General features: G+C 38.1%; 4 protein-coding genes across 6 annotated transcripts; 3 read left to right on the top strand and 1 right to left on the bottom strand.

Moving 5' to 3' along the window:
- The first annotated feature begins 1,879 nt into the window (after positions 1 to 1,879).
- BTF3 (basic transcription factor 3) lies at positions 1,880 to 8,320 on the top strand. Its single transcript, XM_014064893.2, has 6 exons — positions 1,880 to 2,005; positions 2,402 to 2,470; positions 5,362 to 5,475; positions 5,624 to 5,825; positions 7,111 to 7,167; positions 8,044 to 8,320. Exons 2-6 carry the CDS (start codon positions 2,402 to 2,404, stop codon positions 8,088 to 8,090), a joined length of 489 nt encoding a protein of 162 aa, XP_013920368.1. The 5' UTR covers positions 1,880 to 2,005; the 3' UTR covers positions 8,091 to 8,320.
- A 1,946-nt stretch (positions 8,321 to 10,266) lies between these two features.
- ANKRA2 (ankyrin repeat family A member 2) lies at positions 10,267 to 22,163 on the bottom strand. Its single transcript, XM_087715657.1, has 9 exons — positions 21,956 to 22,163; positions 20,090 to 20,464; positions 18,654 to 18,812; positions 17,148 to 17,213; positions 16,137 to 16,234; positions 14,043 to 14,168; positions 12,967 to 13,033; positions 12,660 to 12,740; positions 10,267 to 11,810 (listed from the first exon to the last, which is right to left on the bottom strand). The coding sequence occupies exons 2-9, from the start codon at positions 20,376 to 20,378 to the stop codon at positions 11,755 to 11,757; spliced, it is 942 nt and encodes a 313-aa protein (XP_087571783.1). The 5' UTR covers positions 20,379 to 20,464; positions 21,956 to 22,163; the 3' UTR covers positions 10,267 to 11,754.
- Positions 22,164 to 22,602: 439 nt separating this feature from the next.
- Positions 22,603 to 38,116, top strand: UTP15 (UTP15 small subunit processome component). The gene is made up of 13 exons (XM_087715656.1): positions 22,603 to 22,703; positions 23,759 to 23,932; positions 24,529 to 24,621; positions 25,216 to 25,400; positions 26,386 to 26,564; positions 28,214 to 28,339; positions 28,804 to 28,939; positions 31,119 to 31,203; positions 32,274 to 32,420; positions 33,354 to 33,455; positions 35,857 to 35,990; positions 36,770 to 36,828; positions 37,376 to 38,116. Exons 2-13 carry the CDS (start codon positions 23,843 to 23,845, stop codon positions 37,567 to 37,569), a joined length of 1,530 nt encoding a protein of 509 aa, XP_087571782.1. The 5' UTR covers positions 22,603 to 22,703; positions 23,759 to 23,842; the 3' UTR covers positions 37,570 to 38,116.
- Positions 38,117 to 47,760: 9,644 nt separating this feature from the next.
- On the top strand, positions 47,761 to 198,017 carry ARHGEF28 (Rho guanine nucleotide exchange factor 28). Of its 3 annotated transcripts, XM_087715652.1 has the most exons (36): positions 47,761 to 47,871; positions 65,351 to 65,394; positions 85,399 to 85,540; positions 87,428 to 87,721; positions 109,045 to 109,228; positions 110,842 to 111,022; positions 115,560 to 115,632; positions 120,851 to 120,903; positions 122,111 to 122,171; positions 145,922 to 146,052; positions 148,117 to 148,343; positions 148,898 to 149,093; positions 149,327 to 149,438; positions 153,791 to 153,830; positions 154,138 to 154,261; positions 155,364 to 155,496; positions 158,003 to 158,058; positions 160,285 to 160,336; positions 162,614 to 162,761; positions 162,850 to 162,971; positions 163,721 to 163,861; positions 165,166 to 165,416; positions 166,315 to 166,437; positions 167,941 to 168,058; positions 169,174 to 169,428; positions 170,947 to 171,023; positions 172,365 to 172,543; positions 173,581 to 173,669; positions 174,164 to 174,346; positions 176,261 to 176,389; positions 177,336 to 177,424; positions 177,698 to 177,736; positions 177,838 to 177,885; positions 179,378 to 179,854; positions 181,087 to 181,381; positions 196,587 to 198,017. In XM_087715652.1, the coding sequence occupies exons 1-36, from the start codon at positions 47,865 to 47,867 to the stop codon at positions 196,751 to 196,753; spliced, it is 5,040 nt and encodes a 1,679-aa protein (XP_087571778.1). In that variant the 5' UTR covers positions 47,761 to 47,864; the 3' UTR covers positions 196,754 to 198,017. The 3 variants fall into 3 exon arrangements, with proteins under 3 accessions (XP_087571778.1, XP_087571779.1, XP_087571781.1); XM_087715653.1 differs by lacking the exons at positions 120,851 to 120,903; positions 122,111 to 122,171 and having other exon boundaries at positions 47,763 to 47,871; XM_087715655.1 differs by lacking the exons at positions 47,761 to 47,871; positions 65,351 to 65,394; positions 85,399 to 85,540; ... (4 more) ...; positions 120,851 to 120,903; positions 122,111 to 122,171 and adding an exon at positions 135,540 to 135,794.
- Positions 198,018 to 288,358: the final 90,341 nt, after the last annotated feature.

Below are 288,358 nucleotides of genomic sequence, written 5' to 3'. Positions count from 1 at the left end.
GAACTCATCAGCCCCAGGCCTGCCGGAACAGCCAGGTCTTGACGGCTTTGCGGAAAGCCTGAAGGTTGGTGAGGGTCCGAATCTCCACGGGGAGATCATTCCAGAGGGCCGGAGCAGCCACAGAGAAGGCCCTCCCCCGAGGGGTCGACAGTCAACATTGGCTAGCTGATGGTATTCGGAGGAGGCCTAATCTGTGGGATCTAATTGGTCGTAGGGAGGTAATTGGCAGGAGGCGGTCTCTCAAGTCGTGCAGTTATCTTATGGTAAGATGGGCAGCTAATACATTTTATTATTATTATTATCTTTTATTCATTAAACATGAAACTCAGTCAACTGAACATTTAAAAATGTATCACAAATATTTCCTGCTAGTTGATGGTTGATATGGGTTACTGCCATCATCCTAGGTATTAATCAAATGTACGATGTTCCGAGTAGCGTTTTTTTTTTTTGTAGCTCTGCTGATATTATTGTAGGAAGCTGCAATTTCTTGATGTATTTTATAAAATTCTTGGACATGGTACAAAGTGCCTCGATGACAAGTGGTATCACTGTTATATGCTTCATCCATAATCACATAGCTTCGATGGCCAATATTTCGTGATTTTTTCTAGTTCTTTTTCTTTCACTGGTGTCTCCTGGTACAGCAATATCAATAAATTGTATGCTTTGGTTTTCGACAACTGTGATATCTGCTGTGTTGTGTTCCAAATGATGATATGTCTGTATTTGAAAGATCTTCGCCTCGTTTTCAACTTTTCCCACTTATGTTCCCATGACTTTTCAGATACAAGAAAATCGTATTTTTTTCATAATGACCAGTGGGTTAATTTAGCTACTCGGTCATATCTATCTTTGTAATCAGTTGGTGCGATTTTGCTGCACTCACACATTAAAAGTGAGAGTTTCAACGTTGTCATTGCAAAGTTTGGTAGTTTGGATTGTCAGTGGATTTTTGTATCTTCACTTTCATGGCAATAACAACAACAATAATAAAAGTAAAGCATAAGCGTTCCATTACTTACGGTATTAAAAAAAACCAGTCATCATGCAACAGAGTTTTGACTCAGATGTACAAATAACTTGACTGGCCTAAAGTATTATATAGCCAGACTGGAGCAAAAGGGACTCCACTTGTTATACCAGTCGGACTTTAGATCAGCATGCAGAACAATGTTTTCTTGGCAATTTTAAGATTGTGAACAGACACATAGCATGTTGGCTGGGGAATCTTGGGAGTTGAAGTCCACCCATCTTCAAGTTACTAAGTTGGAAAAACACTAGTGTAGTAGAGCAATAGCTGATTGCACTCAATCTCACTCCACACAAAGCTTTTTATTTCTTTCCTAGTTTTTCAGCCAGTGCAGGATCTACTTTTTTTAACCCCGGATCAAAAAAATCAGAAGAGTAGTCTTCAAGGAAGGACCAGTCTTCTAGTTTCTAGCCTGGTGGTTTAACCACACTCAGTGACGGACTAAGGCTCACTGGTGCCCCAAGCATTGACAATCTTGGTGTCCCCCTCCTTTGTACATAGTGTACAAATCTTCATTGGTTTTTTTCTTTCTTTCTCAACTTTGTAGTGCCCTGAGCACGTGCTTAGTCTGCTTAATGGTGAATACTGGCTCTTGCCTTGCACGACGCTTATACCTCGGATCAAAACGAGACCCGCCTAACAGGATCAGCAACTGGAATTCTCGTTCCACCTGCAAGCACCCGATAATTCCCAGCCCACTGGCGGAAACGTAATGGGAGAGAAGATCGGGCTGCAGTCTCCCAACTCCGCCAGGATGCAGCGGCGAACAGGAATGGGAGCTGAGAAAAAGGATGGGGGGGATTGAGTTAGTACGCATGCGCAGCGTCCGGGTTGCCTCAGAGCGTCGCTGCTGCCTGTTTTTTTTTTCCCTTTCCGGCGGCCATCTTGGTTCCTTCCGCGTGCGACTCTCGGGGTCGGCGCTTCCCTCCTGCCGGTTTTCCTATCGGGATCCGCCCGGTTCGTCCCGCAAAGGTACGGCAAGGTTCCCCTGTTTCACCCCGGAGGAAAAGCGGGAAGGAGCCAAAAAAAAAAGAGAGTCGGCGGTGGGAGGGGGGTGTCGAGATCCTTTTCTGGGCCTCCCTTTGAGTCGGGAAGAGGCGGCTGGGTGGCCTTGAGCGAGGAGTGAATCCCGGTGCAGCCTCCGGAAGTGGCCGCCTGATTTTCGGTCGCTCCGCAGCCGCCGGCACTTGGGGAGCGGACGTTGCCTTCCCGCTTAAGGAAGCGGCAGTTGCTCGTAGGCTGAGCCGAGCAGGGCCGGGGTGGGAAGGAGGAGATCGTTTGAGGGTCCTTCTTTAATCTCGGCGGCCCCGAAGCGGTGCAGCTCCACCCGCCTAACCCTCCCTTTTGCCTCCTTTTTTTGTGCCTTAGATGAAAGAAACGATCATGAATCAAGAAAAATTAGCTAAGCTCCAGGCCCAAGTGCGCATCGGTGGGAAGGTAAGACGGGCGGCTGCTTCCCATTTCTTCTCCCTCTTTAGCCTCGCACGAAATCAGGATCTTAGTTGCGAAGTTGTGTCCGACCCATCGCGACCCCCTGGACAATGTTTCTTCAGGCCTTCCTATCCTCTACCATCCTCTGGAGTCCATTGAAGCTCACGCCGACTGCTTCGGCGACTCCATCCATCCATCCATCCACCCCATTCTCTGTCGTCCCCTTCTTCTCTTGCCCTCCATCGTTCCCAGCATTAGGCTCTTCTCCAGTCATTACGATCTTCTCAGTAGCCGTTTTGGGGATGGGGGGGGGGGCTTACGGTGTTTTGGCCCGCAAAGAGGCCTCGTCTTGATTCAAATCTTTTTTTTTCATGAATTGTTCGTGCGAGGTGTGACTTTGTAAATGGTTTGGAGGGGCGAGCTGCCAGTTGGACCTTGCCTACGGTAGCCTCTAGTGTGTTCTGTAGGTCTTTGATAAAAAAACATTTCGTGAGTTTATTCACAGAAGGTGCCTACAATGGGATTACATTGTTAAATACGTGAACCAAGTAAATCATCGAGTGTTCGAAGGGGTAGATTTCTAAAATCATGTCAGGTTTCGCTAAGTGAGGACAGATCTGGTTAATACTTGAGTGAAAGACCACCAGAAAAATAGCAAAAGTTTTAGGCTTGGCTTACAAAGTGGGGGAGGGGGAGAGGAAGACATTCCAGGAAGAACAGCAGTGTCCATCATTTTCACATGGTTGCCACTAAAAGTGTAATTATAAGGAGCCATTTTTGAAGTGAGGAACTGTCTCTGTGTTTGAGGAGACTGTTCCTTAACTTACATAGCTATTAAATTCATTAGGCAATAAAACCAAAAAGGAACTAAGGCCATTTCTGTTTTAGAGAAAAGCTTTGTACAGTTAGAAACAAATGTAATGTACTTAGGTCTTCATTGGTTTAATCAGACATAAGATTTGCTAATTGACACTTCTAAAGAAAAGCATTACATTCACCATACTGTATTTAAACTTTACATGTGACAATATTTAAGTTGATGGTAGTGCTGTTAATGAAAAGGAATGGTTGGCCAGATATGTTTTCATATTGAAAACAATAATAACCACGATTATTAGTATCTGATAAATATGCTTTTATTTTAGGCAATTTGTGAAAATAATCTGATAAAGATTATTTGCGAGCAATACATCATGTACTAAACATATATAGTGAAAGCTGGTAAATTAAGCAAGGTTAAGTGTAGTTAGTGATCCAGTGGGAGTTCCCTGATATACCAGGACTGTAGGCTGAAAAGTCTAGAAAGATCTTGGAAGAAGGGAGTAGTGAATCACATATTGTTACCAAGAAAACTGTTTGGACATTTTTTGAGGACTTCAGCAGTTGGGTTTAGTTAACAGAGATTTTATCTTTTTATGCTACATAGTCCTAAATGAAAGATTCAACAAATCAGTAAGACTTAATTTTTCTATCAGACTGATTGCTATAATACTGTAGAATATAGTCCTGTGGCCACTTGCTTGGAAGAAAACATATAAATTAATATGGCCCTCTTGCATAGATATGCACGGGATTCTGTTCAAAGATTAAACATGATCTGTGTACAAAATGGTGTATATTGTACCTTTCTGATATGAACAGTATTAGATTCAGTTTACATAAGAAACCTATCATTAATTAAGGGTGGAGTCTGGAATTTCAGGTCCCAGCATGTTTACAGCTCGAACATATAATTTTCATCATATACACTAAATGGTTATTAAGCAGTGTAAAGCAGTATAGTTTTTAGACTGAAAATAATGACTAAGATGTCTTAGCCTATGAATTTAGTTGATTTAATTCAATTAAACTGTTCCATGTTTTCAGAGTATGGTATAGTACTGAAGGTATTGGATTTATACTCTTAGCCATGAAACTTACTGAGCAGCATTCCATTCATTATCTTTCAGTCCAATCTATTCCTCATGGGTAATTACTGTTCATAAAATTAGAAGAGAGATTGCTACTGTATATTTGTCACTTTATCCTGGTTGATTAATTGGCACCCATCATTTGTAAAACACTTCAGAATTGCTTAACTAGAATTTTACTGCATATACAAGAGCTGTGCACAAAAACAAATGTGCAAATCCATTTCCATGAAGAATAACTAATGTGATTCCAAAAAAAGGACCGTCTTAAAATATTGACTTGTCATTCTGCAGTAATTTAAGCCCACTGACTTAAAATACAATTCCAATCTAGTATGTTTTATATTTTTCCTTTTTTTTGTTTAGTCCTCATTCCTTGTGGCTCTTACCATGATTTCTATAACACCTTCGCCTTCTGACAGAATTTCACTCACAATTCTTTCCTCCCAAGAAAGAGAATCTGGACTTTGGAGGATGTTTTGTGGAAATGGGGTGTTTGTTTGTTTGTTTGCTTTATTGTATATAATATATGTCACCTGCTGGTAATGAAAGACTGATGGGTGAAGCAATATCTGCTTTCATTTTCTTCACAGGTGCCATGTATGTTTGCACATGAAAATTGAATTACAGTACTTAAAGAAAACAGTAGAAAGCCCCCAGAAGCATTTAACAATGTTTTACATCTTATTGTTTCTTCTATCAGAAGTTATTGAGCTCCTTAGATAAATATATCTGTGCTACTAATGTTCCTGTTAATTCTCTAGAAAAAACATTTTCAGCATTTGGAATATTTATTTGGCTAATATGTCTGTTTTCAGCTAATATTGTTGAACTTGCTTCATTCCTGTTTATTAGTGGAATTGCTTAGCAATTTTGCAAAAAGAAAATAGTGTTTAATGCATCCAGAGATAGAATTAGGCTGCCTGACATTTACACGCTTAAAAGATAACATTTTAAAAAGAGTTAAAATGTACTCTTTCTCTGTAGGGTAGTGCTCGTAGAAAGAAGAAGGTGGTTCACAGAACAGCTACAGCAGATGACAAGAAACTTCAGTTTTCCTTAAAGAAATTGGGAGTAAATAACATATCTGGGATCGAAGAGGTAACAGTTTTTTCTTTCACAGTGCTTATAAAGACTTGACAAAATGCTGCTTTTAAGAAAATGGAGTTAATAGGAAATGGGTGAAATGGAGCACACTCATATAAAAAATGTATCGGTACAATTAATATATATATTTCTTATATTATAGGTCAACATGTTCACCAACCAAGGCACTGTAATTCACTTCAACAATCCTAAAGTTCAAGCCTCGCTAGCTGCTAACACTTTTACAATCACAGGCCATGCTGAGACAAAGCAGCTGACTGAAATGTTGCCTAGCATCTTAAACCAGCTTGGCGCTGATAGTCTGACAAGCTTGAGGAGACTGGCAGAAGCTCTACCAAAACAATGTAAGTAAAGACCCACTATAATTAAGAATGAATATTCTGGAAAGGGTTTAAGGCTTCTATTAAGTACCTAGGCTTGCAGTCTTCTTGAAAAAGGTGCTAAATTTGGGTGTCCGTGGGAATACAGTCTTAATTAGAACTTAATATATTGTTCGTCATTTTCACTGATACCCAGATTGACGAAGAAGATGTGATAAACAGAAGTTCTTTTCGACAAATGGATAAAGAAAATATATTCCGGAAGCTGAGTTGTGTAGAGAAGATTTGAGAATAAATTTTTATATAATTAGAATAGATCAGACGGGGGCCACAAAGACTTCACAACAGGTGTAGAGTTAGTTAAAAGAACTGATAAAAATCAGATCTTTGTTTGGAGGAATTGGGCTTTTAAAAATAAAAGTGCATCAATCTTAGTAAACAATAGGATTATTTTCTTAATCCACTAAAAATACCCTTTATTGTGTAACCTGGATGTAAATCAAAGCAGCAGGGCACAAATAAGCAGCTGGAGGTTCGTATTTTGCCCACAAGTGTAAACTGCATATTTCATGCTTGCAGTAGAAAATAGGCAAAAATTGTTTTATAATGGCTTAGTAATTAGAAAAATGATTCAGTGTGTCGTGCAAAAAAGTATTACCTGGAATTTCAGATAATTTGGGTTTCTTTCATGACCTCTTCCAAAGAGTGGAATCAGGAAGGAGGATAGCTCTGTTCCTCTATTGACAAGAATGAATTGAGAAAATTGCAAGTACACTTTTTCTTAGTTCCTGAAGAGGAACTTAACGTCTTCCCTTGACAAATTAGTATGAACAGCCAGATTTTCTGCATACAAAGAAACTGGTTGAATAAATATATCTGTTCTTTTCCAAGGCTAGAACAAGATATAAATTGGTTGAAAAATATTACAAGTTATGTTCTCAAATACAACATTGAAATCAGAAGTGCTTTTGTTTTTACCTTGGGAGCAGTCTGAATATTTTTTCTAGCTTGAATAATGTTGGACTGATTCTTCCTTATTTTATTACATGCAGTTTTGGACTCATTCTTGCCTAAAAGAAAACTATATGTGTGCAAACCTTTTTGGAAAACAGTAAACAACAAAATTCTAAACATACTTTCGGTGGCCTATTCTTGTATTAAATATACCACATTTGCAATTTCTTATGTGTCTGGAAGTGCCATTGAATTCAGTAGGATTCATTCTGAAGCAAGTGAATAAGAGACATTGTGATGGACAGAAAATGTTAGACAAGAGATGCTTCATCCATGTTTTAATATGTGATTTCAGCTGTGGATGGAAAAGCACCTCTTGCTACTGGAGAAGATGATGATGATGAAGTTCCAGGTAAGAATTGTTAGCCTTATTTATTTTTCAGGACAGGATTTGAAAAGATTTGAATATTTTGTGTTCCTACCACTTTATCTGGAAGTATTTTTGGCCCAGTTTTTGTTATGTCCAGATGATTGGAATATCGATGAGACCTCTGGTGTATACAGATAACCCCCATCTTAAAACAGAAGTTTGGACTGGAATTTCCATTGCCAAACAATCCAGTTGTAAAGTGCAAAGTCATCTGCCTGTGATAGATACTAAGGCACAACAGTTCAGGCATTCCTGGTTGCTGCTGTTAAGTGTAACGCCCTGGGTTGTCAAGCGAGGACATCCTATGGTTACTTTTGTGACATCCTGTCAGCTTCTAATACTGAATTTGAAGCAGTTATTTAGACATTGGTACCTCACAGGAGTAACTTATAAGTACAGCAGACATCCACAAAGTAATGTTCACAAGTGAATATTTGCTTGCTTGGAAGCTGGCAAAGGTCACAGATGGCAACCATATGATCATGGATTATGTGACACAATTGTGGACAGGCACTGAATGCTTGCTTGCAGTTGAATAACCATGGGTACATTCCAACATTCCAGCTGAAACTCAAGGACAGGCCCCCTTATTCAGTGCTATTATAACTTTGAACAGTCACTGAATGAATGGATGTAACTGCAATTAATAAAAAAAATAGTTGCATTACAATACATTGCTTCTCTCCGATCAGTTGCATATGAGGTAGAGATAGTTGTATAGTTATGCAGGAAACTTAATATTTAATGCTCTCTGACAAAAATATAATTCTAAAATGCTTTAGATGTTAGCATAAGCATTGAAATATTGCAGGACTTTTTTCCACTTAAAAAACATCATTCCATTTTTTTTCTTTGCAGATCTCGTGGAGAACTTTGATGAGGCTTCCAAAAATGAAGCAAATTGAATTGTCACATTCAGTAAAACTTGACAATTATGTGGAGCTGCTATTTTATATTGTGACTTTTATTTGTAATATTTTGTACTGATCTTAGTCTTAAGATCTGTAATATTTGGAAAGTCGGTTCAATGCAGCTCTTCAGTTATTCTTAATGCACAGTGCGAATGGGCTGGAAGTGCACAAAATGGAAAAGTACTAAGTCTAAAAGCTAATAAAGTCAAATGTTTAGTCAAATACTTCATTAGTATTTTTGTAGATAATTAAAATAATTACTTGTGATAGTGGTGGGAAGTGGTGGGAAATGAAGGTTCTTGGCTTTAGATTTTACTTTGATAATAACTTTAAAATCTTCCAGAGCCGCCTCTTTTGCATTACCTATTACAATGATTTATGCCAACATTGAAATGGATTTCACAACTAGATTATTGATGGTGGTTTAGCTTTTATCTGAATAAAAACAGGTTAGATTACTAAATTATAGATAGGCTGGCACTAACCTTTTAGTTGAAGGTTTCATGGGTTAACATATGCTGGACTTCATCTCTCCAAATTCTTAACAGTTAGGCTTCTATATTAGCTGAGAATTATAGGAGAAAAAAATCTGATGTTGAGGAGCCTAAAATGGAGAAGGCAAACTTAAAAGGATGTTATTTAATATATTTTTCCCTTCTCTGTTTATTTAAATGAATATGTATGTATGATCTTTACTAATACATCTATAAAGTTTGGACAGTGCAAAAGAATAAGATCATAGGCTTTAGGTGAGCCTAAAGGCATCTACAATAGACTTTCAAATAATCAGGAATAATCTTTTGATTTGCTGAGATTTTAGCGATAGGGCAATTTTTTAAAATGTAGTTTATTCTTTACAGCAATTGTTGCCATTCTCCTTTCCTCATGGAAGTTAATATAAAGAATTGTTTAAAATCACTACACATCAATGCAACTACCATCAGAAGCTGTTCTGGTTTCTTTGCTTTTACTTTTAAGACAGCAGTTTATTAACAAAACACTAAATGACTATGTTGCCTTGAATAACTGAATCATTAGCAGCAGAATTGTTTTCACTATGTCTAGATGCAAAGAATATAGAATTTGAAACAATTATTTAGGCATTGGTATCTCACAGGAATAACTTAAAAGTACACTAGATATCAACACGGTAATATTCACAAGTGAACAGTTCATGACAGCGGATGCTGACTCTTAGTTGAATGAACCTTGATTGTTAGATAAAAAAAATGTAATTCATCAGCTGCACTAGTGTTTGGACAAAAGCTTCTCGTAGAAATCTTTATTTCAGTTTTAGACCAGAGAAGGGCTTTTGTGATAAGTTACCTGTTTAAAAAAAGATAAGCCCAGGCAAGATGAGTAATTTGAATCTGTGCTATGCCCTAAAATGACACATAAAGAAGCCTTTCTTTCCTAGTGTTATTTTTAGAGATAGTAATTAATCTAGCCGTGGCTAAGTAATCTACCTTGGGTACTATTTGGATGAAAGACCACCGGAAAACCCAGAACTTGTAGACTGCACAGAAATGTTGAAACAATTTCCTGGAAGGTCATGGCAAATCATTTTCATATTGCCACTAATGAAGAAATGAATGGCAAATCCTTGTCTTTGCCTCAATAATGACGAGAAAAGCAATTAAGATACACAAAGTATACAGCATACCCCCTCCCATTTTTAACGATATGCTCCTGAAAAGTTGACTACTGTAGATAAGTTCTTAAGATTTTGGCCAGTCTGGGAAAGTTATACAGTAGGAAAGTATCCAACAGTGCCATTTACCCAAGTACTACAAATAGTTATTACTGGGTTGTGACAGGAATTGTTTCAATTTTACCAAATAGCTATAATTGTGTTGGTGCAGTCTAGCTGCTTTCAATAAAACTCCTGGAACAAAACTGCAGTCTTCAGCATGCTATTGCAGAAGACAAATTATCAACATGACTTGCGTATTTTTAGTTATATGGTAATGAATACTGTGCAAATGGTTTGTTAACATCTTTTACAATTTCAGTGAACTACAGGAAAAAAATGGAAAACTATACTATTTAATGGTGAATTGGAAGTATGGAATAAGAGCAACATGTAGCTTGCTGCTATAAATACTGAGGAAACACTTCCTTAAAAATACAATATGAAAACAGATTTGAAAAGATCACGATAGACAGTAGCTCAAAAACACAATTTGTACTTTATATAAAACAATACTTGGAAAACAGTTTTAAAATGTAGGGTTGCTTTCAAGTCGCAATTCTATAGAAACAAAACAGCGTTTTACCTCAAGGGCTTGAGAATATAATAACATAGCATATTAAATACACATTGAGAGATACACACGTTTTCAGCCACCTAAAAAAATAAGTAGAAGCTAAAGGATTCTCTTTGGCTAGTAAGATTCTCATAGGCGAATCTACCATATATTAAGTATTGCACAACTTCCCCACAGCAGTTTAGAGGCATATGTCTGTATTTTCAATGAAACATGTTTACCTCATGCTTTTTGTGTGAGAATTAACAATTCCATATAACATGCAATAAAGATAATTTTCAGTATAATATCAATGCATGGATTGCAAATGTGTTACAATCCAGAGTAATTTCATTTAGTGATATTTTTTGTAACATTCCTAAAACAGAAGGCTTTGGACAAACACTACAATAAGGTACATTTATTTTAGGTGGGTCTTGTTTAAAACACCAATATTTTAATTGTAATAGTGTTAATTTTTTCAGTCGTTCCAGGTTACAGCTTCAGCCAGATATATTTGTGTGTCCGTGTTTGTGTGTGTTATATATATATAAAACACACAGACACACACACATAGACACACACATTATATATATATAATTCAATTCAAATACTTAAATCTATAGTAGAAAATCATGTTAAACCTATATATTTCAGTAGTGGCACTGAAATAAAACAAGCTATTTGCATAAAAAAAGGCTGTTCTAAGATTTTAGAACTTAGTTGTAAACTTTAAAAAATCCTTTCTAAAAACAGCAAAGAACAGATTGTTTATACATGAAAATAAATAGACACAAGAACTATACATCATAAACACCTATTGGTACCAACTGAATCAAAGTATTGGATTAATACAGTCTGAAAAACCATCTTGCTATCAATTTGAAATGTATAAATCATACATCAGTATGGGATATAATTTTGTATATTGTCATAGTATTTTACAATTCCTTTTTCAAGTGCATACATGAAATAGAAATAAGATGAGTTTGAATTTTAAACATCTATGGACATCACTCAAATGAAGATGGTTCACCTAAAATATAACTCAAAAGGAAAAAAAGTCGCTTGAATAAATCCCATAATTTTTTTTGAATTCAGCTTTCAAGTGCTTTGTTATTATTAACCATTCTTTTATGTAAACAGTGAAACAGAAATTCTAAAGTCATAGACAATACTATGAAATATTGGAACAATAAACTAGCACTATGGTACAGGAAAGGTTTGCTGGGGAAAAAGGCAGCCTCTTCTACTTATAAATCAAGTAGTATGCATGCCACTAACCTACCATTTCAAGCACATTTGGTAAGTAATAAGATTTAAGAATGGACTAAGTTACCAGTTAAAAATGCTTTTATACTGATCAGTATTCAAATGAAGTGCATTTCTTCTTTTATTCCATAGCTATAATATTATTCCTTGATATTTTGAAGGAGTGTTAATAAATGAGTCTCAATAACCTGTTGGACTGAAATAGAGAGGAAAACATGGTTAGTATTCAATTCTTTAAATTGGAAACTCTTCTAAAAGCACTGAAAAATGTGAGGACTAGAGTGAGATTTTGTAACAGTTGATAGCATTAGGCACACAGCTATCCATTTCCAATACACAATTGACTACACTTGTGAAGAAAGAACCAAGTTATGCCCAACAGTACACTTAATTTTGAGTGGCTGTTGTTAGCAATGTTGGGGAGGGAAAGTTTAGATCCAAGATACTGGATTTTCTACCCTTCACTTTGAAATGGAAAAAATAAGGTTTGCTATTTGGCTGCATTGTTAGGAATAATGGCTGTTCCCAAGCCTTGGCATTGATAACAGCATAGCTACCGTCCTATATACATATGTATAAATATGTACAATGTCTCACTGCAAATACATGTGTGCGCCTTATGTAGCCATACATCTGATGGTTTTTTTAGATTATTAAAGCAAGTTTTATTGTGTTATCTCTACAACCAAGCACTGGTAAAAAGCTTAGTTCTCATTGTACATTGTCATGGGAGGGAGGGAGAGAGGGAGAGAGAGTTTTAATAAACAGCAATTTATAACAGGTTAGGAAACAAAAATATTTTTATCCTGACATTAAAAGGGAATTGATACACATACTATTTATCTTTCGTTTGCTATGTAAAGAGTAAAAAATGCTGTTCTTTAAAGAAGCAGCAACAAACGCTTTAGGGGACTTCTGATTTAACAGGCCATGGTTCTAAAATGCCCATTCATATATGCATAACAAAACCTATTAAGTGGTTAAACTAATCAACTGATAGTAAAAAGGACAGCAATACCGTATTAAAAAGTGCTTGAATACTCACCACTACGATGGCCCAAGGCTACAGCGAGATCCATAGAATTATATCCAGAATCAGTTTCTACAGTTGGATCAGCACCATGTTCTTTTAAAAGCAAAATGACATTTATGAATATGTATATGAATGTTAAATCTCATTGTTTAATCCAGAAGTTCCCAAACTCTCTTACTTCACAATGTCCTTAGGCTTCTCCAGTGAACACACTAACAGTTCCATTTATTTAGCAAAATATCCCACAGTATCTCTGTGAGTTCACTACCACATACACAGTTTGGGCACTATAAGTTTAATTTGTTTTAATAATAATTACCTAAGAGGATCTTGACACATTTCACATGATTCCCATGAACAGCATAGAGCAAGGGTGTACCACCATTCTGAGGAGAAATAAAATAAAATTTAAAATTTCCTTTGCACAGCTCAAGGATAAAACCATTAGTCCCAACATTTTAATTTATTTATCAGCAAAGTGTATTATATGGTTCCAATTCATTTTCTTTATCATATCATGTCTACAAAGCAATAGAAAGCTGGATTTTCTTTTGTGGACTAGATTTTAGCTTGTACCCGCATATTAGATGGCTTTCCTATGGCTGGGCTGCAACTCAGCCTGATGACCAGAATACTGCAGAAAGTATTTGGGTGTCATGAACACATGGAATGTGGGAAGGAACTACAAGCCACAGGTTGCCCTCAGATCCTGGGACAAAAACAAGAAGAAAGTGCTTGGGAATTAAAACAAATCAGAGGGTTGCCATTCTGGTTTCCTAATGGTTTTATAAAAAGACAAAGAGCAGAAATTGCAGAAAAATAAGACTCAGTAAGTAGTCCTTCCAAAAGTTAATTGGGAAGGCTACAGAAAAAAAGAGAAAGAAGCAGAAAAGAGGAATAGATGAGATCAAATACATTGTAGGAATATTGTAGAAGAATTGCACCATTATGTTAAAATGACCATCAAGTTACTGTGTCAAGCTTAATTTGATGACAACCCAACTAACATAACTGCCTTGAAAATTATCTTAGTCATTTTAATTGTTATGAAGAGCCAAAACCCTGAATTATACAGTCAAAGAAAATAAAGTCAGATATGTTTATACAATCCAATTTGCCATATTCACAAAACAAAGAGTATCATATAAAGAACAGAAACTGAATTAAAATTTCTAATAAGGATGTTCACCCTTTATGCTCTGCTAGAGGCATATCAATATGTTACCAAGCCTCCTTCTGTGAGAGATAGGCAATTTTAAAATGTGATGATACTGTAGAGATAGATAGATAGATAGATAGATAGATAGATAAGACAGACAGACAGACAGACAGACAGACAAAATAAGTTCAGTGTTACATATTATGGCACCAGAGTATGTCCTCTGACAAACTTACCCAGTCATATTCATTTACGTCAACTCCACAATCCAGTAGCATCTTGACAATGTCTGTATATCCTTTACTACATGCTAATGACAGTGCACTCTCTCGTCCTTTTCCCAAGATTTGAGGGTCTGCACCCTTATCAGGAAAAACAGCATTGGTTTCATTAACAAGATCCTTTATGTGTGTAACCCATAGATCAATCAAATGGTCTCCTACGTCCAAGAGTCAAACCCCCACTATAACATACAGCCATTTGCTTCTTTAAAATAAGTACATCTCCAAACAGTCAAGGAATAATTTGCTTGAATGAACCACTCTTTCTGCATAACTCTTCCTTTGTTGCAGTTTAAAGTAATTGCTTCTTAAATCTGGCCCTTCAGACAGCTTTTCTTTATAATAACATAATAACCTTTATTATCATTGTACATCATGTATACAACAAAATTGGTTAATTGAAACCCTAACCTTTATATTTCTAAAGAATCGCATATCTTCACTAATTACCGTATTTTTCGGAGTATAAGATGCACCTTTTTACCTCAAAAAAGAGGCTGAAAACCTGGCTGCGTCTTATACACTGAATACAGCATTTTTGGCCTCCCAAAACCCCGTCCCTTTGCAAAAATGGCCGTGCATAGCCTTTAGGAGGCTTCCAGAGTGCTCCTGGGGGCTGGGGAGGCAAAAATGAGCGAAAAACAGGCTGTTTGGGGGGGGGAAGCCCCCAGGAGCACTCTACAAGCTTCCTAAAGGCTATGCATGCCCTTTTTTTGGGACCAAAAACGGGCCCATTTTCGCGAAAAAACAGGCCGCTTTTGGGAGGTCTGCAGCGGGCAAAACCCCTTTAAAAAAATTTGCCTCTTCAAAATCTTGGTGCATCTTATACTCCGGTGCATCTTATACTCCAAAAAATACAGTATATTTCCCACTATTCCTCTTGTAGAACAGGAACACAAAACAATATTTTAAGTACTGATGAATCTATCATTTAGTATGATTCTGGGGGAAAGGTTTTTATTGCTCCAATGAAAATATTAGAGATAGGACATACAGAAATAGAGAAATGGGCGATTAACAAACTGGTCATGAAATTATTTCTATAAATGGAAACATACTTAATAGGTGACTAATGCAGTACCACTTATATATGGTACTGCACTTATAATTGTATATCAAAACATTTTAAGTTCTACTGATGTTACCTACTTGCCTTAAACAGGCCCATGCCCACAAAAGGCTGATGGTCCTAAACTTTGTTTCCCAAATGCGCTCTGAGTTTTTATGCCACCATCTGTTTTGGGGCAGCAGCTTGATAGTTTCTGCTGCCACCATCTACTGTGGTAAGAACAGGTCTGGTCATGATAACAAGCAGCTTGCAAAATAGTTTATCCAAAAGAAATCCAAAAGAAAATACGCCATTCTGGACAGGTAACAGGATAGTAATGGATTTCTTCAAATTAAAAATCCTCTGCCCAAAATTATTATAGCCCACAAGGAGAGGGTTCAAAATATTACAGATCACAGAAAATTCTAAAGGAAAAAAATTCATCTTCATCCTGAAATGTGGATGAACAGTGAAATTAAACACCCAATTTGTACCAAAAAATATAGAATACAAAAATAATTTTTAAAAACCGTAATTCAAATTCCTAGTTATATGTTTTACAAATTTCTATAGCAACCAAATGATTTCTGAACCAAATACTCCTCTCATTCAATTTCCTGCACTTCTCCAGTTGTTTGAAGATCCAAAAGTTGATCATAGGCTGCTGAGGAAGATTGAAATGCTATTTTACATCCAGCCTATCTCTATACATTACTTTCTGGCTTCAGAAAAAACCAAACATTTACTATACTCAACACGAAAAGTTAGAAAATCTTGCTCTGTATTAGACAAGGAAACCATTTTCACTCATAGGGATATGGCTTATGAATCTGAAGTACGACATACAGGCTGCATTCACAACACTTGCATACTCATTTCTCAGTTTTTATATTTTATACTGGTACTGATTCAACTTCTTTAACAATTGACGTTCAGATGGAAAGAAACATCTGTTTGTAGCATCACTAGGCGTATATAAAATACAATACAATTTCACTTACATTTTGGAGTAGAAATTCTACTACTGCGATTTGCCCATGAGCTGCAGCCCACATTAGAGGAGTAAAGCCTTCTTCATCCATATGATTAATAACATTTTCTGTTCAACAAAACATACAGATGAACTCGCTTTCCATTTATTCTGCCCCCAAATTACCTAAACTACTGTCAAGCCCTGCATCCCATTCATAGTACTTTGGGGGTTGCAAAATATGCTCTCCATCTACATTTGGCTCAAGGTTCAACCATATCTCAACTACTAATCAGTCTGAGATGTTAAAACAGCTTTTTCTGTTTTTCTTTCTTTTTAGTTTAAATCAATAATGTTTGATCAGATAAAAATCTTTTCTTATATATTCCTACACAAATTCCATACTACAAAAAAATCCTAAGAATTTCTTGTTGACATTTAAAAAAAACACCACTCTAAAACATTATTAGTTGTTTACATTCATCAAATAGTCATCAAATAGGTGCACAGATTGATCTCAGAGGTAAGAAACAAAATTATCTTTGACAACACTGCAATTTAAGAAATGTTATAGGAAATCCTGTCAGAACTGAACAATAATGATGTAAGAAGCAGCTTATACAAGCAAAACTCTTTTATTCAAGAAAATGTTCTTTTGCTCATGTCATACGATTCACCAAAATTACAGGATACCTTGGACAATAATTTCATAGTATTATAAGAAAAGGTTTGCTAATAAATATATTTTCCCAAGAAAAAAAAATAGAAGTCCCATAATGCAAGTCTATCTACTGCTTTTAAATCTGTTGTTTCTGCAATACTGGTACATAGTTGTAAGTATATATCAGCATTTGTATGAATGCCGATATAAAATGATTTGACATTGATTAATTGAACTAAAATGATTTTGAATTTATTTCAAAGTAACTGGAGAAAAAGAATGGATGCAAGGAAGAAATGGAAACTTCCTTTAAAGAAAGAGCCCTGGTAGAGACCCCAATTAGCACATATTATCCATAAAAATCCAGAGACCAATTCTTACCTTGTTCTATGCGTGTAGCTAAATACAACATTTCTCCCTGAGCTGCCAGCTGGTGAACAGACAGAGCTGCAAAGGCAACAGCAGAAAACCATATAATGGTTCAGTAAATAACCAAATTCTATGCACAACCAGGAATCCACAGCCACGTTAGGATTATATTACACACTGTATAAAAATATGGTTTGTCATTAGCTACATTAATTATACAAATCACACTGAAATATAACCAAGCCCAACCAATCCACACAGGGCCAGCCATAGGGGTTGGATACTGGTAGGACATGTGTTAAGGAAGCAAGAGCTTCACTTCAATGTTTCAGTTGTAAACCAAGTTGGCTGTAACTTTCATTGTTATAAAACATGGCTGTTTCAATATATTTTTCATGAGTAATGAAAGAGGTTCTCTGAGTTTGGTTGTTTGATTGCAGAAGTTTTATTATTCAACTAGTTAGCATCAATGTTTCATTTATATACATTAGCTTGCTCTGCCACTGTTGATGGAGATATGGTCTTCTTCTTGGTGGTTTATTAATTATGGTATTATCTGTAATTAATCCCTACTTATCTGGGTGGTGGCTACTGAACAGGATATGTTCTGGTCTTTTTGTTTCCTTCCTAGCTTTTTAAATTTTCTCTTTTGGATGGGATATAAATGTGATTTATTTTTACAGATAGTCCTCAACTTATGCTGTAGTGGAGCCTGCCCATCATAGTAAATTCATAACCATCATAAAACGAGTCAGTCACATGACCAAGCAGATTTTACAGCCTTTTTGATGTTAAGTAAACTAATGGTGGTATGGTTTTCCAAAAATCAGAAGTGACGGTTTTTGGCAAAACTGTCATAAAATGTGATCATGGGACTGTGGGAAGATGGAAATGGCCATAAATGCAGCCATGTTGCCAAGTGTCTGAAAATCCATCACGACTGCTGTGTGTGTGTGTGTGTGTGAGAGAGAGAGAGAGAGAGACAGACACAGAGAGAGACAGTTGGAACTTTGAATGTAGGTCATAAAGGTAGATCCATCATAACTTCAAATAGTCACTAAGCAACTGGTTGTAAATTGAGAACTACCTATATGTGTGTATTGAAGGCTAATTTGACTGAGTGCCAACTTAAAGGTATTCTCTAGTAATTTTGGATTTATTTTGGTTTAGGATGCAGTTTGTCAATTGAAACTATGATTGAGACTGTTCATGCATTGTAAGATTAAGTTTTTATTGCTAGATGGTAGCAATGAATACCCTTTGCCAGTTTTTTGCTTACTTGTCGTATATAATGGTTATTACAGTCCTTACATTGTATGCTGTAGGACTTCTGTTTTTATTCCTTGGACTATTTGGTCTTTTGGTTTACTTAAAATGTTTTAATTTAAAGGCGTACATATGTTTTCTTCAATTGGTAAAGCACTTGTCTGGGTCTGTGGTACAAAGCAGCCAAAGCAGCTTGAAGGCTCCTGAGGACTTCTGTTCCCAAACTTATTCTTTCTACAGAGAAACACGTACAGTTTACAAGCAAAGGTGTTGTAGAAACTTCATTTCCTCTGTGCTTGTTAGTTAAGGTAGTTGACTGCTTGATAGGTGAGAAATGCTTAGTAGTTGATGGAGTATAGACGTGTCTCACTTGTATCCCAGGAGAAGGAGAAGTGTGGATATTGCACTCAGCTAGATAAAAAAAAAAGCTACTGTCAGAATGACGTATGGTATAATAGTATTTTATTGTACAAAACAATATGGTTGTTTCATGCTTTATTCAGATAACACCAGTTCTTTTCTTAAAAAACAGCACCAAAAGACACAGCTTATCCTCAGTTCAACATTTGCATAGTTAGGAGGACAACATGTAAAATGCTAAATAAATCATAGACTCAGGCAACTGAAGGCAATTGAGAATATTATGTAGGCAACCTTCATAATATGCCTGACAGAACATAACCCGCTAAAATATTTTTGGATGCTAGCTTTCCATGATATTCTAATTATCTGACTGGAAGAAATATTTAATCAGATTTCTGGTTATGGTATGGGACAAAGATGGTACTGATCAAACTCTTGGATGGCCTGTAGTTGCAGTGGGGTAGAGTCATCCTAGCTCTTCTTAATCTCTCAGTGGCCTTCAATAGTACCAGTCATAGTGTTCTTCTGGACCTGCTCTGGAAATTGGGGATGTGTGGCATTGTGTGGGTTGGTTCCTTTCCTTCCTCAGAGATTGGTTTCAGCTGGTTTTAATAAGGTGGGAGAAGTCCAATCCTTAGTTCCTACTTGTGTGATGCTTCAGGGCTTGTTTATAATCTACGTGGAACTGCTGGATGAGGCCATCTGACAGCTTGGTATGAAGCATGATCAATATCATTTGGGCCACAAGTGGCTTTGGTTAATGTAGCCATTATAATAGGTGATTTATTCTCAGCTGCCACATATTTTAATGTTTGCATTATTTTAATTGTTACTATTTAAATATTGTTTCCCTGCCCAGAATGAGATGGACAGCCATATGAAATAAGTATTACTCTCTTTAGTAGCTTGGATTGAACTGATCCAATCATAGCAGAAAATAGAAGGACCTTTTATTTTTATTCCCAAATTGTTTATATATCTGAAACCAAATATTAAGTCAATCCATAATCGTGGAAAGTTTAGGTCAATTTACATATAAGAATGGCAAAAAATGACAAATTTTCCATAAAAGTGGAAAATAGAAAGAAAAATATTAGATATACTTTCTGCCTTGAGTCTTTTATAAAAAATAATGTACAACAAATAAATAATATAAATATAAATAAATAAATAAAGGCAGTGAAAACAGAAAAAAATGGGTCAGATATAATAGAATTTCAAACCAAATTTAAGTCCATTCTTCGTAAGAAAAATATAGTGTTCAACTGCACCCATATATTCATTTCCTTTGATAGCATTATCGAACATTTTTTTGAAAAACTGACCTTTAAATAATACTGAAGCCACTTCAAGGTCAGAGTTCACTTGATCTTGAATATTTTTGCTCTCTTCTTCATTCAAGGATTTGACAAATCGAGAACACACATTCATATCAAACCTATTGGGCAAAATGAATTTCATCCCCATAGCAACACTCTGAGGTGCTCCTTCCTCCACACCGGACTCAAGGTGATGTTCAACTTTAATATCTGGCATATGAGACAAACTAAAGGTGCCAGCACAATCTTCCACAATTAGCTGAGTATCAGCATCTAGATTGGTTGAAGACTCCATGATCTGGATTTCAATTATGTAATCTGTTTCTCAAGGTATTTGATGTATTCTCTTTTTCAGTATTACTGTTTGAGATTTCTAATAATCTATAGTTGGAAACAAAAAATCAGTACATTAGAACATTGGACACTGATTCAGTGTACTGTGCAAAAAACAGCAGTCACCACTATAAATAACTAATTAATTCTGAATAGTGCAGAATATTCTCCTTATGATCTCCTTATGACCCTTGCAGCATCCCTATGGTCAGAGGATTTACATTTGGATGCTTGACAACTGACTCACGTTTAAGACGGTTGCAGTGTCCCGGAATCAAGTGATCCCCCTTTGTGACCTTCCGACAAGCAAAGCCAATGGGGAAACCAGATTCACTTAACAACCATGTTATTAATTGAAGAACTGCAGTGATTCACTTAACAAATGTGGCAAGAAAAGTTGCAAAACAGAGCAAATTAATACATTTCTCACTTAGCAACGTAAATTGTTGTCCTTCAGTTAAAGGCTACCTGTATTTCTTTCCATCGGACACCACTAACTTATTGTCTGTTGCCGCATGAATGCAACAATGACAACCAATTTAAACGCCCTAAATGGGATACCAGTCCATAGAATCATAGAATATCATAAAATATGATTATATTTTATATAATATAATATAACATAATATAATATAACAGAACATAATAAATATAATATAATGTAATATTTAATATGATATTTAATATAATTAATATAATATTTCACTTAACTTGTAATATAATATACAAATATATTATATTCCCAGCTGGGAAACCTTGACTTCTGATCTTTTAGTTTGGAGGCTAAAGACGCAGCATGGGATTCTCCAATTCGAAGGAGACACTTGTTCGGCAGGCTGAGGCAGTCCCGGAACCAGCAAAAACTGGGGGCTGGGCAGAGGTCTTTATATATCTGCCCTCAGTGTGGAAGGGATTGCCACTCCCAAATTTGGACTTTTTAGCCACACCAGATGCTGTATTAGGACCTCTTTCTAGTGCACGACACCATAATCTTTTGAGATTGAAGGATGCCTATTATATTATATTATAATCATAGAATATGATTATAGAATAGAATCACAGAATAGATAACTTAGAACTACGCCGCCTTCGGTCTGATCTAATGTCCTACCTGTCAATGACTACTTCAGCTTCAACCACAACAATACACGAGCACACAATAGATACAAACTAAAGGTAAACCGCTCCAAACTCGATTGCAGAAAATATAACTTCAGCAACCGAGTGGTCAATGCCTGGAATGCTCTACCTGACTCTGTTGTTACATCCTTAAAACCCCCAAAACTTTAACCTTACAGTGTCTACTATCGACCTCACCCCATTCCTAAGAGGTCTGTAAGGGGCGTGCATAAGGGCACCAAGGTGCCTACCATCCCTGTCCTGATGTTCCCTTTTTATTCGTATCCATTTCATGTATTCAAAATCATGTTATCTAATACATGCTTGACGAAATATTTTTTTAAAAAATAAAGATCTAAAGCGACGCCTCCGCGAGACCTCACTTGCGCAACCAGCGTCCAGCAGAAGGACCAACCTCACCTTCCGCAGACCCGCCAGACTTAAGCCGACCCGGGTTTCTCCGATCTAAACTCCGGCACTCGAGACCCCTCTACGGCGCAGGGAGTTCGCTACTTCTCCGACTTCACTTCCACAAGTCGCTGAATCCCCCCTCTCTCCCATCGGCATCCTTCAACTCCATTGTCTCGCTCCGCTCCTCGCGCTGCAACGCCAAGCCGCGGCTGTTATGATTCCGTTCCATGACGTCACTTCCGCCGAAGCACACCAGGAGACTCGGGAACGGAGTCCACGGTTACCCGCCATCTGGGCTGCAAGCCTCCAGAAGGCCACGAGGGGGCAATACGTGGCGGCGGGTACTAGACGTAGCTGTTTCCTTGCTGCCCTCTCGTGGTGTCCTGGAGGTTTGCAGCTCAGGAAAAGCTCAGCCCGAGACAAGGAAGATGCTCTGTTTAGTCTGCACCACCAATTCTTCTACCTCTCCTCCCCCCTTCCCTTGTATATTGGGCTAAGAATGGGGGCGGGGAATAGAGCAACACAACCGCCTACAAAAAAAAAATGGCGAGGACAGGAAAGCGGTTCCCCTCCGGCTTATTCTGCCCCCTTCTGGCAGAAGAAAGAGCGCGAGAGCGGTTCCCAATGAGGAAAGCACTCGCCCGCTGCCAGGCCGGCGCAGAGGTTAGAGAGGAGGCGCGATGTGATGACGTAGTTCACTGGGCTGCGATGGCTGCTCCCTTAGAGGCAGCGTGAGCGTGAAGAACCGGAGGTCCAGGTAACCGCGGGCTAATTGTAGGGGAGGACAGACGGGGACGGGACTTCCAGAGATGCGAAAGGCCTTCAGCCTTGCATTTTTAGCCCCAATCCCTCTTCTTCTCTCTTATTAGGTAGACTTTAGCATTTTAGTGGCAAGGAAGGCAGACCCGGAACAGCCGCTACTTTCCCCATCTTGCCGTCTCCTTTGCAGAAAATGCCGCAGGAGTAGTAAATTAGATCAGGGGTCCCCTAATTTAGCAACTTTAAGACTTTTGGACTTCAACTCCCGGAATTTTCCAGCCAGCTGGCTGGAGAATTCTGGGAGTTGAAGTCCACAAGTCTTAAAGTTGCCAAATTTGAAGACCTCTGGATTAGATTAACGCTTCTTCGTTTGCCTGCATTGTCGTGCAGGTTGTCCTGGAAAGCCTTCAAATGAATTCTGAAAACAGCGCTCTTCCAAGTTTGCAATCATTGGTTATTTGGGGCAATGTTGCTTCTGAATAAAGTTCCTTGGGGCAGTTGTCCACTGGCATTCCTGCTAACAATGAATTCTAAAAGTCATTGCAACCAGAAAAAAGTGCCTCGTTTTATTTGTTATGAATCTGATTTCTTTCAAAATGGAAAACCGGGTGGCCGATATTGAGCATAAAACCTGTATGGTGAAGTTTGAATATATCATCTATAAATTATCATTTGCAATTTACTAGGTGTGTGATAGTTGACATTGGAACATTTGCTCACGTCTCTCTTCGGAGCTTGTAGCTATTGACTTCAAGGAAAAATATAAATCTTCCCCTGTTCAAGCAGGAAATCCTATCTCATTTCAGATAAATCTCTTTTTCAATCTCTTTAGAAATAGAATACTTATTTTAGATGGTGTAACAAATATTGTAGATTATTGTAGAATGTCATCATCTCCCATTTCAAAATGAATGAAATTGGCTAGTCTTCAACAGTTATTTGAATTCAAAGATTTATTTTGCGCATTCATATTTTAAATAAAAGAAGATGAGAGAATTGTACCCTTACTTGTTTTGCTATTTTAAACAACCTGTTTGCTTTTTATTTTAAAAGGTTGCATCTAGAACATTCTCTCCTTATGAAGTTTATAGGTAGAAGATTGCTTTCTGCTCCTGGAGAAATTTCATTTAAGAAACAATGGCAAATTACAAGCCTGTAATAGTTCAGACATTTCCAAAGCTTGGAGAAAAAATTACAAAGGATACTTTGTATTGGAAGAATTATAAGGTAATAACACATACTATAAATAATTATAGGAATGGAAACTGATGTAGTCAATTCTTTGTAAATATTACCTGATTTGATTTTTTTAAGTAAAAAAGAAAAAAATGCAAAATTTGTAGATCATTTCTGCACTCTCTCATTCATGAGTGAACCTTGATTTAATGAATCCTCAAATTTAGCTACCTTTAGAGTCACTGGATCAGATTCCATTCAAACATCCCTCATAAGTTGATGGCATTACAGAGTAGTCTGGGTGAGATGGTTGAAGTTATGATAATTTAACCTACATTTTACAAAACTACAGCAATCATGCAAAATACTGTGTTTCCCTGAAAATAAGACAGGGTCTTATTTTCTTTTGAGCCCCAAAATAAGCACTTGGCCTTATTTTCAAGGAAGTCTTATTATTTTTGAGGTGCAGGAGGTGGCGAGTGTGGTCACCTCATGGCTGTTGCTGTGTTGCAATATTTTCAGGGAGGCCTTATTTTTGGGGAGAGCTTATTTTAGCACATTTCTCTTTCAGTCTTTTGTAAATAGTTTTCTAATAACATTGTCTTAAAAAGGATAATAATGTTTAACATTGTGCCACCTTTGTTCAGACTCCCATCCAGATAAAGGAATTTGGTGCAGTGAATAATATACACTTTTCTCCAGTTCCTCCATATAATTATGCTGTGACAGCCTCATCAAGGGTAAGATTTTAAGTTAAATTTTTGCTTTAAAATATCTACATTTTTTCTAATTCTACTTTATATTATAGTGAATTTCTGCAAATTCATTTGCTGTACCATCCTATTTTTATTTACTGCAGTAGAATAAATGTGTTCTGTTGTATGGAAAAGGATTTTATAATCATTTAGTTTTTCCTTTGGTGCATATTTTCACTTAGATTGCTCCTTTCACTTACTTTAGCAGCAAGAGCAAAGAATTTTCTTTTGTAGCCTCTAGGTTGCCACAGAGAACTGCCTACTAGTTGTTAAATTCTTCCCTCCTCGATACACAGGTTTATACACCAGCTCCCAGCTCATCCTGATTTTGTCTCTTTTTATCTTTATTTTTCATTGAACATTTTCCATTGATTGACGAGTCCTCCGAAGACTTAGGAAACCTTCCCATCCCTGGTTCTTCTTGACTGCTTCACAGTAGTTGTTAGAAAGTTGTAATCACCATTTTCAGAACTTAATCTTTCAAGCGGCTTTATTAGAAGCATGATTGCCATCCCATGCCTCACTGCATATCTTTCCTTCCCTGGGACTATTTTCAACATACGTTATATGTTGTTTTAGATTCACATATATGGGCGATATTCACAAGAGCCAATCAAAACATTTTCTCGCTTCAAAGACGTAGCTTATTGTGCTACCTATCGAGAGGATGGGCAGTTGCTTGTTGCTGGCAGTGAAGAGGGCAGTATTCGGATCTTTGACATTGGTGGGAGAGCACCATTAAGGCAATTTGAAGGCCACTCCAAGTAAGTATGGGAACATGACTGTACTTGATTCATTGCCTAATTGTTTCAATCTACAATTGTACTTTGGAGTAATTGCAATTTCAGATGTGAGAAAACATATTAGAAGCATCTGTTTTCTCAGCTAATTAATATATGCTTTAATTATGTTGCAGACATAATATTTACAAGGAATAAGTTGTCATTGTTTTATCAATTGTTGTATCTCTAGTAATGTCATTTGTCACAGTGCATTGATTTAAAAATGCTTTGTGTATAATTGTGGTGTAAAGTGTAGTCTTTTGGCATACATTTGCACATAATTGTTCACTTTTGCTGCATCAGATCAGACTTCGTTTATTTGTGACAAAACCTGATTATTAATTTTGGTTTTAATGCTACTGAAAATATTAACAACCGGGAAATGTTTGACTATTGATCCAAGCAGTGTTTTCATAATTGTATGTTTTTAAAATGTGGTTAGAGTTTGTCACTTTTTATGAATAGTACAGAATTTTAAAATATGAATTGTTGAATATATTTAATTTGCTAATTAAAGTTTAATTGGTTTAGTTGTTTATGTGCAGATCATATAGGATGCTCAAATCCAAACTAACTCTGATCGGCCTATAAGCTGCATATATATCCTGTTTAGTACATCATGCTTAACCCAGAATAACTGGATCATTATTTTTGCCTTGATGGGTGAACCCAGCCATTTTATTTGTATTCACTATGTGAATTAAGTGGACAGCTTTCCCTTATTATTTTTGTAGATCTTTAATATATTGTTCTCAAATTTTGTGTTAATTTTTTTTAAATGATAGAGATGATTACAGATTCAGACTTTAAGTATCTCAGATAATCTTCAAGTAATTCAGAAAACCGTGCTAATCACAGTACTCTGAAATAGTAGAATACACAGTGTTTTATGCTTTGAAGGGTATGTATTGACTCTAGCAAAAATTGAGATAGCTTTATATTTATTTATTGTTTTTGTGATTTATAGAGCAGTACACGTTGTAGGATTTCTGTCGGATAAGTACCGAATAATGTCTGCAGCAGATGATTACACGACACGGGTCTGGGATGTTTCAACCTCATCTGAAATAGCATGCTACAAAGAGCATGCAGATTATGTAAGATGTGGCTGTACTAGTAAACTGAATGCAGATCTTTTTGTAACAGGTTTGTACTTAACATTACATTTACTGGTGACAAAATGACTTTCTGAATTATGTTTTCATTTCTCTACCATTAGAATATTTTCCTAATTATAAATTTCTTAGTTATTTATGTTCAAATATATTGATTTTCCTGATTTTGGTAAGAATTACTTAATTATAATGGTAGGTTGGTAATTCAAAAATTCTGCAGACATTTTGGAATCAGAAGATGAAATCCTTAGATGGCACATTTGACCTCAGATTATAAAATACTTTATGTTAAAAATTTGGTTATTGTTGAGTTTGTTTTATTCTTACAGATGATAAGACATTACATATGTAAGACATTAGACATTGTAAGGCAGCCAATAGAGTTTAGAGTTTTATTAGAATTTGTAGGCCGCCCTTTTCCCTGAGGGGACTCAGGGCGGCTCACATAAAACTGGGAAGGGGGGGAATACAAACATCAAGATAGAAACATATAATAAAATGGTAGGCAACATACATTCATCATTCGGGAGGGGTAACTATCCTTATCCCCAGGCCTGACAGGCGAGCCAGTTCTTCAAGGCTATGCGGAAGGCTTGGACGGTGGAGAGGGTACGAATCTCCACAGGGAGCTCGTTCCAAAGGGCCGGGGCTACTGCTGAGAAGGCCCTCCTCCTTGTGGTTGCCAGCCGACACTGGCTGGCCGATGGGATACGGAGGAGGCCTAGTCTATGGGATCTTATTGGTCGCTCTTGATTTACAACCATTCGTTTAGTGACTGGTTATAACAGCACTGAAAAAAGTAACTAATGAGTGGTTTTCACACTACTGTTGCAGCATCCCAATGGTCACCTGATCAAAATTTAGGTGCTTGGCAACTTGGATTATTTGTGATGGTTGTATTGTCCCAGGATCATGTGATCGCCATTTGTAATCTTCCAAGCTAGCTTCCAACAAGCAAAGTCAATGAGGGAAGCCAGATTCCCTTAATGACTACATGATTCACTTAACAACTGCAGTGATTCACTTAACAACTGGCAAAACATCAAAATGAAGAGTAACTCAATTAACTACTGCCTTGTTTAGCAACAGAAATTTTGGGCTGAATTGTTGTAAGTCAAGGACTACTTGAATTCAGTTTCTCAGTTTTCCAAATTGGGCAGTTAGAAACAGGCACCTAAACTACATCAACCGTGATCAAGACAAGTTGGGACAAGCTGCTACATAAAAAGCCAACTCCTTTGTGTTAAAGCATTAACAAAGTTAGATTGTGTTTTAGGACTGAAGAAAAGCACTGTGCTGTTCCTTCATGTGTTCCTTCAAATAATTCCCTCAACACAAACTATTTACTAAGTCTGCATTACTATTACTATTAATCTTCTCATTGTTCCTATGATCCATCTCCTTTCACTTATCACTGTATGACTGTATATTGCTTGTATCCTTACGATTTATATTGATTGTTTTCTAGTATGATTTGATTGCTTACTTGTACCCTATGACTATCAGTAAGTGTTGTACCTTATGATTCTTGACGAATGTACCTTGTCTTTTTATGTACACAAAGAGCATGTGCCACAAAGACAAATTCCTTGTGTGTCCAACCACACTTGGCCAATAAAGATTTCTATTCTATTCTGTTGTGAAGCACTAAATCCTTTCTTCTTCTGGGATACATTCTAGGTTCCTATGACCATACAGTGAAAGTATATGATACTCGGACAGACAAAAGCATTATGAGAATAGAACACGGGCAGCCAGTTGAGAGTGTTAATCTGTTTCCTTCTGAAGGTCTTCTTGTGACAGCAGGTATTTCTTTCAATCAGAAGTTTTTTTCCATCTCTCTTTGCCATCTTTATTTTAAGCAAAACATCCTGTTTTTATTTCCATATGCAAATTCATTCATCCATCCTCCCTCCCTCCTCCTTTCTTCCTTCCTTCCTTCCTTCCTTCCTTCCTTCCTTCCTTCCTTCCTTCCTTCCTTCCTTCCTTTCTTTCTTTCTTGCACAGCATGGGCTGGGACAGGATATCAAGTCCCTGTAAGCTGTGATTAGTGACCTGCAGTTGCTTAATGCAAGTTGGGATTTGCAAGCCTTTTCTAGATTCTAGTCTAGTTTATTTTGCCCCACTCCAAGTGAAAGTGCTGAATCCATTACAAGCTATTTTTTTAGAAGTAAAAGCGGGGGTGATTAATAGACTGAGAAGAGAAATAAACTATAGAAATTGCCTTCCAAAAATGTATGTATAAAATATTATTTTTTAAAACTTTGCAGGTGGTCGCTACATTAAAATCTGGGATATCCTTAAAGGAGGCCAGCTATTAGTGTCCTTGAGAAATCACCATAAAACTGTAACCTGTTTGTGTTTGAGTAGTTCTGGTCAAAGGCTGCTCTCAGGCTCCCTAGATCGGTTTGTATTTTTCAGCATTTTCTATAAAGCTTCTAATAGTTCTGTGCAATGAATACATATTCAATTTAAAAAATGAAAATGACATGCATAGCAATAGCACTTTTATATACTGCTTTACAGTGATTTATAGCCCTCTCTAAGTGGTTTACAAAGTCAGCATATTGTCCCCAACAATTTGGCTCTTCATTTTACCCACCTCAGAAGGATGGGAGACTGCGTCAACCTTAGTAACATTCCCAAAATATTGCAAGTGCATTTCTTCCATTTTCTGAAGACAAAGGTGAAACTTGCAAGCTTACTGAATCTCAGAATCAGGGCTAGAGGGGTCTAGTGATGTGGTTTTGGTGCCATCAATAGATTGCTGTCTTTCCATTAGCTGAGAGGAAATGTGACCATTTTATTCATATATATAAACAAAAAAATCCATTCTCAGGAAAGAGTACATAAAGTTTACAGCCATATACAGAGCGTGACCCGTCAAAACCGCGGACGGCAAAATTGCGCTCGATGAAAGCGCGCATTTGACGTCATCACAGCGCGACGAAAAAAATTAAAAATTGAAATAAAAATAAAATTAAAGCAGTTAGGTTTAGGGTTAGGTTTAGGGTTAGGTTTGGGGGGGTTAGGGTAAGGTTTTCGCTTTATTTTTACATTTATCGATCACAGCGCGATGTTTTCGTCGCGCTGTGATGACGTCAAATGCGCGCTTTCGTCGAGCGTGATTTTGTCGTCCGCGGTTTTGTGGTGGAACCTATACAGAGATCTTTGTCTGGCAATTGCATAAATCAGTAATACAGGGATCTCTTTTACAATTTGAGGTAATTTTTGAAATTATTTTTTATCCTAATTCCTGACGGGCTGATGTTGTCATGGCATGATGTGTAAAAAGCCTGAGAATATTCTTCAGTGTTTGGCTGGGAAGAGTGGGAACTTTAGGGCTTGTTGTTTCAGGTATAGTCAATCTTTCAAAGAAAAAAAGTTGGTCTTGCCTGCTCAAGCAGTAGGAAAAGTAACCCCTCAGATAAGGATATCAAATGATACGCTTGTTCTGACCTAGGCTTCACTTCATGATACAATGAAAAGCACACATTTTGTCCCCCAAACCCTCTTTTTATTTCAAAGGCTGTGAATTATGTTCATTCACAGTCTGTAATGAGTCACAAATAGAATTTGTAAAGAGTCCGACAATATTTCGGGATAAGGCTGATAAGCACCCACCTTTAGCTTCCTTGAAACGCTGCCAAAGACCTAATTGGCAATTAGCTTGCAAGGCCACACGGAGCAAAGAGTCAAAATGAAGCTTCAGAATTTAAACCAACCAGAACGAACAAAGTTGCGTTTTGCAAAACGCAACTTTGTTCGTGCCTTTGCTCCTCCTTTATGTCCTATGGGAGGGGCCAATCACCTCCAAGCCTTACTCCCAAGTCATCCCTTTTGTCTTAACTGTTCTTGCCTTCTGGCAGCTCTGCACATGCGCGTACTGGGAACAGACTCCCACTGTTCCTCTGCCTCGCTAATATCCAACTCTGGAGGCTCCAGAGACAGCACATCACTACCAGATGGCCTTGGCCCCCTCTCTGCCTCCGACTCAGAGCCCTCGTCTGAGTCTTCCCCAGACTCCGGGATTGGCCCATGTTCCCAACCTCGTCACTGTCCGACTCTGCTGGCAGCCCCGCAGGCCGCCGGCGGACCACAACAATGCTATCAGCTACATTGTGTACTTTATTTAATTAAATACAGGTGGTCCTCGACTGACAACTACAATTGAGCCCAAAATTTCTGTTGCTAAACAATGATTAAGTGAGTTTTGCCCCATTTTACAACCTTTCTTGCCACAGTTGTTAAGTGAATCAATGCAAAGTTGGTAATATGGTTGTTAAGTGAATCTGGCTTCCCCATTGACTTTGGTTGTCAGCAGTTGAGAAATAGTGATCGCATGACCCCAGGACACAGCAACCGCGATGAATACATGCCAGTTGCCAAGCAGCCAAATTTTGATCATGTGCCACAGGGAAGCTCCAATGGCTGTGAATGTGAAAAACAGACATAAGTCACTTTTATCAATGCCATTGTAACTTTGAATGTTCACTAAACAAATGGTTGTAAGTTGAGGACTACCTGTATTAACAAAATTACAGCAGAGGGCTGACTATGGTATGGACATTTTCTTTTTTTTTAGGCATGTGAAGATTTACAGTACAACTTCCTACAAAGTAGTGCACAGTTTTAACTATGAAGCATCAATTCTCAGTCTTGCATTAGCAGTAAGTAGTATAATCTGGTGGGTATACAGATAATAGTCATTTGTATCTGTGTATTGTTCTAGGCCAAAAATGTTTTGACTTGCTTTTGGTTTAACCTAATGCTGTGAACTCTACTATTCTTTTATTTTGTAAACCTTCAGATTTTGTCAGTAAAAATGCTTATCAGTCTTAAGTTTTTGAATATAAGATACAAAGACGTTGATAAAAATAGATCTCGTTAAAGAAGGCAGTTATGCATGTGCCATGCTTTTCAACTATACTCTTCAAATTTACATAGCTGCCCATATAAATCATATACTTGGCTGGCTAATAAAGGAAGTAGAAGCAAAAACATGCATATAGGATAACAATAAAAGACACCAATTAAAAATACTGAACTCCCCAGTCATTTCAACACAAAACCTACAATCGGGATTCCACTGGTACTTTGACCCCTACTAATCTTGCTCAACCTGATGCCTCCAAATGTATTGGACTATAACTCTTGATTTCTGGATAATATAGTCAATATCCTAGCTGCTGGAATATTGGTAATGTAGTCTAGCATAATCGGAGGATATCAGGGAAGATAACATAAATGTAAAGTATTTAACTACATTAGTTTGTTGCAGCACAGATACAGAAGGACATGAATATTTTAGAAAAGAGCTGTATTGGGAGGGTTGCCTTATTGTTTATTAATTAAACTTTAGGGCCAAAGATAAGGGATTCATTGCATTTTTGAGATTGTTTAAGAAATTAGCTACCTTAAATTGTCTTCAATTTAAGTATGTGCATGAATAACTGAACAAGGAAATAAAAGAGATTTACTGAGGTATATGCCTCCTTGAACACAATGGAATACTTAATATATGGATAGAACCGTTGGTCTAAAAAACCTGATTGGGCATACCATAAGCATAAGGTAATTTAATACAGTTTTATTTGATTAAAATCTTTCAGTCTGACATTGCAGAACATCTGTTCATGTTTAATATTAGGAGTTCATTTCTCTGTGAGGCACTATTTTCATAAAATTAATACCATTGAACTTAATATATTGATTAAACCAACTTTGTTTTCGTTTATAGCCTGAGGATGAAGCTTTGGTTGTAGGCATGACAAATGGCATATTGAATGTTAAACATAGGAAGCCTGAAGGAGTAAAAAAGGTTTTGCATCGGAGAAGGCCTGCCTACCGAACCTTTGTGAAAGGAAAAAATTACCTACCAAAGCAGGTATGCAGAAAAAGATGCTCAAAGAAAGCCCTATTTTTGTTAGTGAATAGCATGAAGAAGTAAAAGGTAAAATTAGGCTACATTTCACTGGATATTAACTCTTAATGCGAAGGGCACCAGGTTGAAAAAGCTGATATGGGGTAGCCAATTAAAAACAAAAATAAGCAAAGATGCTGGACACTAAACATTTAAAATGTTAAGCATTAAAATATTATGCATTTAAAATACAGGTATGGACAGGTGGCAAACGGTGATAGAAGTAATCAAGTTGTAACCATATTGGTTCAAAGCAAAGTGAACAAAGTTTGGAAAGCCTTAGAACAATCTGTTGTCTACTGAGTCCATGTCTCACTGAGTTAATTGGATCTTTTTTAACATGTAAAAGGATCTATTTTATTTATGTAATAATTATCTTGCCTGGTCTTGTACTGTTTAAATGAGTGAAGAATTAAAATATAGAATGACACAAAAGCATGATTATTTGAAATATTGAAACGCTTGTGATGGGACTCACACCAGGAATTTCAAAGTTTACTTATGATCACTGAAGATCCTTTTTCTCTTGGCTTCCTCAGATGATCTCTGTCATTGCTGAGATACAGAAAAATATTTACACTTTTTTGTATGGTCTGTGCAGGGAGTTTGGGGAAATAGTCCAGACGCTATTCTGGATTGCAGTGATATTGTTTAAGATCATTGCCTAAAATTACCTAGTCAGGTGAGAAACCAGAAATCAGTACCCTCTTTTTTCCATGATGCGAGTATGAAGCAGTACATTGAGTAAACAACCTTGCAAGAACAATCTATATCTGCTATAGATTCCATTTGCCAGAGGAGATTAATTAAGACAAGAAGAAAATGAAGCTAAAACAGGAATATTTTTTTTTACCACTTATGTTGCTGACCAGTCTCTGACTCTTTTCCTGTCATTAGGATGATTTATTTGTCAGCAAGCCTGTGAAGAACTATTTGAAGAAATATGACAAGTTCCTGCGAACTTTCCAGGTTTCCAAGGCTCTGGATGCAGTACTTCAAGTAAGATAATGTTACCATCTGCTTTTAAATACACTGCAGTGGATCTGGTCAATATTTTCATAAATATAAGCCTTCTGCTATATATGCAATAACATTGGTACTGTTGTTAATAATGGGGAATACCAAATGTAATGTTAAAGGGGATTGAGGAAATCCTCTGTAGATTTTATATGAAGAGATATGAAGGATTAGGAAAACAATGACAGGACATTGTTTTGAGTATTGCTTGTTTAACTAGAATCTCTTTATATTTTAATAGAATTTTACAAAGTTCTGATCACATTGTAAATTGCAGTATTTCAGGATTACAGAATAGATAGGTAGTCCCAAAGTTCACAAACAATATAGAATAGAATAGAATAGAATAACAGAGTTGGAAGGGACTTTGGAGGTCTTCTAGTCCAACCCACTGCCTGGGCAGGAAACCCTACAGATGTTGGTTATCCAACATCTTCTCAAAAACTTCCAGTGTTGGAGCATTCACAACTTTTGGAGGCAAGTTGTTCCACTGATTGGTTGGTCTAACTGTCAGGAAGTTTCTCCTTAGTTCTAAATTGTTTCTCTCCTTGATTAGTTTCCACCCATTGCTTCTTAGCCTACCTTCAAGTGCTTTGGAGAATAGTTTGATTCCCTCTTTGTGGCAACAAAGAAGATATTGGAGCACTTCTTCACTAGACTAGCCATTCCTAATTCCTGCAACCGTTCTTCATATGTTTTAACCTCCAGTCCCCTTATCATCTTTGTTGTTGTTCTCTGCACTATTTCTAGTCTCAACATCTTTTTTACATCGTGGCGACCTTATTCTCTTATAACTGTTTTACACTTTTAATTCCTAAAGTAGCAAAGTGGTTTTAGATTGGTAAAATATGCTGCTAAACGCATTTCAGGTTTTCACATTTGATTTATATTCTCCAAAGGAAAATAAAAGCTCTTCCCTCTGCCATTAATATTTCCTGAAAATTTCCATCTTCAGACAAAGCAACCTTTAATCCAAATTGTGGGTGGGGAACTGAGTTGATTGAGTTCTCCACTGCTCTAGCAAATGGAAAGATAACAGGTTAAGTCCCCATCCTCCCCCCCCAGCCCCCCCTCCCTTAGGGACCTTTATAGACAGTATCTCTTCTGCCAATGAAAGGAAGTGAGGGCCATTGCTTTCCATCTCTTACATGGACTACGAGCATTGGTAGAGAGTATCTTTTTCTATCTTTCACTGCATGGAAAGCTTTTGTTTGCAGGAGGAGACAAAGTGGTGAAAGGTGGGCATGGTTCTCACCTCTCGTGTTTTCTTCCTGAGAACAAAGCTAAAAGAGAGCTGTGCTTGAAGGCAAATCACACAATAATGTCAGAGTTGTTTGAGGAAAGTACTGAGACTTACTGGAGTCCCTGTGGGCCAGATTAGATTTGGTTGGAGCCAGGCAGTTAAGTGGTTTCCCCACTCAGGTTGGCAAGTGCTCTGTAGGATTTCTTATTGGTGCCTTTCCTTCATGGAGAAGCCAGATTTTGGATTAAGTACCATAGAGTAGAGTAGAATTATTTATTGGCCAAGTGTACACACAAGACATTTGTCTTTGGTGCATATGCTCTCAGTGTACATAAAAAGACAACATACATTCATCAAGAATCATAAGATACAACACTTAATGATAGTCATAGGTTACAAATAAGAACAAACAATATAAATATAAATTGTAAGGATACAACCAACAAAGTTACAGTCCTGCAGTCATAAGTGGGAAGAGATGGGTGATAGGAATGATGAGAAGACTAATAGTAATACTAATGCAGCCTTGGTGAATGATTTGACAGTGGTGAGAGAATTATTTGTTTAGCAGAGTGGTGGCATTCGGGGAAAAATGTTCTTGTGTCTAATTGCCTTGGTGTGCAGTGCCATTTGTGTGAAAATCATATATACTGGGCCACTGACCTGGAATCTCCCCACTTCAGGTTCTTATACTAGCATATAAGTATTTTTTTTAAGGAAAAGTGAAAGTAAAAGATTTTTATATGTAGTTGTTACCTGTTTTTCATCATTAAATGTGAACATGGAATGAGCCATTTTTAAAATATAATTCATTCATATGAGAAAGCAACATATAAAATTACCTTGACCTAGAAATAACTGTAAATTAAATTACCTTGGTTTGGGGAAAAAAAAGTTTCATTAATGATCCTTGAACAGCCCCTTGCAATCAAGGCCCTTAACAGATGTGTCCTTGGCACAGCAATTAGACAAGATTGCAACAAGCTGCTCTGTGAATAGCTTTTAAATGTAAACTGTTACAGTCCGGATTAACTCATTTTTCTTTATGTATTAGAATAAATGTAATAATAATTTGAGTTGTTGAAATGCCTGAGAACATTTTATTGTAAAAATGTGCGGTTGAATACTTTCTAATTCTAGGGCCCTGCAAAAAAGAATCCGCCTGAAGTTACAGTTGCTGTCATGCAAGAATTAAACCGCAGAGGAACCCTGAAAAATGCACTTGCTGGGCGGGATGAAAAGCAGCTCAGTGTCCTCCTTTCTTTCTTAATAAGGTAATTGCCAGGTTAGTTGTCAGAGGCAACTACATAGTAATCCAAATTGGAATAAATTGCATGGGATATCCTAATTTTAGAATGACGGAGTTTTCACATTCTTTTTTTTAAAGTTTGGATGAGTTTTATTGCACCAAAGGGGATGGAGAAATATCAGAATGTGAAAGACCTTAATGCAATACGCACTACAGTTTGATTTAAAACCATGTTAAAATACAGAATTCCAAGTGGCCTTGGATATAATAGTAATAATAAACAATTACCATAACTATAAACCCTAACCCTAACTATAAACAATTATTATAAATCAGCTAAGCACTATTCTGCATGAAGAATTACCCTGTTTCTCCAAACCCCCAGAAATAGCCTTATTTTCAGGGAGATCGTATTATTTTTGAGGTGCAGGAGGCAGCGAGGGTGGTCATCTCATGGCTGCTGTTGTGTTGCAATATTTCAGGGAGGGCTTATTTTCGGGGGAGGGCTTATTTTAGCTCATGTGCTCAAAAGCCTGATTGGGCTTATTATCCAGGGAGGTCTTGTTTTAGGGGAAACATGGTAATACTTAAACCACCTTCATGGGTAGCATCTTGATCTCAGGCTATAATTTTGAGGGAGGTTGGTTCCAGGGGCAGGTGGAAAAAAAGCTACCCATGTAATTTGGAAATTTTTTCCTGATAAGGAAGAGCCGAGTTTCCTTTCTTTCTCCAGTAGGGCATTAAAAGTGAAAAAAAATGGGTATGATAGGAAGTTTAACATCTGTCTATTAATTACATTTGCAGAAATGTGACTGATGCAAGATATGCTCCTGTACTGATAAATGTTGCAGAACTCATTATAGGTACGTTCATATATCAAATAACATGAATAAAGTTGACATTTACCCAGATATTTCAAAACTGCATGCATTTTGTTGCTCATGAAGGAATACAATCCATAAATAAGCATAGAGGTAGCTATAATTCAATGGGAAATTGAATGCATATAAGGAGGTTCCAGATCTAAGCAATCCATGGGCCAGATACGACCCACAACCTTGAATTTGACACCCCTGAATTTTAGGGCATTTTGACCTTTTACGATCCAAGATGTGGATGGTGGTGGCTCAAGGCAGCTCATGGATAATTTTGTGTCTCTTTGTTACCCTGTCTCTCAAATTGACATTGGTGTTTGTCAGCTATTTTCAGTTAGTGAAGTGGCAAGAAAGCAAGGAATTGCAGATAGAAAAAACATCACTTGCTCCATCCATTTCTATAATGAAAGACACTGGCTACCATATTATTTTCTTATTTATATCTTTCTTAAAATTGTTCTAGAAAAGAGGCAGTTGGGAATTTTTATCCTCGTGAACTACATAATTGCTGTTAACTTGTATCTTTCTTTTCCAGATATATATATGCCTGTGATTGGACAATCCTCAGTTATTGATAAGCAGTTTCTAAAACTTCAAAATCTTGTAGAGAAAGAGATTGATTATCAAGAGGAATTGCTAGAAGTTTTGGGAATGATGGATGCACTGTTTGCTACCATGACAAGAAAACAATCCAGTTCCATGGATGTGAACAAAAAGGTTGAGCTATAAAAAACACTGGAACTGTGCTGAGAAATTTCACCAGTGGAATCTGCATTTAGCTCTTATTTGCAACCAAAAGTAAACATTACTTTTGACTGGAGAGTGACACATCTTCTGAAATATTTTAATGCAGCCAGGGTGGATTTATAAATTCAAATGCTATTTTATTTTACCCTTTTATTTATGCAAATTCATCAGGCTTTCCGTTTTAGATTATTCAAATATTTTTCTACTCATTAAAATTGTCAGCTGCTAAAGGGAAAATAAATACCAGAACTTGAAGAAAACGGTATCATATCTTATTTGCAACCTCTCTCATGGGACCATTTGCATTTAATCAGGTCTGCTTTCATTTGGGAAAACCAAGCCTTTGGAGATGTTTCTGTGCCAACTTTCAACAAAATTATTTCTATAAAAATATTCTGTAATATGTATAGTATCTAAGGATGCTTATGCTGAATATTTAAAAATTTTAAATTCTAAGAATTTATCATAAACATGTATTTTCTGTTGATATCTCAGAAGATGAAAATAAATAACCGTTGGCTAAATAGTATTTTTCCCTCCTTCACATCTAAATAAGAGCATGTTGTCAGCCAACAACTAGGATTATTTAGGAATCTAATCCAAGTAGCAAATTATTATTGGACAATGTGGGATTGTCTGATTATTATTTCTAATTGCAAAGAATGCATGTTTAATCTTAACTACTACTGATAGACTGTGTCATCAAGCAGTCGCTTAGTAATCCATATGTTTCCAGCCTAGTCCTTCAAGTCTTCCAATGGTGCACTCACTGCTACTATAATTAAGTCCATTCATTTTGCTGCTGGTCATCCTGGTTTTTTCTTCTTCTTTCCTTCCACCTTTCCCAGCTTTACATACTTCTCAAGAAAGCTAAACTTGTGGTAATTCGAGCCAGGACATTTATGCTTCAAGTGAAAACTGGGTTGATTTGTTGGATAAGCCATTTGTTTGTATTCTTGGCTATGCGTGGTATTTTCATGAGTCTTCTCTGATGTCAAAGTTCAAAATCATCAATATGATTTCCATCTTGCTTCTTAAAAGTACAACTTTTTCCTTCCATAAATTGTCAAGAGAAAACCATTGTCTGCATGATTACGATCTTTGTTAGACAACAGAAATATCATAGCACCGAATATCTTCCAAGGCCTTCACTGCTACTCAACCAAATGCTAGTCTGTAGCGTACTACTTGACTGCTGGTTCTTTTCCTGTTGATAATTCTTAAAAACAGAAGCTATCAACCGTTATGTTCTTGCTATCATTAACATGGCCTTTTTAGTGTTAATCCCATTTTTTTCACCATGTTTCTTGACTTTAATGCTACAATTTGTAAGTCATTTACATTTCCAATTATCAGAGAAGACTTACCAGCACGACATAGATGTTCTTTCCTGTTTTAAAATCACACTCATCTTTCAATCTAGTTTCCTTCAATATAGATCCATCATATATGTTAAATAACTTAAGGGGAAAGCTTTGTCTCATAGAATCACAGGACTGAAAGGGATCTTGGAGGTCTTGTAGTCCAACGCCCTATGTAACCTTTTCCTGAAAACCTTCAGCAATGGAGGACCCACAAATCTGGGAGGCAAATTCTTCCCTTGCTTAATAGTTCTATCAGGAAATTTATATTTCCAAGTTGGATCTCCCTCTGACAAGCTTCCATCCATTACTTTTTATCCTACCATCAAATGCTGTGAAAAATAAATCAACACTTGCTTCTCTGTGGCAGACCTTCAAGTATTGGCAGACTGCATCATTTGACCCTTCACTCTTTGTTAACCTAAATGAACCTAGTTCCTTTACTCTCACTCCTTTGCTGACATAGCAATTCATATCACTATATTTTCATCTATATGGTTTTTTTTAACCTGTGTATAGGTTTTCCATGACAACAAGATATCCTGGGATTTCCCATTTTACAGTTGAACAGTGGAAGAGCTTTCTGTAATTAATGAAACACATACTGATTTATTAGCATTCTTTGTCTTTTTAAGTTATCCAGTATATGTCAGTATAATGTTTCTTATTCCTCAGCTTTTGTAAAGCCATCTTGAAAATTTAGCATCTCCTTTTCTATGTTGGGCTCTAATTGTGTTAGATGATCCTAAACATTATTTGTCTAGCATTGTAATTTAAGGATATTGCGCAACAGTTTGCATATTCTTTTAAGTCTTTTTTATTGGTATTAATGTCTGTCAAATGACTGATTACTGCATCATTCTCCAGATTCACTAGGAGTTTGGTTAGAACCTTTACAAATTTTTTATTTTGCTGCTTGATAGATTTCCGGACATATTCCATCAATTATTGTAGCCTTTTCATGTTGTAATGACTGAGAGATTATTTAACTTTACCTTCTAATACTTAAGGTTCATTTCACTTATTACAGTCCATCTATCTATTCTATCTTACTATCTTTGGATTTTCTGTTAAGGCAACAGTAGTTATCTTGTACACTTTAGTCATGTCTCAAATCATCATTGGTAATAGCAATAGCAATAGCAGTAGACTTATATACCGCTTCATAGGCCTTTCAGGCCTCTCTAAGCGGTTTACAGAGAGTCAGCATATTGCCCCCAACAATCTGGGTCCTCATTTTACCCACCTCGGAAGGATGGAAGGCTGAGTCAACCCTGAGCCGGTGAGATTTGAACCGCTGACCTGCTGATCTAGCAGTAGCCTGCAGTGCTGCATTTAACCACTGCGCCACCTTAGCATGTTGAGTACTTTCTGACCTGATACGTTCAACATTATATCATCAGTTACTTTATATTAACTACTTATTACTCTTGGTAGAATACCAGAATGGTTTACAACCGACGTCTCCCATGCAATATGAAATTATGCTTTTGCCATTGTCATTAAAGTAATCATCTGCCTCAAAGTTCTTTTTATTTCATTCTTGTCCAATATTGGTGCCTGCCCAGGTGACCCTCATGCCTAAGGTAACCCCAGTAGGGATTATATAAACTCAGCATCCTTTGCTCATTCTTTCCAGGAACATATCACCACCATAATGAGACAGCCCAGCAGGATTTGAAGGACCCACTCTTACACTGCACTTCAAATTAGTAACTTCAGAATTGTAGGGCTGGAGATATCTGTTTAGTAAATAAGAATACTTACTAGGTCAGAATGCTGTATATCTGTTAGTTGAATTTCTAAAATTCTAAAATTGCAGACCTTCCATCAACCTGGTCATTTCCAGAGGTGTTGGTCATAATGCATCTGACTAATGGGAACTGTTGTCCAAAATAATTATTAAGTACAAGTTTGTTATCCAGATTAAGCTATTCTGTATGCTGTGACCTAGTAATTCTACTCAAAACACTTTAAGATGTTTTAAACTTTAAATAAGGGGTGTCAAACTCAATGTCATTGAGAGCCACATCAGGGTTGTGTTTGACCTTGGGGGGCCTGGGTGAGCTTGGTCAGCTAGACATCACTTGTATCGGGGGTGCCTGTGGTGTCCTGAGCGCTCTGCTGGCGAAAATGGGCTCCCCAGCTCTGTTTCTGCTGGCAGAGGGTTGCAGGAGACAATTGCAGCCGAAAATGGAGCTCGGAGCCCATTTTTGCTGACAGGGGCACCACAGGCTGATCCTTTTTCTGTTTCCAGGGCAGGCCAGATCTAAGCACCCTGAGCGCCGGATCCGCTTTAAATTGACAAAAAACCCCACAATCCTCAGAGATAATTCAGAGGTATATTTATATAGATGCAGCAGTCAGTCCATAATTTCAGATGATAAAGGGCCAAATCTTATACAGTTCAATGAACAATCAAGTCTGAGGGAATTCGCTTATTTTCTACCATCCTTGTAAATGGGAAAAATGAAGTTTACATCCTTGCAGTTAAGTTTTTCTGCTGTAATAGAATATTCACAGCTAAGTATGCAGTGTTTCGTTCGTCTGCCAGTAACCTGATGACAGCTACTGCAGTGATAAATTCCATTTTAAGATGAGTTCGTGTTTGATGCTATCCTGTTACAGCCTCAACAGAGACCTTATGATATGTACTTATTTTCATTGAATTTATTGAATGTTGAATTTATTCAATATTAACTCACAAAATGTTCCCTTACATGAAGGTATGAAAAGAAATGTCAGGAGACTAGTTAGACTTTTTCTTCCCCCCACCTTCTCCCCCGCAACATTGCATAGTGACACAGACATGGTCGTGAAACACAACCCACACAGTTTCAGTGAAAGATAAGAAACACAAGATCCCTCCAGGGTCACTGGGAATGCTGGCTGGTCCAGTGCTGCAGCTTAGGAATGAAATAAGCAAACAAAGTTTAGTAATTTACCTGTAAGCTTCCTCACTCTGAGTAGCTGTTCAGAGAAGTTATGTATACTTCGCTGAAATATTTTTACTTGTTGAACAAATGTTATGACTCACAAGGTTATTGCTTTCAGCATGAGACAATATTGTTGATGGGGAGAGAGTCGCCATGACAAAAACTGGACATTGAATGCCCTGAAACCAGAAACTGACCAAAAAAATATGTTACAATAGTCTTATTTCTTAACATAGTCCCGCCCACTACTTCCAGTATCTTAAACAGACATCTATTGTTTGACTTTGGTGGCATTCTGACTGGCTTATTTAAGTGCAATTGATTAATGTGTTTTAATAGTCCAAGGACTAGTAACCAATTCTAAGTGAGATCTATTCTTTTACCCTTCTTTCACCCTGCAGAAAAAACAATTACTACCAACCTGCCTTCCATTGAGGACCTGTATATTGCACGAGTCAAAAAGAGGGCTGTGAAAATATCCACTGACCCTTCACACCCTGGACATAAATTGTTTCAACTCCTACCCTCAAAACGAGGCTATAGAGCACTACACACGAGAACAACTAGACACAAGGACAGTTTTTCTCCAAATGCCATCATTGCTAAATAAATAATTCCCTCAACACTGTCAAACTATTTACTAAGTCTGCATTACTATTACTATAAATTTTCTCAGCGATCCTATCACCCATCTCCACCCACTTACGACTGTATGACCGTAACTTATTGCTTGTATCCTTATGATTTATATTGATCATTTCCTAATATGATTTGATTGCTTATTTGTACCCTATGACTATCATTAAGTGTTGTACCTTATGATTCGTGACAAATGTATCTTTTCTTTTATGTACACTGAGAGCTTATGCACCAAAGATAAATTCCTTGTGTGTCCAATCAAACATGGCCAATAAAGATTTCTATTCTATGCTATGCTATGCTATGCTATGCTATGCTATGCTATGCTATGCTATGCTATGCTATTCATGATACCTTTAACAAGCTAAAGTTATATAAGTAATGGCTCAACTAATCCAAAAAAGGTATATAATTTAAGACCTGCTCCCCCACCCTGTTATCTTCTTGAAACCAATCTTCATATACAGTGGATATAAAAAGTCTACACACTCCTATTAAAATGCCAGGTTTTTGAGAAGTAAAAAAAATCAGACTAAGATAAAAACACTTCAGAATTTTCCCACCAATAATATAACATGGACTGTACAGTTCAATTGAAAAAGAAATTGAAATATTTTAGGGCTAAAAATAACAATAAAAAGTACAATAACATACACAAGTTGAACATTTTTAGTATTCCCCCATTTACGGACCAGAGGATAAGGCAAAAAGGAGAGAGAGAGATAGGACACTTTTGAGTTCTGTGAAAGTGCCACTTATGGTTGAAGATGGTGATGCTTGTAGCCACATGTAAGAGGTCTTAGGTGGTAGAGGAAAGGAAATAATCTACATGACTTTAAGTTCATGGAAATAAAGGTCAAATTATCTTATTGTTTCTTTGGGGGAGCAAATGAGAATATTGTGGTTGCGATTCTTGTTGCATGTAGCCTTTTTATCCAGGAAAGTTTTAATATCTCACCCTTCCATACAGATGAAAGCTTGAGCAGACATTTCAACTGCTCAAGGGTCTAACAAGTTGCATGCTCAATGCCATTTAACTCAAGGAAAGAAATATAATTTTTGGGAAATCTGAACATGATATTGTGAACGTTTTTCCTGAGACTAGGATATTGATGGCGAACCTTTTTGTAAAGGTGTGCCAAAATTGTGCGTGCATGTGCGATAGCGCACGTGTGCGTGCTCACACCCACAAGGCAATGCACCCTGCCCATCTGCGCATTCACATGTGATTTCTGCACATGCATGCACCTCCCCATTTGCACACAACACCCAGCCACCCCATGCAAGGGGGGAATTTTTGCCCTCCCCAGGCTCCAAAAGGCCGAAAATCAGCTGGCTGGTGCATGCATTCGCCCTGGAGCTGATGGCTTGCATGCCTGCAAATAGGGTTCCGTGTACCATCTGTAGCACACGTGCCATAGGTTCGCCATCACTGGAATAGGACATTAATTAACATCCCTACTGGGGAAAAAAAATCCCCCCCTGTAATCTTGTTTCAAGGACACAGGTGATTATATTTAACTTCTTCATTGCTCTGAAAATTCAGTTGTTCTGTACTAAAAAAAAACCTTTGACAACATTTTTAATCTCAGTATTTATTATTATTTATTTAATATATTTATTTGATTTTGGCACCATCTGACTGCAGCCCAACAGTGTACAGTATTCCAACTGAGCTAACAATGTACAGTATTCAGAATGTTTTTGTTATCAATGATTTAGCTATGGTCAGTAATTGTTTTACATGAAACTAACCTTCACACAAATATTGCAGTGTATTTCTTTTACATACCTCTTTGGCCAAGTTTTAAATTATTAATTGATTTTAGTAGCAGCATACACTTGTCAATATTTTACATTATATGTTCTATTTTGTACTGAGTGCCATGACAAATAAAGAGATATCTATGCTTACAGTTGTACTCTGCATTCCTCATCAAACTGGGGAGAGATTTTGACTCCCAAAGCTCAAATCAGGTTTATTATATTCATGTTTGGTGACACCTTAGCCAATAAGTAGAAGGACTCACATTAAATTTGCAAATAGCACACATTATAGATGGTGATACAGCTTTTTAGAAGGGTGATTTTACAAACATGCTTCGGATAAACACATGTCCTACATGTGACATACACCTGTACACCTGCATGTGACACATCCGGCCTGCGGGCCACCAGTTTGACAGGCCTGGTATATGGTTTCCTGCCTGAGCAGGGGGTTGGACTAGAAGACTTCCAAGGACTCTTCCAGATATTCCATTCCATTCTTATTCCATCCCTCATCCTGTGTGTCTGATTGAATTTTTGTTTCCTAATAAGTGATCACGGCCCATGTTTCTGCTACATTTCATTTTGTTACTTTCAGCCAATTAATCTATTCAGATAATTTTTAATTTCAGAAAAAAAATCCTATCAGTTCAACAGTATACTCAGAAAGATATGCTAAACTTTCCTTCACAGAATCTGCTTAAACAGAGGCCAAGCAACCATATTTTTGAGATGCTTTAATTTTAACTTTTGCACTGAATAAACATTTGGATCTTAAGGTCTAAATTGCTCTTTCCAAAAGTATGGTTCCAACTTATTAATACCTTCAGTGTTCATCTCAGCAGTAAATCAAATTATAAAACTATTTACTTAAACTAAAAAGAAATAATGTCTTTTTCTTACTGCAGCCAAGAGTATATTTAGCTGCCAGTTTACGATATCATTCCATATAAGTGAGGTTGTTGCCCAAATCTCTTATGGACTGGTGGCTAAAACAAATGAAAAGGTTGCAGGAATTAACTATGTCTAGTTTAATGAAAAGAAGGATTAGGACTGACATCATAACAATGTTCCAATATCTAGGGTGTTGCCACAAAGAAGACATGGTCAACTTATTATCCAAAGCATCTGAAGGCAGAAGAAGAATTAATGAATGGAAATTAATCAAGGACAGAACCATTCTAGAACTAAGAAGAAATGTTCTTACAGTGAGAATAATTCACCAGTGGAACGACTTCCCTCTAGAAGTTGTGAATGTTCCAACACTGGAGGTTTTTAAGAAGAGAGTGGACAACCATTTGTCTGAAATAGTATATAGGGTTTCCTTCTTGAGTAGGGGATTGGACTAGAAGACCTCCAAGGTGCCTTCCCAACTCTGTTATTCTGTCTATGTATGAAATATATATGCAATGAATTGTTTAGAGTGTCACAAAACATCTACTAGGTTTGCCTAATTTGAATTTCCTTCCAAGTATAATTTATATTATTTCATTAGTATCTCTGATTAGAATTGCTAAATCAATAGTAAGCACCCAAGACAGTCATTTTCATAATGAGGAAGATATTTAAACATCCTCTTGTGACTTATTTGCTTTAATAGTAAAAAGGCTAATAAGTTTAATTCATAAATTATTCTGAAAGCCAAGTTGGGGAGGAGGTTCAAAGTGTCCAAAATATGTGATTTGTTACAGAAGTTTCATCTGTGTTATTATTACACCAGAGTGGTAGCAAAGCTTTACCATGAAAATCTTGCATGTTATACAATCTGTGTTAGTTCTTGCAATCCCGAGAACGAACAATTTTTGCCTGTTATGTGGCATTGGAATTATTTGGCAGCAGTATCTGCCTCAGTCAACAGAACAACCCAGAAACTATTTAGGTGTTAGTTGTTTTGAACACTTATTCTTGAGCACTAAGATGCAAAAAAACAACCAAGCTCAGAGAGCACCAAGGATAATCTTCTAATATTACTGAGAATTTAACTTCATTTTGGGAATTTATGTATTAAATTTATTATCTGCATAATGATATTCAATGTGATTTTCTCTCCCACCATTCCTAAAATATAAACCTCTTTCTGTCCAAAGGATGTTATGGAGTATTTAGGAGATATGGAGCCAAATTAGTTTTTTTTTCTGATTCTTTCCTGGCATCTCCTTTCCCCCCATTTTGTGTAATAGGTCCAGGGCAGTTTTATACAAAAGATTAACTACAGTAGGTATGTAGCAAATTCTATCTGGTGGCAAGAAACTTTAAAGCTCTTTACTACTATTAAAAGACTAATTTACTCAGAACCTTGTCCCAAAGTCTTGCATTGTCTACTCGTTTTTTTAGTTGTTTCATCTCTACATTGCTTTTTGTATCTTTATTCTTGTGCAATTTTGATTAAATAATCTATCAAAATGTGTGCACTTAAAAAAAAAAGGCTAAAAAAGAAGGCACTGTTCATTGCCCTAATCAACACAATTAATTTCAATATGTAGAACCAATATGTAGGGAGTGAGAGGAAGGAACACAACTTTAAGATTGAATGCTCAGATACATAAAAGTAATCAACTTCCCATTTTTTCTTGTTACATCCAGGAAACTCTTTAATTTTGTTCTTTTTTGTTCACTAAATCAGGAATCAGGGAAAAAAAGCAAATGTAGCTCCATGGTATAGTGGGGACTTAAAACTTAAATTCTTTTCTACATTTTAACTGATTCATTTTAATTTTTTTTCAACAAGAAATATGACCATTATAAATTGGCTCTTAGTATATACAACACTAGCACTCAGGCCCAGAATTCTGTTTGTTTCCTAGTATGATTTGATTGCTTATTATTAACCTGTGACTATCACTAAGTGTTGTATCTTATGATTCTTGATGAATGTATTTTTCCTTTTATGTACAGTGAGAGCATATGCACCAAATTCCTTGTGCGTCTAATAAAGAATCCTATCCTATCCTATCAGTCCAACAAACTGAATCCATACAACTCCCAAGTCATAAACTAGCTACATTTTAGATTAACATAATGGACAAATAGTCTCAACTAATTAAATTAGTCCTTCTGCATCGGGCTCTGTATGCTGGTTCCATCGTCAGAATAGGGCCTAGGAAAAACGTCTCCATTCCGGTTTCCCCATCTTTTTCGACCGCAATCTTTAGACAAGCGCGACCTCGATTTTTGGCGGTTCCCGGCGGAGTAGATCCGCATCTGGTCCCACTCTCTACCCGCCGGGATCCGCTGGAGGTCGCTCGCTTCCTCCCTCTCCGGCGAAGCTTCCACGGAACGCCGGCTCCCCGTGGAGAAGCGAGGACTCTTTCACACGCCAGAGACCGAACGGGCGAGTCGTCAAAGGAGCGGCCGGCCCAGCCACTCCTTTTCACCGCTTGGGGCGGCTTTGCTTGCTCTCAGTAGCAACAAGTCTCTGAGTGGGAAGCTCCGCCCCGCCAGGCAACCGGGAGCCCCCGAGAGCAGCAGCCGGCGACGGAGCCAGGCAGCCGTGGACTCCGAGGGCGCGCGCTACTTGGTTTTGCGGGGCTGGCGAAGCGCTGCGGCCCCGGCTCCGCACCGGGAGCGCTTCGAAATGACAGGTAACGTCGTCGGTGCGGCGAAATGTGGCTCCGTTTTCTCATAGAACCGGGAATCCTGCTTGGAGGGGGGGGGGGAGAGTGGAGCGAAGGAGAGGTTCGTTGGGATGCAGGAAGGCTCCTGCCTTTCCTTTTTAACCGATGGGCGATTTATCCATATTCCGCCTTGAAACCTTCTTCCAACTTTTCTTTGGTGAAAGAAAAACTTTGCTTCGAATAACACTGATCCAGCAGGTGCAGGTCTGGCTATTGTGCGAAAGCGCTTCTGAAAAAGGCTCACCTGGCGTCTTTGAGGGAGGGGGAGGCTCTTCCCACAATTAGACGAAGGGCTTAGTTGCCTGCTTTGACTTCGTGCGGTCTTAAGATTGGGTACCATATTGAACCTGGAAACCCGGGGCAAAGGGAACAAAGCTCTTTTATCAAGTTTAGACCAACCGTATTGTTGTAGGCTAGCGGGATTTGCATTTGCAAACAAGGTTTTCTGTGTGGCCTGAAAAACATTACTTTTCCATTTTGGCCACAGAGAAAAGTTTTGTGCAAGTCTTACATACATTTCTATGAATTTCTTTAAGAGGCAGATCTCACAATGTTACCCATCTCAAGCAGAAGCGGTATTGTTATTATTTAAACCACACCGGGTAACAATGTTTACTTTTCCGTATTTCCCAGTAAGGAGCTCTGTGTGACTCAGAGGCTTGTGTTACAGCAGCCATTTTCTACCTTTAGCACAAGAGCAAGTCCTTAATTGAAATGTAATAGAATAGGTCTGATTTAGGACTTGTCTGCACTGGTGCCCTAAAACATGTTAAACTTGATTTCACAATGAAATTCATGCCTGTTTCACCTATGCTATCTGCCTTAGGCATAGCTGAAAATCAGTTCATGTTTGGAAACCGCTGACTTAAAAAAAAAAGAGGACCAAGGTAGGTTTCATTATTTTTATAGTGCAATCAGTTGAAATACAACAAACTTTTAAAAGGACAAAAGGAAACTATACATTGTAAACCAATTCCCTATTTCCCTGCTGCATTGTGTCATATTTGTTAGAAAATCAGAACTGATCCCTTTTGCCACATCCTCCTTGATTTCTAAAGGCATTTATTGTGAGGACTTCAGCCCTGTGGGATGCAGTTTTCATTTGTCAACCTGCACTGTGGGGGAAACCAAATGTTTAAGTTTGTTAAATACATTTTATAAAGTTTTCTTAGCATAATTTACTACCTTTTCTTGTTACCGTGACATACGGTATTAATGTAAACGATTTTGCATAGGGTGCTGGTATAAAAATACAACAAACAAATGAACAAAATGAAACAGTTCTAAACTGCAGCGTTTTTGTCATATCCTCATGGCTGACCTTCAGTAGAAGCTTATAATTCTTCAAATTGTTTTGTTATTTGTTGTAGGGAAAATAAAGACTCCAGTAACATAAAAGAAGTTGTATATTTTACTGCTGGTTATACTTAGTTCTCTTATCTTATCTGGTAGGGTGATTGCTCCTGCTATTTCTTTGTGTCAGGTGTCAGTGAGTGATCCATTATCTCAATGCAAAAACATAGAGGTGTTTCAGCTCCCCAGAAGAAGGCTTACTATAACCCCATATGAGTCACTGCTATGGGCTTGCACCTTGCTGATTAGCATCTGCTTTGTTTCATGTATGTGTGGTTGCATCATTTAATTGCCCTGATGAAGAAGCACAGAAAAATCACCTGTTTTCAGGAAGCCTCATATTGCATTTGGATTTGCTCTTCTCCAGTTTGGAGAATATTGGCAATTTCATTCCCACATGTATAAGAATTACGGTAAGCAATCAATATAGAAATTCAGTAGAGTCCACGATTGCTGATAACAGCTCTGTGTGAGTGACCAAGTGGTCTTGTTTTTTTTCCACTTAAAATTTGCTCCAGAGTATTCTCATAGTGAGGTCCATCAAGTAGGTCTTTTGAAGGACTGTGGCTCCTTTTTTTTTTAAACATCTGCTGAAATTAATGGTATGTGAGTGAATAAGTGTCCTTCCACATTTAATTGGAAGGGAAGAAATTGTATCTTTAGCTGGACTTTTGCACTCATGGTGGAGATATGAGTTATGGTGCATTTTGTGCTCTGCCTTTCTAAAGAAGTAGGGAATGCAAAATGTGTTCATTGCTTCAGATTATATGCAAGCTGTATTAATAAAATAATGGCTTTGTTTTAAAAATACCTAGAAGAGGGGCAGCAATGAACCTTTATTAGCAAGTCTATGTGCTTGTTGAAGAAAATAAATCTTCCTTGTCTTGTCTCTGCTATAAACTGATTTCAGGAAGATTTACAACAATTAAATGCAATAAAATAAGTTTTAACCAAATAAACATCAAATAAAAAAATAATGCATATAGTTGAACATTTGGGAGAACCTCCTAGACAGACTGGGATTTGCTCAGTGATTTGAGATATTTTTTAACCAAAATAGAAATATCTGAACCAGATTGTCCGTGGATGGAACAAAGCAAGTGATAGAATAAGGTTGCATGCTTTTTAAAGGAATTAGCTGCATAAAACTATTGCATATAGTCTATAGCTTTAGAGCTTCATTACTTAAATGCTATGTAAATTCTCTCGGCATCTGTTCACTCAGCCTTGCCATTTTAAGGGTAAGATGATGTTACAGTATTAACGTGTAAATGGGAATTACTGCCACTGTACTTGGCAGTGAAGGTGATGGAGGAAAACATCAAACCGAATTCCCTCAGTAAAAAGATCTTTTAAATGCATAACCTGCTCATCAAGTCTTTCCCTTTTCTCCCAAAGTGGACCAAGAGTGCTGTTCTTTGTTGGCTTGTAAATGCTATTTAAATTTGAGTCCTGTTTGTTTGATAAAACTTGAGTTTCTATACGGATTAGTGAAAGTTTTGGAAGTAAAAATATCTCCCTCAAATACTTAGTTTTAGAAGACAGAAACTAGAATAATTTGAGATGCTTAATGTAATCTTCTGTTGTAATTATGATAAAATGTGGCTAAAGGATTCCCCAGAGAGTCTGCTTGCATGAAGTGAGGCCTAGTGTGCTGACCCTGAGAAGCATAATTTAACCCTAGAAGAAATGTTGAAAAAAATAAAGATAAAATTGGAAATGGAAATAAATATAGTGGTAGGAAATAGGGACAATGTCACAAAGTAACCAGTGAAAGGTTTTATTTAATTTTTATTCTACCTTTTTAATTAATAACTCAAGATGGCACATTTACTTCGTACTCTTTCTTCTTCACATTTTCGCCACAACAATCCTGTGAGAATTGCTGATAGTGACACAAAGTGGCTGTAACTACTATAAAAGAGATTTTAGGATTGTGTTCCAAACTAATTAAAAGCAATCATCTCTGCGATGAAAAATGATCCAGCAATATGGAAAAATATTAGAAAAAAAGACTAGAAATTAAAATAATAGTATCATAATGCTATAAGTGAATATGTTTCTTTGTGTACATATCTATGCATATGCAGTGATATATAGATAGAATATTATATATTGGTTAGGTTACCCTGTTCCTGAAAGAATGCCTTGGGGTTTGGAAAAGTTATAGACGTGGACAATGAAAATAATGATTAAAGTTGATAAAGCTGGACAATAATGAGGAAAACATGACTTGGGAGAAGAGGGCTATGTTTAATAAAAGTATACTTTTGTATCTTGGAGCGAAGGGAAGGACGCGACAAGAAGTATGAGGAAGTGACTTTATTCAGCTCATAGTAAACTGCGATTCAACGTGGCGTGGTTCGCGCCAAACATTTATACCCCCGGGTTTGAACGAGGAGCCAATGGGGCGTCGAGTAGCTCGACCAATCAGGGTGAAGATTGAACCGGCTCCGCCCGGGAACTAATCAGGAAAGGAGTCCTTTATACACGCGTTCGTATTTCCCGCGCTAGTATTCAACACCCCTCCCCCCCCAGTCAAAGAGTTCCTTTAGGAAGGGCAAACATAGTCTTGTAGGTAGGCGGGACGGTGGCGTTCTCGTCCCGATCTTCGTGGCTCCCCGGCGGCCGTCGACGGGGGGGAAGCCGCCGGCGGAGGCGTGTCTGTGGTGGGGCGGTGAACCTGCGGTGCGGTCCCGTGAGAGAGCGCTGGCCCCGGGCCCCGTGCCCGAAGTCCATCTGTCCGGGGCGGTGTTTCTGTGGCGGCCGGAGTGTCCGGTAGCGGCTCCGTGCAGTCCGGTAGGGGTGTAGGTTCAGAGTCTCGATAAGGGGTTCGAGGAAGGGAATAGCCGGGTGAGGTGCGCCTGTTCGGAAAGTTCGCATCGGCTTGTCTCCCGTTCCCCGGTTGGAAACGGTCCGTAGGGAAAAGAGTCAACGAAGGTGGCTCCGGCTGAGAGCGGGTGTCTGGGGGACTTGGGCCGTCTGTTTCCGCGGGAAGACGACGCCTTAATTGGTCCACGTGGCGCCTCCATTGTATTCCGTCGGCCAGGCCGACCCTGAAGGAACAGGGGCCAGTCAGGGCTGTGATGGTTGCGGGAACCCACCGTGGATCCCCAGAAAAAGAACGGGCCCATACAGGATCCCCTAACTTAAACGCGTGGGAAGGGAGGGCCCCCAGGTTGCTCGGCAGATCCCCTGCGTAAAGTGGATGGAGTCTGTCTAGGGGTGTTCGCAATCTCCTACCCATCAAGAGCTCCGCGGGACTTTTATTAGTCGTTGGGCAGGGTATGGAGTGCTGGCTCAAGAGGTAAGCCGCCACTCTTTCTTGCCAGTCGCCCTGGCCCATGCGGCCCAAGGCTTCTTTCGCTGAGCGAACTGCGCGCTCCGCCCGGCCATTACTAGCTGGGTGATAGGGGGCTGTGGCCGCGTGTCTGATTCCTTGCTCGGCCAGGAATTCTTGGAACGTGGTGGAGGTAAACTGGGGCCCGTTATCGGAAACTATCACATCCGGTAACCCATGGGTAGCGAACATCTTACGCAGGGCCCTCACTGTACTCTCCGCTGTGGTGGAGGTCATGATTACCAGCTCCACCCACTTAGAGTAAGCATCTACCACTATCATAAAGTTTCGGCCGTGAAAGGGACCGGCGAAATCAATATGTAAACGGGACCATGGGCCTCTAGGGATTTCCCACTCGCGAGGAGCGGCTGTGGGGGGATTCGGCCTAGAATTTTGGCATATTCTACATCGGCCTACATAATCTGCGATTTCGGAATCTAGCAAGGGCCACCACACATAGCTACGGGCTAACGCTTTCATTCGCGCTATGCCTGGGTGGTTTTTATGGAGTGCAGGCAGGATTCGTGCCCGCAGGGCTGTGGGGATCACTACCCTATCCCCCCAGACAAGACACCCCCCGTGAAGGGCGAGTTCGGCTTGTCGCACTTTAAATGGACGGAATTCTTCCGCTACCTTTTCCGTGGGCCACCCCCTCAAAACCCATGAAGCAACCTGAGATAGGACGGGGTCAGCCTTTGTGCAGGCTGCAACGTCCGCGGCCGAGACGGGGAGGTCGGATTCGGCGATGGACAGAACAGAGAGCGCGGGCACGTGGGCTGTGTCCGTCTCTGGCAGAGGGCAACGGCTTAGAGCGTCTGCGTGCCCTAGCTGTTTGCCCGGACGGTATAACAGCGTATACGAATACGCTGTTAGGAACTCCGTCCACCGAGTCATGCGGGGGGACAAAATGGGGGGAGTTGGCTTGTCGCCCGCCAGTAGCCCCAGGAGGGGCTTGTGATCCGTGACCAGGGTGAAATTCCTACCGTAGAGGTAGTCATGGAACCGCTTAATGCCGGAAACTGCAGCCAGGGCCTCTTTATCGATTTGGCTGTAGTTCCGCTCCGTGGAGGAGAGTGTCCGGGAATAGAAAGCTATGGGGGCTTCTGAGCCGTTCGGGAGGATGTGGCTCAGAACCGCCCCTACGCCATAGGGGGAGGCGTCGCAAGTCAGAATTAGAGGCATCCTATCGCTGTACTGGATTAGGACTGCCGATGAAGTTAAAATATCCTTTATAGCCGCGAACGCGTGTGCTTCACGGCTACCCCATTTCCAGGCCGCTGACCGGTCCAGTAGTCGGTGTAGCGGCTCAGCTAGTGACGCCTTGTGGGGGATAAAAGGGGCGTAGAAGTTTAAAAGCCCCAGGAAGGCCTGTAATTCCGCCCTAGAGGTGGGTGCGGGTGCGTTTTTGATGGCGGCAACTTTGGAAGGAGTGGGGTGGATGCCTTGTGCATCAATGAGGAACCCCAAGAATTCGACTTTAGGAACAGCAATTTCGCATTTGCTGCGCTTTAATTTCAGTCCTGCCTCCCTAAAACGTGTGAGGACCTCCCGCAGTGTTTTCAGGAGTTCTGAGTGACTGGGGGCTGCGACCAGGACGTCGTCGAAGTAGGGAACGACGCCTGGGAGCCCATGGAGCAGCCGCTCCATGAGGCTCTGGAAAATCCCAGGGGCGACCGAGACGCCGAATTGTAGGCGGCGGCAACGGAAGGCCCCGCGGTGGGTGACGATGGTCTGGGCTGTAGCCGCATCGTCGTCTACGGGAAGCTGCTGGTAGGCCTGTGCCATGTCTAGCTTGGCGAAAATGCGGCCCTGTCCTAAAGAGTGGAGTAGGTGCTGCACTACGGGAACCGGATACGGGTTTGCCTGCAGGGCCAAATTGATGGTCGACTTGTAGACGGCACATATCCTCACCGACCCGTCGGGTTTGACCGGGAGGACTATGGGGGTTTCCCAACGGGCGTGATCTACGGGCTCGAGTACCCCCTGCTCGATAAGTTTATCCAGTTCAGCGTCTACCTTTGCTCTCAATGCGAAAGGGACCCTGCGTGCCTTCAGCCTAACGGGAGCGACCTGGGGATCAAGGCAGAGGGAAATGGGGGTGCCCTTGTAACAACCCAATCTCCCATCGAACACATCCGCGAACTCGTCTAGGACGCTATCTGCGGAGAGGGGAACTACCCTGTGCACCCCTTCTATGGTGAGGCCCAAGGCGGGAAACCATTCCAACCCCAGGAGAGCGGGCAGGTCGTTCCTGACGATTAGGACTGGGAGTTTCCCCTTAAAATTCCCGTATTCCACCCGGATGTGGAATATCCCAGCTGTGGGAATCCCATTTCCCTGGTAGTCTAGGAGGGAGACCCCGACGGGGCGCAATCTGCTCTGGGGAACCCCGGGACAAAGGCGGGAAAACAAAGCCCAAGATAGGAGAGAACGGGAAGACCCGGAGTCCACCTCCATTTGACAAAGCTGACCTTCGAGTCGGACGGCGGTGCTTATCTTGCGGCTACCAGCGGGAACGTGGGATGCCTGGTAGACTACGCAGTCGGCGCTGGAGGGCTGGTAGGTTGAATGGCAGTCCTCAGCTCGCCTCGCGGAACGTGGCTGTTGGCGGCGTTGCGGTTGCGATGCCTGGCGCTGGTCGCTGGGCTGCATGAACGATGGGGCTGGCAGGAGAGCCCGGCAGACCCTGGCGAGGTGCCCTTCTCCTCGGCAGCGGCGGCAGACGGCAGAACGGAACGGGCAGGCTGCGCGGCTGTGGCGGCCGCCGCATCCGCGGCAAGGTGCGTTTACGGCTGGCTGAGCGGGCGTCGGTGGTTGCTGGGGTGGCCTCCGCTTCGGCTGCGTCCTCATTTGTCCGACGATTTCTTCCTCCTCCTCCTCCTCGTCTTCGGCAGGGGAGAGGTCGTCGACGAGGTGCGTCTGGGTGGACGGCCCCGCGGCAGCTTGCGCGGGGGGGTTCAGCTGGAGGCGTTCCATGTCTGCCGTGGATTGTTCGGACAGTTCGGCTGCTCGTGCTGTCTCCACGGCTTGCAACAGGGTGATTTTGTGATTCCGGAGCACGCGGCTGCGCAATTGCACGTCGCGGACCCCGCACACAAACTGCTCCGCGAGGTTCTCCTCCAGGTCTGCAAAATCACACTGGGCGGCCACAGTGCGCAAGGCCTCCAGGAACTGGCTGATGGATTCATTGGGCTTTTGCACTCGGCGGCGGAAAGCGAAACGGCGTGCAAATAGAGAGGGTGAGGGAGCGTAGTGGTTCCTCAGCCTGGACATCAGCTCGTCCCACCCAAGTTTGTAGGCTGGCCTCGGGGCGGCCAGGGCTCTCGCAGAGGCGAACATGGAAGGCTCACAGCAGGACAGGAAGAAGCTGCATTTCTCCTCGTCGGTCTGAGCCTGGTTCTTCGAGGCGATCAGGTAACACTCGAACCGCTCCATGAACCCGTCCCATGATTCTCCGGTGGCTACGCCGAATGGCGCGAAAGGAGGAAGCGACGATGCCATCGTGGTGTGGAGGCGGAGAGAGAGAGAGGAAAGGCGGAGAAAATTTCGCGTTCGCTGCCGGGGTTCTCAGTCTGAGATAGCGTTCGAGCTGGTTCAGACGCGGTGGCAGCTGGCTGTTCTTCTCCGTGGTCGCGGGAATCGGGATCCCACCTTCGTCGCCAGTTTTGTATCTTGGAGCGAAGGGAAGGACGCGACAAGAAGTATGAGGAAGTGACTTTATTCAGCTCATAGTAAACTGCGATTCAACGTGGCGTGGTTCGCGCCAAACATTTATACCCCTGGGTTTGAACGAGGAGCCAATGGGGCGTCGAGTAGCTCGACCAATCAGGGTGAAGATTGAACCGGCTCCGCCCGGGAACTAATCAGGAAAGGAGTCCTTTATACACGCGTTCGTATTTCCCGCGCTAGTATTCAACATATACTTCTCTGCTTTTTTCACATAAAAGTTTCACAAAGAGTTCTGAAATCACTCAGCATCTATGGCTGATTGTGGATTGGGCCTAGTTCTCTCCAGTCTTGCTTTGACTGCTATATCATATTATCGTTTCAATAGTGAGATGAGTGGCATATACATTTCATTAAAAAAATAAAAATATTGACAATTTTGGACATAGTAGTTGTGGAGGTAAGTGTTGGACTTGGACTGCCATTCCACATGGAGACTTAATTCCTCCATCTCTGAGAGGCAGCCATGAATTAATTAAATTTCAGAGAATAGTCCTCCATATGTTTGCTTTGCTTGAAACATTTTGATACTTCCAGTTATTCTGTGCATCTCCAATACATTTAGCAAAATAATAAAAAATCTTTAGTATAAGAATATATAGGGGGAAAAAGTATACCTGCAGAGTGTCTATAATCTATTCTATGATGTTAAAATAATTGTAAAGATATAAAGGAACAAAACATTAATACATATTAAAATATTGATATTTGTGGATACTTGTGATGAGTAATAAAGCAATGTATCCATAAAATGCTGAATACTAAGGTAAAGAAGAATGCATCCAACACATGCCTAAAATGAAATAACATTGACTCATGTTTTGTCATTTTGGGAGGATGTCCATAAGAGAAAAGGCCTTCTACTTCCTTGCTTTAAGGCATCCTTTAGCTGAAGCTGAAGTCCAATTTAAAGTGTATGTGTATGTGTAAATGCAAATATATATAGAGAGAGCATGCTATGCATGTGTGTATAGGAACCTTGCTCTTCTAGAATTAGCATTTGGCCAGCAATTTGAGTTAGCACATAGATCAGTCAGTCTTCCCCATGGTAGCACGAGTATCAGTTGCTGTAGTAGAGTTGAACAATGCCAAAATTGAATTAAGTGAATGAGTAAATAAATGTTTTGAGAGAAGAATTATCTCTAAATGTGTGTTAAATCTGTAAATGTATACATGTAAATAACGTGTGCTTGGAATCATACAACCTGGCAGGCCAAAGCCAAATTAATGTAAAAGGAAGTGAGACCAAGGTGAAAGATCCAATGTGGTGTAGTGGTTAAATGTTGGATGAAGAGTTGGGAAGCTCAGGTTCTGCTCTACCCTCAGCTGTGAAAACTCTCTAGGGGATTTTCTCTAAGCCCAACTTATCCACAGACTTGTTGTGAGGAAAATAGAAGGTAGAACTGTATATGATTCCATCAGCTCCTGGATGAAAGGTGAGATATAAATGAACAAACCCGTAAAAGTGCCTTAACTTCATCAGCTTTGCAGCTGCCTTAATCTTCAAGGGAGGTCCAACTCTCCATCCTGTGACTGGCAGAATGCTGGTTGGTATCAAGGGAAAGATATCCTTTATGAGACAATATTACTGTATGGAATGATTTCCCTTCTGTGATAGTGCTGGTTCCCTCCCATATTGATATATTTTAGACAGTTCCTAAAAATACATCTTTCTATGTTGGTCTTCCCATCAGTAACTATATACAAACTGCAGTATTAAGACAGGTCAACTTAGAATCTTCATATTGTTGTGTACAGAGTAGAGAAATAAATAAGGTTTACTTTGCTTCTTCCCTTACCTGTAATTTTGACATACTTATACTTCCTTAGACCATGATTAGAATTATGGAATTGGTAAACTACCATTTATTGTTCCTGCACTCTTTTACATCTGGATTCACATGTTTGTGGGCATCATGCTTTGGTGTGCTGTGTTTGGTTCTGAAACTTTCATTTGTTCAATATTTAATCTTCAGTCATGTTTTGGGTGCTGTTTATGATAGGCAAGTGGATTGGGTTGGAATAAGATAATGATTATGATTAAAATTTAATTTATTGAGGAAGAAGAAATGAATTAAACATTAAGCTAAAGAATAAAATTGGTCTTATGCTTTAGACTGGAGTATAGGTTCGGAAAAGATTGAAGAACCCTGCATTTGTCAGCACTACATCTGTTTACGCAAGTTGCATTGTATTAGTTACTTAACAGAGGTGTCAAACAGGAAGTAGATGAGAGCCAGTTTGACTGGGTTAGAAGAACTTCTTTTGAAAATTTAGCAAAATTGTTTTGAAGAGTTCCTGTCTTTGGGTTAAGCTGTCTGCTTGACAAGTCAATAGGAAAGCATGATTGTTCCACATAATGTAAAAAAATGATGCAAATATACATCTATCTGGGATAGGCAAGTGGATTGGGATATGTATGAAACTGAAGAATATATTAGGAATTTTGAAAGCATGTTCTGGATTTTTTCGCAGAAGAGTTTCCAATGGAAGCACGTCCAGTCCAAGAAGGCAAGTTGGTAAAGTTGTTCTCTCACTCCCCTGCCCTGCTCAATTTCCCTTACCTTTCTAATTTATTTTAATATTTTTTCCCATTGAAAAGTAGGCATAGTGACAAACAAAGCACTGGATTATATTGTCCCCAGTTTTCATTTATTTATTTTTATTTTTATTTTTTCCCCCAGTTTTCATTTTTGTAATGTTCAGAGACATGCTTGCAAAACAAAAAAAATTCTGGTCATATCACATGAAAAACCAACACATGAAATCAAACCTAGTGTAAAAAGCAGGCTGTGACACAGAATGTATTGTTCTACTTTAAAAGGTGAAAGATCCCATAGAAGTGGTTCTTTAGCCTTAATTGTACATTCTTTTGTGTCCTGTTTGTCACAAGCAATAGTTTTACTTATTCATTTTACTTATTCAATTATGCATATTGAATTCTGTCCATATACAGATTTCAGATTTTTCTCTGACTGCATGGATTCTTTAATACTATATATTGAGTTCATTGAGCTATTTGTGTTGTGTGGTATTAAAATATTTGTTTTTCCATTTTTGGATTTACAAAGCAGTTGGCAGGTGCTCGATGCTGCTGTGTGTTCAAACAATAGCAGCACGAATCTTTCTGATAGAGAGAAGAAGTTAATTTGTGTGCCCAACCATCACTTTGCCAGCATTATTTTATGTTATGTTATCTGCTTAATCTGATTCATTTTAAAGGCATGCAAGCTAAAACAATTGTTAACAAAATCCCTTTTTCTATTAAAACAATTTACCATGTTTACACAATGTCTTTGTTTTTCACTTTCAGGCTAGTAGACATAATTCAATGAAGGCTTTTGCTGTGGGGATTTTTTTTAATATGCAGGTTCTGATGTACACTAAAGAGTTTGCATCACAATGAATATAATCCAGTGCCTCCTTCTTCCTCCAGGAAGGAAAAAAAGAAGAAAAAATCTTGAGTTTTGCTTCATCTTTGAGACAATTTGCCATTTTAAGATGTTTCTTCTGTTCATGTTCACAATCTACAGTACTCAAATTGGGCTAACATTACTGCTTATGATATTAACAAGATCTTGTACAAGAGCAGGAAGTCAAAGAGGATCAATTATGTGTCCTGTTGCACGTCCGTTTCAGGAAATACCATTAACATGGGATTCTACCAGGGCTTATTGAAAGGAAATAATGAACGTTTTCTAAAACAATGGCTGTGGCTATCCTTCTGCATGGAAGACTGAGGATGTTCTCTAGGATATTTGGTGCTTGAGATATTGCTTAGCATAATACCCGTTAGGGGCGATATAAGGATAGCTGTCACATATCTTTTCACTCCAGGATGTGTTTAGAATATGTTTGGACAGACAAGCATCTAATCATGTTGACAAGTTTCTGGTGGTATTGAATGAGTTACCGATTAAACATATCTGCTTTGGTTAAGGATTGTTAGTTTGTGGTTGAGCACCAGCAGCATATTTCTAATGTGGAGACCTTTCAAAATGCTCAGGTAGACTGGAAAAAACACTCTACTTCACATTTGGATAACCAGTGCTGTCATTGAAAAAGCATATTTAAATGACTTTGGTACCTGAAGTTGGACCATAAGGAAGGCTGAGCGCCAAAGTATTGAGGCCTTTGAACCATGGTACTTGAGAAGACTCCTGCGAGTCATTTGGACTGCAAGGCAATCAAACCAGTCAGTCCTAAGGAGATCAACCCCGACTGCTCTTTAGAAGGCCAGATCCTGAAGATGAAACTCAATTACTTTGGCCACCTAATGAGAAGGAAAGACTCACTGGAGAAGAGCCTAATGCTGGGAAAGATGGAGGGCAAAAGAAGAAGGGTGACAGAGGGCAAAAGAAGAAGGATGACAAAGAATGAGGTGGCTGGGTGGAGTCACTGAAGTAGTCACCATGAGCTTAAATGGACTCTGGGGGATGGTAGAGCACAGGAAGGCTTGGAGGAACATTGTCCATGGGGTCACGATGGGTCAGACACAACTTTGCAACTAACAACAACAAATTCTGAATTCAAATTCCCAGCATCTTACATAATCAACCATGTTTTGGGAAATGTTGGAAGCTGTAGTTCAGAACCCTTGGAATGTCTAATTCTTGTACAGAATCTGCTGTAAACAGTTCAAAGAAGCAGACTGAAATACTATAAAGAAAATTTTGGGACATAAGAATAAGATCCATTGAAATCTAGTGTGCTGAGCATCATTTTGTAATTACTGGAAGTGTTCTGAGATAACCTCTTGCCTTCATATTTTCTGCAGTCTGATACAATTGCCTTTTGACAAGAAGAATTGCTATTTAAACCTGAATGCCAAGAGCAAGCAGCCTTAAAAATTATTTTACTTTTATGGACTTTTGCTGGAGCCTTTCACCAAGTATAAACAAAAAGCATCATAAGGGTAGAGGCATATCTTGAGCAAAGTGTTTTAATAAAGAACAAACTAGAAAGTGATATTATAGCAGCCTTTCCAAACTGGCACTCCCTGGATTGAGACTAGACCTTCTAGAATTTAAAGGCAGCTAGACAGTAATTTGAACTCTTTTGTACTTAGATGTTTGGTACATAAGTAGTACTTGCTTTCTTCCTAGGGCCTAATGTTTATAATCTGTTTCTGTAGGATACAGATTGCAGATAATTATTGTAGGCAGCTGGCATTGCCATTTTCATAGCTGAGATTAAACTATGGAGAAGAGAGACTAACAGCTGAATCTGATCTGATTTGAGAATAATTATGGACCAAAGGGATTAAGTACCCTTTAATCAACTTTTTCTACTTCTTTCTTTTATCTTGTATCTTAAAAATGATGAGTAAGAGTATAGTGAAGCCAATATTTTTTTTTCTGAATGTAAACCAAGGGAAAAAATACATACTTTCTTGTTTGACATGTTGGGTAGAAGGAACATGTGTTTGTGGAGAATAAACTAGATCTCAACTTTGATCTACTGTCAGATCAAAATCTTTATGGTAAAATAAATTATTTAGAAAGAGGAAAGTACATGGAAAGAAGAGAATATTTGTAGGTAATTAAAGTAACACTTGAAACAAATTCAGTAGTAGTAATACCTTTTAACCAAAGTAGTTAATTTTGTTATCTGGAAGAAAAAATGTTTAAGTAATTCCTGACTCATTGTACACTGCATGGTACAAATTACAGACTGTGCAAAATAGAGGTGTAATGAGTTTGCAAAATATTCATCTTGAATAAAATTTTTTAACAAGAATGACTTCCTTATTTATATTCCCAATACGATTTTTGTTGTGCTGAGAAAGTTTTGCAATTCATTACATTCTAATATTTTCTGAGTAATTTCACCAGAGGTTCTGGAGATGTTCATTGTGGATTTGTTGAAAGAAGGATATTACAAAATGTTTAATTGTTTATTTATATAGCTTTAATAAACTAATTACCCAGTTACTCAGTACAGTATTACAATCCACACCGTTTGAAAACAAACATCTTGCTCTTTGGTTTTATACCTCAGATTCTTTTCTGTCTCCAAAATCTATTTCTTAATTCTAAAAGCATGAAAATATGTTCATCGGAACCCACTCCACCTATATCATTAAATTTCAGTGTCTAATCAATGGACAGCGATAAAGGCTTTACATAAAGCAACAACATCCAACTGGGGAAAATGATTAGGTTCCCCCACCTCCCCAAATCCAGACTCTACTTTCATGAATGAATCAGTTGTTTTCTAAAATCCTGCCCACAGCAATTCTTCTTCTATTAACCTTGACTAACCCTGCTTTACCTTATGCTTTTAAAAGGAGAACAAAGTCAGCATCTGTGTACTTTATCTCTCTCTGTTCAATGCCTAACTCCTACATATGCATCAGCTTCTCTTGGGCACACACAAAGTGATAAGAACAGGGGAAATGATTGCTGCCCAGGTTGTCCTAATGAAAGAAAATACATCTTTGTTTCCTATAACACTTAATTGATTTAATTTCCATGTAAACCCAATTTCATTTAGGATGCAACTGTCCGGTAACCAATTCTATGTGTCAGTGTTCCAAGTAATAGACCCATAACAAGCAAAACTCCGAGGCAGGTAGCTTCCTCAAAGAATAGCTTTATGAGATATATCACATTGGCACCGATTCTGAAGGTTCCCACAGTTTTCACCAAATTAAAAGTAAACGTTTTTCACTTTCTCAAAGGTCACATGGCTCTGTCTCACCAGAGACGGAGCCTGGTAATATCACTCCTCCTTCTTATGACCAGGTGTGAGAATGTCCTTGGTTCCCAAGAGAAAGCATTTTATTTTTGCTACAAAGTCCAACTATCTCAAATCCCCCCTCCCTATCCCTCAGCTCCACTGTGGCAACACTGAAACTCCCAGATGGCTTCTGTCAGGTCAGCTTCAGGGTTGACACTGCCTATTCTTTCTTATAGTAGCTTCCTATGTGATGGATTAGAAATTACACGTGAGTATTTTTTTCAACATGCTCAATCATGTAGAAAAGCAATTCCTATTAAATAGAACTTGCTTCCCGAGTACAGCTATATAATGAATTCAAAGTCAGCACCTTTTCTAATGAAACAGGAAGCTAACTTTCCTAAAGTAGTAGCCTCATTCAGAATTTTCAGAACACGTTGAGGTTACTCTTAGGAAATAACTTCTGGATAGGCTTCTTCTTCAAAATGACTCTTAAGGATAGATAGATACAGATGTGGTTTCCTACCGGTTTGCCCCGGTTCAGCCAAGTAGGTAGTAACTTGGCTTGCCATGCCCCCGAACTGGTTCTGTCGGTGGCGCTGAAGGCGCTGCCATCTTGTTTTTTGCTTCTGCGCAGAAGCATTTTTTTACGACTACGCATGTGCCCGCATGCGCGAAGAACCTCCCTGAGCAAACCGGCAGTAGAAGAAGCCGGAATCTACCCCTGGATGGATAGAATAGAATTGAATTCTTTGTTGGCCAAGTATGATTGGACACACAAGGAATTTGTCTTTGGTTCATATGCTCTCAGTGTACATAAAAGAAAAGATGCAGTCATCACGAATGATAAGGTACAACACTTAATAATAGTCGTAGGGAGCAATCAATATAAATCGTAAGGATACAAGCAACAAAGTTACAGTCATACAATCATAAGTGGAAGGAGATGGGTGATAGGAATAGGAATAGCAATGTAGACTTAGTAAATAGTTTTAAAGTGTTGAGGGAATTATTTGTTTAGCAGAGTGATGGTGTTCAGGAGACACAGCCAGTTATATATATTGGAATACTACAGGTCCCCCCCCCCATTAAGCCCCTTACCTCTAGAATGCTTGAGCTTACAGGGATTCTTGGAAATAAAAATGATTATTGCATTTTGCAACTTGTGAAATCTTCATTCTTTAAAAATTAAGATCCCTTTATTATTTTTTTAAATGTAAAGGGGCAGATGGACACAGTCTGATTGCCATTATGAGGGATGCTATGGATATAGCAAGGGCTAAGACTGAAAATCTTCCTGTGGGATGTTAACAATGAAACCTTTCCTGTGCTTATGATCTTATTTCAACTTTCCTTTCTTTGCTTTACAGACCTGCAAAGATCATAAATGTGAAGATAGTTTGTAAAGTTACTTTTTCATCATTATTGTAACTGTAAATAGTTGCTAAATGAGGCAATTGCTAAACAAAGGCCTACCAGTAACGAATTTACTGTTGCATAAACTGACTTGAATCACAGTTCCTATGTCAGAGGCTTATAGTCCTAAGGATGGAGAAAGGAGACCTGGGAGAAAATTATCTATAGCTAGTTATATTGTTAATGAGTTTAGCTGAAATATTGAAGGTTTGAAAATGAATGGAGGCTGTATTTACATTTAAGAAAGTTTGAATATTAATTATTTTGTAAGAATTCTCAATAAGCTCTTTCCTAGTGAAATCAATATTTTTAAAGAACATGTGAGGAGAGGCAGAGTATCCTATAGAATCCAAACTGCTTTGGTTTTCTTTGGATATTAGCATTTCAGATGTCACATTTGTGTCAGTTTATTATTTTGCTCACAGAGGATTTAGGTTGTACACGGTATAGGATGGCATTATGGAAATATACTCTTTGTTTTTTTTAAACGATGGCAAATATGGTTACACAATTTGAATTCTCTAGGTAATTTTTCACTAATTGGGAATTATTGTCTTGTTTCTGTTATATAAACTGTGGGTTATATAATGTTACATTCATTTAAATGGCAAGCATTATTTAGTGAGTCTCCAAATGGAGAGCTTATTAAACTTGTCGGCACCTGGTTGACCTTACATAGTGCAAATTCAGTTAATTTTAAGTAGTTTTTGAAAGGTTGTAAACTTTCCAAACATTGCACCTGTTGTGTTTTCTTTCTTATGGAGGGTAATGAAAAAAGTGTCTGCTTTTACAAATGTATGGGACAAGAATTGCTCGTGGAACTCTTCAGATACCATGGTGATGGTCTTAGTATCTTTGACTATCCACACAGTATAGTATCAATGCTTTGCAATTAAGTGTGTGATAATTCTTGGTTTGCTCTGTTTGCAGATGCTGCAATGATGGAATTGAGCTGCACTGAAGCACCTCTTTATGTAAGTTCCACAACTTTAGACTTATGCCCTTTTCTTTTGTTTTGAACAGAGAGGCTTATTGAAAGGAAGCATGAATGAAGCAAAATATTGTGTCTTGCTTGACAGAATCTGCAAGCTATTGAATGCTGCTGTCTCATTCTAACTGGGCCATGCCTTTTATGTACACTGTTTCTCATTGTTCTTGAAGTAATTTTCACATTGCGGTATCCAGATATTTGTACTTAAGGATAATGTAGCCCAGTTTTTACTTAAAGATAATTTAAACCATTTAAAACTTAAAATGTATTAGAACAGAAAATATTTAAACTATAAGATATACCGGTAGACATTATTGCAAATAGATACCCATTATCTTAATAGCTCCACTCAAATGAAGAACTTCAAACCACTACTTCATAGTGAAAGACTACTGCTGGATAGTCCATGATGTAATTGGCACCATTAGAGCAGAATTATTACTCACCTTACTTTCTCCCGGCACAACGAGCCGTAAACACTCAATGCAATTGGACTAATTTATAGTGTGATGAATTGAGTAAAGTAACATGCATTACATGAGGCCCCATATAACCATTAAGTTAGGAATTTAAAAGAATGAACTATTCATGGAATGGATGAGAAAAGAGCACTCTTTGGAGTTTAAGTGATGGTAGAATTACGAGTATTTTTAAGACATGTAATTTTATTTGAGAGGCTGCTTTAACAATTTTTAAATAATATTTCTCACCATAGTGAAAATATGGTTTAGAAAGGTATGTTTCTCCAGAAATGTAATTTAATATTTGGTGCATTATTTTTTCTTGCTGAATCTGCCTATTTTCTGTTTTTGTGATTGATGTTGAATTAGGCTAATTCTAACAGCTCTGAGCTTTAATGGTCTATGTATACTTGAATGGCAAGATGCAATTTTTATGTGAATAAATTAGTACCTGTAGTTCAAATAGGGAAATGTAGGCAAAAGTAACAGTAACAAGATGCCAAATTCTGATAGGACTCCTGAGATTATGTTGAATGACCATCTACTATCTTCATTCTCCACTAGCCTGAATAGCACCTGCTTTGGAACAGTTTTAATATTTCTGGTGATTAAAAAGCAAATTTAATTTAAAAAAATGAATGCATGTATATATTTCTTTGTATTTTATAAAAAACCTATTTAAAAACAATAGATTAATTAACTTATTTTTAATCTCTAAAGATTTGTTGTGTGTCTGTGTTGAGAGAAGTAAATCATTTAAATTTGACTTGAGTATTTTACTTAATTGATGTACCTTAACATGAAGATGCATTCCAGATATGTTAGGTCTGTAATGGCGAAACTATGGCACGCATGCTACAGGTGGCATGCGGAACCATTTGTTACGGCATGGGAGATGTTGCCCTGTCAGCTCCAGCGTGCATGTGTGCGCTGGCTAGCTGACGTTTGTCTTCATTTTCAGCCGTTTTTCACCCTCCTCAGGCTCCTGGAAGGCCTCTGAAGAAAAACAGCCCTACGGGCAACCTGGAAGTTCAGGAATGGACTTCCGGGTAGCCCATAGGTCCATTTGTTGCCCTCCGAGCCTCCGGAAGGCCTCCGGGGGTGGGCGGGGGAGGCCATTTTCACCCTCCCTAGGCTCCTAGAAAGCCTTTAGAGCCTGGGGAGAGCGAAAAACAGGTCCATCACAGGCCAAAAGTAGGCAGAAGGCATGGGGGTTGCGTGTGCATGCGTGGGGGATTGCGTGCATAGAATTATGGCTGTGGCACGCCTGCCCATGACCCCCAGCGCTCCATCCGCTTTTGGCATGCGATTGGAAAAAGGTTAGCCATCACTGTGTTTGGTTAATAGTATATTGTGTGAAAGTAATGGCAGATTGGGAAAAGGCTAATCAATTAAGCTTGATCAAAGTATCAATTCTAAATGGATTATACTAGCAAGAACACCAAGCATAATGGCTCAATTCATATAGATGTTAAATCAGGGTTTGAATCATTTTTGAACCATATCCTTCTGAAACAACCTGCAGCAGATCCCAATCATCCATGGTGGCTTAGATTGCATAATTAATAGCCCCAAACCTCTAGATGGCATTAGACTGGTAGCAGAAATATGGAGCTAGGGGAGGGAACCATCTCCACTAGGTAGAATGAAATGTGGAAACCTTGTTTTAATAAAATAATGGAATTAATATCTACGTTAAATGATTGGGGAATTATTTTTCTTAATATATAGTGTAATATTGTTGATGCCACAATTGTTTTTTTAAATATGTAGCTTGACTACACTGCCATCCCTTAGATTGTTGACTATATTCTTAAATCATTACATTTCTGTTCAACGTTATATGAATAACAAAATAAATCCTGTGGTAAGCTGGACAACCAATATTTTTTTTTACAAATAAATAGAATGTCCGGTAAAAAATGATTTAGAACAACATATTCGAATGATGACTATCCTTTGAAAATCTTGGATCACAAAATCAATCATTCCTATTAAGCACAATCAGTGGACAATATCAAATTTTGAAGGAACTGTGCTGGGGAAGACTATAACAATATAATCACTTGACAAATAAATGTGGGCAACCTGACCTTGTATAAACAGGCATACAGATGGAAATCAGTCACAATTGTGCTCTAGCAATAGCCTATGCCAGAAATGCCCCAGTAATTGCCTTCTAATGCATATATTCAAACCTCTTGGGATTCCTTCCATTAGAGAAACTCCTGCCTTATTAGTATATCTTCATGGGAAACACAATCAAGTTGGTATTTAAATCAGACGTAGAAAGTACCGTAGTTCTTTTGTCTGTTTTCCTTGAATAGATTACTGACTTGCTGTGTTTGGTTGAAATCTTATACAGTACATTTGGAGTTTGAAGATTTCAATGAATCACAATATTTGTGTAAGAAGGAGATGGTGAAAACAATCTACTTGAGTTTCAATCTTTTTATAGCGTGGCATAGAACTCACCAAAGCATAAAAAGATGATACACGTGTGACTTCTGTTTTATTTGGGAGAATATAGAAGGAGAGAAAGATAGTAAGGGTGATGATTTCATTTGTCAATAAGGCACCCAGCAGAAATGGAACAAAATACCATTTCAGTTTTTACTTGCTCAAAGTATGAATTAGTGAAAATCTCAACTTAAAAGCTAGCAAGAGTGTCATTGAAGGATGAACATATGAAATTCAAATTTCATTGTTGTACATAAGAATGTCAGGAATGTGACATGCATATAAGTTTGAAATCAACAGCGTTTTAACAAATTGTCTTGTTTGAAATTATGTGATGCCTGTAATATACCAGCTACATTGTAGTATTAGTAAATTGTTTGGGGACGTAAAAATGGAGGTGGGGGTGGGACAGTAACACATTTGTTGGAAATAAATACACTTGCTTTTAAATGTATAGACTATGATCTTATTGAAAATGATCAAATATTGTACATTTCCATTTTTTCTGCAAACAAACCATTTATATCCCAAAGACAAATATTATTTAAATAAATTCCTGTTGATGTTGCTTCTTAAAAATAACTTTTGTGATATTAACTGAGACAATGCATGGAATTTAAATCACACAAATATTCTCAAATTTAAGATTTGGAAGTAGAAGAGCATTGTGTCGTAATTTGTGATTTTAACTTTTGCTTTTCAGTTTTTTAACTTCACATTTATAGTATAAAAGTTAGACATTTAACAGGAAATAATGTAGTGATCTGTCTTTTTCAGAGTTTTGTTTTACTACACTATAGTAATACTAAACTATGGTATATTATGCTGTACCAGACAATTTGGGGCAAGAAAATAATTTGAGACAAATCAATCTATTTACAGCTTAAAGTTAAGAAACACTATATATTGAGACATCTTTACTGTTTACTTTGATGTTTTAAACTATGATAGCATGTTAAATTCTCACATTCATTTGACAACAGCGACATATTTTGAGAATGTGAATGACCTTTAAAAGCCATTTTAACTTGGAAGATCTGGTCAATGCTTATGCCTTGTTGAAATGAATGTAAACTTGCATAAATTCAGAAAAAAATGTTGATGTTGCACTGCTAACATAGCAAATAGTGTCTAGCTAATGGGAAATGTGTGAACCAATTAAAAAAAGCTCTTTTGTCAAATGTCAACATACTAGACTAAATGACAAAACTTCATAGTTAGCTATTAGGTGATATGTACAATCGCTTTGTGTTCCTTCTATAAATTGAAAAGTTCTTTTGATCTTTTTTGTACTCTGCAGATAATCTTTTCTTTCCAATCTTTCCTCTGTTGGCTTTAGTTGACTTAAGGCTAAGCAAAATAAAATAAAATCGGTTCCTAAATGGATCCCTTTAATTCACATAGTCCCAGGGAGCACATCTTGGTTTGTAAACTTTGGAAATTGCAGTATAACTTTATGCTACACCCAGATTGGAGAAGGCTAAAATATTGTTATTGTTTAGTTATGAATGAGCAAATTTCACCAAGATCTTTCTTGTAATTTCTCTGTTCTGGTTCAAGCATAATATATTTTATTGATATATATCTACAATTTAAATAATAAATGTGATAATAGTACCATGTAAAAATAAAAATGTTTAATGCAAACAGTATTTATAGTTTCTAAAGATTTATATTCAAATATTAATCTTTTACAATATATAGCCTTATGTATATGTTTTTCTAATCAAATTATTGTAATAATGCTCTTTTATAGATTCAAGAGAAATAAAAGTACGTTCAGATTAAAGATGTGGAGTTGCCATAATTTTTCTCTTTTCCTCTTGCATCTTCTTTTACCATTTTTTCTAATCTTTATTTCCATTTGTAATTTATATAACAATAAACTTTCATAAAAGAGTAAATTGTTGGCATATGTTCAAGATCATATCATTGTTGTCTTTCTTTTTGTGCTTTATCTTAATTTAAAATTGTACATAATCATGTTATGATCTGTTTTGTAGTCATCTGGTTATGTCTATTTTGTTATAGCTGAATTCCTCTACCTTCTTGTAGCACTATAATGTGAATTTCATTTCTATGTGTTCTGCCTGATGATGTCCATGTAAAAAGGCATTGCTTTGATTATTTGAAAATGCTGTTACAGGAAAAAAATATTGGATTGACAGAAATGGATTAAATTCTCTTGTTTGGTTTTGATTTCCAAATGATGTTGTCCAACTGCATTTTTTTCTATACTATTTACAAGTTTGGCATTCCAAACTTTGCTAACAGGTTTTGTTAAATTCAAATTGAACTTGATCATAAAATTTGTCAAATTCTTTTTCTTTTGCATTAGGAATTGGAGCATAAACCTGGATAACTATCATATTGAAGAGTTGTTTGTGAAGTATACTTGATATTAGAGGTAGTCCTCAACTTATAATCATTCATTTGGTGACTCTTCAAAGTTATAACAGCATTGAAAAAAGTGACTTGACCATTGCAGCATCCCGGTGGTCACATGATCAAATTTCAGAAACTTGGCAACTGGTTCATAGTTATGATGGTTGCATTGTGTCCCAGGGTCATGTGATCACCTTTGTGCCTTTCTGACAAGCAAAGCCAATGGGGAAACTAGATTCGCTTAATAGCCATGTTACTAATTTAACAATTGCAGCGATTCAATTAACCAAGAAAAGTTATAAAATGGGGTAAAATTCACTTAACAACTGTCTTGATTAGCAATTTGGGTCTCCATTGTGGTTGTAAGTCGAGGACTATCTGTATTGAGTCACTGAGTGCATAGTAGCCAGGTCCTGATTGGCTATTTGCTTCCCGAGTATGAAAAATACATTAGTTTTTTGTTGATTTCAATTTGTTGATATCTAAGATGTTAAAGAATAAAAAATAGTGCAGAAAAGGAGAAAAAGAATATAGTAAAGAATATATCTGTATCTGTATCTGTATCTGTATCTGTATCTGTATCTGTATCTGTATCTCTATCTCTATCTCTATCTCTATCTCTATCTCTGTCTGTCTGTCTGTCTGTCTGTCTGTCTGTCTGTCTGTCTGTCTGTCTGTCTGTTGTATTTGTGCTGATAAATAAATAAAGGGAGACTAGTATAGATCTATTCAAGCTATTTAGCTCTCATCAGCTAGCCATACCCTTACTGGGATTAGAACCTGTGCTGTATTTGGGTATACCAGGGGTTGTGATATATATATATACACACACACACACACACACACACACACACACACACACACACACACACACATACATACTTCCCTCTTCATTACAAGTATAAACATTTTAGTAACTTGTCACCTTCTCTTAAAATACAACAGATGATCTCTTCTTCCCAAATTTGATCTCATGTTTATGAAATGTTGAAAGCTTTGTCATTCAGTCTTGGTCAGCAAAAGCCGATTGAGATTACTACAGATAACAATATTTATTTTAATCTTAATGAAATTAGCTAATTTTGTATTTCTTCTTTTTACTTTTAACAATATGACTTTAATTCTTTCTAATACTGTGCTAAAACATGATTTCTTATCATTTTGTTTTGTCTCTTCTCACAAAATCCTTCAAAACTTGAAACAAAACGTCTTTTACATGCCAATTATCCAGGTCACACTTTTGTTATTTATATCTCTTTTAATTATTAGGACATGAGCCAGTTTCATTTGTATATTCAGTGTAGCATCTTTGTTATTGTACAGTAACCTGTTATTTTTACATCCACTTTGAAACCAGTCTCAGTCTTCTTGTTCAGTAGAACTTGCTCTTCTTCTTTTCAATACAATCAGTTTATAATGGCAGACATTTTCAAAATTAACATTTGCTTCTATTTTTAATATATCCTTCAGTATTCCAATATTAAGGTATTTTGTTCTGTTTTCTGTTAGTAAGTCAAATTTAAGTGCTCTCCTCCTTTAATTGTAATCATTACTGTATTTTTTGGAGTATAAGACGCACCAGAGTATAAGACGCACCAAGATTTTGAAGAGGCAATTTTAAAAAAAAAAGGTTTTTGCACTCTGCAGACTTCCCAAAAATGGCACATTTTTCTTCAAAAAAAGGGCATGAACAGCCTTTAGGAGGCTTTAGGAGTGCTCTTGAGGTTCCCCCCCTCAAACTAGCAAAAAATGGCCCATTTTTCGCAAAAACGTGTCCATTTTTGTCAAAAAAAGGGGCATGCATAGCCTTTAGGAGGCTTATAGAGTGCTCCTGAAAGCTGGGGGGGGGGCAAAATTGAGCAACAAATGGCCCGATTTTCATTCATTTCTGCCCTCCGCAACCTCCAGGAGCACTGAAAGCCTCCTAAAGGTTATACACTGCCATTTTGGTGAAGGGAGTGGGGTTTCAGTAGGCAAAAGTGCTGTATTCAGTGTATAAGACATATCCAGATTTTCAGTCTCTTTTTTTGAGGGAAAAAGGTGCATCTTATACTTCGAAAAATATGGTAGCTCCTTGTTCCTAATGGCATCCAACTTTCAAAGTTTCATCCTATCATGGTTTTTTTTAAAGAATATAAAGCAACATTTTCCCATAGGAAAGATTCTTCTAATTAATTCCAAAATCTTATTTCAAAGAAATCTTATTTCAAATTCATCTGGACCTTTAGTCCATTTGTAACTTTCCAGAATCAATGCTCTAGTGACCCTTTTACTGTTTATTCCAAAAATATTTTTTAAAGTTTTTAAACTTGGATTTAAAACATCCTTTTCTAAGGACTGAAAAGAATAGCAATAGCAGTTAGACTTATATACCGCTTCATAGGGCTTTCAGCCCCTCTCTAAGCGGTTTACAGAGTCAGCATATTGCCCCCACAGTCTGGGTCCTCATTTTACCCACCTTGGAAGGATGGAAGGCTGAGTCAACCCTGAGCTGGTGAGATTTGAACCGCTGAACTGCAGCTAACAGTCAGCTGAAGTGGCTGCAGTACTGCACTCTAACCACTGCGCCAACACTGGATGAGTCAAGAAGACTCATCCAGTGCTCTAAAACATGTCATTGGGAAGGTTCCTAATAGCTAAATAGTTAAGAATTGGTCCCTCTCACCTGTGCTATGAGGAGGCATGCTGTGGGCTCTGTCAGCCCTATCATTCCAGCTAATGAGGGGTCTAGCAGAAGGGCCTTCTCTGCTGTTTCACCTGTCGTCTAAAACATCTTATTCCCTGATGTGAGGTCGGTCCCAACCTTCCTGATCTTTCATAGGAGCCTAAAGATCTGGCTGTGCCTGTTAGCTTGGGGCATCACAGTGGAAGTGGTTGATTCAGTAACCCACCTCCCCCCTTTCCTGGCCTCCCCTCCCTATCTGTAATTGGACTTTAGCAGTTGGCATTAACTTACTTGTATGTGTTGTATGTGAAGTTACTCTGTGGTAAGATGGGCAGCAAACAAACAAACAAATTTCTGAAAGTGATGAAGAGATAAGGCTCAGTGAATCTTATGCCCATATAGGCTACATTATGAGCTTGGTTGAAATCCCTTGCCTCCCAGCTACTCTACTCACAAGTCAACCACAAAAACCTCCGTTCCCACAGACTACTGACAAGAATGACAGCTGCCCAGCATAAAAGTGGGCGAAATCATAACCTCTCCTTTTTCTGCAGAGACTTTGCCAGATAGACTTCACTGTCTGGCTGCCGATCCCTACTGCAATGCTCCTTCTGGTTCATGATAAAATTTAACCTGAAGTTAAGCGAGACAATTTCTGAATAAAAGGTCAAGTGGTTTTAGAATTGAGATTTATAACCTTGGTTGTAAAGCCTGATGCAAAGGTAGTCTGCTATAAGACGTGAGGCAGGCTTCCCGGCAGCCCTCCCGGCTCATTAGCCCTCCCAAGAAACCAGACAGGAAACAGGATTAGATGAACTAATTCTACTTTATTGTAAAGCCAAATTAACAATCTTGCAAGTCTGAACGTACCAACTTCCTGCTGCCCTTTTGACTGCTTGATCCATTATGGCAGATCTTTCCTAAGTTTCTTTAAGCCACTGGGAGCTCCTGTCTCTCTTGTCTTATAGTTTCCTACGCAGCATCTCTTCCCTTCTTTCGCCAAGGTCAGTCAGTCACACTCATTCCATGAGCTGTAGTAATAGTAAGCCACCCAGAATCATTGAGGAGTAGATGGCATAGGAATGTGTAAACAATGCATAAATATATCTGTTTTTCACTAAAAAATTTGGAAGTATTCCCTAAAGTCTCCCTGTAAAAGTTTCATATTGCAGAATATAAAAGGATATAATATTTAAAAACTAGTATTTAATTTCATCCTGGGCTGCTTTGATCAATCCTATATTCAGCTTCAGTGAACTTATATTAAGCTTTGATCCAGCAGACCACAGAAGCCTCTGATGAGTACAGTGGCTGGATATTGAGAGTTAAAACAGTGAATGATAATATTAATGACAAAATATTTTGATTGTTGAATATTATATGTAGTAGAGCTTGAAAATCTGTTTTCATCTTTGGCTTGTTCAAAAATTCTAGATAATGCATTTGTTCATGGTAAAGTTTCTGTGTAAACATTTGGTGAGGGTTAGGTTTAGTGTTGCATTTAATTCTAGACCTACAGTAACCTTGTGACAATTATCTGTAGCAGTGATTTTTCAAGTATGAAAATATTAATAAGCTTTATTATAAATATCCCTTTGAGAACATTTGAAACTATTCTTCCTGGTGTTCCAGTTTAATTATAATTTAATTAGAATAGAAATGTGATATTATAGGGAACTGGTTTGGGACTCTATTATGATCCTAAAACAAATATAGATCTGAAATCTAGTATACATAATTTGATGTTAGACTAACCTATTTTGCCAGATTGCATTAAAAGTAAACAATCACTTCCTGAGCACTAGCTAAACACAACTGATAATTTGTGAAATATATATTGGAATAAAGTATGGAATTGAAGAGAGCAGAGCAAAAGTCTTTGGAATGTATCAAGCAAGAAGGAATAATATGATCTGCCTTGGTTGAAATCTCTTTGTAGAAGAAAGATTTGCATATCTTGTTTTTTTAAGCAAAAATCCTGATTAATTGGTTGTTCTGAGTTGGCTTGTTGAGCTCTTCACTACAGTAATAATCTACATAAATAAAAGGCAACATAAAGCAAACAAAATTCTTTATGAAAAGTCAGTGGGGAACATTTCAACCCCCCAGCAAATTCTAACACTGATCTTCAGTTTGTTGATCTTCAATTGTTGAAAAATGATTTTTTAAAGACTGATTATGTATGGCATGAAAGAGTTGAATTACAATAAATAAATCAAGAAATTTAGTTTAATTTCCTTTTATTTGAATTGGGTAATGTTCTCTTTAAATTATTTGTCACTTGGCTCCCTAATATAAGATTGTCTGTGATAATCTCAAACATAATTCATAATGATATGAATTATAATTAAAAATTAATAGAACAATACGATTGTTGCAATAATCGTAAGTAGGAAATTGTAATTACTGACACTACCAATTATATTACTATGCATTTATAAGATCTCTTTCCCTATACACATCCAATAGTGAGTAACATAACTGAAATGAAATGGACACAGTTTCTAAAATTTTCTGCCATGGCAGAAAATAGAATAGAATAGAATAACAGTGTTGGGAAGGATCTTGGAGGTCTTTTAGTCCAACCCCCTACTCAGGCAGGAAGCCCTATACCATTTCAGACAAATGGTTGTCCAATCTCTTCTTAAAAACTTCCAGTGTTGGAACATTCACAACTTTTGAAGGCAAGTAGTTCCACTGATTAATTGTTCTACCTGTCAGGAAATTTCTCCTTAGTTCTAGATTGTTTCTCTCTTTAATTACTTTCCATCCGTTGCTTGCCTTCAGGTGCTTTGGAGAATAGCTTGACTCCCTCTTCTTTATAGCAACCCCTGAGATATTGGAATACTGCTGTCATGTCACTCCTAGTCTTTTCTTTCATTAACTAGACATATCCAATCCCAGCAACTGTTCTTTTATTTTTAGCCTTCAGTCCCTTGATTATCTTTGTTGCTCTTCACTGCATTCTTTCTAGAGTCTCAACATCTTTTTTACATTGTGACAATATTCCAAGTGTGGTCTTTCCAATCCATTATAAAATGATATTAACACTTAACGTGATCATGATTTGTTAATGCAGTCTAGAACTGTGCGGTTGGTCAGCTAGTTACAAATCCATTGGGTGGTGATGCTGTCTAACCCATATTTTTCTATCAAGTACAGGTAATATTTGACTTACAACCCCAATTGAGCCCAAATGTTCTGTTGTTAAGTGAAACATTTGTTAAATGAATTTTGCCCTATTTAATGACTTTTGCTGCTACAGTTGATAAGTCAGTCATTTCAGTTATTAAGTTAGTAACAAAGTTGTTAAGTGAATCTGGCCTCCCCATTGACTTTGCTTGTCAGAAGGTGGCAAATGCTGATCACATGACATTACAGCGGTCATAAATACAAATAAGTTGCCCAGCATCTGAATTTTGATCACAGGACCATGTGGATGCTGCAGGGGTTGTAACTGTCATAAGACACTTTTTCCGGTGCCATTGTAACTTTGAATGGTCACTAAATGAACTGTTGTAAGTCGACTCCCTTTAGTAAGTTGTCGCCTACTTTATCAAATGCCTTACTGAAGGCCAAGCAAATTATATCCACAGCATTCCTCTGGTCTACTAATTTTGTCACTTTGTCAAATAATGCAGCAAGATTTCTCTGGCATGATCTGTTTTTGACAAACTCATGTTGGCTTTTGGTTAATATCAGCCAGTATGTTCATATAAGAGTTAGTTAGCTTTTACTGCAAAGTATGAATTTATCCTTCCTTTGTAATGATTTTAGTCAAAACATCTGGGACAAATTTGGAAATGGTCTTGGTTTTTCTGGTTTTACTCGGAAAATGCTTGTGAGTTTCTCCAAAGTGTATAGTACTTGAAATAGATGTTTACTTTCAGTCCTTTTCTAGATCAGGTTACTGGTGCCTAGAGAGAGAATACTTTTTAAAACAATGGCCTTTTAAAGTAAGCACACAAGGGATAGAGTTTTTGTGGAAAGTAATGCTTACAGTTCTCATTTTGTTGTAATAAACTAGTTTAGATATAGCAAGGGAAGCCAGAGAAGTTATGGAGAAATAAATAATATCCATGAGGATCAGTGTAAGCAGATCCTTGCAGATGGAAGCTTTAGTCAGACTTGGTTTTCTGCCATTCATATGGCAGCTATTGAAGGAGCAGTGTGGAAATCTCTTTCTCAGCTTTGGATTGCTGGCTACTGAACAGCCTAGCAGTAGTTGTGACTTGGATAGAAACATCTTGATCCATTTAGACCCATGTGCACAGTTTGTATTTTCCAATCATATCAAAGTGGGAAGATGTGGATAATTGTGCGAGCTAAATATAGGAATTGAAGTACATCCTTGTAGCTTGTAATTATTAGTAATTGTAGAATGATAAAACTGAAAGTCTGGCTGAGAAAGGATAACTGACTACAATCACTTATCTTTTATCTATAATTCTAAATATACAAAAATGTAGGTATTCTTTAATTTGATACTAAATTAAAAAAAAAACTTTCCAAGGCTGTGTAAAGGTATAGATAGAATGTAATCTACAAGCCATAGTTAAACATGAACTATTTTAATTGGGTATAGATCTATTATTCTGGATATTCCCATGGAGATTCGGAGCTCCCCATGGAGATTCGGACCTTCACCACCCTTCAGGCCTTCCGCAAAGCCCTTAAAACCTGGCTGTTCCGACAGGCCTGGGGTTGACGAGTTCCCGTCCCCACTCGAACTGTGTGGTTGTTGTTTACTTTTAAATTCTTTTGTAGTTGCTTGTTTGTTGTTTACCCCCTGTCTGTATTCCCTTTCTTTGATTTGTGAGCCGCCCTGAGTCCCTCCGGGAATAGGGCGGCATATAAATGCAATAAATCCAAATCCAAATATTCAGAAATATAATGGATAGCCAGTGGTTGCAATTTTGCAACCTAAAATGAGAAGATAGATCTTGGATCTTTCTATGTTTTTTCAATATTCTTCTATAGTGAGCAGAATTGTAGGCGTGCCAAACAGATGGAAAAGGGAGGCTAGACAAAGAAAAGGATCAAAGAGCAGGTGCAAATCCCTGTGTCTGCTGAATCGCCCAGTTAATTAGGCAATGTGAAGTTGCATTCTCAATTTGCAGGTTGCAGTTGAACAAGCTAGGTAAGCAACATTGCCAGGCACTTTTGCTTGGGATCCTTGAGTTACTTTAAAAAGTAGCTTAAAATTATTTTTTAATATGTCTAATCTAGAAATAGTACTTTTTAAAAACCACTCCTTCAATAAAAATTTCCTCTAGGTCCCTAAGGCAGATAGTATGTGGTGTGTGTGTGTGTGTGTGTGGTTGGGGTTCCTGCATTTTTCTGCAGTTTTGCTTTAGGTTTTTTTTGTGAGATTTTGGAAGTAGTTTGCCATTGTCTGGTTCCTAGGACTGAGAGAAAGTGACTGGCCCAGGTCACCCAAGGTAGGACTAGAACTCAGTATCTGCTGGCTTCTAGTCTGATGGCTTTAACCATTATACCAAATTGGCTATCAAAAGCAGATGGTATCCTGGGATAGTTGCAGTCTAAACCAGGGACATTCAGAATAGGATTGTGACTAAATCTCAGTTGCTTCTCAGTCATGCCCACTTTTGCATGGACACAGTTTTTGCTTGAATGGTGGCACTGGACCCAGCTGAGCACAGCATCTAAGTACCTGACGTCCCCCGACAACCTTTATGCATGTGGAAATGGCTCCTGCAATTAGGCCCTACTGTTCCTAGTCATTGTCTAAGGCAACCTGATCAGATGTGAGTCACTTTTGCCTGGTCAACCATTTATAGACTTTTAGGGCTTCATCCAGAGGTCATCATAGAAGGTTTAGTCTGCAAACCCATCTAGGCAGCCTGAGCACTACAGGAGCATGCTGGCGCAGATTGGGAGGCCTAAGTACTCTATCTACACATACTTGTGCAGCATTTTCCCTGTATATTGGACTCTCATGATGGCTGTGTTCAAGACTTGGGGTGGTTCTTCTCAGACTACATTAGTCCTTGATTTAAGACACAATTAGGACTGGAACCACGGTTGTTGAAAGATTTAGTTGTTAAATGGCCGCTTTGCTTAATGACTGCAATCCCAGCTTTCCCATTTGTGGTAGTTAAGCAATCTCATGGGTTGTTAAGTAAAGTGCAGAAGTCCCTCAAGGGTTAAGGAGGCCCTGGGAGCCTGGCACAAGCTATGGGGTCCACTGGCATGTGGAAACTTGCATGGAAAATTTGGGGGTCTCTCCACCCCATCATGTCCAGGACTTCACTCTGAAAGTGCTTCCTGCCCAAGGTTTTCAGTTCCACAATGCAGAAGATGGAACCTGAAATCTGTGGGCAAGCAGCTCTTTCAGTCAGCCCCAGATATGAGAGGGAGTCCTCTTGGCAGGTGCAACATTCCCTTCTTGCTTCCCCATTGACTTTCTGAGGAAGCTGGCAGAGAATATTGCAAATAGTGACCACATGATCACAGGGCATTTGGCAACCAGTTGTAAATGTAAACAGCACCAAGATCACAATCACCTGTCCATAGGTAGGGCAGTCCACTGTTTTGCAATGGGTGGAAATACTTCACAGGTCATAAAGCATCCTGTCTAAAGCTATTGTTATTTCAAACCATTGTTAAGTGAATGGGTTCTAAGTCAAGGACTGCCGGAATGATGACAGGAGTGTGCACTTCTCCTTCTTGTGATGCTGATTAGATGGCTCCTTTTCTTTGTAATTTGTGACCTATTCAAGGCGGAAGGATATCACATAATTTCATATATTAACAGAGGAGTTAAGACTGTTTTCTTTACTATTTTATAGGATCATAACATCACAGGGTTTAAGAAATTGATTTAAATATTGTAAGGCAAGTTAGAATTGTTTACATTTTAAAATGCGGCAAAATCAGGAACAAAAATGGCAGTCATGTAGAAACAGTATTTTTTGATTAAGTCAAAAGTTTTATGAAACAAAATAGTTACTGACCCGCCCCCCTTCCTCCCAATAGATTCTTAAATGATCTCTGTCCCAGTTTTAAATGCAACTTGTGTTTAACAGATGGGACTGTTTACTAAGAATGTTATCTTTGGGATATTGGAAACAATTTTCTGTTCCTGGGATTCTAGTTACACCTGCATTTCATTTTTATAAAATAGTAGTATCTTATGCACACCTAAGCCTCAAAAGCTTTTCACCTAAGTATAAGCATAGGTATGAAGAATTCAAAGAGATGTGGAAGAAAGTAGATCCAGATACAAGGATCTGTCAGATTTACACAGATTGAATTAATTTTCACCTTCCGGGCAGGAACAGAAAAACATGCAATTGTAATTACTAAGATCTTGATTATTATTTGGATATAAGAAACCCACATATTTGAGCGTACTACTGTAATGTCTGTAATATGAAACTAATTAAGCCAAAATAATTTTTGTCTCTTGATTTCTAATATGGCCTTAGTTTTATTGCAAAAATATTTTGAAGTGTTGAGAATTTATTCATTTTGCAAGAGGCAAATGCCCCAAATAATTGGAGCACTACTTAACTTATTTTATTAGACTAGCAGCCCACCTGATATACGTTACAGTCATTTTGTCACCATAGTGAACAAAAGCTTTACACACTTCTTGCAGAATTAATAAAAATTAAAACAAGCAAGAAAATAGTTAGAGAACACCTATCTGACCTTGACAAATATAAATCACCAGGACTCTGGTATGTAATGGGTTGTAATGGTTTACATCTCAGAGTTCTGAAGGCACCAGCAGATGTTCTCTCAGAACCATTGTACCATTTCTTTCAAAAATCCTGGAACTCCAGGAAATTACCCAAGGATTGGAAAAGAGCTGATGTGGTAGATGTGAAAGAGCTGATAGTTCCTAAATTAGTCAAACTGTTGTTAAGTGAATCTAGCTTCCCCATTGACTTTGTTTATCAGAAGGTTGCAAAAGGGAATCGTGTGACCCTAGGGCATTGCAACCATCATAGTCAATTGCCAAGCACCTGAATTTTAATCACATGACTATGAGGATGCTACAACAGTCATAATTGTGGAATCTGGTCATAAGCCACTTTCTTCACTGCCATTGTAACTTTAATTGGTCACTAAACGAATTGTTGTAAGTTGAGGATTACCTGTATCTAGGAAGATACTGGAAAAGATGATCAAAAACAGATCTGAGAACATCTAGAAACAAATAAACTATAAATATAACTAAAAGCCAGCATGAGTTTGTTAAAAACAGATCATGCCAAATCAATCTCATTTCATTCTTTGACAAAGTGACTAAATTAGTAGACCAGCAAAATGCTGTGGACATAGGATACTTAGAGGTCAACAAGGCATTAGACAAAGTAGACCACAACCGATTTCTTGGTAAGCTAGAAAAATGTGGGATAAACAGCATCACCACCAGGTGATTTGTAACTAGTTGACTGCAAAAAAAATCATTCTGGATGTTATAAAGAACCCTGCATAGAAATTACTATCCTGAATTTTATTTTGGAATAATTGGAATTTCAACTTGGCTAAAATGGGTAATATAAACCTCATTGAAGAAAAAAATTCTGGAAAATGTACATTTGGAAATATCTTTTCTGTAAATGAACTTTGGTTTCATTTGATGAAATTATTTTGTCAGCTATATGTCTGTTTTATTAGTACCATGTTTCCCCAAAAATAAGACAGGGTTTTATTTTATTTTGACCCCAAAAATAAGCACTTGGCCTTATTTTCGTGGAGGTCTTATTATTTTTGAGGTGTAGGAGGTGGCAAGAGTGGTCACCTTATGGCTGCTGCTGTGTTGCAATATATTCAGGGAGACTTATTTTAGCGCATGCGCTCAAAAGCCTGATTGGGCTTATTATCTGGGGAGGTCTTATTTTTTGGGAAACAGGATAATATAATCTATTTTCAAAGAAAAACGGAACCAGAGCATACTAAGGCATAATATATGAAATATTTAATCTGTTGGTGATATATAACTCCTATTCATAACATTTGTCAGTCATCATTTCCTAAGTTTCGTCTGATTCATTATCACTTGGTTCTTTTGTGTCCTGTTCGCCCATCACACCCAGATAGCAAATAAGCAAGACCAACTTTGCATCAAAAGTAAAGCTAGACCTGGGCGTTGTCTGTAGTGTGATGGAGCTTTAAAGGTTTGTCAGAATTATCCATTGTCCAGCCTGGTATAAAAACTGTGGCTATACTCTTCAATAATGTTTTCATTAAAGAATACCTGGGATGACATGACTACAAGAAGTCCTGCCTACATTTGATTGATTGGCACTTGCTGAGTTAGAAAAAGAGTGTAATGTTGATGCCCTTGTATTGTTATCTGGAGATAAGGGGGATATATAATTTGGTTTTGTGTACACTCTGAACTTAGTAATTCATACATAAAAAGATATGTTCTATTTAGTGCTTACTTAGTGTTTAAATGCTAGATTTGCTCTTTACTTCAGCAAACAATCCTTAAGTCCTATTTAAATTAATTAACATTTTAAAAAATAGTAGGAATAGGTGGCACACAGTCTAATTTAAGGTGCTCCAGAGAGTTGTTGGTGGCTCTGCTTTTCAAACCATGATATGTATGTATGTATGTATGTATGTATGTATGTATGTATGTATGTATGTATGTATGCATATGTGTGATGGAATCTCTAAATGCATGCCCACTGATCAGATCAAATTAACAGAGTTGGAAGGGACCTTATAGGTCATTTAGTTCAACCCCCCGCTCAAGCAGGAGACCTTACACCATTGCTGGCAAATGCCAGTCCAATCTCTTTTTGAAAGTCTCAAGTGATGAAGCAGTGGTGGGTTTCAAATTTTTTTAGAACCTCTTCTGTAGGTGTGGCCTGCTTTGTGGGAGTGGCTCAGTGGTCATGTGACCGGGTAGGAGTGGCTTGCTGGCTATGTGACCGGGTGGGAGTGGCTTACCAGCCATGTGACTGGGTGGGTGTGGCCAACTTGTAAAATGTGGTGAAACTCACTTAACAACGCTCTTACTTAGCAACCAAAATGTTGGCTCAGAAACTCTGGCATTTGAAGCACGCAAGTCTTAAAGCTGTCAAGTTACAAGACCCTTGCACCACTAACCCTTTAGGAAAAAACCGCCCAGGGGTGTTCAAACTTGACAGCTTTAAGACTTGTGGACTTCAACTCCCAGAATTCCTCCTCTCGCTCTTCATCTTGATGATGTGCAGATGGGCTGAGGGAGGGAGCTGGAACCGGTTCTAAGCGGCACTGTAGATTTGTGGAACCTCTTCTATAGAAGAGGCTAGAACTGGCAGGAACCCACCCCTGTGATGAAGCCCCCACAACTTCCAAAGGCAACTTCTGTTCCATTGGTTGATTGTTCTCACTGTCATATACATCCATTGGTTACATACATATACTGTATCTATTAATGCATGCATGTTTTCACATGTAATCCCAAATGTTATTTGAAGGAGTGATGAGCTTTCAGACTGGATAGTGGTGGTCTAATTTCTTTTTTTAAAACAATAGAAAAGGGGAATATAGGCATCCAGCCCAAAACTCATCACTGCTTCATTGATGCCAGCCATGAAAGTTTACACCATCAAAAGTTATTTGTTTGGTTTTGCCTTAGTAAATTGTATGAATCCAGCCACAGTTGAACCTGAATTCAATACATTTTCTCTTAGTATTCTTAAATTGTGAGTAAGAAAATATATACCGTTATGGAGGGGATTTTAGTGAAGAGGAGAGAATATCTGGCTCTGTCCATTATTGGCATTTTGCTCCAAATAGTTTTTAGAATAGAACAAGAATAGAATAACAGAGTTGGAAGGGACCTTGGAGGTCTTCTAGTCCAACCTCCTGCTTAGACAGGAAGCCCCATACCATTTCAGACAAATGGTTATCCGACATTTTCTTAAAAACTCCAGAGCATTCACCACTTCTGGAGGCAAATTGTTCCACTGATTGATTGTTCTAACTGTCAGGAAGTTTCTCCTTAGTTCTAAGTTGCTTCTCTGCTTGATTAGTTTTCACACATTGCTTCTTGTCCTACCCTTAGGTGCTTTGGGGAATAGCTTGACTCCCTCTTCTTTGTGGCAGCCCCTGAGATATTGGAACACTACTATCATGTCACCCTTAATTCTTCTTTTGATTAAACGAGACATACCCAGATCCGTTTTTCATATGTTTTAGCCTCCAGTCCCCTAATCATGTTTGTTGCTCTTCTCTGCACTCTTTCTAGAGTCTCCTCATCTTTTTTTACACTGTGGCGACCAAAACTGAATGCAGTATTCCAAGTGTGGCCTTACCAAGGCATTATAAAGTGGTATTAACACTTCAAGTGATCTTGAGTCTGTCCCTCTGTTTACGCAGCCTAGAACTGTGTTTGGTTTTTTTGGCAGCTGCTGCACACTGCTGGCTCATATTTAAATGGTTGTCCACTAGGACTCCAAGATTTCTCTCACAGTTACTTTTCTCTGATGAGTAAAGACTTTCAATCTGGGGGAAATGATTTGAAGGCCTCTGTGTTAAAAAGATATTTTGAAGTATTTGTTTTTGTTATTTTTGCTTGTTAACAAGTTGCTACTGTCAGATGAGGACAATTTTATTGACTATTGTTAAAACTAGATTATTAAAAATAATGGTAGCAACCATTATGCAATTCTTCTTTTAAGGAAACACAGCTCCATCTACATTTCCTCCCCAAAACGGATCTGATTCTTTGTTATTGCTCCCTTTTATATTTCATTCTTTTGAAAACTCCCTTCAATGTTATATAATGGAGTTGTTTTTGGTTTGTTAATTTCATTTGCTCAGAAAAAAGTGAGATTTGTTTATAGTTTCGTAAATCCTGGTTTGAACTGCAAAACTTTTATCACAATCTGTCTAAAGTAAACATTTTCCACCTCACTGATTACAGCGTGAAAACTTTAACCATGTTAAATACTGTAGAATATGCCCAATCTACATTGCCAGCTGCTGTAATTAGAAATATTTCTATTATGTGATATAGCATTAAAATATGTCCACTTTCTAGGGGCAAACCATTATATATGGAAAGTTTGACAACATTCTTCCAGAAGAGGCTGAATTTTACTTTGTTTACAAAGGATCAATACAGAAACATGTAGTCTTTGCCAAGCAAGTTACTGAAAACACTCTTGAATCTATAATTCCAGGTGAGTGGTGTAGCTCTGCTACATTGTCCATTTTTCTTCTTATTGCAGCATTTTAATCTTAAATTTTGGAAGAGCTATAAATTATTGAATTTTGATTATTTAATTGTTATCACATTGGAAGCCAAATGACAGCAAGTGAGTTTTTGTCTCTTGTGTACAGTTACTGGGCTAAGACGTAAAGTCTGCTTCCAGATAATTACTAAGCATAGCAATAAGAGGCAGTGACTTCCTCAAAATGTCTAACCTTTTCTTAGGAGCACTGCATTCTCCACATTGATTAGTTTCTCCTTCTCCAAGTCCAAGCATTATTTATAATCCTACTTAATATATACAGTTTAAAGAATCAGGGATGAAAACCTTTTCTTACAGTCTATATTCCAATCTAAAGCATGACCTATAAAAGCATGACTTATAAAATTTGCTAGTTTTTACAGCTTTTCGATAACTATTTGTTAACTATGGTTAACTATGGTTAGATAGACATAGGCAATATTTTTCCATTAACATTGATTGATTGATGTGCTATTAAGTCATTCTTAGAGCCAAGGTGGCGCAGTGGTTAAATGCAGCACTGCAGGCTACTGCTAGATCAGCAGTTCAGCGGTTCAAATCTCACCGGCTCAGGGTTGACTCAGCCTTCCATCCTTCCGAGGTGGGTAAAATGAGGACCCAGATTGTTGGGGGCAATATGCTGACTCTCTGTAAACCGCTTAGAGAGGCCTGAAAGGCCTATGAAGCGGTATATAAGTCTACTGCTATTGCTATTGCTATTGATTCCTAATGACTTCACTGATAGATTTTTCTCCCAGATAATCAATCCCTAGCATTATCCAAGCTATTTTTTTTTATCTTTTAGCAATTACAACTGAACCCAGAATTTTGGTCATAAGACATTGTGGTCACTAAACGAGTTGCCATGACCTGATTTTATTTTACTACTGTTTATACAACATTAAATGAATCATGTGGCTGTTAAGAAAACCATGTGGTCATTAAGCAAATCCATTCCCCTGAATGGGTGTTTTTTGTAAGAAACCAGTAAAAATGCTGGAAACTGGCGAAAAAGTTGCATGTTGTCACATGACTGAGGAATATTGTAACTGGTCATAAAGATGAACTGATTGCCAAAACACTTGAACTGTAATCATGTGATCATATTGGGGAGGGATGCAACTGTCCTATCTTTGAGGGCAGATCATAATTAGCTTTTTGAGGTAATTTTGAACCATTGTTAAATGAGGATTACCTGTAATGAAGTAGCTATTGGGAGAATCCGCTATCCTTGCCATGCTAGTATCCTATACTGATGAGTGCAGAAGTAATTATAGTATTATTTGCATGGCAGGCAATCGCAACCTGGCTTGCTATGTCACATTGGTGTTCAAATAAAGCTCATGTAATACAATCCTTTTTGTTTGTATTAATAACAGCATCTTCGCTGATAAGGCAACTCTATGTATGCTTTAACCATAAATTCCAGAATTTATAGCCAACATAATGTGTGTAGGGCATGTTTTTCTGCCTGAATCAGTTGGTGTTCTGGCTGGATATTAGTAACACTAATATCACATGGACGGTGCAAATTGCACTAAATAAAAAAGAGAAATATAAATAAGGCAACTGACAACTGAAAAATATATGTATCAACCTTTCTGTTACTTCTAATATTACTATGCATTGCCTATGTATTTTCAGTCAAGTGTATATACGTGTATATAGTACATGGTGAATACTATCAATTGTTTATTTTTTTCCTGCACATATAGTATATGAGAATTGAATCTGACTTTGATTCCAATTTTTCATACTTTAAGAAATGGCAATAAAATGTATTTTTGTAGAGGGCATGTATTGAGTGCATAACATTTCATTGTTATACTTTTTCAGCTCATAGAGAACAAGAAGATGTTTCTGTCTTTGCGGTTATGTATGGAAAGGAAAGTGAATTTGTGATTCTGGGCTCCTCGTTTCTTACCTTCAAACATGACATTGCTTGTGAATTAGCATGCTTCTTGGTGAGTCAGGCCAACTGTCTCATTCCCTCCAGTCATCACACCCTTCTCAGTCAGTTTGATTTAATCGAGAGAGATTTGCAGTCAATGGATCATGACATTATGCTAGCAATGGCCTGTGAAGAGATTCCATCTTCCTGGAACATTGTTGGGAATAGTGCAGAAAATGGTAAGTAATTCTCATTAATTTTTTCTTTTATAGCATGCATGATTAGAATTGTTGTTGTTGTTGTTGTTGTTGTTGTTGTTGTTGTTAAGTCATGTCTGACCCATCACAACACTGTGGACAACGTCCCTCCAGGCCTTCCTGTCCTCTACCATCCCCCGGAGTCCATTTAATCTCACGCCAACTGCTTCAGTGACTCCATCCAGCCACCTCATTCTCTGTCATCCCCTTCTTTTTGCCCTCCATTTTCCCCAGCATTAGGCTCTTCTCCAGTGAGTCCTTCCTTCTCATTAGGTGGCCAAAGTATTTGAGTTTCATCTTCAGGATCTGGCCTTCTAAAAAGCAGTCAGAGTTGACCTCTTCTAGGACTGACTGGTTTGATTGCCTTGCAGTTGAAGGGACTTGCAGGATTAGAATTAGATTAGAATTATCGCCTGCCTTTTATCCATCAGCTTGAAGTTGAGTATGCGATACTCCTTCCTCCCATTTTTTTCCATCACAATAAAATCGTGGGGTAGATTGGGCATAATATCTGTACCAAAATTATCCATGATTGAGGTTGGATTTGAAGCTTTGCCTCCTTGGTTCTATCTTTACTGCTATATCACTCTTTTACTTCAGCTTTGCTTCTTCTTTTCTCATGTATTCTGATTTTTATTGTTTTGTATATATTACCAGGCATAAACATCAAAGACAACTAGTACAACAGAAATTAAATTTAAATTGTAAAATTAGATTAGGCACCAGAAATTAAACTGAATATTTTAAACAGGTTTGTGTCATATTACGGCTAATATATAAAATAGCCAATGAGCTAGAAACATTACAAAGCAAGGAGAATTTTTTTGATAGTTTTTTTTAAAAGTTGTTTCCCTAGTACATCTAATTCATTTCATGAATAATGCTTGTCAGCAACTGATAATTCAAAGCCTGCTAACAAGATTAATGTGGCGCTAATATGAGGTTTTCACTTTGACTACTAGCAGATGAACATTTTTTCTAATTTAAAACTGTTATGTAATAACATGTTCTTATTATATAAACAAAAGGAGACATCCTTTGCATTGAAGTGGTGAAAAGAATGTTGTAGTGCAGGAATTTTGGTAATCAACAACTTATTTATTACAACTCCTAATGCTTTGTCATTGATTTGATTTAACCTTTATTAGGTATGATTTGTGTTTAATGACACTATCATTATGGTGAAAAATGTAAATGGTTATATTTGGATTTTGAATTCAATTGAAAACCTGGATTTTGCTCTTCTGTGGGAATTGTTGAGCAAAAGTAGATTTTATCTTATTTATGTATGTTTTTAAAATTTTTATCCTGCCTTTCAAAACACTCAAAACAATATACTGGTACATAGAACTTCTGTCTCCCTGTGAGGCAGGTAAAGCTGGGAGAAAGTGACTGGTTCAAAGTAAGTCAGTGATTTCCATGATTGACAGTGGAGTTGTCTCAGTTTTCAGTTCTAGTCTATGCTTTAACTGTTACATATGTTCTTCTGGGTACTTTGAGATATACAATTCACAAAGTAATTATGCGTAATCAGAAAGATTACACAAAGAGATCTTATATATGACTTTCTGAAGTTTGACTTTAAGTTTCATGCCAAGACATTTCTCAAAGCTGGGTTTCTTCTAAAGTGATTGCTGTTAGTGAAATTGGGATAAGAAAGCACTTCCATTCTCATAAGGGTCCATAATTGTGTCTGGTGCCTGCCTTTGTAAGAAAGTAAAATCCAGTTTATTTAGTTCCAGTTAATTTTTTTTTCTCCTAAAGAGTTTCATACAGGACATAATTATATTAGGATTATAAAACACTTATTGTTACACAGTATGATCTGATGAATAATATGGCTCTTCACCTCCCCATCTTCCCAAACTGCAAGACCATGTTACAATGCTTTCTTTCAATTGGTTTGAAAATCATCTCCAGGAATGTTATGAGATGAAACTGGCAGAAATCTGGAGAAATCCCTAATTAGTTTTGTGACAAACATTAATAAAGGCTAAAGGCAGAAAACACCCTTTTCCAGAGCAAGGGACAGGAGGCTCCAGTAGCCACGAGACTGGGATGAAGCTGAAGCCATGCCTCTGTGCTCTACCCTTGACTTTCCAGTTTCATCACAGTCCGGCCAGAAACAAGACACATAAAATTTTTCTCCTGATAATTCTTCTACTGGACCCTCCTTGCCTCTACAGCCTCCTGGAAAAGCAGTGCCAATAAGTGATCTGCGGTGGTTCCTTCACGGGCCACCAGGGAGATTCATTTCTTTGCTGGAGGCTGGGAAAGCCTCGGTCGCCCTGGCAGCGGCCATTATGGACCGCACGGACCATGTGGGCAGTTTTGCCTGACTCCTGGGCAATAGGGAGGCTTGCTGCTTGGGATTTCCTGCCCTACAGCCTCTCGTCGGCAAAATTTGCTGGCTGAGGATTTCGGTGGCTGGAATCGAGCTGCGGAGGCACCAGTAGAGCTTGCAAGAGCGCGAAGAGTCTTTTAAAATTGCAGGCAAGCCATGGAGTGGCGGAGAGGCGCGTGGGTGCTGGGAGCCGAGGAAAGCCTTGGCGGCAGCCTCCAAACCTAATGGTGCTCATGGTGTTGGAGTAGAGGCTGCCTGGAAGCTTAGAAAACAGAGGTTTTTTCCTCTTTTTTTTCTCCTTGTCTCTGATGCAGCCAAACAGAGGAACATGTAGGAGGCTTCGCAAGGAAGGCAGTGAATATTATATGTGGCAAGGATGGCGGAGGAGGCGAGAAGGTCCCCCTCACCACCATGTTCCCCTGGGGAGGGCCCATCTTCCAGGCAGCACCCCACTGCCTCTGCCAGGGCTAAAAGGCTACAGCTACCTCCTATCCCTCATGTGCCACCCAGAGGGATGAGCTTAGGAGGCACAAAGACATTACATATAACCCATCTTGTAGCTTAGCAGTAACCTTAATAATCCCTTTTTCAATAAAACAATTATCCCCTTTAAATGTTACAATGTAGCCACGATTAACCAACACTCTAACTGAAAGCTAATTATATCTAATTTCTGATACATATAACAAGACCTTCTCTAGACAGAGAAGTTGAGGGCCCAGCAGGGTAGGCTCAGCGCTTCTCCCGCTCGCTCTACATCTCCATTGGAGGGTGGGTCTCCACCTGTCCCCTTCAGGCTCTCCGTATCCCCTAGGGAGTTTTTTTGGGGAGGTTTCCCCATCTCCACCCCTTTCCCTAGAGGACCGGGAAATGGATCTGGAGGATTCCTTTATGCATGAGGATCCCACAGGGGATCAGGCCTTGCCTAGGCCTATTCTGGTTCCCCTGCCTGGGGCAGTTCAGGATCATGGGAGTTCCTGCTGGGATTCCCTGGATATGGATGATCTTTCCAGGGTGTTGCAGAGTCTTATTGAAAGGGCCATCTCCTCTGGCATTGCAACAGCCATGCAGCAGCAGACCACCAGGTCCCAGGTATTGGATCAAGACAGGTCCCCTAGAACCAAGTCCCCTCAGACACGTCCCTCCTCCGTTCCTGTGAGCCACCCCGTCTCCCCTTCCCTGGTTAGTAAAAGTTTGGTAGCAGGGGATAAGGCCCAAAGGGGCCCTGACCTATCTGAGGATGAGGATGCCAAGCCGGATCCTCTGGCCTTTACTGGCCTTTCCCCTCCAAATTTATTCCGATCTCTTCTGTGCAGGGCCCCTGCTGGGCCCTCTTCTGAAAGTGTGTGCTACTGTACAGGTGGAAGAGGGGGAGGGGGTAAGGAAGGAGTGAAGGATGGGGCTGAGGATGGTCCTACAAAGGGGACTGCCGTGAAGAAAACTTGGCGCCCGGTTTTCTCTGAGCCCAAGGCTGTTAAGGAGGAGATCCTGACTCCTCACCTCTTCTGGAGGTGGTGAAAAAGCAATGGGAGAAGCCTGCTGCCTTCCCATTATTCCCCTGGCAATAATGATACACGTTTTTACAACATTGAGCCAGATTTTTCCCAGGCCTTACATCTGCCCACTGTGGACACACCTGTGGTCGCTTTGGCATCCCCTGGTGGCCAAGGATGTGGCTGACAACCTTAAAGCTGATGACAGGAAGGCAGAGATGACGCTGAGGAAGATGTTCTAGTCTGCCACCTGGGACATCAAGGCAGCAGCATCGGCTTCGTTCTTCAATCACACAGCTATCTTGTGGATGGAGAAGATCCAGGAACGCATTCCCACAGAGAGGTGCGACTGCACCAGGACCTAAACAAGTTAGTGGTGGTGGTGCAGTTCTCGGCGGATGCCACGTTAAATGCCACGAAGTTCGCTTCCAGGGTCATGGCATTGTCTGTTACCTCTCGTCGTCGTCTTTGGCTCCAGGGGTGGCAAGCGGACAACAAGTCAAAGTGGCAACTGGCATCGGCCGACTACAAAGGGAACTCCCTCTTTGGGGCCGCCTTTGACCCACTCCTCGTGGAGGACAAGAATAAGAAAAAAGTCCTGCCCACCTTGGTGAAGAATGCGGAGCAAAACTCCGTTCTACTGCAAACCATCGTACCAACCTCAGGACCAGGAAGCTCAGCAGAGCAGAAAGTCTTTCCCCAGGTCAGAGAAGCAGCCCGAGCACTGTTACAACAGGGACAGGTCTCACTTTCAACAACAGAGTAAGCGTCCCTTTCGAGGGGGAAATTGTCGTCCCTACTGCCAGGGCAAATAGGTCAGGCCTGACTCCACCCATTGGCGGTCACCTGGCTCTCTTCCTCGAGGCCTGGCCAGAAATTTCTTGAGGTGCCTGGGTGCTCAGCATGGTTACTCATGGGCTTCGCCTACAGTTCCTTTCCATTTCCCCAAATTTCTTCTGTACATTTCCCCTGGCCCAAAACATAGAGAAACGCAGGCTATTAAACATGTGCTTGACAGTGGAACTGGTCCCGGTGGACCAGGTGGATCGGAGGGTTCTATACGAACCTGTTGCTGGTGCTGAAGTCTTCGGGGGGCTGGAGAGTATTCTGGACTTGAAACTGTTGAACCAACATTTGGTTTACCGTAAATTCAAGATGGCCTCCCTTAAGACCATTTTGGCAGGTATCTGGAAGGGGGATTACATGGCGTCTATAGATCTCACGGAGGCTTAACTCCATATTCACATAATCCCGGATCATAGGCGCTTCCTCTGGTTCTCCTACCTGGGGCGTCATTACCAATATAGGGCCCTGCCATTTGGGTTGTCCTCTGCACCCAGGTCTTTCACCAAGGTTCTGGCTGTAATGGCGGCGTACCTAAGGGCGTTTCCCATTAGATTACATTGCTACCTAGATGACATCCTCATCCAGGGGGTGTCCCCCGAGTTAGATGAGGGTGGACCTTCTGCAAGTTATAGACACTCTACAATGGTTAGGTTTTTCTGTTAACTTTGACAAGAGTTCTCTCTCCCCGTCCACTAGAATCCTCCACTTGGGGGCGGTTATAGATTCCTGTTCAGGGGAAGTTTTCCTCTCCCCGGACCGCAGGTCCAGTTTGGTAAAGATGGTTAAGCAGGTCCTCAGGGACCGTTATGTTCCCATAGTCCTTGTCTCCAGCTTGTTGGGTAAGCTCATATCTTGCATCGAGGTAGTACCGTGGGTGAGGTGGCATGCAAGGACTTTGCAGTGGCGACTCTTGCTGTTCCAGAGGGCCAACACCAGCAGCTCACTGGCCAAGGTTGAGGCCACTCATCTCTCAAGTGGTGGCTGTCCCCAGCCTTGCTCCAAGGGTGCGACTTCAGGGACCAGGAGCACCTCGTCCTAACCATGGACGCCAATCTGTTCAGCTGGGGGTTGACTCTGGGGTCTCAGTTGGCGCAGGGTCAGTGATGATGGTAGGAGCTCTGACACAATATCAAGTGGTTGGAGCTCTGGGCAATCCATCTGGCACGTCAACACTTTCAAGTCTCCCTCGAGGGTTGTCACATCCTGGTTCTCACTGACAACGTGGCGGCCAAGGCCCACATCAGTCAGCAGGGCAGCACACGTTCCAAGGCACTGCACACCGAGGCGATGTCGCTGGGCAGAGAGACACTTGCGGTCAATCCGGGCGGAGCACATCACAGGGGTTGACAACCATCAGGCAGACTGGTTGAGTTGAGAAACAGTGGACAATGGAGAGTGGAGACTCCCCCTAGAGCTGTTTCAGAGCATCTGCCAGAGGTTCAGACGACCGGTGGTGGACCTCTTCACCAGGGTAGTTCAAAAATTAGTCAGGAGCAGGCAGAGCTGATCCTGGTGGCATCACATTGATCGCGGAGGGCCTGGTTTGCAGATCATGGTGATTCTGGAGGGGAAGATAAAATTACACCAGGGGAAGCTAGTACACCTGGAGCCACACTGGCTGCAACTAGCCATGTGGAAATTGAGCGGGAGCGCCTGAGGGATGCTCACTTGTCGCTACGAGTGATTAGAACCATAGAGGCCTCACACAGACAATCTACTACAAGGATCTATGAATCCACCTGGGTCTCCTTCGTGGCCTGGTGTCAGGCTACCCAGGTAGTGCCCACCAGAGCCTCAGTGCCACAGGTCCTGGACTTTGTCCAAGACGGGTTGGATAAGGGGCTTTCCCTGGGCACTGTGCATAGGCAGCTTGCTGCCCTTGTTACAGTTCTCCCAGGCGAGGGCTCGGTTTCTCTCTCCCAATTACCCCTTGTTAAGAGGTTTCTTCGGGAGGTCTCCAACGTGCACCCTCCAGTGGTCCCACATGGAATCTCCCTACTGTGTTATGGGCCCTCATGGCTGAACCCTTTAAGCCATTGAGGACAGTTAGCCTGAAACTCCTAACTCTTAAAGTGGTGTTTTTAGTAGCTATCACGTCAGCAAGACAAGTGTCAGAGTTGGGGGCTCTGTCCTCCAGGGAGGATTTGTGCCTGTTTCACAGCAACAGGGCTGTGTTGAGGTTAGATCTGGTTTTTATGCCAAAGGTAAATTCTATTTTCCATCGTTCCTAGGAGATTGTTCTCCCAGACTTTTGCCCAGATCCGGTTAAGCAACGTGAACAGCAGTGGCACCAGTTGGATGTCTGATGGGCCCTTCTAGACGGCAGAGGTGCTATTCCTACCTTTCCACCTTCATTAGTTGGTGGATCCGCTTGGCCATTGCCCTGCCGTACGAGTCCCAGAGGTTGCTTGTGCCGGCCGGTAGTACGATACATTTGACAAGGAGCGCTGCCACCGCAGCAGCTTGGGCCTCCCAGGCTCCGATAGACGACATTTGCAGAGCAGCAACTGGGCCCTTGGTTAATTAGTCTAGCAGGGATGGAGGGAGTTTTCCTTTCTCGGGGGAGCTCGCTTAGATGAAACTGGAAAGTCAAGGGTGGAGCACAGAGGCATGGCCTCAGCTTCATCCCAGTCTTGTGGCCAATTGGGTGTGATAATACCACTACTGGAGCCTCCTGTCCGAGCTCCGAAAATAGCAGTTCAGGTAAGACCAACTGCCATTCCCAATGGGTTCCCTTCATATGTTATGGAGCCCAGGTGGCGCAGTGGTTAGAGTGCAGTACTGCAGGCTACTTCAGTTGACTGCTAGTTCGGCAGTTCAGCTGTTCAAATCTCACCGGCTCAGGGTTGACTCAGCCTTCTATCCTTCCGAGGTGGGTAAAATGAGGACCTGGATTGTTGGGGGCAATATGCTGACTCTGTAAACCGCTTAGAGAGGGCTGAAAGCCCTATGAAGCGGTATATAAGTCTAACTGCTATTGCTATTGCTATATATATTAGAGTTACTTTTATGTTCTTCAGCTAGCATCAGTGGTGGGTTCCTACCAATTCAGCCTGGTTCGGTCGAACCAGTAATGGTATGGCAGCCTGGATTGCTGGAACTGGCAGTGATCCAGACCTTCCACACCCCTGAACCTGTTACCCGGTCACTGCTGTAACCTCCGCCATCTTGTTTTTGAGTCCTGTGCATGCGCAGAACAATTTTAACTAAATTGTGCATGCAAGTACGAGTGAGTGAACCAGCAGTAAAGCTGATCGGAACCCCCCCCCCCCAAGCTAGCATAATCTGTGCAGGTTGTGGCATTGTTGGAAACTGAAATTCAAGCATCTCAGGATCATTGCAGATGCTCTAGAGTTCTGGTAGTCTTAAAAAGTAAAATTTAAATAATTTGATTCTTAGCTAACCTCAAGTTACTTATGCTTTCTTCTCTTAGGGTTGCTTCTCTCAGCTCAGTGATTTACAAGTTTTGCCTTAAAGTTAAGACATGCTATAGTTTTCATTCTGTTCTGTCTTGTAACTAAGCCTAAGCAATAATGTGAGCAGTTGAATAGAATGAAACATGGGGACTCACTGATGGATTCCTTGATGCCACGATGCATCAGGCATTTGGCTGGTTAGGAAAGTGTGCTGATAATATTATTTTGATATACTATTTTGATAAAGAAATATTTAGAGCAAAACTAATTATTTTTCTAAAACTAAAACTATAATTATGTTTCATTTCATTCCTTTTGGACAGAAAACAAGTAGTTCAGAGAAACAAAATTTAGTTTGCTTGTGGGAAAAAGCTGCAGCGACATACTCTGCATACACTAAAACTGAAATGTAGGAACAATATTAGGAAATCAATGTGAAGTAGCCTTTACAGCAGAATGTTATAATTTCACTAATACTTTGAGATGGGCAGCAAACAAATTTTATAAATAAATAGGAAGGATTTATGTTTCTTGATAGATTAGGATTTTTAAAATGAACTGTAAAGGAGCTTAGTTATAGCTGGATGCTATCTGCCATAGCAGCAGGTAAGCAGGTCACTTAAAAATTTCAATTGTGATATCAAAAATATCTATCCCAATTAAGAATAAGATTTGGATAGAGTCATAAAGGCCATCTACAGATTTAGACCTTATGATATGCAGATCACAAAAGAAATCTCCACAATCTGCTAACTTGCTCCTATTGCAGTGTTTTTCAACCACTGTGCCGCGGCACACTAGTGTGCTGTGACATAGTGTAAGGTGTGCCGTGGGAAAATTACTTTATATATAGTCAATATAGGCACAGAGTTAAAATTTTTTAACATTTTCTAATGGTGGTGTGCCTCGTGATTTTTTTCATGAAAAAAGTGTGCCTTTGCACAAAAAAGGTTGAAAAACACTGTCCTATTGAAAATGCCAAGCAGGTAAAAAACTTGTTTGTTTCGATCTGTTGAAAAAAGAGTCATAAGTTGTACTTTTTTTCTGAATCTTTGTTCTTTTTATATATTTTTTATTTTACCGCAGTGCTGTGTCTTATTTTCCTATTATCTCCTCTACTTTTTCCTTTCTTCATCTTCATTTTTAGTTCATTTTTTTTATTTTTTTACCTTGAAAAACTTAAAGCTATTGGGGAAAGAACACCCTCCCAAAACATCATGGAAGAAATCAATGGCAAATCTAACTTTGTATTGGTTCCCAAAAAACCCTACATGTCCATTAAATCATCAGACGTTAAACCTGACCTAAGAAAAAAAAAGACTTTTTGCCTTGGTGCCAAATTTCCCTACCCATCAGGCAATGGCACACTGATTGCTGCTATTATCAATCATTCAAGTTATCCTTGCTTTTTGCAGATGTGATTTACCTAACATTGGTAATGTTAGTTACCATTGGTAGTATTGTGAAAATCATGCTATCTTTGGTTCTCTTGTTCTGTGGCCCACCACGGTGCTAGATTCCCCAAAATTCAAGAACCAATGAAAAACAAAATGTGTATCCGCCAAAGAATGAGTTTAAAGACTTGCTTCCAGCAGAGGTACTTCCCCCCTTCTTGTGAGATAAGCTTGCTAATGGTAGAGAGGAAATGAATGATTGCCAGGAATGAGAACAAAGAGCAGCTGAGACCATGGCATTCTATCTGGCCCTGGTGAAAGGTCCTAATGGCAGAAGGGTTGGCACAATTCATGATGGGCCTTTTTGAGCCCCTGTGCCTTTGGCAGATCCCTCATGTTGACCCTGCTAGGAACGGATGGCTCTATGTTCAGCTTATTTGGCTGACTGCAACTACTTAGAAATGCAATTCAATTAAGTTCAATTAACCCTTCAATTTCAGATGTTGAATAATGCTTTGTAGGAATTATTATATTATCAAATTTGATTTTTACCAAGCTTTAACATTTATTAACATTAATTCTAGACTCTAATTAAAACTGCAAGAAGGAAACTTATTTAACTTTCTTTCAGAAATTGGAATTATTTCCTGTTTTTATTAATGCAGAGTAAAGATTTCCTCTAAGTGGATTAATAGTGACTTATTGCCCAATATATTTGTCCTAGGATTCTGTTTTTCCCCACTGAACCTTATATTAGCTCTCTGTTGTTTTAATGTTAACAAAACCTTGAGTCCCGTTTTCCCATAGCACTGCATTGCTTATCAAACGAAACACAAACAAGACTACCATTCGGCTGCTTTTAGCACATTGTGTTGTGTTCTTAAACACTTTGATAAGAACAGTTGTCTGGGTGATGTGTAAATCAGTACAATAATACAGTCCAACTATAAATAGCACTATCACTAAAAACAAAACAAAAGAAACAATAACAACAAACAGAGGGAGCAAAGCCACTGGTCTAGTGGTTGTGGTCTTGGACTAGGAGGCCTAATATCTGCTAAATCAATGAAGCTCACTGGGTGACTTAGGCACATAACTTCTCAGCCTAAATAACCTAGTAGTGGTCAGTGGGGAGAAAACTGGTGTGTGTGTGTGTGTGTGTCTGTCTGTCTGTCTGTCTGTCTTGGTATGTTGCTTTGAATTCCTGGAGGAAAGATGACAATTAAATCTCGCAAGCAAATAAGTGAAAACGTAAAGTCACACACAGTAACAGTAAAACGGAAAAAGAGGGCAAATTTGAGACATATTTAAATTATTTTTAAATGCTTATAGGAGAATAAAAAGGCACTCACAGGGCACAAGAAAGTCTACAGCAGTGGCTGGGCAGCCCTGCTGGGGGTGGGGAGATGGGAACTGGGCCATGTGAGAGGCAGGCCAGCACACACACATGCACACTCTCCAGACGTTCACTCACGTGGTCCAATGCCTAATAGGCCACGACCCAGTGTGGGGGGGTTGGGGACCCCTAGTCTACAGTATTTATGTCTGATAAGCAAATATTGTGAGGGCATTCAGTGATTAGAAGTCATCCTGAAAATCACACAGTGCTTTGTCAGCAAAAGAGAAATTTTCCTTGTAATGACTGATCTTGCTGTATCAAACCCAGTATTGTCAAAGGGTCTGCAATGGCTCCCAGGCATTTCAAGTGGCATTTTTTTTCTCTTTTCAGAGGAAAGTGCTTTGCTTGAAAGGCATCTCTTGTATTCTTGACTATGTATGATATTGTAGCTATGTATTGTTTTCTGCCACTGTTTAATTTTTGTGGTTGGTTGTTATATGTGGTCTTATATTCTTTAAAAAAAATATATTTTTTAAACTTTAAATACAGGTTTAGAGAAGAAGTAATCTGCCTGTGTTCAAAACTAAGACATATGAATCTTAACTGATGTAGTCATTCATCACATCTCAGTACTAGATGATAGCTTCATTAAGGACTATGCTTCAATCGTTGCTACAATTTAAGGCTATTGATGAGCTTCCTTTAGCTTAAATTACTTTGAGACACTTAGTAGCAAAAAACATGCATTTATTGAAAGAAGTGGACACTCTATTATGGTGCGTGAGCCATCAGTTTTATGTTTTCTTCTGTCAACATGAATAAACTTCCATTGTACGTGTACTTGTTCTTAGATGTTTTCTCCCCTTGCACTTCAGTTTGTTTTAAATAAATCAGCAAAAGATAAATGGTACTTGAATCTTATCATAAGCTTTTCAAAACATGGGTTGTCTGTGCCAGCATGCACATTTGTGGTTTGATTCATAGTAAAAGCATATATAGAGCTTGTTTGCTAAGAACAAAAAAGAAAGTTGGTGGCAAGTTAGCAGGGTGTGATCAGTTTTCAAGCACAACCTTGGCTTTGCAGCATTGCTCAAGGTAGGAAATTATCTGCAGTCTTAGAATCTTCAGCTGATTTTAGAGGGAAAAAAAGATACTGGGTTTGAAAGCTTGTCAACACATTGCAAGTTTAAAACTGAAATGAAACAACTGAAAGCAGTAATCCTGTTCTGATGCCAGGTCTTCCCTTCAAGACACAGCTAATATTTCTGCTTCCTTCCTGAAAATAAATGAGCTATATCATCCAGGGACAACTTACCGTATATACTCGAGTATAAGCCGAGTTTTTCAGCCCACTTTTTGGGCTGAAAAAAGCCGCCTCGGCTTATACTCGAGTCTACAACTGGATCCGGAAGTGCTGTTGCCTGTTGGAGGAGGAGGAGGCGAACCAGCCTGCCACCGCCGGCCACCGCCACCCCGCCGCTCTTCCCGCCCCCTTCCAAGCCCCACAGTCCAGCGGACGCAGCAGAAGCAGCCCCGGGGCCGCTCCCTGCATTTTGTGGACGGGGTCTCGCAGGAAGGAATCCCCTCTCCAAGGGATCCCTGTCCAGAAAATGCGGGGAGCGGCAGCGGAGCCCTGGGGCTGCTTCTGCTCCATCCGCTCCTCTCTGCTCTCCTGTCACCAGCTGGTGGGGCTGACCCTGATCCATAAACACTGCCGAATTCAGCCTCGGATCTTTGTCCGGACCTCTTTCTGGTCCGCCTCTGAAGTCCATATTCTCCATAGTCTCTCGAACTGCTCCCCCCCACCTCCAGTTTCTTCCTAGTTTGATCCCACGCGCCGCTGACCTAGGAACCGCATACCTCCCAGCAGTTTTTTCAGGCTGCTCCCAGATGGGACGGGAGGGGGATTGTATTAGCCAAAGGGGGGAAAGCGAGCGAGCGAGCGAGCGAAGCAGTGGGAGGGGGAAAGGATCCCTGTGAAGCCCTGCGGCCAAGGAGCGCTGCCTGCTTTTAAAGAAAACCTGGAAGGGGAAGAGGGCGGGTTTTTTCCCCCTCCCTTTTTCTTTTCGTTCCCGTGGCTCAGCCTCTCCTTTCCTTGGGGCCGCTGACCTAGGAACCGCATACCAGCAGTTTTTTCAGGCTGCTCCCAGATGGGAAGGGAGGGGGATTGTAAACCCCTTCCACACCCTGGCTCCTTTTCTTTCCTCCAGAGTTCGGGCTCTCTTTCTTTCTTTCTTTGAAAGAGAAGCCCAAATTAGCCAAAGGGGGGAAAGCGAGCGAGCGAGCGAAGCAGTGGGAGGGGGAAAGGATCCCTGTGAAGCCCTGCGGCCAAGGAGCGCTGCCTGCTTTTAAAGAAAACCTGGAAGGGGAAGAGGGCGGGTTTTTTCCCCTCAGTTGTGAGGGCAATGCTGCTCGCGACTTTCCCCTAAATGTTGGAGAAAACTTTTCACCGCTGTCCTCCTCAGCTCATTTGGGAAGGACGATTGTAACAGGTTGAGATTTCCTTTCAAAACAAAACAAAACCAACCCCTCCCCCGGTCCCAATGTTTCAAACAACCCCCTTTCCTGCTGGGAAGAGCCCAGCCAACCCCACCCCCCCCGTCCCTTCCCATTCGAAAGGGAAGCTCGTATCACCTTCTAGAGAAAGTGGCAAATGCCCTCCGTGACTTCCTTGGTTTTTCTCCGGGCTCTGCTCTTCGGCATTGCCCTTGGGGAAAACTGCCGCGGTTTGTTTCCTTGAATATATTAACAGGCGCGTGGAAAGCAACTAAGCCAAGGAGCGTACGTAGTCCAGCCAAGCGAGTCTAGTTTCCTGTGGTCCCTTGCTCGCTCGCTTTCCCCCCTTTGGCTAATTTGGGCTTCTCTTTCAAAGAAAGAAAAAAAGAAAGAAAGAAAGAGAGCCTGAACTCTGGAAGAGGAGGAGCCAGGGTGTAGAAGGGGTTTACAATCCCCCTCCCTTCCCATCTGGGAGCAGCCTGAAAAACTGCTGCCGCGCCACGCCTGCGCCCCAAACAGAGCTGGGTCCAGTCAGCCTTTTTCCCCCTTTTTATGCCCTGTCTCAGACGTGCAGGCGCGCATGCTGTGAACTTGCCCACTTAGACGTCGAGGTTGCTGCTTGCACTCTTGTATTTTCCCCTTCCTCTTACGTGCCCTCCTTGGTGCAACGGGCTAACGCTGGTGAAAGGAGTGGGGTGGACACAACTGGTAAATTATAAACCACAGATTTTAATCCTATTTAATTTTTAATGGTATCAAATTTAGCTATAAAGAAGAGAGAAAGAAAGAGGGAGTGTGTGCACAGGAGTGTGGATTTTCTAAAAACCCCATTGAATCCAGAGGAGGGAAGAAAGAAAGAAAGAAGAAGTGTGTGCACAGGAGTGTGGATTTTCTAAAAATCCCATTGAATCCAGAGGAGGGAAGAGAGAAAGAAAGAAGGAGTGTATGAGGGTGGGAGATTTCCTAAACCCCATTGAATCCAGAGGAGGGAAGAAAGAAAGAAAGAAGAAGTGTGTGCACAGGAGTGGGGATTTTCTAAAAATCCCATTGAATCCAGAGGAGGGAAGAGAGAAAGAAAGAAGGAGTGTATGAGGGTGGGAGATTTCCTAAACCCCATTGAATCCAGAGGAGGAGTGTGTGTGCATTTGTGTGTGTGTGTGTGTGTGTGTGTGTGTGTGTGTGTGTGTGAGAGAGAGAGAGAGAGAGAGAGAGAGAGAGACTGAGACTATCACTGTGTTGTAGCTTATGATTCTTGATGAATGTATTTTATTTTATTTTATTTATGTACACCTAAGACAAATTCCTTGGGGGTTCCAATCAGGCTGCTCTATGCAAACAGTCATGTCATCACTTTCTATAATATCAGCCTGCATTAGGCCTCAAAAGCTCTGTTTGGACATACAGATGATGAGGAGGAATCCAGTTTTGAAGGATTTTAACTCTTATGTTTTAGCTTGGTTGCTGAATGAGCTAAGGTTTTTGTACATTTAAAGTTATTGTTGATACCATATTGTTTTTATTGACCCTCTTTTCCACTTACAGAGCTAGTTATTTATTTATAAATAAATAATATTTATTTATTCAAAAACATTATTGGTATCTATTTTTATTTTTGAAATTTACCGGTAGCTGCTGCATTTCCCACCCTAGGCTTATACTCGAGTCAATAACTTTTCCAGCTTTTTGGGGTAAAATTAGGTGCCTCGGCTTATATTCGGGTCGGCTTATACTCGAGTATATACGGTAGTCACTTCTGTTAGGAGAAATATTTGTTTTATTTTAAATAGTTTTGAGCAAGAAAAGGGATTCAGGTGCAAGAAAGAATAGGAATATTCATGTAATAGATTAAACAGACTGGTTTTAGCTCTGCTATTATCCTTCAAACATTATATTTTGACTATAAACTAGAGAACTGATGTAAATCAAGGTCTAGTATACTGGCTGTAACTTGTTTGCAACATTTCTAGCCCTTTTAAATAACTCGACTGTTGATTTTCCAAGAGACAGTTTGATGGAAACTAGTTCTTTAAAACTGGGAATCTTTCAGTTCTCAAATGAATTTGCTCGCTCCTTAATGTGAGCTTTCTACTCATGTCTCATTTTGTTTTAATCAGTCATTGAATTAGAACAAATGTTCTTTGTCCTGATGGTGTAAATTTGAGAATGGGTTATATTATGCTGAAACAGCAGGCTTATTCAGCTATTTATGTTATGGAGTTGAAGTACATTGGAAGAGGTTAGTATATAGGAATCTTATTGGCTGCACCCATTTACATGGCATATATTAGTAGTAAACTAAAAGAAAAATAAATCTGGATTTAAAGCAGATCCTTTATAGAGAAGATAATAAGAAAAGGAGTAAAAAATGCACAGAACATGTTTTCCAGATTTCTTACCTTGTCAGTTATAGTTACCAACTTCCACTGAAACATGAAGGTTTTCCAATTAATATGTGCATGTGGACAACCTACATAGGTTGTGGATATATGCAGTGGCCAGGACCCATGACTGAAACAAAGTTTAGAGCCCAAGCAAAGACATTAAATGAATGTTATTTGAATTAATGCTCATTGATTTAAAATTGTTGGTATTAGTTGATCTATTTGGATATAGCTATTTTCTCTCACATAAACTCCTGTCCTACATTCGCACAAATGCACAAAACCACACATTTGACTAGAGACAGAGTAACTGTCTGAGTTCAGAGAACAGAAACCAATGCATACTTTTTCCTGTAAGAAGTCCAACTGAAGTCCATGACCCTTCTTAGGTAAACATAAAGCTACTGCTCGTGTTTATTCCAGCTTATTCCTTGAAAGTTGGCATGAAAAATAGGGAAGGGACTTTTGGCGGTGTTGAGGTGGGTTTTTTTGCCCTTTACTTTGCAACATGAAATAGTGGTTCCAGGGCTGGAAGGAGAAGAAAAAGTATTCAGGCTTTCAGTTTAGTTCATTTTATTCCAAAGTAAATGTGTCAAGACTTCTGGTCATATTCAGTCCTAGTACTAGTTGCCTCCTTTCCTCCTTTCCTAGAGGAGCAGGATGTAAATCTCTGCAGTGGAGAGTTTCTAAACCATGAACCCTCTCCATGAGATTCAAGTCCCCTGTTTTTTTTTGATCTGCATGAAGAGCCTTTATCGATCGGGAAGGTCCTCCATAACAGATATTCATTGTTCTCATATGCATCATGCAATCCTAAATTGCATTAACAGAGGGATACAATCAAAATCAAGTGAGGTACTAATACCACTGTATAAAGCCTTGGTAAGACCACACCTAGAATCCTGCATCCAGTTTTGGTCACCACACTATAAAAAGATGTTGAGACTCTAAAAAAGGTGCAGGGAAGAGCAACCAAGATAATGAGGGGACTGGAGGTTGAAACAAACAATGAACGGTTGCAGGAACTGGGCATGGCTAATCTAGTGAAGAGAAAGACCAGGGGGGACATGTTAGCAGCCTTCCAATATTTGAGGGGCTGCACGGAGAATGAAGTCAGGCTATTTTCCAGGGCAGCCAAAGATCGATGAGAGATTCAACCTGGAAATAAGGAGAACTTTTTTGACATTGAGAACAGTCAACCAGTGGAACAGAAGTTCTGCCTTCAGAAGTTGTGGAGCTTCATCACTGGAAGCTTTTGAGAAGAGACTGGACTGCCATTTGTCAGAAATGGTGTAGAGTCTCCTGCTTGGATATGGGGGGGTTTGGACTAGATGACCTACAAGGTTCCTTCCAACTCTTAATCTGTTAATCTGAAGAGAGGTTCACATTAATATAAAATGTCAATAGAATCTTAGCTTGCCTATTCATTCACACACTTTCAAGAGGCTCTGTCTCTCTTAGCGTACTCTCAATCAATGGTACGGTAGACATTTAGAAAAATCAGTATGGATCACAATTAATTTTGCTCTTTGTTTTTTCCAAGACTACATTTTTGATATAAACTTTTGAACTACCATATTTTTCGGAGTATAAGACGCAGTGGATTATAAGACACACCAAGGTTTTGAAGAGGCAAATTAAAAAAAAGTAGGTAGGTAGATAGAGGGATAAAGAGGGAGAGAAAGAGAGAGAAATACAGTAAGTAGGTAGTGAGAGTAGTTAGGTAGGTAGATAAAGGGATAGAGAGAGAGAAAATATAGAGAGATAGAGAAATATAGTAGGTAGGTAGGGATAGAGAGAGGGTGTAGGTAGGTAGGTACGTAGAGGGATAGAAAGAAAGAAATAGAGATAGAGAGAGAAATACAGTAGATAGGGAGAGCGAGAGCAAGAGTAGGTAGGTTGGTAGGTAGAGGGATAGAGAGAGAAATAGAGAGAGAAATGCAGTAGGTAGGGAGAGAGAGAGAGTAGATAGGTATGTAGGTAGATAGAGGGAGGGGGAGAGAGAGGAATACAGTAGATAGGTAGGGAGAGACAGAGTAGGTAGGTACGTAGGTAGAGAGGGGGGGAGAGGTAGGGAAAGAGAGAGAATAGCAAGGTAGGAAGATGTTTCCAGGTGTATTTATCCATGTGCTGGAGAAGGAAATCACTGACAATCTGCAGCACTTGATCAATGTAATTCTCATCAATCAGTTAAAGAGCTTTCCAAAAAAGGGGGGGTTTGCACTCTGCAAACCTCCCAAAAATGGCCCATTTTTCACGAAAATGCCCCCCCTTTTTTTAAAAAAAAGGCACGAGTAGCCTTTGGAGAGCTTGCAGAGTGCTCCGGGGAGGGAGGGGGGCGAAAATGAGCAAAAAACGGGCCCATTTTTTGTCAAAAAAATAGCATGCATAACCTTATGGAGGCTTATAGAGTGTTGCTGGGGGGGGGGGCAAAAACAGCCTGTTTTTTGCTCATTTCTGCCTTCCCCATCCCCCAGGAGCTCTCTGAAAGCCTCCATAAGGGTATGCATGGCCATTTTGGTGAAGGGGCGGGGCTTCCCGAGGCAAAAAATGCTGTATTTGATGTATAAGATGCACCCAGATTTTCAGCCTCTTTTGAGGCAATTATACTCCGAAAAATACGGTAGTCTTAGCATATGCTATTCATGTGAGCAAATGTTATTCCCGAGGTCAGTGTACAAAAATCTCCTCCTGTTTTGGAAGTTGACTTCTGATTTTCCAACTACATCATCAGAAGGGAGCATATGTACAGTCTCACTGCTGTCATCTGCATTTGTTTACATTGGCTGAGGAAATGCCTGGTTGTAATATAAAATGTGTTGCTGTCTTTGCCTTTAGGGAAGCCCAGATTGTTACTTGAAGTCACGGGAGAACAAACATAAATGTTATTCTGTACTTTCATTTTTATTTTTCATTTGCTTTTATGTTAGCCATAAAACATATTTATCGTGTTAGACCTGTAAGCCTAGATTTTGAGACTCTTCTGAATACAATAAGACAGTTATGTCCCATGGGTAAAAATAGGAAAGATTCATTGAATGACTTTAGACGGCTCCCTTTTTTCAATGTAACTTACTTCACAGGATTGCTGTTTGGGGAAGCAAATGGCAACGGAGAGTAGATCATTTTGCACTGCTGAAAAAAAGATGCAGGATACCCCTGTAGGAAATAGCCAAATAAATATTGAGGGAGTTCTTATTGGTCTTTTCTCATATTGATTGATTCTGGGCATCTTTATTATAGGATGGTCTCATAGGGGGATGCTTTGCTTAAAGATATGCCCGTTGGCTTAATTCCCAATTCATTCTCATTTACTTTCACGAGCTGAAATAATGTCCGTGATATGTGCTATAATATTTGATTCTGTTGTCAATCTTGAGGATAGACTGTGAAGATTGTGCTGTGGAAGCCAGCTTCATTCTATACTCACTCTTGTGTGCAGATTCAGCGGTGTGAATATTTTTCATCTTCTCATACCTTTAAAGTGGTTGGGCTATTTTAAATGCAATTAAATGGCTTGATCCCAAGGTTGAGCTGCTAATTAGTTGAGAGCTTCTGTTGTAGTGGTGATGGAGGAATAGAATAAAAGAAGACAAAACCGAGAAAGGTGAATAGACTTTCCTGAAGAGACCACCAGGAAGACATCACAGAAACCCTGGAAAGAAGGGAGGGAGGAAATCACAAAATGAGAAAAAGCAAGTTTTTAAGAAAAAGAAGCTGAATTCATTATATTAGGAGGCTAACGTAAAAGAAAATGTTTTAGGAGCAGGCACAGGTTTACCATATTGAGCAGGGCTGAAAGGTCTAGAGGAGGAGTGTAGAAGAATATCAGTAATTGGCAAAGAAGTAGCAGGAGCAGATGTTTTGTAATTTTCATTAATGTTCGTGTGAGAAAGAAATTTCTCTCAAGAAAGTTGTATGTTTCCAATTGTTCGCTTAGCATGTGCAAATATAAGACTGAATAGAGAGTAAATGAAAGCAGGGTCAGACAATTTGTTTTTAGGCTGAAGATTATTTTGGCTTCCAAGGGTTGTAGGAAGCATGTCTAGTAACAGAGCAACAAAATAGTCATTGGATCCAAATGTTTTTCAGCTCATGTTTGTGGTTTTGCAACTTTGCTCTTTGAAGTGGAAAAGAGATGCGTTTTGATTTGTAGAATCTAATCCATCATTTTCTACTCTTAGTTTGTCAAAAGAACACTGTAGTCATATTTGTCTATTCTACTATTTAATTCTACATTATGGTAATGTGATTGGAGTATAGGGAGGTGTATAGGGAGGGGCTACAAAATAGGGATATGGGATATGGATGTAGAATATATAGTAACCCTACAAGGGAGAGTACATCACCAGATTCATTCTTGCATAAGTCTAGACATATTTGGGTCAAAGGTGGTATTCGGCAGGTTCTGACCAGTTCTGGAGAACCGGTAGCAGAAATTTTGAGTAGTTTGGAGAACAAGTAAATACCACCTCTATCTGGCCCTTCCCCCATCTATTCTCTGCCTTCTGAGTCCCAGCTGATCAAGAGGAAATGGGGATTTTGCAGTAACTTTCCCCTGGAGTGAGGTGGGAATAGATATTTTACTGTATCCTTCCCCTGCTATGCCCACCAAGCCATTCCACGCTCACCAAGCCATGCCCACATAACAGGTAGGAAAATGTTTTGAATCCCACCACTGATTTGTGTGGGAAATATACTGAACCTGCTACTCAGTCCATAGCTTTTGTTTTCATCTATGCTGATAAGGCACAAATATAAATTTCCATTTGCCCAAATGTCTATCTTGCAGCAGGAGGATTTGAGTACCTGGCAGAATGAAAAGCACTGAGTGGTTCCATCTCCTCATTGAATGAGGGGTGGGGAGGTTCACTGAGTTTTCTGTTCATTGGCAAAGTGTAGCTTGCTTTGGCTAATTTTAAAAGCTTAGCAGAGTTAGACTTGGTTAATGTTTGGAAAAGAGATCACTAGGAAATCATAGGCTAGATGGTGAGTTTAAAACAAATCTTCAAAAAGGCACTTTGCCAACTAAATCAGTTATCAGGGTCAGAACTGTTTGTTTGATACAGTGGAGGGATCCTGCAGAGAAAACCCCAAATCCACATTGTTCTGAAGTATTCCCAAATCCTCAAGCAGATTTGTGCATGCTGAGGAACATGAGACTTGTGCTCTATTCTGCTAATGAAATTTGTGCTGGGTCAATTAGCTTTAAGATTGCATTGTTATAATTTAACAGAAATTGAAACATGCTTGTATCCTTTTAAAAACTGGAGAAATAAATTAAATAATTCCTTTCTCCCAAATAAGCCATCCTCAAGCCTTCTCTCCCTTCCTCCTTCCTTTCTTCTGTCCGTCCGTTTCACCTATTTCAATAAGTGACTGTGTGACAAACAAAAATAAATTAAAAACAGTTACAACTAACAATACATAATTAAAATATGTAGCAGGGATTGCTACAGGGATTCTATTGAAATAATCTTTCTTTTTACAAATCTGTGTTAATAATAGTCTGCATTGTTATAGTAAAAGATGCTTGTAGTCCAGAAGAATAGGATTGCTGATTTTTAATGAAAAATCTATATATGTTTTATTTTAGAATCTAAATGCAAAGAAACACTTCTCCATCTTGCAATGAGATTGGGTCTAGTTCAACTTTCACAGTTCCTGTTATGCCAACCGGGTGGAAAAGTTGCAATCACTTTACTTAATGAAGAAGGATTGACACCATTGGACTTGGCTTTACAGAATGGACATTTCAGTCTTGTTGAAATGTTTTCCAAGTAAGTAGTATGGTTTAATATGAAAGAATGGGAACAAAGAAATTCAATGACTACTTTTGTTTGTACATCTCTTAAATTCAATGAATTATTCTATTGCAGATGCTTAAATGCAAATACTCTTTGCAATTGCTCCTTGGCCTTTAGTACCAAAAATTTACTAGCATGGGTAGATAATAATTCTGTAAATAATAAGTAAATAGAATAGAAGAAAAATCCAGCTGCATCTAAAAACTGATTAGAAGGATGGACAACTAAAAACAGTCTAGGTGAGATATAAACAATAAAACAACTTCAGCTAAAACTGTTTGCTTGGGACCTCTGTTTATATGTTCTTAGAGAATATCCAAACTATTTAAGAAGTATCCAAAATATTTTTCACTCTAATCTGGACATGTATTCACTGGATTTGTTAATTGTATCTTTTGCTCTTTTAGTGAATTTAGCTTCTGAAAAGCAGTTTGTAAGAGGTTAGAATGCATTCTTACAGCAAAACAGCAGTCTTCTGCCACTTCTGTTTCCTCAACAACTTAGTTATTACCATTATTTTTTCCTTCTTCTTACCTGACTTGCTTTTCAACTGCATATAGATTTCTCTCTGCCATGCACATACAATCACACACCCCACTCACAAAGCTGTAGTGAAATAGAACAGATTTTAAGCTGTTCAAGAGTTCATTTCCTGGTGAAGTTCTAAAGCAATATGTTGTTGCTGATTAGACAACTTGGCTGGCACCATCTATTGTACCACAGACCTGCCCTGGAGATCCTCCCCACAATTGACTTAGCAACAGCCCAGTTGCCTGAACTTTAAAATAAAGTTGCCAGTGAAAGTTGTATGCAAACTGAAACAAGTAAGCAAGGAGACTTGTGATTTATTTTTAAATAAATCCCTTTTTGGGATATTTATTGGGGTTTTTGGTTTGTTGTATACATACAAGGCCACTGTACTACATATGGGCAACATAATCTTAAAATGAACAAAGAAGGTAGTTTTGAAGTGAGGTTTCTGACAGTTTTCTTGTCCAGTTCTCATTATCCAGTCATGATAGTACTAAATAGGAGACAAAACAAGCAAGGAAACCCCCCTTCCCCAGCTTAGTTATTCCCCCTCCTTCAAATTTATACTGCTGTTTTGTTTCTAGCTTTACACAATATTCGGTTTGTATGAATTTATGCATTCTTTGTTATCACTCTTATTATGAATGTCTCACTTTTTAAGGAACATTTAAACAATACAGCACTCTCTAGAGACTATTTTTTATTGTGGTATGCTTATGAGCTGGTATGCTGCTGGTTTGTCTACTGAATCGGGTTTGTGATTAAATAGTCTACATTTTTTTAAAAAGTCACAGAAAAAAAAATCAGCTGTATGTTCTTATTTTTTTTTCCCATCAGAATTGTTCCAAGTTGGAATTGTTGATTCATGGGGAAAGTTCTTCAGGAAAAAACTTTGTTTAGCCTGAGCATTCCATAATATTTTTCCGTGAAATCTTTGGAATTAGTCAGATTAGAAATTATGGGATGCAGTGAGAGAAGGGCTTTGCATAGGTTTGTGTTCCATGTTTCACTTGCCCTGGCACTCTAACTCTAATCTCATGCATCTGTTGTTTCAGGAACCAGACCATCCATCCTTTTGAGATTTCTAAAGTGGAGGTTGGTGAAAATGCTGTCCTTCAGTTTTCTTATTTGTCAGGGACTTTATTGCTGACGTTTAATAACACAACAGACCATTCATTAGAATCTGATGTACAGCTCTTTAGGAAATACTTCTGGGACAGAATTTTTACACAAAAGGTAAGTGCCAAGTTGTAATACAGTAAAACGTTATTTTGTTTTCACAGTTTAAGAAAAAATGCTGTTTATTCACATTTGATAGAGTTATTGATCATTTTTAAATTGTCAACAGCTCTTGCTAATAGGAAAAAGGATGGGGAAAAAAAGAATCCCATTCTGCCTTAAATACAAACAATTTTATTTTAAAATCAGAATTGTGATCTAGAATTTAATTAAATCTTACACGGTTTAGCCAAAAGCGTAATCTAGTCAAAACTTTATGTGAAGTCTGATATCTAAATTTAATTACCCTGAAATGTCTAGAAAATATGATGAAACCAGGCAAATCACCTTGATTACTAAACCAAGAATTGTAACATTTCACATTTAAATTCAAGGCTATTAAATTGCAATTTCAAAAGCAGAATCTGATGGAAATGTAATTACCCCTTCATATTTTTATGTTTTAAAAGTTATCATACAATTGTTAAGCTTAAACAATAAATGTGCTCAATGTATAGAAAAATGATGAAAATAATGGGAAAAATGCATCATATTAGTAGAAGCCATTTGCAAAAGTGCATGATTATAAACATGCTATATTAACAAACATACATAAAAATTCAGTTGTTTTTTATGAAGCTAGTTTTTATTTAAATTGAAAAGGGATGTGGAAATTGTGAAAAGCCACATTCTAATTAAATGCTGCATGTATTTTATATTGTACATACATATAAGTTGTATATGTGTTCAAGTAAAGCAACGTATGATTGAAACGTATGATTCAGCAATAAGGCCTTTGCCATAGAAAATTAGAAGGAAATGTCTGAAGGAGTGCATAGTCCATAGAATAAACAGGACGTCCTGGGCAGACAAATAGTACAGAGGTTGAACAGAATTTGGAAGACAGATTATAAACAAATCTTAGTATAGCTGCAAAAGATTGGTGTAATCTGCTGAAAATTAAATTGTTCTTGGGGGAAAGCTAATATCACGTTTCCTTGAAAATAAGACCTCCACTGATAAGAAGCCTTATTGGGCCTTTGAGCGCATGTACTAAAATAAGTCCTCCCCTGAAAATAAGCCCTCCCCCAAAATATTGCAATGCAGCAGCAGCCATGAGGTGACCACACTCGCCGCCTTCTGCACCTCAAAAATAATAACACCTCCCCAAAAATAAGGCCAAGTACTTATTTTGGGGGTCAAAAGAAAATAAGACCCTGTATTATTTTCGGGGAAACACGGTATATGCAAGAAAATTCAAGATGGATGATCACTTAACAATGAGAACTATAGAAATGTAATAAACTTTGAACACAAATTGCTTATATAGGCTATAATGATATTCATGATAATGCTGTTATATATGACAAAGGCACTGAATAAAACTAATTAGAAATTGTAAAAAGAAACTGAAGATTTTGCCCAGAATGTGCATGGTTGCCTTGAAATGGAGAGTTAAATCAATAAGGCATCCAGGAACAATATCTTTTAGAAATACTTGATTTCCAGTGATTCTCATAAACTGAATAAATGCATGTTCTACATTTTACACAAAAGGGTATAATTCATACCTATCCTGAATTTGAAGGTAGCAACCTGACTGAAAAGTGTCAGATAATCTACTTTCTCTAGAATTCTCTGCAGCTGAATCCTCATCATAAAAGTTGGACAATACACTGCTGGATCCAGGGAGGACCTTTTTAAGGAAAATGTGCAGCACAGCTTTCTTAAGACTATTAACATCATCTCCTTCCTGAAGTAGGGTGTTGCTGGTATCCCAACTCTTGTTGTTGCATCCCTACCACCCCATATAATAGCCAAGATATGGAATCCCTGTAATTCCATAATAGTCATGTGCCTAGCTCACAAATGATGGGTTTCAGAGCAGAAGGCTATCCTTGAAATCCTTAGGACAAAAGGAGTCCCTTGCAGTAAGATCAATGCCATTTCCTGTCCTTGAGTTTGGGCTGAAATCCAGCCAGTGAAGGGAAGTATGGTGATTACCTTGATGAAGGAATACAGGAATCATTAAGAGAAAATAAACAACAACTCAGTCCTGGGAAAGAAGACAGGAGAAAACAAAAATATTTTAAACCTGATTCTGTTTGGTATATGAGAGAGCAGAGGAAAACTAGCAGGCTTTCAATATTTTGTTATACCTGCAAGAATAAAGTGGCATTTTTTTAAAAACCTTTGTTTCCTAACCTGGCCTACCTTGAAGGCCTGAAAACTGGACAAAGTCAGCAATATCACTGCTTTGCTCAGTTGAGACTCAATAAAACCTGCCAAGTCTATCTCCTCATTCACTACCAGATTGCAGATGAGCATGCTGTTATTATGAACAAATCTATAATTTACCAGCAGAATATGACAAGCACAATAATGAAAGTCCAGCCAAAATGTCTACTGTCCTACTAATCAGAAAAGTATCAACAAATCCAAGAACATGCCCATGAGTGAGTGAAGGAAATTTTAGAAGTATAGACAATGAGGGATGCCAGAAATAAATCTGAGGATTGTATTGCTAAAATCTTCAAGACCAAGAATAACAATTAAAAGCTTTAAATACTTCAGAAGCAGGAAATCGGCTAGGGAGGCAGTTGGGCTGTACAGAGAAGGAAGTTACAGTTGTGCCAGTAGGAAAGCTGAGGACTTTGCAGAGAAGCTGAATTAATTCTTTGCTGCTGGATTAACCCAAGAAGCTCATAATTATGTGAGAAGAACTTGCTCTGTGGCTTTTCTTCATACTGGCATAAACTAGTTTCTGGTGCTGATGTTGGCTTGGCAAGGAGAATCTTATATGACCAGAGGCTTTTCATGATGCCAAGAATAACCAGCCCAACATCACCCTCCTAGCAGCAAGATCCACGCCAGCAGCCAAAGCAACTTGGAGCCTGAGAAGAGGGCTGACCCACATTGCTAATCCTCAGCACCTGCTCTTTCTACCTGTCAGACCTTCTTGGAGGAGGTCAAGCTACAGAATATCAGTACTGGAAATTAGACCTTGTTCACTATCTCAGCCTTTGTTCACTAGAAATAAACAACACTGACATGGGCTATTTATTTATTTGTTAGTGTAAGTGTTGATTCCTTTTTTATTTGACAGTGTGATTCCTCTACAACAGTGAACTCGAAACTTTATTTTTATTTATTAATCAAACTTGCTATGCTGTCAGCCACAGTAACTACAATGCCCAATAAAACAAAATTGCCATAATTCACAATACCAATATGTTAACAGATATAACCAATACACAGAATGTACCTGAAATGCATACCAAATTTGTATAGTTTTAGTCTTCACAATCTCTGGAAAGCCTTTACTGAGGATGTCAACCTAGCTTTTGGAAGGAGGCTGTCCCAGAGTATTTGATAGTTTTCTGGCTTCATAACTCTCACTGTGTGAAAATGAAGCACCTTGAGCAGTTTCTCCTGGGAGGATCTCTTCAGATGAGTCCTGAAATTTTTGCCCATCCTCTTATCCATTTATATATCAAAACTACAACTTTTCTGGTAAACTGGGTACAAAGTCCGCAAGATAGGTGGACCAACTGTAGTCTGTAAGTGATCTTCACTTCTGCTTCTGATAGAATTCATTGCAGAAATCTGACTAAGGGGTGATAAGGCCACAAATCACCAACTCATATTGTCCTTTGTTATATCTATTTATATCTGGATAGGGTAGACTGACTGTAGATCCTGAAGAAAATCCTCAAAAACCTGGTTGTCTTATCAGGCCTGGGACTCCAAATGAAACGGAGACAACACTTAGGTGTCTCCATTGCTGAGTTGCTTATTTATCTGCCCTCTCAAGCTAGAATATGTATCTCTGTTTTTATAATGTTTATTATTAATATGGTTTTAACGGTTTTTTTTAATATACCCTGTTTCCCTGAAAATAAGACCTCCCCGGATAATAAGCCCAATCGGGCTTTTGAGCACATGCTCTAAAATAAACCCTTCCCTGAAAATAAGCCCTCCCTGAAAATATTGCAGCACAGCAGCAGCCATGAAGTGACCACTCTCGCCAGCTCCTGTACCTCAAAAATAATAAGATCTCCCTGAAAATAAGGCCAAGTGCTTATTTTGGGGGAAACACGATACGTTTTTTTAATATATATAGTGTTCCTATTTGTTGTGCCCTATCCAGTCACCTTCGGTGAGATGGGCGGTTATATAAATTTGATTAGTAAATGAATAAATAATAATGAACTATTTTTTCCAGGTCAATAATTAGGCACTGATTCAACTTAGGTTTACTTAGCTTCAGGCTATAATCTAATTTAACTCTGAAGATATGTAGTATGTTGGAATAGTATTCCTTCCAGATATATCCCAAATGTATTTGGACATCAATTTCCAGCACTCTGTTTCTATTGATTGGCTTTGCTGGCTGTGCTGACTGCTGCAGCCTGAAGACATCTGGGCAGTAACAAATTGGGGCAGGTTATGAATTTGTGAATTTGCTTTGTGCATCCTACATGAAGAGTATAAATAATAATAACATAATGAACGTAATAATTAAACCAATTTATTCTTTTTATTTTTTTAAAAGAATCTTACTCCAAACCAAGCTGAGACATTGGAAGGAATGCAGATGCCTTGCAACTCTATAACATCTAAAGAAGGTATTTTCATTCTCTATTGTATGACATTATTTACAATTCATTCTATTGTGTGTGTAAAATACGTCAAATGGCTTTCACCTTTCACTTGTATGCCAAGGCACAATTTCTTTTAACCAACACCTGCAGAATTATGAAACAAACAAAGAGAACCTAAATATTGTAATCTGTTTTAAATACAGCAATGTTAAATATAATTCCAAAGTATTTAATTAAAAATAATACCATTAGAAGAAAGGTTTCTGAATTTTTAGAGGCTGTAGCAGAAAAATGCAACAATGGCTTTAACCCCAGTAGCAGTGTTCAAAATACGTCTGATTATGAATTTGATGGGGTATAGTGCAGGTCTTTGAGCTTTTCTGTTCCCTACAAGGACCAAAATGGGTATGTGCTCAATATGGTAGGCACAAACCAGTGATGAACACGGATGCTTGTGGATGTTGGACAGATTATCTCACTGTCACGTCCCCTTCCTCTCAACAACTCAGTGCTCACAGCAGTGCTTGCATAAAAATTATCTTTCATTTATTTCATCATTTCCTATTTCAGCTTGAATTTGCTTTCAAAATGATCTTATTAAAGAAGAGGATTTTGTTGAATTTTTTTCATAGATAAAATGTGGTGTCTTATACTTACTTGAGTGTTGGATTTAAATTAAAAAGCAAAAACAAAGCAAAAGTCAAAACGCCAAAAAAAAACCAACAACACCTGCTTCCCCAATAAATGACATCATTCGTCCTTCTCAAAGGCTGTTAGAACTGGCTTTTGATTACAGAAAATAAAAGTTTGCATATTTTTTCTAGACTAGAGCATCAGATGGAAATTATAAAACAAACAAGGCACAGAAATGTAATCTGAAATATTTGATCATGAAACAGTTGTGTTTCACAACTCATATTTACTTAGAAGCAAATGTCACTGGGCTCACTATATACATAAACTGAAATGTTCTCATAAGAAAATAATTAAAACTGTAGATGTAGCATTGATATTCTAAGTGAGCATTATGGTTTGATTTGTGGAACTGTAAAACATAATAATTCCTTTTTTATGATTTGCATGTATTACATCAGGCATATTAGTTATGGTGTTTCTATGAATCTCTCTTAATTTAACTAATGTTCATTAGTTAAATTCAAAGTTAAGTAAGTATCTTTTTTGTTAAGTGAGCATTTTAAGAGAGAAAATTATCAACAAATCCTTAGTCAATAATGATCTCATTTCAGAATTTAAAATTTGGAAAGACATTTCAGAGAAGAGATTAGACCATTTTGGAAACTTCCAGATGTCAAGAGCTAATTTGTCTGGAAATTATAAAGTTGAAGTTCAGTTCATCTGAAAAACACTAGGTTAGGAGAAGACACATGAAACCATTTTCTGGATATTGTTTTAAAATGTCCATTGTGTTCACCGTTATTCTATATTCTGTATAATTTTTTTGCTACTTACAATCCTTATAAATCACTGCATTGTTTGTCTGCCTTTTATTGTACTTAAAAAAATCTGTCTTGATCAATATGGCATTGTAACAACCAAGAGGCGCAATTCTGCCTTTTAATCTGTGAGGTGGGAATGCCTGTCTGATTTACATTCTTATATATTTCCAGGGTAGAAAGGTTCATGTGATGTTTGACAATTGCCGTGTTTCTTTTGACCCTCAAAATAAGCACTTGGCCTTATTTTTGGGGAGTTCTTATTATTTTTGAGGTGCAGGAGGTGGCAAGTGTGGTCCCCTCATGGCTGCTGCTGTGTTGCAATATTTTCAGGGAGGGCTTATTTTCAGGGAAGGACTTATTTTAGCACATGCGCTCAAAAGCCTGATTGGGCTTATTATCCAGGGAGGTCTTATTTTTGGGGAAACAGGGTACTAAACTCAGTTTGAACATAGGAAAATCTAGGCTTTCAAAAGTGAACTGCTAGAGAAGGGTGGGCTCCTCTACTAAACCTTTTCCTTTAAGAACTAAATGAATGTGTACATGGAGTACTCTGACACCTAGAGTCATAGAATGGGGAGTTGAAAGGGACCATAAGAGTCTGCAGGGTATAGGAAGTCCTTCAGCAAAGAGTAAACACAATCGGTTGCAGTTTAAATCAGAACATTGACTTTACTAAATTATTTATCTGAGTTAACCAAAACTTATTAACAAAGTTTGTCTGCCATCTATCAACAAGGTGTTTATTTAGGACTCCACAACAGATGTGACTTTTACTCTCTACCAGCCTCTGGCAAAAAAGGTGATGATAATTTACTCAATGGGAAGAGGATTTTCCTAGGGGATGGAAATATTTCCAAGGAGGAAAAAATCAAACTTTCCAAGCAGTGCTTTAGATGATTTTATCAGCTGATTCTTGCAAAACAATGTTGTTAAACATTGTTTAACATAAATCTGAATTTTGCAAACTAGGAAGGTATTAATTTAAAAAATCAAGAGCAGATTTTTCTTCAATGAGTTCTCTATGAATTATGATAGGCTGTCATTAGTCAGGCTCAATGTTCTGTCTTGATCTTACTCTGTTTTAATTCTACTAAGAACTTCATATGAAAAAAAATGCTTTGGATTTACCTGCCCAAAGTCCTGAAATACAAAACTAGGGAAAAATAAGCTTGTGTCAAATCTGAAAAGCAATGAAAAGCTGTGCAACTGTACCAGGTCCCAAATGGATATGATTTTAATATATCCTTATTAAACCAATAAAACCAAAATGGTGAATTATAAAAAGTACTCATAGGATAAAGAGAAATAAGAAAAATATGAAAAGATAATAATTTCCAACATGTAGAATTCCAAATAAAATCATTGTATCCAGCCTAGCTAAAGTACTTACTTATGACTTACTTATCTAAGGAAATAAATTTCAGAACAAGTTCAAAATACTTTGCAGAGAGGATAGTTGAAATGAATTATTACTTCAGCTGCTGGGGATACTGTTAGACAAATAATTTCCTTGTGGCTGTTACTTCTCTTCTCAGCACTGCTTAGTTTTATGGAATACAGAGGACATGGAAGCTAGCTTTTTTGAAGAGATTTGCTTTATCCATTCAAGTAAAATGCTTAATCCCAGGTCTGGCCACTAAATCAGAAATGATCTAATATCTAAATGCATCTGCCTAAAATCCATTGTGGGATGATAATGAAACAATCTAGCTTCTTTCAGGTGTGCCATTTTATATTGTTTGGGGAAACATGGATTGAATTTCATTTATCCTGGTGTTTCAGCCTGGGGTAATTTTTAGGGGGCACTGTTTTTCCACAGCAAAGCTAGAGGTTTATTATATTGAGTCATAAGAATTTGAATATAGGTTCAAGTATGTTTTGGTCTGGACATGTCAGTACAAAGAATATGTCTTTTGTTCAAAGGAATGATCAAACAAGTAGGGAAGGAAATTTGAACCAATCAAAGGCATAAAAGGAAGTCGTAATGCTTAGAAACATTGTATTGCTCTTGATTGAGTCATCACCTTACCTTGAAGCACCTGCTGCAAGTGTAAATATTCAGGAACTAAAAAAAAATGTTTAAACAGGTAGGAAAATTGTGGATGTCCCATCCCAAAATCATGGTAGCCTAAATTGTTTGCTGTCTGAGGAAGTTGCCTCCTTCTACCTAGATCTACCTAGTAGAGTACCCATAGAATGATATCTGTAATTGTTTTGACACCCAAGGGAGAAAATCAGGCAGATCTCTCTCTGGCAGTGAAAATACAAAAAAAACAAAAACAAATAAAAAACCTAATTTCTACTGTTTGTGACTTCCAAAATCATCTCCTCAAAGCAGATGCTCCCTTTGGTCTCACAGAAGGATAATTCCTTGCTGCTAGTTCTGAATATTTGACTTTGACTGTATTCATGCTGGGCCATCATGATATATCTAGGTTATAGAGAATTGCAAACAGATATAAATCTCATTAAACAGAATTGTGCTGTTTTATGTTTGAGTTCTTAATAAACAAATGTCTAGTCTTTAATACCGATTTCAGAAATGGCTGTTGACTGATTAACAGCAGTGATCGCTTCCTACTGGAGAGAAGTTAATGTAGAAGTAAAACAAATTGCCACAGTAAATGTTTAATTTGCTATAAATTAAACAGGCTAGGGAATTACTGCACAAGAATGACTTTACTATGTAGGCAATATTTTGAAAGAAAGTGATGGCTTCTACATTGTAGAAAATATTTTATACTGTAAGCATTGTTTTTCAAGAAGGATTAAAAAAAAACACCAGATACAGTCCTTGATCCACCCAGCAAACATTTAATTCGCTTTTTAAAATAAATTCAAGTTGTAGATGTGCACATTCTGTAATGTTTTGTAAATCTTTGTGCAAGATCTTTGTTGAAAGGTGGATTTGCTTTCAGTGTAATTTGTAAAGGAGAAACTTTCCCCTTCAGGTGGGGTCTGTGATTTGCAAAAGAATGCATGATTCACTTATGCTTCCTCCTTCCTCCCTGCTTTATGTAATATTTGAAACCCAACTTTGCAGTGTATACTCGAAAAACAGATCTGCATCCAGTGATAGAAACTTGATATAAAAATCGGATAATGAAATAGAACTACTGTAAATGGAAAAACTATGCTCACAGGCTATTCATTTCTTTTTGGCAAAAATATTACTTTAGTTTAACCATGTAGGTTATAGACAAAGTTGGAGTTCTGCAAAATGTGCTCAGGCACAGAATATTCATGCTTCTCTTGCATAATATTGGCACTGCTTATGATCAGGGGAAAATAAATTAAAAATGGTTTTGATGCAGCAAGTCCTTATTCCAGACTTTTGAAAAGGAGCCAGGAAATAAAATAATAACACAAATGCAGTTGTTTCCTGTAGTCAAAAGAAAAGGAAGGGCAGTTTTTTTAAAAAAATGAAATTGCTACTGTTGTTTACAAAGTCAAAATCTCAAGTTCGCTATAAATGATTATACTGCTCAAGAAGTATTAATAAATAAGGATAATTTGAGATTAAGTTTTCACTGTACTGCATACCCCTTTAAGGTGGAAATCTTGTTTAAATTAAAATAACATAAGAAGTTACTGTAGAGCCGCCTGCATTTCAGCTATAGTCATGTGACTTGGAAGTGGTGAATATAGTAAAGAAACATTGTTTGGTCTTTGTATATCCTTCTGTTTTCCTCTTTCAGTGGGTGTATGGGAAGGGGAAATAAAAAGAATTACTTCCCTCTGTTTGGCAAAAGGGAACTAATGAGAAACTGCCTTTCTTTAAACAGATCTTATAGATGTTGCATCTGAGGAGCCACCTCTTAAAAATGAAGATTTAACGGTATAATCCAATCACCTTTTTATCCAAAATCTAATGAGACACCTATATTATCTTGCCTATATTGCACACTTTGCTTTGAGAGCACAACACTTCACAAAATCCCAGCTGGGCGAATGACACCTAAGTAATGCTTCCTTCTGAATAAGGTTTCAAGGCCAATTAAAAAGTGTCTGAGATTTTACAAAAGCATAGTCTTGCTGTCTGCTAATAATATATTTAAAGAAAAACAGCTTTGCTTCATGCTTCAACCATGATAATTGTGACCAGTCATTTACAGTTAGAAATCTGTACAACATTCATCAGGGACAGACTCTAGGAATAGATGGTTTGCATGGGTGCAGCTGTTTTCTGTGGGCATTCAATTTTCATGTTATTGCATAAAACTAATGATGCTTTGCTAATAAGTTTTAGATTCTTCTGGAAGACCAAAAGAAACAAAATTGTTTTGGGATACCTGGGCATGTGACCTCTCTTATATTTAATTGGTTCACTGGTTTTAGTATAACCCACTGTGGGGTTTTACCCGGAGATATTTCCTTATAAAACCTCTTTTGATTGGCAATAGCAAGACTTAACATTTAAAATCTTCAGCATAGCAAAGCATGCTTTCCCCCCCGCTTGAGCCCTGGAAATCCTTGCCTTGGATGGACTTGTGGCTTATAAGGATTTAACTGTGACTCCAAATATCAGAGAGCTTAGGCAATCATAATTCATGTCTCCACCTATTTTCTGGTATGGAAATGACTAAATGATTTGTAGGCACGCTCCCAAGTCTTTGAATTATACAGGAAATAGAAGGTAAGCAGATGTTTTTGATATTTTATGATCTGCATTGTCGGCTTCTTGATATTTCAAAGTTGTTGGAAGTGTTGTTTCTTTATATGGTGCCTTTAAAAGTTGCGACAGCCAAAGTGGTTTCCTCCTCCTTTTATAATGAACTATCCTTGTTGTTGCCGAACTTGCAAATTTTTTTTATAAAAGCTCTGGTTTGTTATTTGAGAGTATTGGATGAGAGCTTATTGTTAAAACAGATATTCTATTCTGAGTGGCTAATTTTGCTCTACAGTTTAGAAAAATTAATGTTACATTCTGAAATGAACCAGAACAGCAAATGCTTTTGAAAAAATACATTGCATTCTGAAATTTTTCAATGCAATTTATTACAGATTATACACCAGAACATAGTATTATTTCCATTTTGTTGTAGTTTCACCAAGAACGTATAATTCATCCACAGGAAAATGAAGATGAGAATGTATTGGATTTAGGTAAGAATTTTTTTCAGCTGTGTGCTTGTATTTTAAAATCCCATTTATTATCCCTTGTGAGTGGAAATTAGTCTCTGATGGCCTGAAGTGATGGGTTGCAAATAATAGTGCTGAAATTTGTCTTCCCTCTGCCACCTCTTCTGTGCACAAGGATGCACCAATTCAAGATTAATGCTGTGCCGCTTTGTCACACAGTGTCACAGATGTTGGTTAAGTCTTCACAAGTTGAAGAAATTCACTATTCATTTGCTGATAAGTCCAGGAGAAACCATGCAAATAATGTTTTTGCATATCCTCTGAAGCTATGCTATGTAGTTGCATATGGATGGGCATAGCCATTTTGCCCTGCCTTTTCATTCTTCAGAAGTATACCTCTCCATCTTAAAGTCAAGATACCATGGCACCATGTTACTTTCCTCTTCATTGCTTTGAAGAGGGGGGCTGACATTTCCCTGAAGAAAGAGCAGTTGATTTGTTGTTGTTGTTTGTTGTTTAATTATTGACTTCATAAAGACCCATGGTCACTTGATTGTGATTTCCAACCAGTCTTGCTGATTTCCCACAAGCAAAGTGAATGGGGAAACCAACACTGTTAGAATTTCTAGGCAGTATTACTTTCTGTGAGCGACATGGTGGCTCAGTGGCTTAGATGCTGATCTTGTTGATCAGAAAGGTTGGCAGTTCGGCGGTTTGAATACCTAGCGACACATAATGGAATGAGCTCCCATTACTTGTCCCAGCTTCTGCCAACCTAGCAGTTTGAAAGCATGTAATAATGCAAGTAGAAAAATAGGGATCACCTTTGGTGAGAAGATAACAGTGTTCCGTGCACCTTCGGCGTTTAGTCATGCAGACCACATGACGCCGAAGGGGACTTTGGACAGTGCTGGCTCTTCAGCTTTGAAACAGAAATGAGCACTGACCCCTAGAGTCAGGAACGACTAGCACATACGTGCGAGGGAAACCTTTACCTTTTTATTACTTTCTGTGTTGATGTAGAATTCCAGGAGATGGAGTACCTGAAAGTTGATATTAGATGCAGAATTGAGTATTGCAATGCTTTTTACATGTGATGTGAAAATAAATAAGAAAGAAGAACAAACTCTGAACATTATTAATTAAGCAAGACACACACAGTGGAGATGACCCAAATAAAGTAAGGACCTGATGAGACAAATAAAATGGACAAAAGTGGGCTTCTCTATCACTGCAATAGCTCAGGTTATTGCATTGTGTCAGTTTCCTAGGCTGTGCTCGGTTTTATCTTCATGTTAGCTGGTTAAAAAGCACTGTTAAGAAAGTAAATTAAATTCCAAACTGTAGCCAAATGCTTCTATTTCTCCTTAGCCTCTCTGTTAAAAAACCTTGCTTCTAGCCTCAATTGTCTCTTTATAGAATGATTATCCATATTTTTGTGAGGAAGGGAAGAGCTATAGCTAAGTAGTTGTGCTAAGTGTAAATCATTGCTTTGCATCAAAAAGGTTCAGATATTATCTCTTGTCATTTCTAGTTAGGGAGCTACTCCTTGGAGCATCTGCTAGCCAATGTAGGTAGTCTTGGGTTAAATCGATCAGACTCTGTATAAAGGAATAAGGTTCTATTCTAGATCATATTATCCTATCTATTCATATTAAATTTGAAGATATTGCTGACAAAAACATTTGGCACTCAACTGCAAAGGAATATACAGGAAAAATTCACAGGTGTTTTGAAGTGGTGCACCACACATTTATAATTTGTAATTATATCTTAGGTTGCTGCTTTATCATTTCAGAAGAATTCCCATACATTTAGCTTAATATTAAGATAAGTTTCAGATGGAGATTTCACAAGTGAAACTCTGTTGGTAACTCTTCTGGTGACTCTGCGGACACAATCATGAAATTTTCTTGGCAATAATATGGAAATTTTCAAATTTCCATTTTAGTTTAGAGTCGTGATGGCGAACCTGTGGCACGCGTACCACAGGTGGCATGCAAAGCCCTCTCTGCTGGTACGCATGCCATCATCCCAGGTCAGATCTCCCTGGTGTTTCTTTTGTGAGCTTATGTTTCCCTGAAAACGATGAGAAAAAGCTCACAAAAGAAAATAAATCTTACCTCTTGCCGCTCTGCCGGTGTTGATAATGATATTATTGTTAAGACACTTCACATTAAAATAGCAGCAATACTTTAAAAAGCTAAATGCTTATTCCTATTTTGAAATATTCCTAAACCCTGAATATTTATGTTCTTTTATAACATTGTATAGCTATCTTCTAATAGAAATAAATTTCATTTCTAAAACTCAAGATTTATAATGCCCAGTATTCTAATAGAAAAAGATATGGAATGATAAAGGGCTGCAAACAATAAGAGTCTAGATAAAACACTTTAAATGTTCATGTGATTTGGCAGCCAATGTTTTTATTTTGCTGAGTTCCTTGGCTTATATTTCTGAGGAGGTGAGACATTCTACCGGCCACAGCTTGCTCTTCAAGAGATAAAAAGCACAGAAGCCAGATTGTTGGCATCACTCTCAGTGTGACCAGGGTAGCAAAAGATTTTAAGGAGTCTGCTTTTTAGGTAGGTTTTAGATTCTTCAGTAATTCCCATTTAATTGCTCATCACTTTCAGCCATTGAACAGAGTGATCTGCTGTATTGTGAAAACCACTTGGTTTATACTGGAGTCTGCAAACTTTGCTTTCAATATCCCCATTCTTTAAAGTTAGTTTCTTAGTAGGATTATAAAGGATTTTAGTTAATCCCCCCTCTCCCTGGAAAAGAGGTATGACAATAGAAAAGGGATTTGGAATAAACATTTGCATGCTATCCTTTAGGGTGCCTTCTCCAACAGGCATCTTCCAGATATATTGGTCTACAATCCCATCATAACAAAGGAGGAGGATGGGAATTAAAGTCCAACATACTTGTATGATTTTGAATGAGCCAGTTTTTGGATATAAGCCAAGCTAGAAAAATTAAATTAAATTCTACATCTCAATCTTATTAATGGGATTTTGTGAGTATTGAAAAATGTATTTCAAGAAATAAATGCCCAATAAAATTAGATAATCCAATGCTATATTATATCAATTTCCAAATGAAAGAACTATAGTTTATCATTATGGTAATAAACTACAGAATGTCCTTTTCTTACTACTTTAAGCCATAGGTCAGAGTTTGAGTTTCAACATTTAGCTTCCATTTTTATTAGCCATGGTTCAACATTACCTTTGCATTCAGATTAATTATGCTTGGTCTTAAGAAAGATTACTTGAAACAAGAGAACTCCCAAATCATAGTTTTAGAATGTGGTTTATTTTAATTAATCATGATGAAAAGCAAGCATGGTTAGGCTTCTGATACAAAACCTTTTGTATTAAAGTGATTTTGACAGTGAAAATTCCCAGTGGCCTCATAACCAGTTAAAGGGCTATAGGCTGTATAGCTTCAGAGTATTTCTGCAACATCTGTTTATACTTCCTTAAAATAGATGTATCTTTGGTATCTGTGCTGTATCTTTTCTATTATTCCAATTCCCTTTTTACATATATTAACATTTTAAATAAGATTTATGTATTTGTTACATAAGTTCCTGAGCTACAGTAATATAAATAGTGCGTGCTTTGAATGTCAGGTGGAACTGACAGAGACTGTTAAATAAAGAATTATTACTTACCAAACTCTGGAGCACTATGACCTTTGAGAATCAAGTCATGACATGCTAATGTTTTCAAAGCAATAAAGGCTTTGTCTTTTAAAATATAAGATTTTTTATTTCTAATATAATAAGACAAGATTTATAGATAATCAAATAAAGGAAATTTGATTATGTTTTAGATGAGAAAGAGTGATAGAAAGAGTGTTTAACTGTCTGAACTATATTTCAAGAAAAATGATAAGGAAGGCAGTTTTTTAGGTCTACTTTTCTAACTTCCTTTTAAAAGGAAAGGAGAGAAAACATAGATAAAACTGTAGATACAGTTTATATAGTATGGATTCCATAACTGTATGCTTGCTTCCATTTAACATTAAAACATCTCTTTTAGCAAATATTTATTTGGCTTCTTTTTTCAATATGCTGAGCTTTCAAAAGTTTGTTATGTCATGTGAGCATATGAAATATTTTGCTTGAGACTGTGTGCAAAATAAATTCTTGCATATTCCAGGAATATGAATTTGGATGATCTTGCAACTAATGGAAACACAGCTTCTTCTTTCTCGGACTTCCTTGCATTTTCAGGGTAGCACTGTTTGCTTTGATTTGTGGATTACTGCTTGCCCTTCAAATCATAATTGGAAACAATTGCATTGAAGTGGGCTCTTCCTTGTAGTGGTAATATTAATCAAAATTTGCTGAACTAGACATCACAGCAAGTTAAGAACTAAGCTACAGTCAAAAAGTGAAACCATATTATAGACATGTTTGGACAAGATCACACAGCTTATCACAAATCCATCTGGAGATTCCCTCACCCATCTTCACTCTGTCCAAATGTATAAATCAGAGAAGGAACCTCTGATTTTTTCCCAAGCTTTTTTGGATTTGTTCCAGTGGACAATGTGGCAATCTCAAGACAAATGTGTGATTTACTGCAGTTCATGTGCAACCTACCTGTGGGCATAATTTTAGCTACCATAAGATATGTTATTCAAACATAGTTGGTGAGGAAAGATTAAAGTTTGGTGAGATTGTGATTAATTATTAATTTCTAGAGTTTGGAATTTTGTTCAAATTGAGCTTACTGGTAGACAGAGAAATGGTAAGATTTTTTTTTTTGCCTTTTCTAGAAAAGTGACTCTTGATATTAGTTTAACAAGAAAACTCTTGTGCCATTTTAAACAATAGCAAGTATTTCCTAGAAGTAACCTTTGCAGGCAAGATACGACTCTTCAAAATTTAGGAATTCATGCATATTGAATATTCAAAAGTTCTTTTCTTTTGTGAGCTGTAGCCTTCTCTATTGCAGCAAATGTTTCAAGAGGCGAGGGTTAATTCTTTGAACTGACCAATCTATCCCATGATATAGCCATTCCCTATGATCAGTTTCTAGGCAACTTGGATGCTTCTTTTTCTCATTTGGCTTGGTGTGAGAAATGAAGCAAGAGTTGCTAGTTGGAAGAATGTTTTGGTTGCTTAGTTATTCAACAAATCTTCCCTATCTTCCCATGCTTCTTTTTGATCTGCAAAGTTTGTAGAATACCATTGACGTGAATTAAAGACAAAACAATTGGTCCTTTCTCTTCCAGGTAGTGATGGGCTGTGTTTTGAAATTGTTCTGTTTCTTCTGTCTTGATAGATACCATTTTGCTAGAATTGTCTGTAGCTGTTCCTTTTCCCCATAATGCCTGTTTCTATTACCAGTGACACTGTTTAGCTATATAGCCTTTCATTGGCAACTTTTCTGATTGCCTTTGATTCCCCCCCCAAGCATTTCAAAGGGTTTTTCTAATGACTCTTGCCTTCGTGTTATGTCTCCAAAATATATGTCTTGTATTCATTATTAGCACTGCCATTGAGCACCCTGCTTTTACTTCGTCCAGTATTAAATAATTCAAGTTATTCAGTCCAAAGGATTCTCAACATTTATCCAGTGCCACAATTCCAAGGCGCTAGTTTTTTTTCTTCATTCACCCTTTGAGCTTTCACAGCCATATATTTCAGTTGAGAAAGCTGTAGTCCTGACAATACATAACTTTGTTGGCAGTGTTAGCTCTCTGCACCCTACTAGGCTTGTCATGCTCTTTTTCCCAAGAAGCAAATGTCTCTTTAGCTCACAGCTACAGTTTCCAATGCTGTGAACACTGAACCATGAAGATGCTCCTTCATGCTCCATACATCACATTTTTCTGCACATGGTTGGCATTGCTTGTAGATCCAAACCTATGGGTTTATTCTCTTTTTTTTTGAACACTAAGCAGCAGGCCAGCTCTGCACTCTTGTCTTTTACTTTCAACAAGGCATCCTTTAAGTCTCCTTTGCTTCCAGCCATCAGACATCAAGGCTGTTAATTTTTCTCCTAGCAGTTTTAATTCCAATGTCTACTTCTGCTAGTCTAACATTTTCCATAATAAACTCTTTGTAATCGTGTATAACATGGCCCATTCTATATCCTATTTTGAACTATTTGATCGCTGTTATGATTGTTACTGCCTGGTCACGGCACACATTCTTCCACAGAGAGGTGAGGTGACCTGGTACAATCCATTTTTTTATGGGCAGTCAACAGCTTCTGATCTAAATGAAGTTTTTAAAGGCAAACTGTAGCTCTTTTTTTATAAGCATTAAAAGTCTTTTTATAAGGCTTAAAATGGCCATTTTTAAATTCTTGCTTTTTCCATTATCCACCAAGTGACCTGGGACACTCCTACCTCTTTTGAACCCAACTTGTATGTCTGCTTGTTCTCAATCCACGTTGTTGAAATCTGGATTACAAAATCTTATCCATAATCTTACTAGCACATCCAAGAAGCACAATGTTTCAACAGTTCGAGGGTTTTTAGCAGTTCCCTTTTTTATCCTGTCAATGATGCTATGATGCATACATTATTCCAGAGACTAGATTCCTAGCCATAATAAAAATAAGAAATAGTGAAAATAAGATAGAATCCCCCCAATATATTATGTCACACAGTTTTTTTTAAAAAAAATTAAATAAATTTGAATTTTGCCACTATCTTAAACTTAGACCCGGGACCCCATGTTTCCTTTAAATAATTCTACAAGCTTGCTAAGATTTTTAATTTATTTAATTAAAAAATAATGCCACTTTTACCTTTAATAAATATACCCAAAGAAAATTATAAAACAAAGTATCAAATAACCAAATTGAAATCAAGACCTTAAAATCACAAGCAGAGGATTTTTATGTGGCTGGAGTAAATCCTTTTTTTAAAAAAAAGTTTTTTATTTTTTATTCTCTTACATACAATTATAGGCATACATTCACATAGTTATTCTTCTTCTTTACATTTGTCATTCTTATGCATTTGTTATTCCATTTAAAAGGTTATAATATACAGTTTGAGTTGCTTTATTTACCATCCCATCTGCCTGTTTTAACACCACCTTATTTTCCCTTTCTTTTCTTCCTCCTTTTCTTCTCTACTTCCTTCCTTCCTCCTCTCCTTCCCCTTCCTTATTCCCTTACCTCATCCCTACTCCTACTCTTCCTCTTCCCCTTCCTACTCTCTCTCCTTCTCTTTCTCTCCCTTCCGTGGCTGGAGTGAATCTTATGTGACTGAAGAATCTGTCTTTAAATGGTATAAATCAAGTTTGATTTGGAAATTTGGGATTATGTGCCTTCTTGAAATCAGCCCGTGGAGAGAAGAAATATTTCATATATCCTGGATTAAGCCTTTATAAATACTAGTGCCCAGGAACAAATTATATCAATGCGGCAGCCTGGTTATAAGAGCATGTATCAGGGAGAAGTTTAAGTGTCTCAATCTGCATTCGCTGTGCTTTCTGAACACTTTTCAAAACCATGCCAGTAGAAGGCAGTAGTAAGTAGCCAGTGTTCTCAAAAAGCAAGCAAAATTCAGATAGCTCTTACCTTATGGGAAAAAAGTAAATAGGTAAAAATGTTATGAACGTGACTTAGATCCCTTATGCAACTGTGCGCTTAATGAAAATATTGCATAATCTGAATGGAATGTGTAAATGCTTGTTTAAAAATGCTGACTAGGTATGGGGATTCTTAAGCTTGAATTTGTTTCATAGAAAGAGGCTGACAAACACTAGTAAAGTCTGGAAAATAATCTGACAAAGCTTTCTTTTCGGGTAACATCATCTACATGTATGATACTATAGTTGACTAAAGAGTGTTTTTTGTTATTTTTTTTATCACCTTGTAATGCAGCAGTAAGTCCAAGCAACTTCAGCCCTTGAGCCCTTTTTTTGGAGCCTTGGAGGCTTCCACACGGCACTGAAATTGGCCAGCTACCCACCTATTTACAGTCATGCTTAAAAATTTGAGAAACCTTTTGAATTTTCAATATTTTTTGCATAAAAGTAAAGCACCATTTCTTCTTCACGCAGGTACTGAACTATATAAAAGGAATCCAGTTAAACAAAAAGATTATACTTGTTGTTCATTTATTTTATTTCAGTGAAGACCAGGAATTTCACCCAGGCTCTAGAACCAGGATGTTTATGGAGCTGGTATGGGGTGGGTGCTGAGTTAATGACATTTTAACCTCAACATTGTTTATTGCTATAAATGGTCTTTTTAGTGTACAGGAAGTCTTCAAATTGAGTCCAACATTTCTGTTGCTAAGCAAGACAGTTAAGTGAGGTTTGTCCCATTTTACAGCCTTTTTTGCCTCAGTTGTTAAGTGAACCACTGCAGTTATTAAGTTAGTAACACAGTTGTTAAGTGAATCTGGATTCCCCATTTATTTTGTTTGTCAGAAGGTGATCACATTACCCTGGGACCCTGCAACCGTCATAAATACGAGTCAGTTGTTAAGCATCTAAATTTTGATCATGAGACCATGGGAATGCTGCAGCGTCATAAGTGTGAAAAACGGTCATGTCACTTTTTCAGTGCTGATGTAACTTTGAAGTGACAGTTACAATAGCAACATTTACAGTTACAACATTTAGTGAACAGTCACTAAATGAACAGTTATAAGTTGAGTATTACATTTTTATTTCATTCAAGATTTCCTTCACATAGAAGGGTGGCTGTATAATAAAATGCAATACAAAAGCAGAGTTGGAAGGGACCTTGGAGATCTTCTAGTCCAACCTCCTGCCTAGGTAGGAAACCCTATACCGTTTCAGACAGATGGCTATCCAACATCTTCTTAAAGACTTCCAGTGTTGCGGCATTCACAACTTCTGGAGGCAAGCTGTTCCACTGATTAATTGTTCTAACTGTCAGGAAATTTCTCCTCAGTTCTAAGTTGCTTCTCTCCTTGATTAGTTTCCATCCATTGCTTCGTGTTCTACCCTCAGGTGCCTTGGAGAATAGTTTGACTCCCTCTTCTTTGTGGCAACCCCTGAGATATTGGAACACTGATATCATGTCTCCCCTAGTCCTTCTTTTCATTAAACTAGACATACCCAGTTCCTGCAACAGTTCTTCATATGTTTTAGTCTCCAGTCCCCTAATCATCTTTGTTGATTGATTGATTTTGATTGATTTTATTATATTTATATGCCGCCCTTTCCCCCCCGAAGGGGACTCAGGGCGGCTCACAATTCAAATCAGGGAAGGGGGGTACAGACAAAAAATATAAAAAACAAAACATAACAATGCATAATTTAAAAACACACAACAGTCATACCATTCGAGACGGGGGGCAACGGCTCTTTAGCCCCAGGCCTGTCGGAACAGCCAGGTTTTAAGGGCTTTGCGGAAGGCCTGGAGGGTGGTGAGGGTTCGAATCTCCATGGGGAGTTCGTTCCAGAGGGTCGGAGCAGCCACAGAGAAGGCTCTCCTCCAGGTAGTCGCCAGTCGACACTGGCCGGCAGATGGAATTCGGAGGAGGCCTAATCTGTGGGATCTAGTCGGTCTAGTGGAGGTGATTGGCAGCAGGCAGTCTCTCAAGTACCTAGGTCCGATACCATGAAGGGCTTTATAAGTGACGACTAGCGCCTTGAAGCGTATCTGGAGACCAATAGGCAGTCAGTGCAGCTCGCGGAGGATAGGTGTTACGTGGGTGAACCGAGGTGCACCCACGATCGCTCGCGCGGCTGCATTCTGGACAAGCTGAAGTCTCCGAATGCTCTTCAAGGGCTGCCCCATGTAGAGCCCATGTTGCTCTTCTCTGCACTCTTTCTAGAGTCTCCACATCTTTTCTACATCGTGGTGACCAAAACTGAATGCAGTATTCCAAGTGTGGCCTTACCAAGGCATTATAAAGTTCAGGTTCAGGTTCAGGTTCATTTTATTTATATGCCGCCCTATTCCCGGTGGGACTCAGGGTGGCGCACAAACCCAAGGAAGGGAAGGGAAACACAAAAACTACAACAAAAAATACCGGGCATTTAAAACAACCAACAGCCACACGATTCGAAAGGGGAAGGGAACTCATCAACCCCAGGCCTGCCTACACAGCGGTATTAACATGTCATGTGATCTTGATTCTATCCCTCTGTTTATGTAGCCTAGAACTGTGTTGGCTTTTTTGATAGCTGCTGCACACTGCTGGCTCATATTTAAATGGTTGTCCACTAGGACTCCAAGATCTCTCTCACAGTTACTACTATTGAGCAAGGTACTATACTGTACCTGTGCATTTCATAAGTTGAACAAGTTATATTCTCATTATGTTTTCATGCTCTATAAATTGATTCTCTCTCCCCACTCCCCTATGTTTACTGGTCTTATCATTTGCAATTTCATATTTAAATTCAAATCATAGAATCACCTTGCTTGCTTTTCAGAAGTGTTAAACTTATTTTCATTTACTTGGGAAAAGCAGGCAAATATATATTGTATGCTGACCTCTGTCATGTTCATCAACAGCAATGATTAAAATGATGAAGATCTTTAAGTCCTAGAGTCATGCAGAAACCTAAATTATCATGCTATTTCATACACTTATGCTTGAGACATTATTTATTACAATCACCTTATCAGGAAGATGGACAGCATATACGTTCAATAAATAAATAATAAGTAATTTGAAGACTTGCAGCCTACAGATATATATTAAATTGACCAGGATTGGACATTAGTGATAATCAATAAGGAATGTGTGGTGGCACTTGCTAGATTAGAATTAAAGCTATGTTGGGCAAAATAAGAGACATTGTCGAGTTTATATAATTTGCTAAGTTTGAGTTTATATAATTTGCTAAATACATAAATTCCAGCTTAATGAACTCTGTAGTTAGAGGCACAAAGATGGACACAGTCGTTACTATAGCAATGCCAGGTGGGACTAGATTGCCATTCTTTTGTGAACCCTACAAAATTCCCATTACACTTATTAAACCTAAGAGAGAGGGAAACTCCCATTGGTGTCAGCATACATTTCAACAATCTCAAGGGAATGATCAGCTTATTCATGTATTAGTTATGATAATTACATATTGACTTGGTAGATGGATAATATGCTTTTCTAGCACAGTTGCTGGACATTATGGATGGAACACTTCATCAAATATATGTGTGGCTTCTATATTTGTCATAATTTTTTAGTTTCTATGGTTATTTAGGATCAGAATCAGATAGGACTTATTAAGCATATGTACCGTATTTTGTGGAATATAAGACACAGCTTTTTTCTTCGAAAAAAGAGGCTGAAAATCTGGGTGCATCTTATACATAGAATACAGCATTTTTTGCCTCCCAAAGCCCTGCCCCTTCACCAAAATGGCCATGCATACCCTTATGGAGGCTTTCAGAGAGCTCCTGGGGGCTGGGGAGGGCAGGAATGAGCAAAAAACAGGCCGCCCCCCCCCAGCCCCCAGCAGCACTCTCTAAGCCTACATAGGGATATGCATGCAATTTTTTTTTGTCAAAAAACGAGCCTGTTTTAATGAAAATTGGGGAGTTTTTTGCTCATTTCCCCCCTGCCCCCCAGGAGCACTCTGCAAGCCCCCCCAAAGCTATTCATGCCCCTTTTTTTAAAAAAAAGGGCCAGTTTTTTCAAAAAATGGGCCGTTTTTGGGAGGTTTTCAGAGTGCAAAAACTTTTTTTTTCCTTTTGGAAAGCTCTTTAACTGATGGATGAGAATTACATTGATCAAATGCTGTGCCAGCATAAACAAAGTCTTAGGTGCTGCAGATTGTCAGTGATTTCCTTCTCCACCAAATTGATAAATACACTTGGAAACATCTACCTACCTACCCACTCTCTCTCTCTCCCTTCCTACCTACTGTATTTCGCTGTCTCTCTCTATCCCTCTACCTACCAACCTACCTACTCTCTGTCTCCCTATCTACTGTATTTCTCTATCTCTATCTCTTTCTATTTCTCTCTCTCTATTCCTCTACCTCCCTCCCTCCCTACTGACACACTCTCTCCCTCTCTCCCTCCCTTCCTTTACCTACCTACCTACCTACCTACCTACCTAACTACTCTCTCTCTCTCTCTCTCTCTCCCTACTTACGTACTGCATTTCTCTCTCTCCCTCTCTCTCCCCCTATCTACCTACCTACTTTTGTAAAAATTTGCCTCTTCAAAACCTTGGTGCGTTTTATACTCCGAAAAATACGGTATTTATTTTAGAAAGTTTAGAATTAGATTTAATACATCAACATGACCCCAATACAATCTTTATGTGTAAAATGAAAAGAACTAACAGGAAAAATAGTTTTGCACATATCTATTCTTCTAAACATGAATTTTAAATAATTTTAATTGGCCCTGTTTTTACACACATTATTTTGAAGAATTTAATCTGCATTTTTGTTTCTTGGCAAGGCTGTTATTAATCTGTAACTGAGTGTGTGTGTTGGCTAACCATCTAATTTATCAAGAAGTCCAGGAAATCATTTTATCTGTTATGCTGAAATGGATCTGTGTATCTCACTGGTTGGAAATATGACTGAGGAAAGATTCTGCTGTTTCTTAAATTGATCATTTTGTACATACTTTGCCCATTGAGTAAAGTACAAAAATAATGTATGTGAGATGTTTTGTAGTAAATTTTGGTTAAAAATTAGTAATCACAAATAGGTGAGTTTTATGTTTACAAATGAAACATTTAAACAAGAAAACTAACTGTAGTTTATGTAGTGTAATAAGGGAGAAAGGATAATGAGTTTTTGTTGAATACTAATAGCCATCGGGTTGTTCAGGGAGATTGTATAAGAATGAAAGACTTGTAAATTAGTCACTAGTTCTATTGTACATCCAAAGGATGGCAAGATAGCTCTGTAAAGGTGCCAACCTTACAAATATCTTTATGGTAGCTTATGAAATTCAGACATAATGACTAGGAAAAGAAGTGTTTTTAGAAGTTATGTCCAAAAGGATCATAATAAGATGGTGGTTGTGGTGGGAAGGGCATGCTTCCTTTTAAAAATTAATGGACAAAGTATTCTTGTCTGCCAAAGTTTTAAATTATGAGGGAAATCCTGAAACAAAAGAAATCAGGTATATGATTAGGCTCACCAATTATTGGTTTGAATATTGTCTTCAGAGTTTCATCTTTTAGATGGCTCATGCTTTAAAATAATACAAGATTAAATATTTTGACTTTGTAAAACACAGTAAAGGAAATAATGGTCCTAGTTTTCTGTATCATTCTGAGACAATGCAAAGTTTCTTTTCCTTCTCAAACAACCCTGATTATTCTTTACCGAAGTTTGGAAAATGAAAAGGCAAGTTAATGATTAATTGGCACACCATGACCTTTCCAGTGACTGTAGACTAGGATACAGCAGCCTCACTCCTGGGTGCACATCTTATTTTAACTTGACTCTGTCTGCTTTCATGTTAGCCCATGCGCCTTAATGCAGAGAACAGACTCCTATTGCCTCTCCTGGTTTAGAGAGCAATTTCTTTTTCATTTCCTATTGCTTACCTTGCTGCTCCATACAACAGCTACCATAGTTACCACTTGAAACGGGTGTTTGATTAGCAAGAACAATGGATTCGGATTCCGATGCACCTTTTCATTATTCTTGGCCATCCTTACCTAAAATGAAGATCCGAAAAAGGACATCCAAACCAAAAGGTAGAGAAAGTTTTTTCCCCCTTTAAATTATTCCTTTCATTTGTTTATTTTGTTTGATATGTGCATACAGAAGAAAGTTGATAGTTCTGGTGGTTTTTTTTGGTCATTTCAAAATATTTAAAATATTGTTTCACAGATACCAAAAAGTTTGAAAACCAGATATCCCTTTCTTTTGACAACATTTGCGTGATCTTTGTCTCTTTTAATTTGGTATTTTTTTAAAAAATATGCATGCATTCAAGTTCTAAATCATTTTATTTAACAGAAACTATTTATGATTTCAGTAGAGCTTACTTTAAGCAGTGTTGAGCAAATACATCAAAAGCTTATGCCAGATATGTATTTTGAAAGATAAGAGAAATGAATGACCTATCAGATGTGATCTGTAAATAGCTCTGTTTTTATTTTGCTTTGTTTACCCATGAGTGACTTTAATTATATCCCCAGAGGTTGTTACAATGAAAGCCTATTGGATCAGAGAATCGGATGTATGAGATTTAAACAAAAGGAAGAAAAAACTTTCCTTTTGATATGAAACTTGGTCTTTCATGGTTATTCTAGTAGTTTCAGACAGAAACAAGGATATTTTATAGGAAGATATGTTTAAAAAGCATTGATTTAGTAAGGCAGTCAAGACTGTTAATGCAGGTTAGATATTGTACCAGAATTATGGTCACGCTTCTTTAATCAGACCTGGCTTTAAGCCTGTTTTCAGCTTTAATGACCTGAATGGTTTTGTTCAAGGTTACTGAAGGCCATCTTCTGTGGTCTTTCCTTGGGGAGGGGGAGTTTCTTTTAATCTGAGTTGAAAAGAGGAGGGATATTTCTTCAGTGTAATAAAATTAAGTACTAGCAGTTACAATGCTACTCCCAGTGTGAGGTTTGTCTTGTAACCAAATTATTTTTTCAACACCAAACGTACATTTTTTTCCTTACTTAGACTTGCTAGTTTTCCAGTTTAATAACTTGTTTTGTTTTTTAATCCTTGCCTTACTTTTATTTTTTGCTGTTTCTGCCTTGACTTCATTTGTTTGTAGACCAGCTTTAATTGACTGATATGTACCATGTTTTCTTGAAAATAAGACCCACCCCAAAAATAAGCTGGTGGGGATGGGCATGGCCAGTGCAAGAGGTGACGGGTGTGCAGGGGCTGATGGTATCTGACAGTAGCCATAGCTTGTAGACCCCATGGTACAGCAAAGATAACTCTGAGCACTGAGGCAGAGGTGGAGGGAAACAGGCAATCTGGATATGCTGCCTGGCTCACTGGAGGCTCATGGGATGTTTGCATGGTGCCACTGGCAGCAGGCAGAGGCAGAGACATGGGGGGGAGGCAGGTGATCTGAATGCCCACCATGGGCATCTGCCCTGGCACAGCTGCAGGGAAGCCGAGAGATGGTAAAATGGAGTGGGTGGCACGTTGGGATAGCCTGCGCCCCCCTCCCGCTGTGCCGCCATCTGGCTCCACCATGCATTTTTTGCTCAGAGGGAGACTGGAAGCTTTGTTTGCAAATGGGGTGCTTTAAAATGGAGTGATTAACTCCGTTTCAAAGTGCCCCATTTGCAAGCAGACAAAGCTTCCAATCTCTGTCATTTCTCCATCTGGGCAAAAAGTGTTTGGGCATCTATGGGACGCTTGGAATGGAGCATATACACATGCACATTTGTCCATTTGTCATGTGTTGCTATAATAGACGTAGAAATAAATGATTGAGAAAAATTGACTCAGATATTCCGGTTTTTGCTTTTAGAAGTAGTGTGATAGTTCTTGGGATCATGAGAGATCAAGACTCGATTGCTGAAGCAATATTTCCCATATATCTCCTATAGACAGAACTGGGACTGTCCCATTATTTTTCACAATACAATTTTCCCATAAAAATTGTCCTTCACTCTTTTCAGTATCTATTGTGAGATAAAGATCTAGGCAGAAATCAACATCTGAATAGGATCTGAGAAGTATTGAAAAAGACCCCGTTATTACTGATTTTAACTCAAATGTACTCCCATTCTTATTGTCTACCATGACTCAAGTTACTATAAAACAAAAACAAAAAAATCCATCTGGAAATCCTAGCACAAATTATCTGCCATCTGGAAATCCTACCACAGATGGTCTATACATCAGTGTTCCTAAGGATATTTCCAATTCAGGTTTTTATGTGTATTGTGCCATTTGTTAACTAGGGTTTCAGGTACCACTGTAGTCTATTCTTGATTTTCATGTATATTCTTCTATTATATTTCTTTACAGGAAACAGATTACGGTAATAGGGATGCACAGAATAATCAGATAGTGCTTTTAATTGGTAGTGGTAGCCTTTCACCTTTATCTGAAGTCAAAGCTGAAGAAAGGAGGAGATTTTAGAAACTCTAATAGTGTGGAAAGTGATAAAAGCATAAAAATGTAGAAGAAGGGTATAAGCTGCATATATAAAATATTAGATATGTTCTATAACAGTGGTTCTCAACCTGTGGGTCGGGATCCCTTTGGGGGTCGAATAACCCTTTCACAGGGGTTACCTAAGTCCATTGGAAAACACGTATTTTCGATGGTCTTAGGAACCAAGACACCAATTTTATGATTGAGGGTCACCACAACACGAGGAACTGTATTAAAGGGTCGTGGCATTGGGGAGGTTGAGAACCACTGTTTTATAAGCATAATATTCTTCCAGTTACAAGTCCCTGTGCTCATCATCATCATCATCGCTATTATTTTAAATTTATTTGGTTTTCATATGGGTTTCTGAGGCTCAGAGCATGTGAAATGAGAGACCCTAGAAATTCTATTCCAGAAATTCTAGCTCTTCGCACTCACATTCTACACCCTGCTTTGGGGGTAGCAGCTTTGTAATTCCTTGGATTTGGGGTTTTTATTTTGAAAACATAAGTACAGAGTGAACATGATAAAGGTTGTAAAATTATGCATGGGTACAAAATTTTTATTATTTTTCCTATTTTAAAAATACTCAAATCTTGCATAATTGGTGGGAGATCAAAAACTGATGAAGAAAACGTGTCTCCTAGCAAACAGATTCAATATGTTTTTGCATTTCCAATGTTGGTATTGTAAGTACTATACAAAATGGGTTAAATACATTTGTGGGACATAGGGCTTTCAATAGATATGAGTTAGATAGTTTATTTACTTAAAGTTATCCCTAGTGGTTGCTAAGGGATTTCTTTCCCCAAATTGGTATTTATGACTCAGAGTTGAAGAACAGTTGTTCTTCAACACTTTCCATAAGATTTATTGAAGAGCTTAGGAAGACTCGAGTAATGATAGAGAGAAATCTGGCAGATTCATATTAAACACGTGTAGAACTTGATCTATGTTGGAAACAAAAACAAAGAAACCCTTCTCAGCTTTGGGTAGTAGAGTTGTAACTGAAAAGGCCTTCCCAAAGACTTTAGCAGGCTAGTAGCAGGCTACTTCAGCTGTCTGCTAGCTGCAGTTCGGCAGTTCAAATATCACCAAACTCAAGATTGACTCAGCCTTCCACCCTTCCTAAGTGGGTAAAATGAGGACCCAGATTGTTGGGGGCCATATGTTGACTCTGTAAACCTCTTAGAGAGGGCTGTAAAAGCAGTATATAAGTCTAAGTTCTAGTGCTAGTAGATTACTTACATACTCTGCTGATAAAAACATTGCTATCTATTCTGGTGCGATGGTTGATATAGTTACTGTCCACTTTTTAAATTGATGATGTGAACATGTTACTTAAACCAGTCACATATCCTTTAGACCAGGAGTCACCAACCTTTCGGACCTCAAGGACCACTAAATTCAGAGTTTTAAATCCCGCAGACTACTAATATGATTTTAAAAAAAAGATAAATAGTATTTAGTGCAAGATAAAAAATGCAAATAATTTTTCTGTGGACCATCAACTATCACTGGTTGGTGACCGCTGCTTTAGACTTCCTCCTATCCTGGCTAAAGAGACCTGCAGGTGAGGTGTTGGCTATTTTATCTGAGGAGCTATATTTCTGTTCATCATATAACTTAAGTATTTGCTATGATATTAATGATGCAAATTTTCTGGTAATGTTTATAAAAATATAGGCTGAATAAAATTGCCAATCATCTATGTGGATCAAATTTAATTTACTACATCCAAATTGGTGCTGACCCTCTTTCATTTTCATAAGCTTGGTGAAATGTTCAAAACATTTTTACATACAGTAATTCTCTGGAACTTAGAAGCATGAGTATTGCCAGAAGAAAGTTTTGGCTTCTCTCATTAGGCCTAATAGAAAGAAAAAATGTGGAACACAATTTTGAAGATCTGTCCTTTTAATCCTGAAATTCAAACATAAATTTTTACATCGTATGAGGTTGTACACTTTATCCAACATAATTTATACTGCAGATATTTTCCCTTTTTGGTTTCATAGCTTTCATTCTTCTAAGTTATAGATTAACTTACGTTAACTTTGCTGGAGGAAATTCTGGGGAGCTATTTGAATACTGTTTGCTATTTTTTCCTAGGTGATCGTTATTCATTTTCTTCTTTGACATATATCTAAAATTTATGAAATGTACTGGAATGTTACTAAATGGTTGTTAAGCATTTTAAATTGTCCTTTGAAATTCATATGGGCATTACATTCTAAACCCAGTAAACAGATCAGAATTATTAGCCTGTGTGATTTATTTAATGTGATAGCTGCCTTTATATTTATTTATTGCAAGGATTTGCATGCAACCTACTCTATAGATTCTAAGCAGGTTATGATTCCTTTTTCTTACTTTGGTCTTTTTCTTAGTACTCCCAACTTTTTCTATGTATTGTTTAATGTTTGCTTGTAAGGAAATAGAGTGATTGTTCTGTGTCTATGTTTATAAGTAATATATTCTGTAGAATATTCTGTTTCTAGGGTGGGAATACATCTTATCTTAAAGAAAAAGACATTTGTTTTAAGCACTTCAGGCCAAATTTAGTTTAATCTTAAGCACAAGAAAGAGAAACAGGATCCTATAGCTGTCCATCAAGAGTTAACTCCTAGACATCCTAGTGGGCAGGCACACAAGCATAGGATCACATTTCAGTGAGAAGTGTCACATTTCTATTTAAACTACACACTAACAAATGCAAATCTATATCCTCTTTCTTTAGGTAATGTGTTTACTTTTTTTGAACAATGCATACTTATAGTTATATTTGGTACACGTAATGTACCAAATTGTATTTTGGAAAATAATAATGACAGATGTGCATATGTACGTGGTAGACTCATAGAAGCATAGACTCATAGGGGGTACTTACTGTTGGTGAATTTGTAGAGTCCTAGCTTTTGAACACAACTACGTGTGCAACAAAAACTAGAGGAAGCAGATATTTCTTGCTAAGTTGCAAGTTGCTAAGTTGTCTGAAAAACATAGCTGTCTTGTTAGAGAAGACCAAAGTACATCCGGCCTAGAATTTTAAAAGCAAACAACCAGCTGACCCAAGAATTAATACAAGCATTGAAACACCTTTTAAAAATGCTTTAAAGTACCATTTTTTACATGTGTGAAATTGGATTTTGGGTTAGGAAACTGAAATCTTGATCTCTTCCTTGATTTTATAAGCATCTACATAAACCACAATCAATGAGTTAACACTTTGCCATACTTGTGATGTAAAAAATGCGTGGAACTTCAGGAATGTGATTTATCATCTGCACAATAGATATTTCTTTGTCATTTTTTAAACTGGATTGTTTCTTCCAGTAAAAATAAATAACTAATGGAATCAATGTGTAATTAATTTTCCTGTCTAGTGAATTAGAAATCCTGAAATACCTTTCCTATTACAGTAGTCTAAAGTATGGATGAAAATAGAAAACTGATGAGCTATTCTTTTATAACACCCTGTTAAGGTGTTACAAAGTCTAAGAGCCTGCTATAGATATTTGATTGCTGAATCCATTGGAATTTTCAATTTTTTAGGACTTAATGAAAAGCATAACAGAACATATACATTAAAAAAATGCTCTGTATGGGCCACACCCTGCTGATGTTTTACCTGGCTCTTCTTCCATGCTTTTGGCAAGGGGGACCAAAGCTTATTTTAAGCAACGTAAGCTGTTTTCCTTTACTCCCAACTCTTTCTGATATCCTGCCATCTTTTATCCTTCTTTTTGTTTCTTGGTGTTTTTCTTGTTTTAATGTTTTAAACAATTTGTAATTTGCCAAAGTTCCTGATAATTAAGCAACATACTTCAATTCTATTGAAACATAACAGTTCAGTATTATTATTATTATTATTATTATTATTATTATTATTATTATTATTTGCACAAAAATCTTTATCCACAGCCACCGGATCTCTAGCTGGTGTTTGCCTTCATATACATGCCTGTGCCGGCCAGCTGGTTTTCGGTCTTGTGGATGGCCGGGGGAGGCCATTTTCTCCCTCCCCAGGCTTCAGGAAAGCCTCCAGAGCCTAGAGAGGGCAAAAAACAGGCCCAATGGCCCAACCAGAAGTTTATTTCCAAACTTCCAGTTGGCTGTTGGTCATATTTTTCACCCTCCCCAAGCCACCTTCTGGAGGCTTTCCTGAAGCCTAGGGAAGGCAAAAACGGCCTTCCCCAGAGGGATTGCTGATAATTAAGCAGGGGGGCCTGCTTAATTATATGGGGAGGCCATTTTCGCGCTCCCCAAGCTTCAGGAAAGCCTCTGGAGCCTGTGGAGGGTGAAAATCCCCCCCGCTTGGGTCGCTCGTGAATGCACAGTAGGTGGGTCGCTTGCACCTGCGTAGGTGGGTGGGCATGCACGCACAATAGCATGCAAACACACAGTTTTGGCACACCTTTAGAAAAAGGTTAGCCATCAATGCTCTATTGTCTGCAACGCTAACCATTACTGCTAACATTCTACTGAAATTCTTTTAAAAAAAATTCAGACAGTGCAATATTTACATAAAACCACTGGAGGAGGTAATTCATTGCATTGTGATATCAGCATGCTGATGATAACCAGTGGGGGCTGCTGCTTAATTGCTGACCCTGTGTCTAGAGTTTGTGATGGTCTGGATAACAAAAACCAGCTCTGGCTCAATGTTAGCAAGAAAAAAATGGCTCCCCCCCCCACCCCCAGCACAGATCCAGAATGGTGTCAGTTCTGATTCTTGACATGGTAGCAATTCCCAGACAGAACTGGTTCTTAGCAGGTGACAGTCATGGCCAGGCGGGGCACTTTGCATAGAGCCATTTTGTGCATTGCTTGTGCCAGTTCCTGGACTTCATTACTTCGTGATTGGATTACTGCAATGTGTTGTTCATACTGTTGCTCTTGAAGACCATCTAGAAATTACGCTGCTAGAGTCACTTATTGAGATAGGTGGCTATGGAAATCAAATAATTTGAGAAATTACAGCTGAACCCAAATACAGTGGCATGCATAGTTTTGAATACCGAAAGCATTACAGTAACAAATGAATCTCCCAAAATCGATAAATTGAGTAACTATGTAAAATGTGCTATATAATTACAGTCACTAAAAAGCCATTTTGAATTACAAATTGAAGCATGAAGTGAATAAAGTGCTTCAAGTTTTTTTTTAAAGCTGTTTCTTTCCCCAGGGGACTGGAATAGGGTGAATCTGAAACTCTGTGGTTCTTGTTAGTGTTTTTGCTGGAAGAGGCTGTTTCTGTTTTGGATTGTTGTATTTTTACTTATTTTATATATTTTTGTTGTTGCTGTGATTGCTCAAAGTTATGGCATGTGAGATGAACAACCATACAGTACATATTTTCTAAAATAAATGAATAAAAGTTGTTTCTGTTGACTAGTTTATCATTTTAGGTTACCAGATCGGCCATGCTAAAATTAAAAAAGTAAAAAGATAGTAATGAATTCTGTTTATTTTTTTATGTGTTAAAACATTTTGCTATTTGAAAACAGATAAAAATGTCAGGTGAACATTCTGATCATGAAATCGAATGGACTCTTTAATTTTTTTAAATGCAAGATATACCACTACAAGGATACTAAATTCCATTATTTGTATGTGTTAATCTTGGTATTGTGTTCTTCATTATTTTAAAATATTTGTGTGCATGTGTGCATATATTATACATAGAATCCTAAACAATTTCATAAAATTATTTACAAACTTCTCAATAAATCAGCGTTAATAAGGGCCTATGCCAGCGATGGTGAACCTTTTTTGGCTCACGTGCCATAAGTGGGGGGGGAGTGCAAGGGGGTCGTGCAGGGAAGCCTCTGGAGGGCTTAAACCGATCCTACGAGCAAACCGGAAGTCCATTCCTGAACTTCCAGTTTGCCTATAGGGCCAGATTTTGCGCTCCGGAGGCTTCAGGGAAGCTTCTGGGGCCTCCAGAGGGCCTCCGGGGGTGGGGGGAGAGGCTCTTCGCCTTCCCCAGGCTCCTATAAAGCCTCTGGAGCCTGGGGAGGGCAAAAAATGTATTTAAAAAAGGCTGAACTCAGCAACGCCTCATGTGTCCTGACAAATGGCTCCGTGTGTCCCCTATGGCACATGTGCTATAGATTCGCCATCCTGGGCCTATGCCATTCAGTGGGATTAAAAGAGATGAGAGAGATGGATAGAGCTATGTATGTTCCTCCTGCTAGAACTATTAGTAGTATTAACACTCTTTTAGGAAAGAACATTGTAGGAAAGAGTTAATCCTTCTGTCTTCCAGTCCCAGGGTTGATTTCATTTATTTAGTAATATTGACTAATTGATAACCTCTAATTTCTGGTACAATGAAACAATGTTTTCATTATTCAGTTCGGTTAGCTCCTTGTTTATTTGGACAGATTATATCCTGAATGAATAAACTATGAGGAAACAAATGTGTTGGCAGGCATTGTAGGATACACTGAGATTTCAGTACTTACTACTTAACATTTTACTTCCTTTTCTTTCTTTCTCAAATGATTCTACCTGCTGTCTTTAAGCCCATTTTGAAACTTGTTATAATAGAAACATTAAAAAATAATAAGCAGCTGAGACACCTGTTGCATTATTGAATCTCCTTCACAACTTGGCATACTTTCAATGGGTCCTGCAGAGAATGTGGAAGAGCCAAGTTCAAGGAGAAACAACTAACCAAAATTCAAAGCATATCCTGGAAAAATCAGTCCAGGAAAAACATTGTGTTGCACTGATAAGGGAATAAAGGAAGCTGGGTAGGTCCACCAGAATCAGAACTTGTAGCTCTTGTGAAACTCCTTTAGTTTGGAAAAAAAAACTGCTGGTCAGATTCCTCATTAGATCTTTTTAAAAAAATAGCAAAATCATGTACTCCTCCCTCCATCCCAGAACAAATAGACCCAGATATGGGGTTACGTGGGAAACACTGCTCTAAGCACTTCTGTTAATCTGAATTATACCCATATTGATAGATTCATTTGTGACAGTAATAATATAATGACAGCCTTCCTCTTATGTGATTGAAATGATAAGGAACCTTTCATGCCGTTATTTATAATATTTAATTCTTATTAGAAAAATTGGATAGGACAAATGAGCAGTATTTTGGTCATCATTGGCTAGCTAAGAGCTACAAAGTAGATAGGCCCAGTTTACTTTTAAACAATGGTTTCACTCTTTCAAGACATATAGCTGCTCAGAGTCTTTTCTATATGAAATAGGTGGCAAATAAATTCACTCACTCAATCAATTAATCAATAAACATATACAGTAGTTGTCTATTCTCCAACACTAGTTAAGTACAAACTATAGACAAGAAGGGCTGTAAGTTTCCCATCACTGTTATAAACCCCATACATAGCTAATTCTAGGAATAATTCATTCCTCCTCCTTTGTATAATTTCCCTATCTTCAAATACAATGGGATTACAACTCTTAGAATTCTTAGAATTAGAATTCTAAGAATTTAGAATTCTTAGAATTAGAATTTAGAATTCTAAACCAGCAATGACCAATAATATATCTGGAGGCCATGATGTTCCATGAGTACTAGAATGACCCTGCTGTAGAAGGCTGAGTGTGACAACGAGAAGAGAAGGAAGAAAAAATGGACAGATAACTCTTCTTACCTCAATTGTTGTACTCATGAAACAAAAACATGAATAATTTCATCAAAATTATATTTTTCTTCTGAATTATCATGCAAATAATAATAATTTTTCCTATTATTTTATTCCAGCTCAGCAATATTCCCCATTTGAAGCTTACAGGAGAAGACCAAATCCTTCCACCTTCTTTGCTGCAGCCAAACTTTCTGCTATGCTAAATGGAAATGATGAAGTGTATGCAAACCGCATGGTAGTAGATCAGGTGAGACTGACAGGTGTATATTGAGATTAGTTACGTATGGCTATTGAAAGTATATGATTATATCAAGTAATGAATTGCACAATTAGTATTTGTTTATTTTATTTCAAGGGGAAGGAATAAGGGAAATGTTTATCATTTATAACCTAAGCATGGTAACACACACACACACACACACACACACACAATGTGTTGGTCAAATATTACCTGCTGAAGTCCTACTAATTTTAGAGGAGTTTTTCATAATTCTACAACAGTTTGTGAACTGTGCTTTTTCTTGAGCTCCCTTTTTTAAAAGATGAAGAGTAAAATTAAAAACTTCTGTTTAAACAGGATACCAAGAACCTTGCACTTAGTTCTTCTGAAACGGCTCTTAATCTGTACTTAGCCATGACATTTCATTTTGGGACTGATTGATGTTAATTTTTATCAGTTATAAATTCAATGAAAATTGAATTAAAAGTTTTAAAAAAACATGGAACACCTACAAGCAATGGTTTTGGTTTGCAAATCTCAGCCTTTTTTTTTGGTATTTGGTATTTTATTAAAATTTATAGGCCGCCCTTTTCCCTGAGGGGACTCAGGGCGGCTTACAACCATTAGGGAGGGGAAACAATACACAATAAACGATATGAAAACAAGATAAGTAGTAAAAACACAACATGCATTCTACATTCAACACTCGGGTGGGGCAAATTAAGGACTTATCCCCAGGCCTGTTGGGAGAGCCAGGTCTTGAGGGCTGCGCGGAAGGCCTGGACGGTGGTGAGGGTGCGTATCTCGACGGGGAGATCGTTCCACAGGGTCGGAGCTGCAACAGAAAAGGCTCTCCTCCGTGTAGTCGCCAGCCTCCTTCATTCACTCCCCTTAACTACTGAGTGAGTTGTACAAAAATGTCTTCTATGTCCCTATTTCATCACCTACATACTTCCCATGTCTTTCCTGTACAATATATCCCTTTCACTTCTTTTGTTTTTGTCTATTTCATGCACCCATCCAAATTGATCTGATTTATGCTCTTCTCTCTTTTACATGTGTCTCATGTACGTATGCCCCTCCCTCTCCTAGGCCAGATTTGTCGCTCCAGATATTGCTGGATGACAATTCTCAGTAGTGCTATTGGGAAAGCTAGTGATGAGGCTGGAGTTGCTGTTCAGCATCCTCCACAAGACCGTATTTCTTCTTCCCTATCATAGACTAATAGGAATCCTTGTCCATGGAGTTTAGTGTCATCTTACAATTAGTGTGGGAGACTACATGAAAAGGTAAAAGGTAAAGGTTCCCCTCGTACATACATGCTAGTTATTCCTGACTCTAGGGGGCGGTGCTCATCTCCGTTTCTAAGCCGAAGAGCCAGCACTGTCCAAAGACGTCTCCGTGGTCATGTAGCTGGCATGACTAAATGCTGAAGGCACACAGAACGCTGTTACCTTCCCACCAAGGTGGTCCCTATTTTTCTACTTGCATCTTTACATGCTTTTTGCTTGCGTTTTTATATGCTGGGGCAAGTAACGGGAGCTCACTCCATTATGCGGCGCTGGGGATTCGAACCGCTGAACTGCTGACCTTTCTGATCAACAAGCTCAGCATCTTAGCCACTGAGCCACCATGTCCCCTTTACACTAAATAAATGTAAATGTTAAATAGACAGTATACATTTTATTTAAAATTTAATTAGTTTACACTAAACTATTTTTTTATATTATTATTGTTATACCAAATCTATACATTTTATTTAAAATGTTAGGTTTCGTATAACAATAATAATATAAAATTGTAGTTTTTACTTACCTATGCTATCTGGGGTTTGATTTCTGAGGAATTGCTATGCTTCCTTCTTGCAGATATTTTTATTTCATTTTGATACCTGATATCATTGTAGATATTGAATGAATTCTTGGAGCATAGCACTGAGAATATATTCTGCCATCACTGGGTTACTGATCCCACTGCACTTTTTCTGTTGGGATATTAATATCTCTTGATGGTTCTAACAACTGAATTTAGTTTTACACCATTTTGCATCATTTTGTATTTAACATTAATCATTTTATTTCCATGCTTTAGTTGGAAGATGCTGGTGTCAAGTACATTAATAACAGCCAGAGTACTTCTGAAACTAACACAGATTCAAGTAAAGATCCAGAAGTGTTGGAAAATATCCCAAGCCACAAAAATCTATCATCACTTATGATACCTAGCTTGGACACCTCAGGTCCTTACATGCCATTAAAGAAGACACATGGTCTTAGTAATCTACGGAATCATCGTTATCCCTTTATTAAAAAACGAAGGTGTGTGTTAGCTTTGGATTGCACTGTAATAAAAACAGTAAATCTTTTCATATGTATGTTTATCCTATAAAATAAATATGGGTTGCATGGGTTTGGAAAGGAATGTGTTAGATAGGGTTCCAAAACTTTTCATGCATCTGTTTTGCAAAAGTGCATCATGTTGGTTCTGACATTCTTTTATCTGCTTTCTGAAAGCATAACTAAGCAGAAGTGATCAAGAATGACTTGATCATTCACAGAATGTTCTCCCTACATTCCCCTCTTCCCTACTCAGAGAAACATATTTAAAATTTCCCATCACTGTTTTTCTGTTTCTGAATTCATGCTGCCACAGTAAGTGTGAGCTTTGTGGTGTGTTTGCTGATATATAGTTGATTTTTGACCAAAAAGGTTATATTTTGACATTCAAGGAAATGCTTCCCTTTTTCTTAAGACATGCCTCTAATTTCTTAGATTTATTCAGCCATTTTAACTATGGTTAAGGTTGGGTAGAGTGGATGAAAGGACAATACACTTTACTAAATTATTGTATGCTTGTGTTCCTTTGCTCCCAGTTCCAGTCTTGATGACTTGGATGTTGACAATGGAGATGAAAGATCCCATAACTGCTATCCTTCAGTATCCTACAATTCTTCTGTGATTTTGCCTAGTGATAGGGAAAGGTTAAATGCTTCAGATCCCACCACTAGATTGGATGGCAACATGAACAGAGCTGAATCTCTTCCTTTATCCAGCAGTTTACAGTCGAAGGTATCATTGTTATTTTCCCATAAAATTAATGACAATTTTTAATTGATGGGGGAACTTACATTTCCCCCAAAATGCCATAGTATTATTTTTAAAAAAAACATTTTGAATTTACCAATAAATTTTAGCAAAAGAAATTTTCTATTAGAGACAATCGCCATTGAGTTTTGCAATTAAAACTTTTGTAAAAACTAAGAAAGAGATTTCAAAATGTGTTGTTTGTTTTATATGTTTAGGAATCTCTACTTTCGGGAATTCGTTCTCGTTCATATTCTTACACTTCACCCAAAGTCTTATTAGGCAAACCACAATGTGCCCAGGAATTTATTCGATGTGATTCAAATGATGGTGAGCATTGATATTTTAATATTCTTATATTTTTAGAGCAAGTTGGTATGGTTTATTCAGCCTCAAATTAACTTTAGAGTAGGGCATTAAATATACTTTTCATATAAGAGGAAATGTTTTTTCACTTTTGCATTCAAATGTTTTTTTTTCATTTTCATTTCATACAGTCACATATATACTGTGCATGATTGGGGCCATATAACATTGGGCAATAAACACAGCCATCCTTGTACTCCCCAAAATACAAAACCAATATACCACTTCAACCCTCCATACACCCTTTCTTACTCCCCCCTCCAACTTTCCTTTCTCCCCTCCAACATTCCCCTCTCCTACTTCCCCTCCCCCTCTGTCACTCCTTTCTCCCCCTCCCTTCCATCTCACCCTCCTTCCGATCCTCTCTCCCACCCTCTCTACCCCTCCCTCTTCTTTCCCTCTGCTCCTCGCTTCGGTGTATTTCTACTATCTATCGATATATTCAGCTTCTTATTTTTATACTAAAATTAAAAAAAGCAACAGTATACAAGTGCAATCATGTTACTTTAAAATCTGGCACATACTATATTTCCCCCCTCCCCCCTATGACCCCACCTCCCTTCCCCCCTCCCGACTTCCCAGAGCCCGTACACGGTATAGCTTTTTATCAAACACAATCTAAGATGTATTAAAACCAAGAAAGTTGGGGAAAAAAAATAATAAAGAAAAAAAAGGGGGGGAAAAGAAAAAAGAAAGAGAAGAAAAAAAGTCAGTAAAATCTCTGCGTTGAACTCAGCTTCTTACCATTACACAAACTTTAAGCAGTTTACATTGTTCCTAATCTTAATTGTTTGATTACCTGCAGGATTTCCCCAGAAGTTATTTGTTGATTCAGCTTTTGCCTGTACTCTTCTCTAGCTAGGGGCCTTATCTCTTTATCTAAGTATCTGTCTGTTTCTAAACCCTTAATTTTGTTCCCTTTGTGCCTCCTTCCTCTATAACACAATTTAGATACATTTCAAATTTTTCTTTTGGTATCCTCTTCCAACTCTTTTCGTTTTTACCCTTGTTTCTGTCTATATATTTTTTTTGTATTCATCAGTACTCCTCTCATATATGCTTTACTTACATCTCCTACAAATTCCCTGAATATACCCTTATTCATATTCAGAACAAAGTATTCAGATAGCAATTTTTTACAATCATTAATATACTTTTCATATCAAAATAAACTCCCATTCGACCTCCAAGACCTTCTTGCCTGCACTACCCTTCCCAATTCCGTCCAGACTGGGTTATGATCCAAGAGAACCCTCGCCGCAATCTTTGTCCTCTTCACCCTAGAAGATAAATCATTAGTGATTTGTATAAAATTCAAAGTTGTCCATCAAGTCTTTTTCCCTTCTAGAATTAGGTCTAATGCGATATATCTTCCAAAGGGATCTGCTTCAGTTCACTCAGCCTTAATGTCTTTTCTTAAGTATACAACTATACCATTTTTCTTTTGCGTAGCAGCAGTCACAAAATATTGACCAAGTTCGAGGTTGAACAGATATTTTGGACCAGTTAATTTAATATGAATTTCTTGCAGACAAGTTATATCGTCTTGAACTGTTTGAAATAGTAAAATATTTTCTTTCTCTTCTGTAAAGAGTTCAGACATAACTCCTTGATCAATGGCCGATGATTATTGAGGTTGTTGCAATCTGCCTTGTTTTCCCATTCGTCTGGTAGTCGTACGGCTAGGTCCTTGTTCTCTGGTTCCTTTCCCTTCCGGAAGGAGGAAATGGTGCTTTCTGTCTGGTAGTTGTGTGATTTGCTGTTTATCTTGTCCTTCTCGTAATCTTTCTCCAGATCCAGATGATTCAGGGTGTCCCACCTTCAGGGTCTTGTGATAGAAATCTCGGGCTTCCCATACAGAGTTGAGATGATATTTTTTCTTATCAAATGTAATTATAATACCAAATGGCACATCCCATCTATACTGTATCTGATGGTTTCTGAGTTCTTCCACTAGAAAAGCATAGTCTCTCCTGGCTCTTAGCATTTGGGATGGTATTTCTTTCAAGACAATCAAGTCCTGTCCGCCAATTTGTAGCCTGGTATTATAAGACTTTTGTAGTATCACTTTTCTAGACTCTCTTGTAGTAAAATATATAATTACATCTTGAGGAAGTTGTCGCTGTATTGCCGCCCAAGAGTTAATGCGATAAATTTTTTCGATCTGCCAGTCAAAGTTGATCCCCGGTCTTCCCACCAGACGATTAAAGGCCTCTGAGAAAATCTGCTTCAAGTTCTCCTGTTCGTTTTCACGCAGCCCCCTGACTCTTAATGCAAGCTCCATCTGTTTGTAGTGTATCATAACAATTTGTTTTTCTGCGTTTTCAACTTTTTGTTGCATCACTTCAATTTTGGATGTCAAGTTAGTGTTGGCTTCCTCAAGAACCTCTAGCTTATCTTCCATTCCAGCAACATATTCTGTCAATACAGTTACAAGTCCCACCATATCGTCCTTTGTTTTGGCAATCCTAGTATCAAGCTTATCACATAAGTCTGCATTAAGTTTCTTTATCTCCTCTCTAAATTCTCTAAGAGTCTCAAAAAAAAATTCTTTCGTTAATAAATCTCCAGTAGGGGGCGTAGAGGGTGAAAGCTGCAACTTTGTGCCAGGTGCGTGAGGTGTATTCCTAAAAGGACGTCTCCCCGACTTTGATTTTGATGCCATTATTTCTTTTCTTCAAACAATTATTCAACAATTATTCAAACTCTGCTGGCCCATTGTGTAGCTTGCGAGAGAAGAAAGTATTACGTCCCCCCTTTATTTGTTCTTAGAAGTTTTTCAAAAGGTTTCAGAAAAGAGCATTGTAACAAAGCAAGTTTCAAAAGATTAGCATTGTAATGAAACAATTCATATTCATCTCTGTTTAGAATGTCTCTATATTAACAAGGAGGCTTTTACAGCTTTTAAAAGTTGATAAGAAAAAAAAATCTTGGTAGGTCTTCAGAGAAACAAAACTAATTAGTCAGAGAATGCCATCTGGCTGTTCCTTTGATCTTTCTCTCTGTCTGACAGTTAAGAATGTGGCATCCGCCATTTTAGGAGCTTATTTTTTTAGAAACCCGATGCACAAAGAAAGCTCTTTCTTTTTAAAATAAAAATAAAAAAAGGGGACAGATAAAGTTCTCGGGTACGGACTCTGCTTGTATTAATCTCAAATAGATATATCAAAAATTGTCCTAAGCGGGGGTTCCTTACTTTGCGCGTTAGTGGTTACGGCAGAAGTTCCTGGCTCGGAGGTGTGATTCAGCCTTCGGTAGGCCCCCCTTCCGTTCGCAGCAAAGAAAAAAGCTGCAAACTTCAAAGAAAAGCTCTTGCCAGCTGGATCTCTCTCTCATCTTCTTTGCCTGAAGAATGAGTTTATCTACCAGGTATTTAGGCAGATAACGCAGCCAGGAACCCGGGGGCAGCTCGTTAAGCCACCGCCATCAGCAAGGTCCCGCCCCGGAAGTCCAGGAAATGTTTTTTCTAAGTTGCAAGATTCAAATTACTCACACATATCCCACTTTTTTCTAAATCTAATTTATATCTAACTAACTATAGATCTACAAAGATAGGCAGGATGAACGGATGCATTAAATTTTGTCCCTATAATGTGCACCTTGCATTTGTGTACAGTTTAGTTATAGTATCCTACTGAGGTTTTGGAAAAGGAAGAATATTTGCTTATTAAATATATATTATTACTTTTGTTCAGGAGCAAAGACAGCATAGATGGTCCCAATTTTCCCCACAATAATAATGTGGTAGGTTAGCCTGGGAAGAGAAAACTAATTTCTGTGGCTAAAGATGGATATTGATATCATTATAATTGGTCACAAATACATCCAGGATTTGGCATTTTGCCCACCTATTGAGTCCTTGAGAACATGGGGTAGATAGATGTTGTTTACTAATATTAAAGGTGTTGTTGTAGGATGTAAGCCATCTTCTGCAATTTATTATTATATATAACATGTGAAATTACAGCTGCCAGTTGTAGGATGTTGTGATGTCTCGATGTAGTATATATGTGCGTGCATTCAAACTGTGTGGCCTTTTGTAATTGAAAGAGGGAAATTCTATCAATAAGTATATATTCTAAGTCTGTCCAAGTTTTTTGGTATGGCTAAAAATTATTGGGAACACATAAACAATGAGTTTATGCCATAATCTTTCAGCTTTTATTATTATTACTACTACTACTTCAGGGATGTTAGTATACAATAGTAATATTTAAATGGAGTGAATACAAAGGAATTTTTAAATGGAAATCTTACATTGTCAACAATTCTTGATTGCTGAAATGTAATTATTTTAAACATTATTTTTTTTATAGAATCACACGCATTCAGCTTGCATGAACAGTCAGATAAAAGGTATGTTTTTAGAGTTTATATATGTATATAATTTGGTTATTGGTAATAATTGCCCAATTATTTTCTTTACTTGATGCTATTTACTTGAAAAATGTAAGAATTTCAGCATCAATCAGGTATGCTACTTGAAATTAACTTGCGATGGCTGGATAAAATACAGAAATGCATATATACTGAAATTGTTCCACATTTGAATAAAATATAAGAATGCAGGTATATATTTATTTTTTATAATATAGTCACATATTTTATTAATTATACATTTTTACTTTATAACATGTTAAGATATTTTCTGGTATATTTTTAGGATTCAAGAAGAAGAATGGGATAAGTACATAATACCAACAAAATCAGAATCTGAAAAATATAAAGTTAGCCGAACGTTCAGTTTTCTAATGAACAGAATGGCCAGTACACGAAATAAATCTAAGGTAATTTGGGATCGATGCACTATGGAAAAACAACAACAACAAAGCCCCACCAAAACAAAATAAAAAAAAATCTTAAATATTATGGGTGCTGAATTGTCCTTGTACAATTCTTATAAAGATTTTATAATTTGGAAATGAGAAATACTGTATTTCTTTGGACATACTGAATAGAAATCATTTTCCATTTCCAAGAGGGTTTTCTTTTTTCTTTTTACAGTGAAATGATAATATTCAATATGTTAATTTGGCATTTATCATTCCATTGTCTGAAAATGCTAGGCTGAATAAATATATAAAGGGGGAAAGGGACAGAATTTGATAAAAGGAGCAAAGTCAGAGGTTTTTTGTTTTTTTTAATTTGTGCTAAATATTTCCCTTCTGATTTTGGGACAGTTTGGGAACATTTTTTAAAGTTGGTTCATGTCAATATTTTTTCAATTTGTTGCTATTTTGGTTCCATTGTGATTTTTACAAACTCTTACTTTGAAAAAAGCGTCATACATAGTTCTGAATAATCATATGGATATGAAGAGACCCAGAATTATCTTAAGATGATCCCTATATCCTTTAATGACATAGCTTTCAGAATGTGCTGACCTCATTTTCAGTGGTTATCCACTTTTGTTTCCCTTTTGTTACAATATTCAACATTTCCAAAAGTAAAGTTTATTATTTATTTTATTTTAGATTTATCTTTAGATTTTTTTTTTATCCTGCCTTTATTATTTTTAAAAATAACCCCTGGTGGCAACCATACTTCTTCCTTGTCTTCCTCTTTTCTCCACTACAATCTTGTGAGTTGGGCTGAGAGAGTAAGACTGGCTTTCATACCTAAGACGGGAACTGCAATTCAGAATCTCCTTGTTTCTAATCTGATGCTTTAGACCAAATGTTATTTGAATGAGATTATTCTACTATGGTTTATATAAACATGTAAGAGTATGATTTCTATGGAATATTGTTCTACAAAATGGAGAGGAATGAAAAGATTATTCATTGCTTCTTCTGAGTGGGGTAGTTGACTGCTTCTGGACATACTGATGCTGTATCACTCTGCGAACTAAATTTCTATTTACTTGTATTTTCCATTTTGGTTATTAAGGCAAAAAACAAAGATGCCAAAGAAAAAGAGAAAGCTAACAGACATCACTTTGTTTCTGGAACGTATGCTGGAGTAATGCCGTGTTTCACATGTGAGAAACCACTTTTGGGGAAAGAAGCATTACAGTGTTCTTGTAAGTAACTATACTTTGTGTTCATAGAACTTGCTTTCCCCAACTCTGTTGTAGAAAATTGCTTGTATTTCAGCGGTGGGTTTCACATTTCCCACTGGTTGCTCCAAGGGCACCAGGCCTTCTGCACATGGGCTTTGCTCATGCGCGCGCTTTTAGCACATGCGCTTGGCCTCAAAAATGTGTTTAAATAGGATGGTATAGAGCCGGGGTGGATGGGCGAGTGGGTTGGCCCACCTGTGATTTCCGCTACCTGTTTGGGTGAACCCGTCCGAACTGGCTGGTATCACCTCTGTTGTATTTGTAGATTGGTTCCAAACTGATAGATAACCAGAACCACAACTTACTTAATTCCCTTAACTAGCGTACTAGTTTCTCAACTAAGTAAGATTTTGGTGGGATTACTCGAAACAAGACTAAACATAGATTCAATTCTATTTCTTAATTTGAGAATAATGTGCTTAGTTCAAGATACAGTGTTTGCATCATAGGTACTAAATCTCTGGATTCATCCATAAGCATGAATTGGAGACTTTATTATCTTTATATTGGCCAGCAACGGTTTGTCATGCCTTTAGGAAGAACACGACTAGTTTTGAGCTGTTGGAGCCTGAATTTAGAACTCCTCCCACAAACCCATAAGATTAGCAGTAGCACTTAGACTTATATACTGCTTCATAGTGCTTTTACAGCCCTCTCTAAGCATTTTCTGAGCATTTTGCAACATCAGCATGTTGCCCCCAATAATCTGGGTCCTCATGTTACCCACCTCGGAAGGATGGAAGGCTGAGTCAACCTTGACCCTGGTGAGATTTGATCTGCCAAATTGCAGGCAGCTGGCAGTAGAAGTATCCTGCAGTACTGCATTCTGACCACTGTGCCACCGTGACTCTTGGAAATTATTACCCTACAAGCTATAGTGATCTCTTAATTAGGTGTGACCAACACGCTAAAGCCATATTAACAAATTAGCATATTAAACATCTAATGTTACCTCTGCCTTGAACAGTTGGATTTACAGAGTTTTGTATTAGATGCTCTCTTAAATCAATTTCATTTTTATATATCTCCAAAGTAAGCTTAAGAGTTGTAAATATTTCCTTTTAGCTGTTCCACAAAATGGAGCCAGACAGATCTGTTTAGAAATTATAAGATGAACACTGGTGAGAGACTCTAAAAAACAAAACAAAAAACCAGTCCCATCCCCAACCCTTCTTCTGCCCTAAGCCTGCATTTGGTTTGTATTCCTCCTGATTAGTTCCAATAGATGAAATGAGCCCAGAGATTGAAAGAAAAATAGGTTGAGGAGATTTAGTATTGTTCATTCATGCTTCTCTGCCTTCTCAAACATGGATCACTCAGTCTGAACGCAGTTGGGGCTGATGTGAATGTAGACAGACAGACCTGTTTCCAAATCATGGCATATGTGAGGGATCACCTTTTTCCAATTGTTTCTGCCCACCTGGTATGTTCGGGCAGAGTGGATACATTCCAGCTGCCCTTTATCAAATTCTGTGGGACTAAGGGAAGCATGTCTTCCCTGTCATAGCCCCTACCCTTGATAGGGTCTATGACACTTCAGCACGGCCAACTCGCCATGACCAACTCACCACAGACAACTTGCCACAGACAACTTGCCACGACCAACTTACTGCAGGACAACTTCCCATGGCCATATCGCCACAGGACCACAAGTTACACTAATACCAAAGAAATGGTGGAATAGAATCATTAAAGAAATGATGCAAAAGGAGGAACAGAATAAAATGCGAACGGCAAAAATTATTATTATTTTATTTATTTTAAATATTTAATTAGAATTGTTACATTGCCCCATTGTGAATTGTCATGCAGCAAGTCGGCTGTGATAAGTTGGTTGCGATGAGTCGGCCACAGTGAGTTGGCCATGGTGAGTTGGCCAAAGCAAGTTGGCTGTGGCAAGTTGTCCCATTCCCGCCTGAGATATGGTTGGTGGCATCTTGCCAGGGGTTTTGGAAAGCCCTTAAGACTTGGCTTTGGTCCCTGGCTGGGATTAATTTATTTGCATGGTCCTTATCAGGCTGGTACTGTTATGGTTGTTTTAGTCTGAGCTGTCAGAGTTTATGTTTTCAACAGGTTTTTTTAAAAAGTTTTGCCCAGACTGTTGAGCTGGACAGCTATAACAAATTGAAAACAATCAATCAGTAAATTTCATCTAGTTTGATTCTCAGGGTAATGCTGAGAATAATTGATTCTCATAATATAAACATAGATGGGGTTGTTTCCTTAGTGGCAACTCCTGTTCTGTATGATGTGTGGTTTTGGCCTAAGATCCAAGACACACTGTACTAATTTATCCTTTCAGTGAAATTTAACTGGGTCTTTGCCGATTTATATAACTTTTCCAACTTTTTGAAGGAACCAGTCATCACAGCTGGAAAACATTAAGGCAAATATTACTTCTAGATGAAAGTTGAACATTTTAAAACTGAGATTGCAATTGAGAGAACCTTTTCTTGCTTCCTTGCAGATTGCAATGCAATTGTGCATAAAAGTTGTAAGGACTGTGCTCCTGCTTGTACAAAAGTAAGTTTTAAAGTGAATACTTGGCGATATCATTGCTCACTGTTACACTGTTTTATTTCTATTTCATTGTTTTAGAGCAGGGATGTTCAACCTTGGCAAGTTTAAAACCTGTGGACTTCAACTCCCAGAATCCCAGAAAAGCATGGTTGACTGGGGGATTCTGGGAATTGAAGTCTGCAGGTTTTAAATTTGCCAAGGTTAAACATCCCTGTTTTAGAGAGTAACATATCAAGAAATTTATATTTTATTGGGTGTACAGGTAGTCCTCACTTAACAATGGTAATTGTTGGACTAAACTCCACCATTAAGCAATTGCCACCATGCCAACTTATGGCAGAAGTTCTGGCTGTCTCAACTACCGTCATTAAGCAAATCATGGACCATCACAGCATTCCATGATTATGTGATCACCATTGGTGACTTCCTGCTGATTTCCTCATTGACTTTGCTTATCAGAAGCCACCAGTGAAGGTCACAAAGAGCAGCCATATGATTGCACAATGTTGCAAGATCATAATGGTGAGCTGATTGCCAAGTGCCCGAATTGCAGCTACATGATTATGTGTACACAACAATTGCTGCAACCACGAGGACTTGTTAGTCCCACTTGTTCAGCACCGTCGTAGCTTCGAATAATTGTTGAACTTTGAACAATCACAGAATGAGTGGACGTTAAGCAAGGAGTACCTGTAGTTTTATGCTAGAGTAATAATTTAAGCTAAGCATTTCAAGTGAGTAACTATTGTTGATCTACAGACAAAAAGGCACTAGTTGTGGTAATAAAATTGTTACAAATAGATATAGTAAGAGTAACTTGTTTATATTTTCCTAAACTCCCTTGCTTAGTAGATTTGTTGCTTTTTTATACACTGATTGTCATTTTGTTTCAATCTTTTTGTTTAGGCTTCCTTATTACAATAACATGTCCTTTTTATGTTTGCTTACTATGATTTGTTAGTTATGTGACTAGTATGTACACTACTACCGTATTTTTTGGACTATAAGATGCACCCTTTTCCCTAAAAAAAGAGGGTGAAAATCTGGGTGTGTCTTATACACTGAATACAGCATTTGTGGGCTCCCTTTGCAACAATGGCCATGCATAGCCTTTAGGAGGCTTGTAGTGTGCTCCTGTGGGCTGGGGCCAGTGAAAATGGGCCTGTTTTTTTGCTTGTTTTTGTTCCCTCCAGCCCCCAGGAGCACTCTATAAGCTCCCTAAAGGCTATGCATGCCCTTTTTTTTGACAAAACAAGGGTCCCGTTTTCTGCAAAAAACAGGTCATTTTTGGGAGGTCTGCAGAGTGCAAAAACTTTTTTTTTAATTTGCCTCTTCAAAATCTTGATGTGTCTTATACTCTGGTGCATCTTATACTCCAAAAAATATGGTAATTAGTTGTCACTACCTTTTGCCATGTGGGACCAACTAAAAAAAAATAGACCCATGGGGTTTTTTTTTGCGTGAAGTGGAAAAGAGGAATGCTGGCTTATTACCAACTTGGAATCCATTCTTTTTATCAAGAATTTTGATTTTCTTCAGAAGAAATGAACATGGGATTTTGGTTCATATGTCATGATAAATAAACAGTCACAGGAATTTGTCCACAATTTTGCCTTGTCCATGACTTAAACTTGCCCGATCTTTCTTTGTCTCTGTCTCCCTTCATATCCCGATTAATTCTTGAAAAGGGTGTGTGTGTTTGGGCGGATGATTTGACTGCCTTTGGGGATTTGGAATTGGCTTTTCAGGTGACTGTACATTAGACTAGTGAAATAGCTGCTTCAAAATCATTGCAAGAGCATAATAAACTGAGAATTCAAATTGTAATGGAACAAAGGTATGAATAGCATCTCTTCCTGTTTTGTTAAATCCAGAGGCTGTTTATATTATCAGGTAGAACAAAGAGGAATAGCGCCCCTTAGTGTACACCAGTTAGAATGACATAACGAATAGCATCAGTTGAATATTATTGGCTTTTCCAACAGTATTAGCTTTTAAAAATGCCTGTCAAAAATTCTAAAATAATGATTTCTACTAACAATTTGCAACTTCACTATTAGGGTTATGTGAAAAATGGAGCATCCTAGGTCCCTATAAAATCTTTCAGTAAAATATGATCACATATGCGCAGAAACATTAAATCATCTATTTATTTAACCAATTAAATAAATTTTATATTTAATGCATTTAATAAAATTCATATATAATGAAAACATTCTTCTTTACTAGAAACTGCAAGATAGAAGTTATGTTAAGAACAAGATACAAACTGTCCAGACAAGTAAGTTAAAGAGTAAAAAAGATAAGAAGCATAAATTGTTTTTCTTCTGTTATGTTGCATGTTTTGTTATTATTAGTGCTGTCTTTGAGAGAATAGACAGCTTTTGTTGATTTTCCCACTTTCCATTACTGCCTTTCTTCGCTCATAAACAAAGCTGCCTTTGAATATTGAACTCCTTTATTTTAGAGAAAGAGATAGTTTGGAGAGCTGCAAACAAACATTGACAGATTCCCTCCATCTTTCCATCTTCTGTATGGGTCTCCACTATCTCTTGGTCTTTCCATGAGTAGTACATAGTACACTTCTCAGAATGAACTGAACACATTCACTCTAATCCGATATTTTTAACTTGCTTCACTATCACCTCCAAGATTTTTCTTCATACAATAATTCTACCATAACTTCTGACAGCATACATTCAATAGTTAAATTAGTTAAATTAAACAAACATTAAAAACAGAAATACCCAATCTGTGACCCTATTTACATGTAACTTTCAAACTATTTGGTGTGATCCTTGTAATCTAAAGTACTTGAGTGGCTGCCACAGGGAAGAGGGGATAAAATTACTATCCAAAGTACCAGAGGGTGGGACAAGAAATAATGGTTGGAAACTAATCAAAGAAAGAAGCAACCTGGAATTAAGGAGAAACTTCCTAACAGTGAGGACAGTTAACCAGTGAAACAGCTTGCCTCCAGAAATCATGGGCACTCCATCACTGGATGTTTCTAAAAAGATTCTAGGCAGTCACTTATCTGATATAGTATAGGTTCTGCTACATGAGCAGGGGGCTGCACTAGAAGACCTCAAAGCTCTCTTCCAGTTCATTCATTCTAAATCATCTCAAAAGTTCTTGTTATTTTTAATGTGGCAAAAAGATGAAATTATTAAATATACTTAAAATAATCATATTAAGACTTTTAATGATATTTAAGTTTAACTTATTTTTATTCAGATTTAGTTTTGGCCCTGACTTCCTTCATTTCTAAGATATGTTTGTAATATGCAATGGCCCTCAGCTCATTATGTATCTTATCTCTAAATTACAATCCATCTTTGAATTTTAAAATACTGTTTAATCTTTTTGAACAACTACAGGAACTTTTTTTGGTGGGTGAGAGTATGTTTGGGGATTGTTATGTGTGTTGGGCCTGGTCTCTGGGTGTTATGTGAATTTCGTTGTATGTGTATACCATCTATATACGTACAATGACAATAAAGTAAAGTAAACTCCGGATATTCTGACATTTCTGGAAGTTGGTAGAAGTATTAAAGTGATTTTAAAAAATGTGAAATTGAATGCTGAAATTGGAACTATGAAATATGTTTTAGTAATCACAGATAGAGGTAGGAACAATGTTCTTTTCATAAATCTAAGATATTCCACTGTTACAATAATATTTGCAAATAATATTTCATTTTGAGAAATAATTATCCATGCTCTGTATCAAAAGACTTTTCAATTATATTTCAATTTGATATATATCTACTTATATATAAATCATATTAAAGTCAGTGGAACAGTTATTAGTATATTAGACTTAAAATGTGGCTGTAAAGGGCAGTTTATTTTATGTTATGAATGTATATCAGTCAAAGGATACAATGTGTGAGTAAAAACATTTTTTATTATCTGTCAGAGTTTGTTGCAGACATCACATCCAGGAAGCACACACAGATAACTGATTCAGCAGGATTCGTTAACTTCTTTAGATACATAATCACACATGAATAAATGTACAATACCAACAGCAGATTCTTCCAACGTGGTAGAGAGGAGAGATTGTTTTCAGTTCAGAGTTCAGAGCCTAAATACAGACCAGTTGGACTAAGCAATGTCCAGGTGCCTAACTGTCTCCAGCAAATACTGATTCAGTTTCTAAACAGCCCTCATTGGCTGACTTAGTTGCTATGCCTATTCAATGGCTGACCTTGTGACCATGTCTCTGCCAGTCATGAATATTCTGACATTATCTTAGCTATTTACTGGAGGAATATAGGAAGCAGCTGTACAGTCATACATTTGACTGTCAAAGACAATATTGTTTAAATAGATTATTCTCCAATATTTCTGAGATGAATCCGATCCTGGGATATTTCATGCATCTCATGAAATGAACTTTAGTTTACAAAAGATTATGGCTTTTAATATAATTTGTTAGGTGCTACTAGACTCCTCCTGATTTGGAGAATTTTCGGCATACAAGATAAGTCTGTCTCTTATACATGGATGGAATACATTGCTAAAATCTAACACTCTATTTTTGATTTTCCAGATCTGTCATTCAGAGATAGTCCACAGCCAGCATTCTTGGCAACTCTCCCTTCTACCACAATTCCCATTGGAGTCTCCCTAATGAAAAAGGAAGCATTACAGCAGCAACACTCCTTATCCAGAAGCGTTCCGAGTACCACTTCTGAAAGGTAGACATCAGTCTCTGAAGTCTCTCAGTTTTAAAAAAATCTTTCCAAGTCAAACACTATATTTCTATGATTTTTTTTTTGTCCATAGAAAGAGTATGTCCTCAATGGAGCCAGATACTAATAGCAGCAGTTGGAGATCTAGGTCACACTCTGAAGAGCTGCTGCAAACATTAGGGTCTACTTCGTCTGTTGACTCTTTCATAATTGAAGGTAAACTGGGAACTCAGTGTGATGCCATTCACATGAAAAAATGTGACATTATTAAAAACATTGAATTACCCTACATTAAAAAAAAATAAAAGGGATTGGTGTTCATGTTATGATGAGAAACATGGCTCAAAATTTAGAGATGAGCATTGTACAGCTGATCAAAACTCTTTTTCAGATACTTTAAAATGTTGAAAATTTTTAAGAGGTGCCATCATTGTATTCCTTTAAAGTGTCTTTTTAAAACTGAATGTACATTTGCCAGTACTACAGGATTATTGTGTTTCTTGAGTAAAGCAAATGACTGAACTGTTAGTTCCTTCATAAGTGCTCAGCAAAAGTTTCCAAGCAATGCCAAAGATAAAGAGTAGTGAAACTGGATATGGTTCATCATATACTTTCTCTCTTAACAAGATTAACCTTTTGCAAACTCAGTGACACTTACATTTTTTCTTAACAGAAAATAACATTCTTATTCATTTTGGGATCTCCATTTTTAAAGTAAAGTGCATCCCATTAAATGCTACCATTTTTTTAAAAAAACATGGATTTTATACTAAAGATACACAGATGCAAAATAATTAAAAATTCATAACTATATCTCCAGATTCATAGATTCATTAGTGCCGGTAGTGGGAGTATTAAAAATCAGCATACAAACCAATCATGGAATACATTTTAATTGTTTAATTGGAATCTGAGTGTAACTTGCCTATTTTTTATGTTTAAGAATGGCTTTTGTTTTGCTTTAGATGATGTTGATGCCTCTTTATGGAATGACCTCAGCACTGATACATTGGAATTTGAGGCAGAATCTTGGAGTCTGGTTGTGGAGCCTTGGTTTTGTAACCAACAAGAAAAGGATGTTATCAAGCGACAAGATGTAATCTTTGGTTAGTTTACTATAGTATTCTCCATGCTTCTATATAGATGGTTGGAAGTGAAAATATAAAACAGCCTTCTCTAATTTGGTGTTCACTAGATGTGTAGATGTCAATTCAAATCCCTAGTGTTGCGTAACAGAGTGAGCTCCTGTTACTTGTCACAGCTTCTGCCAACCTAGCAGTTTGAAAGCACATAAAAATGCAAGTAGAAAAATAAGGACTATCTTTGGTAAGAAGGTAGCAGCGTTCCGTGCGTTTAGTCATGCTGGCCACATGACCACAGAGACGCCTTTGGACAGCGCTGGCTCTTCAGCTTTGAAACTGAGATGAGCACCGCCCCCGAGAGTCGGGAACAACTAGCACATATGTGCGAGGGGAAACTTTTACCTTTACCTTTATACGTGTTGTGTTTTACCAGCAGGATTTGATAATAGGAATTGTAATATAAAATATATGCTGGAATCAGTAGTGAAATAAAATTTTAAAAAATGCACACTAGTTTCAGAACTTATATTTTATTTTTTGTATTTGTAACATTCTGAGAAAGTGAGAGAAGCTATACTCCATTTGTAGTCAATATTATCTCAGTTGTGCAGTAATCTGATAAACTGTTATTTAATACTCTTAATGGATCTTTTAAAAAAAAATAAAGATGTTTTTAACCCACTGTTATCATTTCTTATAAATAACTCAAAGCAGTGAACATATCTAATCCTTGCTATTCTTATTTTCTCCACAACAACATCTGAGGTGGTTGGGCTGAGAGAGAGTGACTGAACCAAAGTTATTTAAATGGCTTTCAGGACAAAGGCAGCAGGACTAGAACTCACAGATTTTTCTAGCCTGGTGCTTTAATCACTACATCAAAGGCAATCAAATTAATCAAACATCAAAGTGCCTTAACCACTAGACCAAACTGGCTCTCATCTAATAGAGTCTTTGGATAGAATGGTAGGGCATGCTGAATAATGATACAGTGCAGAGCACTTTTATTTAGGATTACAGCCATGACTCTTTCCCCCCAGTGCTGCATTCTGTTCTTTCTTTCCATGTTATTTTGTTCCAAGCAGTTTGTCATGGTTTTGAGTGTATTCTTAGATTCTGTGGGCTTTAATCCCCATCTCCTCTTTTCAATTTCTTTTCTTGCTAAACATGCATTTATATTTCTGCAGACCTTCGGTGTTTCCTAATGTCCCGATAGCATCCCTCATTTCGAAATGGAACTTCAATATATAAAAATAAACGTAGAAGAGAATCTACTGTAAAATATATTTACCATGACTTATATAATTTTATGTTTTTTTTAAATGTAGAACTAATGCAGACAGAAGTGCACCACATCCATACTTTGTTCATCATGTCCAAAATATTCAGAAAAGGGATGAAAGAAGAACTACAACTGGACCACAGCACAGTGGACAAAATATTCCCTTGTTTAGATGAGCTGCTAGAACTTCACCAGCAGTTCTTCTGTAGGATGAAGGAAAGGCGACAGCTCTCAAGTCAGGAGGGAAGTGACAGAAATTTTGTTATCAGCAAAATTGGAGATGTCCTTGTGCAGCAGGTAGAGCACTGAATACTTTCAACAAAGTTAAATAATGGCTGAATAAGAGGGTTTTATGACCAGTCTTCACTGTTCTCACCATTGCGGTGGATCAGTAGTCATGTGATCATGAGGCAGGCACTTGATGTCCAGCATGGTCACATGATCAACGTTTCCTGCTGACATTCCACAAGCAAAGTCAAAGGGAAGTGGGCAGGAAGTCCCATACTACACTCTGGAGTGCCTGTCCACAGCACCCTCTCCCTCTCAGCACTCATGCACATGCCCATTGTCCAGAATGCCTGCTTGTGACACTCCTGCAGCATCCATGTACTCTTGTGCACTCCAGAGCTCCAGCCTGAAGCACCCCCCACCCCCCTGTCTGTCTGTATCAGAAATACCCAATACTCACCCACACCTAGAACCTGTTTGACTGGGACTCTCATATTTTCCTATTTAATGACAGTCCTGGACTTAGGACAACAACTGGAACTGTAAGGATTGCCCTTGCTAAGGGATGCGATCCTGTGATATTACACTTTACGATTGAATTGCTTAGTGATGGAAATTACGGCCACAGTTGCTTTAATAAGCCAAATGGTTATCTATATATCCATTTGTTATGATCCGGATCCAACCACATCTCCCCTAAACAGATGATAATCCTGAAAGAGGAAGGCCTTAACCTTCCTTCACCAACATTGTCAAGGTGTTTGAGATCACCTAGAGAATGCTCTCCTTTCTCAAGCAATTGTGTGAGATTTCCCAGTTCCAAAATGCTTTTCCAGTGCTTCAAATAGATTGTTGGTGAAGGGAAACAAATCTATTTGGTGAGTAGGAAAACTAATTTGCTACATATCCAGCATGAAGCATTGTGCTAGTTCTACCAGTACTCTATTGAGTAGCTTCTATTTTTCAGTTTTCTGAAGAGAATGCAAGAAAAATGAAGGCAACCTATGGGGAGTTTTGCAGTCACCAGAAAGAAGCAGTTAGCCTTTTTAAAGAATTGCAGCAAAACAAAAAATTCCAGAACTTCATCAAAGTAAGTTGATAATATCTATCTCAGTTGCACAGAAGTTTATTTATTTTACGAGAACTGTTAATGTGAGAGATGGTACAGCACATTAGCTTAGAATTCTAATAAATAGTTCAAAAATAGTTTTTCCTAAGTATACCACAAGGTGGCTCTATTTTAGTGCAGTATGGCAGATAATGCTGACTTTCAGAATTTCTAAGAATTGCAGCCAATGGATATATATCCTGTGTCACATAAGAGGCTTCCATTTATACAAAACAGTTTTCTTACTTTTTGTTAAGATTTTCAAAGTGGAGAGTGAGTTTTTAAGGAAAGGGAAAATCCAATTCTATGTTCTGCATCCATTCCTGTTCTGTATTTTATTTTGTTGTGGATAAAACTCATTAAACTTCAGCCAATGTAAAAAAAAAGGCATTGAATGTTTTAAGGCAGAGGAATTAATAGAATAAAATGAACAAATAAATAAACGCATAGCTCTTTTATAGAAGTTGTCTTCTATTTTTATTAAAGTAATTATAGACACAATTATTTTCATTCCAAAACAGGGCTTATCATTATTAAAAAAGCAAAATGAACTATCTTTAGTGTTTTTTATTATTTGAATAATTAAAAAATAATAATTACATGCATTGGCTTATTTGCTATTGGATTATTTGTACCTAGTTACAAATAAGATAATAAATTATCTATCCCATTCCAATTGGAGGAATCCACAGTAGAAATAAAACTTTTTAAAAAATGTATATACATAACTTTGTTAGTATTTTATTTCTTTTATTATTTCCTCTGATTGTTTAGACCACCTACAGGCTTTTTTGGGTAGGACAAGAAGCAATGGGTGGAAACTAATCAAGGAGAGAAGCAACTTAGAACTAAGGAGAATTTCCTGACAGTTAGAACAATTAATCAGTGGAACAACTTGCCCCAGACATTGTGAATGCCCCAACACTGGAAGTCTTTAAGAAGATGTTGGACAGCCATTTGTCTGAAGTGGTGTAGGGTTTTCTGCCTAAGCAGGGGGTTGGACTAGAAGACCTTCAAGGTATCTTCTGACTCGGTTATTCTAAGGAATGATTCTTTAGAATGCAGGACTAGCAACTTCTATGAGGAGATGCAAAAAAGTCAAAGTGTCAATCACAGCAGTTGAAGCCCTATCCTTTGTGTTGATATGCAGCATTGATAAACATACAAAAGAGATTGGTTTTGATAGTCTTGCTATTAGAGCCATCTTTACTCTTTTTTTAACCATTCTAGGCCATTTCCTTTGGCACTATAGATAATGTATTCAAAATTATTATAAAATTCCTTAGTCTTTTCCTGCATCAGCCTTATAACATGGCAATATGAAGTGAATAATAGCTTAATATCAGATGGATTCAAGCAAGAAATAAAATACATAAAAGATTCTCTTCCTTCACCCAAGCAGAGAGACTTTAAAATCTAAGTGACATTTTAGAAGATCTAGCAAACTTGAAGGCTGTATATTAAAAGTGAAATCTCTTCTTAAAGCTGCGGAACAGTAATCTTTTGGCCCGGCGTCGAGGAATCCCAGAATGCATTTTGCTAGTCACTCAAAGAATCACAAAGTACCCAGTTTTGGTAGAAAGAATATTACAGTATACCAAAGGTAAGCAATAATTTTCTACCTGCTTCATGAATAAATCTTATGATGTGCTTAGCTAAGTAACATCGAAAGCATCAACATTATTTTTAAAATTTCCTATAAAAATATTTCCTTTTACAAATTTGTAATATTCTTTATATTTTTGGATTTTGCTTATTTTGCAAATAACTTTTTTTTTTGCTATAAATGAAATGTTTCCTATATTCGTTATTTATTTATTTGTTAAATGTATTTCCCTCCTATCTCGCTGTGGGCTTTCTCTGGGCAGTTTACAAAAGTAAAAAGGAAGAAATGAAAAGAGTGTAAACAGAAGTAAAATAATAATAAAATAAACAATGAAGTGGAACGTAACAAGAATACACCAATATGGTAACAAAAAGATGGACTGGTAGAAATTAGAGAACAAGGAAGGGGAGGTGGAAGTCTGCCATCAATCCATCAGTAAAATGTCAGGGCTCCAAGAGTAGACTCTTAATCTTGAAAAAAATTACCTGAAATATGATAAAGATTCTAGAAATTGAAAGAATTGAAGTCCGCATTCAGGTTGGGAAAGGATGTTGTAGCTAATCAGTGTCCAGTGATGGGCCTTTGGAACTCCCAAGTCCAGTAAACAAAGGTGTAAGTAGAGGAGGAGATGGTGGAAGAAAAAGAAGTGGAAGCAAGTCTGATTTTGATCCCAGGATTCTGAGCTCATGGTCCTACCAGAACAATGCAGCAAATCTAGAATTACTTTCACGTGGTCATACTGGGAGATTAAGGTGGCAACACCATGGATGGTTCTTCTAAACCACAGGTGTCAAACTTGCTGCGTCATGTTGCCGTCACGACGTTTCATGACCTTTTTACCATTCGAGGAGCTGGGGTGGCTGTGGCCTGCATGTGACACATCTGGCCCATGGACCTCCAATTTGACCCCCCTGTTCTAAACAATGAATGTATTTTCAGGTTTCTGCTTTTTAAGCAGCAAAATGTTGATTTTAGAATTCCGTGAGTCATAAACCATCCACAAAACAGATTTGAAAATAATATTCTGGCTCTTTCTTTCTATGAAAATCCACCCTAAATAATTTAAGGGGGAAGGGTTTGCTAACAAGATGCGCCTCTTTGTTTTTATACAGAAGGAACAGAAGAACACCAAGATTTGTGTAGAGCCCTTAACCTTATCAAGGATATGATCGTAGCAGTTGATTTGCAAGTCAGTGAATACGAAAAGAAACAGAAGTTACTGGAGATTCTCAGTAAAGTTGAGAACAAAACATATACCAAACTGAAAAATGGACATGTTTTCAGGAAACAAGATTTGATCAAGAAAGAGAGGACGCTTTTGTACGAAGGCTTAGTTTATTGGAAGACAGCTACAGGACGTTTCAAAGGTTATTGAAATTCCAATTCCTTGTATATGTTCAGTGGTGCATCATATTCTGTATTTTTCTAAAGAAAGTTAATTTTTTTTACAAGTGTGTTAAGTTGCTAAAGGTATGAAAAATGTCTTAGAGTATAGCTAGGATAGCAATATGTTGATGGCCATGGTATTTTCTCTCACTAATTTTCCCCAGAGTTAAGCTTGTCTGAATCCTTTATTTCCTGTCATAAAAGTAAGAAATCAGTTGATCTGATTGTAACGTACCCAACACTAGCAATCTGTTTTCCAATATAGTACAAAATCACATTACACCTGTTCAAATGTTAGATGTAAAATTATATCTTCAAGATAAATTTATTTCATTAACCTAACCAGTACACCGTAGTAACAAAAAAAGAAGCACAAAATTAAGAAAATAATAAAATCACGTACATATATTGACTCTGAAATAGCAATCTTATGCTCAGATTATGTGATCAAAATCACTTAAAAGGATTACAGGCAGCCCTCCCTGATGAGCCTGTTGCAGAGGGAAGTGTCCCCTTCTGAAAATTTATCCCATCACCACTTAGTGCACACCTTGAACATTGAAGAACACCTTGAAAAGGGTCCAAGTAAAAATTTTAACAGATAGGCAGACTGAAGCAAGTGAAATGAAGACTGAAGCAACTAGATGAACTGATTGTATTACCCTGACTCTAGCACAAATAATCCTCATTTAGCAACCATAATTGGGACTGCTAAGTTAGTCATTAAGGGAAGTGGCCGCTAAGCAGACCCACATCAACATATGATTTTACTTCAGCTTTCCTTTGCTTTACCAGCCTATGTAGCTTGTAATTACGATAATTAGTAATCATCAATCAACCATGGACGATATAAAGTTTTTCATTATTGTATCTGCAAATTCTTACAAAATGAGAATTACCTCTATTAAATGAGGATTACCTGTGTTAAAATATAATATGTAAACCAGAAATTCTTAATTAATAGCTATATTAGCAATAGCACTTAGACTTATATACTGCTTCATAGTGCTTTACAGCCCTCTCTAAGTGGTTTACAGAGTCAGCATATCGTCCCCAACAGTTTGGTTCCTCATTTTACCGACCTCAGAAGAATGGAAGGCTGAGTCAACCTTGAGCCTGGTGAGATTTGAACTGCCAAACTGCTGGCAGCCGGTGATCAGCAGAAGTAGCCTGCAGTACTGCACTCTAACCACTGTGCCACCATGGCTCATTAGTTGGTATTGTTTCAAAATAATGCTGGCGATAAATCTGTGCATGTCACTTCATTGAATACAAACCACTGAGCTCCAGAGCTGAAGCCTCAAAGGGAAGTGTGCCCTCCTCATCAATTTATTACGTGTTTTCATAGGATGTTCCATCCTAATCAGTGCACCTGGTGAATCTATGAATATTGTACTGTGATGTGAATGTTTTTAAAGAATTGAAATTATTTTCATTCGATTTGTTTCATATGATATGAATGATTGGTCTATAACAGTGATTTTCTTTTCTTTTTAAAGATATTTTAGCTCTGCTTCTAAATGATGTGATGCTGTTTTTACAAGAAAAAGATCAGAAATATGTATTTGCAGCTGTTGTAAGTATGCATGTTTAAAAACACTTTAAATGGTCTTAACTGGGAAATTGTGTCTTTTATAAAAATAATAATAAATGTTGGGGCTTTATTCAATCAAAATTAAGCATTTTAGTTGGCAATCTTGAGTCTGTGTAAATTTGGATAAATTTCTGTTCAAGTGATTGAAATAAAATAGATATTTAGTAGCATATTTTATCAAATCTCTAAAATGATAAATGAATTTGAAGATTCCCTTAATGATTCATACTACTGATTTCATAGCAGGTTAGGCAAAATATAATGACACTCTTTACTAAGTGGTGAGGGGCACTGTAGCATTCCTGAGGTTGGTTGTATGGGTGGGCAGATTGCCAAGCTCCTGAATTTTGTTCATATGACCACACAGTGCTTCATGACCATAACTTTGAAACCAGGTCATAAGAAGCTTTTGGGGAGATCTTTTGTGACTTTGAACAATTGATAGGTGACTAGTCATAAGTTGAGGTTAACCTGTAACTTTGCTCAAATTGCAGCTTATATATTGCTGTGTGTAGAAGGTAACAAACCCATACATGTTAAACATTATTCCAGATAATATAATGAATGGATATTAAATGCAGGACAGATTGAGGAATATTTAGACACAATGCATCTTAGAAAGTGTGTAGAAGAACAAAAGAAAGTTTCCAATAAACTAATTATTGAAGTGGAAACAAAAAGAGCAACACAGATGTTAAAATTCAATAACCTGGACCAGATGGCCTTTTTATAAACTAAAAGACATTTACTGAAATTCCGATTAAGCCATTAACTTAGATAAGGAATGGAATTCAACAATGTCAAGCATTTTCATTGTCCTGTTTTAATTTCTGTGTTATTTAGTGAGGACTATTGCAGGCTGTTCAGAGTCATACAGACCTGTTTTTTACAATGCACATTGCAAGCTTTTCAACAGCAATATTTGCAAAAAAGACTAATAAATTTCTAACTGTATTGATACATCCCGATCAGGCCTGATTTATCCTGACATGAAGGATAATGCTTTGTATATATTTTGAATGATGTTGTAGTAAAAGGACAAACTTGCTCTTTCTCACATAATTTACCTTTGTTCACAAAAAAAGGTACAAAAACAAAATAATGTTTCCAGAAATAGCTGACATAGTGTTACATTGAAATGATCAGGGGTCTCCAGCCTTGGCAACTTTAAGACTTGTGGACTTCAAGCAAAGCTGGCTGAGGAATTCTGGGAGTTGAAGTCCACAAGTCTTAAAGTTGCCAAGGTTGGAGACTCCTGATTTAGATGGTCAGTCAGATCCTTTTACTCAGAATATACTCTGATTTGCATTTTTCCCCCTATAGGATCAGAAGCCTGCTGTTATAGCTCTACAGAAACTTATTGTCAGAGAGGTAGCCAATGAAGAGAGAGGGATGTTCTTGATCAGTGCATCCTCCACAGGACCTGAGATGTATGAAATTCATACTAGTTCCAAAGAGGAACGCAGTCACTGGATGAGGCAAATTCAAGAAGCAGTGGAAAGGTACATACTGGAACATTGGTTGCCGCTTGCTAACTGTTCTGACCTAGGCTTCCCCAGCAGCACGAAGCCAAGTCTTCGTCCCGATAAACCCCTTTTATTTTATTTATAGTGAATTCCTCTCCAGCCCATAGTCTTTCAAAATAGTTCACAATTACCAACCTTTATCAGACTTGGAGAGTGGCCAGGCTGATATTTTTCAGACGTCACAATGCTTGGCAAGAATGAACTAATTGTCTCCTGCAAATACCCCTCCCCCTTTGACCCTCTTTTATTCCCTATGGGAGGGACCACCTGTGGCCTTACTCCGAAGTTTACCTTTGTTCCTTAGCTTTTCCCTTTGTCTGGCAACTTTGTGCATGTGTACACTAGGAACAGGCTCCAGCTGTTCGTCTGCCTCACTGATGTCTGACTCTGAAGGCAGCTGATAATTGTCAGATGGCCCTGGCCCGATCTCTGTCTCAGACGCGGAGCACTCGTCAGAACCTTCCCCAAACTCCAGGACTGTCCCATGTTCCTCCCCAACTTCCTCACTGTCTGAATCTGCTGACAGTTCTGCTGGCCACTGGTGGGCCACAGCACTTGTATTGCAGTGTCTGTTATAAAACGAAGTCATGTGTCTTTCCAGGTCAGGCTATTTGGGATAGTTAAATGGCAGTATGACTTGGGATCTGACTTCCAAAGAAACTGTTCTGCTAGGGAGGACAGGAATAGTAAGACACCATCTTTGTTGCAGTTTAATGTCATTGGTAAGCATGTCATTTATGATGTCATGTCCAGCCTGGTTTTTAAAGTAGATAGTAGACAACTGCTTAAATGCAATCTTTATTTCTCTTCAATATTTCTTACTCAGTGGACAAAATGTGGAAAGAAAATATATCTGCCAACCTCATCAAATTATACATTTCTCTGCAACAACCCTTTTAAATTAACCCTATTAAATTAGTATGAGTGATGCTGACTTTTCCAAAAGGATTCCTGTATATAATGAAAAAAAAAAGATTGCTTTAATCTGTTTTGCTTATATGGCATCACTGAAGTTGTCCGGAAGAAGAAGGCAAAATAGGCGATTCTGATGAGGACCGAAAAATAACTGAAGCCAGAGCAGCCAAAATTCAAAAATGTCAAGGTATAGTGTAATGTTTTCTGGCACTTTAAAGCCAATACATTCATCCATTAGAGTGGAAATAGTCTTAAGAAAGGATGTCCCTTCCTCCATTATACATTATATAAGCATGTCTGTGCATTAGGATTTCCTACCCTGTTTCCTCATTGTGAAGTAACTATCATGTGTATGTGGTTGCTTCACCAGGGATGGGATTGCATGCAATTCATAATAGAAATACCAAATTTTTAAATGATAATAATAATGTGTATAATTATGGTTCTAGCATAAATACCAAATTTTTAAATGATAATAATAATGTGTATAATTATGGTTCTAGCATAAATACCAAATTTTTAAATGATAATAATAATGTGTATAATTATGGTTCTAGCATAAATACCAAATTTTTCAATGATAATAATAATGTGTATAATTATGGTTCCAGCATAAATAAGTAATAATTACAATTGCCATACCTTTTAATCTTAATAGTGCATGCTTTTTTTTGGGTACAGTACTCTTGAATAATCAAGATCAGCAGATCTGTAACTACTTAGAAGACAAGCTTAATATCTATGCAAAGCTTGGAAATATGAGTGGTTTTGAAGAAGTTCATGCAGAACCGCATCTACTTATTAAACCCGACTCTGGAGAAACTCCTCAAGTGGCCTCCCTTCTGGCGGCAGCTCTCAAAGAAGGCAAGTCTCTGTCTACATATAAAGTATTATTTCCCCAAGGGCATCTCCTCCCCCTCTGCTCCTTGTCACACCTCTTAATATTTTAATTAATTTCAGGTTTAAAAAGTTTGAAAGCAGGCACTCAGAATTCTCCTACAGGTGATCATAATAGCTCCAAGGTACTTCTAACTTCACTAACTTTTTGAGTGTGGACTTCCAAAGTCACTGAGAAATCTGTTGTTTTGACCGAAGCTTCCTGAGAGCATGAAGCAAACTCCTTGTCCCAACAAAAAACCCTTTTATTAATTGACTGTGAATTCTGCTCATTCACATCCAGCAAAGTCTTTCAAGGGAGGATTTACAGTTACAGACTTTATCTGGCTTGGAGTCCTGACAGGCCAATATCTGCAAAACCTGGCAAGGAGTCTTGGGAATTCACGAACCAATTAAGCGAACTAATTGTCTCCTGCAAACTCCACTCCCCTTTTGCTCCTCTTTTATTTCCTCTAGGAAGAGGCCATTCATTGTCCATCTGTGGCCTTACTCCCAAGTCAACCCCTGTTCTTTACCCGTTCCCTTTGTCTGGCTACTCTGAGCATCTACACACTGGGAATAGGCTCCAGCTGTTCATCTGCCTCACTGATGACTGCCTCTGAAGGCAACTGATAACTATTATATAGCTCTGGCCCCCTCTCTGCCTCTGACACAGAGCCCACATCAGAGCCTTCCCCAGACTCCAGGACTGGCCCATGTTCCTCCCCAACCACCTCACTGTCTGAATCTATAGAACATCTTGTATACATTTTCCTTATATGAGGTGGCTAAAGTTAACTTTCTTTCTCAGAAAGTATCTTGCTGTTCCCACTGGAACGTACACTTTGCCTTCCAGTTATTGCACAGGAGGCCTGCCAATGTGGAAGGTTCTCAGGGTTCCAAATAGTATCCTCCATAAAATAAGAATCTGAGGCTAGAGATTCCTCAAGATTCAAATTTATTAAATAAGCCATGTTTGTACATCTGGGAAAATCTGAATCTGAAAGCTTCCAGGTTTTCCCCACCTAGTTGAAAGTTCCAAACCCTGTCCCAGCACCCACATGTCCATCACGTGGTCCAATCATCCACTGTCACGAAGGAAGATTCCTACCATCCACGTCAGACATTTTTAATAGATTTTTGTATCCCCTATAAATCATGCATTGCAAAGACAGCTTGAAAGTGGGAGAAACCTCTCATGTAATTTACCGGATTCCCTGCATGGATTGCCCTGTGACTATGGAGAGGAAACTTAAGCATCAGATTGCGAGAACACAAGTGAGCGGTTCGACGAAGAGACCCAAACTCATTGGTAGCCTCACATTGCAATGAACAAGGACATATATTCAATTTCGCAGCTACTAAGATTGTTGCCCAAGTAGGGACAAAAATAGCCAGGGAAATGATTGAACCTGGGAAATGGGCCCCTTGTCAGTCAACACGAGTTCTGATTTACCACTAGCTTACTAGAAGCTTAGAAGCCAAGGGCATGGCAGCACAAGAAAACAACAATCATGACTTACTAGCCAGCCATCCCCAGTTAACAACTAAAAATCATAGCCAGGTATCACATATGCATAGAACAGCTGAATGTCCACATTCTGGAGCGAGAGAAGCTCCCTGAGGATGGCCTCCAGCATGAGTCCGAAAGCTTGCAAGACTAAAATACACTATTAAGTGTAGCTACATTTTGATGTGTTATATGTAATCTATTATATCTAATTGGTTAATCACTATCAGTCGTATATATATGAATGATATAGAAATGACTAATACTTATGGGCTGATCATGACCACAAAAATCTCCTTCTCTTTCTTTCTCCTCCTTTATTATAAATGATATAAGAATTACTGTTTACCTTATAGACACAATAAACACCTAAATGTTTGCTTTTGTTGCAGCTGAAAACCTTCATGCAACAGTAGCATTATTGAAAACGAAAGACGCAAACCACTCAAAAGAAGAGAGTGTTGGTGACTCATGTTTGACAAATCTTAGTGAAACTGAAGTCTGTGAACCTTTCACTGATTGTTAGTAAGAGCTAATATTTTTAATCACCCACTGCTTAGATATATTTACCATGATTGTTTCAAAATACAAAAATATAAAAAGTCTAATGCAATATATAAAGATACTTCCTAGTAGAATTAGATATGTCATTGGTACTTGCTTCCTGACAATGTTTAAATGTTTCAATCAGGTATGTGCTAATATGAAGTCCTGTAAACTGTGAATGGATTTAGTCAATTCAATGCTTATTATTGCAAAAACTATTGAGAACTATTAATCTGTAACAATGATTGAATGACTTGTATGCCACGTGTATTCGTATGCTTGGAGATTACTTGAAAAAAATTAATCTGGCCTTGAAGTCTTACACATATTTTCTGTATTGATAGTGTGATATTGCATTTATTTTTCTGTTGCAAAAGGGCCCTTGCATTTCTGTATTATAGCAATACTCCATTAGGAAAAAAAGTAGAACAAAGGTATACTTTTTGATTTTTAACATGAGAATTGAAGCACTAACTTTAAAATTTTTGAAAACAAAGTGAAGTAGGTCTTCAAAACTTAGACCTTCCACATATCTACAATGATGATTGATGGTTCTCGGTACCAGTTAAAATAAAAGTTCTGTTAGAAAGGAGTTGCACCAATACCAACTGCATATATAATTATTAGTGATTAAACTCAACATTTTATTAAACATTCTTAATGGTACAAAGAAATCTATGAAAAACTGAATAGCAGTATCCCTTAGACATGGAGAAAATCTCAGGAAAGAAAGGGTTGAAAAAGAACAAGAAAAAAAGAACAAGAGAGAGGAAGAAATCTAAGTAAGCAAAGGGAAAATAAAACAAAGAAAGCTAAGTGAGTGGAATGCTAGAAATAATATGTTAAATCCACCATAATTAGAGATATACATTTAATTTTTAAATTCTAAGTCATATTTTTCATCTTGGCATTAATCTCTAGGTACAGAACTACACAAGGTAGAGAAAGAAACTTGTAACTCTGACCTGCACGATGAAAATAATGTAGCAGAAATGGATATTCTAGACCAGGTACTGTACTTTCATATGCGCCTTGAATGGCATTATCTAGGCATTGAATTTAGCCCTTTTCCTATACCCCTTTTTTGTCTCTACTTTCACTTTATCTAGTCTTTATGCCTTTCCCCCCCTCAAAGCTGCCATTAAATAGCTGCTTAATATAATATTTGTGCATGAACTTACACTATTTTTGTAAATAGCAAACGTTTTAGATAATTTTCTAAACAGACCAGAAGATGGCAGTACAGTTGCACAAATAAACTAATGTAATTTATATGTTTGTAGGAAGAAAATGCCAGCTTTTCTGCTTCTGCACAAACTGAGGTAAGATGGTTCTCTTACAGCAATCTATTAATATTCCCTACTCTTAAGTTTATTCTGTTTTTAATTCCTATCTCATCCTCAGTGTTTCCTTTCTTCCTTAGGTTGTGCAGACTATCCAGAATTTAACACGGCTCTTATACAGCATTCAGGTGATTATTGCTTAGTAAATTTTAAAAATTGTACATTCAAACAGCTCACAGCTTTTCTTGTTTTCTTGTTAACAGTTGAGCAGTCTCTTGACAAAAATCTTCTCTGAACATTATCCTATTCTTTGAAAAAAAGTGTTCATTAACTACAAAGAGTTGGAAACTACTTTACAGTGGATTAGTTATGAGTTTGTCTTTTTCTCTTGTCTTGGTTCTTGGACACCACATTTGAGGGGGGGATTAATATAATTTAAATGCCAATGTAGCATTAGTTTTCTCCTAAAGTACTTGATTGGTTGAACCTGACTGAGGTGATAGGCCCCTGAATTGTCTCTAGCACAAACAGGGTTGGGCTGCTACAGGTTCGCCTAGATTCGGGAGAACCGTAGCTAATGTTATGGCCAGTTCGGAGAACCTCCAAATCCCACCCCTGGCTGGCCCCACTCTGTAGGAATCTCCATGCAGCCCGTTTTGGATACAAGGTAAGTACAGGGCCCACACGGTGGCTCAGCGAGGGCGAAAAACGGGGCCTCCTGGAAGTTCCGTTTCCGGCCTCCGGAACCTGGGGGAGGCAGTTTTCACACTCCCAGAGGATCAAGGAAAGCCTCCAGAGCCTGGGGAGGGTGAAAACGCCCCCTCCCCCATGATGCAGGAGGCCAACTAGGCCATAACCACTCAGCAATGGGCAGAGAACCTGTTGCTGAAATTTTTGAAGTTCACAACTCTAAAGTTTGAAGTTAGTGGTTTTCCTTGAAAAATGTTCAGAGAACATTCTGAATAGATATTCAACATCATGCATGTATTTATTGCCCATATGAAAATAAAAATATGCAATTAGAGAGAAAACCAATAAAGGAGAATATTTGTAGTGCAGGGTTGAAAGGAGGTGTCCTTGGTGCTTTCTGCTTGTTTTCTTGCAGAAGTTTCATTACCCTACCTAGGGAACATCATCAGTTCCACTAAGGATTGCTTTTTGCTGTCAAACCATTCTATAAAATGTAATTCAGAGTTATAAAATTAAGCATATTTAAATTCTATCTCATGTGGACAGAAAGAATGATAAAAGATAAAAGATAAAATTATAGATCATCTTTGCTGGCTAAAATGGTGGGATAATGAACAAACTTTCAGGATTTTTCAAAGCTGTTGTTGGAAGTTTGAGTCTCAGGCATCAAGTCATATTTGAGATCTCTGTTCAAAGCACTTCTTATCTTGGTTAAGAATATATTTATTTCCAAATAAGCCGGAATTTGTAAATTGTAAGGTATAGTGAGCCAAAAACTACAACGTTAATCATAGGATTAGTGCAGAAAATGAACACATGTTATTATCTGAAAATGGAAACAGTATGTTATATGAATAAAACAACAAACATCGTCTTAGACTTGCACGTGGGATTTCCTTTTTAAGACTATTATGCATTAAATGTTGGCATTTTATAAAATGAATAGAACAACTGGTAGAAATTGTTACTCCATTTTGTTTTGATGAAAAGGCAGCCTTGACTATCCAGGACACTCACATTGAGATCAATAAGCTGCTTCTGCAGGAACATGAAAGATCCAGCTTGAGCCACAGCCCACGGAGCACTTTCTTTCCCGAACAAGAAAAACAGAGAAACTTAAAAGAAGAATTCGCAAATATTCCTAAACTCAAGCAGCAATTTCAGCAAGAGCAGCAACGATGGCACCGTGAGTGTGAGCAGCAGCAACAGGCGCACGAGACAAGAGATAGCCAGTTGCTGGAGAAGGAGAAAGAGTGCTGTAGCCAAGAAGAGTTGCTTTGCAAAAACCGTGAAGAGCTCGATGGCCAGTTTCAAGATTACCAACAGAACCTCGAGAGACTCCAAGAGAGTCAGAGGATGGTGGAGAAGGAACGGGAAACTGTCAGGTTGCAGCAAAGCATTCTACACCACTGGAAACACAACCATCCAAGCAATCTGCCAGCAATCATCTCATCGGGAAACAACGAGGTATGCAGCATTTCCAAACCTTATTGAACTTGGTGATAGATCTTCCTCAGGCCCCACCTGAGATAGTCCAGTTTGATGAGCTAACACATGAGACCAAGAATGAGTAAAGAACCCACTGAGTTTATGGCCGAGATAAGATCTGAGTCACTATCTCAGTGTTTCTCAACCTTGGCTACTTGAAGATGTCTGGACTTCAACTCCCAGAAGCTGGGGAATTCTGGGAGTTGAAGTCCAGACATCTTCAAGTTGAGAAACACTGCACTATCTTATTTATGTAACTCAGACAAAGAAGAGATAAAGATTGACAGGGAGATTAATAACTTGCAATGATCATAATCGCTTATGCTGATTTCTTTAAGCTTCCAGCAGTCATACTACTGTTTACTAGAATTACCAAACTCCAGGCATTACCACTGAAAAGCCATTGTATCATTCTGATGGGCAAGTCAGGGTAATCAGGATGTTCTTGGAGTTGAAAAGGTGGGAAGGAAGCTGTTGGCAGTGGAGCATCACAGAGGGAAAACAAGGGTATTATAGTTAGAGTACAGTACTCATACAATAGAGAAATGCATGAAGTCCTTACCCCTGAATGTGCCTTTGGGGTCTCCTCTATAATATGCAGTGGGAAGTGAGACGTGCCACTTATGATTATTAGGATTTCTCTATCCACAGGAAGTGTCATCCAGTGGAATGAAGATAGCAAAATTTGTTGTTTAAGAGTTTTTGTAGTTGATGGACTATAATTTAAGTATCATGCTTTTTCATTTACAGGTGATAATTCTACTTACATAATGTGAGAAACAGGATAATCTCAAAATTAGCTTCTTTTTAAACAGCAGACAAAACATAAAAATGTAGCAACAGTCTAATCTAGTGCTTACTTGGAGAAAATTATAGCACATACTTTTTTAAGAGGAAAGAAAAAAAGAACTATTCTAAAACATACCGTCTCCCCTTCCTTCTTTCCCTCCCTTCCTCTCTCACTCCCTCCATGAGGTGAAGTTGTTTAAGTGTTAAATTATTATTTTTTCCACAAATTGTGCCTTGCATGAACTTGCTACCCTGATCTTGATTCTCATCTTGGCAACAGATCAATAAGATGAAGCTTTCTTTTCTTTTCTTTTTTGTTCAAAGCTGGTTAATTACTTCAAGATATAGAACGGAGATTTATGGTGGCAGGAAATGATAAAAATTTGGCCTGCTTAGACTTCCTTTTGTATTCTTATGTACAGATAATGGGACCTCTTCATTTGGACAGTTTTTGTGGTGAGAATTCAGCCATCATAAAAGAAACCCTAGTACAGATGTCATTAAACCACCTCAACAGATCAAATTCTCTAGCATGCCAAGACTGTGGGAATAGTGTAAATTTAACAGATTCAGAGTTACCAAGGAGAACTGAAAATCAGGCCAACTTCAACATGGATATTTCTTGTCAGCAAACATTCACTGCTGATCTCTCAAAATCAACAGGATCCCGGCATCATCCTTCTTCCAACGCAAATCAATCCGATGCTTGTAACAATCGTAAGTTGTGCTTCAATACATATGTCTAGTAAATAACATAGTGAAAAAGTAACATCTGTTTTCTTCTAAGTATTCTTATTTATTGAAATAAATCTTTGAATTTTCTGCTATTAAGATAGGGGAAGATATGAAAAATACCACATTTTTTAAGATATGAAATTTTGATGCATCTCCCCCCCATCCAACCAAATCCAGAGACAAAAGAGAAGCAAATATGAAAGTAACCTATTTTTAAGGTTTGGAATATCTGCTCACCCAATTTCCCTTAGTAGGGTTCTTGTAAACCCATACTACGTATCTTAGCTGTGTATATATAGTAGCAAACCATAGGCTGTGAGGGGGTGGCCTAAGATATTTTTGCATGTATAGTGTAAATGAGATATTGCAAATCTGTGTTTGCTATAGCTTTCCAGTCACAAAACAACTTTGGCAACTTGGTTCAAGATGATAAATTCTGAAATCAAATGCAAAGTTGCACATGTAACCACCAATGGATTGTGAACTGAATTGTGATCACATAGTTTCATCGCGAAGCACGGGTATCCAGCTAGTAATTATATATTCCACTGGATTCCTGATTAGTTTCTCAAAAGTTACAGTGAATGTATTATCAAAACAGATTAAAATAATTTAAGATATCTTACAGACTTTTATTTAGATCTGATGTTTATAAGGACATAAAATCTAAACGTGTCATATGTATACACAGTATCAAACGATTCAGCAAGCAAAATAAAATAATGAGATTAGATAAATTTAAAATGTGTAATGCTTTTCAGATTTTACAGCGTACAGAATATGTTCTATTGTGTAGTCTCATAAATATTCTTTTCTTAATATTTTTTTTATTTTTTATTCAAAACAAACACAACATCCTTCTTTACATGCTGTAGAAAGTGTATCAGTTGGTTACAAAAAGACTTTCGTGAATCTCTTCAACAGTCAACAAACATAATTCATATTAACTCAAGCATTTTAACTCAAATATTTATATATGTCACCATCATCATATCTCCATTTCCATTTGACTATAATTGTTTGAGTGTCCTTCATCATAAAATATACCAAAATTTAATACATAACCACATACTCTCCTTTCAATTACTGTTTCTAAAATCCTCCACTAACACTAAATCCTTATGTCCTATTCTAGCTAAACATCCATAATATTTAATAACAAAGTTTTCTAATCCTCCTTTCCAAATCATTGTTTAAAATTTACATCCAGTTCCTTATACTCATATCTATATATACGTTGTTATTCTTATCCCTCCTTTATTTGACTATATCCTGTATCATAACATTTCCCCCCTAATAATCAAAACTTTATATCTAACTTGGTTCTTTTTTTAAATTAACCTTTATATATAATCCAAAGGGATTTCCAATCTTCCTTACATGTGTACCATTCAATATTCATATCCAATTATACTCATCATAATACTATACATTGTATACATTAGTAATATTATCAATTATTTATTTAAACTATATCTATTGTCAATAAATTTCACTAAGTTTAACTAGTTTTAAATTATATTCTCCCATCTATCAACCTGTATCTTTCCAATAGCAAAACAGTCTCATATATTTTTCTGCCATTTCTGGTGCCAGTCCTCTAATCATCTCCTTGATCAACTTTGTATGGACTCCACTTAGCAACTCCTTGCTTATAAGATCTCTCATGAAATCTTGATGCCCTTCTTCTGTTTCCTTAGTCAGCTTATCTTTAATTGCGGGAGTGTTATCAATGCTATTGTAATGAAATTTATCTCTTTAAATCCATACATTCTTTGTTTTTTTCCTTCTTCTGTATCTTGCCCTCTGGGATAAATTTCCCCTCCCTTTAATTCCTCTTTCAGTATTCCACTCTTTCCATTTTCAGGGACAAACAATCACCATAAATATCAGCAAATTTAATCTCTTTATATTCATTTTCCACTTCGATTTTTGGGGTTTTAACCATCACGTTTTCCATTTAATAAGCATCCTCAACTTCATCATATTTTGCTGTTATATGCTCTAAGTCTTCACTTCTTCTCTATCTTCTCATATGTATTTGATAATTTCTGTATTTCTGTCTTTTGCAAGTTTACGGTTTCTGTTTGCTTTTGAAATTGTGCCATTCTATCCAGCTAACAAACACAGCTGCTCTAGCTTGGAAGGTTAATAAAATTAAGCATAGATTCACAAAGATGTTTTGTTTTCACTTTTCTCTGGTTAAAGATATACTTCAAAGGGACATCTGTATGCTTCCCTTCTTATCACTCTCTATAACCAAGCAGTGAGTATTTGTAGCACCAAGCCAAAACAATCAGTGAAGAAAAAAAGTGTTCCATTTCCAATACACAAACCTTCCAGCCTCCCAGTAGCAGTGTTATTGCTGCAAATTTCCTTATTTCTTTTTGTATCTTTTTTATATTTCAAGTTACAAAAAAGAGTCCATTTTTTAAATGGGTTAGAAGAACACCCATGAAAGAGGAAAATATTAGACCATAGGTTACAGAGAATAATAAAAGAAAAAATAGAAGAAGAAAACTTAATCCATTCATTTTTAAAAAGCTTGCATAAATTCCATCCATGAAAATAGCATTTTAAAAGTAAGATAACTACTGTCCAAAACCATTACAAATTTAATTCTGCCACTTGATTCTTCTGTTCTCCAATTTAAATTAATTTTAAAATTTTTTATAGGCAGTCTCTTTTTAAAACAGTAAAAGTTCCTCACCAGCTGAAAATACTTTCTCTTTCCGTATCCTTCCCTTTTGGAGCCGCCCCGACTTTGTCAGCTTTGGCTGGATTTTTGGTCACCGGCTTGAAGAACTTCTCTTGCATCAATCAGGGACTTTGCGATGTCCCTGAGGGTCAGCAAGACGTATTCTTCCTGTTCACCATCTCTTCAGGATGGTTTAGGTCCAATTGGACCACCCAGCAGCAAAAGTATCTGCTGCGGTCTCGGATCATCAAGACCACATGTCCGTATCATCGCGACGTTGGCTCCTCCTCATCTCATAAATATTCTGTCTTCCCCAGATATATTAGTCCAGAAAAACCTATAAGAAAATGAAAATATTTACAGGTGGGGGAAGTTTATTTGCTCATTTATATGCATATATAGATTTGGACTACAAGGTGTTTAATTGAGAATCTAAAGGTTGCTTTTCGCATAATTGGTAATTGTTAGGTCCAGTGCATATGCTTTACAAATGGCCTTGAGGCAAGTTCCCACAAATGGCAAAACTCAATACTAGATATTAAAGGCTTTGTAACAACCGGCCAGTCACTTAACTTAATATCAGGAAGAAAATGATTGAAAGACATTACATTCATGCTAAGCTAATCATTGCCTTATTTTATGTAATATCCAATTGTTTGATTAATTAGAATAGGAAGGAAATTAAAGTTTACATCACTGGGTTTAAAACGTTCTATTCAATCAAGTCCAGTTAAATGTTCAATAGGGTGCCTGGATATTTAATAAAGACAGTTACAGGAAATTGTATAGGTTATGTATAGTTAAGCAAAGTGGAAACTGATATTTTTAAATTGTTAAAGGAATAGCTCTTGAAGTACAATAAGTATAATCGCTATTTATTATAAATGGCACATTCGTCTTTTATAAATAAATAAGTGCATGAATGCAGAGCTAAATTTAGTCTCCCAGGAATATTTTTAATAGGATCCTAAATTTGAATGTCTGAGTAGTAGTCTCTCACTTTTTACTTTTTCTTATACATGCACCCAAGTAAGTGGTGAGGTAACAGAAGTTTTTATTCATGTTAGCAAGCAATTATAAATAGAGAAAAATCTAGCACTTGAAATCAAACTGAAATCCTAAAATTCCCATCTTCCACACTTTGGACTGGGAATACTTTTGGTTATAGATAATTCAAAAAATAATTGACAAAGAATCCCTTACATGATTCATAAAAATGCTTGAATGTGCTCATATTGAAATGTGTTCAACTTCAGAATAGGATAGGAGGAAATTGGTGGCACCACAAAACTTTATTTCATAAATGGGCAACAGTTGAAAGACTTCAACTAGAAGTTGGCACAGCAGAAACTTTTATATTTCTTTTTGGTCACTGTAGCTCTTGGGCGCGTTCTGTAGTTGGTGTTTGTGTGCATGAGAGTGCCGGAAACCGGAAGAGCAGCTCCCTGGTGCGCATGCGCACACTGGCCAGCTGGTCTTCACATATGCATGTGCATCAAAAACCAGAAGACCAGGTGACTGGTGGGCATGCATATGCTGGAAACCGGAAATGGAGCTTCTCAGCGCATGAGCACTGGAGAATTGCTCTTCTGGTTTCTGGTGTTCCCATGTGTGCGCACCAGAGATGGATTTCTGCTGGCATTACTGCTGGTTTGATGCACGTGCAATTTGCATGCATGCCTGACACATGTTCCACGCATGTGCACAATTGCCTGCAAATAGGTCTGCACATGCACAGAACATAAAAAATGTCAAAAAAATGGCACGGTGACCGGGAAATCAATTTGGGGGCATGGCAAGCCTGCCATCCCTACCAGTTTGGCGACCCAGTTGCAATTTCTACTACTGGTTTGTGCGAACAGGTAACAACCCACCTCTGATGCGCACCCCTGTTTCAGCACTCAGTGCCGAAAAGGTTTGCCAACACTGCTCTAAGACCTGACTGAGTTAAGAATTTTATGAAAGTATATGGGGAAAACAGAAAACTAGCTGCTACCTGCTTTATTTTTCATCATGGAATAAATGATGATGATAAATAAATAAACAATATGCATTGAATCCATTATATTTTCTGTGCAGCAATAGAATGACAGCCTGAAGTATATTTTGTCTCTAAACAAAACATAATCATTAATTGATTATTTTTTCTACAGTTGTATTAAAATGAAGTGATTCACTAAAGTGGTATTTCTCAAACTTGGTGGCACGAACATGTGTTGACTTGATGCTGGCTAGGGAATTCTGGGAGTTGAAGTCCAGGCATCTTAAAGGTGCCAAAATTGAGAAAATCAACACTAAAGCATACCATATCACCAATGGACAACATCTGTGATAAGAGTCCACTTGGTTACTCTTGACTATGTCAATGTATATTTTGAAGAGTTGTATAACAAACAATACTAAAACTAAGTATTTATATAAAATGAAATTGTAAAAAAATGGTTAAGTATGTTTGCATAGAAATAAAGTGCATGATATAATTCTGCAGTAGAATTTATATATATAATATAAATTACGATGCCTTGTGTTTCCAATGTTTTATTGTATGTTGAAAATAGTATGCAACATAATTGCTAATAATAATAATAATAATCTGTATCGCACCACAGAAGAAAGATTAATATTAAGCTGCAGAATCACCCTATTATATTAAACTTTTGAAAACAAATTTTAAATGAGTAATAAGCAAAGAAAAAAAAAGTACTTTGAACAGTTTGAAAAGTACAAAAGCTAGCTTTATTGTATTATTTATGTTTTTATTACCAATATTTCTAGCCCCCCCTCCCCATTCTGGTTCAGAGCTGAAGTATAAATTACTTTTTCTCCCTATTTTTAATAGCAATAGCACTTAGACTTATATATTGCTCTATAGTGCTTTAAACACATTCTGGGTGATTTTCAGTGTCAGCTTATTGCTTCCAACAATCTACTAAATATTCTAACACTTTGTCTTCTGCCCAAATTCATGGAAAAGCAATTGGCAAGATTGCAAAGTTCCTTTTTTAAAAAAAAAAAAACAACTGTTCTGTAGTGGATTGGATTTTCCTCCACTGAGAAATATTTTTTTTTCAATTGCCCCATTTCAGAAGATGAGAGCACTTAATTAACTGGGCTAGTGGCTGCAAAATTAAGCACAGTTCAAATGTTTTTTTAAAAAGGTGTTTTCTGATAGGCTCACAAAAAGATAAAACACTGATCAAGGGTGATTGCCAGAATATTCTCTTGGCAGTTTCTTCCCTCTCTTGGTAAATTCACAGAGATACATTTAAAAGCTCTAGGTTCCCTTTTCATTATTCCTTATTTAGAGCCCAGCTGTGTTTAATGAATTGGGAAAGAAGCAAGCCAATAAAAGGTATGTTCATGGTTAGAAGAATACTGAATGGATCATGTGTATGTGCATAATTATACTGCAAAACTTCAAAAGCTGAAAGAAAAGGCAGCTTTAATAGTATGAATTTAAGAGAACAATAGAAGTGAGCGTGCAAGCACCAAAAGATGGAAAGGTAAGTAGTAAATGGTGGAATAAAGCCACGTATTCTTATGGAGATCCTAATTTATTCAGTTTAGATGCTGCCCAATTCCAGAATAATGTAGTAATAATTATAAATGTATGTGACACCTGATTCCCAACAACTGACTCTGGGCTGTTCACAATATTAAAAAACAATGGAATTTAAAAGGCCAAAGTTGGCAAAAACAAAGACAAGATGGCAAATCCAGCCAACAGCACAAATAAACATTTGTTAATAAAACAACAGACTCCCTACCACAAGGCTTGAGAGAATGGCCAGATTACAAACAACTAAGTAGATGGGAAAAGAATAAGTAGAGGATTAATACTGAAGAGAAATGAGATGCATTGCCCTAAAAACTGCACTTCATATTGATCTGACCAAGGGATATCTGTAATAGATATTCCAGATGTCTCTTCTGGCATTTGATTTCTCTTAGTTCATAGAAGAACCAAGGGGCACACACTATGAGAGGCCACATAGGAGCAATCCAGGACAAGGCCCTCATCTCTTGCCCATACCAGGTACTGACTGTGAGGGTTCGGTTGACTAGTGATCAGGTCCAAGGGAAAAATCGCAACATTTGAAACAGACTAATTTCATAAACCACACCTTCCTGCAGAAATAGAAACTAGGGGGATGCAAAACTATTTTCCTGGTCCAACCATTTGCTGCACATATGCCATGAATCCACATCCTTGGATCCGAAGGCCAAATGAGGCATGGAAAAGAGAGATCGGAACTTGTAGTACAATGAAGAGTATGTCTTTCTCCTCCATCCCAAATTTGGAAGAAACCAAATAATAGAAATCTCCTGCAGCATTTCAGGAGAGTATCACAACATATATGTTTTGAATCAACATCATAGCTTTATACAATGTGATATTGTAATGATTTCCAAAACTCTGCTCTCTGTTTCATTATGAAGATTAAAAACAAATAAGCATTGCCATATTTTCAGCTGTGGTACCATTTTGATTTTGCCGAACATAGATTTAGAAACATAGAAATATGAATACAATTCTTTTAACTCTTTAAAAGCATACAAATAAGTATAATGCAGATTATTTTGCATTAAATAATATGTAAATGTAATAGGTCTATACCAGTGATGGCTAACCTTTTTGTTGTTGTATGCCGAAAGTGCGTGCACATGTGTGCATCCATAGTGCAATGTGTGTACTCCCCCATGCGTGACCCTCCCATTCCCCCACCCTTTGCATGCGTGACCCGTCAAAAGTGCGGAGGACAAAATCGCGCTCGACGAAAGCGCGCATGTGACGTCATCACAGCGCGACGAAAAAAATTAAAAATTGAAATAAAATTAAAATTAAAGCAAGCCGATTCACATAAAGGTAAGGGTTAGGTTAAGGGTTAGGGTTAGGGTTAGGTTAAGGGTTAGGGTCAGGTTTAGAGCGTTAGCGTTAGGTTTAGCGTTAGGTTAAGGGTTAGCGTTAGGTTTTTCGTTACGTTAACGGTTAGGTTTAGGGTTAGATTTAGGGTTAGGTTAAGGGTTAGGTTTAGGGTTAGGTTTAGGGTTAGGTTTGGGGGGGTTAGGGGAAGGTTTTAGCTTTATTTTTACATTTTTCGATCACAGCGCGATGTTTTCGTCGCGCTGTGATGACGTCAAATGCGCCCTTTCGTCGAGCGCGATTTTGTCCTCCGCGATTTTGTGGTGGAACCTTTGCATGCACACGATCCCCCACATGTGCCCTGCCGCATGCAGGTGCATCAGAGGTGGGTTGCTACCAGTTTGGCCCAGTTCAGCTGAACCAGTAGGGGTATTTTGGCCTGGGTCGCAGAACCGGCAGCAACCAGGCTGGCCATGCCCCCAAACTGGTTCCCTGATGTTTTTTCTATATGTTTTTCATGTTCTGCGCATGTGCAGAACAATTTATAATTAACTGCAGACAAAGCGAGCGAACATACACAAAGTTGCGCAAAGCGAGCCGGCGGCAAGCCAGCCCAATGCATGTGTTACTCCACCACATGCGCCCCACACCCATGCATGCATGCATCACCCACATGCGGGCACATGCATTTCCCGCATGCGCCCCTCCCCCACGCATGCGTGGCCGAGACCCAAAAACCAGCTGTCTGGCAGGAAGTGCATGCGCAATGGAGGTGAGCTGGGGTGACTGCTCGTTTGCCCGCAGAGAGGGCTCTGTGTGCCACTGTGACATGTGTGCCATATGTTCGCCATCACAGATCTATAGTAATCCCTGTATATGTGGTAGAGATGGAGTGGATTTAGATTTTGTTAGAAATAAATGAACTTTATTTCTACATAATAGATTGAAACAAAGTAAACTAGCTCTCTCTTGGTTTCCCATAGTACAGTAACATTTTGGATATATATTATTTTCACCTGACTCCAAGGCTCAGGTTTTGGTTTCCTTAGACCAGAATTTATCAAACGGAACATCTTTAAGATGTGTGGACTTTAACTCCTGGAATTCATACTGGCTGAGGAACTTTGGGAATTGAAGTCCACATATGTTAAAATTGCTGAGGTTGAGAAACATCGCTCTGGACCTCCAGTCTAATTCTACAGTGCATTTTACCTTACAAATTCTGTTGATAGCTGAAATGATAGTTTGCGCTTTAATGGAAAACGTTCAGCCACAAAAACTTGAGCCACAAAATGAATTTTCCCTGCTTTCATATTTTTAATATAAAGTCCTAAGTTGCTTCACTTGGTTTGAAGAAGATTATAGTGCAGATTATGTTGATTATACAGGTAGTCTTCTTCTTATGACACAATTGAGCCCAAAATTTCTGTTGCTGAGTGATACATTTGTTCAGTGAGTTTTGCCCCATGTTACAACCTTTCTTGCTACGGTTGTTAAGTGAATCAATTATTAAGTTAGTAATACACTTGTTAAGCTTTCCCATTGATTTAGTTTGTCAGAAGATTGCAAAAGGTGATCACATGACCCCAGGACGCAACAACCATCATAAATATGATTCAGTTGCCAAGCATATGAACTTTGATCACATGACTATGGGGTTGCTGCAAAGGTCATGTATGAACAATGGTCATGTGACACTTTTTTCAGTGCCGTTGTAACTGAACAGTCACTAAATGAACTGTTGTAAGTTGAGGACTACCTATAGTTTGTATTTTCTTGGGTCTCAATATCTTCAGAATAAAAGTACTGTATTTTGAATAACACAGCTTTGTGATGCCTTTGACTAATACAAATAGGCTTATGGAAAATCTGCTTAAATTATAAAACAAATGTCATAATAATGACGACACTTTTCTATGCAGTACTACTCAATGTTATATTACTAACCAATTGCATTAGTATTACATTGGTAACCAGTAGCTAAATTAGGAACATAACATGGCAAGGATAATTTTATACGGTTTTACAATTTGTTAAGTTACATTATTAAAATTCAACATAATAAAAAGTGTTGCAGCTCCATAGATATTCTTGTTTACCTGTTGGGTGCACTGTTGAGCTAAATGAAACATAAAGAACTTTCTGCATTGTAACACAATGTGTCCCTATAAGATGTGCTATAGCAAATTAAAAAATTAAAAATCTTTAAATTTCAAAACTATTTCATAAGATGTCAGAAGAATACAAAAGTTGATTTGTATACCAATAGTTTATTTAAGATGATGAATTAAAGCCTATCCTGAAGATACATATTCAGAACAATATCTATTTAGTTGAATTAATCCCTGCTATACATTTGAACACTGGAGTCTAAAACTGTTTACTTTTTTAAAAAAAAGACTATCACAAAGTTTTTCATTCAAAACTATAACTGGTTGATCTGCAGTTTCATACTATGGATCACATTTAGTGAATATAAATTTATTTGCAGAATATAAATATATTTGCAGAAAGTTCTGTTCTTTTGTGGTCTTAATATTATTTTTAATTTTTAAACATCTACATATATATTATAGATAGACAATGATAGTTAGAATTTATTAGAATGTATTAGAAATATTTATATACTTGAATAATAATTGTGTTAGATTACTGCATAGAATTGTAACTACAACTATAAAATGATATGCCTTTTATTCTTTAGCATTTTTTCACTTTTTTTTAAAAAAAGATTTGGGTTTGATACCTTCAGATTTTGGAGACATTGATCACAAACACTTTCTATTTATTTATAAATATGGCATAATTTTTCTTGAATCAATATCAGAAATAGATGTAAACATACATACTTTCTGATTTTATCTGTGGCTTTTGGCTATCATTTTTCCAAAAGATGTTTGCCTTTGGGGCATAATGGCAGTATCGTTGTCGGCTGTTAGAGAAGATAATTACAGAAGTGGTTTCATGTTAGCGTTTGAATTTTTCCCACAACGCATAGCTGTTAGCATATGAAATTTTGATTGTGGCTGTAACTGAAGAGCTGATTTCCGGTTCCTGGAAATTGGAGATCTACACATAATGAAAATATGTTTTGGTGAAGCATTGTATTGATTATATTGTCTTAAACAAAACAACATCTAGAGCTGTGTTTCTCAACTGTGGCCATTTTAATTCCCATAAAGCCACTGTAGAGAATTCTGGGAGATGAAGTCTACACATTTTAAACTTTACATTGTTGAGAAACACTGATCTAGAGGGGTCCTAGAGTGTTTTTACTGAGCTTAGAGGGCAACGGTGGTATAAAGTACTCTCTGCTTTCTCTCCAATACTGGTGGAAAGGTGTTTTCCGCTCTGCCTTCCATCTGTAATGATGACCCAGCAAGAAATCCCATCAGCTGACTGTTCCTGGTCTTTCCTTACCCACTCTTATCAGTCAATTTCAATGTACTGATATGTGTGCCTATTCATTAGAGCAGTGGTCTCCATAATAAAGAACAGGCTTCCGGGTACCGATGTCTGCACATGCCATTAGTAAGGAAATCCCTTACTACTGTTTCTCCTCAAGCCCTTGCACTCAGTACTCCACATTTTTGTAGAGCCATCCACATGTCAGTCCATGTCTAGAAAAAGAAACCAACTACACAAACCAAAACTTTCAACATCCATGTTTTAGTTCAGGTACAAACCTCTCAAAATAGCTATTTTTGTACGTTGAATGGTATGACATTTCTCATGACATGTAAAAAGTGCAATGGATTTACTTCCACTGTGGTATTTTAGCAATCAGTTGTGCCATCTGGATTCGTCTCAGAACTGGGCCACTTTCAAGATGAACTTTGAAAACATGCAACAGCAGGATTCCCTGTTCTACTTTCAGAATGATGGTGTCACACGTAGGAAATAATCATGCTTTTTGTAAGGGAGACTATGAAATTGTGCCTACTTACTTAAATAGCAGCCAAGGCCGGTTCTTTCTTGATTAAACTAAAGCTTTTTCCTCACCATTTCCTTCTACTTTCTTCTAAATACTTTCTCATTTCTGGAACTTTCTTATATAAGTTATTCCTTCTGCGTCTTGCTCTTATCAGAAAGACTGATACTAATCATTGCTCAGTGGTACCACACTTAATGACTCTTCCATTAGAATCTGTATTCCTAAACTTCCATTATTCCATATTCTGACACATAGAATGAGAATGTGTCATTGCTTTCTTTGTAAGATGCTTGCTTAACCGCTTCCCTCACTCCACACTGCAAGACTGTACATTCCTAGTTCTCTTAATCTTTTCTTGTAAGGTCAGTGGTTGATGACCCTGATATTGAAATCTATATCTTTAAAACAATCTAGGAGCATAAAAAATTGAAACAGTGCCGGAACTGCCTTTAAATCATCCATTATTCAAATAGTGCTGTCATGGCAACCCTGGAAAAGATACAGTACATGTTTTATTGGATCAGTTTTTCTGATGTGTATATACCCCATTGAGTTGCATAGAAGGTAAATACATTATATTAACAATTCATTTTAAATTTCTCCGAAAACATAATCTTGTTGGATGTTACTGTGCTTTAAAAGACAGTGATATATTTTTTATAAAGTAAATATTTTGAATACTTTGAATATACAGTATAACATATTCAAATATACTTTGAAAAATATAAATTATGGTTTCTAAATTCTCTTGAGTACAATATCAATTGTATTGAGGCATTCACATTTCTCAGACTTCTTGTATTGGGACCTAAAGATGACATTGCATTTAAGAGGCTTTTCTGATGCTGCTGGCTTGTTCTCAAGAAGATTTTGTAACCAGAAGTGAAGATACAAACTTTAGTGGCTAGCAATAAAGTGCTATAAAGTGACATCTCCGTGGATCAGACATATATCTGAAAAAGTTCTTAGGCATTTGAAGATGGTGCTCTAAATGCAAATTCAGCCTTTACTAAAAATTATTACCCTTCAGGTTTATGCTGCATAGGCAGCATTTAGAAACTTAGCATCTTTTCTGCTTGGCCATTGTAAAAAGTTGCTTATGCTTAGTCATGTAATTGCTCCATAAATTTTGAACTGTTTGTACTAAAAGCAGTTGTTAGACTGAGGCTAGGGTCCTTAGAAAGGTACCAACTGCTCAAAATGGTTATTCCCTTATTTCCCAGATCTTTAAACCTGCCAGAGACTGCTACCTTAAGGTCTCCTCATAAGTAACTGTTTGGAGCACTTGTGGGTGCTCTCAAGTCACATTTCTTTTTTTTTGTATTGTCCTACACTCCCCTTCCTTTTTTTGATTGTAAGCCGCCCTGAGTCCCCTCAGGGAAAAGGGCGGCCTATAAATAAACTACAAACAAGTCCTCTCCTTGTCCAGAAAGGAATTATTGAGGAACTGGTCTTCTTGCCATATGTTCATTGCCCCGCAGTCATCAGCTCCACTTTTCATGGAGCGTTCTTCAGTCTGCCATTTCATCCCTGGAAGATCTTCTTCCATGGAATCTATCAGATTCACCCAAAAATATTTAGAAAGCGTAATTTATCAGTCAGCCCTGAGGTAGGGACCTCCACTGAATAGCCATATTCTCTGAAGATTGTGGGAGATGAATCTCATAGTTGTTGGGGACACAGGCTACATAAGGCTGCAATATATGTGCTGATTTACACTGATAGTAGAATAATATTGAAGAATATTGAATATTGATTGAAGAATAATACTTTCATTTGTAATATGTAGTATTGAATATTTGAAAGCCTGCTTAATTTCAGAGGTTTTTTTAAAAAATCCCCTTGAATTTAATAGTCACCTAAATAGCTTACAGTGACAGAGAAAGTGTTAAGAAAACGTTTCTCTTGTTTTGTGTGTGTTTGTTTGAATCCAAAGCATTTAAATGGGGCTGAAATTTGCCCTCGTTTCAAAAAGTTAGTTTTGAACATAAACACAATCATGCTGTGCTTGTTTTTGAACATAAATACAATCATGCTGTGCTTGTAATGAAGGCATTCAGTCCTTGGGAAGACACTTCTTTGTATACAAGCACTCGCTCTCAGCTTGATGAACTTTAAGGATGGCAATGGGAAGGTGATGGGAGGTGAATGGTTTCCCCCTCCAAATTTTACAATATTTGTAGTTTTTTTTCCTGTTAATTGGCTTTTAAGGAGATTCTCATAGCCAGTTCAGTGGGTGAATAGTAGGGTCTGATTGGATTGGATCCAGAAATTGGCATTTGTAGTCTCTTTGTCTTCCAGAAATGTTTCCAGATTACTCCCTGCACATGTTAATAAATAGAAATGTAGGTTGTTCCCATTCTAAGAATAAATGGAACCCCATGAATTAGGATTGTGAGAAACACCTGCAGTCATAACAGATACTTCGAGAAGTTTAATAATTGCAGCACATTCAGGCCATGGACAGAGTTTTCAGTGTTCTATTTAAAATGGAGCCAGTCTGGGTAAATTCTTGCTAAAGGCACATGTAAAACAAATTAAGCAATAAGCAGCACAAGAGTTTCTGTTGCAAGTCAGCTCTTGCATTTCACTCACCTGGATTATTTTTTTGATTTTTAAAAAAGTTTATTTAGTATTTAATTAATGTTACTATTTTCTATTCATCTTACTGTGAGAAAAATATGAAATGGTCACACTATATGTTTCTGCAAATTTGTTACAAGGAAATCAATTCAAGAGACAGTTGCCCTAGGAAAATAAATACACAAGTCTAAAACTGCTAGTGATTTGATTTGTTATTGTATAATTATTCCCAAAGTGGGAAATAGACATATGTAAGATATTTTCACATGCCAAAATATATTAACATTGGATACTTCGCACTGTGACTTGGTTGGTGATGGTTGTATTTGGTTGCCTTATTTTAGATAGTGAATATTCTGACCTAAGCTTCCTGATAAAGCATAAATCACACGCTTAGTCCCAAAAATCCTCTTTTATTTAAACGGCTGTGAATTATGGTCATTCACAGCCCCTAATGATTCACAAACAGTCTGTGAAGAGTCTGACAGATGTCTGCCACAGTCTTTCAAGGTAATACTGATAAGCACCCATCTTTATCTCCCTTGAAATGCTGCCAGAGACCTAATTGACAATTAGTTTTGCAAGGCCAAAGTCAAACAGAGCTTCATGAACCAACCAGAATGAACAAATTGCTTCCTGCAAAGGCTCACATCCATCTGCTCCTCTTTTATGTCTTATGGGAGGGGCCAATCATCTCCAAGCCTTACTCCCAAGTCACCCCTTTTGTCTTAACTGTTCTTGTCTTCTGGCAGCTCTGCACATGTGCACACTGGAACAGGCTCACACTGTTCTTCTGCCTCATTGATGTCAGGCTCCAGAGGCAGCACATCACTACCAGATGACCTTGGCCCCCTCTCTGCCTCTGACGCAGAGCCCTCGTCCCAACCTTCCCCAGGCTCCAGGATTGGCCCATGTTTCTCCACAACCTCCTCACTGTCCGACTCTGCTGCCAGCTCTGCAGACCACAGGCAGACCACAACAGTAAAATATCTTGAGCTGTCCCACAAAATAGCCATTAAGAAAATTCTTGAATATTATCTTTACCAGTGCTATGTGCATAGTACAAGCCAAGAAATAATTTTAACCCACCTATGCTTTTATATTCTAGATATGAATGCATTGCAGAGCCAGAACCCAAGATTACAAGATTTTGATTCAACTCACGGCAACTTTCAGTTACTTCACCCTTCAGATGTTCTGCTTCATAATTTGCCTTGTGACATGGGACAAGATTCAGGAAATGGTGGCATGGAAGAAAAGATTGTTTATCTCTAATTCCTCATTTGTAATATTAATACAGTAGCACTTTGAGGTAGCTTTTCTAATTGTAGTTATTCTGTATTAAAATTGCTTTGCCAGTATATTATTTATTTCAAAATACAAATTTTCCCTATCCATAGGATACAAATTAAGTTATTTTTTAAAATATACCTGTAATATTTAAATTGTGACATTTGAAACATTGATGAGATCTAAAACTACTCCTGCTGTATATATGTATATATACATATGTATTTGTATTATCAACATTGGTCTAGGTTAAGTGGAAAGATTTGTTTGCTTTAGATTATGTACACTATAATTTGAGCAGCTAAAATTTAAGAATGCAACTTCAATTACAAAAAAAAAGCACCAAGTGATAACAAATGATGTAATGGAAAAACAGAAATCAGAACCTTGGTCTGTTGCTGTTGTACTTTATGAATGTACCATGATGGATTTACTACCGACTTTTATGAGCATCAGTCCAATCATTACCTCAGGTTGCTTCCCTTCAGATTCATTGAACTTCAGTTCATGTAATCAACAAGCATCAGATTGAAGAAGGCATTGTTCTCAGTTACTTTCCAAGTTACATGATCATAGCATGTGTTTCATATTAGTTTCATAACATGTACATAGACATGATTGTTTCCTGAAATAGTGATGAAAAGCCTAGAAAACTTTGTGCTGATAACCTAGTTTAATTCAGGTCACATGCCATAGGTGGGGAATCCCACCTATGCTCTTGAAATAAGACCTCTTTTGAATCACAATATCTTTTCAATTGAATACCACACTAGGACCTCTGCCACATTATAGTTATTTTTATCTTGTTCAGTTATGAACCTTTTGATCTATAGTCTAATGTGGTCCTAATATTATATCTTAACAGCAAAGAGTTTTAGTAAATAATTAATGGCCATGCATTTGTCACTACAAGCTACATTTGTTTACTGTATCATTCCTTAGTAGATATTTTTGTCATTTTCATCAACCATGTACAACATCTTTTGCTTTCCAGGGATCAGTTTTATATATTGCCTTAGAATTTGTCCTTACCTATTCAGAGTGGCCTTTCATATCAAAAGTAGCAAAATGCATGACATTTCTGATAGAAGACTAGGAAGTGGAATAAGAGCAAAATAAGAGATTTTTCCTATTTAAACAATAAACCAGGATCCACTGATTATTTTTACATGCATGGACTGTGAATTAGTATGTATCTTTCAAAATGTAGAGCTTTGGTGCACTATAATAAATAAGGATCTTTTCTGTACATTTTGCAAATGAATTGTATACTTTTTTGAATGGAATTTTTACTTTCAATCTCCAAATGTGTGTTTCTGTGTATGTATATGCACATACACAGCTGACTGTATGTATGGAATTCCCAATATGACATTGAAAAATCCCAGCTGAGTTGAATATAATTCCTAATGATCACATGAACACATCAATGTACTTTTATTGATGATAATCACAAAGTGATATCCTAAAACGTCTTCTGGATCTTCCTTCCTTCCTTCCTTCCTTCCTTCCTTCCTTCCTTCCTTCCTTCCTTCCTTCCTTCCTTCCTTCCTTCCTTCCTTCCTTCCTTCCACTGTCCAGTCAACAATTGCACGATTTCATAGTGGGATTGCTTGTTTATGAGTCCATCCAAAGATAGGTCAGACCTCATTTAGCTTTTTCAATAATAGCCAAAATCTGCCATAAATCAACTAACTGCAGATGGTTTCATTTACAGTTACTACAGTGGTGAGATTCTCAGTATGTCAGGGAGTTATAATTCTTGTGAGCAAAGAGGATCTGTGTAGGCTGCTTTAGGATACAGTCAGTAGTGTTAGTTAGTGTTTTCCTTTTTCTCACTCCTACCATTCAATAATTCCTTCAGAGGACTCTCTGTTGCTATGAATGCTACCCCCACTTTCCCTGCCACTTCTATATGTGTTTATTAATCACTTAACTTAAACTTAATTTAAACAGAAAACCTGTAGCAATACTGTATGTTGCAAACTCCTAAAAACTATGCTTCCTTGCCACTTGGTGAAAACTACATGTTTTGTGTCCCCCTCTCCTTGTTTTAGCTATGGATGAAATGTTAATTCTGTATCTGCAGGAGTTGTTTTTCTCACTGGAAAGTGGCCTCCCAGGTGTCCCATCTCTTAGATCCATTTGACACAGTCGAGATCTGGAAATATACCCTTGGATGTGGCTTAGTTAGCTTGCTGAATTTTCATAATTTACTGAAACGGGACATTTCACAGTGCAGGCTCGAATAGCACCATAGTGAATTGAAGGCTTGCTGCAAAGGGAAAGGGAGGGGCTGTTAGTTGATTCACGCAGAACTAAAATGGAGTGGGGGGGGGAGTAAACATATTGACTAATGGGTTTAGGGTAGACAAAATTTGCAGATAGGCTGATTTCTCAGAGCTAGCTATTGGTGTTCTAGATTTGAGCAGTGATTAGCTGAATTTGCTCTCTGTAAATTCAAGGGCTATGCTTAGTCAAGTTCAACAGAGGGGAAGAAAATAAAATGGAGCCATTTTATTGCAAATTGGGTAAAAATATTTTGAAGTATATTAAAATGGATAATGGTCAGACAGAATTTCCTATCGCTGCCCAGGCAACAATGAAATATAGTGGAAACAGCAGTAACTTGCAGGTAAAGGTAAAATGTGCACAACCAACCCATTATATATTGGAGTCCATTCACTATTAGTACTCACTCAGTATATACTACAAAGTATACCACATACTTTCTTGGAAAAGAACGATTGCCTACAAACATATTTCCTGCATTGCACTGTGCCCGTGGAAGAGAAATTATGGCACATCTTTATTTACAATACATTCAGTGATATTCAGACCTTTAACATTAAGTATTGTCTATTTTGTTTACCCATATTCACAATAAAAGTAAATTTCATCAGTTTATAGCTTGCCTCTGTACTTATAGGGAAAAGAAAGATTTAAAATGTAAAGCAATGTGCTGAATCTAGGTGGTCTTTTAAGCAGTCTGCATTCTATAAGTATCCATCATTTAGACATTTTTAATGTTTATTTGAATTAAACATGAGCTTTTAGAAACATTAAGAATTCATTAGTTCAGTATTAGAGACTTAATTCCTTTCAACACTCAAGAACTGCTATAGAAGAAAATTCCAATGTAATCTCAGGAATATCTGGGTTATATATGTCAAAAAATCAAGATTGTGACTTTGCTTGATTGCAGCCATTATCTTGACTTTTTTTTATCACTACTTTCCTCCTGGACACCCCAGCACAGTCTACATAGGTGACGGTTGACTTCCTAAGTGGATCTAGCACAGGGTTCATGAAGCAAACCACTTGCAGAGCACATACATATTATAGCAGCTACTATCGGTATTTTGGTACACTTCAGTGACATTGTCCTATTCAGTTTCTTTAAACTGGAGATTTCCCAGTATAGCAGGGTCATCTAATTCACCAAGTAGCATCCCAATACTTCAGGAACAGGTAAATGGAGAAATACTGATATAAAGGAGCACAGAGTTGAGTTTGAAAAGGAAGTTATCGTAGCAACTCTGGTGCCAGCTTCCAAAGGGATTTTAGATCCAGATAAGCAGCCTTTGTTTTAGCTTTGGTTTCCCTCCCCACAGCCACATAATGTAAGATTCTTGAGGCTAACATACAGGACAGTCTAAATCTATCAATTCTTTTCATCCAGATTAAGGGCTGTTCTACTATCTTCCACCTGGGCAGAGTGTGCTATGAGTATTCATCACAGTGGCAGTTATGATTTTCTTCTGATTTCAGGACAAGAAAGAAGTCTACATGACTAGTGGTTGTTGTGCATATACTTGCACTCTGATTAGGATTACTGCTTGATTGATATAAGCAACATCAGATATTATAAATCTTGAAGAATATTAGAATGGGATAGATCAATGTTAGACACAACCTAAGTAACTTTGAACCTTTTTAGATTATATATGTCAAGAATCAATGATGCTACCCTGAGTTGGAAAGTGATTTTTTTTTAAAAAAAACTTCTTTTAAAGTACAAGTATTACCATCCTCATCATAGATAATGAAAAACTGAAACTTTATTGCCATATCTACAATCATTATATATAGTTTTTAGGCACCTCATGAAATTCAACTGTTGGGTTGGTTAGAGGCACTTGCCTGCTACATACTTTGGAGATGATTCAGAAAAACCAATGAAACCCGGTTAATATGGAGTAGAACCTTCCAGATTTTGTCTTCCAGAAAACAAACTTATGGCCTTGTGCCAATGTAAAATGCTTTCATAATTATCACAAGACATCTTGGAGTAGAAAATTCCAGAGACTTAAGCCATGCCGTAAATAGGTTTAAAAATTAACAAGGCTGAAATTTAGGAAATTCTCCTCTCCAACTTTGTAAGGCATTTGTGAAAACTTTGCCAGGACTAGGAAAAAAACAAAGGCAGGCATGCAGATCGGATAATGTCTACTATAAGCAAACGCAAATGTCAACCGCTTATATTATTTAGAAAGAATTGTTGGTTAAATGGCAAAGCAAATGCAAAGCAATTTCAACACAATGAAAGAGAATACAATTTCAGAGTTATAGAAAATCTACTGCCAGTCAGCATAGACACACTCCAGGAGAGATGATTAAGGAGCTGAATATGTCTTAAGCAACTTGCAATCATCTTAGAAACTAAAGAATAAGGGAGAAGATACATTTTTGATTTATTATTATTTTTAATACTTCTCAACTTTGGCAACTTTTAGACGTATGGACCTCAATTTCTAGAATTTCCTAGCCTGGGAATTAAAACTGCCAAAGTTGACAAACTGTGTGTGTGTGGGGGGGGGGGGTGCACTCGCGCGTGCACACACACACATACACATGTCAAATGTTAAGACTACTGGATTGTGCCTTCTGAATTTTGGACTTTTCTTGTCTCATGAATCCTCTGGTGAAGGGAATTGCTTACTAAACTAACTCTCTCTCTCTCTCTCTCTCTCTCTCTCTCTCTCTCTCTCTCTCTCTCTCTCTCTCTCTCTCTCTCTCCCTCCCCCTTCCCTCTCTCTCTCTCTCTCTCTCTCTCTGTGTGTGTCTCTCTCTGTGTGTAGGAAGGAACACAGGCAGAACTATTACGTTTTTTTTCATTTCTATGCCCTTAATCATGCACTGGGCTAAATTGTTTCACAAGTTGTATCAAGTTCTTTTAAGTCTCGATTATAAACATTGTTATTTTGACAGTGGCATTTTCCCCCCTATCATGTTCCTCTAGTTCAAAGTATGTTTTGGCCTGAAATTATGGGAACAGTTGTTTTTGTTTCATATACATCTGTTTTCCTACCTACAGATATCCAAATAACATCCTTCAATGTTTCCCCACCTGGTCACTGAAAATTCCTTCCAAATTGAGATAGGAAGTAATCTTTAAAAAGTATATTGTAAAAAGTAAAGTTCTGAATATCCTGTTATTCAGGGCCACAGGAATAGCAATATGGAACTAACAATTTCAAAACCTCCATTATAGTTCTTCTTATTTACATTTTTCAATGATTCCTTTATCTGATTCCTAAAGAATTAGAAGTCAGAAAAACACAAGAAAATGAAATGAAATAAAAAAACAAGTAGCTAAAATATATGATCTTACAACTCCCAACATTATTAAAATATTCAGATCCCAAATATGATGACTGGAACTGATTTGGACCAATTCACATAATCTAAAACTTACATAAACAATCAAAACTGCCAGTTTAAAACACTGGATTCATTATTCTACGTATTTTTAAAAAATCAAAACAAAACACTCAGCCTGTCCGAGGAAGAACATTTGAATATGGAATGTTATTACTAACAGTCTAACAGGCCTATTACACAGACCTATTTTATTAAACTCTACAAGGAGGCCTAAGATGGTAAACAAAAAGACAGGGTTGTTATTTGCCCCAGCAACAATAGAATGTGATCAAAAGAAACACGGGAAAAGGTAAAAACGTCTTATTTCTCTGCAATTTTCACTTCAAAGATGGGAAGAGAAGATTATACTTCAGTTTCTCTTTGGAAAATAGAAATAACCCACTTCTCTACTCCTCTTTTAATTCTTTAGTACATGGTATGGCTTGAAGGAGTTATGGAGGTGGAGTCATCTCCTGGCAATGCTTCTGGCTTGCCTCTCCTTTCAGCTTCTGGCACCATATGTGGTCTAGACTGAAGTCTGTGAATGGACCCAAGGGAGAAGGGAAGTGATATGTGGTGTTGATGTCTCCTTACTGGGAAGGAAGCGTGATGATTTCTTAGTCCCATCTGAATTAACAATAACAACATCCCTCACTCTGGTATGTTCCAGATGTCTCAATCTAGAAGTATTAGAATTTCTTAGTCAGATTTTGATCAGGGAATTATGGGATTTGTATTTCAACATATTCGCAAGGCATGATATATATAAAAAAGTGCTTCGCAGTGTCATCGTCATAAGATTCCAGCAAATCCTCTTCCATTGTGATTTTTATTACATTCTCAGAAGTGATAATTTTGCAATCAAAAAAATATCCATTAGAGCTATCAGATAAGAGCATCAAGTCCTTTCATGGTTTATTCCAGTGCGGCAATTGAAAGAAAGAAAACACATTGTTGGTGGAGGTTGGTGAGAGGGAACTGGGGGTCCAAAGGGCAGGGGAATTGCCTGGCAATCAGAAATGTGAACAATGTCACCTTAGCACCAACAATAACCTGGTTTCCCTTCAAAGGCACGCTGATGGGGTAAGAGTGGAAAAGTCTAGATTCTAACTGAGGCCAATGTAGGATTCAGTGTACCATCAACATCTTTGGATACTCTTTCCTTTTCCTTTCCTTTCCTTTCCTTTACTCTCTCCTCTCCTTTCCTTCTTTCCTTTCCATAAATAAATGGCAAGCTTTGCAAACAATTCACAGGTCTGCAAAAAAAAAATTTTCGAGAGCTGTTTTGGTTATTTTACATACTCTTTATGTTTTTAATCCGAAAATGACCTCCATTTTGTCATAGGACATCACGTTTCCTGACAATTTAGGTAACTATGTTAAATAAGGCAATACCTCAAAATAAATGGAAATAGACTTATAAAATTAAAGTTTTATTACAATATTTTCATGAAAATCCTTTTTTAAACTGAAATGAGCTCACCTACACACACTAAACTCGATTCTTCTTCCTTGTGAGGCTCCTCTTGGTTCATTTACACTTGTGAGTAGCATCTGGAATGTCTAAAGCATCCAACAGTAGTCTGCCATCATTGTAATGCTCCATTTTCCCTGGTATCTCCTTTCCATCTCTTTAATGTCTTGGTGGAATTGTTCACCTTGTTCCTCACTCAGAGCTCCCAAATTTTCAGGAAAGTAGTCAAGGTGGTACTGGAGGAAATGCACTTTCAAACTCATCAGGCAACCTAAAGCTTGAAATGCTTTCAGCATTCTTCCGACAATCTTTTTGTAGTGAGGATCTTTGTTATTGCCTAAAAATTTCTGTATGACTTCTTTAAATGCAATCCACCCTTCTTTTTGAGGATCCGTCATGGTATTGACAAACTCTTGATCAACTATAAGCCTTCTAATGTCTGGTCCGATGAACACACCTTCCTTCAATTTTTGCCTCCGACAGGCATGGAAACTTCGTGACCAAGTATTTGAAGCATTCTCCATCTCTTGGAAGTGATTTTACGAATTGCTTCATCAATCCCAATTTTATGTGGAGAGGTGGTAGAAGAACTTTATGGGAAGGAACCAAAGTTTTTTGGAGGACATTTTTTTCACCGACTGTTAGCACCTTCAGCTGCCAACTCTTCTTGATCCAGTGATTTTGTTGGTCTTGATTGTCCCATAGACACAGAAAACAAGGGTATTTGGTATACCCAGCTTGTTGCCCGAGCAGCATGCACAAGACCTTCAAGTCCCCACACACTTGCCAACCATGGTATTTATATTTAAGTTTACGAAGAACCAATTCTAAGTTCTCGTAGGTTTCCTTCAAGTGTGCGGAATGACCTGCAGGTATGGAAGCGTAAAAACCGTTGCGGAGTAAAACTGCTTTGAGACTTCTTTTTGAAGAATCTATAAAAAGATGCCACTGTTCTGAATCATATTGGATTTTAAATTGACCCATCAGACCTTCGACATCGATGCAATAAACCAACTTGTCTTCCTGGCTGAAGTAAGGAATGAACTCCTTTTCATGATGTCTGAACCATGAAGATGACATTCCTGGCAACAATAAATTCCTGCTTTTCAGCCTTGATCCGAGTAACTCAGCAGCATCTTTGGGAAGATTCAAGTCTCTTACAAAATCATTCATCTCCTCCTGAGAAAACAATTTTGGTCTTGTATCATCTTCAAAATCCGAACTTGATTCGTCATCTGGTTCAGGTATGACTTCACCTTCATCGGAGCTAGGTATCTCTTCCAAGGTAGCAGGGGGCTTGGGTACTGGTATATCTGTGCCATGGGGGATGGGACAAATTAGCAATAGCAATAGCAATAGCAGTTAGACTTATATACCGCTTCATAAGGCTTTCAGCCCTCTCTAAGCGGTTTACAGAGTCAGCATATTGCCCCCAACAACAATCCGGGTCCTCATTTTACCTACCTCGGAAGGATGGAAGGCTGAGTCAACCCTGAGCCGGTGAGATTTGAACAGCCGAACTGCAGAACTGCAGTCAGCTGAAGTAGCCTGCAGTGCTGCATTTAACCACTGCGCCACCTCGGCTCATAAAATTGCTGAGTGAAGATTGAAGTATGAAATGGAATGCTTCCATTTGGTATTAAACCCTTTCATATCGCATGAACAAAAGTAACAGTCATCACTATGGTTCTTTTGTTCTCGCCATACCATAGGAATCCTATAATGGAAAGATTTTTTTCTTACCCTTCAACCAGTTTCAGAGGTCCTCAACACACTGTTTGCACACTTTATGAGGCACCCAAACTTTATCTTGATCTCCAATTTTTAGTCCAAAGTATGCAAAGTATACTTTTTTCACAAAGTCTGTAGTATTCTGCTGTTGCTTCAACACTGTATATTCACCACAGATGAGACAGAAACTGTCAGGCGAGTTAATGCACTTTCACAGAGCCATAACATAATGGTTGAAGAATGATGAGCTAACATGAATTGAGATGAAAAAGTGTGAACAGCCTAGAACCAAGAACTGGTGATGATTCGTGCACAAGTGTGGCATGCAGGAGAGAGCAGCTTTGTGTCTGTACACGAGACATCACAGTGCTGGCCACACCCCCTGCACTGACCGGAGATGCTGCTATCTGCCCTGTGTCTCCCTCCCACTGGATTCTTCAGGAAAGATTAACCCTTTCTACCATTAGAAGCACAGACTTAAAACTTGCTTAGCTTATGTTTATATTGCTGACCATCAGATTTACAGTGCTATATTTTTTTTACATAACTCAGAGAAACCCTTTAAGGTTTTTTTTTTTGCATTTTATATCTTAAATGCACTTACGTGAATTAATTAATAGTAATTTGGACTTTAAATTTGGTTAAAAACCCATAATATAATATAAAAAAATACCAAAAATTAAAAAAAGAATTTATAAATTTGAAGACAATTTTGCATGTTATGGTAAATCATGACATCTAGGAGTTTTTCAATATTTTATTTGTTTTCAGCACACCCAAATACATGGAAATTAGATGAAAATAATCAAACAGCTTTTTAGTCGCAGACCTGTGATATATTCGGCAAATAATGAATTCTTAGAAAATGAAAATGATAAGGGACTGCAGCTGAGGGATTATTTTGAATGCATTCACCTTCTCAGAAAACAAAAGAAAAATAAATGATAGGGACTAGGGAGCATCCTATGAAGGTTGAAGAGATGATGGGGGAGCAATTATCAGCTTGCCTTGTGCTAAACTGATGTTTTATGATATCTATGGTATGCATTTTATGAACTAATAACCTTATCTCAGAATTCAAAAATAATTTGTGATCCTAAGGAATAACTAACTGTAGAGTCATTCTGTCCCACTCCTACTCTTATGTTTACAATGGATCTCATTTCCCGATCAAATAAGAGAATATATTTTTACTTCTGGGGATTCTTTTACAAAAACTGAAGACAATTATAGTTTGCCTCATTTCTATATAAGTCTCATGGGAGATCAGTCAGTTTTCATTAATGCATCTAACAATGTTGGGAAGGAAGGGAGGGAGGGAAGGAGGGAAAAACCTCCCATATCAGTAGACAGAAAAATATATTTTGCCGCTGAATTGTGCTATTGCTAATTCAGTCTGAGGAAGCATGCAAAGAATTTGCACTTAGTACTCCATTTTTTAAAAAACAACTTAAGCTAGAGTATAAAAGCAATGAAAAATAAAATTTCAATAAAGACACAAGTGTCCCAATAATCAAACCCAACACATTAACAGCATGTGACTAATTTAATCTTCAAAGCTTTACCCTAAAGTTTTATAATACATTAAGTCAATATTGTTTTGCAAGGAAAAAATACCCCATAGTTCAGATTAATTTCTACTTACCTTTCATATAGCAATTTTGTATTATTAAAGAAGAGAAGAACATTCTTTTCAACTTCAGGGAACAATTTTACTTGTTTAATAATTTTTAAAGAGATAAAAGTTCTTTCTCTTACTAAATTCCACCATTTTCATATTAGTTATCTCTTTGAACCCGTCTGTTGCTGTTGTACTGTAGCTTATTAGAAGATCAGAAATAAACATTTAGGGGTGTTAATTTTACAGGAGTGTACACTGGCTTCATTATATTAAGTTAGCATTAAATTAGCTGATTATAACTTACAGGTGGCTCAGTGGCTATGACTCTGAGCTTGTCAATCAGAAAGGTCAGCAGTTTGGCAGTTCGAATCCTTAGCATCGGATAATGGAGTGAGATCCCGTTACTTGTCCCAGTTCAAAAGCATGTAAAAATACAAGTAGAAAAAATAGGAACCACCTTTGGTGGGAAGGTTATGTGCATCTTTGGCATTTAGTCATGCCGGCAACATGACCATGGAGACGTCTTTGGGCAGCGCTGGCTCTTCGGCTTTGAAACAGAGATGAGCACCACCCCCTAGAGTCAGGAATGACTAACACATATGTGCGAGGGGAACCGTTACTTTTAACTTAAAAAGCATGCATGAATACAACTTCTGATGTGGAATTACTGCTAAACAAAGATTGATTTAGTGCCTCTAAGCAATCCTGACTTTTTTCCCTAGAAGTCTGAATTGGCAAACCTTTTCTTTGCCCTATCGCCCATGACACAACTGATACAAAAGAAACAGGCATCTAAGTGAGGCTGGATAAAAACTTAATATTTGTGCAGATGAAAGTTTTAGTGAACAGAATTTGGTGGCACCATAGATCTGCAGATTATCTCTAATGGTTTCCGAAGTGTGCCACGGGGATTTAGTCTAAACTTTGAGTCTTTAATAATGTTTGAGAGTCCTAGAGGATACATGGGTGCCTAAGTAATTACCAAAGCAATAATTCATGCTTTAAACCCTGCCCACTTTTGAATGTGGTTTTTGACATGCCATGCAAAGCTTAAATGATCTTTAAACAGTCAGATAGTACACTTCTAGCTTACCAGGGAAACTATACCACCCAGATGCATTTTGAGACCTTTGTTTCTCATAGAAATCTGTTCCTGACCCCATTAGTTAGGTAGGATATATTTCTGAAAGACTATAAACATATTACATAGGTTGGCAAGACATCAACCACTAAGTTCCATCATTTGCATAAAGGGAGTCACCTGTCTCTGGGAAAGTGCCCATATCTATCCATGGTTTTAGATTAGGCAATGATTGCATTGTCTGCAATCATTGCCTAATCTAAAACCATGGCATTGTCTGCTTCGCTCATAATGAAGAAAGATTAAACCTTGTTTTGGATTATTTCTGTGACATAACTCTAAATAGTATTGTTAATGACTTACTTGACTAATATCTGTTACTTGATTAGTACTTGACAAATATTTTCTTTCCAGTGCTAATATATATATATATATATATATATATATATATATATATATATATATATATATATATATATATATATATATATATATATATATATATATATATATATATATATATATATATATATATATATATATATATATATATTTTCTGAGGTTTTCGCGGGTGTTAGTATGTAGGTCTCTAGTTGTTCGGGTTTTCTCCCGCGTAGAATTGGATATGTCTTTGCGACGTTTCGACGAAGTCACATTCGTCATCTTCAGGCTGCTGCTGACTACTTCAGGTTTGGTGTTTCCAGGAGTAGGAAACTACTCCTGGAAACACCAAACCTGAAGTAGTCAGCAGCAGCCTGAAGATGACGAATGTGACTTCGTCGAAACGTCGCAAAGACATATCCAATTCTACGCGGGAGAAAACCCGAACAACTAGAGACCTACATATATATATATATATATATATATATATATATATATATATATATATATATATATATGTGTGTGTGTGTGTGTGTGTGTGTGTGTGTGTGTGTGTGTGTGTGTGTGTGTGTGTGTGTGTGTCAGATGTGTTAACCACTAAGTACCACATATGTAATACAGCCTAATATGTAATACAGCCCAGGTTTGAATCCCAGTAAGGGTATGGCTAGCTGATGAGAGCTAAATAGCTTGAAATAGATCTATACTAGTCTCCTTTTATTTATTTATCAGCACAAATACAACACAAATGTAACAAAGGCAACAGTAAAAATATTGGGTTTCTGTCGTGATGGTCTCTTGTGACGAGCCGATAGGCAGAGAAAGGAAGCATATTTGGGCATACCAGGGGTTGTGACACTAAATAAATACATACATACACAGCCAAGCTCCCACCCAATCAGCTCAAACCCCCACTGGCAGTTAAAAGAAAGAAACAGCCGAGATCTCACATTGCTCCTGGAAGCACGAAGCCTGAAGATGACGAATGAGACTTCGTTGCAATTTTACGTGGGAGAAAACCCAAATAACCAAAGACCTACATACTAACACCCGCAAAAACCTCAGAAAACAAATGTATGTATGTATGTATGTATGTATGTATGTATGTATGTATGTATGTATGTATGTATAGAGAGAGGGGGGGGAGAGACAGGCTTTTAGGATGACAGCTATTGCATTCTTTTTACCTATTATTTTCTGCTTAGAATCTGAGGTGGCTAAACTCGGAATCTGTCAAAGGCTTTGATATCACCCAGCAAATGGATTTGGGTGCTCTCACTGGCGGGTTTCAAACCAGAAACCTTTTACAATCAAATCAAATCCACCAACCAAACCAAACCAAATCAAATTTTATTATGTTATAGATCAACACAATTTTTTAATGCTGGTAAATGATTTATTCAGCTTGTTTGCTCAGGTCCATGTAGGCTCGTTCACCCTCAATTGTACTGGAGGGAGGCACAGTAGGACTCCATTCACTGAAAGATGCCATCTTTATGGTCTAAAATGGATGGAACCCTTTCACATGGATATTTCCATTTCCTTTGTACACTAGTATGTGTGCAATCATAATTTTACCGCCATTTAACAAAACCTACGTTTTGTATGAAGAAGAAATGATCAATTTTCTTGCTGATTGGAACCTATCATCAATTTGCTAAGTTTCTTTCTGCTGCAATTCACATAAGGCAACAAAAGATGTTCTAATCTTGGAAAAATGATATTAAATGTCTTTGCTATGGTAACTTTATTTTATTCCAATTTTTAAAATTGTATTTAACTTTTCTCTGCTCTGGTTTTAAATCTAAAGCTTTTACAACACTTATGTTGATTTTAGCTGCACTCTGTCATATGTTTTTGAGTTTTTCTTTTTCTTTTGCCAGTCATTGAATGTGGCTAAATAAATTTGATTTGACATGGTTTGTACATTACTTTTTCAATTTCCTCTCTAGTTGAATTCATAGATGTGAAAAATCTATCTTGCAGGAATTTCTCACAGACAATACAATGACGTTGATACAAAGTGACACAAATTATAATCAATAACTATGAGTAAGAAAAGTTCTTATTCTTACAAATGTATGAAATATTTTTTATATCTCAGACTTACATTGGTAATTAAAATGGTTGTTATTGTTGCATTCCACAGATATATTTATTTTATCAGGAAAGTTAAGCTAATTGTAAAGAAAAAGGGCATTTAAAAGAAACTTCTGTTGTTATATTCTGTGGTATGAGTATTGTTCTACATGATAATGATACAATATCTATAATAAATTCATCCCTCTGAAGGAGTTGGTTTTACTATGGCTAAACTCTGGTGTTATGGAAATGATGTAGAAATATTTCAATAATAACTATAATTTGGATGAATATGGAGCATAATAGTTTCATACTAAAACCAGCAGAGGTTCAGCAAAGTCTATAAAAAAGAATCGTTCCTATGGCAACAATATGGAACTTGAATTAAGATCTTAACCAATGTTGCAAATGATGCTATTCTATTTTAGCTTGCTGCTTGTAATTAGTATATGTATATGGAAATGTGTGTCTGTAATAGGAAATTGTATTACAATTGTATTACAATTGTACAACCTTATATTTTTCATCTACTTTCAAACATCTGAATTGCTTAATTTTTTTTTTTAAAATGAGTTCCCAATCAGGCTTTTGAGTCAATTGAAAGTGAAATTGTCTTCTTTGTCCTATGTTTGTACTCGCTTGAAGTAGCTGGAGCTTTAATATTACCACTGGGTCTGTAATAAAAATGGGAATGCGTCACATTTTGATGAGCTCTGTCACACTTGGTTCCTTTTCTCATTTTCATGTGATAACTACATCACTAACATATCCCAGCAACCTCTGTTACTGGTATGTCCCCATGACTTGTCCTTCATCTGATCCATAGTCCATGTCTAAAGCAGCCTGAAGTCATTCTGAACTGTACCTGTGTTAATGTACCGTTTTCCCCTTAACTACTTCACAGGGCTTGCAATGTATAAACTTTTAGTTTTATTCACCGGAGTTAGATGAACATTCACATAAGTAATTCTGGTGGCTAACTCAATCAAAACATTCATTTCGGCTATATCAACCATTTGGTCAGTAGGGCAGTCTGAGGATTTCTGTTTTCCCCTTAAGGTGGTATAGTGATCCTCTTTTATGACCTGGGTCGCTTAGGCAGAGGCAGCCTTCAATAGAGCCCTTTATTGTTCCATTAACTCACCAACAAATGACCCTATAATGGCAGGTAATGCTGCACCCCCAATTTCCCTGAAGGCACCCACCCACAGTCCCACAAACAAAAACCAAGAATCATGAGACCCAAATTATAAAGCCAGAAAGGAATTCCAAAAACAAGATGCAAGTCCACAAGGCAAGATCCGTAAGTTATATACAAGATTCAAGGCCCACAAGGCAAGGGCAAGAGTCCACAAGCAAGGTTTGAAGTCCACAGGCAGAAACACGATTCAGAGCAGAGTTTTTCCAATGCCAGGGAAGTGCATGCCAAAGTAAAACAATTGTTTCTGAGAAAGACACTCTCCTGCGGCCTCTGCTTAAGTCAACCCAAGCCAGTTGTTCCTTGTAAGGAGGGGCGGGGTGACCTTCTCATGAGCAGCCTTGCAGACCTCCTTTGAGCTTGCCTCCACTCTACTTTCTGTACCCTTGGATTGACTGGGGGAGGTAGCTATTCCTCATCAGAGGGGATCTGCTGCTTCTCAACACCACTGTCTGTCTCCACCTGATCCTCTCCCATGTTTGTAAGGATAGGCAGCTCCCCATTCAGTCAACCATCTCACCCAATGCCTGAGGGGTCAGGGACAGCATTGTCCTCAGCCCCTGACCTTTCCAAACATACCAGGAGAGATATGCCATCCCCTGGATGGCCCCAGTTCCAACTCCTCCTTCTTCTCTGGACCGGGATCCGATGGGGCCATGATACCCTCCTCTGCTCTGATCTCTGGTTCCTGTCTTCTAGGCCTCTTCTGCTTTGGACAGTAGAAGAGGGTTGTTATTTCCAATAGGGTTCTCTCCCTGCACCTATCAGATCATAACTGATTTCCAGCTTGGATTGGTTTGAGCAGCTGTTGATGAGGTAATATAGCAATAGCAATAGCAGTAGACTTATATACCGCTTCATAGGCCTTTCAGGCCTCTCTAAGCGGTTTACAGAGAGTCAGCATATTGCCCCCAACAATCTGGGTCCTCATTTTACCCACCTCGGAAGGATGGAAGGCTGAGTCAACCCTGAGCCGGTGAGATTTGAACCGCTGACCTGCTGATCTAGCAGTAGCCTGCAGTGCTGCATTTAACCACTGCGCCACCTTGGCTCTTGATGAGGTGTTGATGAGGAGGCTGCATGATTAAGCAAGAATGAGAAGGAGAGATAGCATTCTTTCTACTGCTTTATCACATAACATTCACTGCACCAGCCAGTTATTTGGTCTATTTTGAACATGGGTTTAACATAGTGGTGGGTTCTGGATCCTGGTGCAACGGGGCCAGGCATCCCCCACATGCATGCGCACAGCACACACATGTGTTCTTACCTCCACGACGCTCCTGCTGCTCAGCGAAGCATCGTGCCGGCGCAGTGCTCTGCCCCCTGATTTTCGGGGCAGGTATAGTCTATCAGTGTCACACGTGGATGTAAACTGTAGTGCATTGTCATTAGTTTCCTGGTTTTTGGGTCCAAAATGTCCAAATTAGCTTGTGTCCCGATTCAATTGTTGAAAGAACTGCATTAACCATTTTCATGATAGGGGCCAAAATTTTATTGGGCACAGTTTTTAATGATGGTAAACGTTGCCTTTCCTCATTAGACAGAAAATGCTCCATGATCTTGTCGTTCAATTCTTTTTGTTTTTGAGTTAGTTCATTAGTTGGTTCAATGATAACTGGTTCTGATGGTAGTATTGTTATTTCCTCCTCGACAGCTTCTTCTGGGAGTTCTACTACAATGTCTTTAGTTGTGTCTTGAGTATCAGTTATTTCCACTTGTGATGTTGTTTTTTTAGTTTTGCAATTTGTCTGAATTTCCTCAAGTTCAACTTCACTAAACACTTTATTCCGAATAATAAATCGCCTTTGATCTGCTAGCGTTGTTCACTAACATTTGAATCTGGATATTGTTGTTTCCATAATTCATACATTGGCTTTAAATATCCTCCTTTTTCTTGCTCTGAGTTGTAATAACAGGCCATTATGGCACGATTTTCAGCTGCACTATATTTTTGTCATTTTGTTGGCTGGTCCACTTGTAGTCCACTTGTCGATGGATGCCCAGGGACCTCAACATCCACCCCAGCCCTTGTTAACCTGCGTGACAACCGATGCGGTGTAGGATTTTTATTCATTTCTTTCACCATGTTGTATGCGTTGGCGGGTTTTTATGGAGCCAAGTTGCCAACCTGACCTCAACCCTCCTCCTTTCTCATCTGGGCTTGGGACCAGCAACGGTGGAGTTGTTGTTGTTGTTGTTGTTGTTGTTGTTATTATTATTATTATTACACAATTGTATCACAGCGGCCAGTTGTTTCGCCGGATTTGGCATTGGTTACTAGTCGGGCCCCACCCAGGGGCCTAGGACGTCGTAACGTACTTTCGTAATATGTGTGCAGATCCAATATTAATAATAATAATAATAATAATAATAATATTACACTATTGTATCACAGCGGCCAGTTGTTTCGCCGGATTTGGCATTGGTTACTAGTCGGGCCCCACCCAGGGGCCTAGGACGTCGTAACGTATTTTCGTAATATGCGTGCAGATCCAAGCAGTGCGGCTTTTTGCATTTGACTGATGGTGATTTTGTCAATTTTTAACTGTTTTAAATGTAATTCCAGTGCTTTTGGAATAGCACCCAGTGTGCCAATTACCACTGGAATTACCACTGCTGGTTTGTGCCATAGTCATTGAATTTCGATTTTTAAGTCCTGGTATCTTGCGATTTTTTCATGTTCCTTCTCGCCGACCCTGCTATCACCTGGTATTGCGATGTCTATGATTGTGACCTTATTTTTCTCAACCAGTGTGATGTCTGGTGTATTATGCACCAGTATTTTGTCGGTTTGTATACGGAAATCCCACAAGATCTTGACCATCTGATTTTCGGTGACTTTATGTTCCCACCAGTTTGTTGCTGTTTTAATATTATAATTTTTGCACAAATTCCAATGGATCATTTGTGCTACTGAATTGTGCCGCAACTTATAATCAGTCTGTGTGATTTTTTTACAGCAGCTGAGTATGTGATCAACAGTTTCATCAGCTTCTTTGCAAAGTCTGCATTTGGCATCATCAGATGATTTTTCGATTTTGGCCTTAACGGCATTTGTGCGGATAGCTTGTTCTTGCGCAGCCAGGATTAGTGATTTTGTTTCTTTCTTTAATGTACCTGCTGTTAACCATACCCAGGTTTTTTCACTGTCCACTTTATCTTTTATTTTTTCGAGAAATTGGCCATGCAATGCTTTGTTCTGCCAACTCTCCATTCTTGATTTTATCACATCTTTTCTACATTCTTGTTTTGTATGTTGGGCCTTCAATAGATTTTTGTTCTTTACTTCGATTAATAGATGTTCTTGACTTTCTTTTAAATAATCAGCCAGTGCATGTTTTTCTTCTTCAACTATTTGCTTCACTTGTAATAATCCTCTGCCACCTGATTTTCGGGGCAGGTACAGTCTATCAGTATCACCACGTGGATATAAACTGCAATGCATTGTCATTAGTTTCCTGGTTTTTTGGTCCAAAATGTCCAAATCAGCTTGTGTCCAATTAACTATACCAGCTGTGTATTTTATAACTGGTATTGCCCAGGTATTTATGGCTTTGATTGTATTTTCACCATTCAATTTAGATTTCAAAATTTTCCTAACTCTGTTGGTGTACTCTCCCCTGACAACAGTTTTTACTTCTCCATGCTTGATGTTATCCAACTGCAGGATGCCTAAGTATTTGTAGGCTTCATTTTCGTTGCATTTAATTAGTTGGCCATTGGGCATTTCAATTCCCTCACATGTAGTGATTTTGCCCCCTTTTATGGATACAGTGGCGCATTTTTCCATGCCAAACGGCATTGAAATATCGGTGCTGAATACTCGGACTGTGTTGTCAGTGATTGGATTTCTATTTCTGACTTTCCATAGAGTTTCAAATCATCCATATATAATAAATGAGAAATTTTTTCAGCTTCTTTGGCTGTTTGGTAGCCTAATTTCATTTTTTTTAAGATTACTGATAGTGGCATCATTGCGATGATGAAGAGAAGAGGTGAAAGTGAATCACCCTGGAAAATTCCTCGCTTGATATTAACCATTCCGTAGTTCTCATTCCCTACTGCCAACTCAGTTCTCCACTGTTTCATCACCTTTTCAGTAAAGGATGTAATATTTTTGCTAATGCCAGTTGTTTCTAAGCATTTTATGATCCAAGTATGTGGTAATGAGTCGAATGAGTTGTAATCTATCCAGACCATATTCAAGTTCGTTTTTCTGTTCTTACAATTTTCTAATATCATTTTATCAGTTAGGAGCTGATCTTTTGAGCCGCTGCTCCTTCTTTGGTTGCCTTTTTGCTCTACTGGCAAGATGTTGTTTGTTCCCAAATAATCCATAATGTTATCTGCAATAATGCCTGTGAGTAATTTAAAGGTTGTTGGCAAGCATGTTATTGGTCTGTAGTTTTCAGGTGTTGTTCCTTTAGTTGCATCTTTCTGAATCAAGTATGATTTTCCAGTTGTCAACCATTCATCAATTTGGCCCTTTTGTAAAATTTCATTCAGTTGCCTGGCCAATATTGCATGTAAACCGGTCAGATATTTGAGCCAGAAACCATGTAATTGGTCCTTTCCAGGTGATGTCCAATTCTTTACCTTTTTAACTCGATTTTTGACCATCTCAGTTGTTATTTCTAATACTTGCATTTGTTTGTTGCCAATGCTTTTCTCAAAGTCATGTATCCACTTTGCTTCCTTGTTGTAGTCCTTTGCATTTTCCCACAATTCTTTCCAGAATTCAACTGTGGCCTGCTTTTCTGGTTTTTCACTTTTGGTGTCACCATTCACATTAAGACTTTGATAAAAACGCCGTTGGTCTGATCGAAATTGCTGATTTTGTTTATATTGGATGATTCGTGCCTCATATCTTTCAACTTTTCTAGCTGTTGCTGTTATCTGCTGTTTTACAATCTCTACAGCTTCATTGATGGTTCTTGTATCCAATCTATGTCTTCTGATTAGCCGATCTATGATTTTGTTGTTTTTAAGCCGTTGCTCATGTATGTTCTTTAAGTTACTAGCATCTGCCCTTAATTTTTTGATTTTTTGTTCTAAACGGATTTTCCACTTTGGCTTTGATGCTTTTTCTGTTGTGTGACTAGGTACTTTAATTTTAATGCCTAGTTCATTAGTGACTATTACAGCTGCGCTGTACATTAACTGGTTTGTTTCCAAGATGGATCCTGGTTCAATTGTTGAAAACACTGCATTAACCATTTTCATGATAGGGGCCAAAATTTTCTTAGGCACAGTTTTTAGTGATGGTAAACGTTGCCTTTCCTCATTAAGCAGAAAATGCTCCATGATCTTATCCTTCAATTCTTTTTGTTTTTGAGTTAGTTCATCAGTTGGTTCAGTGATAACTGGTTCTAGTGGTGGTGATGTTATTTCCTCCCCGAGAGCTTCTTCTGGGAGTTCTACTATAATGTCTTTAGTTGTGTCTTGAATATCAGTTATTTTCGCTTGTGATATTGTTTTTTGGGTTTTGCAATTTGCCTGAATTTCCTCATGTTCAACTTCACTAAACACTTTATTCCGTATAATAAATCGCCTTTGATCTGCTAGTCGTTGTTCACTAACATTTGAATCTGGATATTGTTCTTTCCATAATTCATACATTCGCTTTAAATAACCCCTTTTTTCTGGCTCTGAGTTGTAGTAACAGGCCATTATGGCACGATTTTCATCTGCACTATATTTTTGTCATTTTGTTGGCTGGTCCAGTTGTAGCCCACTTGTCGACGGATGTCCAGGGACCCCAACATCCGCCGTGGCCCTTGTTAACCCGCGCGACGACCGATGCGGTGTGGAATTCTTATTTGTTTTTTTCACCATATTGTATGGGTTGACGGGTTTGTTTTTATGGGACCAGATGCCAACCTGACCCCAACCCTCCTTCTTTCTCATCCGGGCTTGGGACCGGCAATGGCGGAGTTGTTGTTGTTGTTGTTATTATTATTATTATACAATTGTATCACAGGGGCCAGTTGTTTCGCCGGATTTGGCATTGGTTACTAGTCGGGCCCCACCCAGGGGCCTAGGACGTCGTAACGTATTTTCGTAATATGCGTGCAGATCCCAGCAGTGCGGCTTTTTGCATTTGACTGATGGTGATTTTGTCAATTTTTAACTGTTTTAAATGTAATTCCAGTGCTTTTGGAATAGCACCCAGTGTGCCAATTACCACTGGAATTACCACTGCTGGTTTGTGCCATAGTCGTTGAATTTCGATTTTTAAGTCCTGGTATCTTGCGATTTTTTCATGTTCCTTCTCGGCGACCCTGCTATTACCTGGTATTGCGATGTCTATGATTGTGACCTTATTTTTCTCAACCAGTGTGATGTCTGGTGTATTATGCGCCAGTATTTTGTCGGTTTGTATACGGAAATCCCACAAGATCTTGACCATCTGATTTTCAGTGACTTTTTCAGGCTGATGTTCCCACCAGTTTGTTGCTGTTTTAATATTATAATTTTTGCACAAAAAAAAAAAAACAGCAACAAACTGGTGGGAACATCATAATCATAATAAACATTATTATTATTATTATTATTATTATTATTATTATTATTATTATTATTATTATTATTATTATTATTATTGCAACTTAGTAAAACAGAAGAGACAACTAACTGAACCAAAAATGGTTTATAATTCTCCTGTGTGACAGTTGTGGGTGAATGGAAAAAGTCCCAATGAACTTTTATATTAACTTTTTTATACTACTGAATATAGAAACAATTTCCAAAACCTCCAAACTTTTCTCTTTCATTTCTCGTCTCTTGGAATCTGCAGTGATAAACTAAAAGAGAATTTGTCTAGGTAAACTGGTAAATGGATATTGACAATGGCTTCAGCATTCAAACAATATGTCTTTATTGGCTCATTCTAAGAGCACTGCTGATTATTGTTGTTTTGAAAACAATGCAAAAATGGTAGCTCCTGATAATGGTTCTTGGAAAATGAATACAGCAAACACTTCATTGTTACATTAGAATTGCTAGAGACTCTCTACAGATCAAGCATAGTTTTGTATTCTCCTATTTTCTTTTTTCATTAATGGTGACAGTTTGTTTCATCAATGTTGAAATAAAGAAGAAGGGATGTGTAAATATTTGTAGCTGCTGTCACTTCTAAGGAAGAAATCCCAGTTTATTTTGTTTGCATCTTTAAACGTAGGCTCAGTACATATTAAATTTATAGCATTCTCCCCAATATAAATGTAAATTACTTTTGCCTCTGCAAAGATAGAAGTTACACCGGCTCAGGAAATATATCCTGCTATATGTCTCCTGGAGGATTATTAAATGTAAAACATTGGGATTTGCATATACTTTATTTATATATGTTATATGTGTGTTTGTGTGTGTGTGTGTGTGTGTGTGTGTGTGTGTGTGTATGTATGTATGTATGTATGTATGTATCAGGGGTGGGTTTCTCGCCCTGTTCCAACCGGTTCGGTTGGAACGGGGCCGGCGGCGTCCTCGTGCACGCGCGCGGTGCACGCATGCATACTAGTGTCTGCGCAATGCTCCAGCTGCTCCTGGAGGATCGCGCAGGCGCTGTATGTGTCCTGCACATGCGTGGAAGCGCAGAACTCATCAAAACCGGGTAAGCACCGCGGGTGCGCGGGCGGGCCCTTCGCTGTTCCCGGAAGTTACTTACTTCCGGGTTCGCTGACCAACCGGTTCGCAGGCACCACCGCGAACCGGTTGAAACCCACCCCTGGTATGTATGTATGTATGTATGTATGTATGTATGTATGTATGTATGTATGTATGTATGTTTTGTTCTGAAGAATGCTTAGCAAGTTGTAGAATGTAGAGTAGATTCAAACTTTATCCCAAATGGATTAAGAATTATCCAAATACCACCATTATATCTTTATCTATTTCTGTCTCAGTGATGGCAAACATTTTTGGCACTGAATGCCCAAATCAAAACGCACGCTGGAGCACCGGAAACCTGAAGACCACTTGGTCTTTGGGTTTCTGGCATTCTGCACATGCTTGCTGGCCAGTTGGTCTTCACATGCGCTGGAATGCTCGAAAGGGCTCTGCATGCCATCACGGCTCTATCTCTTTATCATATGTGTGTGTGTGTGTGTGTGTGTATGTATGTATGTGTCTATCTGTCTGTCTGTCTGTCTGACTGTGTCTGTCTGTCTATGTATGTATGTATGTATGTATCTATCTATCTATCTATCTATCTATCTATCTATCTATCTATCTATCATCTATCTATCTTAAAGCTGTTTTGGTACTTCTAGAATTATAGTTCTATGTTAATGTTTCAATAATTTTGAGGGAAATTTTTGCCAATTTATTCCAGCATTTTGGTATTTTAATTGCCCAATTCCAGTGATTTTCAGACTTTTTCAATTCCTTTTGAGCTACGCTGCAGTTATTTTGTATTGAATAACTACTGTGTTTTCCCCAAAATAAGACAGGGTCTTATTTTTTTTGACCTCCGAAATAAACATTTGGTCTTATTTTGGGGGGAGGTCTTATTATTTTTGAGGTGCAGGAGGCGTCGAGAATGGTCACCTCATGGTGGCTGCTGTTTTACAATATTTTTGGTGAGAGCTCATTTTTTGGGAGGGCTTATTTTAGTGCATACGCTCAAAAGCCCAATTGGGCTTATTATCTGGGGAGGTCTTATTTTCAGGGAAAATAAGGCTACATATTTAAATAAAACTTGATTTTCTTCAACGCTTGCAATAGCTGATCTATTGTGTTAATTTTTTCTTTGTTTGAATTCAGGAATCCAATAATTTATTTACGGAGCACTTTTTCAACATTATGTTTATACCAATACTTTTGGGCATCAAATCCATATATTTTATGTAAAGCTCAATATATTATTTCTGTCCCCTACTCATGTCTTTTCATAGAATCTGTTTGAGATATTTTGCCATGGTCACTTATTACTTAGGTGATCAACAGATTTTTCATTTTTTTCTTTGCATAATCTGCATTTGTTGTTGATTTTTTGTTGTTATGGCATTTATTGCTAGTGCTTGTTCACCTGTGCTGCAAATATTAATCATTTCATTTCCTTCTTGATGGAGCCAGTCTGAAGTCATTGCCAAGTTTAGTTACTTTTCATTTTGTCTTCGGTTTTTTAGACTAGGCAGAAGTTACTTTCCAATTTTTCATTCACTGTTGTAACATTTTGTTCTCTGATTCAATCACATTCAAAATATTTTTTTCAGATATTTATTAACGTCATCTCTTGGTTTCCTTTTATGTAATGATTTAAAGCACACATTTCCTCCTCCACTGACTGCTTTATTTGCAACAACCACGACTACCAGCTTTCCTCAGTAGATACAAATGACTCAGTTCACATTTCAGTGTAGTACATTATCTGTTGTCAAGATTTGCAATCTAAAATAGCTAATTCTGTTGTGCCCAATCAATAATGTGTAATACACTGTGGAGTGTGTAATGGGGACAGCTCAAATAGTAATGGGTTTGCTTGTATGACTGACATTCCAGTTCAATTTTAAAAGTTGTCTAATTTGTTTTATAACTTCTTTTTCCCCTGGGCATGCAAAATACAGCTTGCTTCTAAAATACCAAATATTTTTACATTTCTTCCATTGTCTGTGCTTTGCTTTTAGTACCACTCTTGTCAATCTAAATATTCATTTTTTCCTTTTTAATATTGCTAATGTCAGCCAGTTCTACAATCCAATTCCAAGTTGATGTCAATTTTGTGAAATACAATTTTGCGTTGTATTTCAAATGTAAAGCTGTTGTCCTTAAATGTATAGATTATAATCTAATGGCTTTTAAAAAAATTATTATCAATGGAATCAGAGTCATATTGAAATGGAGGAGACAAAGAATCTCCTCAAAAAAATTCTCTTCTAATGTTGACTTCTCTAAGTTCTTCTGTGTTTGCCTCATAACATCTCCTCCACATACTCCAACTTAGTCCTATTTTTATTTGTGTTAATATATGAAAACCAACTTCTGTGCCAATCATTATTTTTCCCCTCTCAATATATAAATATATATTTCTTACAATTCAATCTACATTGAGAATAATTCCAAGAGTTCCATTAAGATGATTGACAATGAACTTTGGTTCACAAAGGTATTTATTTATATTAGTAATAAGGCCTGCAAACTAATAAATGCAAATTTTGGCTCCTGAAATAAAAAGCATCTTCAATATTACTTTTTTTTGTTTCTGCCAGTTTCCAGTTGCTTTCCTGAACTCATTTGGTTAAAAAAAATATTGAACAATAAATTTATAATTTTCCGTATTTGGTCATTCCAAGGATCTGTCTGAGTAGAACTGACCCAATGAACTTGGGTTGTTCTATTTGGCCAAGACTGGGCTTTATTGTCTTTGAGCTGCATTTGAAAACCAATACCTATTTTACTTGCCCTTTAGGTGCTTTAATGAGAAACAAATATCTGAATACAGAGTTTAAGAGCCTGGCTAAGTTTAATGCCTATTGGGGAAATGAAACCCTAATAGTTATAGGTAGTATTATGTCTTCTGTACAGGGCATCTGCTCCAGTGGTGGGATTCAAGATTTTTTTTACTATTGGTTCTCTGGGCGTGGTGTGGCTTGGTGGGCGTGGCTTGGTGGGCATGGCAGGGGAAGGATACTGCAAAATCCCCATTTCCTCCCCACCCCACTAACCTGCTTTCCAGCTCCATTCTCCTGTGCAGGGCAACAGAAGAAGACCAAGTCAAGCAGCTGGAACTCAGGAGGCAGCAAATAGATGGGGGCGGGGCCAGCCAGAGATGGTATTTGCCGATTCTCTGAACTACTCAAAATTTCTGCTACCCATTTGCCAGAACCAGTCAGAACTGGCTGAATACCACCTCTGGTCTGCTCCCTGAAGCTACAGAATAAAATCCTTTGCAGCCTAACATTCTCTCAATAATGTTAACTCCCATGTACTTTTCAATATGCTTTTAAATCTGTACCTGTGGGTGTAAGGTGGATTGGCTATATATAATATTTAATACACCAAAGTTGTCTTGAATGGAAAGAGTAGTCTTTTGCACAAATTTTCCCTGTTCTAAGTAATCTTATCTAGGGATAGAATTGTATTGCCAATTATCTATTTGAACATTTGTATTTTATTTTCCCGGTAACTGTTACACAAGATTAATAGCAACTAATTAAGATGAACCTACAAACAGCAACATGTTTAAAATATCAAGCCACAGGGAAAAAGTACAGCATATAACTTAAGCAACAAATAAGTCATTGCAAATGAAAACAGGCCCAATAGCCAATTATCAGACCCAAATAGGTAAAGCCTAATAGGCTCAAATTATGCAAAAGTCTAACTTGCAACCCTTGTCTGACTCCTAAATCTACAAAGTAGTATGATAGAGAAGGAAGTGTAGATTGAACATGAACATCCATGAAAGAGGGCAAGGAACAAGAATGACATCACACATATGATGACTTAATCATTCGATTACAACATTGCTCACAAATTGTTGCTTTGTGGCACCATTGTTTATTGGTTTTTCATAGAACAGAACAGAACACCCCCCTCAGCATTCATTTCTCCCCAGAATAAATAAATGATATATAAGAATATTGATTATATGATAAAAATAATTCTCAATTTTCTTATGGTGGAAAAAATATTACTGGAATTAAAATGAAGACTACAACACACATTTTAATACAGTATAGTTGACACCTCTTTGTATCTACTTGCATTTATTTTGGATAAACTTTAATACCTGAAGCTGTAGAGACAGAATGCTTATTCATTCTTCATTCATCAGAATGGTGCCTCTGTCTATGCTGAACTTCACTTAGAACAATTAGAGTGAGGAAGTTCTTAGACATCAAGATTGCTCCTTGGAATTGGATGACAAAGATTTGTAACTCTCAGAGGATTTAGCCCCAGTTGAAACAAAGCAAACAGTTTCTAATGGTGTGCACTGATCTAATTCCTTTGTTGAGTTATAAATAAAAGCCATCTGTTCCATGGGCCATTAGATAACTTCAATGTCTTGCTATACATTTGTGGGAACACACCTGCCTTGATCCCCTTTAGTTTTTTTCCAGCTGTGCATCCTATTTAATAAACAGATGCAGTATAATTTTGTTCTCAGAGAGGAAATAATGCAACCTTACAGATGGAGCAAAACATACCTTCATTTATTTATTAATTTTCTATGGCTGTCTAGCCCAGCAAGTAGGCAGTGAACAGTCTTAAAATAAATTAAAAACAATCCCCACCATGAATTCACAAATTAAAATACACAGCAGGTGAGGAGGATATCACAACCAACAGTTGCTAGTGCTACCAGGTGATGGAATCCTTCATACATTCAGGGCCCCAAGCCTGGGCACAGAACTAGGTGTTCAGGCCTTGTGAAAAATCAGTAGGGTAGGCACCACCTTAATCCCCAGAGGAAGAGATGAAGGTGAAAACGTCATAAGGCATTTAATACATGTACAATTTTATATTTAAATTTCATACTAACAATGAAAGATATAACTGCATGGCAATAAGTAATGAAGCACAAAGTAAACCTGAACAGTAATACTTAAATTAAACAAATATGGAAATTCAGTAAAGAAGGAAGAAAGAAAGGGTCTACAAAATGAAAACTAGTCATTGACCTGGTAAACCTATAATGTATCTCAGTAAGCAATTTCTTTCCCTTTTTTATAGACCTGTTGGGATGCAGAGCCTTAGTACAATCTTGCATTATCAAGGCTAGTTGTGTTTGGATTTAGAATTACATTCAACTTATTATCTTATCTTATTCCATATTCTTATCTTATTCCATATTTGGGGGTGTTAATTTTGAACCTGAGTAGTAAATCTTCATCGTAGCACAAGGAGTAGTGTGTCTCAATTTGGCATACTCCAGATATGTTGAACTACAATTCTTACCATTTCCCATAAAGGTTAAATTTTATATTTGACTTGGAGAAACTGAAATATAAAACACTATTCTACTGTATTAATAAACCATAACATCTTGGTTTTATATTCCTTACAACATAAGGGCAGAAGGAGAACTACATAAGCTATCTTCAATTTTTTAAATGAAACTTGAAATTTCTTTTAATATTGAGATATGTGTTTATGAAATTTCCACTCCTGAACATTTTAACTTCTGTTATTTGATTTCTCAGCTATATCAGCTTCAGCTTTCTAAAAACTATATCATCTTCCAATTATTAATCATCCTAGGATGGAAACAACTATTATAGCATAATTTTACCTGAGCCTCAAAACAACCAAAATATGAATTTTATGGGTAATAATAATATATATCTACATCTATAAGCTACAAAGTCTGAAAGAAACTCTATGAATTTAAACATCAAACAGTAGTCTTATGGCCAATCTTCTATAATGCATGACCTCTGCATAAATATTTATTCTCTAGCATAATGCTTAGTTCACAATTCTTCCATTCAGGTTATCAGAGAAAACTACTTTAAATATCACTCTGTTCCATATAAATGTACAATTGCAATAATAGAAATCCATAATTTATTTTATGTAAATTCAAAGCAGCTTGCTTAGCTCTTTGAAGGTTATTAACTTTCTGAGTGGTTCATCTTCTTAGTTAGAATAATGGCTCCATGATTTATCCATGGCTGTTATACCAGAGATAAAAACTGTTGATATCCTTGGAAAATACTGATATTCTTAATATACAAAAATTGTTTCTGGGAAAGAAAGAAACTTGTAAAATATAACCTATTCAGTTATGCGTTCTTTTTTCTAAAAAAATAGGATTACAATAATCACACACTTACAATAACAACAAATTCATTTTAATTAATATTGCCAATATGTGACAAGTAAAGTATCATTAAAGCATGAAAGATATTAAAGCTGCTTATGTGCTGCACGCTGTTAGTATTTCATGCTCCAAATTTATTCAATATATTTCAAACTGAAATTTGCAGAGACTGCGATGCTTGAAAAAATGTAATACCTTCATAAATACCAAATGCTCCAGTGTATCAAATTATTTGAAAAATATGTTGAAAATACAGCAAAATAGATGCATGCTTTATCAGCAGGAAATATTTTGTTTTTATACAAGGATATGAACCATATAATATTATTTCATCATATGAAATATGTTCTATTAATCTTACATTCCCTTCAGGATAATTTCAAGGGACATTTGACAAATAAAATTATTCATGCAAACAAGGAATTAGTAGGATTTTATTCACAGATGTATTGAATACCTATAGAGATACTGCTAGAAGTATTTATCTAGTTGTCCTCCAAGATATTTCAGCAGACTGCTCTAGTTCGTTTCTCCTCCTTGTCCATTTCTCTCTTCTTTTAAAAAAGAGACCAGGTATGTTTTTGTTTCAGAGTAATAATAAATCCAAGTTTGAGCTGGTTCCAGATTTTCACCATACCTATGACAATAAGACTAAGCTGTCCCAAGTAACTCTGCTGAGGATCAAGCTAAAAGTCCTATCCATTTGCAGCATATGCAAGCCAATTGCCTCTGTGTGCAGAACAGAAGCAAGAGTTAAAAATTGATTTAAAAAAATAAATGAACTTAGCCTGTTCTATAATGTAGTATAATCATTTCAGAAAAGGAAACTATTGACAACAACTAATTATAGCTATTATCTACCACATTATATTGATAGATATGAATTGGAAAACATATTCATTGGTCCTGCTGAAGAAAAAGAAAAACCCTATTAATGACCCACTGTATTAAATATCTGCTGTAAATTAACAGAGATCTTTCCAGAAGTGGCCATCTAAATTGCATGCATAAATCTTTTTGGCAGGCCTATGAAGGTGTAATGAAATCAGACCTGTTATTTGTGGTTGCTTAAGTGCCCATCTGTGCAAATAAATTTGTGGGATTTCTTTGAGTTATTGGAGGAGGAAAATAATTTCTGCAGATGAGTCCTACTATCAATGAGCAACGGAACAGAATCATCACCTGGTGGTCCAGGCATATGAACTATGGTTTGTGTCAATTCCTAGCACTATAAGCATGTACAGTTAATAAAGTCTCTATTAGTTGGGCTCATGCCCTGAGACCAGTTTCATTGATACTGTTATCTCTGCAAACTATGTAACACCTAAGAAAGCTTTTGCTCACTTCATGTTTTATGCTGAATGTTTGGAGGATTAAGATCATTCTTTTCTTAGTTCAACACTCTCAGAGAAGCATGCATGCAGCACTCCTATGCTTCCCAATTGCCTTGTGCAATTGTATTTTATTTGAAAATATAAATATGGATCACCACCACCATCACAAGGAATTACATACTGTACCATTACAAAAAAGATTATGAAAGAAATAAAGAAATAAAGAAGCTCATGATTATCATTCTTTGTTTAATATGCATTTAAATGGAATGAAATGAAAAATTGAGTGTATAAGTTATATTCTCTTTTATAGAATTGAATGAGAAAGGTAAGAAAAAGTGGGCATGAAACTGTCTTAGCAACACAAATGAAGAGTTTTCACTGCTATGGTAAGATTTTATAGCCAATGTCCACTAGGAAAAAATAATCCAAAATTTGAAGACTTCATTTTAAACTACATTTATTACTGAAACTCTTTCATGGGATCATCTGGTATGAAAGAATTCAGGGTATAAAAATGGACACCTGAATCAGGATTCTAAAGCTACTGGTAGGTTGAGTGCCTGTCATCAAATCTCAGTAGGAAGTTAGTAAATCAATGGCATTTCTCACCCCATAACAGGGGTAGGTTCCAGCTTCTGTTACTGCTGGTTCGCTCAGGGACACACTTTGCGCATGCTCACTTAATATGCGCTATGTAAACATGCGCAATAGTTTAAAAAAAGAACCAAGATGGTGCCGCCTATGGCCCTGCTGATAGAACCAGTGTGATCAGCCAAGTTAATACCTACTCAGCCGAGCCGAATCCACTACTCAGTGGATTACAAGATGATACTGGTCAAATTTATAACTACTGTATTTTTCGGAGTATAAAATGTACCTTTTTCCCTCAAAAAAGAGGCTGAAAATCTGGATGCACATTATACACTGCATACAGCATTTTTTTTGCCTCCTGAAATCCCGCCCTGTCACCAAAATGGCCATGCATAGCTTGTAGGAGGCTTTCAGAGAGCTCCTGGGGGCTGGGGAGGGCAGAAATGAGCGAAAAATGGGGAGTAACTTTAAGAAAAATATAGCTTTCAAGTCATTCATAGGCTTCCCAAAAATGAACAAGGAGAAAGCTAAATATTGAAGTCAGACTGTCATCACACAAATTGTGCAGGGAGATGTGAGTAAGAAAAATAATATTAAGAGTCAAAACTTGATACAGTGACTAACTAGATAGGTAGCTATGCCTTAGAAATGACCTGCATCCCAATACAAACCCCTTTTTGTCTCTGGATCTTTCCCAGCTTCTTGGGAAAGCAGGGAGCAGGAATTTACCAGAGTTGTTGTGGACATGCTACATCCCAGCTCAGGCACAGCAACTTCTTTCTCCATGTCTCCAGAGTTCTCCATCTTTAAGAGAAAAAAGCTTATTTTTTTTGCCAGCAGAAAGGATGTTGGAGGAGAATTATTCTCTATAGTACCTTTGTGCCAAAACCTTAGCTATATATGGATCAGGAGTCAGACACAGTTCGTTGATCTGGGAATATTAAATGGCTGGGAGCAACCTTGCAACAGTGATAGTGAACTGCTTAGAGTAGGAATTACAAAAAAAAAAAAACAACCCTAAAGGTAAAGGTTCCCCTTGCTAGTCAATCCCAACTCTAGGGGGCGGTGCTCATCTCCATTTCAAAGCCAAAGAGCCAGCATTGTCCAAAAACATCTCCATGGTCATGTGGCTGGGATGACTAAATGCTGAAGGTACATGGAATGCTGTTACCTCCCCACCAAAGGTGGTTCCTATTTTTTCTACTTGAATTTTTACATGCTTTCAAACTGCTAGATTAGCAGAAGCTGGGACAAGTAATGGGAGCTCACTCCATTACGTGGCACTGGGGATTTGAACCACTGAACTGCTGACCTTTCTGATTGACAAGCTCAGCGTCTTAGCTACTGAGCCACCACATCCCTCAAAAAAACAACAACCCCTAAGTGATAACAATTTCAAGAGATCTTTCACCAATGTGCAGGAATAGAAATGTTACTTTGTCTTTGTCAACAAAGTGTTCCTTTGAGCATTTTATCCAACCTTTTCTTTTCATACAAAATGGATTTTTTTCAGCATAAGTGCTGATGAGTGTGAAAGACATGGCATGTAAGATCAAGATTATTTCCTGGTAACAAAAACTTGCATATCTACATCTTATTGAAAACATATTCTGAAAAAGAATTCTCCACCTGATTTGTAGCGTTAGCATGCTCCTTATCAATATTTTTGTGTCTCAGTGATGCGAGAAACTTTGGAGAAAACTACTTAGATTTATTTGAGTTGTTCTTCTGTACTATAATGTTGTAGGCATTTCCTTTCCTTTCTTTGTTTTAAAAATAAAATTTGTAGCATTTATAATGTTTACTTTAACAGTGTTTACCATTAATTTCAAGGGTATGGTTTATTAATATTTCATGGAGGTCAATACTGCTATTTTTATCATAACTTTTATTTTAATATATTTAATGAAATATATTCAAAGAAATAATAACAACTGTCATGAGGTTTAACTGAATGCTGAATTAAACTTAAATTATAGTTTAGTTAGATATATCTAGGATTTGGATGAAGTGAACTGGAGTGATTTCACATTGGCTTTTTATCTTTTTCTTTTTAAACTTCTTGAATAACTAATTTCATCCTGTATTTTCTGAATAGATCAAATAATTTATCTACAGTTGAATAATTTGAAAAATACAGCAAAATCATTTGGTTATTTGCCAGCCTAAAATTTATTTATTTTTCCCCTCCAAGAGTTATTCTTTAATTTTTATATTAGTAACCATGGAAACATGAATATTGTATTAAAGAACGAGGCAACAATGTGCATGGTACAATAATATTTGAAAAACCATTGGTATCTTAAAATTGAAACAGATATGGTATAAAATCATGTTTTCTTTCTTTTTAAGTTTCAAAAGTTTTTTTTTTAATGTAACTACATATTTTAAATAAAACCTATGTTTTATGCACACGGTAAGTTATATTTTGTCCCATAACAATCTAGGTACCAAGGCTCCTCTACTAATTATAAAAGACACTTTTGCCCAATAGATAACTTAGATTAGGCTGGGAAATTTTATATGCTGAAATAGGAGGGACCTTGTTAAAACCTGTTGCACTTATCATTCCAATGTTGGGTGTGACAAAAGGCAAAATGAGCTGAGCCAGAGATAGAAAGGAACTTATAGAATGCTTTTCTGTGCGTGTGTGCACCAGTGGTGGGTTCCAAATCCCGTTGCAATCGGTATGGTGCAATGGGGCCTGGTGTCCACCACATGAATGTGCGCGGTGGGCTCATGTGTCCTTGCCTCTTGCAACGCCTCCATGATGCTCCAGCTGCTCAGCGGAGCATTGTGAAAACTCCGTGTGCTCCATGCACGTGCATGGGAGCGCTAGAGAGCTTAAATATAGGTAAGGAGTTCGGGCAGGCGGATGAGCCCTCCGGAGCACCGTACCGGAAGTGTACCGAGGATTGTCAGATCATCTTTGCAACCTTCTGACAAGCAAATTCGAAGGGAAAACTAGATTCACTTAACAATTGTGTTACTAATTTAACAATTGCAGTGATTGACTTAACAAAGGAGGCAAGTAAAATGGTAAAATGGGGCAAAACTCAACAAATTTCTCAGTTAGCAACATAAATGTTGCGTTCAATTGTCAAATTCATGTTGTCATGTTGTTGTCACGTGATGGATTGTGACTTTTCCTTTCTTTGCTAAAACAGGGATAGACGCATCCAGCCAGTGAGTTTGACACCCCTGGTTTAGACTCATTCTTCCCAAGGTGGGAGGATGGGGAACAGCAGGCTAGAATTTCATTGTAGCCTCACTAGGTAATTCCAGAGCTCTGATTTGCATTGTCTTGCAGGCATTCTAATTCGTCTCATCATAAAGGCTAAGGAAAGTGCTTAGTTTGAATCTTCCATAGAAACAATATTTATTCACTTTGACTTGGTTATTTGTCTTATCTTGCAAATGCTCAACAACATTAATCTTCAAGAATAAATAATTGATATTTATCTTCCTGTGATATTTAAATACCCATCTTTCTCTTTCAGGAAGAAGTGCCCTCTTTCAAAGTCTGAACTTTAAAGTGCTGTGTTTTGCAGGGATTTTGTCATTTGTTTTGAAGAGGCACTTCACATTCTCAAGCCTCATTCCTCTGTAAGCTCTCTCTCTCATCAAATTATCTGAAGCTCTGAAGTATAGGAGAAATGAGTATAATCAGTCACTGTAATTAAATGTTTCATATTTTATAAGAAAATGCAGAGTGGTGAGTTTCTGCTTTCTAGCACACAATATCTGTCTTGGTACAGCTGTTGTATGCTAATGCATTAATTCAGGCAGCAGGTTTTTCTGTTCCAAATCCTCTCTTGATAAAAAGCTACTTCTGTTTAATCTAGGGTGAAATGTTAGCAAAGATGAATCTCCGTGTGTTCTGTTCCATAGCTACAGTAGAGTAACAGTCATATTGTGTTGAGAAAGTCCAGTTATGGTTCCTAGTGTAAATTTGGTTTCCATCTAGTTATTTATTTTGGTGCCTTCAAATCAGTGTTGATTCCTGGTAACTGCCTGAACAAGTCCTTGCAGTTTTCTTTCTACACTGATTTGCCTTTGTTTCCTAGGGCTCAGAGAGAAAAACTGGCTAAAGGTCACCCAACTGGTTTCATCCCTCTGGTAGGATGAGAACTGGAAGGAGAAATTTCTCTAAGAAGAAATTTCCTGACAGTGAGAACAATTAACCAATGGAATGGTTTGCCTTCAGAAGTTGTGGGTGCTCCATCACTGGATATTTTGAAGAAGAGATTGGACATTTGCCCCAAAATGGTATAGGGCAGTGATAGCTAACTTTTTTGTTGCCGTGTACCAAAAACGCGGCCACACCCATAATACAATTCATGCATGACTCCCTACGTCCCCCTGCGTGCCCAGTGCATGTTCACATTCCACTCGCGCATGGACGTGCATGCTCCTGCGCCCCATTTGGGGCCTGGAAGGCCTTCTGCACCAACCTATAAGGCAAAACAGGGCACTGGGGTGCTGCCTGAGGCCCCAAAATGTGCATGTTTTCCGTGCATGCACCCCACCCCCATTCATGCGTCATCTGCATGTATGTTCCCTGCATGCGCCCCACCCCTGAAGACCCAAGACCATCTGGCTTGCGGCATGCATGTGCACATGTGTGGTGGAGCTGGGCTGGAGCAACAGCTAGTGTGTCCTCAGAGAGGGCTCTGCATGCCATCTGTAGCATACGTGCCATAGGTTCGCCATCACAGGTATCGGGTCACCTGCTTGTGCAGGGGATCAGAATAGAAGACCTCCAAGGTCCTTTCCAATTCTGTTGTTCTATTATTTTGAAAACCCACAGTACAAGTTTCTAGCCCAGTACCTTAAGCACTATATCAAATTGGCTCTCCTTCAACCAAATAGATATTATGATTATCCTGAAAAGGCTGAATGTAACTAAGAAGGGATGCTTCTTCTTTTTCTCCAATCTGAAATGGCTCATGTAATGGACATTCATCTACAAACTTGCCAATATGGCAAGAATTTCATATTAGCTTGTGAATCTGTAATTCCAAACTTGGCTGAATAGAATGATGTCTGCTTCTCAGCAAAAGACAGTCCAAAAACAGAAATATGGGCATGCCAGCTTTATAGATTACAGGACCTCAGGAAGGAAAGGATCATTTGTTACCATGGTGAATGTTAAAATTTTCAGAGTTGAACACATTGTTGGAGTATATTTTTAACAATCAAACTTCTCACTCACTGATCTGCCTCCAATTGCTCTAGACACTTTCTGCAGAACAATAGATTAATATTCAGAAATAATGGAGTGTAGAAGAAAGGGAATGCTACCAAGGGCTTATTTTTGACCATTCCCATGGCATCTGAATAGATCTACAGAGAAGCAAATAGCCTAAATTAAGAACTGGCAGTCAACATTTCAGATCCAAGAATAGAGAAATATTGAAAAATGGTTTTTATTCTTCTGCTCCCCCCCCTTACCCTTGACAATATATTATGTCTTTCAAAGTTCAAGGAATGCTCATTTGTTCAACCAGGCCATGATTTTATTATACCTTGAGGTAAGATGGGCAGCCTATAAATTATATAAATAATGAAATAAATAGATAGATAGATAAATAAATATTCATTTCACTATACTTGCACCATTAGTTGGGAATCTTTCAATGCTGCAGAAAGCTTCAAGGACCAGGTTTCAGTTTGGTGGGTTTTAAGCAGTGGTGGGTTTCAAAATTTTTTAGAACCTCTTCTGTAGGTGTGGCCTGATTTGTGGGAGTGGCTTGTTGGCCATGTGACCGGGTGGGCTTGCCAGGTGTGTGACTGGGTGGGCGTGGCCAACTTGTAAAATGTGGTGAAACTCACTTAACAACACTCTTGCTTAGCAACCAAAATGTTGGCTCAGAAATTCTGGCATTTGAAGCGTGCAAGTCTTAAAGCTGTCAAGTTACAAGACCTTTGCACCACTAACCCTTTAGGAAAAAACCCCCAGGGGTGTTCAAACTTGACAGCTTTAAGACTTGTGGACTTCAACTCCCAGAATTCTTCCTCTTGCTCTTCATCTTGATGATGTGCAGACGGGTGGGGGGGGAGGGAGCTGGAACCGGTTCTCAATGGCACTGTAGATTTGTGGAAGAGGTTAGAACTGGCAGGAACCCACCCCTGGTTTTAAGTCAATAGAGCCAAAAAAGAGGCACTTTTAAAACAAGCAAGGACATTTGTTGAACATAGCTTTCTCTTCCAAGCTTTCCCAGAAGTAAAAAGGTCTCAACTGAAAACTCCACATATAACAATGATAAATTGATATGCCCTATGACAATGATGACTAACTTTTTTGTTGTCCTGTGCTGAAAGTGCACACGTGCCCCCATATCCATAATGCAATGAAGGTGTTCCCTCCCCTTGTGCATGCACTCCCCTGTGCTCTCCCACCCCTGCACATACACCCCACACCCCCTCACCCATTTTTGGCTTCCAGGTTGGTGCAGGACGCTGTCTAGGCCCAAAACTGGAAGCACCCCCCTATGCCCCATTTTGGGGCTAGAAAGCCTCCTGCACCAACCTGAAAACCAAAACAGGGCGCAGGGATGCTGCACAAGGCCCCATAATGCAATGTGAGTGCCCCTGTGCATTCACCCCACCCTCATGCATGTGCATGTGCGTTCCCTGCATGCCCCCTGCCCCTGTGCATGCATGGCAGAGACCCAAAGACCAGCTGGCTAGCAGGAGGTGTGTGTGCATGTGCATTGGAGCTTGGCTGGGGTGACGGCTGGCATGTCCGCAGAGAGGGCTCTGCGTGCCACGTGTGGCCCATATGCCATAGGTTCACCATCATGGCCCTATGATATAAAAACATGTATTGGTATAAAATTGAAGCCTTCTTCTTCTTAGGGTCTTATCCCACCTTTTTATATATAACTGAAGACAATGAACATACCTAATACTCCTGCCTATTTTCGCCACAACAATAACCATGTCAGATAGGGTAGGCTGAGACAAAGTGATTGGCTCAAAACAGTTAATTAAATAGTAAATTTGCTATACAGTTGATTCTTTCAATTACCTTTTTATCTCCACCAGTATGAAACTGTCATTTTTCTTTATAATATATTTGAAAACATTTGCTATTTGTTTAGTGTAAAGTTTTTATACCTAGTCAAGTATCTATCTCACTGTCTAATTCATGAATCAGCAGATGAAAAATAATAAATTAGAAAAACTGGAATTAGAGTCAATCCCATGGAAGATTGATTTTGTATATGGTAACCACAGCAAGATTACTATTCGCGCAATAGAGGAAGTTCACTTAAATTTCCATAATGGAAAAATAAATTATCAGAATTGTTGGAAAAGGCAAAATTGATCTGCTTGGTCATGAAGAAAACATTAAGCACTTCTCTGAAAGACTAGAAAACTTTTATGGGCTTTTTGCTAAAAGATGAAAAACTTGAAATTATGATTTATGGATTTAATGATTGAAAAAGATGAAGATAAATAAGGGGCTGAAGGGATCTCTGGAATAGTTAAAAGGAGATTAAGAGGGAAAGATGAGTTTGTTAATATTTTTTGAAAAGAAGATTGGCAGTAATGTGCTTTTGTTTCTTTAGTTATTGCTTTTTCTTTCTTGTATATTTGGTTTTTTTCTTTCCACTTGGAGAACACACAAACCAGCATACAGAGACACTGCAGTTTAAATAGGATTTTACTTTCGTGGAAATAGAGGTATCAGAATCCTTGAAACAGTCCAAGTCATACATGGTTAAGACAGTCAGTCATCAACGTCTTTCAGTTAAGGGATAATCCAAATAACATAGTCCATAAATATACAAACAGTCCAGTACACAAAGTTTGCTAGCAGTTGCAAAACATACAGTAGCTCACGCTGATCACTATACGGCACTTCTAACAGCCAGCTTCCAAACACTCAGATCAGATCAGCATCTAACAGTGATTCTGGCTCCATCTTATGGCCGGTTGAGGAAACAGCAACCAATCACATTTACAGCATGATTTAAAGAAACAGGTACAGCATTGTTATATGATTTATAAATTGCCAACCCAACTGTTAGATTATATTCCTAACAGTTATTGCTTTTCCTTTCTTGTATATTTGTTTTTTTATTTCTGCTTCAAGGTGCTACTCATCACTTATAAAGCCCTTCATGGTATTGGACCTGGGTACTTGAGAGACCGCCTGCTGCCAATTACCTCCCAAAGACCCATTAGATCACACAGATTAGGCCTCCTCCAGGTTCCGTCTACTAGCCAATGTCATCTGGCCACTACCTGGGAGAGGTCCTTCTCTGTGGCGGCTCCGGCCCTTTGGAATGAGCTCCCCGCAGAGATTCAGACCCTCACCTCTCTCCAGGCCTTCCGAAAAGCCGTTAAAACCTGGCTGTGTCGGCAGGCCTGGGGTCGATGAGTTCCCTTCCCCTCTTGAATCGTGTGGCTGTTGGTTGTTTTAAATGCCCTGTACTTTTGTTGTAGTTTTTGTGTTTTCCCTCTCCCTCTTTGGGTTTGTGCACCACCCTGAATCCCGCTGGGAATAGGGCGGCATATAAATAAAATGAACCTCGAACCTCGAACCACTTTATTCTTTCTTCTCTCTCTCTCTCTCATTTTAGATTTGCTTTCTACTTATGAAAAATATTTAATAAAATTATTTTTAAAAAGGCAAAGGAATACAGCTAGCAGAAATCCCTTGGAGTAATCAAAACAAACTGTCTGAAAAGACAAAAATTAATGTATTAATTTCAACTATTTGGAGCCTGGCGTGTTTCTACTACAGGGCGTTATTTTTGAGGGTCCCATTTAGAAAATCTGGTGCTTCTCAAAAGATAGAAATAAAAGTTGAAATAGGCTGGTCATCTAGATTCTAGAAGACAAGAAAAATAGAATTTTTTCCCTTCCAAAGAGAAAGCACGCTGACTGGAGAATTCTGGGAACTTAAGCCCACACATTTTAAAGTTGCTGAGGTTAAGAAACATTAATCTACAACACCCTGAAACATTTGCAAGGAATATATACAAAAAATTGAATTCAAGCTATTTTGAACGTTTGTGTGTGTATGTGTGTGTATCTGTATATTTTAAAAACCCCATTTTGAATTCAAAACAGTCTATTTCACATTTGAAAGAAGCTATTTTGATTACTTTAGGGATGTTTTGAGCTTAAAATGTAGGGCTTAAAAACTTAAAACAAAGCTGCTTCAAACTTGACACTTTCAGCATGACTAAAACAGCCTGTTTCAAATTTGAAATACTTCTAATTCAAAATGATTTGCTCAGTACTTTTTGCAACACATGGGGAATCAGTGATCAGGCTGATACTTTAAGAAGAAAGTTTGTACAGAAAGTATTTTCTTGAACTAGAAACTTTAAAAACAATAAATCAATAAGGGCTTTGACTAATGGGAAACAATCTTTCACCCTAACAACATTTAAAAAAAACAGTAGAAGGCAATCACTGGAATATTCCCCCCCGCCCGAAATCAAAAGCATTGACTGCGTAAGATTGTTTTGGTACCCTCATTATTGTTTCCTTTAACACGTTCTTTGATTTCCAGACTCATTTGTCCTTTGGACAAACAGCAATAGCAATAGCACTTAGATTTATATGCCGCTTCACACAGTGCTTTTGCAGTCCTCTCTAAGCGGTTTACAGAGTCAGCATATTGCCCGCAACAATCTGGAGCCTCATTTTTACCCACCTTGGAAGGATGGAAGGCTGAGACAACCTTGAGCCTGATGAAATTCGATCTACCAACCTGATGGCAGCCAGTGATCAGCAGAAGTACCTGGTAATCAGTGGAAGTAGCCTGCAGTACTGCACTCTAACCACTGCACCATCACAACTTATTATCATAAAATATGAACTGCTATAAGAGGCATATGAAACATATTTACTAAAACCTAATCTCCAAGGAGAGTCAAGACAACCTATTTAAGCAGCCATACACCTAAATTTAATGAAATGAGTTGTGGCATGATACAAAATTGTAAAACAAAAATCAGGGTCAGGGGAGCCACATAGTTACTGTGAAAAACTATTTGGTCTAGAAAACAAAAAAAAAATATGAAAATTTTATTCTGGCATACAAGGAGAAATTGAATGATATTAACAAAGGAAAGATGTATTTTAATGTTTTCAGTAAAATAATGCATACAATTATTACTAATGCCATCTGTCAGTTTGGAGTTATGTATCATCAATAAGGGATGTAGTAAGCTAGTTGATCAGAAAGGTTGGCAGTTCGAATCTCTAGCGCTATGTAACGGAGTGAGCTCCCATTACTTGTCCCCGCTTCTGCCAACCTAGCAGTTCGAAATCACATAAAAAATGCAAGTAGAAAAATTGGGACCACTTGGTGGGAAAGTAACAGTGCTCTGTGCACCTTCAGTGTTTATTCATGCTGGCCACGTGACCACAGAGACATCTTTGGACAGCGCTGGCTCTTTGGCTTTGAAATGGAGATGAGCACCACCCCCTATATTGGGGAAAGACTATCACATATGTGCGACGGGAATCTTTAGCTTTACCATCAATTTACTTCCAGTTAGACACTGCCATCACAGACTGAACTGTAAATGCTGTAAAAAAAAATGCTAACCTGGTGTCTAGAGAATATGAGTGACTGGATGGGCCCAAACTAGCTCAAATTAAATTCCTGCACAACAGAATTACTAGTTGTCTGGAAACATCTTTGCTCAGTGATGGCTCTCATGAGGATCACTTTGAAGGAGTAGATTTGGACAATCGTTCAGACCCACAATAACTGTTGGAATGGCAGGTATTAGCTATGGACAGGGTTGTTTTTTTAACCAGCTTAGGCTTCTGCATCAATTTTGGGGCCCTATCTGAATTGAGAAACTCTTTGGACAGGGATTTTGCCCTTATCATCATGCATTTAGTTTACTGTAAAATGCTGTACCCGGGGCTGCCCTTGCAGACTATCAGATGTTAAATAAGGAAAAGCTGTTATTATAAATACAAGAACAGGTTTTTCCTGAATTCCATCATTCTGCTTAACAACTAATTCCTACAGCACTATCAAATAATTTACTAAGACTGTATTACTATTATTCTTCCCTTCCTTCCTAGTATCTATCTCTTCTCTTCCCACTTATGACTATAACCATGTTGCTTGTGCCTTTCAGTTTATATTGTTTTATTTGTTTACTAGTATGATTTAATAGTTTATTAGTAACTTTGACTATCACTAAGTGTTGTATCTTTTTATTCTTGATGAATGTATTTTATTCTTCTTATGTATACTGAGAGCGTATGCATCAAAGACAAATTCCTTGTGTGTCCAATCACACTTGGCCAATAAAGAATTCTATTCTGTTCTGTTCTGTTCTGTTCTGTTCTGTTCTGTTCTATTCTATTCTATTCTATTCTATTCTATTCTATTCTATTCTATTCTATTCTATAGAAACACTGAATCTCCGTTTGATGCACTGAGTAGCAAAACTCTATGTGTCCAGTTTAAAGTGTTGATATTAATCTATAAAATCTTCCATGACTTGGCTCAGCTCCAGTATACTTTGGAGAAGGACTATGCCTTCCAAATGGAATCTGCCTGGCCTTTTCAAATAGATAGAAAATACTTAGAATCCCATTCATATGAGAAGTCAAAGTGACATGGACTTGAAGGAAGTCCTGGTCCTTTATGGTATATGCTATGAGATATCTTGCTTCTTGGAGATACACCTGGCACCATCTTTAGTGATTCTTGCATACAGTCCTTAGAGTTTTGTTGTTGTTTGTTGGATGTTTATTTCAGTGGGGTGTATGTGATTCTGTGCTTATGTTTTTATCCAGACTGCTGTTTGGAATGCTGAAGTCTGGAATTTTGGGGGGGTCTTGGTTGCTGTTTATTTATATTTCTAATTCTATTATGGTAAATCATCTGGAATCTCAGGAGCTTGCCAGTATAGAAATGAATGAGACCTGGCAAATCTCTTGTATCAATAGATTCATTTTTGTTTTAAAAACTTAATGTGTGAAAATAGGTTTTATTTAAATATTGCTATTTTGGCCTTAGATGGCTTTTAATATTACCATATTTCATGTCTGTGAGCAAGTGGTTCATTTTTTGTGTGCTCAGGGACTTAAGGATGCTTAAAAGTGACTAGAGGGTAAGACAAATTGTTTTCATTGTTTAACATATTTCTAATAATGAATGTTTCCAGTGGCATTACAAATATGTTGGTGTTATGAATGAGTGTGTGTATTTTATATAGGCATTGTTGACCGAAACATTTTCAGAAAATATGAAATTGTCTAATTCACATTTTAGTTAACTCATTCAGCACATGTTTCTTCTACTTCTTACCATGGACCATTTTAAAATGCTCCATACTTTCTACATTCAACTTATGATTGTGTTTCTATTAAGATACCCAGTTCTCCTTTCCATAGAACATACTGGGGCAAAAGCACAATCTTATAAACAGACATGACTGCTTTTTGGACATGATTTTTAGTATCTTGTCTATTTGGCTGAAATGGAAGCAGCTGAGTGAAGAAATTAAGTTACCACATTGAATATGAATCTTAATTCACTGGATTCTAAAATATCAAAGAAATCTTGAGACCCTCATTCCTAAGAATCAACATATATTTAAGATTTGTATTTTCCATTAGGAAAAGAATGAGGATTAAGCAGACAGAGGTTCAGTGCCTCAAGGCAGGCTGGCTATGGTGATATTTCTCTATAAATGCTATTGAGATAAAATCATTTTTTTCTGCATGGAAGAATTATAAGGCTCCGTCCTGACTATAGATGGAATATAAATAGCCAGGCTTATATTTGCATCCTGAAGCAAGGAACCTTTAGATAGAGCAGGAAAAACAACAACTTGAAAGCAGATTTCATATTGAGAATCTATTAGGCCAGACATGAATGAAAGCAAATCAGTTCATCTAATCTCTCCAGGAAAAAGCATTTCAGCACAAAGCAACACAGACTGAAATGTCTGAGCTTGGGCTGGTGGCCAATTTCCATAGAAAAGTGTGGAGAGAAAGATACTTGTTGATGACCAGAGATAAAGCCTGCTGAATACTTAACCTCTCAATTTTATAGTCAAGTCTTATCACTTGAAAAAGAAAATTGAAATGATTTTATAGTACTTTGAACTAAATAGGAAGGTCCAACCCCCGCACCCCCAGCAAGGGCAGGATTAGCTTTTCCTTGAAAATACTCCATTCAGTTAAATTGCTGCAAGAACATCAGTAGAGAAGGCCACTTTTTCAGCTGGAAGATGGACATCACTGCAAATAGGGGAAAAAATGCCTTTGCTAGATTAATGCTATTCAGAATTGAAAATACTAAGGTTCCTGATTACTATCTTTGCCTCTTATTTATTTATTTTAGTGTATTGCTAGGGGTCCCCAAGGGGAATTAACCTCTAGCCATTTGAGTTGTCGATTGCCAGCAATAGTCTTTTTAGTATGCAAAGACAGAAGATGCAGGATGTCACAGTCAGAAACAATGTTATAAGTAAGGCAGGCCACAGTGAAAAAGGACGACACAGAAAAAGAAGCATTTGCAACTTTATGATCCAACATCTCTTTTTAGAGCAGCACAAATTTATGTCAGTGCCAGTGGTGGGTTTCAAAATGTTTTAGAATCTCTTCTGTAGGTGTGGCCTGCTTTGTGGGAGTGGCTTGCTGGCCATGTGACTGGGTGGGAGTGGCTTGCCAGCCATGTGACTGAGTGGGAGTAGCTTGGCAGTCATGTGACTGGGTGGGCATGGCCAACTTGTAAAATGTGGTGAAACTCACTTAACAACGCTCTTGCTTAGCAACCAAAATGTTGACTCAGAAACTCTGGCATTTGAAGCATGCAAGTCTTAAAGCTGTCAAGTTACAAGACCCTTGCACCTCTAACCCTTTAGAAAAAAAAACCAGGGTTGTTCAAACTTGACAGCTTTAAGACTTGTGGACTTCAACTCTCAGAATTCTTCCTCTCGCTCTTCATCTTGAAGATGTGCAGATGGGTGTGGGGAGGGAGCTGGAACCAGTTCTAAACGGCACTGTAGATTTGTGGAACCTCTTCTATAGAAGAAGTAAGAACTGGCAGGAACCCACCCCTGGTCAGTGCCTTAAATGTACTCCAGTTGTACAGAATGTAAGAAGTAAGGTGAGCTGCAAGCCCTTATTAGCTACCCAGAGTAATGAATTTGAGATGGACAGTGATAATAAACCAACCAATCCAACTAACCAACCAACCAACAAACAAACAACCAATAAATAAATAAATATTCCACATGCTGAATGTGGATCAAAGCTTCCAATTATATTAGGATCAGCACAGAAGGGCAATATTCCATTAGCACAAGAATGGAAGAAGAAAGTAGAAAGCATATGAAGTCCAAAGCAATAATAAGCACAGACTTTAATAGCTCATTGGCTGATTTTTGGCAGCAATATCTGAAAGCCAACCCATCGACCACTGGCATTCTCCCATTAGTGGAATTGAACTTGCAGTATTGTACAATCTAATTGTAATGTCCTCGACTAACGACAGGCTGCAAGTCCTCAACATATGACTGACAGCCCAGCAACCAAAGGCTCGTGCCTATTGGCTAAGATGTGCCGGGCTGGAAGTGGGCTTTTTTACTCTGTTACTATTGGCTGCTCTGCTTGACCGCTCTCGTATAAATAGCTGTCAAGCAGAGCAGGGTGCTGAATTGTACATAGTTATCTTTTTGAGTGTTTCTATTGAATAAAAGCTGTTCCTGTTACCTCAGTGGTCTGTCGCCTCATCTGTCGGTCCAGATCTCTTCACTGGAGATGAGGATGGGATTCTGAGGAACCCCCAGCATGAACAGCAAGAAGAAACAAGAGAAAAAAATTCTTTCTGGTCCTTCTCCTTTTTCCCTCAGTTTGGTAATTGGCTACAATGGCTCCTCTCCCCCATTTTGCCTCTTTTGGTTCCACCACGGAATCATAGGCTGGGTTCTTGGAGAGGTTTGAATGCTTTTTAATTGCCAACAATTACCACCAGCTGCCTGAGGATCAAAAATGTGGTTTCTTCCTCAGCTTGTGCGGTCCCGACATATTCATGACAGCAAGAGTCTTGGCCGCTCCTCTGGCTGTACAGGCCTTATCGTGGGACATGGTCAGCTCCAAACTAAAAGACCAGTATGCTCCAACACCATCTTGCATTGCCTGGTGCTATGCCTTCTGCCAATGTGTCCAGAAAGACACAGAGACGGTCAGTCAGTTCCTTGGCTCCCTCAGAACAACAGCCATCCAGTGCGAATTCCTTGACCTGGATGATTCTCTGCTGATTCTCCTCATGGCAACCACCACCACTGAGGCCACCATCTGGGGGCTGTGGTGCATTTTCACCACACATAGACTTCTGGACACCCTGGTGTCCAATAACAGAGCCTAGTTCACCGCCACAGCCTTCAGGAATTCCTGGCTGGACTAGGGATCCGCCATGCCCTCACCACACCATATCACCCTTCTAGTAATGGCTGAGTGGAACATGCGGTTCGCTTGGCCAAAGAAGTGCTGGGACGAATGGACTAAGGAGGTTGGCGGTGTACACATGTACCACCTCCTTGCATGCGTCCTCTCTGGAGGAGAAGAAGTGTAATGTCCTCAACTTGCGACCAGTCTTAAGTCCTCGACTTATGAATGACCGTAAGTCCTCGACATACGACTGACAGCCCAGCAACCAAAGGCTTGCGCCTATTGGCTAAGACGTGCTGGGCTGGAAGCAGGCTTTTCTTTTACTCTGTTACTATTGGCTGCTCTGCTTGACAGCTCTCATATAAATAGCTGTCAAGCAGAGCAGGATGCTGAATTGTACATAGTTATCTTTTTGAGTTGTTATGTTGAATAAAAACTATTCCCGTTACCTCAGTGGTCTGTCGCCTCATCTATCAGTCCAGATCTCTCTACTAACCAGCTCAGAAGCAGCAGAATAGCCAAATGCTCTGAAATTCTTGTTTTATCAGTAGGGAAAGCACAGCAAACCCATCACCACAATTTTTAAAAATTTGTGAACCTTTTTGATTTTCAGTGCTCAAAAGAGATGAGACTTGTTCCTTTACTTATTGATAAAAATGATTCAAAGCTACATATTTGACTTGGTCAATCCAAAACATTAATTTTTGTCTGCCTGAAGGATTTCATTCTTTGGTTGCATATCTTATAGACTTTGGGTTGTTGGGTTGAGACACTTTCAGTTGAGGCTCAGTTCAGGGATAATTACTCTGGCATTTTCTTGTAAAGTTTGTTACTACAGTTCACAATTTCATGAATGATGGCAAACTATCTTGGTCCAGCGGCAGTAAAGCAGGTCAAACTATGATACTGCTACCAGCATATATCACAGATAGGATAGGTTTTTATGTTGGCATGTATTGTTTGTTTTTGCCAAATATACAGTGGTGAATTATGGCCGGTACGCTCTGGTACGGGTGCACCAGTGCCTGCTGGGAACACCAGGTACCGTTCCGGTATGGTGCTCCAGAAGGCCCACCCGCTTACCTGCCCTCCTTACTTGTATTTGACCCAACTGGGCCATTTGTGCATGCACATGGAGTGTATGGCACCTGTGCGATGCTCTGCCGAGCAACTAGAGCATTGTGGGTGGTGGGTGTGCACCCGTGCGCAGCATGTGTGCATGTGGTGGACACCCCGCCCCGTCTCAGCATCCTGGTTGCGACGGGATCCAGACCCCACCATTGCAAATATAAAACTTCTCATTCAAACTAAAAGTTTCTATTTTAGTCTTGTCAGTCCAAAGAACATTTTTTTTCAGTAGCATTGGCTTATCATTGTGGCTTTTCACAAACTGTAAATGAACAGCAATGTTCTTTTTGGAGAGTAATGGCTTTCTGCTTGGAACCCTGCCATGCACATAATTGTTGTTCAGTCTTCCCTTGATAATGGTTTCATAAACACTGACTTTCACCAATGCAAGAGAAGCTGCTATTTCCTTAGATGTTACCCTGAAGTTATTGGAGACTTCCTAGAACAGTGGGTCTCAACCTTCCTAATGCCGCGACCCTTTAATATAATTCCTCATGTTGTGGTGACCCTCAACCATAAAATTATTTTATGTCTTCCGTATTTTTTCAAAAATATGTGTTTTCCGAAGGTCTTAGGTGACCCCCATGAAAGGGTCGTTTGACCCCCAAAGGGGTCCCGACTCACAGGTTGAGAACCACTGTCCTAGAACACTGTCCTTACACACTTTGTTCTGGCAGTAGGCTAGTGGAGTCCAACTCTTTGGTATTAATTTTGTAACCTATTCCAGGCTGATTGAGCACTGAAAACTATTTTTGGAGGTGCTCAGAAATCTCCTTTGTTTGAGCAATGACACACTCATATTTACCTGTGCTGTGAAGAACAGACTTTGATAGTAAATACCAGGATTTTGTTCTTTAAATAATACAAGACTACTCACACTCGTACCTGATTCCATTTAATTCATTCTAATTGCCCCTTCAAATGAATTAAAAATCCTAGAGATTCACATATTTGTCAACCACAAATATTAGCTTTGGATCATGTAGGGTGTTTTGACTCATTTGTTTAATTGAGTTCTCTTTATCTAGCTTTAGGATTTGCATGGAGAGCAGATCAGATTTTAGGCCATATTTTTGCAGAAATATTGAAAATTTAAAAGGGTTGACAAAGTTTTAATCAGGGATGGGCTGCTGGGGGTTCACAAGGGTTCGGGAGAACCTCTAGATAAGATTCTGTGCAGTTCAGAGAATCCCCAAATCCCACTCCTGGCTGGACCTGCCCACCCTGCCCCTCCGAGGAGTTCACGCAGCCTCTTTTGGATGTAGGTAAGTGCAGGGCACGCACAGAGGCTTGGGAACGCCAAAAAATGGGCCTATTGAAAGTTCAGAAAGGCCAGACCCTGGGGAGGCCATTTTTGCCATCCTGGATGTTTGAGAAAAGCCTCTAGACCCCACAGATGGCAAAAACGCCTCCCCACCATGGTGCAGGAGGCCGACTAGGCCACACCCATCATGGTCACACCCACCCAGCAACTGGTAGAGAACCCCTTGCTAAAATTTTTGAAGCCCACCCCTGGTTTTAACCACCACTATAAATGTCCTGTTGCTTCAGTGAAAATGGTTTTGCAATTACGTGGTAAATTTGTCAAATAGTGAAAATGCAGGTTAACAGAGACCATGATCAGCGTTCTCTAGGCATGGATATACTATGCTTTTATCTTTCAGATGCCCACCATAACCTGCTGGCGCCACTGGAGATATAAGAAGAGACCATCAACTTCATGGTTCTACAGCTAGAATTTAAAATAATAATGATAATATATTCTAGTAAGAAAGGAATAAGAAATAAACTTCAGTAGAAAAATGATTGCCTAATCACATGGATAATTTGACTTGTGCTCTAGGAAATGCACGCAGGGAGAACATAAAAATATTTTTTTGCAACTGTAGCACTTCTGTTTCATTAGTAAACCATTAGTGAGTGATTTGATTATAGCATAAGAGAAATGAGGATTATGGAATAAAAATAGCTTTCGAGAGTGGGGAAAGAGAAGTTTTTATTTAATGTTACCAAGAAAATAAAATATCAGCATGTAAAATAATTAGGATGCAAGGGCTAGGAATATACAGTAGTTTCTCTTACCTGGTTTTCTACAGTTCTAATTCAATGTATTACATTAAAAATTCTTTTAGAAATTATTAGAATTTTGGGGAAATTTTCATGTGTGAAATGTGGTGTTCCTGTATTTATTTCAAAGGTGACCTTGATGTCTCCCATTTTTTCTTGTACAATCAGCTCCGCTGCAGCTTATTCTCATGTTTCTTACGTTCCATCACGAGCGACCTCCTCTTACCATTTTTTTCCAGTCGTGACTTCACTGAAGGACACTTATTCCTTAACAAATTGTCACAGTAATTTTCTTTCCAAGGCAGATGTTTTTTTAAAAATTTCCACATAATCATTTTGCCCATTAGTTTGGTGAATTCCAAGAGAAGTTGCATCCTCAGCACTAACTGCCATTTGGCAATTTCCCCGTACTAATGATCACTCTTGCTACTTTCTGCCTTTGATTTTTTCCTCAACTGTCACATATACAGATAGTCCTCATTTAAGTTGTTGAGTGAGGTGGTTGCTAAGTAAAACACTACTATGTTCACTATTTCACTTTAATTTTTTTCTTGTTTTTCGGACCTGCAAAAGCCATACATGGGAAGATTAGTTGCAAAGTTACTTTTTCATCATTGTTACAGCTCAAATGGTTGCTAAACAAGACCATCGCTAAATGAGGACTACCTGTAATGTCATTAGAGTGTCTTTAGAAAGCATAATTGCATGAAGAATGTTTGTCAAAGCATGGCTAGCTTAGGTTCTATTTAAGGATGATCTTTTATGCAAACTATTGCAATATAAAAGTTGGCATGGTATATTTTAGTACATTGGATCAGTTCAGGCAGATAGAAGCATTCATGTGTGTTAGATAAGAATTTATGGAAGCCAATGATAATTCCGCCCCCCCCGCCGCCGCCATTTTACAATGTCATGGGTTGGGTGTTCTTGGGAAGGATGAATAAAGAACATTTTGAGTGTATGTCAAGAGTAATAAGAAAAAAGTTTCTAACAGTGAAAGCAATCAACGAATGGAACAGCTTGCCTTCAGAAGTTGTGGGAGCTTCATCGTTGGAAGCTTTCAAGAAGAGACTGGACTGCCATCTGTCAGAAATGGTGTAGGGTCTCCTACTTGGGTGGGGGTTGAAGTACATGACCTACTTCATACATATATTGTGGAAATATTCAGCCATGTGGGTGGATACAGATCACCAATTTCAAAGGGTTTTTAAATGTTTGGATGCTAGTTCACCTGCATTAATGTAAAGATCGCACTTTTCTTCCACGTTCATATGGTACATTCTCCATGTATTCTTCTCACATAATTGAACAGTCTTATGGGTGGCTAACGATGGTTAATTGCATATATGAAGCACATGCTGGTGGAAAGCTTACAGTATATTACTACCTATCATAATGCATTGTGAAGTACTTTCATCTTTTTCTCCTTGATGTTTAGTTTTGAAAGATGATAGAAGAAATAGCAGGGAAAAATGAAAAAAAATAGAAATGGAGAATAATATCCTCTAGACTTCTTTTAAGCTGTGGAGAACAAAGTGATTTATGGTTGCAAAGTAAAAACCTAATTTAGAGACACCCATACCAGAAGTAGGTTAAGGACCCAGCTTTAATTCAAAGTTAACTTCAAAGACTCCCTTGAGCTAAGCTTGATTCCTAGTGACTAGAATGCTGTTTTCTTAGCAGTGCTACAAAAATGATCAGTTCCTATCTTCCCCCTGATTATTCTTCCAAGGTTTCAGTCCAGCCAATGCCACATAATTCTCCTGTCAAAGAACTGACTAGTCATAATTATTCACTCTGATTGACCAAGTCATTTAATTTATATGCATTTAATTACATGCAATTAATAACATTGCTATCTATGTATTTAATAATGTTCTCTTATTAAATATCACATGAGTTGTGATTCACTGACCAAACTTTGAGGTGTGACATGCAGTGCTGCAGGCTCAACTTGTGGGCTTCTGACCAATAGGTTGCATATATACTTGATAAATAAAAAATATATTATATAAAATAAACCTAACGGTGACTGTTCAGAAAAGAATTAAATTAAGAAGGATGCTACTGATTTCTTTCTTCCACTTGGGGTCAGCATTCAACTGATCTCCAAGAATCTTTTGTGGAATATATTTACAGAACAAAATCTGCCAGAACACATTCAGAACCAAAATTTAAACAAACAAAACTATAGTGCCTGCTGGGTGAATCTGGAATCTAGAAATACTTTGCTTCTCCAAAGACACCATTGTGACTGACTTTATAAGGCAATTGGGAAGCCTACTACTAACACACGTAAAAATAGAAATATTCACAAACTGTGCTTTAATTGTTTTTAGGGGTCAGTCAGATCACATCATGATTTTATATTCTTCTTTCAGCTTTCCTTTGCTTTAAGAGGGTTGGTGAAGGTCACAAAGGGAAGGATTGGTGGCAAAACTATTTTTTTCACCACTGTCTTAATGGCAAATGATTGCTAAATGGGCAGTCACTAAATAGGGACCAGTTGTTTCTGGACTGGCCCCGATTCTTTTCTTGCTTCTGGATATTTTAATTTTTTTACTACATTTCTTTGTCACCCATCTTCCCAACAAGGTGAATGTGGGAATATGTTAAAGCCAGAGGGCTAGAGAAGAGGGGCTGAGATTTGTTAAAAATAAGGAGCTGTAGTTGGCTTATCCTCTCTCAGCCTCCATAATATGTTGGGTTTTCAACAGGGGAAGACATCTTTATATGCTCCTAAAGTGTCAATGATTGACACCAATGATTGTAGGTGCTATAGTTTCAATTTTGAGGACATTGAGTTTAATATCCTCATTCTCAAATGCTATCCAATTTCTTTTAGCTTTTGTTCTTCCATTGCTTGACTTACTTCAACTCAAAATTATTTCAAGTTACTAGTGCAGACTATAATCATCATATCCTGAAGATTAGTAGTCTAACTGTTTAACTCATGGATAGACAATGTTGAAAATTGGGTGTGTAATTGGTTAAAATGTGCCATAGTTTTCCCCATTTTGATGTGAGAGACAGAAGTACATACAACTACCTCTTTACTTTGGGTTATAAAATAGGTCCAATAGGAAGGGAGGGAGGGAGGAAGGAAGGTCCAATCCTGTCTAAAACAGAGGAAAGAAGAGAAAATAATGGATTGCCCCATGCATTTTATATCATAACTCTCTAATAGTTATCACCACAATAATAGTATCACAATAATAGTTGTTATCACACATTCAAAATAAACAAACATGTTTGCTAGTTTAGCTCTTTTTTTTAAAAAAAGGCATATAATTATATTTTTAAATGAAATGTGTGTGTGTGTGTGTAAATATATAAATAAAATGCTGACTAATCTGATCCTGTTTTACAAAGGTATATTTGGAACTAAAGATGTGGAAGTTAATTTACCTTAGTCCATATCAAATTCATATTTGATTTCCATCCAGTGGAACAATGGATTCTATGATTTCTTTTCCACCTAATTTCCACATCAATCTGTGAGTGTAAAATACAAACTGAAAATTCACATTATTATATGCTGCTTTCTCCACCATGCATACAAAATGTGTAATCTTTTCCTAACATTTGGCATAACTTTTTCTCTCATATTATATATTTCATATGCCTAAGATTACAAATGTGCCACAAAATTTAGACAAATGATATCCAACAGAAAGAATAACTGTGTTTTGATCCATGTTACTGATCTGGCCAACACAGATCATTCGGGTCATGTAAAAATGCAGAAAACTGAAAATTTCCAATATCTCTTTTGGAATCTATTCATACAATTGTTTTTCCACATGATCAAAGTCACCATTGCTCTTCAGGGCAGGATGGATAAGTAATATTAATGCATGACATAGCATGAGCACTGTGCAGAAAATCAAAGTTTAATATAGATAGTATGTGATGAGGGATCAATGATTGTTATAATCCATAAACAATTTTTACTTATTTATGAGAATCAGATCTTAACTGAACACCTCTTTTCTTGCAAATTACCTGGAAATCCAGGCAATCTAGGAGAAAGGCATAGAATGCTAAAGGCTTTTAATTTAATCAGCTATTTTTAGGATAAACATCCTTGGAAAGAAAGACATTGGTATCATTGATACATAGGGTGCTGATTTCAAGAAAAAACAAAAACAAAATTTCTTCCCAGCCTTAATCAGAGGAAAAAGGAAGCCTTTAAAGTGTTGATTAATTAGCATGCAGTTCAGCTTTATTCTGAGAGGTTCACTAAAAGTTCTTGCGCCATATGTACATATGTAGTTTCAACTTTCTTTGGCACTCTAGACTTTTATGAGTAGCACAGAAGTTTTCAATCGCAACCGCACATTTTAAGCATGGCCTGTCCTCCAAAGGACACTTGTATGGGCAACTGGAAGAGCTTATCTTGAAAACAGAGATGGGATGTGGGGCAAGGAGAAAGGTGGGGAATCATTTGCCCTTAATTTTCAAAACAAAGGTTGGGTTTCACTGAAGGATTGCATAATGTGAATGCATTTAGTTGAATCATGGTAATATTTATTAGCTTAAAAATGCCTCTTTACGTAAGTTTTGCATATCACACAAATGATTTTTGACTACTGAATAGTAACCTTAAGACTGAGCAGTTGCATCTAAAAAGGATCGGAAGGAAAGGGGATGTTTAATTCTTTTGTGCCCATCACCTTTTCTCATCCTACTTTCTCTCAGATTTAACACTTCATAGCTTCTGCCAACTGTTCCTCTGCATGTTTACTGATGATTAAACAACTGTAAGATGTACAGGTTTTATAATACTCTTTTAGCAGAGTTGTTGCACAGAAATCCGCTAGGTAAAGGTTCCCCTCACTCCTATGTGCTAGTTTTTCCCAACTCTAGAGGGCAGTGCTCATCTCTGTTTCAAAGCCAAAGAGCCAGCGTGGTCATGTGGCCGCAGAATGCTTTTACCTTCCCACCAAAGGTGGTGCCTATTTTTCTACTTGCATTTTTACATGCTTTCGAACTGCTACGTTGACAGAAGCTGGGACAAGTAACGGGAGCTCATTCCATTATGCGACACTAAGGATTAGAACCACTGAACTGCTGATCTTTCTGATCAACAAGCTCAGTGTCTTAGCCACTGAGCCACCAGGTCGCTTAACACACTGCTGTAGGATTAACATTGCATTGCAATTGATAGAAATGCTTACATTTGTTGTGTTTCTTATCTGTACATTATTCTGTACAATGTGCTATAGATAGTAACTTCCCTGAGGTTGGCCTGCAGCAAATGAGTCAAGCAACAGATTCTACTGAAACTTACCTGAGACCAATTGTTTCTAAACTTGGTAAGTTCCCTGACAATTTGGCGACTCAGCCCAAACCCTCTTCTCTGCAAATTTTAAAAATGTGATTCACATTTGCAAATATCTGTGGCTACAAAACAATATAAATTTACCTGAGAATAATGCCTATTGTGAGCAACATGATGCTCTTCAAAGCAGTGAATGTTAAGTGTCAGTTACTCTTTTCATTTCTTAAAATGTCCTTTATACCCATGTTGGGGGGGGGGAGAGGAAATTAAACGGCTCCATTTTTTGAAGGGGAAATCACAGCGTGAACAACCAGACTTAGCCAACATTTTAAAAGAGGGAGATGGGACAGATGCTCTGCTCCTAACCCTTGACTTGTAAATAGTAAGTAATGGTCCTAACCCTGTTTGCCATCTCAGTTGACTATAATGTTTTGCCTCTGCAATAGAGGTACAGATAGAGGCAGAAATAAAAAGATACATTTATAAAAGTTCTTGCCTAGAATGAGGATCTGTTCTAAGTTGAAAGGTGCAATAGCTTCACTGAGACCTTTAAAAGAAACAAGGAGAAAATCTGATTAAGGATCTTTTGCATTCCACTCAAATTGTGTCTTATGCCATGTATGCAAATAATAATAAATAAACCCTTCAGTATGAATACAGTTTCAAATGTTTCCTTCCACCACTTGTACTTCTCCAAACTAATAACCCAATTCCAACATTGTATTAAAGAGAAGAAAAAAGGTAATGGATATAAGTTTCCTCAGTTTCATTAACATGAATTGACAAATCATGTTTTCTAAAAGGGATTGAAATAGAATGTTTGTGTAGAGAGAATGCCTTTAGAAGTATGTAGATAATGTAGAATTGATTTCTGGTGGTTTCATATCTGCAGGATTGGTAGATAAGTAGATAGATAAGAAAGTCAAGATGGTGTCCAGAATTATGCATTAAAATTCCTGCTCCTAGAGCATATTCACCGTGACATAAGTTGAAAAATGGTGGGGTTTGTGGCCACACCATCTTGAATTTTTGACCCCTTTCCACTGATAACCCTGCATTGCTATCTTTCTAGGGAACGAAAAAAAAATGGCAGCCGAAACTTAAGTATAGTCAATATCAACCACTGTCAACTTTAACTTAATTGTGGTTCTGCATGTTACTAGCCATGATGGTAAATATCAAGAGAAAAATAGGGCTTCGGGGGGAGGAGCCTGCCGCCGTCAGGAGCTTAACAAAGCTCCTCTCAGGGATCTGGTTCGTATATCTTATAAGATCTATAGATATCTCCCCTTTCTGGCAGAAAGGGGCAGGGAGAAGGTCAGTCGTTAGGATCTCTTTGTAATTCATAGCTTTTTTTTGCTGTGAATGGAGAAGAGGTTCAACATTAGCTGAGCTTTTACTCTGGCCAGTTCTCCGCAGCTGCCTTTTTTGCAGCCCTAGGCAGATTGCCCTCCCCCCCCCCCAGGACAAAGCTAAGCTATTTAGAAATTAATCCGGGCGGGGACCATTCCTGAGGAATTTCTTTTATCACTATCTAAAATACCAGCTTCAACTTTGCAAAAGGCTCCCTTTTCCAGCTGCGTCACAAGATGGCGATCTTATAGCTTTTGTGTTTGATGTGACGTACTTAGTCAGCCCTGCTCTCCCGAAGGCTTCTCCGTATTAACTGTTAAAAGATTAACTGAGGGGAGCAGAGACTTTGATTTTTGGCTTGCTTGATTGCTTGTCTTTTATTTTTATTCTGGAATGGCTCCCAAATCTAAACAGAAGCGCTTCCTTAATAACATATCTCAAAAAACTGCTATGAAGCCGCTACCCTTGCCTCCTACGCCCACCACTGGAGATTTGTTAACACAAGAATTTCTTCTCCAAACGCTTAATAATTTTAGACAGGAAATTAATCAACTGATATCGGATTTATGTGATCAATTTGATGCTAAAATTGCTCAAGCAAAGCAGGATATGATCGGAGTAATGACAGTCATGACAGATTATATTGCTGAAACGGAGGATAAATTGGAACTTTTGGAAGAAACTAACTTTAATTTGACATCCAAAATTCAAACGTTACAACAGGAAATTGAAATTGCTCAAAAACAACTTGTCATGATAAATTATAACAAGACTGCCTTCGCAATAAGAGTTAGAGGACTGCGTGAAAACGAACAGGAGAATTTGAAACAGATCTTCTTTGAGGCTCTTAGCCGCTCGGTGGGAAGTCCGGGACTTAACTTTGATTGGCAGATTCAAAAAATTTACCGCCAGAATTCGTGGGTAGCAAAACAGCGACAGCTTCCGAGGGACATAATTATATACTTTACCACAAGGGAATCCAGAAATGTGATAATACAGAGGCTTTACAACAAGAGGTTGAGAATTGATGGACAAGACTTGATTGTTTTTAAAGAGATACCATCTCAAATATTAAGAACAAGGAGAGATTATAATTTCTTAGCTGAAGAACTCAGAAACTCTCAGATTCCATACAAATGGGAAGCCCCAGCTGGCATTACATTTACATTTGGCAATCAAAAACACCGCATTAATTCTGTCTGTGAAGCCCGAGAATTTTTTTACAAGACCTTGAAGGCGGGACTTCCTGATTCATCCGGACCTGGAGAGAGACAAGGAGAAGGAGAAGACAAGCAGCGAGACACGTGGCCACAAGGCGGAGGGTGCTGCTTTCCTCTTCCGGAAGGGCAGAAGAGTAAAGAATAAAGACTTAGCGATGTTCTTAAAACTTTATGATTTCTGCCTGGGATAAAATGGAAAAGGTGCATATCGATGATGAGACATGGAGACTGAAAGAAGCGTTGCTGATTGTGGACACATATTGTATATAAGATTTGTTTGAACTCTAACTCAAATTGCGCATGAATTATTTTCCTAGGCGAGGAGAGCGGAGATTGCGATCTTTTTGAGTTGTGGTCTGGGACGAACGGAGTTGGGAGGCGCGTGGGAGAGGGAAGGGTAGCGAAAGCTTAACTAGACTAATTGGGGCTAGAATGCAAGCTGATGTTTGTATGGGTCGCTATTTCAATATAAGGTTAAAAAAGATTAGTCAGAGAGTCTCCAGGAGTGGAGTAAATATGTGAGGAGCAATAGACGCAGATAAAATATATATGTGGATATGGATAAAGGCAGGGTGGAAGGTAAAAATTTACATGTGGATGTGGGTAAGGATAGAATGGGAAGTGTTGGAAATGAAAAATGAAAGAAGTACTTGAGTTTAATGGTTTTATAGAAAGGTTTGGATATTCGGATAAAAAAGAGATAAATTAAAGGTCTGAATAGATAGATAAAGCAATGTGACTTTTAGTTGGGGAATCCTAATTGATTAACTTACCTGGCTCTAATACAGTTTGAAACCCTGCAAGTAGTAAAATAACCGAAATTTGGAATGAGCTACATTGTTTAAGATTTACAGATGATGGGAAGCTGTGTTAATGTAGTGGGTTTATTGACCTTTCTTGTTTTTCTTTTTGTGTTTGTGTTTTTCTTTCTTTTCTATTTTTTATTATTCCCTTTTTTTTTGTTTTTCTTTTTTTTTTTTTTAAACTTTAAAGTTAGCTGGCTTTATTATACTGAAATGCTTGTTAAAGAACTATGCCGGGTATGGGACCTGGGAAGCCGTAAGGGGGTTAGGGAGGGGGGATTATAGAGGGGAGGGGGGAGGGTGGAATTACAGTTTCAATTCTTAGAACAATAAGAATTCACTTGTATACTGCGGCTCGTTTTCCTTTTTTTTTCTTTTTCTCTTTTATTTTCTAAAAAATAAATTGAGTAGATTAATTGTAGGGATACACCAAAGTGAGGAGAAGAGGGAAAGAAGAGGGAGAAGTAAAGAGGGAGTGAGAGGGGAATGTAAGGAGGGTGAGATGGAGGGAGGGGGAGATGTTTGAGGGGGAAGGGAAGTAGAAGAGGGGAATGCTGGAGGGGAGAAATGAAAGTTGGAGGGTGAGAAGAAAGGGTGTATGGGGGATTGAAGTGTTATGTTGGGGGTTTTTTTTATGGTGGATTCTTTCTTTTTTTGGTTTTTTTTTTGTTACGCACAGTATATAAGTGATTGTATAAAATGAAAATGAAAATGAAATAAAATAATTTACAGACTTAAAAAAAAAAAAAAGAGAAAAATAGGTGATCCAGCTTTGATCATTGTCTTCAAGCAGATATTATTTAGTTGGCTTCCATGAACTCCATTCAGACTGTACACCCCTAATTGCTACATATCCTACACTTTATACAGCATTTGGAATGCCATCAATAAATGGTTTCCCTCTTGTTTCACAATAGGTGAATGATGATGGAGGAAAAACAGAAGCTGAAACTGAGACATATGTTGCAAGAGCTGCATATAAAGATTTCATGGAGAGGTTGGCGTATCACATCAAGGCAGGGATAGCTAAGCAGTATCTTTTCATAGTGACATGCTTATGCAATCTTGATCCATGGAAATAAATCAACCAGAAAAAAGCCACCTAGATATTTTGGTTTCCAGAAGTCATTCTAAAGGGATGTAATACTTTGCAAAATGTATTTTGTAATATCACCTCTAGAATATTGATTGTTGATGTCAGTATAATGCAGTGAGAATTGTTATACTCCAAACTATTATTTAAATATTAATGTATTAATGTTCATGTGTTTATTGGATGTTTGTGTATGGATCTTAAAACTTTGTTCAAAAACAGTTTTTGGAAAAGGCAGCTGTGCAAGCACAATGATGACCACTGCTTTTCAGTTGTAACCTGTTTTTTTCTGTTTAATTCAGAAATAAATTGTTGGGGATGCACCTGATGGGTGGAGAGGAAGCATAGAGTGGGTGGGATCATCTGACAAAATATATATCCACGGCTTTCTTTCTCTCTGTGATGCCCCTCTTCACTGTTTCATAAGCAGTTGAATAAAAACCACATCTAGTCCTTAGCCGAAATCTGAGGTTATTTCTTACATGTTATCAAACTGAGTGGGATGAACTTAAGCTGAATGTAACCTGAATTTAATTTAGGGACTTCAAGTTGCCAACTTTTAACTAAAGGAAAGCTGTTCTTCTCTTTCATAACCAGCATCTGGGAACATAGAATTGTAAAAACAAAGATATCAGAGAAAGATGTCAAGAATTTTAGAAAGGCAGGATTTACCTTGTAGGGGGAAAAAACGAATCCAAACCTAGCAAATGACAACTGGAATTGTTCTGGCCTGAAAGTGATTAACAAGGGTGTCATTGAAATGGGATTCATTTTATGATGGTTGCAATTCAAGTTGAAAAAGAAATACTGCCAATTTCTGTTATTTTTAAGTCAGATATGTAGCTGCGGTTAAAACAGCAGGTTTTAATACTATTTTAGTTCTTGAACTTAACAATTCAGTGAGCAGGGGTATCTGTAGCAAGGGTAAAAAAAAACATGATGGTGATTGCAATGCACAATTATTTATTTATTTATTTATTTATTTATTTATTTATTTATTTATTTATTTACTTATTAGACTTATATACCGCTTCATAGGGCTTTCAGCCCTCTCTAAGCGGTTTACATTTTTTTTTTTTTTTTGCAAATTGAGTCAGCAACTTGCCCCCACAGTCCGGGTCCTCATTTCACCCACCTCGGAAGGATGGAAAGCTGAGTTGACCTTGAGCCAGTGAGATTTGAACCGCTGAACTGCAGATCACAGTCAGCTAAAGTGACCTGCAGTACTGCACCCTAACCACTGTGCCACCTCGGCTCTTTTATATGTCTCACACATGCGGGGGGGGGGGGAAGGAATGGCTGCCCTATTAACGTTTCTGATTTTCTTTGCAAGCATCCCTGTAAGTGATTAGTAATAAAGGTAAATATTCCCTTCACACATATCTGCTAGTCGTTCCCGATTCTAGGAGGCAGTGTGCATCTCCGTTTCAAAGGCAGCGCTGGCCAAAGATATCTCCATAGTCATGTGGCCAGCATGATCAAGGGAGTACGGAACGCTGTTACCTTCCCACCAAAGGCATTTCTTTCATTCATATATATATCAGGGGAGGGGTTCCTGCCAGTTTTAACCGCTTCTATAGAAGAGGTTCCACAAATCTATCGTGCCATTTAGAACCGGTTCCAGCTCCCTCTCCCCGTCCATCTGCACCACGCTTGTCCCACCCACCGCTCACTGATTGGCTGGTTCACCAATTGCCCCGCCCGCCTATAAGAGTTCTATCTAAATCTTAAAGTCTTAAAGCTGTCAAGTTTGAACATCCCTGGGTTTTTTTTTCCTAAAGGGTTAGGGTGCAAGGGTCTTGTAACTTGACAGCTTTAAGACTTGCATGCTTCAAATGCCAGAGTTTCTGAGCCAACATTTTGGTTGAGGTTTGAGGTTTTATTCAACTTGTATGCCGCCCTATTCCCGAAGGGACTCAGGGCGGCTAACAAAACCGGAAACCGGTTGCTAAGTAAGAGCATTGTTAAGTGAGTTTCACTACATTTTACAAGTTGGCTACACTCACCCAGTCACATGACTGCCAAGCCACTCCCACCTGGTCACATGGCTGACAAGCCACTCCCAGAAAGCAGGTCACACCTACAGAAGAGGTTCTAAAAAATTTGAAACATATATATATATATATATATATATATGTGTGTGTGTGTGTGTGTGTGTGTGTGTGTGTGTGTGTATTTAAAGTTACAACCCCTGGTATGCCCAAATATGGGAGGAAGTCCACTGCTTCCATTCTCTGTCCATCGGCTCGTCACAAGAGACCATCCAGATAGAAACCCAATATTTTTATTGTTGCCTTTGTTACATTTGTGTTGTATTTGTGCTGATAAATAAATAAATAAAGGGAGACTAGTATAGATCTATTTCAAGCTATTTAGCTCTCATCAGCTAGCCATAACCTTACTGGGATTAGAACCTGTGCTGTATATACACACACACACACACACACAACCAAGTGTGATTGGACACACAAGGAATTTGTCTTTGATGCATATGTGTACAGTGTACATAAGGAGAATAATATATATAACTATATATCAGGAAGTCACAGTTTAGAGAGACATGGTGAAACAAATGGACTGACTCCAGGTTAGCACAAGAGTAACACAAAACTATATATATATATATATATATATATATATATATATATATATATATATATATATATATATATATATATATATATATATATATATATATATATATATATATATATATATATAGTCTCTGCTTTTTCATTCAAGCCATATGTGGTATATATATTGAGGGAGCTGATTAGAAGAAGATGAGTGTGGTTTTCAAACTGAAGGGAGAAACATAATTGACACTATACTAACAATACTACCCTGCCAGGCAAAAACACAAATTATCTGAAAGCTTTAGTAATGAAAGTCAAGAAGCACAGTGAAAACCTGGTACCAAGTGTAGATAAGGCCAGACTGAAAACAGGTACAGCAATCAGACATGGAATTGACAATAAAGTTGGTAAGATGGTGGATAGCACCTGCTATTTATCTATAAATAACCTCTGGTAAAGGACCAACCATCAACAAATGTGCTGCAGAGCACATTTGGTACTGTAGCAATGAAAGCCCTGAAAAAAAAGAGATTTAGATGTTATGAGGTGCTTATATCTGCAAAGATCACAATAACGGAAGTAGTAATTTTCCTATGACAATCTATGGAAGCAAAAATTGTATTCTGAAGACTTATAATAGAAAAAATATTAAAGCTTTTGAACTTTTGTGTTGGAGAACATTGTTCAAAATAACATGCATGGCTGGAAAACAAAAAAGTATATAATCGAACAAATCAGTCAATGTATGTATGGACATGATTAAAGCAACGATTAGTGCACCTAACAGGCCAGACTAGGGACTAATTTTCATGGAGACCACATGTAGTTGTTAAGAGTCAATGTCAACTTTCTGATACATACAAATCAAATAAAAATATTTGTTTTCTTTTCTTTATTGGACATCTGCTCTGCATATTTTCAATTTCAAACAACATCTTCAAGAGTCTTTTGAGACAATAGTAGCAATAAGTGGGTATTTTGAATCTGAATTTCTTGCTTTCAAAAGATTATATCCATTAAATTGAGATCCCTAATAATGAGAGAGTAAACGTGTTCAACAAAAACAATAAAATACAACACTATTTGTCTAATTATTATTAAATTAAATCCAACAGTATTTATATCAATGGATAAACATAAAGCAAATCCCCTCATCTTGGTGAAAAAAGTGTTTCATATGTTTCCTGATATTATCAGTTCTTCTATGATAATGCCACGGGATGTTACATCACAGGTTCTTTTACGAAATCCCTTCAATCTTTGAATAGAAATGGGAAAGCATATTTTCATGTGAAATAGGCAATCTCTACAGAGTTTCAGGGTAAATTAGAAATCATGAGTTTTCCCAGCCTTTAAAAAAAATGCAATGCAATCCTATTGATGCCTAGAAACGTGTGCAGTTCAATGGGACTTGCTTGTAGGCCTCTTCCATGAGCAGAGGCTACACCGATCTCTCATTAGTGACTCCCTCCCATATACTGTCATGCTGGTATCAGATGTGCAAGGTGATTGGGAAGGTAACACAATTAACATCTTGATTCTTTTCTCTGGTCCTGCTGCATAGGGCAGATTCTCGTGGGTGGGAAGCTCCTGCCTCATTCTACCTGCAGGTCCTGGAATTTCCCCTTTCCTGCCAAACGGCACAAAGTCTTTGGATAGCAGCCAACCTAAAGAAGAGAGGAAGTTTGCCACATGAAGGTAGTGATCACAGCTCAAGCTACATTTTGGGTTGTAGTTAGGATTCTTATGATGTATAAAATAATAATGGCAAGTTCATAAAAAACTTCCTGCTTTTTATCCCTTTTGGGGGGGGGGGAAGATTTATCCTTGCCTCTCACGATTAGAAGCACAAAACAAAATGGGAATAAATCAGGAAACCTGAAAGAGTTAACATTTCCCCATTTTCAATTTCACATTAAACCACAGTGATAATCTATAAACCAGCAACAATTTATGACTTTAGTCTTCCCTTTACTTCCCCAAAGCAAATCATAGATTATTCACTAACCTCATTCATAAATCATAATAGTCCAAAATCAAATGAACCACATTAAGGTGCAGCACATTGACCAGCAGCTAATAAGGATTATTTGGGAAATAGCAGTGGAATAATGCTGGTTGAGACTTCCATCTGTATATTCTCCTAAGGCTCATGACTCTATTTCAACTTCCATCCATGCAAGAAAAACGATTTTTCTTTTACAGTAAAACAACAACAACTATATTAGTCAAATTGATTTTTTTTCCCCTGAACCTTGAGTGTTTATCCCAGGGAATTACTAAAATTCCTTGTTCTGGATTTTTTTTTAGACAAACAAAACCAAGCAAATTTTTCTTCTTATGCTGTATGCATAAGAATATGCTGTATTTTTAAGACAGATGCTTAAAATATTATTTCCTTCTCTGTTTAAGCCTTTCCTGACCTCTATGGGGGCATGGAGTTTGATAATGGATGAAACCTTCACCATTAATAAGCTTTTCTCTGACTATTTTCTAAAGGGTCATTCATTAGAAAATAATAACATTCAGGCACCCAGAAAAGGACCCTTGAACTCAATTCAGGGGTGACCAGGCACTCTTATTAATCCCTGCAGGGAAACTTTTCACTGAATTTCTTGTTGTCAGCACTGGACACGAAGACTTTGACCTAAACGTATTCCCTAAGCTTCTCAGCCTGAACACTCATCAGTAAAGTGGGCTCTCCTTTTTCTGCGCCATTGAATTTCAATCTGAGGCAAACATAAACCATTTTTTAAAATTATATATTTATTTCCATGCCATCGTCCTCCCAGATGATATCTTTTTGTCTTATTCCTCATGTTAATGAGCAGCTTCCACAGATTACCCAGAAAACTTACTTGTTAATAAGTATTCCTGTCAGGTTGATCTGAGGAGAAGTACAATTTCATCTCTCTTCCCACTTGAAAGACAGAATTAGAGACAGAACATCATGGAAAAAATCTATCTATGTGGGTGGTAAGATCTGACACCAATTTAATGGCATATAATCAATCTATGTATCCACCCACCTAGGTCAAGATGCATAAAGCCATATTATTTTGATATGCATTTTAGTCGTTAAGAATAAAATAAAAAAAAAATAAAGAGCAAGAATTTCCATTATATCTCAGTTTTACAATCAAAGTATCTGCTATACCCTCCCTAATAATTTTCTGATCCTAATCTATGAATATCTATGAACATGAGCATTATTAGCAGTGCTGCAGTGACAAGCAGTAATATTTTACTGGCTTAGTAAAAAAAATCTCAAATTCCAGAGCATACACTACAGTTCTGCAATTTCTCTGAATCTTGGCACTAATATTAATGAATAATGTTGCTGTTGTTAGTTACAAAATCATATCTGACCCAGTATGACTCCATGGACAACATTCCTCCAGGCCTTCCTGTCCTCTACCCTCCTCTGGAGTCCATTCAAGCTTACGCCTACTGCTTCGGTGACTCCATCCAGCCACCTCATTCTCTGTCTTCCCCTTCTTCTTTTGCCCTCAATCTTTCACAGCATTAGGCTCTTCCCCAGTGAGTCCTTCCTTCTCATTAGGTGGCCAAAGTATTTGAGTTTCATCTTCAGGATCTGGTCTTCTAAAGAGCAGTCAGGGTTGAACTCCTCTAGGACTGACCGGTTTGATCGCCTTGCAGTCCAAAGGACTAGCAGGAGTCTTCTCCAGCACCATAGTTCAAAGACCTCAATTCTTTGGCACTCAGCCTTTCTTATGGTCCAAACTTTCACAGCCATACATTGCAACTGGGAAAACCACATCCTTTTTTTTGGTAGGGTGATGTCTCTGCTTTTTAGTATGCTGTCTAGATTTGCCATAGCTTTCCTCCCCAGGAGCAAGTATCTTTTAATTTCTTGAATAATAGCTTTGTATTTATTACAATATTAGTGTCTCTTCTCTGAAACTGGTATGTTTTGGTACAGTAACAAGGCTTGTGGGCACCAACATCTAAATCTTGAACAGGAGCTGGAAACATTAGGAATCTAGAACCCAAACCCATCATTAGAAAAGAGACTGTTCCCATTTGAAAAAAATGAAAGGCCAATATTTCCATTTTCTTTCTTTTAGGTCTGACCAGTTTGCTTTCCTGCTGTTTTTCACTTAAAGAGGTAAATATTCCTTTTTGGCCCAAAAGGCACCTTTGAAATTTGGTGCTGCAAAGTTCCAGTTAGCTACCCAAATTCCTTTCCCATTTTGGTTGACAAAATGCCTGGTTCAGATCCTGAAAGTTTTGACACTAGACATCTTGGACTGGATTATTTTTTAACAGTAGACTATACTTTTATTCCTTTGTATATACAAAACGCAGGCATCAGATGCCAGAAGTAATGTCAAATAACCAACTTTTTAAAAAACAGTCCAGTTTTTAAAGTTTATATTCTTCCTTTTTGATGGTTGAATGACTTGTTAAACATCTGCATTCTTTTCGCACACATTTTTGCAACCACTCTCTGGCTGCTCTGCTTTCTCATTTCTTTCTCTGTACATGATCTATGTGGCAATCTGTTCTTTCTGAGCAGTTTGGGCTTCCATCTTTTCTAACAGAGTTTGGTTTACTTATTTATTGAGAATTATTTACATATTTTATATAAAGCCACACCATCTGCTTTTTAAAAAAAAAAACATACTTGAAGTTGCTTGACAATAAATGCCTTATCTCTGACATGCTAGGAAAGTAGAGGACATGACAAATTAAAACCATGGATCCTTAGCTTCAAAGTCATTTATATTCACAAGATTCAGCAGAGATATTTTTTCATGCTTGTTTAGGAAACCACTATTACAGGTTGGAAAGAGATGACATTCAAATAGGCTTAAAGATCCCGCTCAACTGAGAATCTGTTCTTTAATCAGTTTTGTTAATTAACATTGCACAGTAGCCGCAGATGAATGGCTCAAGATTATAGTTATTATCCTCCAGAAGAGTCCTCAGTTCTTGGGCAATATAAAGGAAGGAAACTTGTCATTGACAGATAGACAGATTAAGAGAGTTGGAAGGGACCTTATAGGTCATCTAGTCCACCCCCTGCTCTAGCAGGAGACCCTACACCATTTCTAACCAATGGCAATCCAATCTCTTCTTGAAAGTCTCAAGTGATGAAGCCCCCACAACTTCCAAAGGCAAGCTTTCCATTGGTTGATTGTTCTCATTATCAGAAAGTTCCTCCTTGTTTCTAGGTTGAATCTCTCCTTTATCAATTTCCATCCATTATTCCATGTCTAGCCTTCAGGTGATTTAGAAAATAGCTTGACCCCCTCCTCTCCGTGGCAGCCCCTCAAATATTGAAACACTGCTATCATGTCTCCTCTAGTCCTTCTTTTCATTAGACTAGCCATGTCCAGTTCCTGTACTGTTCTTCAGATGTTTTAGTCTCCAGTCCCCTACTCATCCTGGTCATTAATTTCACTGAGAAAACTTGTAATACCCATAACAGCATTAAACTAAATTCTATCTTTTAGTCTTTACTTTTCAATTCAATTAAACTATATGCTACTGCAATGTATTGCATAGCCTTCTTGCAATTTTGCACAATGGGGATAATTGGGCACATCACAATGATGCTTGAATTATTTGCTAGGTTTTGCCAATGTTGCTGAAAAGGCTAATATTAGGAGATGGTATGATTATACTTCTGTCATGTATAAGGCAGGCATTTTAACATCAATCCTGCTTCCAGAAATTATGGCTCTAAAATTCTACACAACACCTACTGTATATAGGAACAAGAAGTTAGATTTTTCTGTTCCCACTTGGAAACATGTCGTGATGAGCTGGATATTTGCAACCCAGATCCAGAGGTGGTATTCAGCAGGTTCTGACCAGTTCGTGAGAACCAGTAGCGGAAATTTTGAGTAGTTCAGAGAACCGGTAAATACCATCTCTGACTGGCCCCACCCCCATCTATTTTCTGCCTTCTGAATCCCAGCTGATTGGAAGGGAATGGAGATTTTATTTCCTTCCTCTGCCACGTCCACCAAGCCATGCCCATGAAGCCATGCCATGCCCACTAAACCACGCCCAAAGAAACCGGTAGTAAAATTTTTTGAATCCCACCATTGCCCAGATCTGATAACTTTATATAATGCACCCCATCTATTGATGGTCTCCTTTCTATGATAGTAAGCTACTTGTATGTAATGACATATACCTTCCAGATACCTACCATTTACATCTCTCACCATTATTTAATGTAATACTTTCTGGAGCATAGTGAGAAACAAAAACAAATGTTCTCTGCATTCAGCCACTAGGAACTAAGCGATTCCAAGCAGGCATCAATATTGTGTTGCCGGAATTTGACCATTGTGGGAGCTCTCTAAAAATGGCTTTATGTTAATGCAATGTTGGCACTGGGCTTCTGCCACAAAATTCTGCAACTTTGGGTGAGGGAATTGAGGGCACTGAGGAATTTCTGTTAAAATTCAGTGCCCCAACGTACCCTTTCCAAAATTCCCTGGGAAAATCAAACATCTGCAGAGCATTTATGCCCCATATCTGTATCACTTTGGCAACCGCAACTCCTTCATGGGATGCACCCTATATGGCAAATTTGGAAGTCATCAGATTGCCTATGGTTTTACTCTATATTTGCATTTCTATATTTCTTTCTGTGCTCCTGCAGTTACTGTTGTGTGAGAGGAAAGTGGACAGTTCCAGTAGCTTCATTTATCCCCTCCCCAAGTCTCTGCCATTGTTCTGCACCCTCCATATTTTGTGGCTGAGCTTCTGCATTAGAGAGTCTTTTCTACTCAAGTAGGCTCACCACAGAATTAGAACTAGGAATGTGCTGATCAGATTAGATCCAATCTGTTTTATTACAGGGCAGATTTGTGGTCTGGCAGATCCATATACAGATTCTTAATAAAATGTTTGGATCTAAATATGTTCTTTTAGGAGCAGTGGAAATTTGCATTTAGTTTTGAAAATGTATGGCATAGAAAGGCTTCTATGGTTTTTCTTTTCTTTTCATTAAAAAATGACAGACAACTTTTCTTTGTAATCATTCCTAGACTGATCATACAGTTATGCAAATGTTGCATGGCTGCACCATGATTACGGCAGGAAATGTTGTAAAAGCAAAACAGCTTCTGTTATAGCTGCCCTGCTATAAATATGTTAAGCATTTTTACTATGAGCAGGATGAGGACGGTTGAGTTCAGTGGCTATTTTGTATGTTTTTAAAAGTGTTTTTTTTTCCTAAAAGGGATAAATCATAGTTAAACTTTATTCCGCCAGTGTCCATCCCATCATGGATCTATGTGGAATAAAAGAGTTCCGAAAAGCTGCTACTGGTATATGTGACAAAAATTCTCTTTAGAACCAGTGGTGGGATTCAATTTTTTTTACTACAGATTCTGTGGGCGTGGCTTGGTGGGCGTGGCATGGCTTGGTGGGCGTGGCAGGGGAAGGTTACTGTAAAATCTCCGTTCCCTTCCCACTCCAGGGGAAAGTTACTGCAAAATCCCCATTTCCTCCCGATCAGCTGGGACTCAGGCAGAGAATAGATCCGGGCGGGGCCAGTCAGAGGTGGTATTTATCGGTTCTCTGAACTACTCAAAATTTCCGCTACCAGTTCTCCAGAACTGATCATAACTGGCTGAATACCACCTCTGTTTAGAACCCAGTTCCTATATCATGCAGGAGAACTATACAAATTTCAAAATGTATATGGGGGAATTGCATGTCCTATTTTAGGGAGTGAATAACTCAATAGATACTATGCCTTTGTTAAAATCAAATCTTATCTGAAATATGAAGGAGAGAAGTTCTTATTTTGCACAACTTCTGAACTGTTGGAGAAAAAAAACCCAGCCTGACACTTTGTGTGAATAAATTTTAACAATTTCTATTTCCATGCTATAAATATATTGCAGCCCTAAGTTAAATTTCATCTTAGCTTCCTGCAACCATATGCCTTTCCTTTTTCCCCTCCCTCCTACGGCTCTGAACCTAAGCAAATGAAATAATGAATAGCCTCACTTTTCTACTGTTCCTCTTTAATGAAAATGGAGTGAATTTGAAGCCAAGTGCCAGATGGCGCTTGCAAAGCTTGGAAATGCAGAGAGTTTCTAATTAAACCATTAAACTTGGGGATGAGAAGCAGCAGTCACCTATTTTTTTCACTCTCCTTTTTGATAGTCACACAGAAGACAGCAGACGGCACAAACCCTTTCAAGCTCACCCCTCATTGATCCCTGGGGAACTCAGAATGGCAAGAGGTAGTTAATTTAAAGCTAATTGAGAAATCTCTTTCCTATCTTTGCATAATAAAACAGGGTGTCGGGGGCTCATCTGGTCTTCACATTCATGACAGAATGAAAGTATGCAGAATAATGGATGGAAAGATGCTCCCCCATTTGCACGTCCCGGTTCTCTGTTGGTGAATTGAGAGCTATGTAGAAAAGCCATGGAAAAGGAACGGTGGGCTCAAGATTTAACTTTAACGCTGCCTTCCCTTAAAAAAAAAAACCTCCTGAAAAAATCATAAGGGAAGCAATCCTTGCCTAGGGGGAGTTTGTTCCAAGGAAGGGAAGCCCCATGGAGAATGCATACCATCAAGCTTGTCCCATCACAAGTCAGGTTAGAAGTTGCAAACCCCCATAATTTTAACCTAAGGCTGTCTACTGTTAACCTCACCCCATTCCTAAGAAGTTGGTAAGCACACCAGCGTGCCTAACGTCCTTGTCCTACTGTCTCCATTTATTTGTACCCATTTACTGTGTTCATACTTACATTTATACTTGTTATCTTTTACATGTTTGACAAAATGAATGAATGAATGAATGAATGAATGAATGAATGAATGAATAATAAATAAATAAATAAATAAATAAATGCTGCTTGGTCTCCAAGATGGGTGGGCAGAATCTATATAGGAGATGCAGACATTTCCTCCGAATTCCATCTGCCAGTCAATGCCGACTGGCGACTACACGGAGGAGAGCCTTTTCTGTTGCAGCTCCGACCCTGTGGAACGATCTCCCCGTTGAGATCCGTACCCTCACCACCATCCAGACCTTCCGCGCAGCCCTCAAGATCTGGCTCTCCCAGCAGGCCTGGGGATAGGTTTCCAATTCACCCGCCCGAGTGTTTGATTGCTGAACGAAAGTTGTGTTTTTACTATTTTTCTTTGTTCACATTTTGTTTTGTTTTTTTGACATTGCACCCCCCTCCCTTGTGGTTGTAAGCCGCCCTGAGTCCCCTCAGGGAAAAGGGCGGCCTATAAATCCCAATAAACTCAAACTCAAACTCATATACCCAGGTTCTAAATCTGTAATGGCAAATCTATGGCATGTGTGACCTGGCATGTGTGACCTGTGCCACCTGTGTGCCACAGGTGGCACACAAAGCCCTATCTGCCAGCACGTGAGCCATCAGCTCCAGTGTGCAAGTACGGGCTGGCCAGTTGCTTTTTGGCCTTCCAGAGAACTGGGGAAGGCTGTTTTCGCCCTCCCCAGGAATCAGGAAAGCCTCTGGAGCTTGGGGTGGGCGAAAAATGGGCCCAACAGGCCTACTGGAAGTTAGTTTCCAAACTTCTGCCCCCCCCCCCGAGGAAATTCCAAGCTCAGCTTGGAGGTGAGCAGTGTGGTGTGGGGGGGACACCATGGGGGAAGGGTTGTGCACACATGCGGGGGTGCACTTTACATTATGGGTGCTATCGTGCACATGCCCTCACATTTTTGGCACCCAACAACAAAAAGGTTTGCCATCACTGTTCTAAGCCATGGTGTGGATGTCCTGTTAAACTGCATTGAGAAACACATGATGGCCAATGCGGCTCCCACATGGCGGTAATGAGGCTGCCCAGAAAGCACCATCATTCGGACAAATTTCTGGATGAGTTTCAAGGGCAGCTATAGTTAAAGCAAAGCAGAGTAATCCAAATGAGAGAGGACAAGCATTTGAGGAATTGTCCTCAGAATATTCTATTCCAAGAAAGGTTGCAAATGATTGATCAAGACAGAAACGAACAGAAACCACCACCTTTAATTGCCCTTGTAGCAAGAGCCATGAGTTCAGAAGGATCTTCCCCAGATTGTGGGTCTGCCTCTCTGCAAGAATCCAACTGTGTCAAGAATCACCTAAAGATTTATTTATTTTAATCTGGTAGTTTAATTTCCTAAAATAAAATAAAAAACCATCTTAAATTATAAATAATAAGATACTGAAAATATTTTATTGGTTAGAAAGATAAAGCTAAGCATAATATTTCTAAAATACGTATGTATAATAACAAACAGGTAACTGCATATCATGTCCCAGTATTTTTTAAACTATGTTTAATAAAACAGAACAGATGAATAGCAGATGCGGATTTCTTTTTAATTCTATGTGCAGCCTAGAAACCTAAATCCAGTGAAGATATCCAAGGGTGCTCCTAGTATTAACATTTAAATTAGCATGCAGGAAGCAGCTCAAAGATAATGAATCAATGAGAGTGTCTAATATGAAGCTAGCAATGCAGCCATTAGGAATTAGCAAGAAATTATCTTGGTTTGCATTATAATGCAAATTTATCAAGCTTTGCATTGCATTACTAGGGAAATAGCAAAATACTGTTTTAAGCGTGCATCTCTACATTTTCTGATGCAGTTCTTCAATAAAAAGCATGTAGAAAGATCTATATTACATAGGAACACATTGCTTCTAAATTTGTCTTAAAAATGAAAGTCGGGTATGTCCTGTTTTTTGGAAGGTATCCTTGGATGCTACATTCAGAATCCCAAAGCTAGAATTTGTTCATGACAGAAAGACGCTTCAGTTTTGACACAAATATAAAAAGCAAATGGGCAGACAAAATACAGCGAGATGGGAGTATTTGGGATAAATACAAAATCTCTTCCTATTTTAGAACTCTGACCCAAACACCATATAGCTTTTATTTCTGTGTTTTTTTTTAGAATTAAGGCTTGAAAATCCAATTTAAATTAGGCCGTAGAACTTTGGAAATGTGAGTGTTTACACCTGAAGGATGCCCATTGCAAAAGAGAACACTTACATTTCCCCAAATTCATGGCCTAAAAAGCTATTTCTAAGAATTCTGGGAGTTGAAACCTACACATCTGGAGGGCATTGGATTGGGCTCCTTTAAAGCGCAGAAAAGACACTTTAATAAACATGTGATTAATCAAAATAATTTGTCAAAAGGTTTCTGGGTGTAGAACATGGATTCTGAAGAAGTCTTGCCTTCTCCTCCCAGCCACTCTCTTTTTATTGACAAGCCAATTTGTATAACTGAAACATGATGGTGATGAGCTGTGTTCTGAGCATCTGGTTAAGCTCTTGAATTTTCTGGCACATCTTTCAAAGTTTGACAAAGGAAAATAGGTGCAGTGGTTTCAATTAAGTGAGCAAGGGTCTCAAGGCATAGCAATCCAAATGAATAACTTGCATGGCTGGGGCTACAGTGGAATATGCACTTAAGAGATGGATTTTCCCTACAGACAGGGAGATAGATTTTACCATTTAAATAGCTAAAGCTGTATGGTTTTTTTAATTCCACACTGTGTCTCATACAGGAACAACTTTGAAAGTTCATCATGTTGACAAAATTGTTTTGCTAGTTAAGGTGAGAGTGAGAATGACATATATTTAACATTAAGTATTTATATATGTCTTTCTTAACGGAAGCTTACATGTTATAACACATCAAAAATAAAAGTACAGGCTGTAGATTACATACTCCTACACCATAGAAACCACTCATAGAAGGCCAAAGTTTATAGTTTATTGCAAACTTTGCTAAGCAGACCATAAAAATGCACTAAAGTTTGTGAATATTTCATATTGGATATAATTTTGGAAACATTTTAGTCATTCTGGGACTGGGAGGAAGTTCTAAGCATTTACAATAAGGAACACAAGCAGCCACTAGGAAATATATTCCTAATTGTAGGTCTTTCAGTGCTGCTCCTTGCTTCTTGTGCAGCTGTAATGTTGGGATTTCTAGGAAAGTGACCCAAGAGCATAACATAAAGCAGATTTCCCCTTGTGTGAGGAATCTGGCATCATAAGCTTCTCAGAATCTAAACTCCTGCAGTCATTGACAAGAGGGCTTTGACCTTGAAAAAGGGGAGAGAGAGAGAGAGAGGAATGCCAGAGCAGACTAGAAAGCTTGGGTTCATGAGATTAAAACTTACAACAACCTTCAACTGCTAGTATCTTTGGTTTCCTCTCCTTCAAATCAAACTAGGACCCAAAGGGAGAAAGAAATGCTGTTCTGACAAGCCAGATAAAGTTCTTTATTACACACATTGGATTTTCCATTCCTTGTCCTTGCTAACATAATTAATACAAACACTAATAGAGCTGCGCAAAGCATTTGAAAAGGATTCTTTGAAAGCACGTTGTGGCCATTAAAGCATCTCTCCTCAAAGTGATAAGGCCCCTGCATTTTCCCCCCTGTGGCTACTCCAAAAGCTGTTCCCAATTGTATGTGTATGTGTGGTGCATTGCATTTGCAGATAACACTGTTGCTGGAATCAACAGTAACTCAAAGCAACTGACCTGCATACAATGTAGACGTGACCACAGCCAGCTTTTGAAAAAAAACATCCTGGAATCTACTGAAAGATATAAGTGCTTAAATATTTTAAGGAGGATGTTTTGCTTGGTTGCCTCAATGCAGCTTTTGAAAAAAACACTCTTTAGAAAACTTTGCGCAGCTCTAAAAATAGACATTTCTTTGACAAATCATAAAATAGAAAGATTGAAGGATTTATGACAGATACAGAGGATGAATAAAGTGAGAAAGGCATGAGAGAACCAGGCTCAGAAAAAGAGAGTTTTGTCTTCCTTCTCCATTGTCTGAAGCAGCCTTCCAGAACCTGGTATCTTTCAGATATGCTGATTTGATCTTCCATCATCCTCACCAAGCTGTGTGGCCTGGGAGCAATGGGAATTATAGCGTAACACATCTGAGAGATTAGCAGGTCAGACAGGATGGTCTAGAGGGACTGGGTGGAAGCAACCTTTGCTGCTGTCCATGACTGTACAAGGTACACCAGCTCTTGCCTAGAGCCAATTGTGTGGCTGCAGGAAGATGAAGGAGATACAAGGAGAAAATGTGTCTGGGTCAGTTTAGTATCTGAAATGACATTATTTGCTGTATAATTTATTCCCCCTCTGCCCCCAGGCATCCATTTCGTTCTGTTTGCCACTGTCCTTTCTAATTTTAGGCTCCTTGGGAAAACATAAAATCTCTCTCTCTCTCTCTCTTTCTCTCTCCCTCCCTCCCTCCCTCCCTCCATTCCTAAATAAATAAATACATTTCTTGCCTGCAGTGCTGCTGGTTGTCATGCTTGAAACTGTGGGATATTCTCATTGTCTTCCCCCCTCTCTCTGTTTCTGTCTCTCTCTGTCTCTGTCTCTATCTCTGTCTCTCTCTCTCTCTCTGTATGTCCCTGTCTCTCTGTCTCTCTGTCTCTGTCTCTGACTCTCTGTATGTCCCTCCCCCCCTCTCTCTCTGTCTATCCCTCTCTCCCTCCTTTTTTTGACAGTAACAGCCCTGATTGTAAAAAAAAAAATCCATTAAAAATTTGTGACTGATGAATAATAGAAATTTTAGTCCTTTGATTGCATCATTGCTCCACATAAACTAGCTCAAACGAGAAAATGGGTGACCCAGAAAATGATCATTCTTAATAAATCATAATCATAAAAATGAATTAAGTACTACAGCCCAGCCCTCCAGAGATACCCATCAGTGTCGTTTGCACAGGGAATAATTCAGCATATACTTTTCACCCTGACCCAACATCACACCCCTTTTCCCTGGCTTTTTAAAATATAAAATATTATTTCATTTTAAAATAAAATATAAATACAAGACCTCTGGAGGTTAAATAATTCTGCCGAGGATCTTGTCGCGATCAGATTCAGGCTTTTAGTCAGTTTCGTCAGTTTAGATAGAATGGAAGTTATGAGGAACAAATTCAAGTGGTATTCCATTTCCCTGAAAAGAAAATGCCAGGCCTGGAAGCCATCTTTTGCACTGGTCCTTCAGGCCTGCCACATTTAATGCTGTGGGAAATGGGAGGGGCGATTATATGGAGTAGGGAAGATATATAGTCATAATAACATTCCTTTCTGAGAGAGCCAAGGACATCTTGCCCTGCACCTGGAAGGGTATAACTGGGAGGCATCTCCAGTTGGGACATTGCTTGATTGGGTCATGTGATGGAAAGGTGGGCAGGGACCTGGACTTTCATTTGGGTGGGAAAACCTGGAAGCTTTCAGATTTGGGTTTTCCCAGATGTGCCAATATGACATCTCTAATAAAATGGAACTTTGAGGAACTTCAAGCCTCAGAGTCTTCTTTCATTGAGGGGGTGGGGTATTATTTGAAACCCTGATAGAAAAGCTGAGATGTTTGTATGAAGTCACAAACTGCTTTCTTTTTCTTTCTTCTACAGTCTCTGATCAGAGACTGCTGCCTCTGCATAAACCTTTCATAGAATTAGAGATTTGGAAAAAGGCATAAAGGCAATCCAATACAACCTTCATCTCAGTGCATGGCTGGATCAATGGATGAGGGAGAGTCCACCAGTGTTTTGGGTAATTGTTTCCACTGATGTGGAACATATTTCCACTTAACTTTCAAGTGGACGTTCATTCCCATAACTGAAATTCATTATTCTCTGTCCTATATTCTGGGTATCTTTTCAGATTCTCCCTCCCTTTATGTTCACCAAACTAATTATTCACAATTCCGTCAATCTTTTTACAGTTGTTTCTAGTGTTGTGACTCTCCTTGTCCTTCTCGGAATCTGTTTCAATTTATTTGAATCTTTTTAAATCCATAGTGCCCAAAACTTGAGAAAGTACTCAGGATGGCATCTGAAAGTTGATTTCTAACTCAAAATGGGACATGGGTTAATGTGGAATATTTCTTCCCAATGAAAGCCAGTTGGGTGTAGTTGTTAAAGTATCAGGTTAGAAACCAGGAGATGGTAAATTCCAGTTTGTTCTGCCTTACATATGAAATCAAGCCAGTCATTCTCTATCAGCCCTAGGAAGAAGGCAATAGGAAACCACTTCTGAAAATCTTCAGGGATTTGTCTATGAAGTTCTTAGGAATAAACACTGGTTTAAAAGTATTTTTTTAAAATCCTCTCATGCCAGCTAATGATTTTGTTGGGTTAAGCAATACTCAGTCTGAATTTGATTTCCATGACTGAGCAAAACAAACAAAAAAACTGGGACATCCTTCTAAGTTACTTGAATCTACCTTGACACTCCATGCTTAATCCACTCCATGTCACAAATTCATTCCAGTGAAGTGCTCAATAAGAAGCATTGTCCCTTGCCCTTAAGTTTTAAGCTACCCCAATTTGGTCTGGGCCTTTCTTGCCCAAATTCTGTGCTACCTACATTTGAGAGGGTAGGACCCAAGAAGCTGTTTACCAAGAATTTCTCCCCTCCTTCAGCTTTCCATATCCCTCCTTTTAAAATCCCTTGATTTATATTTAGCAATAATTATCAAATGTATATGACTGTCCATCTCACACAAAGTGACTCTGGATAGTATACAATAAAACTGGCAGTTAAAACAGTCTCTAAAACCAGTTAAAAACAATAAATGTCAGTAGATTAGTAAATAAACATGTTCTGAATAAAGAAATTTACTATGTGGAAAGAAATTATATATAATATAGTCAGCAAACAAGCTCTCTATCACGAGGGGATTTACAAGCTTGCTGAAAAAGTTAAAGTTTAAGAGATTTCAGCTTCTAATAATTTCCAAAGCTTCTTTTGTTATATGACACGAGGGAAGTCCAGTAATGACAAAGATATGTCTTGTCCTTTAGAAGGGAAGTCACAGTTAAATGTAAAAGTATTATGCAGAACCATGGAGGCTGTAGGCAAGGGAGGCATTAATTTAGTTATGGAAGCGCTTAGATGAGCATGGAATTATGGAAAGAGTTGGTTATTCACATCCTTATGAATTGTGAGAGTTACAAGGCTTCTTTCTGCTTTAACGTATCCTTGCTGAATTGAGATGAATACCCTTTGGGACTGAAATATATAAAAAAGACATCAGCAAATATTATTATTGTTGTTATTTTCTTTTACTTAAGACATAATATATTCTAAGTAAACTGCAAATATAACTACCTCATCTATCAACATAAAACCAAATGACAGGCTGTAGAGTAATTTATTAAACCATGCTGGTGTTTGGCTCCCTTGGGAAGAAAATGATCCAGAATGCCCTTTAGTATTAACTTGCAAGCTGTGTAACTGCTTTCCTTATACAATGCTAGCTTTCACGTTTAATTTTCTCATTAAAAAGAGAGAGTGAGAGATCCCCCTCTGGCTTTTTTCCCCTTTAGAGGTGTTGATTGAAGAATACAAAGGCTAGGATTGCTTGAATGGCAGTTTATATCTTTGATGTCATTCAAACATTGCCTGCGAGATGTTATCCTAAAATTAATTATCTCCAGTGGAAAATGTCCTTTCTATTTGTTTTTGTCATGATGATTGTCTTGCTAATTGGGTACTCAGCTACTCATTATGGAGTTTCTTTCAGTATCAGTTTGAGTCCCTTGGAAATGATGTTTTTTAGTTCTAGCTGTGCTAGCTGTCAATCTCAAGGACCACAGAGGTCAGAATTGCTGCAGGCCAGTGGACTGAATAGAGTTTGGAACTGAACTGGAGCTAACAATGTGCAGTATCTAAAATTATGTTCACAAATGAGAGGCTAGCTTAGTAGCAATGAAACGTGAAGGACAGCCAACTCATTCCTAGATATTGTCTCATTTGCCCACCTTATAATTTTATCTCTGCCAATAGAGAATTAAAGATGTGTCATTAAAATAAAATCTTTGGAATTTTTAAGTCCTTCCCTGTTTTCCAGTTTCCTGGAGGCATCCTTGAATGGTGTTAGTATTGAATATTATGGGGAACTAAACAAATCTTCATCACACATTTGCCAAGGCTACAAAGCTACAAAGTTCCCAATACATAAAATTATTTAAAGGCTATCACTACTTCTATAATTGTATAATCCTCCAGTTGCTGTGAAGAGTCCAGCATCAAGCTGAGCTTCCCATTTCTATAAATAATGAATAACAGAACCATACGATTCATGCATTGGAAAGTCAATAAGTCCAACTCCAGGCTAAGCATACAAATTTGCTAAATGATCTCTCCAGTAATGGTCATCTAGCATCTTTTTGAAGTCACTAAGATATCAAGAGTCCTTCTTTGTTCTAAAAAGACTGTTCTATTTCTTAATTGTTTTTGCCATTAAGAATAATAATTCCTAATATTCTTCTAATAGCCTAATTCTCCTTTTCTTTAATTTCAATTTATAATTCTTGTTCTGTTCGGTTTTAAGGAAAATAAGTCTTTCTCTTCTTGCACAAGTAGGCCTTTTAAATATTTTAGACCATGTTGTCAACATTCTGTGTAGAGGGAAGGTCAATTTTCACAGTCAACTCAACACTTTGTCTATTGATCCTGTTTGACATAGTGGTTAATGTGCTAGAGTAGAAACCAACAAAACCTGAATTTTAGTTTTTCCTTAGGCACAGAAGCTGGCTGGGTCAGTTGTTAGCTTTGGGTCAGTCATTTGTTCTCAGTCCAACTCATCTCACAGGATAGTTGGAGAGAAACTAAAAGGTGGAAGTCTTTTGTATATTCCCTTGAGTTGTGCAAAAGTAAATCAGGTTGTAAATATAATGTAATTGTGTCTTCTTTTCTACAAACTAAAGATGTTCAATTCCAGATTCCTATAATATTCCTTAGCAGCTAACTGAAAGCAACATAAAAACAGATGTCTGCTTAATTGTTCAGTCATCAGAACAAAGGTTAATTATAAAAAGACCCAGCAAGTCTACAGCTCATATCAGCCAGAAGGCTCTCCTGCTAAATAGGATGATAAACTCATTTTTAAGGTCTTAAAGCTGCTTGCAGTTAAACAAAACGTTAGATGGGAGAGTTATTAGCGTAACATTTCCCAAGATGTATTCTACCAATTGTATGGTCAGGGCTGCTGTAAAGTGAGATGGGACAGGAGATGAAACCATTATCAACAGTAACCACAAAATGACTCCACCCTGCTGTCAAAATTGTACAAATTTTGTACAAATTTAGTACAAAATTGTACTAATAAATGAAAACATGGGGTAAAATGAAGTAGATTTTTGTGCAAAAAGACTGCAAGCATTGGTTAATTTGGCATTCAGATCAGTTTTCTTTTAAAACCCTCTTCAGATGTTTTTAAGAAAATGACAAGAATTTAAGTGAGTAGAAAACCTTTTCTATTCTGGGCATTCCCCTGGATTTAAAGACTTCATTCCAGGATTATCAACACAAGCCATGCTGACTAAAGATGAAATTCCCTGCATTTGAAAGCTATATAAGGTCAGGAAAGGTAACTATATTCTAGCCATCCAACCTGCTCTTTTTGATCTGTATCATTTACAACTTGCTCTCCCAAGCTTAGTACATACAAAATACCAGACTGCTTTTGCTCTCAAGCAAATAGCATCCTTCAGACTTAATCATTTCAAAAAGGGTATATTTAATACTTGGTTCAGATTGGCATAACTTGGAAGAGGAAGAAAAAGAATTCCTATGCATGTAATTAACCATTCCCTGATTTACACATTCGCTCAATGTAAACATATGTAAACTTGCTTATATAGTGGGAATCTGCAATAAAATCTTGTAAAGTTCTATATAAAAGAACATTACTTCAAAATGCAGTCAATCAGTTGTTTCTTCCAACCATGAAGTTCTGTTGTGTCTCCTTGTAAATCCTTCCCATTGATTGCCTTTGCTTGCTCAATCATCATTGTGCAATACTGGAAGAGGGGAATGGGAATTTAAACTTTTAAATATAGTTTTCTTACTTTGTTCTCTTACAATTAAGAAAAAAAGTCATTTTTAAATTCTTTAAATTCTTTTGCCTACAGTTGTCAACACACATCACTGGATTTGCTTCTGAAACTCAGAGGTTTAGGTGTAATCTTAATTTTTTTATGAATAATTTCACATTTTCAAAATAAAGTGGTGTTTGTGGATTCTTTAAAAAAGGCATAATAGACTTTTTGGATCATTTGGGTAGGTTATTATAAGAACTATTGGAGAACATTTGAAGAAACATCTGTCTGTCTGTCTGTCTGTCTGTCTGTCTGTCTATCTATCTATCTATCTATCTATCTATCTATCTATCTATCTATCTATCTATCTATCTATCTATCTATCTATCTATGCAGTATATATATAAGCAAGACTACACATGAAACCACATAAATTTGGGCTGCCTGAATAGAAATACCCCTTGGGCATCAGATACATCTCCAGCTCTTAATCTCTTTTGATTTGTCAATCTTTATAGAAGGTGTTAACTAACATTTGAATGAGTCTCTGATGACAATCACAACCCAATAAAGGTGGTGTATGTGCTTTTTGATTTGTTGTTCCACCCATGAAATAATTATATCTGAATTCTTTCATTTTTCCTTCATTTGGAATCCAGAGACTGGTTCTATATTACAATGGATCCCAGTGGCATGTACTGCTACGCAATTTAGTTTTCATATCAGGCATGAAATGAAAGAACATAAGAGATGGACTCTCCAATACATCTTCCTGTAGGCATCAATATTTCACACTACTTCTTACTCAATGCATGATAACTTTCCCTTGCAGTCCCTTTACAGTCACTGCTGTTAACTGTAGATATGATTCTTGTTATAAGGTCATGGACAAAAGTTGCAAATTCCAAAGTAGCAGCATAATCCATTGGGAAATTCCTGTGTGCTAGTTTTATTGAATGTGCATCTAGTGCAAAGAAGGGCTGTCAACTTAAATCTTATCGAGCCCCCACATCCCAGTGACATGCAAATAATTGCATATCAGATGAGAAGGGAAAATAGTCACTTTCTTGCAACAGTAATAAAACAGTGAAGAGACACTGGGATACTCATTTCTGGAAATATTGCATTATTTTTAACTTGCATTTCCTTGTTAAGTATTCTAGGATGTTGGAAAGTTGTGCTGTCCCTGTAGAGGGAGATGGATTATTTATATATTGAACCCTCCAATTTTTTATTCTAAAGAGAAAGGAGATTCAGCTCCAAATGAATGAAATTGGTGTAAAATGAAATTTTACAATATTTTGGTGAAATGGCCCAATGCTATTTCTCAAGGAATTGTCTGATAATAGAAAGTAAATGTAGTTGCATTTAGAACCAGATATCCATAATTCTGACATCTTTAATGCTGCCCTTTTCCACCTCTCTCATTCTGATGCGTTGCCTTCAAACATCCAAGTATACTTTTGAATAAATTATCTTTTGTGCTTCCTGGCTTCTAAAGAGCACACTTACATAGGGCATGTTTGCATAGTTGTTTGCATATTTCACCTGCCGAAGAGTGGTTTAGAAAAGATTAGTTTTAATCAAAACAAATAAGATGACACAGCTTCAACTTATTCTGGATTTCTAGCAATACAACTATTTCAATCCTTTTCATATGATTCCCCCACCCCCATCAACATTGTAGGTTGCTTTCCTGGATGATTCATCTTGAGAAAGAGAAGATAGGGTTAAAAGTCTGTAGAGATTCTCAGTCATCCAGGTCATGGTTGTCCCAAAGGTGCTTTTTCAGGAGGCAACTGGACTTTCTTTTTTTTTCTTTGAAGACATTTTTCTTTTCATCTAAGATTCTTCAGCTTTGACAGGATAGTGGGCAATGGAAGGATTTATATTCCTTGCAGACAGCTGATCATTTGCAACCTTTTATAGGGTAATTGAATCACTTGGAGGTTTATCTGTGTTCTCAGGGTTTTCAAATAAAAAATAAGAAAGTCCAGTGGCCTCCTGAAAAAGCATCTTTGGGAAAGAAGAGGGGGTTGCTTGCAGCTTAAGCAGAAAGAAAATGGAAAGTGCATTGAAGGGACAATACGTAGAGCTGGGGTGAAATATTACCAGTTCAGACCGTTTCGCCTGAATCGTTAGTAAAAAAAATTCTGACAATCAGCTGTGACATGCGATTTATATTAGCTAGAAAGCAGGATTTCCTGCTTTCTAGCTAACCTAAATTGTGTGGCACAGTGGAATCTCCCCACTTGCTGTTCTACTTACCTTTGCACTTGGTAGCAGGCTACACCCACCCATCTGGACATCAGCACATTTTTGACGCTCTGCATATGCGCGCACTCCAGGGGTGGGTTACTGGCATTTCTAACCTCTTCTATAGAAGAGGTTCCACAAATCTACAGTGCCATTTAGAACCTGTTCCAGCTTCCTCCCCCCACCCGTCCGCACATCATCAAGATGAAGAGCGAGAGGAGGAATTATGAGAGTCGAAGTCCACAAGTCTTAAAGCTATCAAGTTTGAACATCCCTGGGGTTTTTTTCTAAAGGGTTAAGGGTGCAAGGGTCTTGTAACTTGACAGTTTTAAAACCTCCATGCTTCAAATGCCAGAGTTTCTGAGCCAACATTTTGGTTGCTAAGCAAGAGCGTTGTTAAATGAATTTCACCACATTTTGCAAGTTGGCCACACCCACCCAGTCACATGGCTGGCAAGCCACTCCCAGAAAGCAGGCCACACCCACAGAAGAGGTTTTAAAAATTTTTGAAACCCACCACTGGCGCACTCTCACATTTGCGAACTGGTAGTAAAGATATGTAGATTTCACCCCTGGCGTAGAGGCTTTTCTAAGCAATTTCCTTTCTTTTCCTCACTTATAGACAGAAATCATGCCCAAATTTTACCAAGCTGAAGCAGATAACTTGCACCATATAATACATGCTTTGGGAACTACTAGGGAGGAGTTGTCTTAACTCTCTTTCTTTCATTCATCTAAACTGTGCTGTCTTTTGCTCCTGTGGAATGCACTGCCCTGGGAATCTGGACCACATTGTCTCAGAATTTCCAGTTAGTGTGGCAATGGTAGTTCTGGAAGTCTATCCAACTGTATGTCCATGGAGTCTGATTCTGACCAGAGGAAGGTTGCTGCTGGTTCAGCCTGGATCGGCTGAATTGGTAGTAGCAGCAGTGGGAGGTTCTGCCCACCTGCCTAGATGCTTCTGTGCATGCGGGAGTGCACCTGAACCAGTAGTTTAGAAAGATTAGCAACCCACCTCTGATTCTGACCATATATTTGGCTGGATAACCATGAAGCACAAGTCTGGAATCAGGTAGATATGAGAAATCTGCATAGAATGTGACTAAATTGCCATGGCCCTTAGGACTGTTAAAACAGGCACAGGGAAGTGCTGGTAGCAACTGAGCAATGTCACCAACTTGGGCCTCTTCGCTAATAGCACCTGGAAGCACTTGGTAGATGCAAATCTGATTAATCAACACACTGGAGCAGCCATGAAACAAGCAAAATGGACATTCCCCAGACAAAAGACATAAGAAACCATAAACAGTGGTAAGAGACTGAATCTGCATGCCACTCCTGCTGACTTCATTGACAAGTGAGAGCTTATTTATTAATTCAGCAAATTTATAGGGCCCTCCAACAGTAACTCCAGACCTCTTACAACCCGCATTGTATGAGTTGTAAGAGATTGTCCTCAGAACTAACCAAAATAGCAATAAGAATACAACTGTGTGAATTCCCTGGTGAGAAGATGCAATGGAGAACCTATAACAAGGTTCTGTTAATGTAACCTTATAATAAAGTTCTTGGTATGCTTCTTGTCTGGATTACTTCACAAAGATGGCATTAATATTGAAAGTCTGAAAGTACATCTGTCCCTTGTTACTTTTACAGCCTAAGAAGACGAGGAGGATTCCTTCTGACATGTTTGCCACATCCCTGCTCTTCTTGTTTTCTCACTAGGTAATAATTATTTCCTATAAAAGCATACATTAGACATGGCTAAAGAATTGGAAGGGCCATCTTACTCTCATTGTTTTTTTCTATCCCATTAGGGCAGGCAGGAGAGACACACCCTGAGCCCTGTTAATCAGGGATGATCATCTAGAGTCTATACCAGGGTGTCAAACTTGCAGGCTGCAGGCTGGTTGAGTCATGTGCTGGCCCCGTCCCCAGCCAGTTTAGCAAAGGGAGAAAAAGTCCCGCTGCTTCACATGATGCTGCAAGTTTGACACCCCTGGTCTAGATGGATCAAAAAGAAAGATGCCTTTTCCATAGCTGCGCCTGCCTTCTGCAACACCTTATTACCTAAAGTTGGTTGGCTTCAACTGTTTTGGAAGCCTTGGAGACCTGACAAAAATATAAGAGAATAGTTTTGTCCACACTCTGGTCTATGATGTTTTCAAAAGTCACTTTTTGTTTACTTGACTGGAAAATTTTCTTTTTCAATATACATTGAATTTATGTTTTTCCTCTTTTATTCTATATCAGCCACCCAAAGATGAGGGAGATGCCATATAAATCAATTTAAATAAATAAATGTGGAGGCTTGTAGAAAATCCATAATGCAATATTGTTTTTCTGAGTAACCATCCATATTTAACTTGCTTAGCTCTTACACTCCCAACATATCTTGATAAAATAGTGTTGTTTGGAGGCAAGAGAATAGCACTATTTATCAAGCTATGTTGGGAGCATATGAACCTAGCCAGTTAATCAATAGATGAGCTATGCTAATTGCCCAAAGGCAACTGTAAGAAAAATAGAATTTGTTATTTTAAAAGGTCCAAGGAAAATCTTTGTCTTGGGTCACTGACTCATGTTGTGCAGCTTGCCATTTTGAGTGCCTCTAAATTGGCTGCTTTAGGCAAAGGTCAGACCATGGTATTAATTACTTGCTATTACCTAGACAATGTAATTTCATGGCCTCACAATGGGCTTGTTTTCTTCTTTACAGTGACTTAGTCATGAGAATAAAACACTTGATAAAACTGAAACCATTAAAAGCAAGTAAGAGCTTTACACTTAAAGCTTCACCAAAGAGCTCTGAAACATATCTTCATCTTTCCCAGCCTTTTTTTAAAAAATTAAATCATATGTATGGTGGGCGTATGCCTTTCCTGAATTAACTGTACCTATCCAGTGGTGAGATTCAACTGGTGTAACAACTGGTTCGTTTCAGGTGCATTTTGCACACGCACATTGCATTTAAAATCAGCACTAAATCTTACCTTTTCCTGGTGACTAAAGCAGCTGAGATGCGGCAATCCGCTCTGCCGTGCCGATCAGCTGGGCTTCAAACAAAGGAAATATAGGACGGAATAGAGCAGGGGCAGGTAGGTGGGGCCAACTGACCACCAGAACTACCGGTTCACCTGAACCAGTCTGAACCGGCTGAATCCCACTCCTGCACCTATCTCCCAATAGGATTACGTTGCTCTCAAATCAAGGCTAGTTTTCCTGACAATACCATGGAAATGACTTGAAATTACCTTCCTCTGTTGTTCTGATATCCCGCTCTGCCCTTATAGCTCTGGAATTCTCTAAATGTCTCCAAAAATGTCTGATAAGTGTTGAGAAAACAGGAAGATGGTGGATGTTATGGTGTTGATTGAAATCCCACTCATTTTTTACATGTGTGTAGATAAATAATGGATGGAACCTCAATTGCCACCATTGCAGCCACCATTTTGATTTGTTTTTTCCTTGTTACCATAACTACTACACACCTCTGTTGGTCTCCTACCAGGGGTGGGTTCCTGCCAGTTCTAACCTCTTCTATAGAAGAGGTTCCACAAATCTACAGTGCCATTTAGAACCGGTTTCATCTCCCTTCCCCCCACCCATCCGCACATCATCAAGATGAAGAGCGAGAGGAGGAATTCTGGGAGTTGAAGTCCACAAGTCTTAAAGCTGTCAAGTTTGAATACCCATGGGTTTTTTTCCCCTAAAGGGTTAGAGGGTGCAAGGATCTTGTAACTTGACAGCTTTAAGACTTCCGTGCTTCAAATGTCAGTTTCTGAGCCAACATTTTGGTTGCTAAGCAAGAGCGTTGTTAAATGAATTTCACCACATTTTACTAGTTGGCCACACCCACCCAGTCACATGGCTGGCAAGTCACTCCCACACGGTCAAATGGCCAGCAAGCCACTCCCACAAAGCAGGCCACACCTATAGAAGAGGTTCTAAAAATTTTGAAACCCACCACTGTCTCCCACCCAGGTACAACCAGCCCCAACTTGCTCAGTTTCCAAGTCCAGAGAAGATCATTTTTCTATGCTGCAGATGAAAATGATCCAGAACAGATGTAGGCTTCAAGGTAGCTGAACTGTTAAATTATTTACAATGCTATCCAAACCGCATATGGAGAAAGATGTAAACAGACTAAATGATCCCACTGACAATATATTTTCCCTCATTCTAATTCATACCATTGTCTCCTGCATTTAAATAAATGTAAAATGAAATAAAACAATAAAACAATTTGAATGTTCTGCAGAAATATAGGCGAAGTAGAAACTCTTCTTTATCTCTGTTATGTCATGACAATTTCCTTATTGGTTTTGTTTTAAGAAAAGCGATGGGGCTGATTGTAAGTGAATTACAAAGTTTTAAGGCCCTAGTTAGACAAAGCATTTTGGAACTTGTATAAACAGAGTAGAGTATGTGTGTGGTTTGTCTGACATTTATTGGGCAACCTCCTTTAAAACTGTGCATAAGCCTATGTGTTATATAAAAGTCTTGGTGCTGGCACAAGCAAAAAGCAAATCTCATTTTCACATATTCTTTTCCTCTATTCTTCCATAACAAAATTAGCAAAGTATTTGGCACACTTGTTTTTGCAAATGTTTTTTCCCCATATGTTGCTCTGAGCTATCATCAGCACCAGCTTCATTCTGGCAGACCAAATCATCACTGTTAAGAATGAGATTATCTGCAAGTGAGCTGGCACCAGTATGTTTGATGATGTCAAATTCAACACCTCTGGTATGCCTAAGGTGACCAGAAGTCCCGCTTTTGGCGGGACAGTCCCACTTTCAAACAATTTGTCCCGCGTCCCGCAGTGTTTTAAAAAAGTTCCAACTCTTCGGACGCCCCTCCGACTCTCTCCTGAGGCAAAGGCAGAGCTCCTTCGGTCTGCAAGCTTATTCCGCCTTGCCCCCGAGTCTCACTGCGAGGTGACCAAAGAAGCACATTTTCCAGCACTTGGAAAAGACCGCCCCACCTCCCACACACCATGCCCGTCTCCTTCAGTCGGACAAGCCCACGTGTCATCACGCAGCACCAGAGCTTGTTCCCTCTGCGTGGAATCCCCCACCCGGGTTTCTCTCCCCTCCCTTTTTGTCAGGAACGGAATGGAGGCATCCGCCAAGTGGTGGCTGCTAGTCCAGCTGGGGCTGCTTCTGACTCGCCTTCCAGGTAAGGGCCGGTGGGGGGGGGATCCATCTCCCATAGGACCTATCCTCCCCCCCTGCTCTTGCCTTTCCTTCTGCTTGCTCCACCCCAGCGGAGGCTGAGCCCACCTCTGATTTGGACCTCCTGCATCCCCTCCCAAATGGAGCACCCCATTTCAAGCAATGAGGGACACCAAGCAGGGCAGGGTTGCAAACACCCCTCCCCCCAAGGCTGTAGGCAAAAGCTGCTCTCCAGCATCCCGTCCCTGCCCTGCCTTCCTGGAGCTATCTCTGTGGAGGTCCTTTTTGGCTTCTTGTAGCATGCCCCGATGCGAAAAATGCCAAGATCGGCGCACTTGGGGCTGCTGCTGTGACGTCCAGGGATGCTCCGCTGGTCTGGAACCCATACGCGGGGGGAGGGATCCCCTCGTGTTACTCATCTTCCCGGATGGGCTGGTAAGGTTAGAAAAGGTTTTCCTCCAGTCCCAGGTTTCAGCTTCTTGGCTTCAGTATCTCTTTCCAGCTTTTTTTGTTGAGCCTGTAATTAAGGTTCTTTTTTATGTCTTAGGAAAGATCATCTGATTAAAAAGAAGGAAGAGGCTCCGCTGGTCCAGGAGCCCATCTGCAGGTTGGGAGGGAGGGAGAGACAGACAGAAAGACAGCCAGACAGAGACACACAGAGACACACACAGAGAGAGTGAGTGATTAAGTGAGTGAGTGAGTGAATGAGAGACAGACAGACAGACAGACAGACACACACACACACACACACACATACACACAGAGTGACAGAGAGAGAGGAAGGAAGGGGAGAGAGATAGAGAGAGAGGGAAGGAGAGGGCTTTCAATTTGTAGGAATGTAACCTGGCTGTTTTTGCCTGCTCTCAAAAAGATGAGCAGGATTGAACCTGGCTAATAATTGGAGAGGAACCCACCTGGGAATCTCAGTACTGTATATTTAATAGGAAAATATTAAAAATTGTTCAAAAGCAACAATGACAATTTCCATACTACTGCTAAGAAAATTACGACACATCAATAAAATTATAGGAGCTGAGTTTAACTCAAGAGAAACTTTTCTAAAGGTAGATAGTTATATAACAATTCCACAATTCTGAAAGAACAAGCTTGTTCTATATGAAATTTAATGCTACAGCAGAATGAAGTAACACTGAAGATAAGTGCGGGTAGTCCTCAATGCACGACCACAATTGAGCCCAAAATTTATGTTGTTAAGTGATACATTTATTGAGTTTTGCCCCATTTTACAATTTTTCTTGTCACATTTGTTAAGTGAAAAAAACTTTTTTTAATCAACCCCCCCCCCCCAGTTAATGGTGTCCCTCTTTACCAATGTTAAAATCTGGTCACCTTAGGTATGCCAAATTTTACATCAATTACAGAAAGCAACTAGTATCTAATTTTCTCCACCTATCATGGTTGGTCCTTTTTCTACAATAAGAAATCCCTGTTCATCTGGACTAGTTCATGGTTTAAACCGCTTGTTTTGCAGTTGACAAATATTGTGTTGCTGGTTTTATAGAAGTAAAGAACACAAATTCAAAAAGAAATATAACAATTTAACTGTTATAATCCCCCTTTTTTCTCTCTGTGCTTTTTATTTTTAATATAATTTTGGTATTGAATTTTTTATCTTTGTATTTTTAAAATTGTATTTTTATTAATCTTTAATAAAAATTATTAAAATTATTCTTGATTCATTCTAATTTAAAACCTTTACAGAATTCTGCAAGAGATAAAGAGGTACTTAGATTTATAGTCCATATGGACAATTCTCTGGAAACCATAATTGGTTCCAGAGTTTTGCTCTAAACAGGATAATGATCTAGCTTGCTTAATCTTGCTAATTCAATCTTCTTCAACCTTGATACCTTCCAGTTATCTGTATTTTAGCTCCTATAATTCTCAGTATAGTCCCTAACTTATAACCATTTATTTAGCTACTGTTCAAAATTACAACAATCCTAAAAAGTGATCACATGATCAAATTTTGGATATTTTGCAACCAGCATGTATTTCCAGTAATTGCTCCATTGTGGGGGGTCACATGATGACTATTTGCGAACTTCTCAGCCAGCTTCTGTCAAACAAAGTCAATGAGAAAAGCCAGATTCACTTAATGACTGTGAGATTCAATTAAAGAAATTCGTGATTTCTCACTTAATAACTGCTTTGTTTAGTGACAGACATGCTAGGCCAATTGTACCTATAGGTTGTCAGATTATCTGTAATGACAGAGATCTGCAGATTACCTTGAAGTAATCTGAAGGCTGTTTTATTGACGATATGGATGCCTCAGTGGTGGGATACGACTGGTATGTCCCTGTACGGGTGTACTGGTGCCTGCTGGGAGCACCAGGTACCATTCTGATATGGTGGTCCAGAGGGCCCGCCCGCCCTCCTTACCTGTATTTGAGCCGATTGGGGCTGTTGCGCATGCAAAACTGTACCAGTTGCAACAGGATCCAGAACCCACCACTGGTATGCCTTTAAACTATCTTGTTTCTAACATAAGAGAACTATAGATGTGTGCTGGCAAAATTCTGTCTGTCAAGGTTAGCAGTTGTGACAATCATATAAGTCAATTTCTCTGCTACTACAGAAAAAAGAAACCCTCCACAATACACAACAAAAACACACTTTCTGTTACAGTACTCCTAGAACAGGGGTGTCAAACTCACAGCATCATGCACCATCAGATGATTTATCGGGACTATTTTCCCTTTCACTAAACCAGGCAAGGGTGTGGCCAAAGCTTGACGCATCTGGCCAGGAGTTTGACAGCCCTGCACTAGAATGTGAATATCTACTGTTTGCTTATACCTCCAGAAAATGAATCAACCTTTCAGAAGTAGTAGCCTGTTCCATCACAGTATTCTATTTGAAGTCTGAAAGTTGGACAACAGAAAACATGTTTCTTCCATCATCTATATCAGGGGTATCAAACTCGATTTCAATGAGGGTCGTATCAGGGTTGTGTTTGACCTTGGAGGACCAGGGTTTTTAAATATCGACGGAGGGACGACGCGGCAGCCAGGGTTCAACAAGCAACTGATTTATTCTAAGCTGACAGCGATTCAAAGAACAGAACGCGCGCCAAAGGTATTTATACGAACGGGTTAACCAATCACCGGCTGGGGACTGGGCAGCAACCGCTGACGTCAGTCCCTCGGCCAATCAACTGTAACTCTAGGCCGGCAACACCCTCTGCAGCTTTCAGCCAATCAGAAAGCAAGAGGCTGTTGCTGGCATCATGAATATTAATGAATACTTAACACCCCTTCCCCCCAGTTCTGCGCATGCCCGAAACGGAGCATGCGTAGTCTTGAAGGTATGCTGGGCGGCGCCGGACCCGCCCAGATCTTCTCATTGCAGGGGCAGTCGTCGGCGGAGGAGGACCTCCTCGTGGTAGCTCCTCCCCAAAGGGAGTGGAGCTCCGAGGCACGCCATTTTGAAAAGGCCCAGAAGGCGGGCTC

The sequence above is a fragment of the Thamnophis sirtalis genome, unplaced genomic scaffold (genome assembly GCF_051295495.1).
Source record: "Thamnophis sirtalis isolate CommonGarterSnake01/CBP01778 unplaced genomic scaffold, rThaSir2_p1.2 scaffold_5, whole genome shotgun sequence".
In the NCBI taxonomy this organism is placed as follows: domain Eukaryota; kingdom Metazoa; phylum Chordata; class Lepidosauria; order Squamata; family Natricidae; genus Thamnophis; species Thamnophis sirtalis.
Note: the sequence above shows the minus strand (reverse complement) of the source record. Positions and strands in the feature narration are given on the sequence as shown.

Excerpts from the sequence above, each read along its gene's own strand:
- ANKRA2 (XM_087715657.1), bottom strand. The coding sequence starts at position 20,378 with ATGGAGTCTTCAACCAATCTAGATGCTGATACTCAGCTAATTGTGGAA. Across the intron at positions 18,813-20,089 it reads GGCTTCAGTATTATTTAAAG|CTGAGTGCAATATCCACACT; the intron begins GTCAGTTTTTCA and ends TTTTTTATCTAG. Across the intron at positions 12,741-12,966 it reads ATGTGTCAAGATCCTCTTAG|AACATGGTGCTGATCCAACT; the intron begins GTAATTATTATT and ends TGCTTTTAAAAG.
- UTP15 (XM_087715656.1), top strand. The coding sequence starts at position 23,843 with ATGGCAAATTACAAGCCTGTAATAGTTCAGACATTTCCAAAGCTTGGA. Across the intron at positions 32,421-33,353 it reads AAAATTACCTACCAAAGCAG|GATGATTTATTTGTCAGCAA; the intron begins GTATGCAGAAAA and ends TCCTGTCATTAG. Across the intron at positions 33,456-35,856 it reads CTCTGGATGCAGTACTTCAA|GGCCCTGCAAAAAAGAATCC; the intron begins GTAAGATAATGT and ends TTCTAATTCTAG.
- ARHGEF28 (XM_087715652.1), top strand. Across the intron at positions 148,344-148,897 it reads CCCTTTATTAAAAAACGAAG|TTCCAGTCTTGATGACTTGG; the intron begins GTGTGTGTTAGC and ends CTTTGCTCCCAG. Across the intron at positions 155,497-158,002 it reads AGAAGCATTACAGTGTTCTT|ATTGCAATGCAATTGTGCAT; the intron begins GTAAGTAACTAT and ends GCTTCCTTGCAG.
- BTF3 (XM_014064893.2), top strand. The coding sequence starts at position 2,402 with ATGAAAGAAACGATCATGAATCAAGAAAAATTAGCTAAGCTCCAGGCC. Across the intron at positions 2,471-5,361 it reads AAGTGCGCATCGGTGGGAAG|GGTAGTGCTCGTAGAAAGAA; the intron begins GTAAGACGGGCG and ends CTTTCTCTGTAG. Across the intron at positions 5,476-5,623 it reads ACATATCTGGGATCGAAGAG|GTCAACATGTTCACCAACCA; the intron begins GTAACAGTTTTT and ends CTTATATTATAG.